The sequence below is a fragment of the Sorex fumeus genome, unplaced genomic scaffold (assembly GCF_029834395.1).
Source record: "Sorex fumeus unplaced genomic scaffold, SorFum_2.1 ptg000003l, whole genome shotgun sequence".
Taxonomy (NCBI): Eukaryota; Metazoa; Chordata; class Mammalia; order Eulipotyphla; family Soricidae; genus Sorex; species Sorex fumeus.
In genome coordinates this window covers 51,572,380-51,826,275 of record NW_026606060.1, presented here as the reverse complement: position 1 = coordinate 51,826,275, position 253,896 = coordinate 51,572,380, and the positions used below count along the sequence as shown (strand labels likewise).

The window sequence follows — 253,896 nt, the reverse complement described above, 5'->3', positions numbered from 1 at the left end:
GGCACAAGACTGGAACGGATCTTGTGGTCTCCAGGTCAAATGGGCTAAGATGGTCTTAGAAACTAACCCAGAAATAAATTCCAATGACTTCTTCCCAGATAATGTGTTGGCAGCTGTGCCCCTGGGATGCTTCTCTGTCTCCTACCAGTACCCACCTCAGCCACATGGGCTGCAATATCACAGCAGAAGAGAAAAAGTGGGGAGGGCATGATGTTGGGGTGGGACCCAGGAGTTCAGACGTGCAAGGGCTCAGTAAGTCCATTGCTAGCAGCACCCCATGCCTGGGAAAGTGCATTTTTAAGACCCAGATAGTTCCATGGTCAAGGGTACATGTGCAAGGCCCTGGGTTTTTTTTTAATAATATTTTTATTTTAGGGGCTAGAGCAATAGCATAGCGGGTAGGGCATTTGCCTTGCATGCAGCCAACCAGGGTTCAACTCCCAGAATCCCATATGGTCCCCTGAGCACTGCCAGGGATAATTTCTGAGTGCAGAGCCAGGAGTAATCCCTGTGCATCGCCAGGTGTGACCCCCCCAAAAATAAATAATAATAATATTTTTATTTTATAAAGGAGTTCACAATATTTAATTATATTTAATATTCAAACACCAATCCCACCACCATTACACCTTCCCACCACCATATTTTGGATGTTTCCATCCTGAACCCTAATCCCTGCCCCAAAGCAGAACTGAAATAATGTATTTTGTATTGTTTGTTATAAAAAAAAAAAATGCTGAAAATGCTACAAAAAAAAGTATCCTTAGAGAAAAGAGTGTGGAGATTGTTGTATTTCACCCAGGGTCCATTAAGCCCTTCTATAAGAGATCACTAACATGTTAAAGGTTAAACCTTGTGTGCTTTTTTATATATGCATGTATATATATGTAAAAAAATGTATATTTCCCTCTAAAATTGGTTACCTCCTAGTTTGAATCCTACCAAATGTGGTGCGGTAATCTTGGAGTATGGGTAGGGAGTGTGGTTTGAAGTATTGTGGCCGTGTAGTCCAGGAATAGATTCACACACCATGGGTGATGCTCTGCCCAAGTGTGTGGAGAATGGCCGTGAGCATGGTGGCGGCTGGGTTCTGGAGGTTTTTGACTGCCAGGGCTGGGTCCCTTGGGGCGGAAAGGGGTCTCACCTGCCCCCCTCCGGGGTGCCCTGAATGAAATAGCCTGGCGCAGGGTATCCCCGACAACTGCATGGAACCTCTAGCACCACTGGGGGTCCCATAACATGCCAGAACAATAAGGGTCCTAACAAACATGCCATAACAGTACGGGTCCTAACATGGAGTTACCTGGCCTGGTGGGCTGAGCCCTGCCAAGAGTGCCCCCTTGATCCCCTTGAACACAGCTTGGAAGGTCCCTCCCACACACAGTAAAGAGAAGCAGGGCTGGGGGAACAACGCACAGGGCCAGGAGGGTGTGCTTTGCCGGAGGGAGCCCAGGATGGATCCCCAGGACTGCAGGGTCCCCCACACTGGGAGCAGCCTGCCTCCAGCATTGCTGAATGGGTCCCCCACCATCCTTCTGTCCAGGACCCCAACTAACCCCAGCACCCAGGGAGGCTTCTGGGCCAGGTGTCTTCCAAGGTGGCCTGGAAGAGGTTGAAAGGGACAGCAGTTTGGACCCAGAGTGACATGTGTCCACCACACTGACCACATTTTGGTTGGCTATGGAAGGAGGACTGGACTCAGATAGTCCATGTGCTGGGAGCTATTGAGGGAAAGTCAGCAAAGAGAGAACCAGGGAGCTGGCGCAGGCACATTCACTCATTCCAGCTCTGGGGGCAGAATACTGAATGGAGTTGTCCAGGGTTTGGCATGGCAGTCTCGAAGGCCAGCATGGGGCAGGGATCACACCCTTAATGGATTGACTGGAAGACCTGGCCACAGAGAAGAAGCTTAGGAATGGTTGGTAGCTCTGGAGCACCCCAAACCTGTCACAGTATGACTTTTATCAACCTTCATCAAAATAGGCCAGAAGTGACCCTTGCCTGTAACTGGGCACTTTCAGGAAAAGCCAAAGTGGCAAAGTATGATTTTATAGTATAAAGTACTCACACAACACTTGTGGAGAGTCTTTCCACAAGCAGCAAGTTGAAGTTCTTGATCACTTGACATCCCATTACTCATGGATTTGCTCAAGCGGGCACCAGTGACATCTCCATTTGTCCCTGTCACATGCTAATGTAGCCCAATGGCGTCTGCTCCCTCTAGGAACACAAAGAGCCTCAAACCAATCGTTCAGGGTCTTGACAAAGAAGTCTGACCATCTCATAGGTGGGCGGCCACATGATCTTTTGACATCCCGTGGAATCCAGTCGGTAATGGCTCTAGTCCAGCAGTCATCTCCAAATCTCATTACATGTCCAGCCCATCTGATTTTCGATTCCTTGGCAAACAAGACAGCATCCCTGATTCTTGATTGTTGACGGAGGTCAGAACTCTAGATTCTTTCTCTCACTTTAGTGTAGGATGATACTCCAAGCATAGTTCTTTTGATTCCTCTTTGGGAGACCCGAATAGTGTTCTCATCCTGTTTTCATAGGGCCCAGGTCTCTGAGGCGTATGTTAATGCAGGAAGAACATTGGAATCGAAGAGATGTGCCCGGAGCCGAGGTTCTTTGTCCTCTTAGCTATTTCTTTGACACTCTTGAAGATGTTCCAAGCTGCTCTCTCCCTCCTGTGCAACTCAGGTGCCAGCTCATTCATTATGTTGAGTTCTCGACCTAGGTACACATAACTGTTGCATTTGGAGATGGTTGTTTTGTTGAGAGCAAATGGAATATCAGGAATGAGACTGTTTCTCATAAACGTTGTCTTTTGAGATTCATCTGTAGTCTGACCTTTCCACACTCACGGTCAAAGTCGGCCAGCATTTGTGCCACTTGACTAATGTTTGGTGTTATTATAACAGTGTCATCAGCGAAGCAGAGGCGGTGTAGTTGCCAGCCGTCTATCTTCACTCCCATTCCTTCCCATTCCAGTCATCACATGACGTTCTCGAGAGTGCCACTGAATAGTTTGGGTGAAATGGTATCATCCTGCCAAACCCCTCTCTTGACAAGGATGATCACTTCCTTGTAGAATGGTGAGATCCTGGTATTTGAAGTTGAAGTTGAACGGGGTAATTCCAGCTCTGATTCGAATTGTTTAGCAAGAGGGATACCCCAAGATGGACTCGGGCCAAATCTCTTCTCCCCACATTTCAAGCAGAGAGTTTCTGTCACCAAAGGCACTGAGACTGGAATCAGTTTCCAAACACCTATGGGAAATGCCTGCGGCCAGCAAGCACCTCTGGGCAGGTGAACTAGGGAAGACCCAGGTGGGCTCAGCCTCTTCCTGCACTGACCAAACTTATAGCTTTCACAGTAATTTCTGGAAGTTGTTGCTTTTTTTCCTAAGGGTGATAAGTAGTCTCACAGTTTGGGGATGCAGGTTTGCTCTCTTGGAGAGGTTCTCATGCCTCTGGTGAATCAACGGTTGATTCTCATGTTAGTTATTGGAGTACGAGTGTGTGTGTGTGTGTGTGTGTGTGTGTGTGTGTGCGCGCACGCGCGCACTCACAGACTATCTCTAACTTCCAAAACTGGCCACGACGCTCTTAATTGCACCTGACAGTTTTTATGCTATGGAATGAGAAGCAATGAACAGGTGTCTGGGGGTGACTTAAGCCCAGCACTGCCTAGGATTGGTTAAAGAGCTCCTCTCAAAAGGACAGTTGTTTAAACAGGGGGTGTCATCTCTGGGGCAATGAATAAGTATGCACAATACCATCATTGCTGAGTGTTTTTTTCTCCAAATTATCACTTGTTTTGATTCTCTAGGGCCTTAATAGTTTCTGCTAATAACATTTCGCAAGTTAAATGTAACAAAACGTGAGAGGACTGTTCATAGTGACTAACTCATAGTTCATGATAATTGAATTTGGCATAAACCTGTGATTGAACTGAGCTCAGTATTAAAGAGAGGGGTTTTCTAGGCCCCCTGATGCCAGCTGATGTGGACCAGTAGGGAAGGTGACAAGGTTTTATTCCATAATTGTTCCTGTTCTCAGCACGAGAGAGCAGAGGCTGGCCTGGGGGACCCGTGCTTCATTGTGGATGACCTGGGAGAGACTCAGAGATGGCAGATGAGAAAATTCATAGCAGTAGATAAGCATACACCTGGAAAATAAAATTATCTACCAATAGAAAAACATAAAATGTTATGGTACATAAGTCACAAAATTTATTTTTCAAAATCGATGTTTTCATGTACATTATTTTCCAAAAACACTTCAGGACAGGGAGGGAAATGCTCAAGATTTAATACAGGTGGGAAAAACTTAGGATCTATGTGGTTTTATCTGATTCTACCCCCTCCACTCCCCTCGGGATAAAAGAGAAACAAAGGAGTCACAGGTTTTATTACTTTTCCTAGTAAGTTAATGCAAACCGCCCAGACAGGGAGAAGTAAATACTGCAGGAAGGAAATGAATTCTCACAAAGGTCAGGCCTATAATTTCTGATATATATTTCTCCCCATGCAAACTGCTTCAGAAATCGCCTTTCTCTATATCACCCCACCTGTTCCCTGGGACCCCCGCTCACCGCCTTTGGTAGACGTCCATCCAAGCTGTGTGCAGATCTAAAGAGTGGCAGGTGCCCCTGGGTGAGGGAGACTGAGAGGCAGCGGGGAGGGGGAAAGTGGAGAGAACTGGGGCAGAAACAAGGTCCAGGTGTCCTCGCTGACACCCTGAAAGTCATTGAGTGGCGCCCCACAGGGCGTGGTTCAGGGGGAAAGAGAGTCCAGTATGCCCGGAATGCAGCTAGTTAGCTTCTGTCCCGCCTGGCTCCAGCTCACTGCCCCCTCCCCCCCACACACCCCTACCCTCACCCACCCAAGGTGTGCCCTGAGGTTGCCTTGAACTCACGCTCATTCATGGAAAGACTCTCCCTTTCTTTGGGAAGCCATGTAGTTCCGCTTCTGGGAAAGGAAGTTGCCAAGGCCAGGCATGGGTCTGACCTCTGTGGCCTTCCACATCAAAGACTCAGAGAGACCCCAACACTCACTTCCAACTCCGGAAAGGTAGGCCGGCAGCTCTCGGACTAGGGCAGCCTGGGAAGGGGCCAGCAGGGATGGTTGTTATCACTGAACAGGAGGGTCGGGGCACAGGAGGGGTGGAAAGAGGACAAACTCTATGTGTGTGTGTGTGTGTGTGTGTGTGTGTGTGTGTGTTAGGCACATTTTAAGAGATTGGGGGTTTGGAGTGATAGTAGAGTGTGTCTTGCACGAGGTCGGCCCGTGTTCGATCCCCAGCATCCCGTATGGTCCCCCAGGCACCACTAGGAGTAATTCCTGAATGCAGAGCCAGGAGTAGCCCCTGAGCATCACTGGGTATGACCCAAAAAATGAAAAAAAAAATTAAGCAAAAAAAAAAAAAGAGAGAGAGAGAAAGATTAGAAAGAAGCATGCCAAAATAACAACATTGGTGAGATTTGGGGTGATTTTCCTTCTTAGGGTTGGGGCCATACCCACCTGTGCTCAGGGATCACTCAGGGAATCATGCCTGGGATTGAACCTGAATCAGCTGAATACAAGGTAAGTGTCTTGCCCACTGTAGTACCTCTCCCGCCCTTAAGATGATTTTTTTCCCTTCTCATGCTTCTGTGTATTTCTCTAATTTTCTGCAGTATAAATATTTATATTATTTTTTCTTTATGAAAAGGTCTGTGTCCTAACCTTGGGTTTCCAAGAGTACCTATTTCCACTTAAATAAAATGTACACTTAGTGATCGTGGTTCTGGCAGAGGTATGGGGAAGGCCTGTCGCATGTCTGTCATTAGTTACTAACAGTGATTGACATCATCACAGGATAGTGATTCAAGGATGTCCTGCACCCTTTCCAGGTGTGTGAGGGAGGCCTTCCTTAGGAGATGGCAGGATGGAGTTTGTTGGTAAGAGTTCTTCCATGTATGGCCCAGGTTTCCAAAGTTCTAGCTGATGTATACGAGTCACACATTGCTCTACCAAGTATCTTATGACCTATGTACATCAAATATAGTAAAAACAACTTCTGTTATGTTTCATCCTACTCCCAATAAGATTACTGAGATTAATTGTCCTTTATCAGATTATCAGATTAACTGTTCTTTATATATAACCATCCACTGAAAGGGCCTATCAGAAATCGGATAATACTATGGGAAGTATCTACGCTCAAAAGTGGCATGAGAGACTGGAGCGGTAGCACAGTGGATAGGGCATTTGCCTTGCACGCAGCCGACCCACGTTCGATTCCCAGCATCCCACATGGTCCCCTGAGCACCACAGGAGTAACCCCTATGCATTGCCAGGTGTGACCCAAAAAGAAAAAAAAGAAGTGGCATGAGACTCCCAATGATACCATCCCATGGAAATCAGAGGTTAAGGACAGGGACATCTATCTGGGCTCCAGTTAACTGGTAAATAATTGGATTAGTTGGAGAAGACCTTGGCTTCTGAAATTTCTTGTTCAAATTCCAAGCACTGTTTTCCAGGAACTCTAAAGAGGAAAGCTATTCAATTTTCTTGAATGTAGCACTGTCCTTGGTGATGCGGAAATACCAGAATTTATCTCATAGAGATTAGGAAGCATTTTATATAAGGGATAAATTTAGACATTCTGGTCATTTATCCAGAAGCTGAGGAAGTTCAAGGCAAAGGGAAATGTAGTTCACAGCCTCATAGGAATCGGCACATTAGCCATCCTGCAGGAATTCAAAACTTCTGTGTGGGTTAATGGATACAATTAACACCAAAATTAGACACCATATGTAAGCAATTGAGAATGTTTAACACAGTTATCGACTCTAAAAGTCCCTGGACTATGCATCAGCAGTAAGGTTCACAATTCATTAGAGAATGTAATTAGCGAGGCTTGATTGGATTGTATTATTGGCTCCAGAGCAGATTTGTAGGGGAAGCACCTTGGTAGACAGTTTTCTAGGAATGCCTAAGTGACCATCACTTCAATGTTGGGCTTTGAGTGGGTAAATATGTATTTTCAGATAGATATTAAGCTGACCAAATGGAAATGAAATGTCATCATACTTTCCTATTTCCCCTCCACATCAAATAGACCATGCAACCCATTTATCAGGGCTCTTCATAATTCTCCGTATCATTCATTTCACTTTTGAAAAAAATAAAACTCACTTCATTTTTAAACAAACTTTTGCTGGCGTGCGGGCTGACCTCATTCTTCACTTTAATGACTGAACTCACGTCTTATCTCCCTTCGTGATTGACTTCCATCATTTGGGCAAAGAAACCCTGATGAAGAAAAGGGAGGCAGAGCAGATGGGAGAGGAGTGGGTATTTGAATTGGTCAAGGGAAAGGTCATGGGGAAAACGTTCCTGAGTTAGTCTAAAGGCCCTTAGACAATGCTTTTCTACTCAAGCTGATCATTCAGATCACCTGAGAAACTTTTAGAGCTCCTGTTCTCATGGGCAAAGATTCTGGGTCTTGCTTAGACAAGGCAAAAGTTTTCACATCTTTCAACTGATTGTCAAGTGCAGAGTCTCCTTAAGAGCAGAGCAGCCTTTTCCAGAAATACAGTGTGTGCAGAAATCATGGGCTGAGGGTTCGGGGGGCAGCTCAGTGACTAGAGGTCCCAGCCTTGCAAGCACGAGACCAAGAGTCTGATTCCCAATGCACCTGCTGTCTGGGGCCCTTGGGCACAGTCAGGTGTGTGCCAGCAACACAGCTAGGGTATCCAAATCTGGCGAGCACCAAAATGAGAGATGGGCAAACAGAGGAAGGACAGTGGCAAGCATATGGGCGAGCCCCACAGCACCCCCTGCTGAGAACCAGGAGAGTAACACCCAGGTGAGTGGGACCCCCACTGAGCATGTGTGCAAGCACTGTGACTCAAGTGTTGTTAAGGCTGTGCCCCTCCCCCCTACAAGTTTGTCACCACAACAGCAGCAAAGGGAAAGGAGAAATGAGGTAAAACTCAAACTCGGAGTACACATCATTCCAACTCTAGGCTCATCACCAGAGAGCCTACTTTCCTCCACCAGTGTCCCGAGGACAGATTCCAACTCCCCCACCACGTAAACTCAGCTCTAGAGACAAAGCCTTCAGTTCTGAGGACTTTGAGTAATTTTTTTTGTTCTCTTTCTACATTTCTTTTTTCACCCCAGTGGGTGTATCTTATTCATTGTGCAGAACACTCCAAGTCTCTCCTTCGTTGCTGGGAAATTGTCATTAGTTTTGATAATTTTCTGACTATTATTTTACTTTCCTATTTAGGAATTACTATTAACTTGAAGCTGTACCTCCTGGGTAGATTTACCACCTCTTTCATCTTTTTTGTTTTCTACCTTTGGGAGGGGTGTGTGTATTTCTCTGTGTGTGTGTGTGTGTGTGTGTGTGTGTGTTGTGTGTGTCTTGTTATCTTGTTCCTATGAGGTTTCTTCATCTCACTATCCTTCAATTAAATGCATTTTGGCTATTGCGTTTTTAATAACCAAGAGCTCTTTCAATTCTCCATTTGTTCCTTGGTCTTGGCATTTCCTGCTTTATGAGTATAATATCTTCTTTTACCTCTTGGAAGATTCCACTTCTATAGGGCATTTTCATTTGTTAGTATTGTCCCTGTTTATCTGGGATTTATTCATTTTCTTTTGCTTTGCATGACTTTACCAACTAGTTGGAAATTCCTAGTTAGAAGCTTTGTTAAAAGATATGCTGAGACATTTAAAACTGTTTTAATATACTATATGAAATTTTTATTATTTTTATTGAGGTACTGTGATTTACAATACTGTTAATTATACCTTTCATGCATATGTTATTCCTACATCACATCCACCACCAGTGAGCCCCTTCCTTCCACCGCTCTCCTAAGAACCCTTCTCATCTAGCACCACCCCCAACTAAATTCATTCTATAGACAAAAACTCAAGTTCTGATGTCTTTGAACATTTGTTATTCCCTTTCTATGTTTGTTTACTTTCTACATATGGAAAAGACCTTTTTTTTGATTGTGGAGGTGGTAATCCCTATACATATAAGCAAATAAATCTAAACTCGAGAAATTCCGCATAGTTGTCATAGTCAATGATAAGTTGAGAAAAAAAATTTATCAAAAATAGGCCTTTTTTGAACTAGCATTTGTTAATAGTTTGAGTAATTTTATCCTAATACATTTTAAGATTCACATGAAATAAATCCTACAAATATATAATTTAGTAATAGTGTGGAGAAGAAAATATTTTTAATTGTTTATTTTTGGGCTGGGATGGAGCAATAGTACACTGGGTAGGGTGATTGCCTTGCTAGTGTCCGACCCAGGTTCAAGTCCTCCATCCCTCTCAGAGAGCCCGGGAAGCTACTGTGAGCATCGTGCCTGCACGGCAGAGCCTGGCAAGCTCCCAGTGACGTATTCAATATGCCAAAAACAGTAACAAGTCTCACAATGGAGACGTTACTGGTACCTGCTCAAGCAAATCGATGAACAATGGGAGAACAGTGCTACAGTGCTAATTTTGGACCACACCAGATGTACTCAGGGATTACTCCTGACTCTATGCTCAGGGATCACTCCTGTGGAGAGGGCCCAGCGTATGATATATGGTGTCAGGGATTAAACACAGGTCAGATATGTTCGAGATAAACCCCTAACCTATTGTACTATCTCTCTGACCCAAATTTTAAAAATCATAAAGGAAGTGGCCGGAGTGATAATACAGTAGGTAGGGTGTTTACCTTGCATGTGGCCGACCTGGGTTCGATCCCCAGCACCCCATATGGTCCCCCAAACACTGCCAGGAGTAATTCCTGACTGCAGAGCCAGGAGTAACCCCTGAGCATTGCTGGGTGTGACCTCCCAAAAATTATAAAGGAAAATCTTAATAGGTGTGTGATTTTATCCAAAAAGGTAAAGTTGGTTTTATGTTAGAAAATATTATGGATAATGATTAAGTATCTAAATTAATACAAAAAAGAAAAAAATATCTCTATAGAGGTTTTTAAAGGCAACTGACTAGACATATAAAGAACATTTAAAATACATGAAATACTAATTCATTATTTCAAAAGTATAAAATCCTTAGCTAGCTATGAATAAACAGACCTTTCATAATCTAGTAGAGAACAACAGTAAGCCCCATGAGTGAATGCCATACTCAACGGCAAAGTGTTGAGGTGTTTGTCTTCTCTTTTAAAGGAACTCATTTTTTCTTTAATTTTTTTTATCATTTTTTTTATTAGTGAAACACCATGAAGTACACTTATAGACTTATAAATTTTTGTGCTTGGGTTTCAGTTATACAATGATCAAGTACCCATCCCTCCACCAGTGCCCATCCTCCCCCACCACGGGTCCCAGCATCCCTCCCACCCCCCTATTCCCGCCCCCCCGTCCCACCCTGCCTCTGTGGCAGGGCATTCCCCCTTGTTCTCTCTCTCTTCTTTTGGGTCCTGTGTTTTGCCAGAGAGGCATTGAGTGGCAATCATGTTCGGTCTATAGACTACTTTCAGCATGTCTCTCCCACCCTGGGAGGGTCTTCACAACACCCTTTATTTGGTGCTCTCCTCTCTATCTGAGCTTCCTTCTCACCTAGCACATGTGGCTGGCTAAAGGAACTCATTTAATGCTTTTTGTAAAACTGGTTTCAAGGCTCTGAATTTCCTAAGCTCTTGCTTGTTTGTGAAGCTCTGTATCATTCTTTCAAATATAAATTACTAAGGTCATGCAGTATTCTTTGTGATGTGCTCATTTTCATGATTTTTTCCCCCTAACTATATCCCACAATTCTCTTCTGGCCCAGAGAATCACATTTGACAGATCTACTGTGGTTCTTATGGGAGTTTCCTCTTGTCACTTTCAATATTCTGTCTCTGTAATTGGTATTTTGTCATTCTGTTTGCAGTGTGTCTTGAGTTTTTCTATGAGTCTATTTTTGCTGGCACCCTTTGGGCCTCTTGCATCTGCATACCTGTACTCCTCAACTCTGGGAATTCTTCTCTATGATTCCTTTGTCTATAATTTCTATGGTTCTTGATCAAATTTTGCCTTTCTTTCCTCACAGACTCCAATGATTGTTACATTGCTCCTCTTGAACTCATCCTCTAGTTCTCTGGCGTGCTATTCACTTGTTTTCAGACTTTTCACATCTTCTGTTGTTTTTCTAGAGGTTTCCTGCATCTCTGTGAACTCACTGATCTTCTGCTCAGCTGTCATTATTCTCTTGCTCAAGCCTTCTGCTGAGGTTTTAAATTCCTCCTATCATACTCTTTATTTTGGTTATTTCTGATTGTAGTTTTCTCATACTTTCTTATGCTTTTATCGACTACCTGTCCCATTGTTTCTTTTCAATCATTAGGTATCGCCATCGTGGTGTGTCTGAAGTCGGTTCGTCCTCCCATTGTTCATTGATTTGCTCGAGCGGGCCCAGTAACGTCTCCATCATGAGACTTGTTATTACTGTGTTTGGCATATCGAATACATCACCAGTAGCTTGCCAGGCTCTGCCATGTGGGTGAGATACTCTCGGTAGCTTGCTGGGCTCTCCGAGAGGGGCGGAGGAATTGAACTCGGGTTGGCCATGTTGGCTGCTTGTAAGGCAAACGCCCTACCACTGTGCTATCGCTCCAGCCTCGTCTAAAGTCATTACCTGAGATATTAAAGAGATGATTGGTGCTGGTAGAGCCTTTCGTGCTTTTATTTTTGTGCACTGAGTTGGATGGGCTTCTACAGCTTCCCCTTGGAGTTTGATGTGCTCTGAGGGTGAGTCTTTTGTAATTAGTCCCACTTGGAGTCTCCAAGGGATTAGGTTTAAAGTCGCTCTTTTCCCTTGTTGCCAGTCTTCACCCAGCGATAGGAGGTGTAAGTATGAGGTGCCGTGAGTAGTATTCTTCAGGGTACAAGCAGTGGCGAGTGGAGTTATGTGCATGAGAAATGGATGTTAGCCTGGAAGGCTAAATGATCATGCATAGGACCTGAGTTGTGGATGTGATCCAGTGAAGGTCAGGCCTGGAGGCAGCTGGGATCCAGGTGAAAAGGAAGGGAATTCATTTCTAGCTCCTCAAATGCCTGGCAATGTCATCTGGGAGAGTAACCTCACCTAGTAGGTTGAATGAGCAAGCATAAAGTGTCTGTATATAAAGGGAAAGTGTACACAGAGCTGCAGGTAGGAACCAGTGAGAGACTGGATGCTGGGAAGGACAAAATTTGATTGGCTCTCACCAGAAGTCCCAGTGGTTCTTTGTGATTGGCTGTCCCTGGCATCTTGGTTCATAATAGTCATTAAAAGCTTAGAGGTTGGTTTGCTTACATAGGTGGCCCAAGCATTGGAGCCACATCCCTATAACAGTCTCTTTGTTTCATTAATTTAATAACTTAGAGGCAAGCGTAAGACCACCCATAGGTTGCATTTGGGGCTAATGAATTTTGATTTAGAATAATTAGGATGGTCAAGCATTTCTATAGAAATCCCAAGAGACATGTGTATTGCGAAAGGCGTACTCCCACAATAAGGGATAATAGCCCATCAGAGGATGGCTATTGCTTTGGCTATTGTTGCTGGCCTCATTCATTGTCTAAACATTATCCCCCCCCCCCCCACCAAGACAATAAACTCTTTTCCAGCTATATTTTACTATTATTATCCTTTAAACTGTGATCAACTTGGTTATTGCTGTAAAGGACTAATCTCCAAGATATACAGAGCATTCACAAAGTCCAACAACAGCAACAAAACAAGCCCATTAAAAATTGGGGAGTCATGAATAGATATTTCTCTGGAGGGGACATCTGGGTGGCCAGTAGGCATATAAAAAGTGTTCATCATCCCTTATTATTAGAGAAATGCAAATCAAAATAACAATGACTTCAATAGCACATATCAAAAAATGGAAAAATAACCAATGTTGGTGGGAAAATGGGGAAAAAGAAATCCTGGTTCACTGTTGGTGGCAAATGTCTGGTTTAGCCTTTATAACCAGCAGTAAGGAGACTTCTCTTAAAATTTAGACTAGAACTTCCAAATGACCCAGTGTTTCCACTTCTTGTAATCTATCCTAAGAAGAAACAAATAGTAATTCAAAGGAATGTATGAACACCTATGGCCATGCATTTATTGCAGCACTAATTACAATAGTCAAGATTTCAACAACAGAAGTTTGTGCAAAGAAATTATGGAATACATACACAGTAGAATATTTTGCTACTGAATGAAATACTGTAGCTTGCTGAAACTTGCATGGAACTGGAGGACATTGGGTTAAGTTAACTGAGACAAAGGGAGAACAGATACCAAATGACCTCTGACATATTGTTTATTTCCATATAAAACTATGGAAATAAGCAATATTAAGTGAGGATAAACCCTTGGCTTTGACTTTTCTTGTTTTTTGTTTTTTTGGGCCACATCTCGTAATGCTCAGGGGTTACTCCTGGCTCTGCACTCAGGAATCACTCTAGACAGTGCTTGGGGACCATAGGGAATGCTGGAGATTGAACCTGGGTTGGCTACATGTAAGGAAAGTGATTTATCCACTGTACCATGGCTCCAGCCCCTGGCTTTTGACTTTTAAAATCATACCAAATGGAGCTGGAGTGATAGTACAGTGAGTGGGACATTTGCCTTGCACATGGCTGATCCAGGTTCGATCCTCGGCATCCCATATGGTCCCCTGAGCACCGCCAGGAGTAATTCCTGAGTGTAGAGCCAGGACTAACCCATGAGAATCACTGGGTGTGACCAAAGATGCCAAAAAATTAATAATACCAAATAGTGGGGTGGAGGCGGAGGGGAGGAAAGAAGAGATGATCTGGAGGTGACATACGGACAAAGGTGGAAGATCTGGAGAACTTTGGTGATGGTAAAGGTACAATAATTTTGCCCACCGAAACCTAAACATAGCAACTAGGGTGATTGATTACAAACTATGAGAGAGGAGCGGGGAGAGTAGAGGAATAATGCTGTCCAAGCTGGAGTGTGTGAATTCTTCCAAAAGGAGGAGAATCATACACCTCAATCGGGAATGCAGGTAAGCCTGAACGGAGTGTGTTTCTCTTCTTACTTTAAGTCAGTGGGTGACACACTGTACCCCAAACACAGATAATTAACACTGTAGATACTTCCTTAAAGACATTTTATGAGTACAAAGTGATACTTGTTCCATGTAAACCTGTATTATTCACTCAAATCACCTGAAGTGCAATCATGGGTAAGGAGTAAAATATTCCCCTTAGAGTTTTACTGCCTAGTGGAGGAAATCATTCACCCACCACTGAGAAAAGATTGGCAAATGTCATATTAGCACCAACACCTCAGGGATAGCACTTAGGAGAGCTGGAGAATGAGTCAGTGGTCTCCCTGCTCCCTAATTGGATGATTCCAGAGCCTCTAAGAGACTCTCGGAGAGATGAGACAAAGTTAAAGTCAGGAAAATTACCTGGCACTTTGCTTTTATCACTTCCAATCCAGATTTGTAAATTAACAAATGGAAACCCAAAGTGACAGGCAGGTGTGAAAGAGAGCTCAAAAGAAACAGCTGCTTTAAGGAAAAATATTGAAAATGTATAAAAGCTGTTAATAAATAAAAAAAGAAACCCATATGTGTATTTTTTTTTAAATCCATAATGCTTCTTCCCTGGTTTCTTCATGATAACCGGTGTAAATAGCATTTAAAAAAAACATTAACTAAATCTGTGCAGATTTCTAAAGACCCTCAAGGATAACTTATGAGTCCGTGTGTAAGATGGAGGAGGGAATGATGGTTGCTGGAAAAGAAAGTAGCGCAGAGTGAGAGACAGCACTGAGGTTCCTAAAGTGTGGCTGGGAGTGAAACCAGGCTGGACTGCAGGTGACACACAACAGCCAAGTGGATGGGCTGCTTGAGGGAGCTCTTGAGTTCTCCGAGTCTTCGACTGGGATGAAGCAGTTGGGAAGATTCTAAGCCTCTTCAGCCCCCTTCTACCACCCTCAGTAAACCAGAGTCACCAGAAGTGTCTTTCTGGTGAATTTCCTGACCCCACGCCAGGCTGTCTTCACCAGGCTACTCAAAGGGGGGGGCAGGTTGAGTTTCCCTCCCCGCCCCAAGCAGCACCCCCCCAGCAGCCGAAAACCTCCAGAACCCAAACGCTGCCATGCTCAAGGCCACTCTCCACATGGTTGGATGAGCCTCATCCAAGGGGGAACCGTCAGAAAAACCCAGGTATGTGGGAACCAGTGACTGACATCTCCAAGCCCGCTTGGATCGGGACTAGGCCTCCTCCCCCCAGCTCTCCAGTTTTCCAGTAGCTTGGGAGTCACACCACAAACTGCCCCGCCCCCCCCCCCCCCCCCCCCCCGCGCCATGTAATCTCATCAATGGCCAAGACCCAGAGACTAGAAAATAAAGCTCCCGGAAGAGAGCACTGCAGAATTTTCTGGAGCATGCAGCCTCATTCGCAGCTGCATAATTTCTCATACTCTAGTCCGCTGACATACCTAAAGTAGCACACATTTGTTTGTTTTTAACATCCTTGCTTTTATTCTCTTACATAGAGGCTTAAATGGCTCCAGACTAAAATACAACCACCTTCACACATTTCCTTCTTATTGTGGTGGGAAGATGCCAGTGGTGGGATTGGTTTTAAATATCATCTGTAATGAACTATTGTGAACTACTTCGTGGAAATAAAATATATAAAAGTTGAAAAAACAAGTCTTTCAGTTGGAGCTTCTACATAGGACTTCATTGAGAGCCATGTTCAGTTGTTCCTGCAAAGTGCAACTAAAGGTTATTTCAATGATACCAACAATGACTCAAACTGGTAGGCGCCCCTTGTTAAGCAACCTCAATCAGAACTGAATCAGAAAAAAAAAAAGAAGAAAAGAAGTATGGAACATTCGGGCAGGTGCTTGACAAACTAAGTAGGACAAGAGCATCTCAACAGTGACTAGATCTTCAGAGGAAATGCCACGGGGACCAGAAATGATCAAAGATCAAGAGTCTGAATTGATTGGCAATCTCAATTCTGTCATTAGGAGAGAATCACCTAGAAATCCAGATAGGATCAAAGTGAGTCACTGGTCAGGGTGTGAAACATCAGTCTCTTTTAAGGATTTAAGAAGGAAATGTTGAGAAATATAAGGACTAAGAAAATTGGGAGTTTATTTAGTTAGCTCTAGGGGATAGAGAAGGATGCTGTTTTTTTTTTTCTTTTTGGGTTACACCGGTGATGCTCAGGGGTTCTTCCTGGCTCTGCACTCAGAAATTACTCCTGGCGGTGCTCAGGGGACCATATGGAATGCTGGGAATCGAACTCAGGTTGGTCACGCACAAGGCAAACACTCTACTCACTGTGCTATCACTCCAGTCCCAAGAAGAGAAGGATGGTTTTGAGGAAGACTTACACAAAGTTTAGAGAAATGAGGTTGTCAGTATTTATGCAGAGTTGGCCAATTTGACCTTTGAAGGTCAGGAGGACTTCAAACATCCATGTTTATAAGTTATGAGAAGCACAAGATGCAAGCTGGGTTCTCGAAAAGAACAGTAGTTTAACCCACCTAACTACTTTCCACCACCTTCACAGCAGCACGCAATATTTATTTTCAAACAAATAAATTCCGACACTGCACTCGACACTAGAATGGTGGTGATAACAACATAGCTGCGGTTGATGGAATTTAAATCCCAATCAATTGAGTGTACAGATGAAGAAAAATCAAGACATTAAATTTTACTGCAGCAGCTGCGCAAATAAAAGGAGAAGGCAAGACATTCTAACAAAAATATACCTAGAATGTGATGAAAAATATGTGACAAATTTAAGTGAAAAACGTAAAATGCTCTCAGTGAAGTGCTGCTGACAAAATTGAGAACAAGAGTCGAACAATCTGCTACTTAGAGAGACATATTTAAAAATGAAAGTCACATGGAATCTACAAGAGAGGAATTAAAATATATGAAAAGCATAACAGATAATGCCTTACGATCCTATAAAATGTAATGAAGTCCTACGTTATAAATACCGTAATTCCTCTTGATATGTTCTTCAGGGTTGATGAGCAGATAGTTTTTACACAAGAAAATGCAGATATTTAATTATCCGATGGGTAAATGTATAATTTTCCTAGCAGTAGAAGAAGCACATAATAAATTGAACCATCTTCTAGGCACCATTACTCATGGTTTCAACTAACAAAAATAAATTATAGTGAGAAGGTCCAATGCTGGCAATCAGAATAAATATAGATTCCTATTATAGTGCCTAATGGTACTGTAAATGGCTTTAATCTTTCTGGGGACAATAAGGAGATAGTGCAATGAGAACTATAAAATTGTTCAGATCCTTTGTTCTGGTAACACAATAAAATATTTTCTAAGGAGAACAAAATCTTTCCTTTGCCCTTCCTCTCTCTTCTCTCTCTCTTTCTCTCATTATGATAGTGAGTCACTGATCAGGGTGTGTATATGTATTTTTTTAAAAGAAACAATCCAAATTCTCAGTATTGCAGTATTAATTGATTCTCAGCATTAACTAAACAAGAAGTATACATCTGCATTGGAAACCATTAGGAATATAATCTAGAATTACCTCTCCCACCACACATAAAATACATACTGGAAAATGGACAAAATTCAGGAAACACCTACTTTTAGATTTTGGGCAATGGCAGAGCCTTGTGGAAATGGAAAACAGAGGTAAGAACTGTCGTCACAAAAACTTTCTTCGGAAAAAGTTCATTAATTTCCAGTGGTAGAATGTTAGGGGTAGTCTGGGAACCTTAGTGGAGGGCAGGGATTTATGCTTGAACTTTGTACCCCAGAAACTTAACCATGAATAACTATAATTAACAGTGATTCAAAATTATTTTAAAATGTATTTTAAAAAGAATTTTAGGGGTAGAGCTGATCGTTCCCCTCTATGCAGATAGACTGTACCACCCACACCATAGCCACAGTCCCAGTGCCCTCCCCCCCCCCAAAAAGATCTACCATTCTTCACCACCTCACTTTCCCTTATGGTAACCACCATAGTTTTCACCAAGACAAGCATTTTGCTGTTTTCTGCCAATTCATTTGCTTTAAGTACTTATAATCCGCCTGTTATCAAAAGCACCCTGCAATTATCTTTTCCTTCTTTACTCATTTCACTATCCATCCTAACACCAAGATCCATCGAGTTGTCTCAAAAAGCACAACTTCATCTACTGCAACTGCATAGTAGTACTTCACTGAGTGTATATATATATATATATATATATATATATATATATATATATATATATCTTCGCTTCTGTTTCTAGTTTTCTGTCAATGGGCATCTATGTTGATTCTATGTTTTTGGCCATTCTGAACAAATTATCCTAAGAACTTTTAACTTGGTCTTTCATGACCTTTGGATAAATTCCTAGAGTGGTATTCTGGATTACATGCTATTTCTTACTTGGGGAGTTGGTTGGGAGTGGGGGATGCATCACATCCAGTGGTTCTCAGGGGCTATTTCTGGCTCTGTGCTCAGGAGTGACCCCTGGCGGTGCCTGGGGGACCATATGGGTGCTGGGGATGGAGATTTGAGCAAGGTTTGGTGGAATTCAAGGCAAGAGCCCTACTCCTTGTACTATGTCTTTGGCTCCATTTCCATGTTTGTTTTGTTTTGTTTTTGGGTCACACTGAACAGTGCTCAGGACTTACTCCTGGCAGGTTTGCAGAACCATATGGGATGCTGGGGATTGAACCCCAGTTGGCTACATGCGAGACAAACACCTTATCTGCTGAACTATCATTGGGACCCCACCATTTCCATTTTTTTAAAGAGAAATATAAAAATTTAATGTAATCACAGAGAACTTAACACCCTAGCTCTTCAAAGTTATCAGAAAATATGTCACTAGACTTTTTTTATTCAGTGCTTCTTTTTTTTTTCCACAGTACACTGACTAACAGCTTAAACTGACATAAATTTGTACTTGTTCTTCCATCACTATCACCATCCCCACAAATCTATCCCTCTCCATTTTTTTCTTTTTCTTAAATTTTTATTAGTGAAATACCATGAGGTACAGTTGCAGACTTACAAATTTTTGTGCTTGGGTTTCAGCTATACAATGATCGAATACCCATCCCTCCACCAGTGCCCATTCTCCACCACCACCAGTCCCAGTATCCCTCCCTCCCCCCACCCCCTCCATCCCACCCTACCTCTGTGGCAAGGCATTCCCCTTTGTTATCTTTCTCATTTTGAGTGCTGTGGTTTGCAAAAGAGACATTGAGTGGCATTCTTGTTCGGTCTATAGTCTACTCTCATCATGCATTTCCCATCCTGAGAGGAACCTCCCATCACCCTTTATTTGGTGCTCCCTTCTCTTTCTGAGCTTCCTTTTCCCCTAGTGTGTGCGGCTGTCCTCAAAGCAGTAGAGTAATCCTCCTGGTACTTATTTTTTTAAAAAAAGGACTCTCCATAGATATACGAATTTACTTTCCTACTGACATTAGGCTCCTTTCTTCCACATCTTGGCCCATATTTGTTGCTTTCAGTTTTTTTGATCTAGCTGTTCTCTCTAGTGTAAGATAATATCAAATGGTGATGTGAGTTTGCATTTCCCTGATCCTGGGTCATGTTGAGCATTTTCCCCATGTGTCTGTGGTATCTGTGTGTGTTCTTTAGAAAAGCATTCAGATATTTTCCCATTAAAAAAATTGTGTCTCGAATGGGAGATGTGTGCAGAAAGTAGATAAAGGAACAAACATGATAACCTCACCTCTCATGGTTTGTACTGCAAACCATAATGCCCAAAAATAGAGAGGGATTATGGGGAATCATGTCTGCCATGGAGACAGGGGGAGGGTGGGAAAGGGGGAATACCGGGGATATTGGTGGTGGGGAATGTGCACTGGTGGAGGGATGGATGTTTGATCATTGTGTGATTGTAACCTAAACATGAGAGCTTGTAATTATCTCACGGTGATTCAATACATTTTTTTTTAAATTGTGTCTCTTTTATTGTTGTAATGTTATTGTTTGTGTTCTCGATATCTTTTGTATAACAGTCTTTGCCAAGGCTTTCTGGAGGTAATGCACAGGTTATGACTCACATAGAGAAATCCCAGACTCTAATAGTTTCTGATTTGAGAAGTTAAACTGAAGTTCTGAGAAGTCAAAGTGGAGAAAATCGGCCAAACAGCGTATCCAAGTGATGGCAGCTACACTAACAGATTTTTAGAGATTTGGATAGAAGTCTGTATTAATATTTCTATAGACTTGCATATATATATATATTTATGTATATACACATCTATCTCCAAATTGCATATATGTGTGTTCTCATGTATTTACCCTAAGCCTAGAAGAGACATTTACAAAGACAGGAATATTTTAAAATTTTATTTAAGGTTTTGAGGCCACACCAGTGGTCTTGGAGAGGTAGTATAAGAATCAAGTGCTTCCCTTGCAAGTACCTGACCCAGGTTTGATCCCTGGCACTGCTATTTTTTCAACCCACCCCCGCAAATGTAATTATTTTAAATAAGAAACAACACTATAATTCAAAATTCAACAATATCTGGTTTGATTCCTAAAAAATTAGATTTTTTAAATGAAAAAGACAACTGTATGTTGTCAATAAAGAAAATTATTTTAAATATAAACTTCAGATGAGTTAAAAGTAAAAGGATATAAAAATATTTATAATGCAAGCCCTGAGAAAAGATAGATGGTGTGACTGTATTCATGAGATTAGACTTGAAAATAATAAATATTATGGGGGACAAATTTCCATAATAGCAACATGTTATTTTGCCAGGTGTTCATATTAAATGCACAAGAGTAACATAAATGTATATCTACCTAATTTATTTTTAAAATCTAATTTTGAAAATTCAAAATATACAGAATATAAACCGATAGAACTTCAAGGAGAACAAAATTTATTCATTAGAATCGGAGAAGTCAAGGTATTTTTCAAGAGTTGATAAAACAAACATACAGAAAACTTGAACATTATCTATCAACTTGACCTAGATACCAGTTATGGAACTTTCCACCAAATGGAAGAAGATTCTATTAAGTTGCACAGAGAACAGATGTCAAGACTGATTCTATCCATGATTATAAAACAAGTCTCTACATTTTATTCTCAGGGGAACACCCTGAAATGCTCAGGGATTACTCCTAGCTCTGCACTCAGGAGTCACCTGGCGTTGCTTGGGGACCTGGATGGGATGCTGGGAATCGAACTCAGGGCGACCACATGCAAGGCAGTCACCCTCCTCACTGCATTATTGCTCTAGCCCTGAGTCTCTACATTTAAAGGGTTTGTAACCACACATTTGCTTATGTATTCTAGCCTCAGTGGAAATACACTAGAAACTTTAGACTGAAGGATCCATGACAAATTCCCAACAATTTTCCAAATAATCCATGCATCAAGAAGAAATCACCCAAATAGTGAACTGGAAGCACCATGGAATATAGTCCCTTGTAAAAATCTCACACTTGCACGTGGAGCTGTGTAAATCCTCCTAACAGGGCTGTGTAAGCCCCCAACGCGCGTGGGCATTACACATGAAAGGATGTTCACAGGCTCTCCAGGGAGCTCTCTCTTGCCGCCGCAGGCATTCAGTGCTCTAGAGCCACTTCTCCACCCAGAAAGGCTGTTGCCTTGGACGGACGAAGAAAGAATGAGGGCCAAGCTGGTTGCTGATTAGTTGCCATTTATTCAATCTCTCACCTCTCCTAGCTCTTTCCAACTCTCTCTCTCCAACTCTCTCTCTCTCATTCTTTCTTCCCACTGTATCCATCTCCTCTATCTCTGTCTGCTTCAATCCATCAATCAAACCAACAATCAATCCATTTCTCCCAACAATCCCTTTTTTCTCCCTGAAGCCATTCTTTTTTTATCATCTCACCATACCTCCCCACAGGAAGCGAGATCAAAAATTTTTTTTCCAGACTTCCCGACCACCTGCAGCCCACAAGGGCAAAACAGCCCTTAAGGTGTGTTTCTCCTCTCCTTAGACCTGCAACTTGATTAACATCTTTAATTCTCCTTCCTTATATTTACCGTTCAGTATAGACACAGTAATAGACACTTTAAGGCTTGTAGGGTGACTCTCCTAGGGACATCTTATCACAGACTCAAGACTACAGTGCTCAGGCCGGGTCAATCATTCCTAACCCCAGCAGGGTTCAAATCTAGTTATTACTTTTGGATCATGACAGAATTTGTCCATGACCAAACTCTTATAGTTAAGCATTAGGGCACTTTGATCAGGCCCATTTCGATGCCAGGGTAGCTCATAGCTCACTGCTTGCCCTGGGTCCATCCAGTCCCTCGTCGAGACCTTGCTTTTGGCATCTAGGAAGTAAGGGCAACTGAGGCTTAAGTTGAGAGAGCAGATTTCCAGGAGGTATATTATCTGAAGTCAATCAACTCCCAAGCCACAGGCTTGTCTTTTCAACTGTCTTCCTGTATCCATACAAAAAACAATTGCTCTGAAATAATTAACCATGTAAAGGACATTAAGGAGAAGGGAAAGACAATATTTGCAAGTCAGAGTCTGATCAGGAGACAAAGGTAATTGACAGGCTCAGGGGCAATCAACAAACACAAGGTCCTAAAGTCCAGACAGGAAGGGCAAATCAACAATAACCTAAGGTCCCTCTCTAAACCAAAACAAAACAAAAAAAGCCACAAGGAAAATTACAAATTATTTTAAACCAAATGAAAGTGGAAATACAATTTACCAGAATATATGCGAAAGTAATACTTAGTAGAAAAATTAATTACTGTTTATGCTTATATTAGTAAAGTGGGAAGGACTTAGATTAATTATCTTAAGTTCTATTGTAAACTAGAAAAAGAAGAACTAATTAATCCCTGGGCATAAGGAAAGTAAAGTAATAAAAGTAAGAATGCACAGTATTGAAATCGAAAGAGGAAAACAACAGAAAAAATTATTAATCTGTGTAGAGATTGAATAAAGAGAATCAATAATCTTCTAGGCAGACTATTGAGAAGAAACACCACTACCAATATAAAGGGGGGGTATAGTTGTATATCCAACAAATTAAAAAGCCATAAGAGAATATTATGAATAATTTTAGGCCAAAATATCCAGTGACTCAAAGGAAATGGTCACATTCTCTTAAAAAAATGCTGCCAAAGCTTAGTTCTAAAAAAAAATGTGTCAGTAGTTATATAGCTATTAAAGTGAATTTGTAATGAAAAATCTTTTCATAGGTTGGGGATATGGCTAGTACCACAGTACTTTGCCTTGCATGCATGAATCTCTGGGTTTGATTCTGGCATTGCATGGTACCCCAAATACTGCTGGGAGAAACCCCACATGGTAATAGAAATTGCCATGAGGCAGGAGTAACCCTTGAGCTCTGCTGGATATGGCCCCAAAACAAAACAAACCAGCCAAAGTCTTGCCACAGTAAAATTTTCATGTCTTAGATGGCTTTACTGATGAGTTCTACTGAGCATTTGTGGGAGGAAAGTTATATGGATCTACAATGATCGTTCCAAAAAATTTCTTTTAAAGGTTATTCTTAAGTTATGAGACAGGCCAGCCTTCCCTGACAGCATTGCAAAGAAAGCAGACTTTCTTTGGTGCAATGTTCTCCATGCACAAATGCCAGCCCCTTACAAAACAGCAAGCGGCTACCTCCTTTTGCTGGTAAGGGGATCTACCAAACACCTTCAGTTGGCACCATAATCACTTAAATCACTTAATCACTTAATCACTTAATCCCCGTTATTCATCGATTTATTCGAGCGGGTGCCAGTAACGTCTCCATTCATCCCGGTTGCGTGCTAGCGTAGCCCAATGGTATCTGTTCGTTTTAGGAACATGTAGAGCCTCAAACTGATCATTTAGGGTCTTGACGAAAAAGTCTGACCATCTTATAGGTTGGCGTCCACGTGATCTTTTGATGTCTCGTGGAATCCAATCAGTAATGGCTCTAGTCCAGTGGTTGTCTGTAAACCTCATTACGTGTCCAGCCCATCTGATTTTTGATGTCTTGGCAAATGAGACAGTGTCCCTGATTCTTGAGCGTTGACGAAGATCAGAACTCCGGATTCTATCTCTCATTTGAGTGAATCGTGATATTCCAAGCATAGTTCTTTCGATTCCTCTTTGAGAGATCCGAATAGTGTTCTCATCCTGTTTTCGTAGGGTCCAGGTTTCTGAGGCATATGTTAATGCAGGAAGAATAGTGGAATCAAAGAGATGTGCTCGTAGCTGGAGGTTCTTTGTCCTTTTAGTTATTTCTTCAATGCTCTTGAAGGCATTCCAAGCCGCTCTCTTCCTCCTGCGCAACTCAGGTGCCAGGTCATTCATCATGTTGATTTCTCGACCTAGGTATATATAACTGTTGCATTCGGAGATGGTGGTTCCGTTGAGAGCGAATGGAGCATCAGGAACAAGGCTGTTTCTCATAAACATTGTCTTCGTAAGATTCAGCTGTAGTCCGACCTTTCCACATTCACGGTCAAAGTTGTTCAGCATTTGTGCCGCTTGGCTGATGTTTGGTGCTATTAGAACGATGTCATCAGCAAAGCGGAGGTGGTGTAGTTGCCAACCATCTATCTTCACTCCCATGTTTTCCCATTCCAGTCGTCGCATGATGTTCTCGAGGGTGGCACTGAAGAGTTTTGGTGAAATGGTATCACCCTGCCGAACCCCTCTCTTGATATGGATGATTACTTCTTTGTAGAATGGTGAGATCTTGGTAGTGAATCCGCAATAGAGCTCACGAAGGATCCTGATGTATTGAGTTTGTACGCCCTGATTGGCTAGGGCTTCCATGACCGCTTCCGTCTCAACAGAACCAAAGGCCTTCTTTAAATCAATGAACGTTAGACAGAGCGGCATCTTGAACTCCCGAGATACCTCAATGAGCTTGGTTATTGTGTGGATATGGTCGATGGTACTGAATCCTTTTCGGAATCCAGCTTGTTCACATGGTTGTCCTTCATCTAGTGTTCTGCTAATCCTATTCAGGATGACTCAAGTGAATAGTTTGTAGATGACAGACAATAGGCAGATTGGGCGATAGTTGCCAATGTTGTGGATGTCTCCTTTCTTGTATAGTAGTACAGTCCTCTTGGTTTTCCTTTGGGATGGAACCTTGCATTCAGACAGGTAGCTTGTGAAGAGTCGAGCCAATGTATTGATGAGTACTGATGGTAAGTTCTTCAGGTGTTCAGGTCTGATCTTGTCTGGGCCAGGTGCTCTTTGTTTCTTTACCGACGAGATGGCATGTTGGATTTCGGAAGGGAGAACATTGGGAACGACATATCCATCATGTGGTATGTGGTATGTGGGCAAGTGGATGTGGCTATTAAAGAGATCTGAGTAGAAGTCATGAATAATCTTCTCCATTGCCCTTCTGGAAGATATGATAGATCCATCATGATGTCGGAGGGCAGTCATCTTGGTTTTGTAGTTGGCGAAGGACAGGCGGGCATTACGAATGTTTTTCCCAGCTTCTGCTGCATCTACCAGTACTGCTGCTCTCCTGTTTTTGAGGTCATCCTTGATGGCTTCTCTGCATTGTTTTGCCAGTTCGGACGTTCGCTTGTGGTTGCCTGAGGCACGTGCCAAGCCACGTTGGCGAATAAGTTCAAGAGTGTTCGAAGAAAGACGGTTTTTTGTGGTTATCTCTCTCTTGGCATTCCTTGCACAATCATGGAGGTGCTGAATCATTCGATCGTATTCCTCATCAATGTTGTCAATGACGGCATCTTCCCATGTTGCCGCAATAGAGCAAAAGCGCTCCCAGTTGGTGGTTGTTCTGGGAGTCCTCTTCTTAAACCTTGCATTCTTTTCTCCTCGTTCTGTGAGGTAGAATTTTGCACGAAGAAGACGGTGGTCTGATCCCGTTTGGAATTTTGGGACAACAGCAACATCGGTTAGGCAAAACCGCCGATTGAATATGATGTGGTCTATTTCATTGTGGAACCATCCATCGGGAGACTCCCATGTCCAACGTTTAGATTCAGCCTTTTGGAATTGTGAGTTACCATGGAAGGTTTTGGTTGACATGATGAACTCAGACAGTCTGGCACCATAATATCAGGCAAAAATTGGAATACTCACTCTACATCACTCCCATTAAACCTTGAATTGGAATGTTGGCCAACATAAAAGTAAAATCATGCTAGAGGAAATTTCACAGCATGATTTCAGCCTATTATGAAATAACAGTAGTTAATTCAGTGTGGAGCCAACATGAGGATGGGCTCAAGCAACAGTGAAACAGAAGAAGATTCAGAATGACACATGTAAGGATGTGGGCACATGATTTTTAAATTTTGTTTCATTTTGGTCTTCCCACGTGTGCTCAGGCTGAGAATTTAAGGTGAGGGTCCAAGATGTGGTGTCCCTGGTGGGGTTGAAGGATGCATCTTGTGATACACGAGGGACTATGGGACTATATAGTGCCATGGACCTTAATCAGGGTCAGATGCATGCAAAATATGTGCCTTAACCCCTATCCTATTTATGACCTTTGTGTGATTTTTTTTTGAGTAGTCAAGATGAGAAACATCCTCTCTGTCAACAAATTGCCCTTGTAACTGGACCTCATATGACCCTAATTGTGACTCCTCACATCATATATAGAAAAAGGTCTAAGTTGAGAGAGATTTCATTGTGACAGCAGGGCCAGGGGTGTGGTTTAAGTGACAGGCATATGCATGGCATGTTTGAGGCCCTGGGTTTGATTCTTAACCCTCCATGACCCCCTGAGAAGGCTGGGTATAGCCCCATCATAAAAATAATAAACATAAGATATAAATGTAGACTATCTCTATAAAAATATTGGAGAAAATCGTGGAGATTTTAGGTTAGGCAAAGATTACTAACATTATGTAGAAATTACCATGAAATTCATACTGAATGTCACCAAGATGTAAAATGTTTTTTCTTTTAAAGTGAGTTTAGAAAATGAAAAGCTATGCCATGGAACTTGGAGAAAATACTTTGAAGATTCATTTCCCTTTTGGGGGGAAGCATGGAGTGGGGATCCCAAGTAATGCCTAGAAGGCCCAGGAGCCACTCCTGGCATTACTTGGTCAAAGGTTCAGGTGGTTCAACATGCATTCCTGGTGGTGACACACTGCTTTGGCCCGAAGGTGCTTGGTGGTGTGGAACAGTGTCAGGGATTGAACCTGACTCCTAGCATAGGCGCTCATGCCATTTGAGCTATCCCCAGTGACCCTGCCAAGCACATTGATAATAAAGGGTTTCCATGCAGGGGCTGGAGGTGGTGCAGAGGGTAAGGCTCTTTTTTGCCTTGCACACAGCCAACCCAGGTTGGATTCCCCAACACCCCATATGGTCCCTCGAGCCTGCCAGGAGTAAGCCTTGAGCACATTCAGATGTGGCCCCAAAATAAAATAAAAAAGGACCTTTATGCAATATTTATCAGGAATTTTACAACTCAATTATCAGACAAGCCAATTTTTATTTTTAAATTTTTTATAATTATTGAATCACCATGAGTTACAGTTACAAAACTTTCATGATTGAGTTTCAGTCATACAATGTTTTCCACCACCAATTTTCCAGTATTCCTCCCGTCAACCCCACCCCACCTCACCTGCTGCCTCTATGGCAGATAATTTCCTTCTTTCTCTCTACTTTGGGGCATCATGCTTTGCAATACAGATACTGAGAGGCCATCATGTTTGGTCCTTTGTCTACTTTTGGCACACATCTCCCGTCCCAAGAGATCCCTCCAACCATCATTGACTTAGTGATGCCTTCTCTATCCCAGCTGCCTTCTCCCCCCGATCATGAGGCAGTCAAACCAATTTTTTTTTCTTTTTGGGTCACACCCGGTGATGCTCAGGGGTTATTCCTGACTCATGCACTCAGGAATCACTCCTGGCGGTGCCCAGGGGACCATATGGGATGCTGGGAATCGAACCTGTGTTGGCCATGTTGGCGGCGTGCAAGGCAAACGCCCTACCCGCTGTGCTATTGCTCCAGCCCCAGTCAAACCAATTTTTAAAATAGGCAAACGATTTGAAAATCTACTCTCCAAGGAAGATGTATATTAAATATATATCTTATTATATACATTATATTATATACATTTTATTATTTAATACACATATGTAAATATGTATATTAAATAATATAAAAAACATACACAGACATGTAATTCATGTACATGCAGTTAGAAGAATCAAAAAAAATATTTGGGGTTGAACAGTCACTGAAATAGTTTAAAAATAAAGACCTCTTAAAAGCACAGTTTAATAAAAATCTTAGGTTTATGGGTCAAGGAGGTAAAAGAAGGTGTCCTCCTGGCCCATGGCAGACCCCAGTTCCATCTCTAGTGCCCTGAACACTGCCAAGGAGTAATCCCTGAGCATAGCCCAAAATATAAATGAATAAAAATAAAATAAGACCATGGGCTTATTTAAATTGCTCTTGGAGGGGCAAAAGCAATAGTACAGTGGGTGAGACACTTGCCTTGCCCATGGCTGACCGGGGTTCGATCCCCACCATCCCATATGGTCCCCTTAGTACCTGAGTGCAGAGCCAGGAATAATTCCTGAGCATCATTGAGTGTGGCCCCAACCCATAAATAAATAAATAAATAAAACGAAGAAAAGTATGAACATCAATCAATCAGTCATGAATTCTCATTGGTGACAAGATGCTCCATTTCTCCTGGCAATCAGCCGAGCTTGAAGACAAAGGCTGTGTCACATGTCTCTCACACACACACACACACACACACACACACACACACACACACACTTCCTCTGGGAGTCTGCAAACATTCCAGGGAGAATGGCACACAGGTGCTTCTCTGGCCAATGAGGAGCTGCAGGTTTATTTCTATTGAGAGCAGAACGTGGACTCTGTATAGAGGGAACAGATGGCCTGGGGCAGCTTGGTGGCCAGCCACCGGGAACCGTGCTCTCCAAAGCAGGCCACTGTCTTTTCAGGAAAGAATTGGCATTTGACTCTCGTGGCTGCTGCTGCCGGAGAGAGCCGTGGGTGGAGTGAGAAGGTCGTCTCTGCTGTTTTGCTTTGGTTTGTATCATCTCCATCGAACACCCGGTGAGAACCCTTTGCTTTCATTACTTTGTAATGTCACTGAGCGCCTCCGAGTCTGCCTTCCAGGCTGAAGTTTATAGACACTTGGCAGTGTAAGGGGCTAGTGGAAAATTGAAAAGGTGAGTCTAGCCTACCTACCTTCCCCAATCTTCTCTGAGCTTCAGTTCCCCCCTTTGTAGAATTTGGGTAATAAAAGTTCACAGCTCTGAAAATCTGGGGTCAAACATGTTTTCGAATGTAGATGATGAATTAAAAAAAATAATGCTGCACAAAAAAACCATCACCCCCCCCAAATAAAACAAAAACCCACAGATGTTATCTAACATTCCAGTAGAGTACAGGACTGTTCCCCATAAGAAAACACATTAATAATTCTGCAGGAAAATGAACAGCTCTTAAGTGGGATAAATAAGGAATAAAATTAATCCCATGTTAGTTAAAGTCTGTTTTTGCGGCCAGGGGACTTTACTGCAAATCTATGACTAAACTTTTGGTTTTTAGGGTTTTGTTGCTTTCAAAATTGCAGATGAAGGGATAGGGGAATGGGAAAAAAGGATTACATTCAAGTCCATTGCTAAGCCATTGGGCTGTTGTACAAATGAGAACAATACTACCTTCTGGGTGGTCACAACCCCCTGTGTCCACAATTTGGCCAAAGGCTTAGGAAAATGCATCCCTTCTTTCCGGGTAAAAGTCAAGTACAATAAGTTCTCAGCAACTGTCATTTGCAGATATTTGGAAACTGTGACCTTAACCAAAATTAGGTGGGCTTTTTTTACCCAAGTCCGAAAAGAACTTCTTTCTGTTCACTGTCAGCTATGATTTTTTCCCTCATCAGTACTATAACAAAACTCAATCAGGTATCTTTGTGCAGTGCACAACCTGCTTAACCAGACACAGCAGTCCTGCTAATACCCCTGTCTCAGGGGTACTGGAGGAATAATAATGTTAGATATAAACATTCTCTGCAAAAGCAGTCTACTTCCTCTCAGACTGTCTCTTGTGTTCTAGACCAGGCTTCTCAAATTTGAGTTAATGCATCGTCTGACTTCCTGAATGTAAAGGACTCTGCATGTCTACCGAGCTCCTAAGTCTCAGTTGTGCTGCTGGTCTACCACCCACATTTAGGTGACAGTCTAGACCCTTTATTGGGTCTGTCCCATTGGGTATGTCCCATCGGAACTCACCTGACCATTCCAGACTGAAGCCATAGCCTCCCAGAAATCTGCTTCTGCTCCTTGAATGGAAGCTCCAGGATCTTGCCCAGCCTCCAGGCACTGCTTCCAGAGCTGAGATCTGGGCTCTCTTCCTTCTTTTCCTCTTCTTCTCCGGTACATTCATGTTATATACAGAGTCAGAGCTATAGAGTTATAGAGTCAGCCCTCTCATCATTGCTTCCATAAAAACAGTCCCTGCTGTGGCACTTAAAAAAAAAAAAACCAACAGGGACTGGAGCAATAGCACAGTGGGTAGGGCATTTGCCTTGTACATGGCCAACCCGGGTTCGATTCCCAGCATCCCATATGGTCTCTGAGCACTGCCAGGAGTAATTCCTGAATGCAGAGCCAGGAGTAACCCCTGTGCATCACCAGGTGTGACCCAAAAAGAAAAAAAAAACTTTATTTAAATACCATGGTAAAGTTGTTCACAATTTGTTGTGATGGGTTTTTGATGTTCCAACACCAAAGCTACCACCTAAGTGACCTTCCATTCACCCTTGTCCCCATTTTTCCAAACACCCCTCACCAGCCTGCCCCTTTAACCAGCTCATAATCATTTGTTTAATATTACTTGCTACAAGTAAATGGGGCTGGAACGATAGCACAGCATGTAGGGTGTTTGCCTTGCACGCAGCCAACATGTCTGACCTGAGTTCGATTCCTCCACCCCTCTTGGAGAGCCTGGCAAGATACCGAGAGTATATCGCCCACATGGGAAAGCCTGGCAAGCTACCCGTGACGTATTCGATATGCCAAACACAGTAACAAGTCTCACAATGTTACTGGGCCCGCTCAAGCAAATCGATGAACAACGGGAGGACAGTGACAGTGACAAGTAAATGACTAAAGGTATCATAAATAATACTACAATAAAAGAAAAATTTGTGAAACTTGTTATATCTCATCAGAGGGCTGTTAAGTCCTCATCTAAGAATTGACTAAGCTGCTTGTCACTAAGCTATTTGGATTTTCTGGGTTATTGCTTTTATTTGTTTGTTTGTTTGTTGAGCTTAGTTGGCTTTTTGTCACTTTCCCATCTAATTTGGCATGCTCCTACTGGGAGGTCAGTATTGTGGGATTTGGAGGTGTCCAGAAACTTCAGGAACTATAGAACTGGGATGAGTCTGCAGATTTTCTTAGCCAGGCTGTGAAGTCAATTGTAGTGAAGTCAGGAGTTGCAGCAGCAGTAGGGTGTGTGAGCAGCTGGCGGAATTTCAGCAGGAGGGTGATTTTTGACCAGCTCCTTTCCCAAGTGCACCCCAGAGTTTTCATCGGTGGTGGGTGTCGAGGACCTCTGTGCTCATGAATTTTAGCTGCTTGGCCCGCATCTCCTCAGAGACTCCGTTCATGAATCTGAAGAACAGACTGAGTTGGTGTGGTGGTGGTTATGAGGTGGGGGGGGAGAGGGGCTGCCATGGCACCTTTTAAATGTTTAGTTTGGCGACCACATCTGGTGATGCTCAAGAGTCTCTCCTGACAGTGCTTGTTGGACCCCGGGTACCCAAGATCGAACCCAGATGTAGATGTCCAGGATATAAAGCCTCCATGCCAGTCCACTGACCCATCTCATGCCCCCTGCCACCCCCCCCCCCCCAATTGGTATTTTTGAGCCAGACTATCTGGTGTAAGGGCTGGAGCAATAGCGCAGCGGTAAGGCATTTGCCTTGCATGCAGCCAGACTAGCCAAGTCCGGTTCGATTCCCCCGCCTCTCTCAGAGAGCCCAGCAAGCTACCAAGAGTATCTTGCCCATGTGGCAAAGTCTGGCAAGCTACCTGTGACGTGTTCAATATGCCAAACACAGTAACAACAAGTCTCAAAATGGAGGCCTTACTGGACCCGCTTGAGCAAATTGATGAACAACAGGAGGATAGTGTCTTGTCTGGTGTGGAGCTCGGTCTTCTGTGCATAAAAATCCCTGAGTTGAGAACTGCCATTACAGTCTTCTCTCCACAGGGAGAAAAAAACTTCTGTCCATTTCTTTCTTCTTTTTTTTTCTTCACTTTTTATAATTTATTGAATCACCATGAGAGCAGTTACAAAGCTTTCGGGTTTAAGTCTTGGTCATACAATGAAACACCCAGCCCTTCACCAGTGCCCATTCTCCACCACCCCCAAAACCCGAGTGTACCCGCATCCAACACCCTCCCCCTACCTATGGGGCAGATGATTTCCACATTACTCTCTCTCTACTTTGATTACATTCAATATTTTGAAACAAGACCAACCATTATTATTTGGGATTTTACCCCAACACTCAGATCTGCCAAAAAGGCAACCGTAGATAATTTGTTTTATATTGCTGGTTATGAATAACATATGATGTTGCACAGCTGCAGTAGTGGCTACGTGATTTTGAAATTCCGAAATTTTAACAATTAAATCTGGAGGGATTTCTGCCCAAATCTGCTAGGTTCCGAGATTTGTGTCTGAGTCTCTGGGATCATGGCCGTTAAGCAGCTTGATCAGGAGGCAGACAGGCGGATCGTGGGCAGTGACTTGGGGTCTTGTTGGGAGGGGGAGGAAAGGGAAGGCTCCACCTTATTTCTGTCCATTTCTCCAACAACTAGCGTGACTCACTTCTTTCTTTCCCAGAGTTATTTTCATTTTCTCTTCATGCATTTTTCTGTTCTCCGATAAATATGTTCTCGACTTGAGAAGGAATCCTAAGAATTCCCATATTCTTGGCATCATACACAGAGGCTGACACAGGAAGTAACACACTTAATTCCATGAATGGGTTCCTGGGTAACTGTAGATTTTTTTTTTTTGTTATTGTTTTTTGGGCTACCCTCAGTGGTACTCAGTGTTCACTCCTGGCTCTGTACTCTTGGCAGGCTCAGGGGACCATATTGGGGGGGGGAGGGGCAGGGAACCGAACCTGGGTTGGCTACATGCAAGGCTGGCGGACTACCCACAATCACTCTGCCTGCAGCTTTCTTCAAGGTCTGTGAATCTCAGGAGGAATCAGCTCCAGGTTTTCCCGATGGCTAGAAAAATACCAAAGTTGCCAACATGGGCAGAAACTTAATTTATCTGCACATCTCATCTAGTTTTTTTTTCCCTTTTAAATCTTTTATAGCCATGACTAGTGGCACTCAGGGCTTACTCCCGACTCTGTGACGAGGGATCACTCCTGGCAGTACTTGGGAGACCATACGCATGTTGGTCAGCCCTAAGCAAGGCAAGCACTGTACTGTCTCTCCAGCCCAATTATCTAGTTTCTGTAACTGCTTTAATTTAAACTTGGCATCGTACACCTGCAGCCAACCCAGGTTGGGTCCCCCACATCCCATATGGTCCCCTGAGCCCGCCGGGAGTACAGAGCCAGGAGTGAACCCTGAGTACCACTGAGGGTAGCCCAAAAAACAATAACAAAAAAAAAATCTACAGTTACCCAGGAACCCATTCACGGAACTAAGTGTGTTAGTTCCTGTGTCAGCCTCTGTGTCTACCCTTCCAGCTCTTTTGTTTTACCATGTCTTAGTATCTTTCAATGAACTGCATTTCCTCGGCTTTTGCTCTTTTGAAGCTTTAACGTCTCTCTATATCAATTGTGCAATTCTCTAGATTTAGACCTTGGCTCCCTTCCAGCAATGTTGATTACAATGAGTCAACCAGACAAGCTTAAGCACTGGCTTTACCACTTACTGGATGAGAAACTTGGGACCAGGTATTTAAATGATTAACTTTTGCTGCCTTGCCTATAAGAAGGCTTATAAACATTTGCCTTATTGGTTATGAGGATTACATGGAAAGACTTATATGACAGGGTCTACAGTAAAGTCTCTGAGTTGTTAAGTTAGCCACTTGTCTGGACAAGTCTTTTTATGAATTTACACATTTTTGAAAAGGATTATAATGAAAGCAAGTATTTTTGAGCTCCCAGGCACCGAGACTGTGGTCACTGTGGAATGTGCTTGTATCAATTCTATAGACAAAGTTGCTTCTTCCTTCACTTCCTCAGGCAGAAAGAAGAAACCTTTTCTTCATTCTTCGGGTGGTTTGGTTCCAGACATAAAGTCGATTCAGGTTTAATGTCTCAGGCAAAGGTCCAAAGTTGGATGTAGCCACACAAAAATGTGCTTCGCTAGATGCTGGAATGTCCAGAGCAGTACAAGCACCAGCCCCCTGGCTAATTTCCTATAATGAGATGTCCTATTCTTTTAAATAAAATAAGATAAAAATCACATTAGGATAGACTGACTTTCCCTTCCAGTCTTTGTATTTCAAGTGAATGAGGTTTTGTAGGTGATAGCACAGTGGTAGGGCATTCGCCTTACAAGCGGCCAAGATGGCTGCCCCGAGTTCGATTCCTCCTCCCCTCTTGGAGAGCCCGGCAAGCTACTGAGAGTATTCGATATGCCAGACACAGTAACAACAAAGTCTCCAATGGAGACGTTACTGGGCCCGCTCGAGCAAAATCGACGATCAACGGGAGGGCTTTACTTTACTTTTTACTTTGCAGCCTGTTTCCTTGGCAGATTGCGTGGAAAGAGGAGTGTTAATTTTGGGTCCCCTCTTGAATTTGGGGGTAAGATACTGTTTTCCTACACCTGCTTCTACCTCATCTTCCCCATTTTCTTGTTTCTCCTTTCCCCATCTTGGCTACCTCCCAATGTTGTTACCTTAACTCTTATTTTTTCAAATTGTGCTGTCATTGGCATTGAACACCATGAATTTCAGATGTAATGTAGTACAATAGCTGGCTCTTTTGTATCACTATCACTATCGTCCCATTCTTTATATCGATTTGCTCTAGCGGACACCAGTAACGTCTCCATTCGTCCTAGCCCTGAGATTTTAGCAGCCTCTCTTTACTCGTCCTTCCCAACAGTGCCGCATTGGAGGTTCTTTCAGGGTCAGGGGAATGACACCCATTATTGTTACTGTATTTGGCATATTGAATACGCCCGGGGAGCTTGCCAGGCTCTGCTGTGTGGGCAGGATACTCTCAGTAGCTTGCTGGGTTCTCCGAGAGGGAGAACTAGACTGTAAGAAGTGGTGTGGCCGAGAATGCGGCTGCGTGCTTCCGGGAGCTTGGTTTTATAGTCTCTGGATCTTGGTAGTTGATGGAATTACACAGCGCCGGGGGCAGTTTGTGGGTGTGACTGTCAAGCTACTGGAAGATGAGGTGGAGGAGGCCCAGTCCCGATCCGAGCAGGCTTGACAATCTAGCCCCAGGTCCCACACACCTGTGTTCCTCTGCCAGTTCCTTCTTGCATGAGGCTCATTTGAGCATGTGGAGAGTGGTTTTGAGCATGGCTGTGGCTGGGTTCCAGAGTTCTTTGGTGCCTGGAGCTCTGCTCGGCCTCCGAGGGGCCCCGATGAAGACAGCTAGGTGTGGGGGTTGGAGACTCTTTTGTATATTTTATAAAATGATGACCATACATGTAATTCACATGCATCCACACACAGTTACTCTTTATTTTGTCTTGTAATCAGAACTTTTAAGATCAACCTTGACTTATTTCTTTTTTTGTTTTGTGTTTGGGCTACACCTGGTGGTGCTTAGGGCTTATTCCAGACTCTGCATCAGGGATCACTCCTTGGAGGACCATATGGGATGCCAGGGATAAACCCTCAAACCCGGTTGGCGGCATGCAAGGCCTTACCCACTGTACTATCACTCTGACCTTTGACTCATTTCTGGAAGTAGCTTTTACCTGGGTGTTACCCTCTCATTGCTAATCAACCTCTTCTCTGGAGAACAAGATGTGTCATCTGGGGAATAATGGTGGACAGAAAATGTCAAAGCTGGAATAGCTTAGAGGTCACCTAATTTTGTTTCACCCCATGTTCCTTAAGATCCAAAGACCTGTGGAGATTCAAAGGACCTTTGCCTTTTGAAAAGCGAATCAGCTGGACTTCAAAATGTGTGACCATTTATGCTTAAACTATTTCATGAGTATTCAGGGAGAAAATGTATATGCATAGCACTGCACTGTCCTCCCGTTGTTCATCGATTTGCTCGAGCGGGCCCAGTAACGTCTCCATTTTGAGACTTGTTGTTACTGTGTTTGGCATATTGAATATGTCACGGGTAGCTTGCCAGGCTTTGCTGTGCTGGCAAGATACTCTCGGTAGCTTGCCGGGCTCTCTGAGAGGGGCGGAGGAATTGAATCTGGGCTGATGGGGTCAGCCGTGTGCAAGGCAAACGCCCTACCCGCTGTGCTATCGCTCCAGCCTGTATATGCATATATGTGTATAACTGTCACTGCCCTCCCGTTGTTCATTGATTTTCTCGAGCAGGCCCAGTAATGTCTCCAGTGTGAGACTTTGTTGTTACTGTGTTTGGCATATCAAATACATCACGGGTAGCTTGCCAGGCTTTGTGTTGCGGGCGAGATACTCTTGGTAGCTTGCCGGACTCTCTGAGAGGGGCGGAGGAATCGAACTCAGGGTGGCCATGTTGGCTACATGCAAGGCAAATGCCCTATTTGCTGTGCTATTGCTCCAGCCCATATATGTGTATATATAAATTTAAATGTAGGGACTGGAAAATGATAGTAAATGGTTAAGGCAGTTGCCTTGCATTCCTCTGACTTGTTTTTTTTTTTCTTTTTGGTCACACCCAGCAATGCTCAGGGGTTATTGCTGGCTCTGCACTCAGAGATTAGTCCTTGTGGTGTTCGGGGACCATATGGGATGCCAGAGATCAAACCCAGGTCAGCCATATGCAAGGCAAATATCGTACCCATTGTTCTATTGATCTGGCCCCCACTGGTTTGAATTTCCAGCATCACATATAATTTTCTGAGCACCACCAGGAGTTATCACTGAGCACAAAACCAGGAGTAGCCCCCTGAGCATCACCGAGTGTGACCCCAATCTTCCTCACAAACACAGGCTCATTTCCTCCAACCCCACCAAAGAACAGAAAACCACAGTTAGAGCTCGTTTCTCTCTTTTCACAGATGAGGGAGCAGAGAGCGTTGACTCTGGTTACAAACATCTCCCAAGTGGGTTAGAAACCAGGGTTAGAAACTGATCTTGCTGAGCTCAGCTCCAGTGTGATCCCGACATTATTTCCCCTACTTCCAGACAGGAAGAGGCAGCACCAGGTGACTGTCCCCAGCCAGGGCCATATTTGGAACTCAGGCCACTTCCGTTCTGACTGTGGCCTCTCTGGCCTGTCTCAGTGGGGGCCATGGCCAGAGCGAGGGGAGTGTTGCCAAAGGGGCGGGAGGCGGTTCCTCATGGTAGTGAAGTGGGTCAGTATTTTTCTGTTGGGCTGAAGCCATAGTCCCTTGGGTAGGGTGTCTGCCTTGCACGCTCAATCCCTGCTACCCCACGTGGTCCCCTGAACCCGCCAGGAGTGATCCCTGAGCACAGAGCCTGAGGTAAGCCCTGAGCTAACTGCCCACTACCAGGTGTGGCCCAAATATCTCCCACCAACACCAAAATAAAGTTCATTTTTATTTTCTACCAGAAAAACATTCCCCACTGCTGGTGAGAGGGAAATGTCTGATAGTCTATGGTGGGTCTTCAACTCTTGGTGTCATCCCCAGAGTTCAGGGGGCCTGACCTCTAGGCATGTGAGTGGCAAGCTCAGAATTAAAACTCCTGAGGGGTTCTTCCTGAATTTTGTTCCCCATTAAACCATCTGCCCCTCCCCCCCACCTCCCACAACCATCACTTCCTCTTGGGCCTCAGACGTTCTCTTGGCCAATGGCTCCTGGTCTTCCTTCAGCTTAGACCTTTTTGAGAAAATGTTTAAAATGATTTGAAATGGAGGCTGTCGTGGGATTGACCCGCTTGCTGTCTCCTACCACCCATCAATATGTGTCTGTAAGTTACTCAAAAGCCAAAAAGGCAGTTAGCTGTCACTCGAAGGAGCACTCTCGCCGGGAAAGGTAAAGGCCACATGCGTGCCTGGTCCTGTTTTGTCTGCTTGATGGGCATCAGTAACAGTCTCACCTCAGCAGGGGCCCTGGGCTGAGGCCAGCGGTTCTCAGTCCAGGGCCCCTGGAGGCTCCCAGGATATTATTTTTAGAGACACATGGTCACAGACTTGGGGGTCCCAATGGTAGGAGGGGGGAAGGTGGGAGTCACGGAGACAAGGCTGAAGGGGGGCAGCGCACAGGGTAAACAGGTAAGCACTTGGCATGGGCTGCACATGCCTGTCTCCTAGCCCCTGAAGAGTTCCCTGTGGCACTCTCAGAACTTCTGGCTGGGGGATCAGAGAGATAGGATAGTGGGCAGAGCATTTGCCTCTCACACGGCCAACCCAAGTTTGGTCCTGGCACCCCATATGGTTCCCCAAGCACCACTGGGAATAATCCTTGAGTGAAGAACCAAGAATAACTCTTGAGCAGTGCTGGGTGTGGACCAAAAACAAATGAAAAAGGAAAAATAGAAAGAGGGGCTGGAAGGGCTGATAGGGCATTTGCCTTGCATGCGGCTGACCCGGGTTAGATTCCCAGCATCCCATATGATCCCCTGAGCACTGCCAGGGGTAATTCCTGAATGCATGAGCCAGGAGTAACCCCTGTGCATTGCCGAGTGTGACAAAAAAAGAGGGGGGGGCTGGAGAGATAGTACAGTGGGTGGAGCACTTGCTTTGCGTGTGGCTAGCCCAGCTTTGATCCTCAGCATCCCATATGGCCCTCCCAAGCACCACCAGAAGTTAATTCCCGAGTGCAGAGCCAGGAGTAACCCCTAGAGCATCACCAGGTGTGCTTCCCTGACCCTCCACCACACACACTGTAGCACTGTCCTCCCGTTGTTCATCAATTTGCTCGAGTGGGCCCAATAACGTCTCCATTGTGAGTCTTATTGTTACTGTGTTACTGTGCATATCGAAACTTGTCGTGCGGGCGAGATACTCTTGGTATCTTGCCGGGCTCTCCGAGAGGGGCGGAGGAATCGAACCCGGTTCGGCTGTGTGCAAGGAAAACGCCCTACCACTGTGCTATAGCTCCAGCCCTAAAACCAAAAAATAAATAAAAAGGAAGGAAAGAAAAATGAAAGAAAGGGAAAGAAGGGAGGGAGGGAAGGAGGAGAGAGGGAGGGAGAGGGAGGAAGAAAGGAAGGAAAGAAGGAAATAAGGAAAGAGTATAGGATAACATTGATTTGTCCTTTCTGCCTTGCTGTAGGGAGCTTAGGTTTATTGGGTTACTCCCATTAGAATGCTCCCATTCCTCTGTGTTTATTTGTAACTTCTTTCTTTGTGTTCTCTTAATTTGTAAATATTGTTTTTCTCTTCTCCTTAAGTCCTTTGCATAGTTAATTCAGAGCAATGTCCTTTTTGTATGGACACAAGAAGACAGTAAATGCTATGCTTTTATAATGGGGGAGTTAACTGACTCTGAATAATACCTCTGGGACATCTGTTCTTTCAGCCTAAGCCTCAGTTGTCCTTACTCCTGACCTAGCACCCCCAAAGGCAGGGTCCCGACGAGGAACAGGATGGAACCAGGGCAAGCGGTAAGCTATGTGCTACCCTGGCATTGAAATGGGCCTGGCCAAAGTGCCATATAGTTATGCTTAATTAAGAGCATTGTCATGGACAAATTCTGTCATGATCCAAAAAGTAATAACTAGATTCAGACCCTGCTAGGGTTAGAAATGATTAAGCTGGCCTGAGCACTGTAGTCTTAGTCTGTGGCAAGATGTTCCCAGGAGAGCTGCCCTACAAGCCTCAATGTTATCTCTTACCGTGTCCATACAAAAATAACTAATATTAAGAAGTAGAATTAAGATCTTAATTAAGATGTTAATTAAGTTATTGGACTGAGGAAAGGAGTAAAACATCTTAAAAAGTGGTATTTTGCCCACATGAGCAAAGGAAGGGCTTTCTTATGTTGATTTTTCTAGGAACTGGGTGTAGTGTCTGCCCCCAGTGTTGGGGAGGGGGAGAGAGATGAGAGAGTTGGAGGAGAGGAGGAGAGAGAGAGAGAGAGAGAGAGAGAGAGAGAGAGAGAGAGAGAGAGAGAGAGCGCCCAGGCTGCGAGATGAAGTATGGAGAGATAAGCGGGAGAGACAGGAGGACACAGGAATGAGGGCCAGTGTGAGACTAGCAAGGGGGACAGAGGGAGAAGAATGTAGAAGAATACAGGAACGGGCACGTGGAGAAAATGGAATTAACAGCAACTGATCAATCAACCCGGTTGGCCCTCGTTTCCTCCTCCGTCTGCCCCATGGCCTGGGCCGCCCCAGCTTGGGGAGTGGCCCAAGACCACCCAACTCAGGTAGCGATGGGGAGAGCCACCAGGGCCTTCCTGGGCCACCCCGGGAGATTAAACAAAGAAGGAAAGAAGTAAAAAGGGATTGAGGTTGGCTCCGGAAAAGAAGGCATTTGTCTTTTCCCGGGGACGCTCTAAGCCTGGGATGTCCTCACGCAACTTTGCTGCCCATGGATGTTTCTAGTCCCAAATAAGACAGGCACGGACCATGCCAAAGTCACATCCATCACCACGTAAAAGAGGAACTACCTCCAGGCTGGGGTGACAGTACAGTGGGTAAGGCCAAGCTGGGTTCGATGCCCGGCATCCCATACGATCCCTGGATCGCCCCCAGGAGTGATCCCTGAGTGGAGAGTCAGGAGTAAAATCTGAGCATTTCTGGGTGCGACCCCAAAACAAATTTTTTTTTTTTTGTAAAAAAGGGAGTACTTTGCCCATGCATTTCAGACAGCTCAATTCTAGAGTCTAGCCATCTCCCAAGCAGAGGAGCCAGAGCAAAGAGAGCAAAGCCCCAGGAATGGGGGAGTGTGGGCTGTGTGGGGGTGAGCAGTGAGCAGAGACAGAGGCTGGAGCAGGTCTGGCCTGGCTGAGGAATGACTGGGACTCTATTCCTCCTCTCACTGTCAGGGCAGCATGCTGAGATGACCGCTTCAAGCCCTTAGGATGCAATTATGTAGAGAAAGAACATGAAATACGATTTCATCTTTGGCAAAACACAATCAGCCTTATCAATGCATTTAAAAAAGGGGGAGGGGTGTTCCAAGCAGACACAGTTCCACGTTTTCCATTGTACAGGGTTGTGTGTGTTATTTTTTCCACTATACATGTGTATATGTATGTATTTTCACTGTACACATGTGTATGTTTTTTTCACTACACAGGCATGTATTTTCCCATTGTATGTGTGTTGGGTAGTATGGATTTTTTTCATTGTATTGTGTATGAATGTAGTTTTCCATTGTATCGTGTATTTGGGGCTCTGGGGGTTACCCCATCAGAGTCCCAGGGTTATTCAAGCACTTGGGCCAAGTGGTAGGGCAGGGGAAGGAAAGAAGGTGGGAAGGGAGCCACATTTGGGCTGGAAAAACTGGTTCCAGGGCTGGAGTGATAGCACAGCGGGTAAGGTGTTTGCCTTGCACGCAGCCGATCCGGGTTTGATTCCCAGCATCCCACATGGTCCCCCGAGCACCACCAGGAGTAATTCCTGAGTGCATGAGCCAGGAGTTAAGCCCTGTGCATCGTCAGGTATGACCCCAAAAGCAAAAAATAAATAAATGAAAGGAAAAACTGGTTCCATGATGTGTCCCTTAGTGTTCCTTTTTGCCCAATGCATGGGGTTCTGAAGACCCGCTAACCGGGGTTTGAGTTTGTTTCCAAAGCCCTTGTACAGCTGCTAAATGCTGGGACCCGGCCATCCTGGTGGGTCTTGAAGAGTTTAGAGAAATGGGTGGGAGTCTTCCCCAAGACGAACAGTTGCCCTGAGCTCTGGAGCCCCTCTCCCCCCGTGCTCCCCACTTCCAAGCAGGCCCCCCACAAGCTGAGGAACATGACCCCATCCCCCACTCCCACAGTCCTTTGCCGATGAGTCATGAACAAACCATACACAGAGAGAGGTTGCGATTTTTTTTCCTTCTTCAATTTAATTGAAGTTACTTAGAAAAATAATCAGGCTTGAATGGCTTTTCGTGGAGGAAGGTTCATGAACATTTCATCTTTTGTTGGCAATGTGGAATTCAGCTTTCTTGAACAGCACAATAAAATACAGGGAGAGTTTTCTACAACAAGCCCTCTATGGCATACAGATATGGATAAAGACCGAAAACAAGTAAACAAAAAACCAACACCAAAAAAAAAATCACAAAAACCAAAAAAAAAAAAACCCCAAATCAGGCTGCTTGAAGAGGTTCTGTTCCATGCTCATGTGGCACACAGAGCATGCTCAGAGGGAAACAGTGGCAGCCCCGGTACCTGACAAAGAGTCGCAGGTAGGGATTTGCCTGCTCATGGCCAAAGGTCAAGACGGATTCCCAGGGTCCTGCTGCCCATTCCCCGGGGGAGGGGCCAAAGGGTTGAACTGGGAAAAGGCGGGCTGTGGGATGGGCAGGGGGCGATGAAGTCAGACCTGCTGACAGGAGGGCAAGGGAGGGACTCTGACCACAAGGATAGGGCAGCTGTGGGGACAGGGACCTGGGGTGGGGGGGGGGGGGTAGGACCAGGCTGAGAGGCACCACCTGAGCACGCCCACCAGCTCCTCTCCAAGCTAGAAGAGGGTCTTTTGTGGACCATGCTTTCCTCCTGGCCCAGACTCTGCCATTTAAGGAGCTGAGGGACTCGCTTTTGTTCTGGAGATTTCCAAGCAGCTTCCATGCCTTTGCCAAAGGGACGGTTGGCCCAAGTTTCCGTGCCCCAGCAGTCTTGGATGGCAGCAGAGTCTGAATGAGCCCAGAACGGACACCAGTAGGAAGCGGACCTGTCTTAGGCACCAAATTCCCAGACCCACTTGGGAAGGGGGCGGGGTTGGTCTTGGGAAGCTGCAGAAACATCATGTGTCTCCTGCAGATGATAATCTAGACTTTTCCAGGCAGAGAGAGTGAGCAGGAATGCCCTGATGAATCCCCTAGACTGTACCTAGTTTGCAAATACTGCAGTACCTTTGACCAGGGGCTCTGAGGTGTGTGGGGGGGAAGGTCTCCATCTGTACTTTTCTCATGTAAGCATGCCAAAAAAAGTATTTGCAAACAATTTTTTTAAAGAAACAAAACAAAACACACTTTTGTTTTTTTCCAGGCACATTTTCACCTCTGAACTTTTTTTTTTCCCCTCAAAATCAGGACACAGACTACATTTTACATTCTGCAAAGAAAAAAAAAGAGCTCAATAGCGGGAGAGGTGGGGGGAGAAAAAAAAAGTTATTATTATTATTTTTTTTGCCATCAGAAACTAAGAGGTGAACCCAAACACAACACGAGGAGAAAGCGACCCTCATTGTGTGACCCAGATTGGTGGATCGTCCCTGGGAGGACAATCTATCTCACTTGAGAGTGAGAGAAGGCAGGAGGAAGAAGGCAAAAGGCGCATGCGCGAATGCGCGCACGCTCACAGTCAGACAGACAGACAGACGCGAATGTGCGCAATGGAGAGAAGCTGCACTGAGGGGTGGGGTGGGGGTGGGGGTGTCCATGGAGCAACCGAAAAGCGTAGCGCGAGCAACTGCAGCATGTGGGCGGGCTCGCCAGGGGCTCAGCTCACGCTGCTCCCCCTGAACCACCTTTAAGTCCCGGGAAGCAGCAGGGAGGCGAAAGGGGGACATGCGGTTGCCCGTGGTTGTGTCCAGGATTCGAACCCTTGCACTTAAGAACTGGATGCTCTTGATAAAGTACTTCGGAGTATGAAGACAGCAGCCATGCTCTGTTTGGGGCTGGGGTGGAGAAGGCTGGGGTATGCGGACCAAAGATACACGGAATCCAACTCCCCCAAAGCCTAATCTCGGGGAGATGATCTGCAAGGTCCAGGAATCTGGACATTGGAGAACTCTGCTACCAGCTTGATGATGTTCTAGGGGAATCCTAATGCACTATACAATGTCAAGGCTCTGATCAATTCCGCAGAAAGGAAACAGACTGAATCTTCTTGCTGTGCCCTCCCTTCCCACCCCCCCACCCCCCCACCCCCGCCCCCAGGCTATCCGAGCTAAAAGTCCTGAGTGAATGTCAGTGTTAGCCTGGTCTCTGAGAACCCTTGTTTCTGCACAACGCATGCCAGAAAAAATGCTGGCTGACTTGTTTCATTTGGACAAGCCCTCATGGTCAGGGCGGTTCCCAGCCTGGAACTTGGGTCCAGTGCCCAGTTCCAGGGACAGCCAAGGTCTGTGATGGGGCTGGGTAAAGCAAAATACATCTCATACATCTCTCTCCATCAAGGGGGAGAATCTCTGGGCCCTTCTCAGAGCGGGAGAGAACTCAAGGTTAATAGTTTCTGGAAAATAAATTATTCATTTTGTTTCGGTTGTTTAGAATGTTCTTCCCTTCAGTATCAACTGCATCAAAGACAAAAAAAAATGCAAAACTTACCCAGCCCTCCCCTCCCCCTCCCCCATTATTAGATGATTATTATTATTGTATATACAGTATCTGCTACCGACTCATACACTAGCTGTAAGGGGGACATGGCTCAAACTTTAACCCAGGCACCAGAAATGGCTGCAAATGAGAAAGTGTGTGCAGATGCCAAGGAGCGAGCACCGCGAGGAGGAGGAGGAGGAGGAGGAGGAGTCGCAGGCTGGGGGGGTGCAGTGGTGAGGGCGTCTGGGAGAAGCGCAGGAAGGTTGGCCTTCTGCTCATGCATAGCCTGGGGGAGAAGGAGACGTGCTGTGCAGGCGATTCTGGTCTTCAGAGGGGTAAAATGCCAGCCACCGTCAAGCCCTCAAGACGGAACTCTGGGCCCAGGATTTCAATCAGGGACAAGGTCAAGCTGAGTCCAGAGCTCTGGCTCTGGGAGCCACGGAGGCTGGTCTGTAGATGCCAGAGTCCCCCTCCCCCATCCAAGGTGGGTACCACTGATCAGCAACATCTCTGCTCCATCTCATCTCCCGGCTGATCTGATGTGGGGCAGAAAGGCAGATGCTCTCCAGGCATCGCTTTCTGTCTTGGCCATGTAACTTGGATCTCTCCTCCAGCGAATTCGCCTGCTCTAACGTGTGGTTTTCAAATCTGGGCAAGAGGCAAGGGGGAAATGCACATCTGCCGGGGCCTCGTGGGCCCTTTGGTGTACGAAACCTCATGTGAAGTCCCAGATTATCAGGGATCTGCTCACTGCCAAGCTGAACCTTCTGCGTCTACCGAAAGCTTCCTGAGGGGCAAGACTGTTGGTTTGGTTTCCGTGTTCTATCTGCAGAGCCTAGGAGTAGGCCTAGCACTGAATAGTTGCTCAATAAATACTTGCAGTCTCTTTTAAAGTGATAGCCTCTGTTCTCACTGGCACTGCCAGTTTCAAATTTCTGTAGAAAAGCCTATTCTAGTGGACTGCGCGTTCTGGTGAAAAAAGCGGGGATGGGGAGTGGGAGGGGGAGAGGTAACATCAGCTCTCTCCTTGGGTTACAAAAAAAAAAAAAACACCTCACATTTCTTGAGTGCAAGGGAGACTTCTGGGTCGATAGGCATTCATTTGGACTCAGTGGAGTGAAACTGCCTCTTCGCGTTTCTGGCAGTTTCCAGAAGGATGGCATCAAGGCAAGTCACAATGGTGCCCTCACAGTGAAGTTCTGAGCGGGGGTTGGGCAGGAGAACATTCCCACCCCAGAAGGGGCTGGAGCAAGCACAGAAGGAAACAACCAGTTTCCTTCCGCAAAGTCACCAGGGTCTTGCTGGCACGGAAATAAATCTGTACAGAGACCGTGTTTAAATAGCTATAAATAATATTAACCCGAACTTAGGGAATGCCCCGTTCAAGGCATTCGCCGGCATACAAGGACCCCTTTGAGACAGTGATGCAGCGTTGATGTCGGCAAACAAGAACACTCATCCCCCACGCCCTGCCCCCTGGAGCTGTCCTTCCCGCCCACGGAATTTAAATAATTCTCACCTATGCTGCTCGCAGCATCTCATCCCCACGCGAAACAATTAATTTACAAAATAACCCAATATCTATAGAATTCTTTTGACAAATAAAAATCTTAAATTAAAAAAAAAAAGAAAAAGAAAAGAAAAACGAAAACAACAACAAAGCACGGAGGACGTGGCTCTCCTGCTGGCCCCACCCGGGTCTCCCCCTCTCTCTCCCCCCCACCCCGCCCCACCCCACCCCAGCCCCACCGCCGTCATTCCAATTTCAGGTAGCTTGGCACTGAGTAATTGAACATTAAAAAATCGAGTTTGTAGACTTCGTAGAGCTGCGTTTGGTGCTCGGCGCTGATGTTCTGGAAGAACTCCGTGGTCATTTCGTCAGTAGTTCTGGTGGACTTGGCGTAGGTGGGGAACTTCAGGTAGCTGCCCACGCCGGCCAGCTGCAGGACGTAGTTGGAGTCTTCCTCCAGCGTCTCGTACTTGCCCACCAGGTCGTAGCGGATGTGGCACGGGTGGCAGAGGGAGTGCACGGTCTGCCAGTGCTCGTTGAAGGGCTCCTCGCGCTGCGTGTGCGGGTCGATGAGATAGGCCACGAACTCCTCGAAGCGCACGTCGTCGCCCTTGCGCAGGGCCTCCTGCGTGGCGTTCTTGCGCTGGCGCCGGATGATCTTGGTGCCGTAGCGCTTGTGGAAGGACGTGTTGTACTTCTGCGTGAACTTGTTGCGGTAGGCGGACACCAGGCGCTCGAAGGGCTCGCGCACGAACAGGAACTTCAGGTAGCTCTTCAAGCGGTGGTTGATCTCGGGGATGCTGTACTGGTTGAGCGTCTTCAGGTTGGCCGACACGTGCGCCTCGTTGGCCGGGATCTCCATGGGGTCGCTGTACTTGCCGCGGCCCGTCAGCACCATCATCAGCCGCTTCCAGTTGGTGCACGCCACCTTGGGCACGTAGCAGTAGATGAGCTCGTGGTCCTCGTCCACCACCAGGTGCTTCAGGTCGCTGGGCGTCAGCACCCGCCGCTTGCGGCTCGCCGCGCTGTTGGCCCGGCACGCGTCCGTCACCTGGTCGCGCCGCATCTGGTGCAGGACCGCCGTGTTGGAGAGCTCCAGCTGCAGCGGGGAGGGGGCGGGAGGGGAGGGGAGGAGAGGGGTGGAACGAGAAGAGAAGGGCGGGAGAGTCAGGCTGGGAGGAAGGGCGGCGGGGGTGGTGGTGCTCCCCACCCAGCAGCGGCCCTTAGGGCGCAGCGGCCTCCCAGGACCTTGGATTGCCCTTCCCCAGTGTGTGTTGCATGTGTGTGTGTTCGACCCAGGACCATGGAATTGTCCTTCCCCAGTGTGTATGACTCTGTGTGTGTGTGTGTGTGTGTGTGTGTGTTCAGCCCCAGGACCTTGGATTGCCCTTCCCCAGTGTGTGCTGCATGTGTGTGTGTTCGACCCAGGACCATGGAATTGTCCTTCCCCAGTGTGTATGACTGTGTGTGTGTGTGTGTGTGTGTGTGTTCAGCCCAGGACCTTGGATTGCCCTTCCCCAGTGCGTGTGTGTGTTTAGCCCAGGACCTTGGGATTGCCCTTCCCCCAGTGTGTGTGTGTGTGTGTGTGTGTGTGTGTGTGTGTTCAACCCAGGACCTTGGAATTGTCCTTCCCCAGTGTGCGTGTGTGTGTGTGTGTGTGTGTGTGTGTGTGTTCAGCCCAGGACCTTGGAATTGTCCTTCCCCAGTGTGCATGTGTGTGTGTGTGTGTGTGTGTGTGTGTGTGTGTGTGTGTAGCCCAGGACCTTGGAATTGTACCTCCCCTGTGTGTGTGTGTGTCTGTGTTCAGCCCAGGACCCTGGAATTGCCCTTCCCGTGTGTGTGTATGTGTTTGTGTGTGTGTTCAGCCCAGGGACCTCATATCCAGGACATGTCTGCTCTATGGCGGGGCCACACCCCCCAGACTTCCAGGCCTGGCCTTTCACTAATTACTTATTTCTCTTTCTTTATGTTTTGTTTTGGGGCATGCCAGCAGTGCTCAGGGGTTACACCTGGCTCTGCACTCAGAGAATCACTCCTGGAGGGCTTAGGGGACCCTATGGGATGCCGGGGATGGAATCTGGGTCTGCAGAGCGCAAGGCAAGAGCCCGACCTGCTGAGTTCTCTTTCCAGCCCTACCTGCTTCCTATTTCTAATGTTAATTGGTGGGTTTGGCAATACCAAGCACCTCCCCCCCCCCATGGTGCCATGACCGGCTGCTGGGCAGTGGAGATGGAGATGCAGCGACTGAGAGGGGGCGGTGGGGGCTGGAGAGACAGTACAAGCCTCCCTCCCTGGCTCGCAAACCACCACCTTCTCGCTGCGTCTTCCCTAATCCACTCCTCTGGGCTCACATGCCCCTGGGGTCTCTCCCATGGGTCAGGCTGAATGGGGTACCCACCCTGCTGAGCTCATTTCAGCAGAGACAGCCCTCTGCAGACTCCAGATGCTGCTGGAAGGGATGGGAGTTGGATTCCAGCGCGTGAATTTGGGAGGAGACTTCTTTCAGCCTACCTCCAGGGGGCGCTGCAGCTGCCGTGCCGAGGGAATGACCCATCTACTGCAGATGTGCAGCTTCCTAATTACAGAACCCAGGTCTGCGGCCAAGACACTCCCTCCAACCCCAGCTTCCTCCCCTTTCTACTCCCTTTCATCTCTCCCAGAGTATCAATTAGGTCAGAGGAAGGCCGATTCTGGGGGACCCGGAATGGCTCTGGCCTCTGGGCCGTGTCCTGCTTCCTTGCCGAGATGTCTATTTTTAATCAGGATATGTTTAAAAAAAAAAAAAAAGGCAACCGTAATTACTGTCGGGCCCAAATTTAGGTTGTGTTTGAAAAAAAAAAAGTCTTTAAAACTTTACAACGGTTCATCTTAAAAGGAAGAGAAGCGCCTCCCTTAAATTAAAACATCCTCAGTTGGTGTTTACGACTTCCCTCGGACACAGAAACCCCCCCACAGGAGGAGCAGCTGGGGTCCCCAGGTGGAGATGAGGAATGCCAGGCAAACCCAGAGGAAAAGCTTAATTTGGAAGCCTCCAGGGAGTGAGGGTTCGAATCCGCCTCTAACAACCACTTGTGGGGGCTGGAGAAAGCACAGTGGGTAGGGCGCTTGACTTGCATGCTGCAGACCTTGGTTCAATGCCACGCACCCCACATAGTCCCCTGAGCACGCCAGGAGTGATCTCTGAGTGCAGAGCCAGGAGAAACCCCCGAGGCATCACTGGGTGGGCTCAAAAACAAAACTGAAAGAAAACAACAACACACAAATAACCACCACTTGCTTGGCTCGAGCCTCAGTTTCTCCATCTGAAAATCCCACCATGGGCCCCATCCCTGCCAGCATCTTGACTGAACTGTCACCAGTGTGTCAATTGTAGGGTTGGAGGGATGGAGAGCCTAGTGATCCTGTTGGCTCTGATCTCTTTTCTTTTCCTCTGGCCCAGAAATACCTGTCTGGACTTATGTGGAAACAAACAAAAACTAGTTAGGGACTGGAGTGACAGCACAGTGGGTAGGGTGTTTGCCTTGCAAGCGGCCGACCTGGGTTTGATTCCCAGCATCCCAAATGGCCCCCCGAGCATCGCCAGGAGTAACTCCTAAGTCCAAAGCCAGGAGGAACCCCTGTGCATCGCCAGGTGTGACCCAAAAAAGAAAAAAAACAAACAAAAAACTAGTTAGGAGGTAGTGACAGAGAAGTCATACCTAGGGGGGAAAAAAGGCGGCTTCCACTGCCTGAATGTTTCCCACACACCAGCTATTCCGAGTCCCCGTGCGCTCGATGTCCTTTGAATAAGAAATTTGCTATTGGGCTGGAGCGTTGTATTGCAGGAAGGGCACTTGCCTTGCGTGCAACCGGGTTCAATTCCACTACTGCGTATGGTCCCCCCGGCCCCGGGGCCTGCCAGGAGTGATTCCTGAGCACGGAGCCAAGAGTAAGTTTTAAGCACTGTCAGGTGTGCCCCCCAAATAAATAAAACAGAAACTTACTTTAAAAAAGAAAAAGAGGGGCCGGAGCCATAGCACAGCGGGCAGGGCGTTTGCCTTGCATGCGGCTAACCCGGGTTCGATTCCCAGCATCCCATATGGTCCCCTGAGCACTGCCAGGAGTAACTCCTGAGTGCAAAGCCAGGAATAACCCCTGTGCAATGCCGGGTGTGACCCCAAAACCAAACAACAACAACAACAACAACAACACCAACAAACAAAACAAAGCAAAAAAAAAGAAAGAAAGAAAAAGAAAGAAAAACTTGCTTAAGACCAGGGGGACAAGCAGCAGGGCTGGATCCAAGGAGCCTGTGCTCAACCGAGCACTGTCTCCCAGGTTTCCGCCCCTGCAGCTCCCTGGGGTCCCAGAGGTGCTGGACACCTGCCTGAGATGAGATGTGACTGCTCTGGGTGCACCTGCCAGGGGCTTCTGCTGCACGCAGCCGGACCTGAAGCCAGGTAGGCCTCGAGCACCAGCCTGCCAGTGAGCCTCCAGGTCCTCAGGGTCCAGTAGGACAGAGGCCAGAGGGCCACAACAGGCTGTGTCCCCCATGTCCTCACGTCCCCGTAGGAATAATATGCTTTAGAGATGGCGTTCTTCGACCTGTCGACAGCCAGGGGCCAGCTGGCAACCCAAAATGGTCTCCTAAGCCCGCCAGGAGTGATGCTTGAGCACAGAGCCAGGAGTTCAGCCCTGAGCATCATTGGTTGGGGCCCTCAAACTAAAACAGAGAGTGGGGGAGGTGGAGAGACTAGGCAAACTGTTCTGAATATCTTCTCTTTTGTAAAGAGGAGTTGGGAGTTACAGGCAGATTGGTCATTCCAGATGCTTCTGAGACTCCAGGCTGAATGGGGACATCTGACTTCCTCTTTCCTTCCAGCCCGAAAGCCAGAAGGAGCTTCCACCTTTTCCCAGCCCTAGGGAAGTTTTTCTTTTTTTTTTTTTTTAAATTTTTTATTAGTGAAACACCATGAAGCACAGTTGTAGACTTACAAATTTTTGTGCTTTGGGAAAACAGAATGGACGATTCTCAAAAAATTAGAAACTGAGCTCCCATTTGACCCAGCAATACCTGGGGAAGTTTTTAAAGCCAAGTCTGAGGAGACTTGCAAATAAGTTCTTGCCGCAGCCTTGTGAACAGGAATGGATTACAATACTGGATTACATCTAGAGGAACTTCTCACCCAATCAGAGCTGCAGCCCGTGAAAGGGAAGCGAAGGCTCTGGGTGGGAAGTGGGGAGAAATCACAGCTATTTGGTGTTTTATTAGGGCTGTTGTTGGTCCCTACGATCACAGACCATCAGCTCTTTCAGTATGGGATTTGGGGGGCTGGGAGGCGGGGGGGAGGTTGGACCATACCTGGCAGTGCTCAGGGTTTACTCCTGGCTCAGTAGGAATCAAACCGGGGTTGGCTGTGTGCAAAGCAAGTGCCTTATCCCTTATAATCTCTCCCCAGCCCTCGACGCTGGATTTTACCCCAACACATCCCGGGAAACTCAGCTGTCTGCTAGGACTGTTTCCTCCCTCCCCTCTGCCTGCCTGACTGTGAGGGACCTATCAGGTCTCATCAGCTACTTTAGGGTTTGGGGCCGGTGGGGGTGGGGGCATTTTCTGAGTGGGTCAGGACTCCCTGACTCCTTCAAAGTCTCTCTCATCAATCATTTGGGGGACCATTTGATTGTGTCCTCTCCTGCCCCCTCCCACACTCACTTGTCATGTTTGTGCACTGCGACGTCCCAGCATCTAGAATATAGGACTAGCACAAAGTAGATGCTCAATAAACTGTGGCCGAACAAGACTGAAATGAGACTACAGCGCCCTCCTGGGGTTCTGCGTGGAGGTTTCTGTCTTCACCACAGAAGCACTGGGACTGCCTCCCTCCCTTCCATTTAGGAATATCTGCAATGTTTAGGGTCATGAACTGGTCTTCTGGTTCAAGCTCAGCCCCCTTCACTCCCCAACTCCCCGAGACACCCCACTCACTCCAGTTTGGGACGAACCTGGTGTGCACCTGGGTGGGTCACCCGCTCCCATCTTTTCAGCCTAAATACTACAGCTGATGATGAGATTGGACGCCAGCTGTGAATCTAGCCATGCCCAGCTGGTTGGGATCACTGAGCTCGTGCTTTCCAGCAGCCAAGGTATAAAGGGGAATAAGATGCGTCAGAGAAGGGCTGGAGCAATAGCACAGTGGGTAGGACGTTTGCCTTGCACACAGCTGACCTGGGTTCGATTCCCAATATCCCATATGGTCCCCTGAGCACCACCAGGAGTAATTCCTGAGTGCTGAATAACACCTGTGCATCGCCGGGTGTGACCCAAAAAGCAAAAAAAAAAAAAAAAAAAAAAAAAAAAGATGTGTCAGAGACGCCACTGCCACCTCTGCTTCTGCTGCAGCAAGTGCATAGGGTCCAGAGGTGAGACGGAGCCACGAATGAGCTCAGACCTCATGAAAACGCTGAGTGATGCCCAACATGTTTTCTGCTCTATTAAACTATCCTAGCAGAAGCCCGACGGCTCGGGGGTCAAGGACGACAGTATAAGGCAGTTTTTAGAAAATAATAGTTTAAAAATAATCTTAAGAAGTATGCATTATCTGTTTCAGGAGAAATAACTTTATTTTTCCTCCCTTATACAAATAGCATCCTGTTTTTGTGTGCTGCGGTGCCAAGGATCGAACCCAGGGCCTTATGCATGTTGGGCAAGAGCTCTGCCATGAAGTCACTTCCCTAGCCCTACCCAGGTGGTTCTGAAAACCTTTAATTCCATAACTCCTTACACCAGGGCCACGATGAACAGAAAACCCACAGAAACAAGCCCCATGCCGCCGGCTGATTATGCAGAGTCATTCTCACAGAATGACCCGGCAAAGCCCGCTGGCCCGATCCCAAAACCTAACCAAACAAAAGACCGGGCATCAGAGCCCTGTTGCCTAGGGGAAGGATGCCTGTGTGTTCTCAGCAGTCCTGCTTTCACAGAAGAGGAAACCGAGGCACAGAGAAAACCTGCAAAGCACATTCTTCTTTCCATGAATGTGTGGACAAACATTAGCGGAAGCCCAGATCCAGGGCAGGTCCCGGGTCCTTAGGGAAATGCAGGAGGGCCGGAGCCACAGGACAGCAGGGAGGATGCTGGCCTTACATGCAACCGGGCCGGGTTCAGCCCCTGGCACCCTACTTGGTCCTCGAGTCTGCCCGGAGTGAGCACAGAGCCCTGAGCACTGCCGGCTGTGGACAGCCCTGAGCCCAGAGGGAGAGAGAAGGGGAGGCAAGATCTGGGGTTCAGACACCCAGTCCTAATCCACGACTTCCGGCAGCTGGGAGAGGAGGAGCGGGGGACTCCCGGGATGGGGTCCTCGACCTGGCAAATGTTTCCCAAGGAAGCCTGAACAGGGGGCGGGCAGCAGGGACTGAGCTGAAGATGTCCCCGTTCCAGTTCCTTCGCCACCAGCACAAGGGCCCATTCCTTGGGGACCCTTAGGCAGAGGAGACTGACATACACTCCATCTGGCCAGCACAGACCCCCGAAGCAGCACCCACTGGCCCACAGCACCCACTTCCTGTTTGGGCAAACCGTCCTGGCTCTTGCAGTGAGATTTCCACCCACTGTCCCTCCCCGACGCTTTTCTATCTTCATGGAGTCACATGTCCCAGGCAGGGAGGGGACGTGGGGTCAGCGGGCTCAGCAGGCTCCCGGGCTCCATGGTCAAGCATGTGACCCTGTCCAGTCCTATCTGCACCTCCAGCTCGCCATCCCAGGCCACAGCCACCCTAAACTCAGCAATTGCCAGTTCTTCCAGAGATGGGTGTGTGTGTGTGTGTGTGTGTGTGTGTGTGTGTGTTGGGGAGGTGGGCTGCAGCTGGGGAGACCCTCCTGGCCGGGGGCTGGCTGCAGCCCAGATGCTGGCATTCCATCACAGACCAGCATCTGCAAGGGCCCGAGACAGCAGAACCAACGCAAACAGACTGCTCCGAAGCGAGGCACCGATGATGGCCAAGTCCCCGGAAACTCAGGTCATGACTTCTGTCTGAGTGTGATGTCACGAGTCCTGACACGCACTGGCATCCCCGCTGGGGGGCGCGGAGGGGATGCGGGGGCATGCAGGCCCAGGCCTGGTTCGAGAAACGGGACCTGAGAGATATTCTGGGCCCTGCCCCTGTGCTCGGCAGGTGTCTCCAGACACGGTCACGGAGGCAAAACTGTCCCCGGGTCCACTGACAAGGAGCGTAGGACGGCAGCTCAGAGACAGATCCCAGAAGGCAGAGACTGGGGTGGGTGGAGTGGGAGGGAGGGGGTTGACATGGAAATCCCGGGGGAGGAAAGCGGACGCCGGTGAGTGGGATTGGTGCGTGGACATTTTCTTTTTTTCTTCTTTTCCTCTTTTTAAACTTCTTATAAGGTTGTTCACAGCAATTGGTTACATTCAATATTCTAACACCAATCCCACCACCATTATTCCGAATTTCCCCAGCACCATCCAAGCCTGCCTGAAAGACCGATCTTAGCTAATGTATTCTATATGACTTGTTATGAATAATCCGCTAAAAGCGAGGCAGAAAGGTTTCCTTAGAGAAAGCGTATGAAGATTGCTGTGCCACTCTTGGTACCTCAGTGGCGCAGAGCGTGAGATATTGCGTAGCTGTGATGGTGCGTGAACATTTTAAGCCTGAAACTCAGCAATCAATGATTTTGTAAATCACGGTTATTTAAATTAATTTCTTTTAAAAAATAAAAAAGAAGGCTGGGGCTGGAGAGATAGCACAGCGGGTAGGGCATTTGCCTTGCACGCGGCTGACCGGGGTTCGATTCCCAGCATCCCATAGGGTTCCCTGAGCACAGCCAGGAGTAATTCCTGAGTGCAGAGCCAGGAGTAACCCCTGTGCATCGCCGGGTGTGACCCAAAAAGCAAAAAAAAAAAAAAAGGCAAATAAGCTGTGTGTGTGTGTGTGTGTGTGTGTGTGTGTGTGTGTGTGTGTGTGGCTGCTCCCCAGAGCAGTGGTCCCCAGAGCTCAGCCACTGTCACTCAGCAGAGCCAGGTGCTGGGTAAGAAAGAAAGAGGGACTCTGCAGAGGAGGACAGAGGGTTTCTGGGGTGTCTGGGCTCCAGCAAGGCCCCCTCCCCACCATCTGCAGCCGCTGGTCTCCTCTGGAGACGGGGCACAGAAATGCACCTTCTAGGTGCAGCCCCTTCCCACCTCCCCAAAAACCCCTCCCTATATCCTCACAAGCTCTTGGGCAAGAGGTACTGCGGACACTGGTAATCACACCCATTTTACAGATGAGAAAACAGAGGCACCGACTATGTGAGGAACGACCAAGTGCAGCAGCCACCCAGATCTGGGATCCAGGTCATCTTCCAGACACTTTTCTCTGCTGCATCTCACACGTCAAGCAAAGGGCGACACTGTTCCTGAGAAGGTGCACGAGGGACCGGGTAGCCTACCACCTCAGAGCCCTCAGGGGTGTCCCTGCAGATGACCAGCTGAAAAGCCGGTATCTGTGAGGCCGGTGTGGGCTCTTGGGAGGTCGTGAATCAACGTCCTTGCTGAATAGCGCCACAGAGCTCTGGGCACCCCCAGATCCAGGCGGGCCCGGGGCGGGGACTGGCTTTGGCTCAGCCCTGCAGCCGGCCCAGCAACAGCTCTCAAGGGCAACCATTGACGGTTCATTCCCTCCGAGCACAAGGCCGCGCTTTCAGACCGGATCCAACAGCATGTGTGAGAGGGACCCTCGCGGGGCGGTGCTCAGGGGGGACGGGCCGGCACACACCAGCTCATTCATTCCAGCTATCCTGGGCCCATTCATTCACCCTGAGAAATCTCCCTGGGTGGGGGCAGCGCGATGCCAGGCTTCCTGTGGGGGGCTCGGGGCAGGGGGGTGGGGCTGGTGCCTGTGGAGCCCCTCCTGGGAGCTGGAGCTACAGCGTTGCCTCGCCTGGTACCCCCCACCCCCAACCCCCTCCCCCAACCCTCCGACTTCTGCATGCTGGGTTCCATGTCTATAAAGCTGGGACAGTAACAGGACCTGCCTGGGGGACCGGGGTGGGGGATGGGCAGAGACTGTAGGAAACGTTTCCCTTGGCAGTGGGACCCCAGCGGGAGGAGCCAGGCAGAGTCATGGTTAAGCCGGGGGTCGCCTTTGCATTTCTGCAGCTCCCAGAGGGGACATGTCCGGGCCGGGACGTCTCCCGTGGCGCTGCCTCTAGGGCTCATGGCCCAAGTCTGCCTGGCCTGGGCAGGAACATGAGGCCTTATGGGTCAGCTCCTGGCCCGAGAAACTGAGCACTGGGTGAGAGAGATCCGGCTCTCACCCCCATTACAGGCGAGGCCCTGGGATGTTTCTCCAAAGAACCCGCGGCCAATGGCTGGGGTGGTGGTGACCCAGATTTGGAACCCAGGCAGCCCTTTACTCCTGGACACACGAGGCATCTGGCCTAGTGAGGCTTGGGAGGCTGTGCCAGGTCAAAGTGAACGAGCAGCCGCTGCCACCACCCTACCGCCAACCTCACCATTGTTATCATGTTCCAGCCTCATCACCATCACTGTCATTTTCATCATTGTCACTGTCTCCATCCTCACCATTGTCATCCTCACCATCCTCATCCTCATCCTCACCATGATCCCCACCACCATCATTCTCTTCATCATCATCACCATCATTGTCACTATTATCATCATCACACTCTCCAGCATCATCCACCATCATCACCAATATAACCATCATCATCACTACCATCATCACCATCATTCTCATCATCATCATCATCATCATCTGTCCACCCCGTCATTATTACCAACATCATCACTGTCACTATTATCATCACCATCAACACCATCCTCACCGCCATCACTTTCATTGTCTCCAGCCTCACCACCGCCATCATCCTTACCACCACCATCCTTGATGGCACTATGATATCAACACCATCATCATCCTCACCATCACCGTCATTGTCCCCAGCCTCCCACCACCACCATCATCACTGTCACTATTATCATTCCTTGTCTCCATCCTCACCATCCTCCTCCTCCTTACCATCACTGACACTATCATAACCTCCCTCTTCCTCCTGTTTATCACCACCATCACCCACCACCATCGCCCTCAGGACTGAGATCTGCAGGGCACCTTTTCTATTCTGAAGCCCTTGGCCCCCTCTGACCTCACCCCTGCACCGAGAAGAAGCAAAGATGGGGAAATACCCCATTCCCACACCCCCAGCTGTCAGTGAGCAAAACTGCTGCCAGGTCCAAGTTCCCAGCCAGTAGACAAGTCCCTGCCTGCAGTTTCACAGTTGCCAGCCAGAGGTTCACCCCATCTCCTGACGCCAGTGCCTTCATCATCACTTTGGTGCTGGGGCAGGAAGAAGCAGGAGATTCCTTTTCTCAAAAGGTGACAGTCACGTCAGCCAAGCCTCTGGGGTCGGCTGTGTCAGGTCAAAGTGAACGAGCAGCCACGTCCAGCAGAGGTCACTGCCACCACCCTACCACCACCCACCACCATCATCCTCACCATTGTTATCATGTTCCATCCTCGTCAGCATCATCGCCATCATCATCATTCTTGTCATCATCACTATCTCCATCCTCACCATCCTCATCCTCACCATGATCCTGCATGCTCCCCGGGTTGGGACACCCCGCTACCACCCCCAATGCCATCTCTCCCTTTGTCCTTTGCTCTGCTTTGTCCAAAGTCCTGGAAGGAACTCCAAGGCGTGCAGCATGGCATTTGAAGTGATGGAGCTGCACAGCCGGATCCTTGGAGGGGGCAGGCAGGGTCTCTGGCACAGCCCACGAGCACCTTGGTGCACCCGGCAGGTGGGGGTGGGGGGGCGACTCTCAAGCAGCAGCCCTTTCTGCTCGGTGCCCCCCCCCCAACAACACAGCTTCCAGGCTCCCTCCTTGAACACTCCCCCTCTCCCCGGCACAGGGCACAGGATGGGTCTGCTCAGGGCTAGGGGGGCCAAGAGATGCAGCCAGTGAGGCTGCTTTGGGGCCAGGACTTGTGGGCAGCCTCAGGGGGCACAGACCCTGACACGGAGGAGCCCCATTAGCCAAACTGCGACCACACCCTCCCCTGTCCCTGCCACCCCCTTCAGCTTCTAGAAGGCCCTGAGGATGAAAACGGTGGAAAATCCCTCTTGGGGTAACCAGTCCCGAGGGCAGAGTGAGAAGCCGTCCCCAGGGCATGTCCCCAGGGAGGGTGCGACTGCCACCTGCCACTGACTCCCACTGTTAGAAAGCCTTGGAGAGGAACAGTGCGGGTCAACACCCCAAAACATGGGGCTCTGAACCCAATACAGGCGGCGACTGTGGGCAGTGCGAGCCCATGGTCACATCCAGAGTGCACAGTCAGGCAAACGGCCGCGTCCAGCGCTGTCGACTCGGGTTCAGCTTGGACAGTCCCGGGTCTGTGCGCCCATGGTCTCCCTGGGCTCCTGGCCGAAAGGCGGGTCATGTCCTAAAGGGCATCACCTAAAGGCGTTTGGCCGTGTCCTCGAAGACCGTCTGGAGTCGCGAGGTAGGGCCTGGGGTGCAGTGACCACAGCCTGGACACTGTTTGCAGAGGCTGAGTGCCCGGCCCAGCAACCAAGCTTGAGGACAAGGCCAGGTTTGTTCTCTGCAGCTCTAGGGAGAAACTCCAGAAATGCATTCTCCCCGCGGGCTCCTGGCCCGGCCCCTGGGTGGGAGACAAGGAACTGGGGGTGCCATCTACACAGACTATACATGTCCCCAAAACACCGGCTTCCTGGTCCCGGTCCAAGAAGGCAGGTAACAGAGGCCAGGCCAGGCTTTGAGAGGACCAGGCTGGGAGGCTCTGACATAGATGTGGGGTGCAGGGGGTTAGTGGGGGGGGATGGTGCAGCCCAGGAGACAAGGTGTGGGGGCTGGGGAGGAGCGGGGGAGGCTCTGGGACTTACTGGCAGGACCAGAGGGGCCTGAGCCCATCTGAGCAGAAGGGCTGGTTGGCAGAGATGTGCCCAGAGACACAAAACACGGCAACGGGGGTTGTTTTTTGTGGATTTCTCATGGTTCATGGATTATGGGATTTCAGGGATATGTCTGTATTCAGGGGTTTTCAGGCGATATGTCTATATTCAGCATCATCTCACCAACACAAAGCCCCCCACTCCCTCCCACCCCACCCCCATCCCCTGCTAGGCTCAGGGAAAGCCTTTCTCTAATTCTTTTTGCTGATCTAGTGATTTATAATCCATGTATTCAATATACGAGTGAAATCGCACGAAACTTTTCACTTTCCATAACCACCTCCAGCCCAAGCCATTTTTGCTTCCTCCTCCTGGATGGCGATAGCACAGCGGTAGGGCGTTTGCCTTGCACGCAGCCAACATGGCCGACCCGAGTTCGATTCCTCCGCCCCTCTCGGAGAGCCCGGCAAGCTACCGAGAGTATTCGATATGCCAGACACAGTAACAACAAAGTCTCCAATGGAGACGTTACTGGGCCCGCTCGAGCAAATCGACGATCAACGGGAGGGCCTTTACCTTTACCTTTACCTCCTGGATGGCAGAAGAGGACCTGGTGGGGTCTCATCACTGAGTCTCATCTAACCTAGCGCCCCTCTACTGACGGGCGCTAGGTGGATTCCGTGCTTGGATGCTGTGGACAAAGTTGCCATAAAAGCAGGGCTGCAAATATTCTTTAGGATCTGTGTTTTCATACCCTTTGGGTAACTGCCCAGCAATGCTATCCTGGGGATTTCCACTGTCAGTTTTCTTAAGGAGTCTCCATGCCGGAGCCAGAGCGATAGGACAGCAGCTAAAGAACTTGCCTTGCAAGCGAACAACTTAGGTTTGATCCCTGACAACCACTATGGTTCCCCCAAGGCCTGCTAAGAGCGATCCTTGAGCACAGAGCCAGGTGTAAGCCCTGAGCATCACTGGGTGTGCACCCCCACCTTACCACCCAAAGAAGGGAGCGTCCACACTGTTTTCCATAGAGGCTGCACCAATTAAGGTTGCCACCACCTGGGACCCAGTCTCTCTCTCTCTCTCTCTTCCTAGCCAACAATTGTTTCCGATCTTGTGGACACAGATCATTCTCACATGAGTGAGGATGTCGACTCGGGCTCAGCCTGGACAGTCCCAGGTCTGTGCGCCCACGGTCTCCCTGGGCTCCTGGCCAAAAGGCAGGTCATGTCCTAAAGGGCATCACCTAAAGGCGTTCGGCCGTGCCCTCTAAGACCGTGTGGAGTCACGAGGCAGGGCCTGGGATTTCAATCTCCATGACCTAGTGAGGGTTAGTGGCTGGGTCTCTGGAGCCAGACAACTTGAATTCTCCCTCAGGACCACTGCCTGTGTGACCTGGGACCTCCACCTAATCTTCCTGGGCATTAATTTCCTCACCTGTAGAGAGGAAGTAGAGTTACTGCATTCCCAGTGATGTGTTTTTAAGGAACAAGGACAGAAGACTTACAAACTTCACGTAATGGTTGCACCGCATCTTTTTTGAAAATAAAAAAAAAGGACATAAATCTGTAATGGTTGTGCAGTGAAATGGGTTAAGATATGAGGCAAAGGGGTTAGAGGCAGAGTATATATGGGGGGTTCAGAAGCTTCGTTGCATGCAGCCAGCCGTAGTTTGAACCTTGGCACCGTCTACGATCCCTGAGCACCGCCAGGAGTGATCTCTGAGCACCATGGGGCACGGACCTGAAACCCCTCCCACCCACATCAAATCAAAGAGGCGAGGCAGCCATGAGTGATTGTGAGAAAAGCAACATCATTGCGCATGGAACATTCATTTCGCCAGAGCAGGAGAGGAGTTCTGGGACCAACTCCAGCCCTCACTGAATCTCTTAGCGGGATGTGGTCCTCAGGAGGAGCTATGCTTCTTCATGCCTCGGTTTCCTTAGGCACATGGGAATGCACAGAACCTCATGGAACCATGTAAAGAGCATCCCAGGACCTCGTCCAAAGGGAGTGACAGGTATGTAAGTGGCAGCTCTGGACAGACGTCTCCATCCTAACAAACGCACATGCTTGACAATTCACCCAACGAACTCACGACACAGGAAACCCCTTTTCCTACCTACAGCTAGTGTCGACCATCTCACCTCTCCCGTTAGGAAAATGTTTTGTGTTTTTTTGTTTTGTTTTGTTTTCAGTTTTTTTTTTCTTTTTTGCACTACCAGGGAGCAAAGTCAGGATCATGCCCATACCAGGGGTGCTCCTGAGCTCTGGCCCGACACCTAATTCCTGGAGGCAGAGAGAGTGCCCCTTGCAGAGAAATCTCTTTTTTTGTCCACAACAGCTTCTCATTTCTCCTTGTCGGAGCGAGAAGCGGCAAAGTTCTAAAACACACAACTGAGCAATGGGCGCGATTCATCGAAATGTCCCCCTTTTGCGCTTTCCTTTCAAAGTTGTTTTCTTGTTTTTAAAAGTCCCCGAGCATCCTCTGCTTCAAAGAGCCTGGTGGCCAGCCTGCCTGGCTCCGCGCTGTGCTTTTCAATTTGCCCTTGAAGAAGCTGCTTGCAAATGAACGACATTGCGCTTGGCGGAAGGAGCAGAACTCGGAGCAACCCCCCCTCCCCCACTTGGATTCAATTATAACCCCGCGGAGGCTGTCCTCGGGTGCCTTATGGAGATTAATTGGGAAACCAACTTTCAGAGCATTCCAAAAAAACCAAAACTGCAGTTCTGTCACAGAGGACAGAAAGGCGGGGTGAGTTTCGAAGGCTGTCTGCTCCTCTCCTCCCCGACTTCCCCAGGCGAGAGGTATCGGGATGTTTCAACAAATGCCAAATGTCAATAGAAAGTTGCAGTGGAAATGTCCTTTTATGTGTTTTGACACGGAGCAGATTGAAAGAGTATCTTGGTGGGGTGAGAAAATAACCAGGATGTCCTACCAAAAGCAGCTCGTCCAGAAAGAAGAGGGAACATCAAATCCATCTGGGACCTCGGGCTCCGTGTTATAAGAACCACCTTTTATGTTGTTTTTTTTTTTCTTTTTCTCTCTGGTTTTGGGTCACATCCCAGCACTGCATGGGGGATCACTCCCAGCGGTCCTTGGGGGACTGACTGGGCCGTGCAGGGGAAGGAACCTGGTTTTCCCACCTACACGCAAAGCCTGTGCTTGGCCCACTGACTTATCAGTTGAGCCTCAAAGAACAGCTGTTATTATCACTTTGGGTTTGGGGCCCAAACTCATCTGTGCTCAGGGCTCAACCCTGGTGGTTCTCAGGGGACCCTACGCAGTACCAGGGATGGAGCCTGAGTCCGCTGTGTGCAAGGCAAATGCCTTACCCATTGTGCTATCTCTCCAGTCCCAGAGAACCATTTTGATTTTTAAACTTTATTTTATTATTTGATCTTTGGACCACGCTCAGCAGTGCTCAGGGCTTACTCCTGTCTCTGAGCTGGGCTTGCGGGACCCTGGGGGGTGTCAGGGCTACAACCTAGGTCAGCCACGTGCAAGGCAAGAAGAGCCTTACCCATGGCCCTACCTCTCGGCCTCCAAAGAACCATCTTTCATCAGCACGTGTGGGCACCTCAGGGACCATGTTCCGAGAAACAGCTGTTCTTGGTACAAATGTGATTTCACTGACCATGACGCAGTGGTTCCAGGGAAGATGTGAGAAGAGAACAGCCACCACCCCTTCCGCCCCCATATTGTGCCTGGACACTAAAGTGAACCAAGCCACACTCTACACTGCATGGGTCCATTCACAGGACGGGCTGCTGACCACTGACCGCTCTGAACCCTGACACACCACTCCATTCAACCCACGCGCATCAGTATACAAGTGCCACGTCCTAGGAGATGGAAAGAGAGTTTGAAGTGGTTCAGAGGAGGGAGCTATGACTCTCGCCTGTCCACACAGCCCAGGGAGGGGTGGTGGAGAGATCCCCTCTGTGACCTCTGATCAAGAGCGGGGGTGGAGGAGGCGGCGGGGCTGGAGATCTGGTCTCTTCCTCTGAGAGTTAGAGGCCACAGCACCACACAGGCAAAAGGAGAGAAACGGCAGGGTCAGAGCGATAGCACAGCAGGGAGGGCTCTCGCCTTGCATGCAGCAGACCCGGGTTTGATGGAAACAGTGTTGGTCCAGAGAGGACATTCTGGAGGCTGAAGCTGGCTTCACATGCAGGAGCTCAGGGCTCCACCCCCAGCACCACATGGTCTTCTGAGCACTGCTGGTAGTGACCCCTCAGCACTGAGCCCGGAGGAGCTCTGAATATCTGCGGGGTGTGGCTCCTCTTTCCCCAGACAGGAAGATCATCATTTCAACAGAGGGAGGGGCCATGCTGTGTACCACTGTCCAGCCCCATAAGAGCGGGCTGGGGGTGGGGAGCGGAAACCTAATCCAGAAACCTAACCCTAACTCACGCTCATGTCAAAGGGGTGACTCCCAGGATCAAGATCGGTTTGCGGGAAGAGCCCAGTGATGGGGGTGGGGATGGAGGGCTAAGACAGAACACAGGGAAGATGCAGAGGGGGTTGAGGGTCACTGCCGGGACCGAGTGTCACCTCTTCCTTCCTGCCTGAGACCGAGCCCCCGCCCCTTTACCAAAGCAATAGCTGGGCTAGGGAGCTGCCACACCGCCGGGGGGACATACAAGGTGGTTCCCATGCTGCTCCACCTAGACGGCACCGGGCACCACACACACGCTCAGCTGTCCCCACGGCCACTGACTCTAGGCAGGGGAGCAGAACGCAGCGCTAAGAAACAGGCACCTCGGTCCCAGCCATGGTCTGGCCAGGCCGTCTCCCCCAAGGGCAGGGCTGGGAAGCCCCGGGGTCTCCACAGGGACCACGTGTGACATGAAGAGCTGAGGTGTCCAGGCGGGATGTGTGTGTTTGTGTGTGTGTGACTGTATGTATATGTGTGTGAGTGTATGCATGTGTGTATTGTGTGTGAGTGTATGTGTGTGTGTGGGTGTATGTGTGTGTGAGTGAATGTATGTGTGTGGGTATATGTGTGTGTGCGTGTGAGTGTATGTGTGTATATGAGTGTGTATATGTGTGTGTGAAAGTATGTGTGTGTATGTGTGTGTTTTCCATGTTCCTAAGTGTGCTGTATCTGGATGCTTGCATCTGGACTGCACCAGTCTCTGTGTGTGTCAGGGTGCATATGTGCAGACCCGCATTGGTGTATGTTACTGCATGTGTAGTGTGCCCGTGTCTGCGTGAGTGTCCACATGTGTGTGTATGTGGCGGATGCAGGCATGGGGAGGTGTATGGTGAAGTGTGCTGTGGACCTTGCTGTGGGCAGTTAATAACCCCCGGGTGTACCAGTGGGGTGAACAGCTGCTCTTTATTTGCCCATCTGAACAGACACCAAGGAATCTGTTCGGAACGTGAAAGCTTCACCTTAAAGCTCTGGGTCTGGGAATGTAAACCTGGTCTGAGGAGTTTCACCATCTGAGGGGAAGAATGTTCTTTTTGAAGATCAAGCCTTGAAAAAAACTTAGAATTCACGGTTGTGTTTCTAACTTTCTTGGACTCTGACATGAGAAAGAAGCAGGTCATTCCATGCTGCGGGGTGGACGCTACAGGGTGGACACGTGCTGCGGGTCCTTAAAGCAAAACGTGCCCTGGCCACAGATGCTATGCTCTGATATTTTTCATTCTTACTGGCTTCCGCTTTTGAAAAGCCAGCTTGGAGCTACTTCTCTGAGGTCACAGCCCGAGTCTGTGGGGCCAGGCTGAGCCTCCGGCGGCTGGGAGGGAAGGATCTTCTCCTTCCCGCAGACGTGCTCGCTGCTGCAGGCCCTCTCCCGGCTCTCGGGGAACAAGTTTCCTGCCCCTGAAGCACAAATTGCCGGCGGTGTCAGAGCAGAAGCAGCCAGCAGTAGCTGCGGGAAGCCAGACGGGCTGCATCAGGGCCGAGCCTGGTGGCCGGCATGTGCCAGGCAAGTGTGGGGAGTACCTGGCAGGTGTGGTGTGTAACAGGCAGGTGTGGTGTGTGCCAGGCAGGTGTGTGTGCCAGGCAGGTGTGGTGTGTACTTGGAAGGTGTGGTGTGTGACAGGCAGGTGTGGTGTGTACCTGGCAGGTGTGGTGTGTACCAGGCAGGTGTGGTGTGTACCAGGCAGGTGTGGTGTGTTATAGGCAGGTCTGGTGTATACTTGGCAGGTGTGGTGTGTACCAGGCAGGTGTGGTGTGTGACAGGTAGGTGTGTGTGTGTACCAGGCAGGTGTGGTGTGTACCTGGCAGGTGTGGTGTGTACCAGGCAGGTGTGGTGTGTGACAGGTAGGTGTGGTGTGTACCAGGCAGGTGTGGTGTGTACCAGGCAGGTGTGGTGTATGACAGGTAGGTGTGTGTGTACCAGGCAGGTGTGGTGTGTACCTGGCAGGTGTGGTGTGTACCAGGCAGGTGTGATGTGTGACAGGTAGGTGTGTGTACCAGGCAGGTGTGGTGTGTACCAGGCAGGTCTGGTGTGTACTTGGAAGGTGTGGTGTGTGACAGGCAGGTGTGGTGTGTACCTGGCAGGTGTGCATTGTAGCTCAGGCAGGTGGACTGCCCTGGTGAGCCTGGATGGGGGTGGGGGGGCCCCCAGGCCTCACAGTGGAAGCAGGTGCACAGGACTGGCAGCGGCTTCTGCTCTTCAGTGGAAAGGTCGGGGGGTGGGGTGGGAGAAGCCCGCGTGCATGAGGAGGGGGCATTGGCTGAGCCGCTGCCCACTGTGAAGAGGGCGGGGAGGGCTGCATCTGGGTTGAGCAGAGACGCAGGGGAGGGTCAGGCCCTCCTGGCGGCTGCCTGGAGCTGAGGTGGGGGCTGGGAATGAACAGCTGAAGTTGCAGGTAGAGACACAGATGTGGGTCCTGGGGTCAAGACCTGGACATGCCGGATTCCACCGACCCCCTGCAGAACACCTGCCACACCGTGCCAGGCCCCCGCCATCCAGAGGGACAGGCCGTCAGGAACAGACAGCCCTACCCGCCCAGGCCGGCAGCACAGAGGCCAGCACGGCTGGGTGGAGGCCCAGAGGGAGCACGGGTCAGCCTCCTAGGCCCCGCCCAGGGGCAGTGCCCACAGCTGCTCTGGTGAGAGTGGCCAGACGGCCAGGCTTGCGTTAGATCTGAGCAGAGGCCACGCGGCTGGATTCTATTAGCCACTCTCGCTGACCCGCCGTCGCCCTGGGAGAGATGTCGAAACCGTGGGGTGAAAGCCAACCGCAACCCAGAGGCGTGCAGGGGAGAAGCTAATGTTTCCAGCGTGCAGGAGGGAGTCAGTGTGGGGGAGGGGGGGTGGAGAAGAGAGGAGAGGGGACCAGCGCAGGGCCAGGGATAATAAAAGCTTCCTGAAGTTTCCTAAGGGACGCAGTGACCTGGTCTACCCGCCCAGGACCCCTAGGTTCTGGGGGCGCCAGGTCTGCCAACCTCGCCAGCCTGGGGTAAGTCACTCACTTCTCATTTCCACATCTGGCGAGTTACTGCACTGGATTCAAGAATTGAGCCCAAGATGGGTTGTGAGTGACCATTATTATTCTTCTAAACAACAAGGCAAGCTGACCCAGCCTTCCCTGGAGGCACCAGGGGCAGAAACGCCTTCTCTGGGGACCTCTGAAAAGAAAGCAGGGCGGAATTTCTCCATCCCGGTGGGGAATGAGTCAAAGATGGGCTTTGGGGGATCCCGGGTGGTCTTGGTGGACATGCGAGCTTAAGCTTTGTGAGCAGGTGAGCCTGAGAATCACTGTGTCCCCCACCCTGAGCCCTGTCCACTCCCATGAATGTGGGGAAGCATGGGAAACAGAGATGAGGCCTGGATACATGGGGCGTGGACAGGCAGGGCTGCCCGTGGTCACGGTCATGGGGTCCCCTGTCACGTCCCAGCACCTATGGGAGTGGCAGCTGCGTCTCCCCCACCCAGACCCACCAGAAGGGAAGACCCGGTTCAGCCTTGGGGAGGAGGGGGAGCAGGATGGGACCACCCCCAGCGCCTCCTCTTTCCTATCCTGAAACCTCCCAGAAAGCCGCGATCTGTTTCTTCAGTTAAGAAACAGGTGTGGGGGCTGGAGTGATAGCACATCAGGTAGGGCGTCTGCCTTGCATGCAGCTGACCCGGGTTCGATTCCCAGCATCCTATATGGTCCCCTGAGCACTGCCAGGAGTAATTCCTGAGTGCAGAGCCAGGAGTAACTCCTGAGCATTACCAAGTGTGACCCAAAAAGAAAAAAGAAAGAAAAAAGAAACAGGCGTGGGGTTGGAGTGATATAGACAGTGGGTAGGGTGTCTGCCTTGCATGCTCCGACCCAGGTTTGATTCCTAGCATCCCATATGGTCCTCTGAGCACCGCCAGGAGTAATTCCTGAGTGCATGAGCCAGGAGTGACCCCTGAACACTGCTGGGTGTGACCCAAAAAGCAAAAAAAGCAAAAAAAAAGTGCGTAAATTTGATTTAAGACTTCCTGATGAAAACCTGATGAATATCCGCTGGCACACACCAAACTCACTCAATCCCCATTTACATTGTCAAGATTAAATCAACCTTCCTCAGGACTCTGGCACTCATCCGCCCCAGAGAACACCTCTCGTAGCAGGTAATGGGCTGGAGGGCGGGCGGGCTAGGCTGAGACAGGGAGATGCAGGGATGAGGGAGAAACTCGGGACGCACTTTGATGAAGCACCTCCAGGGTGGGCTGAGCTGCAGAGACAGAGGAAGACGCACAGAGCTCCAGGAGCCCCAAGGGAAGCCGGGCGCCGCGGGGAAAAGCTTCTCGGAGCACTGGGCCAGTGCCAAGTCTCAAGCAAGTGTTTATCGCGCGGAGCTGGGAGCACAGACAGACAGAGACCAGAGAGATGCAGGCAGAGATGCTGCGGGGAACGAGCTGAGCTGCGGCAATACCTGAGCCTGGGCCCAGGCACTGCGTCGGTCCAGCAGGGATGTCGGGAGCCAGAGCTGCGGTCCTGGAGATGCACAGAGCAGGGCGAACAAATAGGTGAACTGATGAAGGGCTACAGGGCTACAGGAAACGAACAGAAGTGGGGACGGGGGAGGGAAGCCAGGAGGCTGCTGAGGAGGAGGGGCTGCTCTGCAGGTGAGAAGCAAGAGGTGGGGCTCAACCATGCGCCAACAAGCACATGGGGCAGGGGTGCCATAACGAGGCTCCCTGTGCTACCAAGGAGCAAGAGGGAGGCAAGACTTTTGAGATGATGCAGGACTTGCTCTTCCTCCAGCTAGTGCTGAGGTGTGATGGGCCACGTGGGAACTGTGGTCTCGGCCTCCTTCTGCCTGTGCCCTGGCTATGGTCCACTAGTGATTGAGAACCACAACGCAAGTCCCGGGGTAGGAAAAGGGGAGGCTTGGGGGGTCAGAATCTCCAAGGACCCAGAGAAGGAAGTGGCAGCACCCCGGGATCGGTCGGTCAAGTATTTTCTTTTCTTTTTTTTTTTTTTTGCTTTTTGGGTCACACCCGGCAAGGCACAGGGGTTCCTCCTGGCTCTGCACTCAGGAATTACTCCTGGCGGTGCTCGGGCGGACCATATGGGATGCTGGGAATCAAATCCAGGTCGGCCGCGTGCAAGGCAAACACCCTACCCGCTGTGCTATTGCTTCAGTCCCCATGGCCAAGTATTCTTGTTAAGGGGCAGCCTGAGGACCCCTGGGGCCAAACCAGCTGCGGATGTGGCTCAGTGGAAATGCCGGAGCCTCACATGGCTGAGGCGCTGTCTCTGACGGCAAGTCAACAAAACAACCCGCTCCCCACCACAAACAAACAATTCTTTTTTTTCTTCTAAGTCTCACCATTTTCTCCTTTGGGTCTTTTGCTCACTTTTGACACAAAACTCGAGTTGGAAAGTGGCTGGGAGGCTGCAGGGAAGGAGACCCCCCTCCCAGATACAAATGCATGTGGGGTGGGCATGCGCCTGCACCACCAACCAAGGCTGTATGGATGACGACACAGCACTGGGAAGTTTGAGCCTGGAGCAAGTTCAAGAGGCTGGAGCAAGTTCAAGAAGCCTGGGCTTCTCGTGTGAGGGAACCGGATTCGATCCCCGCCACCACACGGTTCCCTGGGCTTCACCAGGTCGGCCCCAAACCCCCACTGCCCTCAAACAAAGGGGAAAAAAAAGTGTACACTTGGGGATTTACTGCATTTTCCTTTATCTTCGAAATCTTACCAAATTGAAGCAATACCCAAACTATTAAGAAAAGTGGAGGGTGGCACGCCACTGGCCAAGCAAGTAAAAACAGAGATAGATAAATGGGACTATCTTAAACTAAGAAGCTTCTGCACCTCCAAAGAAACAGTGACCAAAATACAAAGACAGTCTACAGAATGGGAAAGGATATTCGCCGAATACACATCTGACAAGGGGTTGATATCAAGGATATACAAAGTACTGGTTGAACTCCACAAGAAGAAAACATGCAACCCCATCAAAAAATGGGGAAATGAAATGAACAGAAACTTTCTCAAAGAAGAAATCCGAATGGCAAAAAAGCACATGAGAAAATGCTCTACATCATTAATCATCAGGGAGATGCAGATCAAAACCACATTGAGATACCATCTCACACCGCAGAGACTGGCCCACATTCAAAAGAACAAAAGCAACCGATGCTGGCGCGGATGTGGCGAGAAAGGGACACTCCTTCAGTGTTGGTGGGAATGTCAACTGGTTCAGCCCTTCTGGAAAACAGTATGGACGAGTCTCAAAAAATTAGAAATTGAACTCCCATTTGACCCAGTGATACCACTCCTGGGAATATATCCCAGAGAGGCAAAAATGTATAGTCGAAGTGACATCTGCACTTGTTTGTTCATTGCAGCACTCTTTACAATAGCCAGAAACTGGAAGAAACCTGAATGCCCACAAACAGATGACTGGTTAAAGAAACTTTGGTACATCTACACAATGGAGTACTATGTAGCTGTTAGAAAGGATGAGGTCATGAAATTTACATACAAGTGGTACAACAGGGAAAGTATCATGCTAAGTGAAATGAGTCAGAAAGAGAGGGATAGACATAGAAAGATTGCATTCATCTGGGGGATATGAAGCAACAAAATATGAGATTAATACCCAAGAATAGCTGAGATCAACACCAGGAGGATTATTCCATAGCTTAGAGGCCAGCCGGGCATTCTAGGGGAAAGGGTAGTTCAGATAGAGAAGGGAGCACCAAATAAAGGGTATTTGGAGAATCCTCCCAGGAGGGGAAATGCATGTTGAAAGTAGACTATGGACTGAACATGTTTGCCACTCAATGCCTCTTTTGCAGACCACAACACCCAAAAGGAGAGAGAGAACAAAAGGGAATACCCTGCCACAGAGGCAGAGTGGGGGTGGGGGTGGGGGGGGATATTATCCATGGTGATGGAAAATGGGCACTGGTGGAGGGATGGGTATTTGATCATTGTATGACCGAAACCCAAGCACAAAGATTTGTAAATCTACAACTGTACCTCATGGTGCTTCACTAATAAAATAAAAAAAAAAAAAGAGGAGGGTGGCAAATGGGGCTTCAACGGAGCCAGGCCAGGGGTTATATAAAGCCACAAGAGAGGGGACCCTCTTCCCCAGTATGTAACAGTACATCATGGGCAAAGCAAGAGAAACACATTTCCCGCGCTTCCCTTTCGTGCTTTGCACTCGGGCCAAAATGGGGGTGGGGTGGGGGTCCACATCAGCTATTTATACCATGTCCTCCTTCTACCGGCGCCTCCAAGGATGTGATTCATCTGTTTGGCTCTGCTCTCCCCCACCCCCCACCCCCCCACCCCCGCCATCCCACTTCCCACCCGGCTACCAGGAACATGACTTCACCAAGGCACCACTGCATGTGGCAACACCAAATATGACCAAGAAAGGCGACCTCGAGGGGGGCAGGCCCAGCCGAGATCTCCTCCCCCACTTCTGGCAAAGAGCTCCAGGTCCCGGAATACAAAAAACCCATCTTATAGTAAATAGAAGCACATGATGGGGTAGGAGAGTGGGGGGATGGGCCCTTATCACCTCTGCAACTCTATCTGGTCCCGGTCCTGGAACAAGATCAAACAACATGTGTCTCGACCTCCCTTCTGGCTGCTGGGAATGGTGCCCTGGTCCCTTCTGTGTCTCGGAGCTGGGTAGAACTGGGGTTCAGGAAAGGCTTGCTCATGAACTGCAAGGACGCACACAGTGTGTTTCGGAAAAAATGTGTTTTGTATTTGTGACTTTCCTCTCTCTTAGGGAAACCCAACTGCCTACACTTCTTCAGATGCAGAACGTCTCTTGGCATAGTTCCCTTCCCTTAAAGCATTTCAATAAGGGCAAGAGGGTGCCCTTAGCCAGGAGCTGGCCCAGGGGAAACACTCACTAAACATGAGCACTGCTCGGTTATTCCTCGGGGCAAGCTCAGTGGCATGCCATGCCATACCCATAATACAGTGCTGGGACTGACTCTGGGTGGTGAAGGTGAAGCCGAGAAGGTGGTGATTCAAAGAGGTCGTGCTACTTTTAAGTTATGATGCTAGAGTTTGGGGGGCTGGGGTGACAGTACAGTGGGTAGGATTCTTGCCTTACAAGTGACCGGCCAATCGGGTCCTGATCCCCGGCACCCTGCCAGGAATAATCCTTGAGTGCAAGCCAGGACTCAGTCCTGAGCACTGCCGGGTGTGGTCCCCGAACCAAAGCAAAACAACAACAAAAAGAATGCCAGGATTTGGAGGCAGCATCTCTGGCTCCAGAGAACTCCTCCGTGTCCCCTGCGGGGGCCGTTTCTCAAGAGCTGACTCAAGAGCCAGCTTCCAGAGTCCTCTAACTGCTTTGTTTCTCCACCCAGCAAAGGAGTCTGGAGGAAACCCCCAACTTCCAGGGACTGGAAGTTCCCTGGAACCCTGGTTCCACAGATCTGACTCAGGCAGGGGTGGCCGAGCGGGCACCGGAACCCCTACCTCCCAGCTCAGAATTGCACAGAGAGGGCACAAGGTTCTGGTGCAGAGAGAGGACGGTGGGGACCCCCGTGGGTTCTGATTCCTCCCCACTCACCCCAGGACAACACACAGCAATGCCTTAAAAAATGATGACACGGTCCAAACTACAAGGAGGCATGTATGTGTGAGAGCTCACGATCTGTCATTGCTCCATTGTGTGTGTGGGGGGGGGGGGGTGGGGGGGAACACACTAGCTAGGGCTTAGGGCTTAGTCCTGGCTAGGGCTTAGTCCTGGCTCCGTGATCAGGGTCGACAGAGATCCTGGCAGGGTGCGGGGCACCAAACACAGTGCTGGGACTGACTCTGGGTTGGCCACGTGGCAGGGCAGGAGCCTTAACCCCCATCTGGTATCTCTGGCCCGAGAGGTCATCTATCAAGGTCCAAATGGCTGGTCGTGGTGCCACACTCTAGGAAACTCTGGCTTGGGCTCTCTGAGAGTTGGTGGCTCCACTGAAACTCTCACTGTGGAAGGTGTCTCTCCGGTGCTCTCCTCAGGAAGACTTTTCTGGGGAAAGAGAGCACAGGACGTGCAGCATCCTGGAACACCTAGAACTAGGATGAAATTCCGAGTGAGTCGGGCCAGCCAGACTCAGGGCACTGCCATATTCTCCTGGAGGGCAGGTAGGATAGAGAAGGGCCCAGGATAATAATCGTTGGGGATGATCACACTGGACAAGATCTGAGGGTTAAAAGTAGGTAAAGGGATTTACACGATAACCATTCAGTATCTGTACTGTAAACCACAGTGCCCAAAAGGGGGGGGGGGGAGGGGAGAGACAGAGAGACAGAGAGAGAGACAGAGACAGAAACAGAGGAGAGAGAGAGAGAGAGAGAGAGAGAGAGAGAGAGAGAGAGAGAGAGAGAGAGAGAAGAAAAGCACCTGCCATGGACAGAGGCTGGGGTAGAGGGTGACGGGGAGGGAACCTGGGGACACTGGTGCTGGGAAGTGTACACTGGTGGAGGGATGGGTGTCGGAACACTGCATGACTGAAATCTAATCATGAGCAACCTTTGTAAGGGTCTATCTCACAGTGATTCAATAATAAAATCTTTAAATTAAAAAAAATATATATATATAGCCCCGAGGTCTGCCTGAGGCCATGTGACCCCAGGGGCAGCACTGGAGTCAGCACCCACATCAGCTACTGCCCCCAGGGTCAGCACCCACATCTCCAGACTAAAGCACACAGGGAGGAAAGAATCAGGAGGAGACTGTGTGCTTCCTAATGTTCCCAATCTCACTCCCAGTGGATTCTTCAGACAAGAAAAGACCGCTTGGATGTTCACCAAAAGACAAGTCTCCTACAGACACAGTCGCGGTGGGACGAGAAACTGCATTCCTAAAGATCATTTCTGCTGCCCAGGTCGCAATGTCGGATGAGTCTGTCTCCAGGTTCCATCATTAGATAGAGCCTCCTTTTTATTTTCTCACTCAGATCTTGGCCAAGGCGGCTGCCTCTCGCTCTGTTCTACAGGACAGGTCAGCGGAAGTCACGGCATTTCTGTTCATCTCACTGCTTCCGCTTTCCTGAGGAGCTGGAGTCAAGTGCTCACGGCTCTCAGACTAGAGATGTCGGACAGGAAAGGAAGGGCAGAATTCCCAGAGCGGTCCCAGCCCAAGTCTCTCCCACACAACTCTTCCCGTCAACACTTCTCACGGCAGTCGCTGACCAGAGTCCCACCTTATTTATTAGTACCCTGCCCTGTCAGTGAAAACAACACTCGGGAGCTGGGGGCTTTCCTTGCAATCCTCTCTCTGCCCAATTGGTTTCCTGGGGCGACCCGGGAATCATTTATATTTAAATCTTCACCCGAGTCAGTGGAGGTTTAACCCTCTGAAATGGGGGAGACAATTGCTATTAAAAAATTAAATTAAAAAGACCCTCGAGAACTTCATGTACCGGCACCAGGCTCTTCACACGGAATGACCCAGTTTGGAAGTAAATTATGACTGGGGCTTTGGTGATTCAAAATTTAAAAAAAAAAATACATTCGAGCATTTTGTGAAAGAGGCATGTATGTCTGGAGGCAGGTGGGTGTTCAAGAGAGAGAAGAGGAGTGGCCGGGGACAGTATAGGGATCCAGGTGCTTGTCCTGAATATGGCTGACCCAAGTTCCATCCCCGGCACTCCAAATGATCCCCTAAATCCCGCCCGAAGTACCCCTAAGCACAGAGCTTGGAGTAATCCCTGAGAATAGAGCTAGGAGTACTCCCTGAGCACTGCAGGCCATTCCCCCTACACACCCTCCAAAAAAGAAAGTTCTTTCTAGTAAAAACTCAAGTCTGGAAAATTCTGGGTTCAACAGGACCGGGAACGAAGATCCTCCACCCGTATCCCCCTGTCTCCAGCAACTCAGCAGTCACACCCATAAGCCACCTCTGGCTGGCCCCAGATAATCTCGTCAGCCAGCAACAGGAGACGATGGCCACCATCCAGAGCCGCATGTCCTTCTCTCCCACAAGAGAGCATAACATGACGCTCACCATAACCATGCCACCAGACCCCGCGTCACGCTGTTTCACTAGGGGTGCCCCGGAGGGGGATGGGTCCAGCTCTGGCAGCCGAAAACCTCCAGAACTTAACTGTTGCCCTGCTCTCGGCTGCTCTCTACCCACTTGGCCAAGTCTTACCCACAAGTGAACCTATTCCTAGACACTTCATACCGTACTTGGTACCCATACTCCAAGAGTACCACACCACATCTGATGCGGTTCAAAGTAGGAGGTAATTTAAAGGGAAATATATATATATATATATATATATATATATATATATATATTACAGATGCACACACACACACATGGCTCAGCCTATAACAAGCTAGTGATCTCTTATAGAAGGGCTTAATGGCCCCTTGGTGAAATACAACAATCTACACACACTTTCCTCTAAGAAAACTTTTTTGGTGCATTTTCAGTGTTTTTTTCATAACAAACAATACAAAATATATTATTTTGGTTTTGCTCTGGGACAGGGGTTGGGGTTCGGGATGGAAACACCCAAAGTATGGTTGTGGGAAGGTGTAATGGTGGTAGGATTGGTGTTTGAATATTAAATGTAATCAAATATTGTGAACTACTTAATAAAATAAAAATATTTAAAAAAAAAAAACCAAGTCTGGGTAATCCTGAGTAGTTGAGGGAACAGTCTGTGTCTCCTAAGACTCCAGGACCTCCACTGACCTCAGCTCTGAACAATCAACACACCAGACGTCTGTGCTAACCTTCTCACCCCAGCAGGTATGGGCACCCTCAGGGGTACTGGACTCAGGTGAATCCTGGGGTCAGACTCCCCTCCTGCAGGCCAGACTGATTAGTACAGCAAGTAGGGCGCTTGCCTTGCATGAGGCCAAGCCCAGTTCAATCCCCGGCATCCCACAGGGTCCCCTGAGTACCACCAGGCGTGATTCCAGAGCGCAGAGCCAGAAGCAATCTCTGAGCATCGCAGGGTGTGGCCCCCAAATGAAACCAAGACAAACGAAGATTGCACTCCAGCATGAGGGGTGAGGAAAAGAGAGCATTGCCTGTCCAGGGCCCTACATCCATGCCACGACTGTTGATGGAGCACGCGCTAGTCACCTGATGAACAGGAGCCGTGCTCGCCTGAGGTGTCTGTCAGGCAGTCATACCCATAAGTCACACCCACAACACCCAAGAACCATCGGGCACTTGCCCCAGGCTGGAGACACCACCTGACCACAGCACTCGGCTCCCTCAGACAGGGCTCCCTCAGAGAAACCAAGTTCCAGGAAATCCACGGGGGAGCAGGGCACGGGGCCCATCTGTGAACCTAGAAAAGAAGGCAAGTTCTCTCTCCTGATGGCTCCTCATCTCTGCCTGGCAAGTCCTTTCTTTAGCCCCTCTTGCAAGGTCTCTCGTTTCTCCCTGCCACCCCCCTCCTTTGTGTGTGTGTGTGTGTGTGTGTGTATGGAGGGGGATTGGGCCACACTTGCAGGGCTCAGCGCTTACTCCTGTCTCTGTGCTCAGGGATCACTCCTAGTGGCACTTGGGAGGCCCATATACGGTGCCAGGTGAGCCACGTGCAAGGCAAATACCCTAACCCATGGACTATCCCTCTGGCCCCCCTACCTGCTTTCTTAGCAGCAAACCTTTCCCAACCCAGCTGAAGTTTCTGGCCCGTAACTATGCAGCAGGAGGACGGGCCAGCTGGAGTCTGAGGTTCCTGACTTCTGACTGTCTCCTGCAGGGGTACAGCCTGAAGGCACATAGATTCACCCCTTTCGTGCGCACACAGAAACCATGGCTGTACTACTGCCATGTTTCCACCCAGGACAGGAAATGCAGGCGACAGTCCCACATCAGGAATTAGGGGACACAGACCGCAGAGGTCACATGCCCAAGACTGCCTGTCCCCAGTGTCCTGCAGTTCCTAAGGGTGTCACCAGAATTTCTCTTGGGTGCTACCCAGGACTGGACAATTGTGGACACCAACAGTCACTTCTTGCACAGAAAGTTTGGGTTAAAGTGAGGTGGATATCGATCTGCCCAAGGCTCACAGACTTGCCCATTTTCCAGCCCGTGTCCACCTCTCTTGCCACCATCTCTTCTTCTATAAATTGGGAGATGGCCCCAGGTTAGTGGGGGTAGGGTGCTAACTGGGCCGGGCATGGTGTGTGGCGTGTAGAATTGCTCCATCCATGTCTGCAGTGCCAGCTGAGGCTGCCCCCACTCTCTGAGCCCCTCCAAGGCCCAAGGCACTTTGGAGAATTTAGACAACCCCTATTCCCATCCGGTTCCAGCCAATGGGAAGACGACAAAGCAGGAAGCGTTAGGGTGTCAGATGACTGGGGGCTGTCTTGGGCATCAGGAACCTGCCTCCCACCACACCTGCACCCCAGGTTCCTTCACCCCCAGTTCTCTGTGTACCCGGCAACATACCCAGAGGATAAAGGCACTGCTATGGGGCAGGATTCCGTGTGCTTTAGACTTGGGACCTGAGCAGTCATGTCTCATACCCACCCTGACACACAGTAAGAGGGAAAGAGATTCAATAGGGAACACGGTGTGTGTGTATATGTGTGTGTGTGGGGGGGGGGGGTGGTATGGACATAGCGGCCTTGACCAAGCAGCCCATCATGGCTTGATCTCTGGTATCCCATATGGTCTCCTGAGCACAGCCAGTAGGAAATACTAATCACCTTCTGCCCAGCGGTCCTCTGGTTCTACATCGAGTGACCTTCCACGGTGACACCCAGGAACTAAAGATGCAGAAGCTCAGGGTGAGAAGCGAGTTTCCTGTGCCCGCAGTAGCCATCGGTAGCCAATGAGCTGCCAGTGCTACTGCCTGGCATCCCCGGCACCAGCAGAGGTGGGTGCCCAGTGATTCTCTCCGCACACCTGGTGGTCACCTGGCGGTCCCTGCAGATAGACAGCCAAGCCTGGCATGTGCAAGAGAGGTGGATCTCTGCCCACTCGAAGTTTAGGAGAAGTCAAGTCCAACCTCAGAGTCACTCACTGTATGGAAAGATTTTGAATGGATTTCTGGAGCCATCGGAAGATACCAGTGGAACTGCCTCCTCGGTCCCTGAATAGTATGAGCTACTCTGTGAGTTATGAGAGAGACTTATTCATGTCCTGGGGAGGGCATAGGTGGGGGAAAAAATCAGCACAGCAAGTGCCAGGAGGTATCATTTTGATTGAACTTGTTCCAAATGGAGACACAGAGACAATCTCGTACAACATATTTCACCAGTCCAACCCCCACAACAATGCCCACTAATGGGTTCGGTGGGTACCAGCGCACGTCAGGGAAGCCATATACATGACCACATTAACCTCAAAATCCTGCAAGCAGATGCTCACCTGGGCAATAGTATAGGAGGTAGGGTACTTGTCTTTAATCTGACTGTGGTGGCTACTGGTCTAATTTGAATCCAAGGCATCACAGTTGATTCCCCCAAGCACTCCCAGGGGTCACTCCTGAACAGAGATCTAGGAATGGCACCTGAGCACTGCTGTCTAAGGCTCACAAAATGAAAAGAAAAAAGGAAAGGAGGGAGGGAGGGAGGGAGGGAGGGAGGGAGGGGAGGGAGGGAGGGAGGGAGGGAGGGAGGGAAGGAGGGAAGGAGGGGGAAGGGAGGGAGAAAGAAAGAAAGAAAGAAAGAAAGAAAGAAAGAAAGAAAGAAAGAGGGAGGGAGGGAAGGAGGGAAGGAGGGGGAAGGGAGGGAGAAAGAAAGAAAGAAAGAAAGAAAGAAAGAAAGAAAGAAAGAGGGAGGGAGGAAGGGAGGAAGGAAAGAATGAGAAAGAGAAAAAGAGAGGGGAGAGAACGAAAGAGAGAAGGGGGGACACGAGTTTAGTGAGGCCAAGAGACGTGCTTGAGATCACACAGCTTTAGGTACTGGAATCCTTGGTCACTGACTCACATATTACGCCTTAAAGATTAATGTTTAAAAAATGGGAGGGAGGGAGTTCACTGGGTCATAAATCACAGTTTAATTTTCCTCAGTACAAATCAACTCTTAAGTAACCTGAGACAAGCATATGTATTTAAGAGTCATAAAACCAGCTTGGGTTTCTAATACCAAACAGCCCAATTTGCTTACATATAAATATCAAGGGATGCAAAAGCAGAATTTCGAGCCAAATTAATAAGAAGCATGCGGTGGCACTGCACCTGAGCTTCTACATGGGTTTCATATTCAGACTTTTCCAGGCACTACACCTTAAAGCTTGTAGAACAACAAGATGGATGAGGCTTCGCAGATTTATTTCAGCATAAATGAATGCTAACCATCTGGATGAATAAGATAACCAAATAGCCATAAAATCTTGGCAACCTCCAACATAAGAAAAATGGCTCGGGAGCTGGGAGGAGGGAAAAAATATTCCGTACGGAGTTTACTGGAGGAATTCCAAAGTGTTTGTCGAGTTTACCAAGATTTTGATTCACTCTTGCACTTTAATCTTAACGTACTTGCGATGTGGGGCACTCAGGCAGTCTTAGGAGGGAGGAGGTTATGCAGATAATAATTCTTTACAGCGCTGCAACACTGTGACTGAAAGAGGGTGTTTGGTTTTTATTTTGAGCTGTCTAGTGGTCCTTGAAGCCAGGGAGGGGGAGGTTCATCATTCTCATTTTACAGATGACAGAAAAGAAACAGACAAGTTTAGGTCCACTTAGGACTGATGCTCTTTTTACTTCCTTGTGTTGATGCCTATTCACCCAACCATCCATCCACTCACCCCTGCAACAACCATCCAGCCACCCAGCCACTCATCCTCTCAGCCATCCACTCACTCACCCAACCATGGTCCATCCACTCACCCATCATCCATCCATCCATCCATCCATCCATCCATCCATCCATTCACCCATCCATCCACCTATCCAACCCATCCAATCAATCCATCCACCCATCCACCCACCCATCCATCCATCCATCCATCCACCCATCCATCCATCTACCCATCCATCCATCCATCCATCCATCCATCCATCCATCCATCCATCCATCCATCCACCCACCCACCCATCCATCCATCCCGTCCATCCATCCATCCATCCATCCATCCATCCATCCATCCACCCACCCACCCATCCATCATCTAGCCAGCCATCCAGCCATCCAGCCATCCACATTTCCTACCAATTCCCAATTCCTATTTATTCTGTAATCCTCCAAGAAAGAAAAGAAAATGTTCCCTCAGGCAGACCACACATCCATGTGACTTGAGCACAGGTCTGCGGAAGAGTTCTTCCTTGCCAAAAATGTCATCACTTGGGGCAGAGGGTGCCCTGCCCTTGCCTCCTGCTTCTGCAATGTCTGCCCCTTCCTTCATTCCCACTGCCGACGATTCTGCCAGCACTGTGCACTTATAATCAAGTGTGACACATTATGGGAGCTCTCGTTCACCTCTCTGCCTTCTGCAAATCACTGCCTTGGTAAGACTCCAAGATGACTCTCCAGGCTACTGGAGCTTGGGCAAGTAGCACTAGCATGGCGGAAGGGAATTCGGCCAATAGCAGTGAATTTTCCCATCCTTGAAAAGGCAGGCATTCACTTACTCATCCTCTCACTGGTTCCATTAGTCATTCAGCAAACAGCTAGTTAGTGCCTATTAACGGCCCAGCAACGTCAATGGCTATAGTTAGAAACAAGATGCAAATGAAAAACTTTTAAATAATGTTTTTAAAAAAAGTTTCCCTTGCAGGTGAGAGTCTGGTGCCAACAAACAAAGGTGGGCGGCATGGAAGTGATCTGGTCTGGCGTGGACAGTCAGGCAGTCTGAGGGTATTCATTTCCTGGTGGGGAATCAATCCCTGCCACAAGTTCTGCATGACTGGTCCCCACTCCACTGAGCTGCTCCCAGTAATTATATGCAAATTACTCGGCAAAGCCACAGCTGAGGTTAGACCTCTGCAGAGGCCTACGGCCCTATCAAACCAAAGGCCTCTCCTAAACAGGGCTCCAAGCAAAATCACGGTGGAACCAGCAAGTAGCTCCATGTCTAAACCTTCTGATTTTTTTCCCATGATGATGCTGTGGATGATTAAAAAAAAAAAAAAAGATGAGCAATAGTACAGTGGGTAAGGTGCTTTCCCTGCACATGGCCAACCTGGGTACGATCCCCTGACCACCCCATATGGTCCCTGGAACACTGCCAGGAGTAATTCCTGAGCACTGAGCCAGTAGCAAGACCTGAGCACTGCTGGGTGTGGCCCCAGAACCAAAAAATAATAAATATCATTTCTTAATAATCATGGTTTTTGTACATAGTTCCTGTCTCTCTCCTCTCTGTCTCTCTCTGTCTCTCTCTCATGCACACCCTCCCAGGGGCCTGGGGCACCCTGACTAATCCTGAGTGCTGCCTCTGGGAACAGTGCCCACAGCCGCCAACATCCGGGCCTCCCTCAGCCCACATCAGCATCCACCCAAATGACCTTGGCGGGGGGGGGGGGGGGGGGGGCTGGGAAATGCAGCATATTTGTGATTTTTTAGGACCCAACTCAACAGGCCTGAAATCTAGCCCTCACAAAATCAAGGCTTTCTGCACCGACTCCTATGTTCAATCTTCTTTAATGAACTTTCGTTTAAGTATGTTAATTCTGTATGGTACCAGGGAGCCCACTCAGGGCTCCCACATGCAAAGCACATGCCCTACTGCTGAGCCAGGGGTTCTGTATTTGGAATTAACAACCCCGTCCCCCATATATACACACACACACATGCATACATGCACGCACACATGCACGCAAGCACACACATGCACACATGCTCACACACATTCACATGCACGCACACACACACCCACAACATGCTCACACATGCACACGCACACACACACATGCACACCAGTGGCCTGAGTGGAACGAGGGAGGTGGAACCCTGACTCACTGAGCAAGCAGGTGACCTTGACCGGAATGTCCATTTCAAGGACATCGTCTGCATGAGGAGAACAGGCTGTCCCCCAGCCGGGCCTGGCGGGATTCCTCTCCTCCTCCTCCTCCCCTCCGCCAATACTTGGGAGTCTCTGCTGTATGAGTTTCAGAATTATACATGTATAATTTTTCCTTTTTAATAACATCTAAAAATAAACAATTTGAAAGAGGCTCTTCTGCTCTTTCCCTCCCCCTCCCCCTCCCCCACACCTTCAAGAATATGTTTTAGAGCGGGCTCACAAAAGGCTTTAAACATCCCATTCAAGTCTGTTCCCCTCTGGTAGGGCCACGGGAGGACCTAAGCACCACCGTCCCGTCCACACACCGCCGTGCTGTCTACACTCTCACCTCCCCTACACTCTGCGTCACCACAGAAAGTCTTCTTGGAGCAGAATCATTTTCACAATTCACTATCTTGATTTTGCTAGTTCACAGAGAAGCATTAGTTTCGTGGGTAGAAAACATAAGAAGTTGCACAGAATTCTGCTCTTTGAAGAAAGCCGGTGCTCAATCAGATGCTTCATCCGTACTTGGAGTAACAGCCCCGTCCCCCAGACACACACACACACACACACACACACACACACACACACACACACACATACACAAACACAGTGCTGGCCAGGGCTTCTCTGAACACAGACTGTGGGAACCCGTGAAGTCTGTCCACCTTCCCGGCTCAGTCTCCCAAAAGACACGGGGCCTAGGCGCCATTACTATGTGTCAGTGTTGGAAAAGAAGACTGAACCAACCCCAAGGATGGATTCCTGGCATATAAAATAGATAAAGCACAGTGGGTGCTCATTATACTCATGGTGACTCTCTGAAAAGGTAAAAAGGCAGCTTCTTTCTCCCACCCAAGAGAAAAGGATGCTGTGTTTTGGGGGATGGAGGGGTGGACCACACTCCACGATGCTCAGGGCTGACTCCTGGCTCTGCATTCAGTGATCACTCTGGGAGGGGCTCGGGGATGCTAGGGGATGCTGGAGATTGAACCCCGGTCGGCCGCATGCAAGGCAAACACTTTCCCTGCTGTCCTATCGCTCTGGCCTCTCTCTCCCGTCCATTCTCACCAGGGACTCAACTTGACTCTTTGAAAGATTTGTGTCCAGTTCCTCCTGAAAACATCGTGTAAGCGGTGAAAGGCCAATCAACACAGTTGCCCTTTAGGCCCCAGACCTCCAGAGGGCCCATAAAATAACTTCTGCCTCTGTGAACACAAAGACCCTTCCAGAAGTCCACCTTGATCTGAGGCCGTCACAATAAAATACTGTTTGACCCACTAATCTCGATCCCCTTCCTGCCCCACCCCCCCATGCCAGGGCCGGCTGAATGACCCTTTTGTTCCCCAACCTGTCCAGTTCTGACGAGTTGGGAACTGGTTTTTTAATTTAATTTATTTATTTATTCTTGATCATTATTAGGGACCCCCTCAACCTGCACGCTAAGGCCTTTGTTCATTCTTCCTGAGACACAGGGCTCTGTTTATTGTTACAGAAGCAATAAAAATAATTTAGAAGTCATCAACCCTAGAAGAATGGCTCCCATGTTTCGGAGGGCCAATGAGAAGCAGGCACGTCCCACACAGGGCTTCACCCTGGGCTCTGGGCAGCCCCGCAGAATTGGTTCTGAAGCCTCTATTTTTTAGGTGAGGACAGGAGGAAATGGGGATGGGGCAAGACTCAGACCTGAGAGCCTGGAAGAGACTCCCAGATTACATCGGGGAGGGGGGATGGGGCGCTGGGCTGAAGCCAACAGCATCTGATAAACAGAAATCAGATGAGACCTTCTGAGCTGGGTGGAGCAGAAAGGGAGGTCCCACTTGGGACCCCACTACATCTCTGGCACGGGGAAGGGAACGGTGTGTGTGGGGGGGAGGGGGGGAGATGTGCCGCCCTCCATGGCCAGAGGGACCTTTGCAGATGGTGTTACTATGCCAAGGGCCTGAAGTTGGCAAGACTGTCCCGGATTCTCTGGCTAGTCGTCACTGCGGTCTTTATTTTACTTGCAGCACTGTAGTTGACACACTGTGATTTGAAGGGGTCTCAACATATAGGGTGCAGTCCAGCATCACACCTCCCAACCAGCGTCCACTTCCCTCTGCCACAGTTCCAGGGTCCCACACCACCCCCGGTCCCACTGAAGACAAGCTCTCAGTCTCACCTGCCTTTGGCTTCTCCCCAGGGCCCGAGTCAGATAAACATGTGAAGAGAAGCAGAACTGACATGCTATGGCCACACCCCCAGGACAGCGGGTGGCTGCCTGTTACTGGAAAAGGCAAGGACAGGGTCCCCCTTGGTTGGAGCCTGCAGAAGGAACATGGACCCCCCAATATCTTGAGAGAGAAATCTCTCTCTCTCTCTCTCTCTCTCTCTCTCTCTCCGCCCCTCCCCCATGGGGGGGCCACACTCAGCAGTGTTGGTGGTGTCTGAAGGACCACAGAGGACCAAGGATCATATCTGGGGCTCCCACGGGCAAAGCATGTGCGCTGGCCCTTTGCAATATCCCCAGCTCCACCTGGAAAGCTCTGAATTGTTCATGGAATGGCTACGGTTTGACTGGATATTAATAAACATCCTCTCCAGGCAGGCAAAACATTTCTGCAACAGCTGCTCGCAGTCTGTGCTCATGCGAAATCATGGTACTCATATAGGCCACGGGTAAGTACCAGCATCATTCTTGTCCTGCTTGTACAGGTGAAGGAAGAGAGACCCAAAGGACTCACCTGACCTATTCCCGTCAGGCAGTGGATAGAGCTACCCTGGGAGTTTACCTTAGTCCCACTTTCCAAAGAGACGTGCTGTTCAAAGTAGGAGGCAACCAATCTCAGAGGAAAATATACATTTTTTTCATATATATCACTGTCACTTACCCGTGACGTATTCAATATGCCAAACACAGTAACAACAAGTCTCACGAAGGAGATGTTACTGGGCCCGCTCGAGCAAATTGATCAACAATGGGAGGACCGTGGACCGTGGATCACTGTCACTGTCCTCCCACTGTTCATCAATTTGCTTGAGTGGGCCCAGCAACGTCTCCATCGTGAGACTTGTTGTTACTGTGTTTGGCATATTGAATACACGCGCTGGCGAGATACTCTTGATAGCTTGCTGGACTCTCCGAATTAATATCAATATCAATATCTATCTATCTATCTATCTATATAAAGCACACAAGGCTCAACCTTTAATACCATGTTAGTGATCTCTCCTAGAAGGGCTTAATGGCCCCTGGGTGAAATATAACAACCTCCACACTTTTTCCTCGAAGGATATTTTTTTGTAGCATTTTCAGCAGTTTTTTTTTTTATAACAATACAAAATAATATGATTTCGGTTCTGCTTTGGGGCAAGGGATTGGGGTTTGGGATGGAAACATCTTAAATATGGTGGTGAGAAGGTATAACGGTGGTGGGATTGGTGTTAGAATATTAAATGTAATCAAATATTATAAAATACTTCATAAAATAAAGAAGAAATTAAAAACCAACCAAACAAACAAAACGTCAAAGAGATGTGCCACCGAGTTACAGAGAAGGGGCTCCTGAGAGCAGACCTCGGGCTCCCCACTGAACGTCAGCACCGGCCCATCCCAACCCACATGACTGACCTCAGAACAGAACCACACAGTGCTAACAACAGGCACCCTCGCTGGGCCACATTCAGATTCCTAAAGGCAGGTCTTTGTAGAAATGAGTCTGCTAAGACTCTCACTATAAGGCAGTCACCCTGAACTGGCCAGGTTGGGCCCTGAAGCCAAAAGTCTCCCTGGAGACAGACAAGAAGATCCAAAGAGAGAGGTGAGTCCAGAGGAGGGAGGCTACAGAGGGAGGTGGTCCCGAGGACAACACCCAGTAGCCCGGCTGGATCTTTGCATGTTACCCCCAAGGATGCTCAAGGGGCCCACGAGGTGCCAAGGAAGAAACCAGAGCTCCCATGTGCGAAGCCTCCGCATCGCAGGCTGAGTCCTTGGTTCTAGCAGCCCCGGGAAACGCCCAGCAGGTGTGGCCCTGGAGCAGGAGCTGATCCCCAGGTCAGGAAATCCCGGGAGGCTTGCTGGCTGGCAGGGCCGGGCGGAAGACCCTTCCCAGTCTGGGCTGCCTGTCCACAGGAGGAGGCATGAACCTTCCTGGGCATGGTCCTGACACTGTGAGCAGGCATCTGGTGCCAAGCACACGGTTGGCTTCCCGTGGAGCGAGACGAGCCAGGAGGAGCTTCTAGAACAGCTGCACGCAGGGCAAAGAATCCATCCCCAAAAGGTCACACGGAGCATGTCTGGTCCAGGGCCTGGAGCTCAGCAGGGATGAGCAGAATCTGTCAGTAAATCACCAATCCCATCCCAGGTGTTCTTTGTTCGGGGTTGGTTTGGGGAGTGCTTGGGGCTGACTCGGGTCCAGTGCTCAAGGGTCACTCTTAGTAGTGCTCAGGGAACTGCATGGGGTCCAGGGATGAGACAGCATGGGGGGAGAGGGAGGTAAGGGGGTCGAAGAGTGAACCTGCCCTAGTTCATACACCAGGCAGAAGAGGCATTCAGAAGGCAGCCCGGAAGCAGTGGGCAACCCAGAGCACCCTCTACAGAGGAGAAAGCGAGGGCTTCCTGCAGAGCTGCACCCCACCGGCGCCCTCTCTGCAAGCCCCCAAGGGGGCGGTGGCTTTGAGCCAGCCGAGCTCTCGGAACGGCCGTTCCGTCGCTACCTTCATGCCCCGTGAGCTGAGGAGCCTCCACGCCGCTCTTTCCCAGCCAGGAACAGGCTCCTAATTGTGGCGGTGGAGAATGGAACATTCAGGAGGGTGTGGAGCAGGAGAAGCGGGGGGTGGGAGGGTGGGCTGGGGAGATGGGGGTGCCCAGGAGCCTTCAGCCCAGCTGGCAGACAGGAGACAGAGGGGGTAATTGTGCGCGCTGGTGGCTGCAAAGCCATGCGCGTCCCAACCCTGCAGGCGGGGGCTTCCTCAGTTCCTGGGGGCGGCTTTCCGACCCACAGAAATGGGGAGAGAGACTGGAGCTGCCCGGGGCTGGGGGTGGGCTGGGGGGTACTGCTCGGAGGCCCCTCTATGTCCTTAACAGAAAAAATTCTGTATTGATTGCCTCTGATGGAGCCAAAGCAGAATCTGACAAACGCTTCTGCCCCTGGCCCCTGGCGCAGGTGAAACTGCATCCTTCTCGACTTCCAGCACCATCTGCATCCCAGACTGATGGTGACGCTTTTTCGGGATGCTTCTCGGCTGTTCTCTGTACACACAGTGTGCACTCACCTCCTAGCATATGCATAAGCCGTGGCCACTCTGGAGGCCGGGCCAAAGATGCGGCGTCCTGCTTTCTCTCTTCTTGTCCCTCTCAATGCCCAGCCCGTTCCGGGGAGACCCGCTTCCCATTGGAAACAGTTTCCTGGCCAATCAAGCCCCTCGTTTCTACACAGCTGCTTCGCCACACCGCAATTCTTAAGGACAAGTCAGGTATATAAACATACCTGTCCAAACAGAATCACAGCATTTCTTACAAGTTCTGTGAATGAAAATCCGTTCTATTCAGTGAAGACATAGGCCAATAGAACGTTTCAATCAACAAGCTTTTTTCCTTTTTATTTCCTTCCTCCTTCCTTCCTTCCTTCCTTCTTTCCTTCCTTCCTTCCTCCCCTCCCTCCCTCCTTTCCTCCCTCCCTCCCTCCCTTCCTCCCCTCCCTCCCTTCTCCCTCCTCCTCCCTCCCTCCCTCCCTCCCTCCCTCTCTCCCTCCCTCCCTCCCTTCCTCCTTCCTTCCTTCTTTTTCCCTTTGGGCCCACACAAGAGGTGCTCAGGGATACCTCCTGGCAGGACTCAGGGCACTGTATGGGGTGCCAAGGATCATGCCCAGGTTTAGCTTATACAGACAAGCCCCTTACGCACTGTACTCTTTCTCTGGCCCTCAGCAAGCTTTTTTTAAGGAATCTTCTTCTGCCATGTGCCATCCCAGACACTGGTAGGAATACCCTCATCAGCTCCCCTTAACTTGGTTCTGGAGAGACAGGCCTCCACTTGCCTCTTCCAGCTCTCTCTCAAGGCCCCTTTGCACGGGTCACTGGGAACCACGCAGTGTTCTCGGGCGGACGACCTCATCCTAAGGAGGGTCCCAGGCCCCAGCCTACCATACCTTCTTGGGTCTGCCCCCTCTGCCTTTCCCTCTCACAGTTCCAACTTCCTCCCCCCTTTCCTTTCTTTCCTTTCTTGTTTAATCAAGAACCCTTTGTGAGCTATCCATTGTAATGCACAGTAAAATCTGTATTTCAGGCAGGTTGAGCCCGGGAGCAGCACCGGATCTGAATACCAATGGAGCGAGATGCCCACCTGATTTCATTATTCCGTTTGTCCATAATCGCACCCTCCAGAATTCAACACGCAGACAGATGCAAATGAGTTCTAAAAACTCTGTGCCCCGGAACAACAGAAGGAAATTGGAAAAGTTGTATCCTAATCAGATCTCGGGCAGAACAGAACTCCAGGCAGAGAGGACCAAGGTCACTCAGGTTCCAGAGTTCCCGCTCCCTCTCAGCTCCTAGAATGCATTTTTGGAAGAAGAAGAAGAAGACAAAACCCACTATCCAAATTTCCTTTATCGAATTTCTCAATTCTTACAACTGTCCAAAGTTGAACTGTTAGGCAGAGTTTGAGGGGAAAGGTGTGAGTGCTTTTCAGGACGAAGGAATGAAACTTGCAGTAAGTCCTAAATTTCTATTTCTAACCCCTTCCCAAACCCAAACTTGCTATTTGCACCATCAAAGCCTCATAGGGTCTAAAGAGATAGTACAGCGGGTAGGATGCTTGCCTTGGTTTGATCCCCTGTACCCTACTTGGTCCCCTGAGCACCACCAGGAGTGATCCCCAAGCACAGAGCCAAGAGTAAGTAAATCCTGAGCACTGCTGGGTGTGGCCCCCAAACCAACAACTAAGTCTAAAGTCTCATAATAGCCTTTCCATTTATATTTTTACAAATAGTCTAAAAATAAAACCAGGAAAGAAGAAGAGAGGAAGACATAAAATGGGCATTTGCTCAGGATCCAGAGCAAGTGGGCTGGAGTGATAGCACAGCGATAGGGCATTTGGCTTACAGGCGGCCGACCTGGGATTGATTCCTCCATCCCTCTCGGAGAGCACGGCAAGCTACCGAGAGTATCCCGCCCGTGTGGCAGAGCCTGGCAAGCTCCCTGTGGCGCATTGGATATGCCAAAAACAGTAACAACAAGTCTCACAATGGAGATGCTACTGGTGCCCGCTCGAGCAAATTGATGAACAACGGGAGGACAGTGCTACAGTGCTACAACAAGCGACAATTTTTTGTCTCAAATTTACATGTGGCGCTTTCAGTTGTCATAAAAGAAGTCACCCATTAGAAACGCTTCTATTAGACACGAGAGCCATATCCTGTGCAATGCAAGGACTTAGCAGCAGCAGCAGCAGCAGCATTACCCAGAGTGGGTGATCACAGGCCCCCAGAAGGGGGCCCTGAAAAAAATCCAGGTGGGTGGTAGGACCCTCCCATGCAAGGGAAGAAAGGAAGAAAGAAAAAAAGGGAGAGAAAAAGAGAAAGGAATGAAGGAAAGAGACAGAGAAAAAGAGAGAAGAGAGTAAGAGAAGGAAGGAAGGAAGGGTGGGAGGGAGGGAGGGAGGGAGGGAGGGAGGGAGGGAGGGAGGAAGGAAAGAAGGAAGGAGAAAGAAGGAAGGAAGGAGAAGGAAGGGAGGGAGGGAGGGAGGAAGGAAGGAAGGAAGGAAGGAAGGAAGGAAGGAAGGAAGGAAAGAAGGGAGGGAGGGAGGGAGGCAGGCAGGAAGGGAGGAAGGGAGGAAGAGAGGAAGAGAGGAAGAGAGGAAGGGACAGAGAGAGAGAGAGGAAGGAAGGAGGGAGGGAGAGAGGGAGGGAGGGAGGGAGGGAAGGAAGGAAGGAAGGGAGGGAGGGAGGGAGGGAGGGAGGGAGGGGAAAGAAGGAGGGAGGGAGGAAAAGAAAGAAAGAAAGAAAGAAAGGTGAGAAAAAAGAGAAAGGAAGGAAGGAAAGAGAGAAAAAGAGTAAGAGAGTAAGAGAAAGGACGGAAAGGAAGGAAGGAAGGAAAGGAAGGAAGGAAGGAAGGAAGGAAGGAAGGAAGGAAGGAAGGAAGGAAGGGAGGGAGGGAGGGAGGGAGGGAGGGAGAGAAAAGAGAAAGGCAGGAAGGAATGCGAGAAGAGTGAGTGAGTGAATGAGAGAGAGAGCGAGAGAGAGAGAGAGAGAGAGAGAGAGAGAGCAGGCAAGACACCATCTCTGAGTGAGCCAAGGGAGAAAGAGCAAAGCAAACCCACTGAACTTGGCCTCAGCTCAGTCGCAGATTCCAAGGACAGCCAAGAGATGGGAGACACATTCGTGGGGCCCCACGGCAGTGGCCTCTGGAGGGGGAGTGTTTGCGGGAGCCCCGTGGCAGCCGTGAACTGCAGCGAGGGGCAGTGGCACCTTCCCCAGTCGGACAGACCTCCTCGGGGCACACGGACTTGAGGCCCCCCTGGAGACAAGGCTCACCCAGCCCCCCAGAGGAAGCCCCACCGCTAGCCCAGACCACCAGACGCTCTCTCGGGTGGCCTGGCCGTCCCTGGGGCACCCCCCGCCTGGCTGGGAAACAGTTGATATTTGTTTTTCCTGGAATTAGGGGAGCCCCAGCTGCAGGACACAAATCACATTAAACACAGTTAGGGGCTCCCACGCGGGCTCGGGGCCATTTCTGCCTCATACAATGCCTCCCGTTTTGCTATTTATCCATCCCTACGTGGATGTCAGGAAATCTCAGCATCTGGGGACCTGTAAACATGAAAATAAGAAGCTATAAAAAATATTAGCAAACCAATTAAAAGCTCAAGTAGCAATAAACTCGACTTGCATTACACCTAAAAAACAAAAACACTCTCCTCCTCAGAAATTTTTCCCGAACAGGCATTCATTCTCTCTATCAGCAGTGTTTCAAAGAGCTTTTTCTTTCTTCTCAAAAGAGCTTCTCATCGCCCCTCGGTATACCTGGCCCACCCCCTGGGGAGTCAGAGGCTGCTGAGGGATCAGGCCCCCGGGAGTCAGGGATGAAAGAAACCCGTTTCTGCCTCTCCCCAAGCCAATGTAGTCACTGTTGGGATGTGGGAGTGAGAACAGGACCTAGAAACGTTATCACCTGAAAAGAACCGCTAACTTGAACTGCAACTGGGAATTGACAAATATGTATGTACCCAACTCAAATGTTACTCTTAGTTTATTAGAGTTACTACTAATCTTGGTTTGGGGGGCCACACCCAGCAGTGCTCAGGGCTTACTCCTGGCTCTGTGCTCACTCCTGACGGTGCTCAGGGGACCCTGTGGGGTGCCACGGATGGAACCCAGGAAAGCCACGATGAGGCAGATGCTCTAACCACTGTACTCTCGCTCTGCTCCCAACTCAAACTTTGAAAAAGAGACACAATCACTGCCAACACCCACAAAAGGAAGTGTAGAAAACTGATTTCCTATGGAGTTCTGCCATTTACAAAAGCAAGTCACTGAGTTAGTTCGGTCGGTGATTCTTCCCCACCTCGAAGCGGGAAGCGGAAAACTCCGGGATGGAAAGCGGCTTAATAAAGGACTCAAGGCTCAGAAGAGGCATCGTGGATGCTGGAATCCAGGTCTTAGACACCAGGTGTGTTTCCTTTTCCCGTGACCAAACTGCCCCCACACCGAGAATGAGGGACTAACAGGAAAATCTACACCCCGCCAGGCGCCGCATCAGCCAAGGGGATCCTTAATGGGAGTTAATCCCTGTCCTCATTCCCAGTTACGTGTCTACAACAGACGACTTCCCGCTCCCCCACTCCCCGCCGACGGAACAGGCCAACTCAGGATGTTTAATGAAAAGTAACCTCTCCTCCTTGCCAAGATCTCTTGTTCTAATCCTGACACTAACAGGAAAGGCAGGCTAGGAACCCAGTATTTCCAAACACTAGGCAACCAAAAGAATCCCCATCTATGGCCATCAACAAGAGGACATGGGAGATGGGGGGGGGGGGTGGATGACTCCATGGGTGATGGTTGTCTAGGAGGTTACAAGGAGACAGAAATACAGAAATACTAGAAACCTCCAAACTTCAGGAACATTCTAAATTATTCCAGGAGAACACTTTATCCAAAGTTTTTAATTGCTATGGGAGAGAACCCTTCCCTGGGGGGAAGGGTTGGTAGAAGTTCTCTCTCTGTGTGTGTGTGTGTGTGTGTGTGTGTGTGTGTGTGTGTGTGTGTGTTCAGGGAGACTCAGGGCTCCCGGGGTCTCTGAGGAGTCCTGGTCTGAGGAAGGAAGATGAAAGGTGGGACAAGCAGTAGGAAAAGCAAAGACTTGGGACCAGTGAGGAGGAAGGCTCAGGCTTCCAAAACGTCTTCCACAAGCTGGTTTGTCTGGCGAGACCACTGCCAACTGATGAAGAAACTGCGTCTGGGTTTCACATCGTATTAAGTAAGGGTGAAGAAGAGTCAAAGTTCAGAGTCATTCAGGACTATCCCTACCACAGAATATTCAGTTCAGACACATGCACACTCAGTTCATATGTACACTTGGTTCGTGGACATTCAGTGACAGGAGAATAGAGGGGAGAGGCCACATGTGTGGTCACCTCCAAGAGGACGTGAGGAGACAGCAGGATGGGTGAATGACGCCACGGAGAAGGCTGTCTGAGTCACAGCCCAGCAGAGCCCGCCCGGAACCCACAGGAGACTCAGAAGAGACAGCCCAGAGGCTTCTGTCCAGCACGGGCACCTCTGACAGAAATTCCTCCCTCATCCCCCAGGGATGCTCTGTACTGTGGCCTCAAGGGGCTTCGTCAGACCCGAGGGGGGCACAGTCTTGATTTCCACAGACCCAAGATTCTCAGACGTGTCCCCTCACAAGGGAAAGGGTCCGTGGCTTGCTGTGAGGAAGAAAGGGGAGTGGAGGGATGGCAGCCAAGGGCTTCCATCTTCTATCTTCACAGGCTTCAGAGGGAGAAGCCAAGGACCTCAGAGTCGGTGGAAATTTCCTTCGGGCCTTTCTGGGCCGTTCTGGGAGCATAGTGATCTCTTTCACGGGCCTCCGCCCGCCCGCCTGCGGGGTGAGGCTTCACGTCTCTACCGAGGCTGGTTTCCCCAAAGTGCTGAAAATAGAAGAGGCTCCCAGAGTCGTGCGCTGCCGCGGGCAGGATGGTTAGATTACCTCCAGAGAGGCGAGGCCGGGCTCTGAAACGCAGTCATTGAGCGGGAGGCCAGCCTGGGCCATGCCTCAGGGGGTTGGACCAGGCCAGCAGCTGGGCTGTGGCGTCCTTGAGCCTGAGCGCCCAGCTTTCTCTGTCCCTGGCCTGACTCCTCACAGGCTTTCTGAGGTTAAAAAAAAAAGGGGATCTCTACAATCGAAAGTCTGTCAACAGTTTTTCTTTTTTTTTTTTTTGAGTCTCTCCTTGAAGAACCAGAGGAAGGGTGCTGGAATTTAGCAGTCAGCCCCCCCAAAAAAGTGTTTCTGGGGCCAGAGCAATAGTACAGCAGATAGGGCATTTGCCTTGCACACGGCCAACCTGGGTTCGATCCCCGGCATCCTATAAGGTCCCCCCTCCCCAAGCACTGCCAGGAGTAATTTCTGAGTGCAGAGCCAGGAGTAAACCCCTGAACAGAGCCGGGTGTGACTCAAAAAGAAAAAAAAATGGTTTCTTAATTCCTGGAGCCTACTCTCCATATCACTGTAATCCAAGAGAAGTCTGATGTGACATTTCAGGAGTCCCAGCAGTCACATGATAAAAAAAAAAACAACCTTTTTTTGATATAACATCAATTCAAATAATATCCCTTTTTTTTGGGGGGGGGAAGTTGGGGGGTCACACCTGGTGGTGCTCAGGGCTTACTCCCGGCTCTGTGCTCAGGGCTCTCTCCTGGATGGCTCAGGGGACCATAGGATACAGGGTGTCAGGAACTGAACCACGGTTAGCCGCATGGCCAGCCACACGCAAGGCAAACACCTTGCCCACCCTGCTATTGCTCCGGCCCTCGATAACGTCTTAATTAACCCCAACATCCAAACTGTCATCATTTTAACGTTTAATCAACATAAAAAATGAATTATCCTTGCCAACACGGGTATCGAACCCTTTCAGCACATCTCAACTCACTGTGGCCACGTTCCAAGGGCTCAGAACCACCCCTGGGGGGCTGGAGCGATAGCAAAGCGGGTAGGGCGTTTGCCTTGCACGAGGCCGACCAGGGTTCGATTCCCAGCATCCCATATGGTCCCCCCGAGCGCCGCCAGGATTAATTCCTGAGTGCATGAGCCAGGAGTAAACCCCTGTGTATCACCAGGTGTGACCCAAAAAGCAAAAAAAAAAAAATCAGAACCACCCGCTGGGCCCGGATGGCATTGCTCTGGGCTGGGAAGATTGAGATGGGTGAAGATGGAGCTGCATGCCCGTTATGGGTGCAGGACATGGTGAAAACAGAATTGTCACCACGAGAGTCTTTCTGTATGGACAGGTGCTCTCCAGAGTTCTATCAGGGCTTCTGGGGCAGGGGGCCTTGTGGGTGGGGGGGCATGGAGCTTGGTTCCCTGAGTCCACCAGGCATACAGCCCTGCTCCCCGCATCAGCTCCCCCGTCACCCAACTCGCACGAATGAAGCAGGGACCACGGGCCAGCCGCTGAGACACCCCCTCCTCCACACCACTGAAGTGGGTCACGGAGAAGGAAAGGGAGGCACAGAGAGGTCCCCTCACCTGCCCAATGTCACACAGCTGGTAAGCAAGGGCACTTTCAGGAAGGCAGAAGCCAGAGCCTGTGCTTCCTCAGGGTCCCCAAGCACAGATGGGGGAGAAACCGCCCCTCTCCCGCCACACCCCTGTGGTGCTGACCTTGGTGATAGAGAGCAAGCAAGAGAACGTTCCTGGGGCCCTGTGGAGCCCTGAAGAGCTTCACGTCCACGGCAGAGTTTACTCAGTGGCAGGGATGTGGTTTACAATGCACGGCTACATCCAAACCAGCTGCGCCATTCACTGTGCAAGTGACTTAAGAGTGTCTGAACCTCCATTTTCCTGATCTGTACAATGGGCATCATTATAGAGCCCGCCTTGGGGTGGGTGTGTTGGGGTGGGGGTGGGGTCAGCTGGGTCATGTAAGGGGCTGGACACATGCTTTGCTGGGCATCATTCCACCAAAAGAGAAGCAACCCCCTGCCATGCAGAGCCCCGGGTTGGTTGTGGTCCCGGGCCCTAACCAGCCTTAGGGATTTGAATACCAGCACGGCCCTCACACTGTGCTTGGTAACTGGGCACCGCCCCGTCCGACGCAGCTCTAAGAATCAGGGTGTCTGGGGCTGGAGCTATAGTACAACGGGTAGGGCATTTGCCTTGTACGCAGCTGACCTGGGTTCGATCCCCGGCATCCTATATGGTCCCTCGAGCACTGTCAGGAGTAATTCCTAAGTGCAGAGCCAGGAGTAACCCCTGTGCAATGCTGGGTGTGACCCAAAAAGCCAAAAAATAAAATAGAATCAGGGTGTCATCAGGGAGTCGTGGACGATGGGCACAGAAGGGCCATCAAAACCACTAAGAAGGGTCAGAGCCAGAACCTGGAGCTGCTTCCGGGGTCAGAGAAATAGAAGACGCTGCCAGGGACGGAAGTGTAGTCACGCCATCTCCACCCCCACCTCCAAAATCATGCTCGAACCCTCAAGCCTTGGCAACTCAGGACGCGGGCTTCTGCGGGGGCCCGTCTGCAGGGGGATCACCCCAGAGAAAGCACCAAGGGCCGGAGCACAAGCCGGAGGGACACGAGGCCCCACCTTCCACCCCTGGCACTGAACCGTGCCAGCTGTGGTCCTGCTGGCCCCCAGCACCACTGTGGAGACCTTGTCCCTACAAAAGTCCCCGTCGAGATCAAGTGAGGTCACCAGTGTCATGATTCGAAAGGGCGGGGGTCCCTCGAAGGAGGGGGCATCTGGAACCAGGGACATGGGCCTGACTCAGCGCCCGGACTTTGCAGACTCTGAACGGTGAGATGCTGGATTTTACTGACACTGGTCCCCACCCCACCCCCGACCCCCGTGTGAGCACCTCACCTCCTCGTGTCCCTGGGGAGGACAGGGCCACTGAAGAGGCCGGCACCCAGCCCCGCACTCGCCCGCTCGTAAAACGTGCTGCCCGGAGCCGATGGTGGTGGAAAACTACCCAGGAAGGTGGGCTGCACCCCCAAACACTGCTCACTCTGTTTCCCCTGCTACCTTCCCGCCCCCCCTCCATCCACGGGGAGGGAATAAAGCGTGTCTTTATTTGGGCCCAGGCGCCCTTGGCCTCGGCGCTCCGGCCCGAGCCAAGACAGACACAGAGGCTCATTGACTCGCTCCTCCCGCCGCGGCCTCCAACGGGGCACCGGCACCCCTGGACCCTCCGAAACGCACCTCCAGCCAGGGCTGGGCGGCGCGGGCGGGCGGGCGCCAGCTCAGGTAGCCAGCACGGCGCAGACCCGCTTCCTCAAAAGCACGGGCAGGGAGCGAAGCGTTTCTCTTTCCTTCCCTGATCCCCGCCGCTGGACACAGTGCTGAGTTTTCAAGCTGTGAAATGCGATGTACATTCGAGCTCCCACGAACTCTCCCAGAGAGAGCAAGGGAGGGAGATGTGTGTGTGTGTGTGTGTGTGTGTGTGTGCGTGTATGTGTGCGCGCACGCATGTGTGTATGTGTGCATGAGCGTGCATGTGTGCATGAGTGTATGAGCGTGCATGTGTGCATGAGTGTATGTGTGCATGGGTGTGTATGTGTGTGAGCGTGTATGCATGCGTGTATGTGCCTGTGCTTGTGTGTGCACGTGTGTGTGTGCCTGTGGGTGCCTGTGTACGTGTGTATGTGTGTGTGCGTGCATGTGTGTAGGAGTTCATGTGTGTGTATGTGTGTGTTTGTGTGCATGTGTGTGCATTCCCGTGTGTGTGCCTGTGTGTACACGTATGTGTGTGAGTGTGTGTGCACAATGGGGGGGCCTTCACACCCTCCCCAGGCCCATGTTCCTCCTCTGCCTGGGATCAAGGCTCCATTCTGAAAACTGCTGCGTGAGGGGCGAGTTCCTCAACCCTCCCCTCCCCCGGCCCCCTGCTTCGGTGCTTATACCCGGGAGAATCACAACAACGAGACAAATCCTGTCCTTGAAGAGACAGATCCCAGACAGGAGCCTGAAAGGTGGGCAGAGGGTCGCTCCAGGCGAACGGTGTGAAACTGTGAAGGTGCTTCTTGTTTTTCTCCCAAAGAGAAGGGAGACCTGGTTCGTGTGAGGAGGCTTCCGGAAGGGGGCTGCAGGGCTGGGAGATTGTCATGTAACTGGGAGAATAAACTCATGCGGCAGCCTGGTGGTGGCGGGGAGGGACCCGGCCGTCCCAGCAATGCTCAGTGCTTATCCTGGTGGCGAGGCCTGATGCCTCTGTGCTCTGGTTTAGTGCTCTGCCTTAGTGCTCTGCTCTGGTGCTCAGGGGCAATCGGGGCTACATCCAGCAGTGCTGGGGGAGGGGGGGTGGGGGCACCCTAGGGATTGAAGTGAGGGCCTCATACACCCCCACACGTGCTCCACTTCAGCCACATCATTCCTCCCAATAAGCCGTAGGCAGGACTCAGGGGGTTATTCAGAAGGTTTTCGCTTTCGAGCTCAAGGCGCTACCTCTTTTTGTTTTGCAGCCCTTTCTCCTTTCTGCTTCCTGGGATGCAGACTCAAGGACCGGAGCTGCAGCATCAATCTTGCAACCAAGAGGAGCGTGAAGGGTGGAAGCGTTTGGAAAACACCATTTCTGAATGACAGACTATGAATTACCCTGCCTTACACTTTCTGCGATGAGAGAACTCGGAGAGAGATCACTCTTGGGGCAGAGGGGTGTCCCTGTAACTTATATCCGAGTGGGTTCTTCTGTCCTGATCCACATCACTCTGGAACTTTCTAACCCAAATGTCCCTCTTGGGCTCAAGACATCATTTTTCACATTACCCAAGTCTTCTCCTGTCCACTCCATCCTACTTACTTTCTGATAAACTCTCCAGTATATTCTATCTGAGCTAGAAGGACAGAGTCCTGGCAGCCTGACCTGAGCGAGCTATCTGTGGGCTGTGAAAACCAAGAAGCAGGTTCCTGCCTCCCCCAGCCCCCGAAGTGAAGCCAAAAGAAGGTGCTTCCTCCTCTCCCCAGCTCAGGCTTGGCCCCTCCACTTCCAGCCTAGCATGGCCTCAGGGATTTGAGAGGGAAGAGAGAGGCTAGAGGCTGATCACTCATGCCCATCAGGAAAGAGAGGACAGCAATGGCAGAGGAGTGGGACCCCCCCCCCCCAACCCGGTCAGCAGGGAGGTCAGAGCCAGGGGCCATCTGCTCCGGGGTTCATCAGGGCAGCTCTAAAGATGAAAACCCGGCCTCACGGAGCTGCCAAATCCTTCCTGCAAACTGTCCTAAGTCATATTTGGGGGAGTCACACTCAGAGGGCTTAGACTCCTGGCTCTGTGCTCAGGGATCACTCCTGGCAGAGCTCGGGGATGGTATGCGGTGCCGGGGACGGAACAGGGGTTGGGCTGCATGCAAGACAAGCGCCCTATCCACTTCCATCTCTCCAGCACGGTATTTTATTGGTATGGTGTGTGGGGATGGGGGAGGCCGTGAGGGGGATACACAGTTGAGCCGCGTGCTGATCGATGACACAGTGCCCCGAAATGAGGAGGGGCTCATCAACGCTAATTAAATCCTATGTCTCCAGCACCCTCCAGCTGGAAGCACACAAACCAGGGTTATCCCATTCTTAGCCCACACGGGAGCTTTCTCAGTGCGAACCCACAGATCATTTCCACGTGAACAGATGCCAAATGGCAGAGCCCGGCTCTTACCTCCGGCTCTAATTTTCTTTCAATGCAAATAAGTAATAAGGACTAAGCTTCGGGTTAATTGAGAAATTAATCCAAGGGTGTTCTGCCGGAGAGCTTTGAATCAGGTGGGGAGTTTGGCAAGTGGACCAGCAGACTAAGGGACCTTGGAGAAAAATCACAGTGTATCCAAAGGCCAGTGAAGCTGTTTGGAAATGGGGCTAAAACACAGGAACCGCATGGGCTGGTAGGACTGTCCTGGGGCTAGGACGCTTGCCTGGCATGCTGCCAGTGTGAGCCCTGCCACTGCAGGGAGCCAGCCCCTACCACAGAGCCTGGAGGAGACCCCCAGTCCCGAGGGACACGCCCCCCCCAACATTAGGAAGACCAATCATGCCTTACACTGTTAAACTTCTCACATGTGGGAAACCACCACCCCTGCTTCAGCCCTCGGAAGCAAAACTCTCGTCAGCCCTGACTTGACTGGGATCTCGAATGGGCAACAAACCCGAGCAGCCAACAGGTCACACCAGATCCCACAGGATTTCAAATTCCAGTCCTCGGCTGGACAGAGATTCAGATGAGAATCTTGTCTTCTCTTTGCGGGAGCCCTGGAGACTTTGTAAAGACACAGGTTGCTCCTTGGGGGTGCCCAGAGTTTGAAGGATGCAGAGAAGATTCTCTTCCGGGGGGGGGGGGGGGGAAGAAGGGCAAATGAAATCCCCTAAACTCAGCAATATCCTCCCCACCAGGGTGCCTCCCCCTCCCCCAGCATAAGCCTGCCCATTGGGCCACACAACCTTACAGGAAGGATCCAAAGGATGACAGTGAAAAGGTGCCACAGAAGTTCCTAAAAAATTATATACATATGTATATATATGTACATATGTGGGGGGGGGGGGGCTGGAGTGATAGCACAGCAGGTAGGGCGTCTGCCTTGCACATGGCCGACTCAGGTTCGATTCCTCGACCCCTCTCGGAGAGCCCAGCAAGCTACTGAGACTATCTCGCCCACATAGCAAAGCCTGGCAAGCTACCTGTGACGTAGTCAATATGCCAAAAACAGTAACAATAAGTCTCACAATTTGTTGGGAGACATTCCTGGTGCCTGCTCGAGCAAATCAATGAACAATGGGACAGTGACAGTGACATATGTGTGTGACTGTATATATCTGTATGTGTGTGTGTGTTTGTGTGTGTGACTGTATATATATTATTGGTATTTTTTTGGTTTGATTTTGGGGAACATAGCTGACAATGCTCAGGGATTACTCCTGGTTTGCTCAGGGATCACTCCTGGCGGGGCTCCAGGAACCATCTGGGATGCTGGGGATCGAACCTGGGTTGGTCTGCTGTTACATGATCAATCACTTTGGCCTATATATATATATATATATGTATATATATATATATATATATATATATATACACACACACACACCTATAAGTGTTACATATCAATACCACAAGTTCCAGCCTGGAGGCAAGAGTGGGTAATTCTCGTTACTACAAAGTAATCCCATTACCCGCCGAGCCTCCCTCCCCAGCCCTGCTTCCCTCAACTCCTCCCCACATCCCTCCATCTATCTGCAGTCAGGGGACGTGTTCCTCTGGAATGAAGTAATTGATAGATTGCTTCTGGGGAACCCGGGGCAGCCAGGACCCTGTTTCTAAGAGATGCACGTGGTGGTGCCCGGTGCGGCCGCAGCAGAGGAATTGACTGCCATCACCAAGGTGACCTCGATCACGTCCGCCTGCAACAGGCGCGTTCCGTCATTCCGAGGGGATCTGCACTGATTCTTCTCGCCTGCTTTATATGCACTGGCACAAAACTCATAATTTGCCAGGCACACAATGCCCCAACTCCCAGGCGATAGTCCAGATGAGCTGGTGTGTTCAAGATTTCTTTCTACCTAGGTTTTTTTTTTTTTTAATTGCATTGGAGCAACCACTGGAGGCTTCCTGCAGAAATCCCCAGGACTCGCCCTTTGGCTGCCTTAGACCAGCGTTTCTCATCTGGGGGTGGGGTGCAGGAGGTATCTCCTCTTATAGCGTCCAAAGGGACCAGTGGTTCAAATCACAGCAATGGGGGGAGCACGGCATGAGCCCCAAGGCCAAACGGTAGGATGGTGGAGCCACAGAGTGGAAATAAGGTCGGAAGAAGGCGGCCACGGTTGGAAAATGATGGGAGAACCGTGCCTTAGATGGCTTTAAGAGCAAAAAGCCCGGGAGTCCTGTCCCGGCTCACTTAACTGATTTATCACCATGGGGAGAACCAGCAGCCTTTCCAAACCCGTTTTTTTCCCTTGCCCGAGCGAGACTCATGCTAACATATGCCTCACACGTTGGCTATAAAGATCAGAAATGGGGTGTATAAAATGTCCTCTAATGTAGCACATTGCCCTGTACGTGGAAGATAGTTAAAACACTGAAATGAACACCGCAGTTATGGTGATTGATAATAGTCAAGTTCCCCCACCTACAACAGGGTGGAAATAGTTACCTGGAAGCAGGTACGACAGTGGGCTGGACCACCAGGCCCAAACTGCCACTCACTGCTGTGCCCATTCACTTCAGTTCCCTCCTTGCCATCCCCTCCCCCATCCCCTCCTCCTCCACCAGCTTCAGTCTGGCCAAGAAGAGACATCAGCAGAAGGGCCATGTCTTTTTTTTTCTTTTTGGCTTTTTGGATCTCACCTGGTGATGCCCAGGGCTCACTCCTGGCTGTGCACTCAGGAATTACTCCTGGCAGTGCTCGGGGGTCCACATGGGATGCTGGGGATCGAACCAAGGTCAGTTCATGGCAAACAAACACCCTCCCCACTGTACTATCGCTCTAGCCCCCAAGGATCAGCAGAAGGGAAGGAACAAGAGAGGGGAAAGAGAAGTAGTGAGGACCAAAGGGCGAGGCTGGGGCCCATCTTCCTGACTTCCAGGCAACGACTGAGTCTGGTTCTGCGTGGCCCAGCTGTAACCGCAGGTATGAACTCCTGACCTCTGGGGCTAGGTCTTCATCAGACTCCTGAATGATGACACCCTCCCCACCCCAGGGGCACCCTGAAGTGCTTATAGGGAGTGATCCAAGGGGGGCTCAGCATTGGATGCGTACACTCCCCCAGCCCCCAGACTTGACTCCTAGGATTAAACCTGGCTGGATCAGTAAAACCAGAGCCTGTACCTCGCCACAAAGCTTCTGGACAGGTGCGCTGCCTTATCGCAGCAAAAGAGTGGAGGGACTATAACTGTGACATCCGGGAGAGGCAAGTGCCCTACCCACTGTACCATCTCTTGGGCCCCCTTCCTCCTTCCCACTTAGCTCTGGACTAACCACCTCTCTCCCATGAGGGGAGGGAGGGGAAGGGTCTTGGAAGGGGAAAGCAGGGTCCCGGGCTCCCCAGAGCTCAGACGATGCAGCCAGGAGGGGGCAAAGCCAAGGCACCTGTAGCGTCCAGCCCACCCCCACCTGTCATGTGAAGGGCTGGACAGTGAAAGGGTCAGCTCAGGTGAAAGGCAGCAGGAGGATCCAGGAGCCCGTCCAGCTGCATACAGAGAGGGGAGGAAGCCAGGGTGGGGATTTCTGGAAACTTCTCTGGTGCCCTCAGCGAGGACTGGGTGGAGACTGCAGGGCACATTTCACAGCAGCCACCTGAGGCAGCAGAAAGAACTGTGGTTTATAGGCAACTCTCTCTCTCTCTCTCTCTCTCTCTCTCTGCAGTTCTCTGATCCATGAGTCATTCCAAATCCTGCCAGACAGCTCCCTGCAGAAGCACGTCAAGAAAATCAGCCTCCAAGAGCCGATGACAAAGTGGAGGTCACCGACAGGCCCCTTTCATGGCTAAATGCACCCCGAAACCATGGGGAATAAGAAATGGAACCACTTCTAGTAGAGAATGAAGGCAGTGAGCGAAGGAGAAGGTTCCGAGAAGGGTTCCGGGGACCCAAGCTCTCCTGAATTCAAACAGGAAGGTTCTTTGCTCCATGGAGGCAGGTGAACGCCATCAAGAGACACAGCTGCTTGCCAGAAAGACAGTCCAAAGGTTAAGGTGCCGTTAACCCCCCTGGAACCACCAGGAGTGAGCCCTGAGCACAGAACCAGAAGTTGAGCCCTGAGCACTGCTGGGTGTGGCCCCCTAGACCTCCTCTCCCCACATTCGAGTGGATTCATGAATGAAAGAATAAATGAATAAAAATTCAAAAAGAGACTCAGCCCAGACTCCTCTTGGGCACAAGGAATGTTTCCAACGCTGAGCTGGGATGAGCTACTCCAGACAAAGGGATTCTCCAGAGATGTAACAATGACAACAACATCATCCCCAAAATAGTCACAGAGATTCTGGTGTATCCACGAGAACAGAACTCCTCTCAACGTTCTCTCCATTCTTGGAGGAAATGCTCTCCCCGGGTTAGGGAGCTTCACAGGAGCACATGGAAAGGAACCTCAGGTTGGCGATGAGCCCCCTCACCTCTGACAAGAGATGCCCCCTCCCCGGAATGCCACAGGCCCACCTTCTCTGTATCACACAAACTGACTCACTGCATAAAGAGAGGGGGAAGAAGCCAGGGTGGGGATTTTCTGGAAACTTCCCCTGAGCCTGAGCGGTATGTGCCTCTTGGCCTGCGACTCCCCGTCCTGCTGATAAAAGGTGTGCGCCACCGGTGGCTCACGCCCAGGGCATCTTAATGAACACAAACTGCAGCGGCAGCAGATCTCAGAGAACAGAACGAGGGAGGGAGGTATGATGAAGAGGGGGATGGCCCAGGAAGGGGATCAAGAGACCCCAACTTCCAGATACAGAAAGATGCAGTCACCGGGAGCTGATGCAGTGTGGACAACTCGGATGGCATTTTGTTTTTGTTTTTGTTTTTTGAGTCACACCTGGTGATGCTCAGTGGTTTCTCCTGGGTCTGCACTCAGGAATCACTCTTGGCAGCGCTTGGGGGACCATATGGGATGCTGGGAATCGAACCCGGGTCGGCTGCGTGCAAGGCACACGCCCTACCCGCTGTGCTTTCACTCCAGCTCCACTCCGAGCATTTTTTTCCCGTTGTCCAGAAGACAACCCCAAAAGTTAACTTGGGTGCCCAAGGGCAACCCTGTTCATGACACTCATCAGAGCCACCGTCTTCCTGGTCTGAGGCAATGTCATGTCCCCTGTTCATGATGCCTCGGTAATAGCCAAAGTCATTGGCCCCTTGACCCCAGAAGGACATATAACCCGAACAAGGTCACAGGATGTCTGGGAGCACCGAGAGCTGGTGAGGCAGGGGACTGTGCCCGTTCCCCGTGCCTGCCTCCAGTCTGGCATTTCCGGCAGAGACGCTTCCGCACGAAGGAACAGACGCGTGAGCGCTTGGCACTCTGCCTGCAGCTGGGATCTGGGACCCGTTCCTCTCCCAGCCTGCGCCTTCCTGCTTCTCAGAAGACGGGATGGGGGTGGGGGAAGCTAGGGAGGAAATACACTCGGGATGCCTGTGGGGCCAAGCTCAGGAGGGGTTCCTCCTGACGGGCACACGGAAGGACTGTGTCATGCACAGAACTCCATCAGTAACAGCACTGTAAAGCTGCTCCGATATTGGAACGAAACAAAATTGTGGCACCTAAAATAAGGGGTTTTTTGTTTGAGTGTTTGTTTGATTTTGAGAAAGAAGTGGCACAAAACATAAGAAGAGACGTCGAGGAGATGCCTCCGCTTGCCTGTTGAATTTGTCAGAGAGGAAGTGGGGCGGAGCACTGGGAAGAGATGAGATCTTTGGAGCACTGTCTCCAGCTGATGGGGAGGAAGCACCAACAGCTATGGAAAGGTCTGAGACCCAGCTTCTCAGGCTCAGCCTCCCCTCTGCAGGCGACATGCCCCCCCCCCCAAGACAAAGGGCAGCTCACAGCTTCCTCAGCCAGAGAGCAACCCAGTCTGACCACTGTGGGTGGTTGCCGGGTTGGAATGAGAAATGGGGCACAATTCCTGAAAGCAAGGAACAGCCCAGAAAGGAGGGCCCTTCAGGTCCCAGAGACCCCTGGTGAGCATCCATACGATGCGGTGACCATGATCCCATTGAGAGCAGAACCACAGGGAGAGCTCACAGGGCCTGGTGTACAGCCAGGGGGAGCCTCATACCATCACCATCATCACCACCATCACACTATCTCCATCACCACTGCCATCATCTTCCCACCACCAGCATCACCACCACCATCAACATTACCACCATCACCACCATCATTACCTTTGTCACTAATGTTGTCACCATCACCACCTCCATCACCATCGTCAATGCCAGCACCTCTATCACCACCATCACCACCACTACCACCATCGCCATTATCACCAACACCACCATCACCATCAACGCCATCACCACCATCATCACTACCATCACTATCACCACCACCACCATTGCCACCATCAACACCATCAACATCCCCACTCTCACCCTCTGTCATTACTATCAACATCACCATCATCACCTCCCATCATCATCGTCACTACCATCATCACCTTCATCAACCCCCATCATCATCACCATCATCATCATCATCACCACCACTGTCACCATCATCAGCCTCCATCATCACCATCATCACCTCCCCATATCACCATCATCAGCCTCTATCATCACCATCATCAGCCTCTATCATCGCTTCCCATCATCACCATCACCATCATCAACCCCCATCATCACCATCATCATCATCACTACCATTATCACCAACATCACCTCCCCATCATCACCATCATCACCATTATCACCACCATCACCATTATCACCTCCCCATCATAACCATCACCATCACCACCATGATCACCATCATCACCATTATCACCACCCCATCGTCACTTTCACCATCATTATCGCCATCCCCACCACCATCATCATCATCATCACCACCATCATCACTGTCGCTGTAACCACCATCCCTATTTCACCGTCTGCACCCATCACCCCCATCCTCACATCATCATAACCATTGCTGCTACCGGTATCAGGGTTCTGCTCTCCACCCCGTCCACCCGGCCTGAAACACACCCCTTGGCAGTGGGGGGGGAGGAGCCAGATGTTCACACTCGAGCCACGTGGCATGGTTTGCCTGGGCCACTGGGGAACCAAAGCCGACCTGATCACCACTTCCGGCCCCGCCAGGGGCAACCCAGCCCCGTTCACTCCTCCAGAAGAAACCCGCGTCAGGCCGAGAGCTGTGGGGGCTGGGGAAACTCAGCTGAGCTCTGTCCCCGGGGAAGATGTGGCCACAGACATGTCCTCGGGTGATGTCAATGCAGCCAGTGTCTGTCTGGAGCCCTCCTCGCCCGCGGCCGCATCAGCCGAGTCCTGCGCAGAGCCATTATCCAGCTGAACTGGATTTGCCAGGTGTTCCTGCTGTCGTCTGCCTCCGGCACCCCCTTCCTGATCCCCCAGTGACAAGATGATTGCTTTTAAGACAGCGAGCAATTACGGTCCTTTTAAAAAGTCTGGGCAGAGATGAGAGGATTAGAAGCCTTGGACACGTGGCCGTGAGGTGACCACATAGCAGTTGCCACGGAAGCATGCAGAGCTGTTTTCCGTGGAAATGTGCTCTTTAACCCCGTGAGGGTGGGGGTTCTGTCCCGACCCTTCCGCCAATATGGTTTTTGGTGGGTTGGTTGACTTTTGGCTTGGGGGCCACAGCTGGCAGTGCTCAGGGATCACTCCTGACGGGGCTCCCGTACCCCTGTGGGTGCTGGGGATTGGGCCTAGGGTGGCCACGGGCCAGGCAAGTGCCGTGACCCCTGTGCTGTCTCTCCAGCCCCCACATGCCCTGAGCTCACGGAGGACAGGCCTCCAGCCCCCCCCCCCCCCGTGCCCATGCGCCCTTTCTGAGACAGATCACATCCCCGCTGTCAAAGCCTTTGGGTCTTCGTCCCTCCTCTTCCTCCTTAGAACTTTGAAGGACTCTCAGGGATTGGAAAAGCTAGAACAGGCTTGTCAGGCAGAGGGAGAGGCGATGGCTCCCTGGAGTGGCTGTCCAGTTGCATCTCACTGGCTCTGACTGGGACAAAGTGGAGCCTTAAGGACATGTTTCCCCTGATAAGGACCCCAGGCCCCTGGCAGGTCAGTGGGGAGGACACAGCACTGACCTCCCTAAGCACTGGCCACCTTGGTCTTCATTACACACTGAGTAAGTCCCCAACGACGTCTCTCTGCCATTTTCTGCACAGACGTGTGTGTGTGTGTGTGTGTGTGTGTGTGTGTGTGTGTGTGTGACACTATTCTCCCTCATGAATATGCATTGTCCCTGAAAACACCTACTAGAACATATGTCAGCCGGGACCCCAGGCTACCTCTGCTGGGCAGAAAACCAAACCCCCACCCAGCTCCCTCTCTCTCTCTCTCTCTCTCTCTCTCTCTCTCTCTCTCTCTCTCTCTCTCTCTCTTCCCATTGTTTTCTGCTGGGTTTTGGTGCCACACCCAGCAGTGCTCAATACTCAGAGCTTCCTCCTGACTCTGTGCTCAGGGATCACTCCTACTGGGCTCAGAGGACCCTATGTGGAGCCAGGGAGGGAATCTGGGTTGGGGGCATGCAAGGAAAGCACCCTGCCTGCCCTGCCTGCCGTGCTGTGACCCTGCCCCTCAGCGCCCTCTCTGACACTGCTTTCCAGCCCCGTCAGGGGGACAAGTGTCACCACTGGAGTGTCCCACGGCCAGCAAAGGCCCTCCGGCACTTTTCCTGCTGACTCAACACCTCCAACTCCGCCTGTCCAGCACTTCCTAGCAGAAGACACAACCCAGGAACCTGGAGCCCTCACAGGGGGCTTCACTGCACCCCAGTCTGTGAAATAGAAGGTTCTGGGTCTCCATCTCTCCTCTGAGAAAGAGCCGGAGCCCAAGGGGAACCCACCTTCCCTAGAACCCACCGCCCAGAGGACAGCATGAGATAACTAGTGCCCAGCCAGGGTCTCTCACACAAGGGTGCTCCTGGCCAGGGCGCTGGGGGGGGGGGGGGGGCGGGCAGGCACTGTGTCTCCAAGGGTGTGAGACCTGCACAGCACTCAGGTCTGCTCGAGGAAAAACTTTGGGGTATGTTGTGTGGCTGTAAACACCTTCTTGCCCGCACTCTGCATTGTTGTCCAGATTAAATGGGGCGCCCCGGCCACATACACACACACACACACACACACACACACACACACACACACACACACACGAGCGAGCCAGGACCCACGATGTGGAAGTGAAGGAGCTTATCAGAACTGAGTCCAGGACCCATACCTGGCTACCCGGCTCCCACAGGAGTGCGAGCCGGAGGCAGGGGAGATGGATGGGGGCCACCCTGGGTTCTGTGCGGTCCCAGGTGCCCCTATCTCTGTGCCAGGAAGGCAGGAAGGCAGTCTACGGCCACACACGCAGCCTCCAGAACAAAGCACCAAAGGGTCGGATGGGGGCTCAAAGGTGAAGCACAATCTCCGGCACCACAGGATACAATAAAACCCAAATCCACGGAGTCATAGAGTCCAGGGAAACTGCGCAAGCTCTGCATGTAGGAGGATGGATGGATCCCCGGCACTGCACCACCGGGAGCAGCCGCCCAAACAGGGCTGAGCACTACCAGGTGTGGGAAGGAGGAAAGAAGGCAGCTGGGCATGAACACGGCCACCTGGCCCCACCGAGGGACTGACCTGACCCTCTGCCTGGTGCCAGCCACATTCCAGGAGCCCTATCTGGACACAGAGTAACATAGAGGCAGCTGGCACAGACCCCTTGGTGGAGGTGACCGCACAAACAACAAAATAATAAATGTAACAAGATGGCAGGGTGGGGGGAAAGCAGTAGTGCAGCTGGTAGGGTATTTGCCTTGCACATGGCTGATCTGGGTTCAAGTCCCAATCCCCCATATGGTCCCCTGAGCCCCACCAGCAGTGATCCCTGAGCGCAGAGCCAGGAGTACTCCCTGAGTACTGCTGAGTGTGGCTAAAAACAAAATTAAATACAAATAATAATTGCCATAAGCAAAGGACTGTTGAAGTGTTCAGGGAACATACAGAACACCCCAGAGAGCCCTTGCTTGCTGGCGAAGAACGAGGTGGTCATATTGGGTTGAGAGTGGGGAGGAAGGAGAGCTATCTAGGTAGAGGAGCATCAAGTGCAAAGGCCCTGGGGCAGGAAAATGCCAGCCCAGCACAAAGATAAAAACAAACAAACAAACAAACAAACAAAACCAACTAGGTCCCACAAAGCTGGAAGAGAAAGAAGGGCTGAAGGGAAAGAGGGAAAGAAAGCTGAAACTGAAGAGGTAGGTAGGGCAAGGCCAGCTCAGCGGACATGGCACAATTCAGTGGAGCTGAGATTCTGACAGAGGAATTAAGTGTCACTCAACCCTAGACACGGGCGGGCCGATGTCAAAACTCTTGCTTTCTGAGAAGGAAACTGGGAGTGTTTCCAAACTCTACCAGCCCTGAAAGGCTGGTGTCATGACCCTGGGCAGACAGAACAGGAATCCTCTGCCCTCGGCCTCTTCCTGAAACCCAAGGCCCCCGCAAGGGTCATGTGGGAACATGACAGGCTCAGCTTGGCAAGGGGCCACCTGCGGGCACATGCCGGCCCCAACCCCTGGAAAAAAACACAGGGAAGAAGGGGTCCTCGGGGATGGGGGTGGGTGGCAGAGAGAGAGAGAGAGAGTGAGGGGTAAGGCTCAGGTCTTGTGTGCGTGTGATGCTGTATCCATCCCTGGGACCACATGATCCGTCCCTGCGCAAGGCCAGGTACCACCCCAGAGGGTCCAGGCTGGCCAAGAATGGCCGGGTGGGGTCCCTTGAGACAGGAGAGGCCCTTTGGGATTCAGTGGCAGAACAGCAATGTTCCTTCCAGTGGCCCAGGAACCCTGACGCCCACCTCCCTGTCCCGGGGTCTGTGTGGGCGCCAGAGACCTCTCAACTCTGGGCAGATGGCAACAGAGCACTGTGGCCACCAGCAGGGAAGAGGACAGAGGCAGGAGGCACTTCCCGCAGTGCTCATAAGCCAGCTGTGTGACCTCAGGCGAGTTATTAACCTCTCTGAGTCTTGGCATCACCCTCTGTCAAGTGGAGTCTCTATCCTTCTGCGGTGATGAAAGGCGCCTGCATGAAGTGCCGGGTTCGTGCTTTGAGCCTGATCGTGCTTCGCAGCACAGAATGCTCATGGCAACTCCGATGAATACCAGCACGAAATCCACATCGCCAGGACAACCACCAGCACAGCTGTCCTCCACTCGGCGTCTATGTGGCTTTCTGATGATAGGATCACGCCTCGATCCTCCATGAGGCCAAGCTGGAGTTTGATATGCCTGCCACACTCAGGAGGGGGGAAAACAGTCCAATATGGGGGGCTCTTCATCCGCACTGGCCACACTGTGGCCAAGAACCCCCCACCACCACACACACACACCAACACCACCAACAACACCAGGCTGGTCCTTGTCCCAGACCCCCAGCTCAGAAGCTCTTTGAGGTTGGGCCAACCACACCTGATGCTCAATGAAGAATGTGCTAGATGGGGTCTCGTGATCCTTCCGGCCCCTGAGAGGATGTACTGGGACATGGAAACATGCTAGTCCCCTGGAAATGACAAGTCAGGTTTAAATGAGAGAACAGGGCATATACCGGTCTCTCATTTATTACATGTTGAAATCACTTGGAGAAACAGTCTCTTCCCTGGGGAGTCTCCCAGAAAATGCCGCATCTTCACCCATCGACCGATTTCCACCGGTTCCTGGTGTGTGGACCGTTTCCCTAAGGAACAGATGCTTTCCGGCACGGCGTTTTGTTTGTCCAGCCCCAGCCTGGTCTGGTCCCCCCTGTTTCCCTGAGCTTCAGTGAATGCTGCTTTTAAAGGTTCCACATGAATAGACAAAGGTCCTGGTCTTTCCCCCCAAAAAAGTTGTTAGTGACATAATGGCAAGAGAGCGTGTGGGTTTGTAGGAATTGTATGGCAGGTTTTATGAGTTTTTTTTAAAAAAGCTTTTCTTATTAAATAACTCTCAAACCTCACCAAAATAGCTCCAACACACTTGGGAGAAGGCCAGCCATTAATGGAAAACCTGAAATGTAGATTTCTGAGAATTGGGTTTTTCATGCTTAATGTCCACAGAGTTGGGGGGAGCGGGGGGAATAACCAGCTCATAAAGAGCTCATGTTTCCCAAACAAACAAGACCCCAGGCACCAGGCTGGTGTCCCCTCCGGGGGTGGGGTCAGCCTGGCACACCCCACTGGCAGGAGTCACAGTGCAAAGCATCAGGATACCCCGTGAGAGGTCCAGAAACTCCCCCAGCACCCTCCCCGCTCGGCCAAGGGTTTTGCCCGTGATGTTCACGCCCTTAATTTGCTTCCCAAACCTTCTTCCTTGAAAACTCAAGGAAGTTGTGGAGAAAACACACAGCCAGATCCAAAGAAGCCGGGTTCACCTTAATGAGCTCCTCTGTCTCGCCGGCAGACGTGGAGATGAAAAAGGAAGCGACAGATGTGGAGATGAAAAGGAAACGGCAGCGCGTGCTCTGACAGAGATGGGCTGGCCAGCTCAGCCCCCACAAGCAGCACTGGAGAGCCAGCTTGGAGGGGGGTGGTCCCTGTTTGTTTGTTTGCTTTGCCAAAAACCATAAAATGAACCAGGAAGGGACATTCGCCTGTTGCCTCTTTGTCTACAGCGGGGTGTGAATGTTTTTTTTTTGGGGGGGGGGGAGGGTCCTAGTCACAGACACCTCCATCCAGCTCAGCAGACTGGGCCTCTGGTTCCTCAGTTCAGAACAAGGCTAGTTCCAGGGCTCAGAGTTGCTGTCGATGCTTCATCACGTGGTCAGGCAAGGTAACAATGAAAGCCAACTCTGATTCTGTTTTGCAGGGTAGGGATGCTCAGGGCTTCCTCCTGGCTCTGCGCTCAGGGATCGCCCTTGGTGGTGCTCAGGGGACACTGTAGGGGGTCGCGGATGAAACCGGCCACGTGCCAGGTAATCTCTGTGCTATCTCTCTGGTCCGATACTTCGTGAGTCACACCTGACGGGCGAGGCCCAGGGCTGACTCCTTGGTGCTGTGCTCAGGGATCACTCCCAGAGGTGCTTGAGACCGTATAGGATGCCAGGGATCAAATTTGGGTCAGCCATGTGCAAGGCAAGCGTCTTACCTGATGCACTACTGCTCCTCTGGCCCAATTCAAGTGACATACCCACAATTGTCACCCTCGACCCCCACCCGCTTCAGTCTATATGTTGAAGCTGTAAATGAGCAGTATCTTCAAGGGAGTCGTTAAACTAATAAGGTCATAAGTAAGCACCGATCTGATAGGACAAATGTCCTCCTACAATGACCCTTTCTCTTCTCTCCTGTCCCCTGGCTCTAAGTCACAAAGAGCAGATACAAAACCCGACCAGCACTTGCTCCTGGACTTCCAACCCCCTAGAATTGAGAAAATGAAGCCCTGGTTTCTTAAACTGTGGAATGGGTCTCTTACTAGGTCACATCCTTGAATACCAGCTGGGGAGGTGGAGGGTGAGTCAGAGACACGAAAACTCTGGCCATAGTGAAAAGCTTTTTAGTGCACACCACCAACAAGGAATTCAAAATCACCCAAGTCACGAATTCGAAGTGTTACTGGAAGGTTGTATTTCTCGGTCACACAAACCTCATGAGTGGGAAAAGCTGAAGCAGCCCAGGTTTAAGGCATCCAGACTGTGTTGCCCCGTTAGGCACGGCAGTCCAAGCTGATGGACGTGCGCAGGGAGAAGTGTAATGACATACTAGTAACGACAGACGAGCGTCTGCTAATGCCAGGGGCTGGGCTGAGGCTTTCAGCCTTAGCTGAAATGATGCTTTCAGCCATTCGGGAAGGGACTATTATTTTCATTTTATAATTCACGGGTTTGCTCCTGTGTTCATTCCCTCCACTCACTCATCCGACAAACATGTGACAACCACTCATCATTCATTCATTCTTGCATTCGGGACAAAGACATTCCATGTCCCATACTTGCAACTTTCTCAAGAGCAAATCACTTTGCTTCCAAGAAAGCCTGGTATGGGTCACATCCACGGGGCCTAACGTGAACCGTGAGACCACACGGGCTTAGGTGGGGGCTATCCCTCAAGGTGTCGGGGTATCAGCCTCTGCTGCAACATTTCCAACTTATTGTTTTAAACCCCTTCCTGCCTTTTCTGCCCTTGCCAAATTATGTACTGACCCTTTTACAAAGCTCAAAATTGAGGTTTGCAAGTGTGGGTGGGACAGAGGGTAAGTAAGATGGAGAATAATAGTTGGAAATGATAACGCTGGGCAAGAACTGAGTGTTGAAAGTAGGTAAAGGGAAATACACAATAACCTTTCAGTATCTGTATTGCAAAGTGTCTGCCATAGAGGAAGACTGATGAAGGGGCGGGGGGGGGGGGGGGGAGGGAAACGGGACACTGGTGCTGGTGGAGGGAGGGGTGTTGGAACACTGTGTGACTGAAACCCAATCATGAACAGTTTTGTAAGGGTCTATCTCACAGTGATTCAATTTTTTAAAAAAAATTTAGGTTTGCTTAGCATGACAAATTGACAACGCTGCTGGTACCTGAGACCCTAGAAGCCTGATTCAGAATCTCCCCTTATTATTTACTTTTTTTTTTAAGCTTTTTGAGTATACCCAGTGATGATCAGGAGTTAGTTACTTCTGGCTCTGCTCTCAGGAATTGCTCCTGGTGGTGCTCGGGGAACTATATAGGATGTCCAGAATTGAACCCAGATGTACAAGGCGTGTACAAGGCAAATACCCTACAAACTGTATTATTGCTTCGACCCCTCCCCTTAATTTTTTTAACTCTCTTCACTCTTAACCACATTTTATATTTGTAGGAGTTATCTATTTCATGTAAATTCTAAAACATATTAGCACAGAATTATTCACAATACCAGCAAGCTATCGAGAGTATCCCACCCGCATGGCAGAGCCTGGCAAGCTCCCTGTGGCGTATTCAATATGCCAAAAACAGTAACAACAATTCTCACAATGGAGACGTTACTGGTACCCACTCTTGCAAATCGATAAACAATGGGAGGATAGTGCTACTGATTTTTTAAAATTTATGTACCTATAAAAAGATATAGTTTTTGAAAAAAAATTGATTTAGTTTATCAAGCTATCATTGATTTATAACTGTGAAATTCTAGGAAATTAGTTCTATTCACCTATGTGTTTAGGTGTTACCACCTCTGCAATTTAAAATAAAGAGAGCGAGGAGTTGGAGCGATAGTACAGTGGTTAGGGTACCTGCTTTGCATGCAGACAACCTAGGTTCGACCCCCAGCGCCTTTATAGGATCCTCAAGCCCTCCAAAGTGATCACTGCTTACAGAGCCAGGAGTAAGCCCTAAGCAATGCTGGGTGTGACCCCAAAATCAGAGAGAGAGAGAGAGAGAGAGAGAGAGAGACTTATCCCGAACATGAGATGAAAAGAAATACAGAAAGCGAACAAATGGCCCCAATTCTTCAAAACAGAATATTTTGGCTAGAGACCCGAGTTTACATGTCCCTGGGATGCTGGTGGAGGGAGGTGGTTTCTCTGGAATGACGTGATAAGTATGATTAACGGTATTGTAAATGCCGGTATCTCAATAAAAATGGATTAAAAAACAAAACACAGTGCATCTTAATGAGAAGCATAAAAGCTCATCACAACCCTTTTATTCACCAGCCCTCCTGCAGTTGGGCTCGGCAAGGCCCCCGCCACAGTGCCCCCCCACCCGGGCTCCCGGTGTCCCTTCTTTGGCCAGCGACAGAGAATAGCCCTGCCTTTGTCAGGATACCCAGGTCAGGTGATGATGGCCTTGCACTGATCAGAACGGAGACCAGCGTGGGCACGGCTGCCTGAGGAGTAGCTATACCATCAGGGGGAGCTTTGGGGGAGTGATGCTCCCCTCATATCCCAGATCAAGCGAGCCGCACGGACATTCAATGACTCTGCCCTGACTGCAGATGGTACCAACACCCAGCAGTTTACAAACCAAGCGAACATGACAAGCTTTCTCCACACGAGGCCCTGGACCATGATTGCAGGAGCGACAAAATACTAATCAAACAAATGAGGCACAGGACTCTGCAGTTTACAGACAAACCCAACACCTCTTCAAAGAAGGACATGCTGTAGGAAGGTGTATCACGGGCACAGGGTCCTCAACAAGAGCTGGAGCAGGGACCCCTTGCAGGACAAGTCCAAGAACCGCCCTTTCATTTGCATAACAACGCCTCATTTCCATAGAACCGCCCACAATTTACATAACGCCGCCCATTCCCAGCATCCAGCAGCTAAATGTTGCAACAGAGAAAGATGTTTATCCCGAGGCTCTCAGTTAGCAACTGTGCCTTACATGTGCCTTACATGCCTCCGCTTGTGGCCCTGGGCAAACATCACTCTAGGCTCTGTTTCTGGCTGTCACTCATCTCATTTCCACTCTCAGTGCTGGCTGGCTCACCATTATGCTGTTCCAGAACGCAGAGGGAAGAGTCGAGACAATTCTCCCCATCTTCAAAGTCTAAATTTAATCACGCCGGCAAACATCTTTTTGACACATCAGATATCCTCTTCACAGATTCCAGAGATCAGGAAGGAATTTTTTGGGGGGGCTCAGGGAGGACATTCTGCCTTATGCTGTTAGGAGGCCTGCAACCATAGACCTTAGACACATGCCTCCGGGTCAAGGTCATGGTCAAAGATAGGAAGAGCAGAGGGTTGCTCTCTTCCTTAACTGGTGCATCTGCTGGAGCTGCATCATTTACTTTTGAGACTGGTTTGGCTTTAATCCTCAAATTCCATGGTTTGGACTAAGGACCCTGCTCTAAAAAAAAACAAAATAAATCAAAACTGGTGACTGTGGCCCATGGGATTTCCCAGGATCCCATTGTATAAAAGCTTTTATTGGAGGATGGGCGTGGGGAGCTATTACAGCAGGTAAAGCAACCCGGGTTCGATCCCTGGCACCCAATACGGTCCCCCAGCACTACCAGGAGTGATCCCTGAACACCGAGTCAGAAGTAAACCCTGTGCACCGCTGGATATGCCCTTCCACTCCCCCGCAAAAAGAAAAAAGCTGCAGATGAAAAGCAACGTTAAGGCCTCCAAGGTCTGCGCTGGATTTGGACAGCTCTGCTTAGCAAGTTAAATTTGAACAGGGGAACGGAAGGAGATGAGCTGAGTTTCTCAGCCTTAGACCGCACTAATCGGATAACAAACGGTAACAATATGCTGTAGGCCGCTGGGGTTCAGCCCGATCTTAACGAGATACTTCCGGCTTCTTGGCTCTGATTGAGTTACACCTTCAGATCCCCAGAGAGAAACTCAATTATCCATTGCAACTGACTCTCACTCTCCTGCCTCCCGGTTCTTATTTCAAGATTATCGAGGCCTGCATTCCAATCATTCTTTTCACTTGAGCGAAAAAGAAAATCAGTGTTATATGCTGTTTCTCGGAGAAGGCCATGAATAAGACAGCCAACCAAGCAACCAAGCTCGTTTTGCCACGTGCCCAAGAAAAAGGACCCTCTACTCAGAGTAACATGCATCTACTGAAAAATTCCATTCCCTTAGATGCCTTTCATACATGCATTAAGGAAGAGGCTGGAAATTGAGAGATAGCTCAAAAGGTGGGAGGGAGGGGTGTGCATGCTTTGTATGCAGGAACCCCTGATTCAACCTTCAAGCACTATACAACCCCAAGCACCACCAGGAGTGACCCCCAAGCACTGGGTCATTAATAGCACTCAAGCAGTGCTATTAATGGCTATTGCTATTAATGGGCATATTAATTATTATCAATCATCATTATATTAATTATTAATTATTAATTATTTCTCCTGTATGATCTCCTGGACCTGCTTTGGAGAGAGTAGTGAAGGGGACCCCTTTTCTAGGCACTGGTTTGCTGGAGCGATAGCACAGCGGGTAGGGTGTTTGCCTTGCAAGCGGCCAACATGGCCGACCCGAGTTTGATTCCTCTGCCCCTCTCGGAGAGCCCAGCCAGCTACTGAGAGTATCTCGCCTGCACGGCAAAGCCTGGCAAGCTACCCGTGACATATTCGATATGACAAACACAGTAATAAATGTCACAATGGAGACATTACTGGGCCCGCTGGAGCAAATCGATGAACAACGAGAGGACAGTGACAGGTTTAAGGCATGCAGCGTGAGAAGGCACTGACGAACAAGAGGTTTGGAGATTGACCATGGATTTCTCTTTCTCGTTCCATTCCTTCTTCTCTTGACTGCAAAGAATTGGATCTCTGCTGCTGTCGAAACTCCCCTATATCTGCCAGTTCCTTAAAATAGTCACATTTCTCTTTAGTCACCAGCTCATTTATCCTGGAAAATGAAGGAAACCCCGCTGAGAGAGAGCCGAGGCCCAATTCAAGACCGAGATTAAGAATGAGGGCCCCAACTCACACAGCACACGGCATGCAGATGGATGGGTGGGGAGGCGGACGGGCCACTCAGTGACAGAATACCTTCAAGGGACATGTACCACGACAGACTCCTCATTTGCCAGCATGCAATTTCCCAACAAAATGAGATGAGATTTTTCCAGGGGCTCCCTCCGTCCGGGGTGAAGTTTCCCGGGGAATGACAATTACCCATGTACAAAGCGGCTGCTGAGTAGATGGCCAGGCCAGCTTATAGCTGGGACCAAGGCCGGCTTCCGCTGATTCAAATGGGCACCGCAGCAAAGATCACAAGGCATCCCCTTGTTCACTGCAGATTGCTTTGGAAAAGTGGAACGCAGAGCGCTCCATCTGCAAAACCCAGGGCTGGGTGTGCATTTAGTTCTTTACCCTTAGTGGTAACGGATGTGCCAGTGTGTGTGTGTGTGTGTGTGCATTTGTGTGTGTACATGTGCATGTGTGTATGTGTGTGTCTGTGTACATGTATGCATGTGTGTACAAGTGCACGTAGCTATGTGTGCATGTGTGTACATGTGCATGCATGCATGTGTGTACATGTGCATGTGTGCATGTCTGTGTGCATGTGTGTGTACATGTGCATGTGGGTATGTGTGCACGTATCGTGTATATGTGCATGTGTGTGCATGCGGGCATGTGTGTGTGTACATGTGCGTGTGTGTGTGTGAGAGAGAGAGACCCCTTCCTTTGCTTGATACAATTTCCTCCCCCACCTACCGACAGAGTCCATCCCAGGCTATGGAACCAACACTGAACCAACAGAGTCTGGCAGATAGATCAAGGGGCTCCCCTCCCAAAGGGTCAGTGACACCCCAACCTCTTCTTGCTGCCAGTAGCAGGCATGCCTGCCCCAACTGGCAGTGCTCCTGGCTCTGTGCTCAAGGATCACACTCCTGGCAGGGTTTGGGGGACAATATGGGATGCCAGGACTGAATCAGGGTCAGCCCCATCCAAGGAAAGTAGCCCACCTGCTATACTATTATCTCTCCAAATATCTAATGCATCCAGGGTGCTGGTTCGGCTGCGCCATGCCCCCTGCCCGCCCCCCCCCCCCCCGACTCCAGTTTCCCACCACTGACAAGCATCCCAGGCTCAGAAACACAATTGCAGTTTCCAAGTTTGTACAAAGGCACTGAGTTCTCCTGGTTTCCGGGTCTCCAAGCCCAGGCAGGGCAGATGGGTCCTGTGGAATCTAAGGCAAGGTGGGGGTCGGGGGGACTGCGGCTCTAGGGTATGGGGGATGCCCCAGGAACCACTCCAGCTCCTGCTCCTACAGAGCCCAGCTAACAGACCGCTGTCCACCGTGAAGGCCGTGCCAGCAGCCATGGCTCCGCATTTCTAATGCTCCCCAGGTGACGCGCAGGCAGCTGAGAGCAGAAGCCCTTGAACTTGGAGGCACAAAGGAAACGAATGGGAGCTTCGAAACTTCACTGACGCACGCCCCAGAAACCGCGAAGCCGGCAGGTATGCTCTGAGCAGAGAGGTCTGTCCTGTTTCCCGTTAAGAATGCAAAAGCCAGAGCTGAGGCCCTAAAGCAGGGTTCCCCTGAAGCCATTCACATTTGCTGATGTACTTCTTGGGGAGCTCACCCATGGGTGTGTGGGGGCATGACCAGAGCAGTGCTGCTGGTGTGGGGGGGGGGACTATGAGGTGTCGGGGAGCAACACCGGGGCTTTGCGAACCTCTCCAACAGATGGGTGATGACCCTAAGTAGAGCGAGCTCTGTCTCTCGGGGACCAACCCTCACCTCCACCCTCTGGGGGCGCCCTCACTGGCTCCCCTGCGGCTTTGGTGTCTGAACAAGACCAGCTGCAAATGACCCTCTCAGAAGCCTCCCTTGGGCGCCAGCCTCCACCGCAAGCACTTCCTGTGCTGGAATTTCACTGCTCCTCACCGGAAGGCTATGAGGTAGGGATCTGGGTGGCAAAAGAGGAAACTGAGACAATCTCCCCGGTCGTGGGTAGCTCTGGGGTTCACAGTTTGGGTGCCAAGCTACAGGACAGCCCCACGTGCTTGACCAGGCCCGACAGTGTGGGGTTTCTGATTTTTGTTTTCTCCTTTGCGGTCACACCTGGTGATGCTCAGGGGTTCCTCCTGGCTCTGCACTCAGGAACTACTCCTGGCAGTGTCTGGGAAGACCATGTGGGATGCTGGGGATGGAACTTGGACCAGCCGCATGCAAGGCAAATGCCCTACCCCCTGTACCACTGTACTATCGCTACAACCCCCTAGCCCCTCCAGTGTGCCCACAGAAATCAGCCCCTTCTCTCAACCTCCCCCAAACAGTAGATCCAAACGAGCCCCGAGCTGGCGGAGTGATCAGAAACTAAGCAGAGTACCCACAGGATGTGCCTAGAGTCACAAATGTGTCTGGGGATGACCCACAAGGTACAAGGGGAGACAAAACAAGCTTGGAGGGATCTCTCTCTTTCTCTCTCTCTCTCTTTCTCTCTCTCTCTCTCTCTCTCTCTCTCTCTCTCCAATACTCCAGTGACAGCCAGTGATGAACGCTCTCCAACTTTGTGGCTTGAAACCCCTGATTTAAGGCAGAGAGAAGGAAACACTGCCACAGGCCATTTTCTGGAGCCTGCCTGGGCGCCACACCCTGTGGTCTGCTCCAGAAAGGCCTTTTTTTTTTTCTTGACAGGGCGGCCCCCCACCTGCCAAGGCTGGAACGAGGCCGAGCGGGTGCGTCTGCAGGCGATGGAGAGGTAGTGGAGTGTAGGGACCCGGGACAGCAAAGATGGGTGGGAAGCCTGGAGCTCGGGATCCTGGGAAGGCAGCAGCCACAGCAGGACACAGGCATCAAGGGCCTGGCTCTGCCCTGCCTGAGCAGAGGCGGGTGGATGGGGGGTGGGAGCCAAGCATTCCGACCCATGAGACGCAGTGCTTCTCTCCTCTCTGCCAGAACTCAACTGCTCCGGCCGCCCTGCTGTGGCTCAGGTGGACATGAAGGTGCACGCGCGCGCGCGCGCACACACACACACACACACACACACACACAAAACACACACACAACACGGCCATCGGCACACATCCGGTCTGGCTCCGCACCTGCTCAGGCAACTGGTCCCTCTCTCTCTCCTCCGGCATCACTCACTGAAGTTACAGGGACTCGGGAGCCTAATGGTGTCCTCCGCCTGACTCCCCGAGCTGAGAGCAAGGGCATCTTTGTCTTCCAAGTCCCGGGGTCTCACAGAGGGCTGTACACACACAGAAGGCAACCAGGGTTGACTGGTACCCCGAGTCAAACACGGATGTGGAAACACCAAACTCCCTCTGAACCTGAGCTCACCAGCAAGTAGGACTGTTGCAATGCAAGTAAGTAGCTAAAATGAAGCCCCTGCTGGCAGAGCTCAAACTCTGACCCAACAGGATCTGGGTCTTCACTCAAAAGACTAATGTGGTGATGTGGGGGCTGGAGCAATAGCACAGCAGGTAGAGTGTTTGCCTTGCATGCGGCCGACCCGGGTTCGATTCCCAGCATCCCATATGGTCCCCCGAGAGTGGCACTGCCAAGAGTGAATCCTGAGTCCAGGGCCAGGAGTAACCCTAAGTATCACCGGGTGTGACCCAAAAATTAAAAAAAAAGACTAATGTGTGCATGTGCGTGCATACACACGTGCGCGCGCGCACACACACACACACACACACACACACACACACACAGAGTGTCCACGAAGATGCTCTCAAAGCCCAGGACATCACAGACCACCAGCAAACAGCTGGTGCTGACCAAAGGGTGGGGGCCAAGCATCTCCCTGGGAGGGACCCAGCCTGCCCAGACCTTATGTCAGGGTTATGGCCCTCCCAGAATGTTTCAGCTCTGTCTGTGGGCTCAGCTGGCTGCCCTGACTGGGCACGGCGGAAGAGGTGGGGAAGCGTTTCGGTTCCATGTCTCTGCAGGTTCACCACATTCTTCTCTGTGACTCGTGGAGGGCGGAGGGAAGGAGAGCGGGGCAGGGTGGAGACGGAGCCAGCGCGCAAGGCAGGCTTGGAACAACAGCCGACCAGACGCATCAGGTCTGTGACTCAGTGTCCCCAGCTCGTTCAAGTCCCCACCCTACCCACACCTGGTAACCAGCTCATCCAACCAAGAACCTGGTCAGCTCCACATTGAGAGAGCAACGACCGATTATGTTTCTGGCGGCAGCCCTGTCACAGTCCTTCTGTTCCATTTTTGGAGACCCTGGACACCACCCCCACTGGTGGCCGGTGGCCTCTGTGGCCTTCGGGGTTTGCAGTCCCGGCCCCCTCCTCACCAGGCGTTCCCATGCTCCAGGCTCACTCAAGACACCAGGACAAATGGCATCAGGCGTTGGACACACACTCACAGAGCCCCTTCTCTGTGGGTGGTCCCGATCCCCAAGAGCAAAGTCACATAACTTGCAGGCAGGGGCTGGGGGCCAGGCGGGATTCTGAGACCCCCAGCCCCGGCCACACGTGGACACTGACCATCAGGCCAACCCACACCGAGATGTGTATAGATGGTGCAGAAACAACGACAAAAATGACCTCGATGAACTCTTACTGATTATGGGAAGAAACATTACTTTAGGGGTAGACTGAGTTAGCTGCATAATATCAAAAGGAACATCATCTGCTTTCTTTTTACTTTTTTTTAGGGGGGGCACATCCAGCAGTATTCAGGCTTATTCCTGGCTCTGCACTCAGGAATCACTCCTGGTGGGGTTTGGGGGACCCTAAGAGGTGCTAGGGACCCCCCAAGCCATGTGCAAGACATACATCTATCCCACTGTAATATTGCACTGGCACTCTTATTGCTTTTTAAAATGCAGCTGCTGGAAAAGTTCCAGTTTGCTTTCTATGGCGAGGGGGCAGTATTCATCTTCGAACAGTCAACCTCAGTGTGGGAAGGGGAGGGGTGGGGGTCGGGGAGCAACTGCTGAAGCTTCACCTGAGCTCAACAAACATCATCTAAGCCAGCACTGGCTGAGCAGCTTGTCCTGTGTCTGAAGTGGCCTGCATATTTTGCTATTTAAGTCTTTAATAACTTTGTTTCTACTCTACAAATGAGGTTTCCAGAGCTGGAGACCGTTTTTTTCGGCTGACTGCCCCAGATTTCACGGCACTCAGGGGTGGAGAGAGATGGAAAGCCCCTTTTCCTACCAGGCTGAATGTGGGCCTCCCCCTCACTCCCTCCTCTGCCACGTCTGTTCTATCGCCTCAAGGAGAGTCAGTGAGGGCCTTATTTCAGCTAGATCCATTCCAACCCAGTTAAAACTCAGTCGACCGAGAAGCCAGCCTGAGCGATGTGAGTTACAGAAAGATCCAATCAAGTCTCTTCTAATGGAAGGTGGTTTCCAAAGAGGCTGATTTGACAGCTGCGTGTCTCCACCAGCAAACTGCCCAGGTCATTTTGTCACTCGCACGTCACTCTCGTGCTGGAGTCCATTCCCACAACAAGATCCCATTCGCACCCAGCACTGACGCTCCAGAGCTGAACATCTCGGTTCAGTGAGGCTTCCTCAAGCGGGACAGCTGTCTGAAACGACGGCTGGGAGGAATGAGGACCCGCGGGAGAGATGACAGAGATCTCATTAACCCTGCCCAGAGACGGAGTCCCGTGTTGCCTGCTCTTTACCTGTGTTGGCACTCGGCTAGACACAGGATTTGACACGCACAACCACGGGAGAACTTAAAACTTGACTGCTACCTCTACCCATTTCTCAGGATACGGGCTGTAGGTGCATGGACAGACAGACAACCAGACAGACAGACAGATAGACACACACACACACACACACACACACACACACACACACACACACACTCCCACGACTTTATAAATCAGTGCACCGAGCTCATGCAGTCACAAAGTCTGCCACGCACATAACATAAATCACAGTTGTTAGAAAGCATTCGCAATGAATAGCGAGCTGTTTCCAGGCCAGAGGAAATCATCTATCTTATTAACATTCTGCGAAATTCCCGGCGTGCACCTGCAGAAATGCCTGAGCCCCCCACGGCATGGCTCAGGTCCCCTACGAAGACTCAACTCCACTCAGATCGCCAAGGCTTCCCGACCACATCAGCTTTGCTCGGGGCATTCAGAAACGTGGTTTCGAATCCTACAGCCCAGCAAAAAAATGTTTCCACGTTCTATTTTATTTCATACATAAGGAAACCAAAGAATGGAGGGGAGGAGAGGGAGGGGTTAAGGAGTGGTCTCAGACCTCCGGGACACCCCCAGCATCCTTTCCTCTGACCTAGACTATGTTCGCCTCCAGGGCCACCATCTGACCTGATAATAATAAGAAACCTGATGCAGGGCACCGTGTAGGGCTCCAAAATAATAAAGCTCTGGGTACCAGTGGCCCCTCGGCTGGAGTTTTCTTGTTTTTTTGCAATAGGCTTTGCTTGCCTATTGTAGTTTGTGATTAATAATGAAGTGTTCTCCCAAGTGCTGTGTGTAAGATCAAGCTAATGTAGTATTTCATCTTTGCCAGCCAGCTGCCATACGGTGAGAGCGACAGTAAGTAATATCTTCGCTTAAGAAGCCCATCCACAACTCAATCATTTAAGCGCCCTTTCGGCTGGTAGACAGCTGTTGGGTCAAAGCAAGATAATGAGATGGGCTCGTCACCGACCAGGTGGCCGGCCACGAGGGGGCCCATAGCCCAGAGCTGGGGGCTGCACCGTATCTCCTCTTTCCTGCCCTCCCCGGGTGCCCGTGCCCATTCATACTATTCTTCCCCAACAATTCAGAAGGCAGATGGTCCCGTCTCCGCTGCCCGCTTCATTGAGAGGCTGGAGCGAGTCCTTCCAGCACCCGTCAGATGCCTGGCATGGAATGGAGCGTGCCACTCACCCCAGCAAGTGGCTCACGTGTTCCCTCCACAAGACACCTCTATGCCTGGCATGGGGAAGCCACCTTAGAAGCCTTTGTCCACCTAAAGCTGGTGCAGGCCCGATGCTGGGGCAGGCACCCACAGACCACGGGGGTGCGTGGGGGGTTCCAACAGGGAACTGGAAATGGGGGAGTGACTGACCAGGGCATGCACTCAGAGGTGTCCTATACCCGCTGTGAGTGGGTTCTGGGAGAATCAAAGAGGCAGGAATTCTCCCACGCACGACTTTCTAGATGCTCCAAGTTGGTGCTTCTGAACTCGCCTGCTGTGTGTCCCTACAGACCGCAGGACAGCGAACCCTCAGGGTAAGGCTCAGCCCCGGTCATTGCCTCCAAGCCCCCTGGGGGAGGAGCGGGGCCCCCACTGTGCAGCAAGCATTGCACACTGCACACCTTATCTCATCCAAGACCATATGATAGCTGGAGGTCGGGGTTGTTTGAATGAGGACCCCGTTAAGTAGCAGAGGCAGGAGCTGATTCAAAAACTGCAGAGCGCCCCCTGGGGGCACCTGGTGGTCTTTACCCTACTGGGGGTTAAACACCATCTCTCCAAAGGTTGGAGGTCCCAAGGTCCCAAGGTCCATCTGTAGCAGCACAAGGGCTCCCAGAGGACCACCAAAGGTGGCCCCCAGCATTGCCGGGTTCAACGATTGAACCATCCAGCCTACGAAACTTGCCTAGTAATGGGTCATTTCTTGAGAGGCAGCCCCCTCTGTCTACCGGAAATACTACCACTCTCCGTGCCCAGCTGAGAACATCAGCCTTTGTGGCCTCCCCACACTGCCCCCAGCGTGACCTTCACCTGGGCACCAGCCCCGCCCCATTCTCTGTCGCACCAGGAACTCTCCGGAGTCCCACACACCTGCCGTACCTCCCCTCTGTGATGCTGTCCCCTCCTCTGCCCAGGGCTGTGTGCGCGCGTGTGTGTGTGCGTGTGTGTGTGCGCGTGTGTGTGTGCGTGTGTGTGTGTTCGTGTGTGTGTGTGTGTGTGTGCGCATGTGTCTGTGCGCGTATGTGTGTGCGTGTGCATGTGCATGTGGGCACGTGTATGTATGTGTGTGTGTGCGCGCGCGCGTGTGTGTGTATGTGTGTGTGTGTCCCCATGCACACCTCTTCGGGAAGCCTCCCGCCATCCTGCTCTCAAGGGGTGAAGTCCCCCCTCTGGATCCTCCCCCACATCTGACAGAAGGTTCTCTGGGCTGGGGCAAGTATCTCTTTCCCCTGTTTATTCCGCTACGTCGACCGCGAGAAATGAGCATTGGCAAGCGGTGCTGGGAAGGCATCTGGGCCGGGCGAGGACGCAGTCGAGCTCTGCTCGGTCTGAGTCGATGACTCGCTCCCACATCCGACCAGGAGTGCCAGCCCACGGCAGAGCTCCTAGGGGGCGGGTTAGGGGTTGGACAGCCCGGGCACTCCAGCTTGGTGAGGCTCTGGCCAGGAGAAAATGCAGCGTCTAGGACTCCAGAAGCAAACCGAAATCTTTGCCATGAGAATTTTCTTTCTCCCTTGCCAGGGAGCCCAGAACATAGCGGCCGTTGGGATTGCCCCTGCGCATGTGTGGCCCTGAGGTGTAAGCTCGAGGCCCCACTGGCCCTTTGCCTTGGGGGGCTTCCTAAACCAGGAAGTCACCTTCTGAGCCCCCAAATTAACTCAACCAGCCAGTGTTTATTACACAGCACCACAGACCCCAGCCCCTGCGGCATCCGGATCACAGCTCCCCAGACAGGTCTCAGCCGGGGTCCCTGGGAAGAAATCCTCAAGAAAGCCCCTGCAAAGATCAGGGACCTTCCCTGTGCAAGGACAGGGATCCTTCCTTTCTCTAGAAAGGTCAGGGGTCACCTGACCGAGTACAAGCTGTGGGAGCACCTCTCAGACCTCTGCGATCTCACCCCACCAAAGGGCTGGCAAAGCACTCCAACCTTCAGAACTTCCGTCTATGGGCTGACACGTGGGGTGTCCAGCGGCTCCTTCCAGGACTGTGGCAGAAGCGTTGCTGGGCACGCACAAAGCATCTCCAAGAATCACTAGTGCCCCTCAGTCTTTTTCCCACGGGGGCCCCCTTCCGACCCGGATTTCTTCCTGGAGCCCCCTGGGTCCTGCGATTGGCTCCCTCGTTTCATGCTGTGGGCCCCGATCAACACATACTCACTTATGGTCCTCTCGGGATATTCCGGGGGTTATTTGATCCCCCCTCCCAATTGAGAAATGCTGTATGAGACAATCGATGAAAAGCAAATCTTCCTCTTCCTCTTCTCCTCCCTTCCTCCCCCCACCGCCCTGGCCTTCTCTAAAACCCCTGAAGCGTGAGCCCGCAAAGCCCGTCAGATCACGGAGACTCAGCTGTGCCCCACCATCTTACCCCTCACCCTTCCTTCTTTTTCTTGGGAGTGGGATTCCCAAGCAGTGCTCAAGGGCCACGCCTGGCTCAGTGCTCAGAGAGCACTTTGGTACTATTGGCAGATCAGACACAGTGCTGGGATTCAAACCAAGGTCATGGCCATGCTTGCTGCTGGGCAAGCATCTCTGCCTCTATACCGTCTCTTTGGCCCTCAGTGTCTTCACTGTTCTCCAGTGGTGCTCCCAGAAAACCTGCCAGGCCTTCTTCTTGAAGACGGGGGAGTTGTCACTCTCGGACCCCCCACCCCCACCAAGGGACAGCTGCCCAGTCCTGGCTCCAGAGTGCTCCGGGCCCCGTCTCCAGCCTCCGCACACTGACTGAGGCCAGCTCAGCCCTGAGCCGGGCATCTGTCTTCTTGGAACAGGGTAATCACAGAGCCAGGGGAGCTAAAGAAAGCAGCAGAGAGGGCAGGGCCGAACCACATGAGTGAGGCCGGGAGGATGGCAGGCAACCCACAAGAGGTCCCGGCGGTGGGCGCGGCGGGAGGACAAGCTGTCTCGCCCTCGCTGGCATTTCGGGGCAATTACACCCTGTTGAGGGCTGCCGGAGCAGCCTGGCCCGCGCACACACAGATGTGAACACGGTTCACAAAGACGCAGCTGGCAACTCCTGAACTTTCGGTGACTTGGCTCCAGCTGATCGGGGTGGGCAATTACGTTTTATTTTGGGGCCAGGCAGACAGCAGAGAACCAGGAAAATTATAAGACATCAGAGCACACTTTCTCTAAGAATAACGACTACAAACTTTTTTTTTTTCTTTTTCAAACCGATTGTTGTTTCAATGGTGAGGTGTTTTGCAAGGCACTAAAATAAAAACTAAAAACCTTGGACAAGAGAATCAGATTAGAGCCAATTTTCCTAAGGGAGCTTTTAAGCCTTTGTCCAATAAAAAATTTGGACTCTTTCTCTCTTTTTTTTTCTTTTTTCTTGAGAGGAGTTGGGATGATTTCTGCCAAGGGAAAATTACCATCTCTGCGAAGAGAACAGAGTTAAGAAACGCTCTACACAATTCTGTCCTCGCCCTGGATTTGAATACTTCCTGCTTCTCACTAGGTAAGAACTCTGAGGTGAGGCTGGTGCATGCATGCATGGCCAGGATTGGTTCTGGGCACATTCTGCGCCCCCGAGAACCGCTACGGACTGACTCCTGCCAGTACCACCCCAGAAATAGACCCTCTAGCACAGCTGGTTGTGTGGTCCCGCTAAAAAAGGCAGATTTCCGGCAAATATAGCAAGATCTCATCGTCAGTTTCCCCATACCCAAAATGGGGTGCAGTGTCCAAGTTGGGGTGTACTATAGGTTCAGGAATTTCTACACACATCAGTGTGCTGGTCTTTCATTTCTGGACACTGTCAGTTAGACGGGGACTTTCTTGCCTCTGTGGTGGTTTCTGTTTATCTCGAACAAACGGTTCCTTTGCTCCCAGGTTACAGAGCCCAGTAGCTGGGCAACACCCAAAGGGTATTGTTATAGCATATCTTGAGGAGGGGTCTGGGGACTGTCTCGGTGATAACATCCCCCTGGGCCAGCAGATGTGTTAGCAGCTTGGCCGATGGGGACATGAGGGTCCAGAACCAAGCCTGACAGGGACAAGCACGTCCACATCTCAGGGCCTCAACAGGCCCCTGTCCTCTGAAGCCCCACCTGACACCCTCATGTCCCAAGACACAGGCATCAGGGCAATGGACTGGAACTGCAGCCTGTCAAGGAAAGCGGTCTGAGAATGAAGAACATCCCGAGGAAATGAGGAGAACTTCCTGCAGAAACACTCTCTGGCTGCTGTTCCAGACAGGGGTCCACGATGGTTCTGAAGGAGCGGGGACCAATCCCTGCAACTGATGCCCCCCAAAAGTCAACAGAGAGACCCACAGGCAGGAGCTCAGGCCTGGACTTGCCTCTCTCCATCCCAGGCTCCTGGGGCACCCCACTAGGCTGGCCCGACACTGTCTAGGAGCAGGACATAGGCCAGGACAAGACATCCTGCTCCCAGGCCGGGTCCCCGCTTCAGAGACAGGCTCTTCCCAGCCTGGGGTGTCGCCCATAAAAACTCCTCAGCAGAGCCACAGACCCCTGACTTTGATGGGGAAAATGCACGGAGCATGGGGCTAGAGCAATAGCACAGCAGGTAGGGTGTTTGCCCTGCACACAGCCAACCCAGGTTCGAGTCCCAGCATCCCATATGGTCCCCCGAGTACCGCCAGGAGTAATTCCTGAGTGCAGAGCCAGGAGTAACCCCTGTGCATCGCTGGGTGTGACCCAAAAAGTCAAAAAAGAAAGAAAGAAAGAAAGAAAAAAGAAAGAAAGAAAGAAAGAGAGAAAGAAAGAGAGAAAGAAAGAGAGAGAGAAAGAAAATGCACGGAGCATGTGGGCCAAGGGAGAGGAACAATGAGCACCAGCCTGGCACCCGGAAAACTTTTGTCAAAGCCGGAGGTGCAGACTAGCTGGGAGAGGGTCTGGGTCCCGAACAAAAGCCCTAAACAGGTACGCTTCAGGCAGACCGGGTTCCAAAGCTCTGAGGGAAAGCAGATGCAGTCGCAAGCCAACAGACAAATCCCTCTGATTGCCCAGAACCGATAAGACTTGGGGTCCTACCAAACTGGAGCCCATTAGGGATACTGTAGCCTGGTGTCCCCAATAAAAAATTGCTAAGCAGCATCGAAGCCAGCAGGAAAATGGCACAATTGGCACAATTTACCTGTCCCTACCCCGCTGCCTCTCGACGGTCTCAACTGGAAGGGACAGCCCTTCCCTGGCACGCAGTAAAGCTACAGATAAAGCAGGTGGCGAAGAAACGGCGTCTGCATCTAACTCCCTGCTGGGTTCAGAAGGCCCAGAATGGAGCCTCGGGGAACTGAGTTTGCAGCAACCCCGGGGCTTCTGACCACATCACACCAGAGCTCCTCTGTGATGGGGAGCATGACTGTGTGTGTGTGTGTGTCTGAGTATGCACATATGTATGCATGGGTGTGCATGTGTGCGTACACGTGTGGTGCATGTGTGGGTGTGCACACGTGCATGCACGTGTGTATTCATGTGTGCCCATGTGGGTATGCAAGTGCATATGGGCATGTGTGTGTGTGCATGTGCATATGTGGTGCGTGCTTTGTGAAGTCGCCTCAGATGCACAAATACAGGTGCCCCTTTCCCAGAGGGAGAACAGACAGGTGAGAGATGGGAGATGTGGGCTCAGCGTGAGTGTGTGTGTGCGTGTGTGTCTGTCTGTCTGTCTGTCCAGAGGGAGGACAGACAGGTGAGAGATGGGAGATGTGGGCTCAGCATGTGTGTGTGTGTGTGTGTGTCTGTCTGTCTGTCCAGAGGGAGGACAGACAGGTGAGAGATGGGAGATGTGGGCTCAGTGTGTGTGTGTGTCTGTCTGTCTGTCTGTCTGTCTGTCTGTCCAGAGGGAGGACAGACAGGTGAGAGGTGGGAGATGTGGGCTCAGCGTGTGTGTGTGTGTGTGTGTGTCTGTCTGTCTGTCTGTCTGTCCAGAGGGAGGACAGACAGGTGAGAGGTGGGAGATGTGGGCTCAGCGTGTGTGTGTGTGTGTGTGTGTCTGTCTGTCTGTCTGTCTGTCCAGAGGGAGGACAGACAGGTGAGAGGTGGGAGATGTGGGCTCAGTGTGTGTGTGCGTGTGTGTGTGTGTGTGTGTGTGTGTCTGTCTGTCTGTCCAGAGGGAGGACAGACAGGTAAGAGATGGGAGATGTGGGCTCAGTGTGTGTGTGTGTGTGTGTGTGTGTGTGTGTGTGTGTGTGTGTCTGTCTGTCTGTCTGTCTGTCCAGAGGGAGGACAGACAGGTGAGAGGTGGGAGATGTAAGCTCAGCAAGCTCTCAGGCCCAAGTCTCAGCCAGGCTTCTGCAAACTCAGCACTGCTGAGGGTAAGCACTACCTTCCCCCACCACATACCTGGGGCCATAGCGCCACGAAATGAAGGAACCGATACAAAAGCTCAAAGACGAGTGCCTCAGCAGGAGCCAGCAGCTACCGAAGCCCGTGGCATCACCATTACATGTTCCTTCCCCCGCTCTTGGTGCTAAGCCCTAACTAACAGTCCCGCAGAAGCCCAGCCCCCAAAACCCATCAAGACCACCAGGCATCAGTCATCACCATGGCAACTGGGCTGCCTCCCTCAGCTCCCAGCTTCCTATAAGTCTGCTTTGCTTCAAGAGACTTTCTCATAACCACTTTCAATTTACTGAGACCATCACTGGCCCCTCCACACGCAACAGGTCTTGCCATACAGGCTCTGAGCTGGAACTCCTGGGGCAACATCACTGGCTTTAAGAACCCCCCCATGGGGGCAGGGTGGCACCTTCACCACACCTGAGCCTTCCCAGAGGCTGCTGAGAGGGAGATGGCAAGGCACCGTGGGCACTTACAGACCCAGCAGTGGTTCCAAAACCCAGGCAGGTTGGAGAGCCTTGCCCACCAGGATGCCAGAGCATCCCTGTGAATTCGAGCATCTCGAACTTTGGGCCCCATTAGACAGAAGAACGCAAGACAGAGAAAACCACCACGGAAGAGGACGAGCCAGACAGAGGGACTGTTGTCTTAAATCCCCCAAGGAGTAGCATTTCTGGGCTTGGGGGTCCCCTCTGCCCCTGGCAGCTTACCTGGGTGGGGTTGTAGAGCTCCTGCAGTGGACTCCGAGAGCCCTTCCGGCAGCAGATGTCCACGCCGAAGGGATTCCTCCGCATGACTGAGGAGAGAAAGCGAAGGCTCATCAGAAACGTACGGTGAGGGGTGGCAGGGTGACAAAGCAAAAGGGCGCCGAGGAGCAAAGGAGGAAGAGTGAAAGCGGCAGAGGTGACTTCCTGCAGGCAAGACCCCATGGATGTCCTGAAACCAATGGCCCTGGGGCCATCTCGTCTACCCCGACCTTCAGGCCACCACTCCGGAAGCATCTAAATATATCAATCAGTGGCTGCTCTGGCCAGAAAGATCTGGGGGGAGGGGGGGGACCAAGATAGCCGCCTAGAGTTCCTTGAAATGAAGCAATCTACAAAAGGGGGCAGTGTGGAATAAAGCTCTACCACCAGTGACAAGCTCAGATTGTATCCATAAGACCCTCTCTTGGTCTAAGGCCCGGCCTCCCCTAGAGCCTCTTGCCAATAGGTCTTCTGTGATAGGTCCCTGCTTATTCACGCATTTCAGGGGGTGTAAAAGTATATCCATCCAATGTAACAGTGAGTGCTCTTGGGAAGAGGTAGAGGCAGCAAGAATTCAAAGTGGTCTTTAACCACTGTTTGAGCGACCCCCAGCAATGTTCAAGGGCTACATGCCACCGCTCTGTGCAGAGGAGTCACCCCCAGCAAGGACCAGGAAGGGCAAGGAACCAAGCCCAGGTCTCCTGAATGCAAAGCAAGGACCCACTCTGTTGGGCTATACCTCCACCCGAGCTTTGTTTTTTAGGGTTTTTTTTTTTTAAATAAAAGAATAGATTTCAATGTTCTGTGACATGAATATTTTAAATGTAAAACACTTGCAGTTCACTTGGAAGTTCCTTTCCAGCCAAATCTCTTGTCAGACACATTTTTCCCAGACCTTTCTGAGATTACTGTTCTACCTTCCATGACAGCTGGTGGAGAACGTTCAAGGTGTGTGTTGGCAAGAGAGGCTGAGGGCACGAAGTCCTCTGGCATGAGCCCATCGGTCCAGTGTTCAATCCTTCAGCTTCTTTTTGTTCTAACTGATGTACTAGGATTTGCAACACTGTTACTGACAGCTTCATTCATCACTCCAACACAGCACTCACCAGCAGAGTGCTCACTTCCCTCAGCAGTGCCCAAGGGACCATCCCTTCAGGCAAGCTCAGATCTCCATTTATGTTGCCTCTGGCCAGCCGTTTGTCCTTAACTATGTATCTTTCTAGAATGAGCCTTCTCAGGTGTAGGATATAATGAGCTGTTGCTCACTTACTACGTATCTCTCTAGAATGAGCCCTCTCTGGTGTAGGATATAACGAAACATAAAGAAAAATAAGATTTTTGGAAGCTGAGGTGATAGCACAGCAGGTAGGGCATTGGCCTTGCACACAGTCAACCGATTCCCAGCATCCCATATGGTTCCCTGAGCACCGCCAAGAGTAATTCCTTGAAATGAAGCAATCCACAAAAGGGGGTGCAAGAGCCAGGAGTAGCCCCTGTGCATCATCAGGTGTGACCCAAAAAGAAAAAAAAAGTTTTAAAATTCAAATATTGGCATGGGGTGGAGAGATGGTACCATGGATGGATAGGGTGCTTGCCTTGCATGCGGCCAGCCCAAGCCCAGTCTCTGGCATCCTATATGATCCCCCAAGAACCACCTGGAGTAATTCCTGTCCACAGAGCCAGGAGTAACCCCTGAGCATCGCCGGATGTGACCCCCCCCAAAAAAAAAATAAAATTCAATACTGGCATAAAGTAGACAGGATGGGGACCAATGATTCTAGATAGAGATGGCATTCACGGATGACAAAAAGGGGGAATTAAGGGCATGCCCCCAAAGGCCCTCAGTGCTGAGAGCCCCATGCATGATCTGCCAAGGGACAAGGATTCTTTGTTCAAGCTCTAGTTCACAAAGGACTCTTGGCCCAGGAAACCTTCACTGATACTGTCTGCACCCAGTGGAGAATCATCCACAGAGGGAGGAAGGGGCAAAGGAAGCAAGTACTTTCTTCTTAAAAAAGAAGAGACTTTTTAAAAATAAATTTTAAAATATATATATATCACTGTGACATAGATTCTTACAAAGCTTTTCATGATTAGGTTTCAGTCATACAGTGTTTTAACACCCATCCCTCCACCAGTGTACATTTTCCAGCACCAGTGTCCCCAGTTTCCCTCCCAACACCCCCCAACTAACACCCCTCCCCTATGCCCCAGCCTGCCTCTATGGCAAGGGCCAGGAGGACTGGTCAATGGTTGGCATCTACCACAAGTGTATGGGAGTGGAAGGTAGGTAAGATAGAGAAGGGATCAGGATGATAATAATTGTTGGAAATGATCACGCTGGACAAGAACTCAGTGTTAAAAGTAGGTAAAGGGATATACATGATTAACCTTTCGGTATCTATAATGTAAACCACAATATGCAAAATGAGAGAGAGAAAAAAAGAGAAAAGGAAGGAGAGAGTGAGAAAAGAGAGATAAGAAGGGAGAGAGAGAACAGGAGGGAGGGAGAGAGAGGGAGAGAGGAGAGAAAAGGAGCGAGAGAGGAGAGAAAAGAAGGGAGGGAGAGAGAAGAGAGAAAAGGTTACAAGGATACAGTTACAAGCTTTCATGTCTGAATTTCAATCATACAATGATCAAACACCCATCCCTCCACTAGTGCACATTCTCCACCACCAATGTCCCCAGTATATCCCCCTTTCCAACCCTTCCCCTGCCTCCATAACAGACAATTTCCCCCATACTTTTCTCTACTCTGGGGCATTATGGTTTGCAATACGCTTACTGAGAGGTTATCACGTTTGGTCCTTTATCTACTTTCAGCACACATCTCCCATCCCGAGCGATCCTTCCAACCATCACTGACTTACTGATCCCTTCTCTATTTCAGCTGTCTTCTCCCCAGCTCATGAGGCAGGCTTCCAGCTATGGAGAAATCTTGCTGGCCCTTGTGTCTACTGTCCTTGGGTGTCAGTTTCTCATTCTGTTACTTTATATTCCGCAAATAAGTACAGTCCTTCTATGTCTGCCCCTCTCTTTCAGTCTCATTTCACTTAGCATGATACTCTTCATGGCCATCCACTTATAAGCAAACTGCATGACTTCATCTCTCCTAACAGCTGCGTAGTATTCCAATGTATAGATGTACCAAAGTTTCTTTAACCAGTTGTCTGTTCTTGGGCACTCAGGTTGTTTCCAAAAGAACTGTCATTTCTGTGAACCTGTAGGCAGCACCTTTTCCCTATCTCCTTCCTCCCAGCACCCTGCACCTTCCCATCCAGCCTCTGGCCTGACGCCACCCCAATGCAGGAGCTGTCAGCAGTGATGGGGGCGTAGCAGGGGGCTTTTGCCAGTCTGGCTTCATGTCAGGACCCTGGCTCCACAGCCGTTTTCAGGGTCAGCAACTATTCTGCCATTTTTTTTTAACTTTTTGGGTGACACCCAGAAATGACGCACAGGGGTTACTCCTGGTTCTGGAATTACTCCTGGCGGTAATTGGGGGACCATATGGGATGCCAGGGATTGAACTCAGGTCAGCCGTGTGCAAGGCAAACGCCCTACCTGCTGTGCTATCGCTCTGTCTGGTCCTACTATTCTGTTTTGGGTGGTCCCCCTGCCCCCCCAACATCCCATAAAATAACGGGAAACAGCCCAGCCTGGGTGCTTATGCCAGAATGGTCAGCCCAGCCCTGCGGAGTGTCCCCACGCCTGCCCAGGTTCGGAGGGACGAGCCTCCCATACACCCCGCATGCCCCTAGCTCTGTTCAGGGAGGAGGCGACGCATCGAGGAACGGCCCCACATCCCTGCATCCGAGCTGGATTCAGCCCGCGTGGAAACACTGCCTCTTTGTTCCTCCACAGCCGCCTGTGGGAGAATTAAAAACCCTCCGGCGTGTTTTCCTTTCATTGATGACTTCATTATTTTCATTTCCACCCCAAGCGAGGTAAGCTGGAAAACGTGTGCGAGGTGTCCTCGGTATACCATGGCACAGGGATGCTCCCAGAGGGGAAACAGCCATGAAAGCGACCAGCCCACGGCGTGAACACATGGCCTGGAGGGACAGCCAGACTCAGTCGCTGACCGCCGAGGCAGAGACCGATTCTCCTGTGGAAGCCACCTGCTTGGATGCGTTAGTTTTTCTAAACCTGGGTCTTTTGAGGTCATGCCCACATGGAGCCTACAGCAGAGGTCCTTGCCCAAGCTGTCTGCCCCCAACACCAGTTCCAGCACCTTCCATGGCACCCCACAACACCCAGGCTTCCCCCCTTCCTCCTTCCCTTCACCTCCTATGCCAATAAGCTGAGCTTCATTTTATTTTGGAGCTCAGTTTTATTTCATTTTTATAAAGTTGTTCACAAATAATTCATTACGTTTAATAGTCAAACACCAATCCCACCACCATCGCACCTTCCTGCCACCCTATTTCAAGTGTTTTCCACCCCAAATCCCAAACCACGTCCCCCAAAGCAGAACCGAAACAATTAATTTTGTGTTGCTTGTTCTGAATAATCTGCCAAAGGGCTGAGCTTCGTTTGCAAAGAGTCTTTTCCTCGCCATAACTCAATTCCTAACACTAAATACAAAACACGTTTGAAGAAGAAATAGGAGCATTTTCAAGATTCTGACCTATTCCAGAGGAACCCACCTCGCAACCCCAATATAAAAAGACCCACTGAGCAAGTGACCTGCCTTGGGAGTCTAAGCAGAAGTTGTCTGCGTTTACCTGGAACACTGCCTTGTCTCAGACAGGAGATCCCCCATCTGGTTGAAGAGTTACACTTAATTGGTGTATCTGTCTGTAAACCAGACAACTAAAGTACTCTGAGGACATTAAGTATATGAGATTTTAAGTGCCATACAGATTGTTAAAAGATGAAGCTTGTTAAAGGGTCAAACGTTCATTGAAGATTACTCCAAATGTGACTGTTAAAATGGCTCGCACTCGTGAACAGAAGAAGACAGGAACAGACAAAAAGGCTGGATGCTGAGATGTATAATTTTAGATATTTAGAAGCTCCTTTGCAGACCCCTCGCACCCTCAATGATACAGAAATGCCCACATTAATAGAGGCCATTAGAGGAATGGGCAAATTTTGCTAGTATAAAAGTGGGCATTCCAGGGCTGGAGCGACAACACAGTGGGCAGGACATTTGCCTTGCATGTGGCTGACCTGGGTTTGATTCTCAGCATCCCATATGGTCCCCCGAGCACCACCAGGAGTAATTCTTGAGTGTATGAGCCAGGAGTAACCCCTGTGCATCAATGGGTGTGACTCCCAAAAAAGTGGGTATTCTGAGCTCGGGGGGGGGGGGGGGGCAGTGCAAGGAGAGTCAACCCTTATCATAAATTCCTGGATCCAATGCCCTGTGAGAAGGACGTGATGTGAGCAGGGAACCTGGGTCGGCCCCAAGAAGTGGCGGGTGTGGTCCCCAGCATGAAAAAGAGATGCCGGCTCTAGCAGATGCGCTGCCCTCACCGCCCCCCTCCACGGAGAAGCCCCTGCCACCACCCAGTGCCTTTCCTCGCCTGCAAAAGAGCTTCTCACTCCGCGCGGCACAGTCTCCCAGGAAGGTTTAGCCATTCACTTCGCCTCGGTGCAGATAATATATTTTCCCCAGAAGTGCATGCCCCTACACGGTCTCCCCTGCAGCGGCTGGTCCACGTCGGAATTTATGACTTGAAGCCGTTTATAGCTGCCGCTGGGGTTCCTCCACGGGTATGAGGGGCTGAGTATGACGACTGCTTGAGACAGAAAATATTCCCAGGAACCTTCATTTCAGCTAATCATGCCTGGCAGGACATTAGTCCCACACCTCCCCGGCCCAGCCATGCCAAGCCTGGAGAATACGGGAAGCGGTTCAGCACCAGTGAGGTGCTCCCCGACAACTCACCTGAGGCTTTACTCCCTCTGGGGACATACAGAGTCTCGGTGAAGATTCAAAGGGACTCTCTCTCATCTCCTGGCTCTCTCACGGCTGACTGGGCAAGAATTGGGGTTTGGGGCAGGCCTCTACGCTGTCTCCTTCCACTCTGAGTTTCCCTCACAGCACCGCTAAACCCACTCCGCTCAGGTCTGGTTAGGGTCCCTCCACCCAGCATGGCAGAACGGGCACTTCTCTAGAAACGGGAGCTTAGCGGGTCCTGTGATTGAAGGATCGGGAATGTGTGCAGCCCTCCAGGGCCTGGGGTCCTTAGAAGAGACAGAGAGACATGGGGAGAGGCCCTGCGTGGGCAGGGCAGTGATGCAGCCACAAGCCAAGGCCTGCTGGGGCCCACAGAAGCTGAGAAGGGGCAGGGGAGGACTTGCCCCAAGAACTTACGGATGGCATGACTGCCTACCCGCACCAATTTCGACTTCTCACCTCCAGAACTCTGGGAATATCATTTCCATTGTCTGGAGCTACTCCGTGGGTGCAGTTTTGTGGCAGCGACCCTACGAGACTTATACACGGGAGCTCCCATTCCATGCCACCTTGACAAGATATTCCATGTCCTGGATTTGGGGCAACAGTGGTAAAATGGGAATAACAGTATGGGGTTGGGTTTGGGGCATAACTGGCCCGTGGTAAGAGCCCAGCAAACTATCATCCTCTACTTCCCCAGAGGTCAGGAGCTACCTTTTTTTTTTTTTAAATCCTCTTCAAGAGAACACCATATGATCCTCTCCGGGTCCCACCAGAAATCTCACTGTTAGAGGCACGATCTATACACAATAATCTGGGCACATGGAATCATCTCATAAATCAGAGAGGAATCTGGTGGCGTCCACTGACAGAAAGAGGTGGTGATGTTCCAGGAGCTCTAACCATGCTGCCCTACACACGCCACTCTAACAGGGCAGTGTAACCATAGAGTTCTAACCATGCGGCTCTAACCCTGCATCCTAACTGGGCATCTCGAAGCATGCATCTCTAACCATGAACCTCTAACCATGCATCTCTAACCATGTGGCTCTAACTGTGCAGCTCTAATGGTGCATCTCTAACCACGGCTTTGTGTGGCTCTGTGTGGCTCTAACGGTGCGGCTCTAACGTGCATCTCTAACAGTCCATCTCTAACCAATGCATCCCTAACCGTGCGGCTCTAACCATACAAGCATCATTCAGTGAGCCGTTGCAGATGCTGCAGTGAGACAGCTGAGCAGACAGGCTGTGTACTTTACGCAGCAAATGCAAGAAGCAGCCCGGCAAGGTGCCCCTGCCACCATCCTCTCCTACACCCAGAGATGAGCTGCCAGCCACCATTCTCCCCTACACGAAAACAAGCTGCCCCTTCCTGGCTCTACCCTACACTAAGATGAGCTTCTCCATCCCCATTCTCCCCTACACCCAAAGACAAGCTGCCCGCCACTATCCTCCCCTACACCCAGAGACCAGCTGCCCACCATCATTCTCCCCTACACCCAGCGACAAGCTGCCCTAACACCATCCTTCCCCTATACCCAGAGACCAGCTGCCTGCCACCATTCTCCCCTACACGGAAACAAGCTGCCCCATGCCCACTACCCCCTACACTGAGATGAGCTGCTCCATCCCCATTCTCCCCTATACATAGAGACAAGCTGCCCGCCACCATTCTCCCCTACACCCAAAGACAAACGGCCCGCCACCATTCTCCCCTACACAGAAATAAGCTGCCCCGCCCCCACTCCCCCCTACACTGAGACGAGCTTCTCCATCCCCATTCTCCCTTATACCCAGAGATCAGCTGCCCACCATCATCCTCCCCTACACCCAGAGACAAGCTGCCCCACCACCATTCTCCCCTACCCACAGAGACCAGCTGCCCCAGCAAGGAACAGAGTCGTCCAAGGCAGCCAGCCAGCCACACTTCATTCCCGTGTCTGAATGAGTTGAAAATGGAAATCATCTTTTTAATTGTTCATTTGTATTATTTTTCTTCTGACAGGCTTCTGGCACACAATATAAACAGAGAGGAGAACACAGATTTTAAAAAGTCTCCCCACACGCCCAACATCCCTAGAGCCGTGAAGATGTTTATAGCCTTGGGCTCCAGCAACCTCCCTCTGGGGAAAATCCACCAAGGGAAAACTCAACAGAAGCGACAAAGATTTATGCAGAAAGATGTTTACTATAATATTTCCCTTCCAGTGGCCAAAAAGGGCGGGGGAGCGAGAATCCCTCAAAGATGTTTAGGGAGAGAGGGATGAGGTTAAAGGGATTGGACAGGGAGTAGGGTGCTTGCCTTGGACGCGGCCGACCCGGGTTAGATCCCTGGCACCTTCTAGAGTTCCCTGGACACCACCAGGAGGAATGCTTCAGTACAGAGCCAGGAGCAATCACTGAGCACTGCCAGGTGTGGCCCAAAAATAAAAGATAGAGAGAGAAATCAGAGTTCTCAGGTAGATCACTAATAAATCAGAATACATGAACTATTCCAAATATGACTGCTATTAAAGGCAACACTGTGAAGACATACAAAAGGGATTTAGTTCAAAACATTATGAGGCTCAGACTCTGGGACTCTGGACACTCTCTCTCTCTCTCTCTCTCTCTCTCTCTCTCTATATATATATATATATATTTATATATTGGGCTGGAGAGAGAGCACAGCAGGTAGGGCATTTGCCTTGCACACGGCTGACCCAGGTTCGTTTCCCCCGCCCCTCTCGGAGAGCCCAGCAAGCTACCGAGAGTATCTCACCTCACGGCAAAGCTTGGCAAGCTACCCATGATGTACTCAATATGCCGAAAACAGTAACAGCAAGTCTCACAATGGAGACGTTCCTGGGCCCACTCGAGCAAATTGATGAACAATGGGAGAACAGTGACAGTGATATATATATATATATATATATATATATATATATATAATTTGGAGTGCCCAAGAGATAGTACAGTGGGTAGGGTGCTTGCCTTGCACAGTGCCAATCAGGGTTTGATCCCTAGAGATGCAAATGGTCCCCCGAGCAGCATCAGGAGTCATTTCTGAGCACAGAGCCAGGAGTAAACCCTGATTGCTGCCAGGTGTGACCCAAAAGGAGAAACAAAACAAAACAAAAAAATCATCATGCAGATGAAGGCTTAGAAAACAGAGTTTGCATCTGTACCAAGCAACATTTTCTAACCAAAGACAAGAAATGCGATGGAGTCAGAGAGACAGTCCAGCAGGCAGCTGCTTGCCTTGCACGTGGTCAACCTGGATGTGATCCCCAGCATCCGATACGGTCCCCAGAGCCCTGCAGAGAGTGATCCCGGGCACAAAACCAGTAGTTAAGGCCTGAGTACTACTGGGTGTGGCTCAAAATCAAACCAATGATAAAAGACCTGAGACAGGTCAAGGAGATGCCTTGGAATGCAGGAAGCCAGCTCGACTCCAGGCCCCAGCTCAGGGGAACCAGGTCCCCCATGTACCCCTGGGTGTGCCCCCTGCCTCAAGAAAAGAACAAAAGGGCAAAGACACAAACAGAAAGATCTCCCTGTTTGGGTCAGGCTCATCTCAACAAACCAGCCGAGCCCAGCTTCTTACACTGCCGTTGCGACCCCACACAGAGACGGGTAACTGAATGTGGGTGCAGAGGAAAATTCAACAGAAAAGGTTTCCTGAACACACAACCACCAAAAATCAACTGTAACACACATCTGAGGAGTTTCTAGCAGTGCTCACCTGGCTGCATTTCTCGGGTCAGGGTTCAAGGCTTGCACTGGATCGGAATTTGAGGATTGGGGAGGGTCAGGGCTCGAGGACTGAACTAGGCCAGGGGCCAAAGATTGGACTGGGTCAGGGTTTGAGGACTGGGTTGGGTCAGGGTTCATGGATCGGGCTGGGTCAGGGTTCGAGGATCAGGCTGGGTAAGAGTTTGAGGGTTGAGCTAGGTCAGGGTTCCAGGACTGAGCTGGGTTCAGGGTTTGAGGATTGAGCTGGGTCAAGGTTCAAGGACTGGACTGGGTCAATGTTCATGGGCCGGGCTGGATCAGGGTTTGAGGACTATGAGGGCCTAGGAATCTAAAGAGGGTTGCAGTGCTGGGCTGAGTCCCAGAGCAGCAGGAGCCTAGGGGAGGGACCATCCAGGACCATCCCGTGGGCGAATGGGAGCAGGGAGCCTCCAGAGCCCCGTCTTTCAATGAAGGAGTTGCTCCAGGCAGGGGCCAATCCCGGACATGTCCGCCTGTGGGTCTGAGCCCTCCTCTCCACTGCCGGGCGGCTCCCCAGGTCCCCCGAAAAGGCCGACTACTGTGGGTTTCCTCGGAGCACGGTAACCGTGGTGATACATCCATGGGCACCCACCAGTGGGAACCGGTCATGAGTGAGTGCTGCCACAGTCACGTGAGATGCGTTCACGTGACCATCTGTGGAACCTGCATGGACCCACGATACCACCATCTCCTCTTAGATATAAAAAGGCCCATTTGTTGGGTTTTCGGGCAGAATGGTCTGGAGTTGGCCCGAGCCCCAAGCGTGGGCTGACTTCCACACACCTCTGAGGAGAACTTGGATTCTCCACAGAGGAGCCCTCTATTCTAGCTGTGGAACCAGGCGTGGCAGGGCAAGTTGCCCTTGGCACTGGCCAGACAATGAAATCATCGTCCTGCCTGGCCCTGAAATAGAAAAGGAGCATTAAGTGGGGCTCCCTGCCCCCCTCCAACCGCCTAAGGAGGCAGAACAAGTTGATTCTAAGAAAGCCAGAGGTTGGGTACAGCAGGCAGAGCATCTCTCTTGCATTCAGCCAACTTGGGTTCCCTCTAAATGCTCCCTCGAGCACCGCCAGGAGTGAGCCTTGAGCACAGAGTCAGCAGTAAGCCCTGAGCATCGCTGGGTGTGGCCCCAAAACAAAACAAAAAGAGATTGAGAACTGGAGAGTTAGTATGGGATTAAGGCATCCACAGCCAATCCCAGTTTAATCCCTATTACCACATACGGACCCTGGAGCATAGAGATCCCTGAGCACTGCTAAGCGTGACCCTAAGCCCCAAGAACTAACAGCAAAAGGAAGTCAGAAGTAGGCTGCTCGTTGACTGCACGCAAAATAATGCAGCTTCTGAAAACTGTCAGCATCGAATGTGCTGTGCATGCAGCAAAAGGAATGTCTTTCATGTCTAGAACTCTACCTCCAGCAATGATTCAAATAGTACCTTCCATGGAATATATATTTTAAGTCAGTTTTTCTTAAAGATATTTTAAAAAAAAAAAGATTCAGCTGCTGGGGCTTGGAGAGATAGTATAGTACAGTGGGCAGGGCATGTGCCTTGCATGCGGCTGACCCATGTTCGATTCCCGGCATCGCATATGGTCCCCTGAGCACCGCCAGGAGTGATTCCTCAGTGCAGTCAGGAGTAACCCCGGAACTTTGCCAGTTGCGACTTAAAAGTTAAATAAATCACAACATTCAGCTGCTGTCTTCCAAGACACACCTAGTCAGAGGCACACCTAGGCAGGAGCCACCTGGATAACATCCCCAAACATCACAGCCCCAAGGCCACTGTTGCCATGGCCCTGGTTTGAGAGTCACACCTGAGAGTGACCCGTGGGCCACCCAGCTTCTGGTACTGGGTCCCAACGCTCTTCCGCAGCACTGGGGCTGACTCAGTACTGACCCGGGTTCCCAAGATCCACGTGCTGATGCCACGGGCCTCTCAAAGCCCAGGAATCTGCCCTTGGAAGGGCACCCTGGTCATCTGAGTGTGTCCAAGGGCTGGAAAGCTGAGCTGGGCAGAAGTGGACCCTATAAGCCCTGCATGGATGCTAGAAACATCTGGAAGGTGTGGCCCCGGAGGTGGGGGTGGGGGTGGGGGCAGGTAGCTACTCCCGACTCCCACTTTCTCTCCCTCTCTGAGGAGCCCTGGGACCCAGCTGGGCCGAGGCCACAGCGGGTGGAGGGAGGTTCTATAGCCCTTCCCACCACTTGTAGGTCACAGAAATACAGAGCAGTGGGTACCACACACTTCCCAGCACTCGCCTCCCGCTCTGTGAAACGGCCCGAACATCCCACCCAGGTTCCTGCTGGCGACTGCTGCAGCAGGAAGGTCGGCCCCCGGCCCCTAACCTCAGGCCAGCCCTGACACCCCCCATCTCAGTCCAGATCCCCAGCCCCCAATCTCAGGCCAGCCCCAGATCCCTGATTGCAAGCCCTTGCTTGAGCTCTTTACTTTGCTCTCTGGGCCTGGCCTGAAGGTAGAAGGGAGGGAGAGAGGAAGGGCATCCTGTCTCAGTCACACCTCCCAATAGCGGCCACCCGGAAGTCCAATGCTGCTTGCGTCCAGTGTTGCAGGTACCACTAGCCAGGGCCACACCTGGAGGACGTCAGCAGTGGCCAGGGTGACGCTCAGAGGGCCTCGGGGCCGTGTGCATCGCAGGTGGGTTCCCGGTGAGTAGGGAGCTATTCCTCCAGCCCCGTCCCTCTGAGACCGTTGCATGAGTGTCTCTGAGCACCGACTTTCCCTGGACAGGCTGCTCCTCATGCCGGCTGCACGCTCAGAGGTGACCAGCACCACCTCCCTGTCATAGCTGCAGCCCAATATGACACCTGGGGCTTTTCCTTTCTCCCCAACCCGGAAGCGCCCAAACTTAGTGGCCTCTGAATCCTTTGCAGAGGAAGGACACTCCCCACCCTGACCCCAGAACCCGCCTCTTGAAGCAAACAATCAGAAAGCACCCCCGATCACAAGATGCTATGCTACCCCCCACTCTCGATGGTTCCAGCGTGTCCACACTCCCTCTCCTCCCCACTTTGGGACTCTCCCCTCCAGCCCTGCAGTTACACCGTCAGGAGCCATCATACCACCCAGAGATTAGGAGCCCGAATGTTCTAGAATCACACAAGCTCTGGCATTGACCTCATGAGTCGCTTCCTCCCACGCGATCCTCAGCAAACCACAAGCTTCTGAGAAAACCACCCAAGTGGCCTTTTCTAGAATATCCACACACCGGATATTCTCCAAGACAGATCCCAAAACCTGGGTCTATCTGTGAACGCTTGCAGCCAGGCACAGAGTGGGCATTCGGTAAACATGATGGTTCTGTGCTTTATTTGGGGTTCACCATACCCCGTGGTGCTCAGGGATCACGGCTAATAGTACACAGGGAATCCTGCTTCAGCAGGAATCCCACCAATCCTCCTCGCATGGAAAGCAGGCACCCAGCCTACTGAGCTCTCTCACCAGCCCCTCGAAAAATATTCTGAATAATACCAGGCATCCAAGGGCTCCGTGCATCAAGAATTTACACTCCTAAATACATATGCACCTAATGAAGGGCCATCAAAATATTTCAAGCCAGGATCAGAGCAATAGGACTGTGGGTAGGGCACTTGCCTTGCACCTGAGCCCTCCAAGAGTGATCCCTGAAAAAGGAGAGAGAGAACAAAAGGGAATGCCCTGCCACAGAGGCAGGGTGGGGTGGGGGGATGGGGGAGTGGGAGGGATACTGGGATCCGTGGTGGTGGGAAATGGGCACTGGTGGAAAGATGGGTATTTGATCATTGTATAATTGAAACCCAGGCACAAAAATTTGTAAGTCTACAACTGTACCTCATGGTGTCTTACTAATAAAAATTAAAAAAAAAAAAAAAAGAGAGTGAGTGATCCCTGAGTTCAGAGGCAGAATTAAACCCTGAATGTGGACAGGTGTGGCCCCCAAACAAAATAAGCAAAAAATTTGAACTACTAAGGGACCCCAAAGAAGGCGGTGCTGGCAACACGCAGCAGTAGGAGCCCTTTCATCATGCTGGCCAACAAGGCCAACATTCAAGGAGGAAACACTGGCCTTGAAAGAGATGGAAGAGATGGGCCTGGCAGAAAGACAAAGTAGGGCCCTGCATGTCCCCACCCCCCACCCCGCCCAAACACCGCATTCACATTCCTCTCCGGCGCACACCAGATATTCTCCAAGACAGATCACAGAACCTGGGTCTATTTTTGCTGGATCATAAAAATAATCAAGAGGACAGAAATCGTATCGAGTGCCCGCTCAGCCCGCAATGCCTGGAAAACAGAAATGAATCATCACGAACAGGAAAGGGAAGGGGTGGAGGAGAGAGGAGGCGACTCAAATACTTGGAAATTAGATAAATAAGTAAGACTTCTCTGAGTAAAAAATAAATAAATAAAACCAAGGAGGGCAAGAAGGTGGAAGGTGAACAGTCATGGTGATAAAAGTACAAATAAAAACTGATCACTGTCATTGTCCGGAGACCGAGGGTCACCTCCTCCTGGCTCTCACGGTGCATGGACCCACTTCCTCATCTCACTTCCCGAATGGGCTCACTGCCGAGGGTGGGGGAGATGCGTCGGGCCCTCGAGCCTCACAGACTGAGCACTTGGGACCAGCCGCAGTGGGACCATCCTCCCGAAAGCGTGTCCCCAGAGGGGAAGCAGCCTCCCTGCAGACCCCTCCCACCCCACGCCCAACACTCAGCACATCTGGAAGGAAGCCAAGGCTTGGGGCATCCTTCTGAGGGTGTCCCTTGCCCGTGACTCATTTTCAGGTGTGTTGAGACAAGTGTCACAGCAGCGAAAGGGAGCAGTGGGGGAGTACGGGGGGAGGGGGGAACCCAGTGGGGATGGAGGACTTCCGGGCCGGGGAGGGCTCACAGATGGCCAATGCGCATTGCTGCACACCTACCCACCCGAGGGCGAGGCTTGTTAAATGTGAAAAATGAGTCAACTTTTCCTCAGTGACAACAAAAGCCCCCAAGACAGGAGGGAGAGAGGCATAAACAGGGTGTGGGTGAGGGAGAGAAAGGGGTCACCTGAGCCCCACACTGGGGGAAACTTACACCCTTCAGGAGGAAATGGGGAGCTGTGAGCAGCTGAATGGACGGGGTAGGGGTAACCAGCCACAACCCTCCCCCCAAGTCAGGAGGACCAGCCTCCCCTTCGTGCTCCTTTCAACTCTATCTGTCTATCTGTCTGTCTGTCTGTCTGGTCCTGGGTTTCGTGACTTGACCAGGCTCCAACAGCCGAGAACTTTGTCACCAAGGCTGTTCCTCTGCGACCATATCGTAGTCCTCTGCCAACTGTGAACTGAGACGATGAGGTCGATCACAGCAGCCACCCCCAGGCACTCGGGGGGTTGGGGGGGTTTCTGCACCACATGCTCCTCAGGAGTGCCCTGATAAGATCCTCAGCACCCTCGCCTGTCGTGCCAGGATCCAACCTCCAACAGCCCAGGGGCTGGGCTGGGCATCTTGGTGGCAACCCAAGAATCTGGTCCCCAATGTCTGGCCTGGAATCTCCCACTTGACCCAACTACTGAAGCCTGCTCCCGTGCCAAAGAGACGGGCCCCTCCAAGAGTGGGCAGGTCACGGACAGAGCCACGTGGCACTTAGGCTGAGCATGGCGCAGGCCAGGTCCGGGTACGAGCTGCTTGAAAATCCTCAGGGGAGCTTCTCCATGGGTCAGGGGAAGGGGGACCCTCCAGGGTGCAGATCTCTCAGCACCCTTGGTCACAGGCCTTTTGCCCACTCAAGAGTGTCTTGAGACTCGGATGCGGGTCTGATGCTGCAGCCCAGCGGTGATATAGCACCTCACAGGGCGTTCTCAGTCCCGCTGAACCCTTTGAGACAGAATAACCCCATGGAGAAACGGGTCTTACTTTGACTTATTGTTTTACTTGGACGTGTGGGACATGGAAGCAAACCCTCAGGCTTAACTTTGAACTCTTCTACCACCTGAATCTCCAGCCTGGGACGGGTTGGTACTGAACCCGCCAGGGCTCCTGGGCATTTTCATCTGTAAAATGGGAACAGGGGTAGAATTTTCTTCTCTGGGCTATGAACAATTGTGAGATCACTTGAAAGAGTGCCTGACCCATTTTTTAAAAAATAACTCACTAAGTACCTAACAATCACACATAGACTAATACTGTGTTATATTATTCACTATCTAATGTCACACTGTGTCATCGATGAAATAAATATATAAATGTCATGGTCACAGTCACGGTCCTCCCGTTATTCATCGATTTGCTTGAGCGGGCCCAGTAATGTCTCCATTGTGAGACTTGTTGTTACTGTGTTTGGCATATTGAATACATCACAGGGAGCTCACCAGGCTTTGCTGTGAGGGCGAGATACTCTCGGTAGCTTGCCAGGTTCTCCAAGAGGGGTGGAGGAATTGAACCCGGCTCGACCAGGCCGGCTGCACACAAGGCAAATGCCCTACCACTGTTTTATAATTTTATACTGCTAAACATATAAATGCATTTTATAATAAAGTGACATTTATAAATATAAATCCCATAACTGGTTCTACTATATAGTGCATTGATATATAAATAATAAGAATACGTGATTAATAGTATTGATAACAGAATTGCTGATATTAATACCTAATAAATATACATGGCCTGGGCCGGTTCACCCCTCCTTAGGCAACCTGGTGGTCCTCCGCTCCCAGAGGGTCATCCTATTGATGCCGAACTTAGTGCGGACACCCGATCGGCATAGCGCACTACAGCCCAGAACTCCTGGACTCAGGACTCAGGGCTGGAGCGATAGCACAGAGGTAGGGCGTTTGCCTTGCACGCAGCCAACATGGCCGACCCGAGTTCTATTCCTCCGCCCCTCTCAGAGAGCCCGGCAAGCTACCGAGAGTATCTCGCCCGCACGGCAGAGCCTGGCAAGCTACCTGTGACGTATTCAATATGCCAAACACAGTAACAAGAAGTCTCATGATGGAGACGTTACTGGGCCCACTCGAGCAAATCAATGAACAACGGGAGGACCGTGACCCTTACCGTGAAATATACATGCACCCATAAGACAGCATTGTGTGTGTGTAGATGACAGGCTTTCATCAAAAACCTCTCCCAAGTTTCCCACTCTTTTTTTTGTTTTGGTTTTAGGGCCACGCCCAGAGGCGCTCCGGGGTTACTGCTGGCTCTGCACTCAGGGCTCAGTCCTGGCAGACTCAAGAGACCCTCTGGGATGCTGGGGATCGAACCCAGGTCAGCAGCATGCAAGGCAAGCACCCTACCCACTATGCTATGGCTCCGGCCCCCAGTTCCAGCCCTTTTCTAGGTAGAAAGGCAGCCCGAGTCCTAGGGAACAGCCCAGGAAAGCCACTTCCTGCTCCCACCTAGCTGCCCCTTAGCTGCTGTGCGACCCAGGGCACAGTTCCTTAGCCTCCAGAGGATCTCATCTCTTTCTCTGCAAAACACAGCAAGCGCTGCCTTCAAGCTGAAGCGAGTTAATCAGTGCAAAACGCAGCCTTCTAAGTACAGCAAGTCAGACAGTTGGGCTGTGTCGGATTTATGGAGAGGTCCCATCAGCAACTCCCACGGTCACATTTGTAAAATGTCAAGATGATCTTCAAATTCCCAGGAAGCCAGAAGGTTGCCAGCCATCAGCCACCCTGTCCTAACTCTGTTCCAAGAGGCAGCTAGTTCATCCATGCCAGTTCATGAGTGAGAGAACTGCACGCCGATTGCCACTGGCCAGGCTTGCACCTCCAATATCCTGCACGCTTTTCAGAGGTTTGTGTTGGTTGATTTGGGTTGTTCCCAGATCTCCTGCGTGCATGACACAAGTTACTGCCGAGTCACACCCCCAGCCCCAGCCTGAAGGGTTTCTGTTGTTCACTGTCTGCTTAAAAGATCACACCCGACAATGTTCAGAGGCTCTTTCCAGCTCAAGGTTTAGGGGACGGTCACGGAGATGCTCAGGGATCCAACCCGACACTCCTATGTGCAAAATAGGTGCTCCAGCCCTTTGAAATCGCTCCCTAGCTGCAGTTCCCTTGGGCCCCATCTTGCGGCAGGGCGGGGAGCTGAGGGGCAACACAGGGTAACAGAGAGGGAGCAGTCAATTTGCTTGGTGTTACAACAATTCCCAGACAGTTGCTGGACACACCTGCATGGCATTTGGGCTGTTCCCAGGCAGTTGCCTTGATGTAGGCAGGCAGGCAGATGGGAAAGGCCCCTTCCCCAGGCAACGACAGTAAATTTTCTGGGAAGTAATAGCCCTGAAGTTGCGAAGGCCAATTTGCAGAAAACAGGAACTAAGGCCTGATAAGACCTTCACCTGGCGCCAGCAACAGACCCAGAGAAGCTCCAACAGAAACAAAAGGCCAGGAAAGAAATTTCAAAGACTATCACCACTCCCAACCCTAGCCCCCTTGGAAACCCCTTAGCAATGGACTTTACCTTAGGTTGAAGCCCCGCGTGGGAAAAACCCTATAAAAGCCACCTTGAACAAAGGAAGGGCGCGCATATGCCGCCCGAGCCCATGTGCAGCTTGTGCCCACGTGGCTGAACACATGTGGTGCCCGCATCTCCCCACTTGAGGTGTGTACTTTCCTATCTAATACTAGGATGTGTGGAGAAGCCTGTTCATTCTCTTGTGTGTGTTACTCACCACTCTCTCCCACTCTTCTCCCTTCTCCCCTTCAAAAAACCTCCAAACAAAATCTGTTTCGCTTCACTGCTCCTCTACTCCTGAAATTCTTTACTGCGAGATGAGACAAGAACCCAGTAAGTAACCCTGGGTCCTGGGTGGCAGAGGTGGATGGGGAGAAAGTGACCGTCTTTCTCCTCCCCGCTTCACATAAGCCACTACTGGAGTCCACCGACATCAGCCAGACACACCTGCATGGCACCGCGGCTGTTCCCGGGCAGTCACCGAACAGCAGGAAAGCCACATCAACTGCAGCAAGAGCAGAGCCCGGCTCCTCTCTCCAGACAAAGCACCCAAACTCCCAGGAGGCTTCAAGGCAAGGAGATCCCAATCCTAAGGGGCAACCCATCCTGTGCATGCAGGCATGCACATACGAGCACGCACACTCACATACACACACACACACACACACACACACATGCACACTAACACACTAACACACTAACACACTAACACACTGGCCCTTCCTGCAGTGTCAGGCCCCAGGAAGCCATAGTACACAACCAGCATGGGCCTCTAAACCTCCCACACAGCTCCCAGGAAGCCCTGCAGGCTCCATGCCTTGGGCAGGGGCTGGGCAAAGCCCAAAGGGTCACTGGGGCTAGTTATGGGGCTTGAGTCACTGACCAAGTAGGTACAAGGCTTAGGGTTTGATTCCTGACAGCATACTCGTGTGTGTGTGTGTGTGTGTGTGTGTGTGTGTGTGTGAGAGAGAGAGAGAGAGAGAGAGAGAGAGAGAGTGCGCATGCGTGCACACACACCGCCTCTCTTTTCCCCCAACCCCTCTAACCCCCCAACCCCAGCCACCTAGCACTACAGGGTGTGCCTTCTATTAAAAAAAAAAGGCAATAACAACATCACAAGAAGGCACATGGAAATGTCTCTCAGAGCCAGAACAATACAACTCAAGACAGTGTGTGATAACAGCAAGTCAACCAGAGGCACAAAGGCATGGGTGGGCGGGGGTGGGGCATCCCGGAAGGGGGAGACGGAGGATAAAAGCCACCAGAAGAGGCCACGGGGGAGACTTGTAGTGACACAAGCCCCAGGGACCAGCTACCTCAAACACACCCGCTGAGAACACAGTTTCCTGCCTTCGAAGAAAGGCCCAAGTCTGCCAGATCTGATGGGCTCCCTCTGCGTTTCATCGCCACACGTCCCGCCTTCCTGGAACTGGGCCTGCCATGTGGCCGCGGGAGCCCTGTGGCTCAGCCTCCCAGAGATGCTGACGCTGAGAGTGGGCTGCTGAAGTGACAGTGCTCTGGATTCTCCAGAGACGTGTGTCAGCCTGCCTCTGTGAGCTGGGTCCTGGTGCAAAAGCTCAGGACTGGGGGCGGGCATGGGGGTAGAGGGAGGAAGCACAGAGGGGGTGTGTTTAAGCTTCACCTGCATGCTCGTGAACCTGTGTGTGTTCTGTCTAGGAACTGCATGCATGGGGATGGATGTGCACATTCAGGTACATAACATGTGCGTGCACTCTGTGTGTGAACATACATTGTGTGTGTGCATAGGTATGTTCTGGTCCACCAAATAAGAAGTTTGTAGTTTGTTGGGATAGAGCAGGGACCATCATGACAAAGATAGTTGGAAATGATTGCTCTGCATAGGAACTGCATGCTAAAAGCAGGCAAAGGAACAAACACAATAAACTTGTACTTGTACTTGTATTGCAAACCATAATGTTCCAGAGTGGGGAGGGAGAGAGAGACTGAGAGACAGAGACAGAGACAGAGACAGAGAGGAGGGGGAGAAAAGGAAAGTGCTTGCCATAGAGGCAGGCTGTGGGGAGGGTGGAGGGAGGGAAATTGGGGGCATTGGTGGTGGGAAATGTACACTGGTGGAGGAATGGGTGTCGGAACACTGTATGACTGAAACCCCACCTTGAACAGCTTTGTAACTATGTATCTCACAGTGATTCAATGCAAGGTAGCACTGTAGCACTATCTTCCCGTCTTTCATCGATTTGCTCCAATAACATCTCCATTGTGAGACTTGTTGTTACTGTGTTTGGCATATCAAACAGGCCACGGGAGCTTGCCAGGCTTTGCTGTGTGGGCGGGATACTCTCAGTAGCTTGCCGGGCTCTCCGAGAGGGACAGAGGAATCGAACCCGGGTCGGCCATGTGCAAGGCAAATGCCCTACCCACTGTGCTATCGCTCCAGCCCCACAGTGATTCAATAAAAAAAAAAAAAATCACAAAATTAAAATTAAAAAAAAAAAGAAAGGAAGCCTGCCCTGAGCTGAATTCTGCAAAGCTCTGGCTCTCTCCTGTGCCACAGCAGAGGTAAAGGCCTTCCAGGCTGTACTGCTGAGTGCTGACTCGGAGGCTCGATGCTGGCTCGTGAGAAAAGTGCTGAGATCCACTGTTGATGTCTGTCACGGCCACGCTTAAGGGGGACAGGAAGTGTGTGAGCTGGTGGGCTCCAAGGTCCCCCGCTAAGGATTCTTAGACCATGGATGATCACCGGCAGAAAGAAGCTCACCTTGCATGCAGCTAGAGCGGGTTCAGTCCTCGGCACCCCTTAGGGTCCCTCAGCACAGCCAGATGTGAGTCCTGAGCACAGAGCCAGGAGTAAGCCCTGAGCACAGCATGGTGTGGCCCAAGATGAAAGTAAAAGAAGAAGAAGGGAAAGGAGTTCTGGGCCGGAGCAACAGCAGAGCGGGTAGCGCGTTTGCCTTGCACGCGGCCAACCTGGGTTCAATTCCCAGCATCTCATATGGTCCCCCCGAGCACGGCCAGGAGTAATTCCTGAGTGCAGAGTCAGGAGGAACCCCTGTGCATTGTCGAGTATGACCCAAAAAAAGCAAAAAAAAAAAGGAGACAGAAGTTCAGTGAAAGGGCAGCTAAGTGAAAGGCTCTGAGCACTGAGTGAGGAAAGCCCACTTGGGGGCTCAAAGTCCACCCTTAGCCACAGAGGAATGAGGCTGTCCGGGTGGGGACATCCCTGCCGGCCATGGCCCCACCCCACTCGCTAGGGTGAGTCACTGGGCGCCCCCTCTCCCCCCATCCCGCAGCCCCTCCACAGACCTGGAGGGAGACAGAATGGTGCCCACATTTCCACACATCTTTAGGCGCAGCTGTCGAGGTAATAATAATAACTTCGGGGAGAGTCTAAAGTTATTCCTTTCACAAGCAGCTCCTGATCTATGCACAGCAGCCCCGCTCCAGTCCACGGCAGGAAGGGAGCCAGTGAGGGGACTCTCACACAGTGGCAAGAGTGACATCCCCGGGCCGGAGCAGGAAGAGAGAGAGAGAGAAAAGACAATGACAAGGACCGGGATGCCTCAGCCCTGTGTGCGAGCGATGTTCTGATCCCCCCTGACTCGGCGGGGAGGTCACACAGCCGAGCCCTGTCCTGTTCTGCCAGGTTTGGGGCAGGGGGGTGGGGGGGAGGCCAGACCTTGCTGCTCTGGGTTCTGTTCAGGGCTCTGCACTGTGTCAGGGATCGAACCTGTGGTTCCTGCCTGCAAAGCCCGCGGAGCATGGTGACAGGCACTGGAGCAGATAAGACCCGATTCTTGCAGAGCAGTGCTGAAGCCAGGCCCGGCAGAAGGGAGTATCTGGGCAAAGTTGGTGAGAACAGAGTGTCAGCCAGCACCGGGTGTCGGGCCTTGAGCCTCACTTGACCTCCTACTCACATGGGCCCTAGACTCAGAAACTGTCATGTCTGCCTGGCAAGTCATCCTCACTGCAGCATGTAGCCTTGATTGGTTGGGACTGGACCGGGGCAAAGCAGAGTTGCAGAGGTGATAGGCCAGTAATGCTCAACTTTATGTGACTGAAACTTCCTGTAAGCCAAAACCCTCTATAATGTATGTGTGTGTCAGGCAATAAGGTGAACAGCCAGCAGCTGCTCCTATTGGGTGTTTCTCCGAGTGCCCGTCATCCTACAGGAACAGTTTTTCCCCAAGGTGCCTGGACATGTTGTGTACCGGGTCCTGCTGTTTTGTCTGCACCTGAGAGGTTGAGAAACTCTGCCCTACGGCCCTCAAAAAGTCTTTGACAGATTGGCGGACAGGTGGGTGGGTGGGTGAGTGGATGGGTGGATGAGTAGATAAATGTAACAGATAAGTTGATGGGTAGATGGGTGGGTGGATCAGTGGATGGAAGGGAAGTGCATGGATGGATGGATGGATGGATGGATGGATGGACGGACAGGTGGGCATATTAACGGGTGAGTTGAGTGGGTGAGTGGGTGAATGAATAGATGAGAGGAGGGGTGGATGAGTTGATAGATGAATGGGTGAATGAATGGATGGGTTCAGAGGAAGGAAGGAAGGAAGGAAGGAAGGAAGGAAGGAAGGAAGGAAGGAAGGAAGGAGAATGGGAGGGTAAATGAATGGATGGATGGCTATAAGACAGTTGGGTGACTAAATCACTAAGTGAGCGAATGAATGAATGCCTTGCATTCCAAGCTTCCAACTCCACACACAGCCTCTCATCCCAGACAGTGAGGGCAGGGTGTCGACTTCACACCCCATTAAGGAACTGGCAGACAACCGTACAGAACATGAAAGGAGACCACCAGCCCCCTTCAGATAAAATAGCACAACAGCTGCCCCATTTAGGCCGCCACGGCCCCGTCTCGCTCCACCCCTTCCTGAACCCACCCTCCCACCCAGCCAACACCACCACCACACATGGAGCCTGAGGTTCCATTACGAGTCCCCCAACGCCTATCAAACCCACACCACCCAGTTAAAAATACTCCTCACACTTGCGAGGCCGCCCCACTACGACATCAACCGCCGGGAGGAAACTGAGGGTCTAATTAGCACAGCATGTAAATCCAGCTCTTCAGAGCGGACAGCCTGGAAGTGCGGTTGGCAGCGCTAGAGCCAGGAAAGAGGTGACGTCAGTTCTTCCTGCAAGTCTTGAAAGTGAGGGAAACGGGACGGCCCCGGCGCTCCCATCACCGGGAGCCCAACTACTTCCTGCACCCCCTTTCCCAAAGCCCCCCTTCACAAAAATCACACTCTCACCCCTGCATGGAGCTCAGACATCACAGACATCACAGACAGTTCACAAGCCAGCCCATCCCCTTCGGAAGTGTTCGGTCAGCACCAGGAGTTGTCAAGTCTATGGGGTGGGGGAACCCAGGGTCAGCCTGAGCCCACGGCTCCTCTGGACCACAACTAGAAAGGTGACAGTGTCACACACAACTGCGTGCGAACTTTTCCTGTGGCACATCTGTCAGTCGGTGGGATGGGAAACTGCTTTCCTTTTCCTTTTCTCTTTTTAGTTTTGCCACACCTGGAGCACTGAGGCAGAAGTGATCCAGGGGGACACAGGAGGTGCTGGGGATCATACCAGGGGCAGCTGTGTCCAAGTACCTTCCCCACTGTACTATCCAGCCCATCTGCTTTCTTCCGTGGGCTTTCTGATGAGGTGTAACCCACATATCACTCTTTTTATTTTAAATAGGGGTCCTATGCAGCACCCCCCATTCCCAAAGCTTACTCTGTGGGCTAACTCTCAGAGACAACAGTAGAGGTCCTGGTGGGCGTGAGGAGGCGAAGGGCATCGGTTCTGTGGGTCTTTCGTTCCCTGCTTGGAGGGTCACTGGGGCCATAGCCAGCCATCCTCAGGGTTATAGCACTCCAAGAGCAAACTCAGGGCAAACACATGCTAAGCAAAGAAAACGATGCCAGGATATAAAAATGTACAAAATTTGGTGGGGTTGGTGTTGGAATATTGAATGTAATAAATCATGAATGACTTTATAAAAAATAATGAAATTAATTTGTTTAATTTGCAAAATTTATGAAGATATAGAAAAATCACCTGGAAGCATTCTCGCCTTTCCCCCCGCCTGCCACCCAACAAACGGTCCCATTTGGACATCATCCTTGGCTATATATTTTCCCACCTGCCAGAATGTGTGATAAGTCTGGCCTCTGGGGTGGGCAGTGTGCCCAGAGACTAAGTCTGGAGGAGGCTGACCTGGTAAGGAAGGAATTCTGCGGGAGACACCCCCCAGCTCCTTCTTTCTACCTGGTTCGCTCATAGCTAAGTTCCTCCAGCACAGAGCATGGTCCGGGCCTCACCACCTAACCCCAACGCTTTCACCACACCTGTGTGTAGAGGCCAGCACACTCTCTTCTTGCCCCTCGAACCCAGCCCTGTGGCTGTGCGCCCTTCTCCCACGAAGGTCAAAGAAGTCGAGGTCGAGGTCGGTTGATGATGCTCAGAGTGGAAGTCAGAGACAGAAGCAGGCATCAAAGAGTTCTAGAGTCTGGGTCACTGGGAGGCAGAGGCAGTTTGGAGTTTGAAGAGTAACTAACTGGCTTCATGTGGAAAGTTGTGACTTTCTGGATACCCAGTGGACCTCCTCCAAGGACTGTGTCCCTGTTCAGCTCGAAGCCATGACACGTGGCTGGTCAAATTCCCAGCCCACACCCCTTGGCTTGCTCTTCTTCTTCTTCGGTCTCCAACAGGGAAGACAGACCCCAGGACCAGTTCTGACCAAGAAAGCGTAAGGTGGGGCTGGAGCGATAGTGAAGCAGGTAGGGCACCTGCCTAGTCAAACTTCAGCATCCCTTATGATCCCCCAAGCATTGCCAGGAGTAATTCCTGAGCGCAGAGCCAGGAGTAACCCTGAACCTCACCGGGTGTGACCCCCACCCCGGCACTAATCGGCAGAGAGTAAGACCAAGATGAACATTCAGAAGCAGTATTACCATTTCCTGTTTGTTCTTTAAAAAGCCCCCTTTTTGGAGCTGGAGCAATAGCACAGCAGGTAGGGCATTTGCTTTGCACGGGGCCAACCCAGGTTCGATTCCCAGCATCCCATATGGTCCCCCGAGCACCACCAGGAGTAATTCCTGAGTGCAGAGCCAGGAGGAACCCCTGTGCACTGCCAGGTGTGACCCAAAAATCAAAAATAAAAATAAAATCAAAAGCCCCTTTTCATTCTCCCTGGTCTTTCCGTCCAATCTCCTGGATGACTCAGGAGCACAATCTCACCCCAGCATGGAGCTCAGACATCACAGACAGCCTGCCATTAGTTGGGAGAAGAATCCTGAACCCTCCCCCACTCCACCCCGGAAAACTGGCAGAGGTTGCAAATTCAGACTTAATTTTGCTCAAGTTATTTGTGTCCCTCCCGGAGAGACGACGATTCACACTGACACCACTTCTACCTCCTCCCCTGTCCCCTCCTTCTCCCAGCCATCCGTCTTCCTTCCACAGTCCATCAAGTATCCTACGCACCCTAGGTTCTCCTTGGCAGCTGGCAGGCGGAATGCCCTGTCTTCAGCGAATCTTATCATCTAGCAACAAATCTGCAATGATTAAGATACTTAGCAGCAGGGGCGGGGGGCAGAGTGCAGGGGTGGGGGGTGTGGAGAGACAGTACAGCAGGTAACACATTGGACTTATTCGTGATCAAAACCAGTTTGATGCTGAGTATCCCACATGGTGCCTCGAGCCCCTCCAGGAGTGCTCCCTGAGCACAGAGCAAGGAGTGACCCCTGAGCACAGAGTGAGGAGTGACCCCCCGAGCACAGAGCCAGATGTGACCCTTAAGCACAGGAGCCAGAAGCCAGAAGTCACCCAGAGATACACAGTTACAAAGCTGTTCAAGGTTGGGTTTCAGTGATACAATGTTCCAACATTCTCCTTCCACCAGTGCACATTCCCCACCACCGATGTCCCCAGTTTCCTTCTGGCCAGCTGACCACACAGCCAAAACGGGTCCCTGAACACGAGGCAGGAATGGTCCCTGAGCACAGGTATGACTCAAGAGCAAACAAACTAAGAGATATTTGGCTCCTAAAATAGAGAACTCAGGGGGAGAGAGAGAGAGAGAGAGAGAGAGAGAGAGAGAGAGAGAGAGAGAGAGAGAGAGAAAGTAGGGGGTACGGTATACTTGCCTCGCCTGCTGCCAGCCTTGGTTCGATCCCCATTACTGCCCAGTGCATCCTAGATACCACCAGGAAAGAGCCCTGAGCACAGTCATGCGCAGCCCTGGGCACCAACAGCCCCCAACTAGCAAACCCAACCCGCAGGGAAGAGGAAAGTCCATGGTGGGCACTGATGGGGAAATCATCAGTGGGGGAGATTGAGGGGAAAACCAGAAACGTCCAGAGGCAAGAGTTCCCATTCACAGTCTCTGACCTGACTGAGCATGGCCATGCATCCTGGTTACATTCAAATACAAGAATACGGGACATTGTATGTCACTAACACCCAAGGACAGTAGAAACATGGGCCAAGAGGATTGGTCCACGGTTTGGAAGCCTGCCTTGGGTGCTGGGGAGAAGGCAGTTGGGACAGAGAAGGGACCAGTAAGACAAAGCTAGTTGGAAATGACCACTCTGGATAGGAACTGCGTGCTGAAAGGAGGAAAGGGAGCAAACATGATGATCTCTTAGATCTGTGTTGCAAACCATGATGCCCAAAAGGGGAAGGAGGGAGGGAGGGAGGGAGAGAGGGAGGGAGGGAGGGAGAGAGAGAGAGAGAGAGAGAGCGAGAGAGAGAGAGAGAGAAACAGACAGAGAGAAACAGACAGAGAGAGACAGAGAGACAGAGACAGAGAGACAGACAGACAGAGAGCACCTGCCATAGACACAAGCTGGGGGTGGGGAGCTGGCCAGAAGGAAACTGGGGACATCGGTGGTGGGAAATGTGCACTGGTGGAAGGAGAATGTTGGAACATTGTATCACTGAAACCCAACCTTGAACAGCTTTGTAACTGTGTATCTCTGGGTGACTTCAAACAAACAAACAAACAAAAGAATCTGGGACAAAAAGACCTCATCCCTCACCACCCATTGTTTTTGTTTTTTACCCAGGAAGAAAATCATTGATTTCTACCCAGGTACCTCCAGTAGCTGCTCTTGCCCCTCCCCGTTTTATAGCTAGGGAAACTGAGGCCAAGGAGACTGGGCAGCCAGGCTCTCCGTCACAAAGACATGCTAACGAGAGACGCCCACTGGGAAGTAACACCACGCCACCAGCTTGTCTAGCTCTAAAATGAAAGGCTTGTTTCTTTCCTCTCCCATACCCTCCGTCAGACACCGGCAGGCACCCATGTCAGCTACAAGTGGGTCCAACCGGAAGAGGATAAAATCTCAGGCTCCTGGCGCCAGTAGGCGCCTGGCTCCTTCCTGTCCTAATTAGCCACTTGCAAACCTAAGTCTGGGGCTCCCACCCCCTTGGCAATCAGACCACCTCCTTGGCCTCCTCTGCCAGTCACTGTACTCTCCCTCTTTTTCTGGGCTTCATCCACTTTCTACTTGACCCACTTGGGGGAGGGGCGGGGAGTCTGACTGTGTGTACCTTCTGGGACCCTCCCTTCCCCGCTCTAGAATAAACTCTGATTCCAACCACCACCCCACTGCTCAGCAGGAATTCCTCTCCAAGGCCAATCAGAGAAAACCAGCTGCACCTGCTGAAATCCCCAGAAGTCCTAACGTCCTTCCTTCTTCGTCACTGTCACTGTCCTCCCGTTGTTCATCAATTTGCTCAAGCGGGCCCAGTAACGTCTCTATTGTGACACTTGTTACTTTGTTTGGCATATCGAATATGTCACAGAAAGCATGCCAGGTTTTGCTGTGCGGGCAAGATACTCTCGGCAGCTTGCCTGGCTCTCTGTGAGGGTTGGAGGAATCGAACCTGGATCGGCCGGGTCCGCTGCGTGCAAGGCAAATGTTCTACCCACTGTGCTATCGCTCCAGCCCTCTATTTAAATTGAGTCAGTTTTCTCATTGGCTTCTTCGCTGTCTCCATGGGACACGTCAGAATCAGAAATGCTGCTCAGCCAAGAAAAAGGCATCTGGTTTGGAAATCTAAGCACCACTTCACTGGGGCTTTCAAGGAAGTGGTTCCAAGGGGCCCGGTGGGGGCCGCATTTGTCCCCCAAACTGGGACTCACTGCTCAGGGGTCACCCTCCTGCGGGCCTGGTATACAGTCTTGTTCCTCTTCACTACTGAGTTTTGCTATGGGGCTTTTTATGGGATTTTGCTTTGCTTTGGGTTCTATCCGAAAAAGCCAAAAAATGTGCTTGGTCTGATGGGGTAAAACTCACCCCAACCCGGTAAAAAGAAAAACAAGTTCGCCTGGTGCCACCTACGCACCCCCTTTCTGCCCACCAATTCCTGTTGATACGTGTGTGGACACACAATTTGGCACTTTCTAAATGCGCCCCAAGTGTGGTCGGAGTAGCCCGATGAAGGCAGCACCTCTATCCCGTGTGTCGGAAAAAACGACCCCGCCACCCCCAAATGGATCCAAGACCCCACGGAGCCTCATCTCGGGGGCAGTGGGTGCTGAAGCCAGAATGTCTGGGTTCGAATCCTGATTCTGTCTTTCTGGATGTTCTTGGCCCCCCAGAGCTCTTGTGTCCACCCTGGGGCACCTGTGAGGAGCAATTACCTTGTTTTTCCATGCTGAGCACTCAGCAGAGAGCCTCATGCAGAATTTTGTTTATAATTCATGATTCATTATAATTATTATAATGATGATAATTATCTGCCTCACCCGATCTTGAGTGCGCCCTTGAATGTAATCAGAACCCGGAGTTCCCATTCTATAAATGTTTGTTTCTCTCTCCAAAAAAAGTGATGGGGGCGGGAAATGGGTTCTGATCCATTTGCTTCCGATTTAAGCCTGGGTTCCTGGTTAATTCCAAACAACCAGACACGTCTCAGGCAGAGACAAAGATCATCTCCGGTCTCCATACCTGACGTACTGGCCACTTCCTTTCTGCCCTTCATGGGAACACAGTCCACATTCTTTCAGGAGGAACACCCAGACGGACATGTATGCGGGCACGCGCGCGCGCACACACACACACACACACACACACACACACATACACACACACATTCCCAGGGCCAGGAAGAGCTCCACACAACAAAGCCAAGAGAATCTCCCCGCCCCAAGCTGGGTCAGGCACCCCAAGCTCAATCTATTTTTTTTTTTTCCTTTTTGGGTCACATCTGGCAATGTTCAGGGGTTACTCCTGGCTCTGCACTTAGGAATTACTCTCCTGGCAGTGCTCAGGGGACCATATAGGATGCTGGGAATTGAACCCGGGTCGGCCACGTGCAAGGCAAATGCCCTACCCGCTGTGCTATCACTCCAGCCCCAGTTTGCTTTTTCCTTTCTCCATGTGCCCCTAAACTCACCCGGGTCCTTCCCTCCACCAGCTCTGAGTCTGCAGGCAAGGGTGAGCAAAGAGGTCCAGGGTGGGTTGGCTGGTACCAGCCAGGGCTGTTAAATTTACTCCCAAAGAGACTTCCCACAAAAAGAGAGATTATCTGGGACATCTCCACTTCAAAGGGCTAAGACAGAATCAGGAGAAAGGCAGCAAGCTCTGTCCGGGAAACATCTAGAACATCCCTCAGATAAGCTCACTTTAGAGACGGTTGCCCCATTTGTCCAGACTGCAGAGGCCCTTTGATCTGGAAAAGTTTAGCCCTCAGCATAGATAGGCAAATGTCTGTAGAATGTCTGTTCTACTGATTGTTGCTTTAAAGCAATAAATAATGGAATGCTCCACACATGACCCCCCAGGCCCTCCCACACTTTTTCTCTTATTTTGTCTTTTCCCCTAATCCTCCCGAGTCCAGTTCCCGGCAGCCACCCCTGCTGGAGGAGCAGAAAACGCCTCCTCAGCATATATGAAGACCAGCGGCACCTCCTGACCACAAGCCCAGCCAGAGTAAACCCACGTAAACAGCTTGAGTGTGAAGGCTTCATTATTGTTCTGAGAAATCAAACTGAAAGTGCCTAATCCACTCCCTTCTGGATGGTGTGTGTGTGTGTGTGTGTGTGTGTGTGTGTGTGTGTGCAGGGCAAGGTGAGAGTGAGGGTCCTCCCAAGCAATGCTCAGAAGGTTCAGGTGCCCCACCAGCAATTCTCCATCACTCCCTCCGTCTGCAGACCCCCACCATTTCCTGGGCATCCATAAAACTCGATGCCCACTCCCCCACGTCCCCACCACCACCATCTACCTCCTTCTGTGTGACAGAGGCAACTTCACAGAGACCTCCCACAAAGGAGCCCAACAGTACCTGAGCTCCGTCAGGGACAATGCGCTCGTCATTTGAGGGTCATTTAGATTGGAGCCTGTGTCTGAGCTTCTTTTCTTGTTTTGTTTTGGGACCACACCTGGTGATGCTCAGGGATCACTCCTGGGGGGCTTGGGGGGCCATATGGGATACCAGGGAATTGAACCCAGTTTGGCCAGGTACAAGGCAAGCACCCTACTCAGTCCCAGAACCTCTTTTTTTTTTCCTTAGGGTGGAACACTCTTCCTTGGGGTAGAAACCACGGTTGCTCATCTGCTCCCAGGTAGCTGGCATCCTCTAGCTCTTGTGACTGAGGCTACTGTAAGCAGCGGTGTGGAAAGCCCGAGCCCCTGATTTAATTCTTGATGTGCATATACCCAAAAGTGGGATTGCCAGATTACCTAAGCCTAAAGGCGCCGCCACACAGCTTTCCAGGCTGGCTACGTGAGAATTACTCTGAACACACACATTAGTAGCATCTCCACCGTGATAACTAGCGTTTATAAAAGCATTCCCCAGAGCTCAGAGGAACAGCACCATGACTTAAGGCACTTGCATTGCAAGTATCTGGTCACAAGATCAAATCCCCGGCATCCCTAAGTGCCGCCCTGTTATTGGGGATTCCCAGCACCACGAGAGACGTCTGGCTGACCCTCAACCAGATGTGTGCGAGAAGCCCAGACTTGTGCCATGCAAGCACCACAAGCATAACCTGTGCATTTCAACTAAGACTGCAAGCCCCAGAGAGCCAGTGTACAGGCACCGCTGCATGGGGTAGGGCCCCCGGGAGCACCAGGGCTAGAAGTACAGGAGCACCACCGCCAGGCAGGTTGCAGCTCCTGGACACGGTAACAACTGCACTGGAGGTCAGGGGAAGAAGAGGTTTATGAAATACATATCTGTATGTATATATGCCTCTCATAAAAGAAAAGCTTTCCTACATTTTCTCAGTGAAGGAGCAAAGGGACTTCTTGTTAATCCCAAACTGACATGGAAGTTACTAGAAAGGAAAAGGCAGGCACCTCCTCCCATGATTGCTCATGGTAACCCACAGATGTGCCTGGCCATCCTCGCCTCTGAAACATCTCCTTCCCCTCCAGATGAGCTGTCCTCCAGGATGCCCACGGCCCTTCGCTGGGCTGTTGTCTTCCCAGTTCCGAAATGGAGCGAGCACAGGGATCTGTCAATTACCAAATTAGTGTAGTAAATTAGTGTAGTAGTAACTACTCTAGTATTAGAGTATAAGAGTATTAGTAGCATTACCTACTGGTAATTAATACTTCTCTAGTGCTAGAGTATTAGTAGTATTAACTACTATCAGATTATCAGAGTAGTTTGTCCTTGGTAAGGGGGAGGGGGGAGTGAAAGGAAGAAGTGGGGGCAACAATTCTGTTTCAGAACAGCCTCCAGCCGTGATGGACTGGGTTAAATCCTCAGCAAAGCACTTCATTCATTCATTTATTCATTCATCCAGACAAGGGATCCCCACAATTCATAAGAGGACACTGTTGGCATACTCCTTTTCGTGGAAAGAGCTTCTATGCAAGTGACAGACAGGTCCCTGATCATGAAAAGGGTCTGGGGATTTGCAGAGAACACTCCCCATCACCACAAAAGGGATGTGGAGCAGACTGCACCACCACCCCCCACTACCCCCACAAGATGTTCACTGCTCAAACCATGAGGACGGGTCTGGAGGCCGGCCCCACATCACACAGATCACCTTCCTGGATTTCCCATCTCCGGAGCAAAGCCAAACTCAGCCCATTCATCACCCAAAAGGGACAGCGTGACCAGGTCAGATAAAAACATTTGAAGGCGTGTGCATTAAGAACAAAAACGGGAGGAGGGGGGCAGAGAGTGGAAGCTGCTGAAATAGAATCCCAGAGATTCCTCTTACTTTGAAAACATCCTGCAGAAAGGGATGAAAATGTACCCGCTCTTGAAAGCAGTATGCTGGGTACCACGGAGGCACAGGGGGCTGCCTGGGCAGGGCATTTGGAAGTGCCGTCCGTGGCCAGCTCAGCGTGTGGAGAATGTTTCTGACCTAACTTCAGCCTTAACTCAGGAAGCGAAATGAACTGAGTGGGATGGCTCCACTTCCAGTGTGCTCCTTCAGACACACACACACACACACACACACACACACACACACACACACGCACGCACGCACACGCACACATGCACACACACACTCACACACGCACACGCACCATCAAACAAGTCCATATTTCCAGAATGAAAATGTGTGTCATTCTAGGGCATCAGAATTCTTCCTGGCTCTGCACGGCCATCTGGAGTGCTCACCGCCCCCAGCTCTCATTAGCTGGGTAATTAGAGAGGACAGAGCTTGGCACTCCTGACCGGCCACTGCCGGTTTACCCATTTGCAAGTTCCCCTCAGAGCAGGAGAACGGCCTGCCTTGTCCTAATGCCTGGCTCTGAGTCAGCCAGAGCCACTGAGGACAGGAGACGCCTGAGGCTACCAGAGATCAGCCCCGGGGCACAGTGACTGGGTCACTCTCCCCCTCTCCCTTCCTTTCATTCTTCTTTTTTTTTTTTTTTTTTTGCAAAAGCACAGCATCCCGCCCTCTCCTCCAACTCCCCACACCATACTGAACAAAACCGAAAAATGGTGAGCAGAAACTATGAATAGAAGCAAAGCACAAAAATAAAATAAAATAAAATCTAGGAATTGATGTTTCTTGGCTAAAAGAGGATGACTTCCTCTAACTCTGAAATAGTAACATGTGAGCCTTCATTGTCACTGTCACTGTCCTCCCGTTGTTCATTGATTTGCTTGAGTGGGCCCAGTAACATTATGAGACTTGTTGTTCTGTGTTTGGCTTATCGAATACATCACAGGTAGCTTGCCAGGCTTTACCGTGCGGGCGAGATACTCTCGGTAGCTTGCAGGACTCTCCGAAAGGGGCGGAGGAATCGAACCCTGGTCGGCCCAGTGGGCCACATGCAAGGCAAATGCCCTACCTGCTGTGCTATCACTCCAGCCCAACATGTTATCCTTATGGATTCTAAATTACAAATGTTTTTAAAACAGGTCAATTTCACAGCAAGTGTTCTTAACTATTTATGACTTTCCCTCCATTCTGTGCATACTTAGAGAATGGTTAAGAGCTGCCAAGTGTTTCCCTTTCAGCTTCACTCCATCACCCCCAATCGCAGCCCGCCCATTTGGGCCGGTGTGAGACGGTCTTGAGTTTTGTTTCTCCTGAATGACAGGTTCCCGGCCTGGTTCAACTTCCTCCATCCCTGCATGACTGAGCATCCTGCTTTTAGGATGCTACTTTACTGAGATCAAAGACATTTTACTGGGGGTCTTCAGGGGAGGATCAAAAGCTGAGGTCCTCAGCACCCAGGGTCTCTAAAGGAGAAAAAGCAAGAGCCTTATTTTAGACATATCATCTTAGGGGTCAATACTTGAGAGCTTTTTTTTTCCTTTTCTCCTTTAAACCCATCTCAACTTTTCATTTACAATGTAGAGCAGTTGTAGTTGCCATATCTGATAAATACTGGGTTTGCTGCTTTAAGTAAATTATTTTATAAAAACCTCTTAGGGAGGGAGAGGATAGTACATTGGGTAGGGTGTTTGCCCTGCATGTGGCCGACCCGGGTCCAACCCCCAGTATCCCGTATGGTTCTTTGAAACCAGCAGGAGTGATTTCTGAGCACAGAGTCAGGAGTAATTCCTGAGACTTCCAGATGAGACTCCAAAACAAACAAATTTTTAAAAAATCTCTCCGGGAGGAGGCCAGGGAGCTGACTCAAAGGGCTGGGACATGTATTTTGCATGCTTAAGGCTCAGGGTCAAGCCCCAGCCCCACATGGTCCCCCGAGCAACACCGAGAGCAACTGCCAAACACTGAGTGAGGAGTAGTCCCAGAGCAGCTCTGGGTGTGTGGCGCACACACACACACACACACACCAGACAAAGCCAGTCATAAGAAAGGTCTCACAAGGAGGTAAATATTGCTCTCCACACTTGGTGGAATGAGAAACAGAGACAAGCCAGAGAAATAATACAGCAGATAGGATAATACTCGCATGAGGCTGACTTGGGTTCAATTTTTGGTACCTCATATGGTCCCCTGAGGCCCATCAGGAGTGATCCCTGAGTGCAGAATCAGGAATAAGCCTTGAGTGGCTCAAAAAAATAAGAATAAATCTTTGAAAAAAGGGTGGGGGGAGGAGCTGGAGAGATAGTACAGCGAGACGGGCGTTTGCCTTGTACGCGGCAGACTAAGGTTTGATCCCCGGCATCCCATATGGTCCCTCGAGCATTGCCAGGAGTGAGCCCTGAGTGCAGAGCCAGAAGTAACCTCTGTGCACCAGTGGATGTGAACTTAAAAAGCCCCCCCCCCCAAAAAAAAGAAAAAGAAAAAGAAGCAGAAGACAAGCAATTTGCCCGCAGACACCCAGCAGGAGGCCCTGGAATCCATACTCTAGTGCTCCCAGCCCCGGACTGTCTGTTATTTCGAAAGAAAGTGGCATGTGGGGTTATCAGAAAGTGCGGGTGAGCGGGGAGAAATGGCTTAACACACAGGCAGATAACGCTGTCTTTCCAAACCCCGCTGCCCACACGACTCTGCAGCTTAGGAGAAGCGGGGAACGCTTCTTCCAGACTCCCGTTCGGACTCTCTAAATCCTCCCCTAAGATGAGGGCCGTAACGGCAGCTACATCACGGGGTTGCTGAGTGGACTCAAGGACTCAGCATGCACCAGGAACTCACACCGAGGCTGGCACCCCGAGAATATGTGCCGTTGTGAGCACCCACCACTACCTCAGGGGTCCCCCCCAGCAGCAATCAGCTCTACTCCAGGTAAGCAAAGTCAAGGTTTCCTAGAAATGTACCCTGGGGTGAGCAGGGAATGAGGGGGAGGGGCTGGAAAACAGGAGGCCCACTCCCCCAGAAAGCCAATGGGCCCAACTGACCTATCATGTTGACACAAAACCGTCTAAGGTGCTTTCTGGGAAAGCAACAACACCCCACACATTGCCGTGGAGAGAAGTAGAGGGGTTTTTCTTGGGCAAGGGGTGGAGGGTGGGCGACAGACATACCCGGCAGTGCTCAGGGCTTGCTCTTGGCTCTGGGCTCAGGGATCACTCCTAGCAGAGCTTAGGGGACCAATAAGGCATGCTAGGATGGAACCCGGGTCTGCTGCATGCAAGGCACAAGTGCCCTCCCTGCTGGACCATCTCTCCAGCCCCACGAGAGGATTTAATAAGAGCAGAATGAGACTGAGGCAGTGCAGGCATCGTTCTGTCTGGGTCATGTTCCTTAGTGGGGGAAGGCGGCACTGACTGACCCCTCCACCTCCGCAGCAGACGGAATGAGAAGGGAAAGGAAAGACCAAGCCCCAGTGGGAGCGGGCGGGTGAGTCCCAGCCCTGGGATGAGGACGACAGTGAGTGAGTGGACGTGGCTCTGTGATCCCCCAGTCTGCTCCAACCAGCAGTGAATTTCTGAGCTCCCTGATCCCCAAGTGGCTTGGGCTCCCTGCCCAAAACAAGTCTGAGAGATAACAGCCACTGACTGCCACATGTCTCCGGGGACATGACCCAATGCAGCAGCCACATGGGGGCCTGGACAAGAAGCCACGGCAGTGATGTAAATTCGGGGAGCCACAAAGCGGCCCGGGGAAGTGGGAACCCCATCATTGCTGTCTGAAGTTCTTTCTCAACATCTCAACCCAGTCCAAAATGCAAAATGCATAAAAATTTAAAAAAAAAATTTTTTTTTCTATAAATTAGAAGACTCCAACTCTCCGGGCAGAACACGCATGGGCCTGTGGTTGTCTCATGAGCGGTGAGGAGACAAAGGGCAAGCCAAGCCACAGGCCCGGGCCCCACGGTCCCTCACCAGGCACCTGCTCATGTCCCTCACGTGCCGTGTCCTCTAGACCGCACTCACCCGGAGCTCCGGATTCTGCCTGGAAGGCTGCTGGCTCCGCACATGCCCAGCTCACTGTTCTTGGAGTTGCTGCTTCCCACCTCCGAAGGTCTCACAACCACACCCCAGTCCAAGAGGATGACCTTTCAAGCCGCTGGACAGCGTCAGTCAGTTTAAGGTGGCTCTGGAGGACCAGGTCATTGCTCAGCTAGAGAGCACCTATCTGCCTTGCAAAGGCAAGACCCTGGGTTTAGTCCCTAGCACCACACACATAAACACACACACACAACACACACACAATGAGTAAGTAAATAAAACAAAATAAAATAAAATAAAACAAGGGCCGGAGAGACAGCTCCACAGAGCCAAGCACAGGCTTTGCATGCCGGAGGCCCAGGTGGGTCCCAGCAGGCCCTTGCAACAGTCCCCCACACACCCTAGGAGGACTCCGGAATGTCAAACCTGGAACAGCCCCCAAAGGCAATCATAATAACAGCTGAAAAAAAGAAATGTATTTGGCAGCAGGGAGTGGAGCTCAGGGGTGGAGCGCTTCCCCTGCACGTGTGAAACTGTGAGTTCAGGCGGTCCCCGACAAGATAAAACACACACACTTACGCACACACAGACAACACAGACTCACACACACACACACACACACACCCATACACAAATATACACAGATGTGAGTCTCACATATACATACAGACTCACACACACATATACACAGATGTGAATCTCACATATACACATACAGACTCACATACACCCCCATACACACATATACACAGATGTGAGTCTCACATATACACATACAGACTCACACACACATATACACTCACATCCTCACAAATATAACACACTCACATAAACACATACACACACACTCACACACATACACACAGACTCACACACATACACACGCTCATACTCACAGACACACATATACACACTCACAACACAGATACCCACACATACACTTATACATACACATAAAAAAACATACACACTCATGCACTCGCACACTCACATATGCACACTCACACATACACTCAAAAACACACATACGGACTCACACATACACACTCACATATACACACTCCCACATATACACACACACATACACATACACACACACACACACACACACACACACACACATGACTGGTCACTTCATCCTTCGTCTCATTCCAGAGCGACACCACGAGGGAATCTCAGGGCCTCCCTTTTGCTCCCACCCGTTGCGCGACGTGCCCAGTGAGCAAAGGCTGTCGTGGACTTGCTGTGACCCGACACTGAAGAAGCGCCCTCAAATAGCCTTCCTAATGGGCTTCTAGAAGGTTCCTCCATGGAACCCAAGTCACCAGGCCAGCTGCCTCTGACTCAAACTCAATTTCCAAAGATGCAGCACTTCCAGCTCCCGCAGCTCCAACGGCTCCAACTAGACGACTCTTACTGTTGCAGCCACCAGACGGCGTGAGGGACAAGACAGAGCAGGGAGTAAAGCAAAGATTCAAAGACAAGGAAGCATCTTCCGGCCCCTCTCACTGATTTTACTGGAGGGACTTAGGGGCCTCAATGGAACCCCCGTCCACCCAACGCTGCTCCCCGCCACACCGAGCCCCATCCGCGGCAGGAAGCCGCTTTCAAGGGACAATCCAACAGCAGGAACAGGAGCACGTGAATGTCCCCAGACCACGGTCAGCCTGGTTCCTCGGCCTGGTTCCCGGACAGAGGTTCCAGAATGCTGAAAGCCCCTGGAGGGTCCAGGAAGAAGAGGAAGGAGATGGGGGATATTACAAGGCGAGGGAGGCCTGAGGCTCTGCACCCAGTGTCCAGAGATGCCGAGTCTGGACTCACATGGACAGGCCAACCCCAGGAAGGTTCTCGAGAACAGTTCGTTATGCCCACACCCTGGGTGTATGGACTTCCCCACCAAGCTGGAAACAACTTTAATTGCTGTTTCCCAGCTTAAATGGGTCTCCCCCTGCCCCCCGAAGGTGTGGGGCAGGAGCCACAATATCATTCTTTACCCACCCCCAAAGCCTCGTTTCTTGTTCAGTCCTTCCCAAACCCAAGTCTCTTGGCTGCCTCTGTTCTTCCTGTCCCCAGCAAGAAGATTTCCTAAGATTCGCTCTGTGCACGGCATAGCCAGGATTGAAAGACGTTGGATGAACATGTTTGATGAAATAATCCCTCCCTTTCGAATGTACATCCCTTCTCCACGTTACAAACGTGCTCCCTTAAGAGTCGAACCAGAGATGGTCATAAAGGAGAGAAGATGCAGGAGAATTTATCAAAAGGATTTTCCCTCGAAAGCTAACAATACAGGGCCCGAGGACAAATCTGTCCAGTATTAGCTTTGTGTCCCGAGTTCTGATCTCTTCCACACACCCCTGTATAGAGACATGTATCACTGTCACTGTCATCCCATTGTTCATCGATTTACTCAAGCGGGCACCAGTGATATCTCCATTCGTCCCAGCCCTGAGAATTTAGCAGCCTCTTCTTACTCGTCTTTCCCAAAGCTGCCGTATTAGAGGCTCTTTCAGGGTGAGAGGAAAGAGACCCATTATTGTTACTGTCTTTGGCATAACAGGTAGCTTGCCACGGGTAGCTTGCCAGGCTCTGCCGACACGTATATACTAAATTTTCTAGAGTGCCCTTCATGAGTGCATGGTCCTGCTTGGGGAAACAGAACCTCAATTATATCTCTGGGGTTGCCTCCGGTGAACTGAATGTCATTTCAGAGCATACTTTCCCTTCCAGGCTGCCCCATCTGCCCAGACGTCCCAGATGGAGCCCATTTGTGTAGACACTCAGCCATCCTGGCGGGAGGAGAGAGACGCGGAACTTTGCCTGCCTGCCTCTGTCCACCGTGGAAGGTTTCTGTTCCCTCAAGGTAAGCAGAATTCCATGGGGCCTCTGGAATTCGGCACAGTCACCACCCTGAAGTCTAAGGACACGGAGCTCTGGGGGGTGGGGGTGAAGGGACGAGCCTATCAGAACATCCAGGTACTAACCTGGCTCCCGGTGACCCAGCAGCCAGTGACACATCAGAGGGATGCCAAAGAGAAGCAGCTCCAGGAAGGGAGGGCGGCAGGGGCACCCTGGAGCAGTCAATCTGCCCTGCGCCACCATGGAAAGCAGTTGACAGAGCTCCTGGCCGGTCACTCTGCCCACCCCAGGGAGCACTGTGGGTTCTTGTCACGTTCTGAGTGTCCCCATCCAGAAGACAGTGTCCCTCAGCACTGATGTAACACCCGGCCTGATGGGTGTGTCTCCCTGAATCCTCACCGGCAGCTATTAGTGCCAAGTACCATGCACCAGGGTTTTGCTCCTTTATCAAACAAAACGCGCTGAAACAAAGTCATGAGGACAGGGTGCTGCTGCTCATCACAAACGCGGCTCCTGCAAACGCAGGACCCAGCCACTCCACAAACACAGACTGCGAAATGTCAGCTCTTGTGACTAGTGTTTAAAACACACACACACACACACACACACACACACACACACACACACACACACAGAACACAGGATGCCAATGAAAGCAATCCCAACAAAAGCACCCAGGAAATCAAGCTCCACATTCCGTGGTTTCTGAAGCTGGAAATCAGGGGAGTTGGGAGGTGCCATGTTTCACACCCAAACCAGGCTTAGCAGAGAGAGAAGGCACGGCCTGGCCACTCTTTCCTCCTGGCCAGTCACTCTGCCCACCCCAGGGAGCACTGTGGGTTCTTGTCACGTTCTGAGTGTCCCCATCCGGAAGACAGTGTCCCTCATCACTGATGTAACACCCGGCCTGATGGGTGTGTCTCCCTGAATCCTCACCGGCAGCTATTAGTGCCAAGTACCATGCACCAAGGTTTTGCTCCTTTATCAAACAAAACGCGCTGAAACAAAGTCATGAGGACAGGGTGCTGCTGCTCATCACAAACGCGGCTCCTGCAAACGCAGGACCCAGCCACTCCACAAACACAGACTGCGAAATGTCAGCTCTTGTGACTAGTGTTTAAAACACACACACACACACACACACACACACACACACACACACAGAACACAGGATGCCAATGAAAGCAATCCCAACAAAAGCACCCAGGAAATCAAGCTCCACATTCCGTGGTTTCTGAAGCTGGAAATCAGGGGAGTTGGGAGGTGCCATGTTTCACACCCAAACCAGGCTTAGCAAAGAGAGAAGGCACGGCCTGGCCACTCTTTCCTCCCCAGAGGGGTCATCCAGGCCTGGCCACTCCTTCCTCCCGAGAGCGACATCCAGGTGACCATCTACTGGTCCCTCTCCCCTCCTCAATAAGATCAGCTGAACCTCACTCACCAGGAAAACATCGCGTGTTTCCAACATGGATCAAAACCAATTTTAAAAGTCTCTCCATGATCGGACATAGAACATCCTGACCCCACAACAGGCTGTCTTCACTGGGGCAAGTGGGAGGGGGGAGGATTGAGTTTCCCTCCCCATCCCAGCAGCACCCCAGCAGCCGAAGACCTCCAGAACCCAAACGCACAGCCATACTCAAAGCCACTCTCCACAGGCTTGGATGAGCCTCACCTATGAGGGAACCTGCAGGAAAACCCAGGTATGCGGGACCTGTGACTGAGATCTCCAGGTTCACTTGGAACAGGACTGAGCTTCCTCCGCCCCCAGCTCCCCAGTTTTCCAGTAGCTTGCCAGTCACACCCACAAACTGCCTCCAGCGTCATATAATTTCATCAATGGCCGAAATCCAGAGACTCCCGGAAGAGAGCAACATAGAATGTCCTAGAGCACGTGGCCTCATTTGTTCTTATACACTTATACTCTAGCCCACTCATGTACCAAAAGTAGCACACATTTGTTTGGATTTAACATCCATGCTTATTATCTCTTATACAAGGGCTTAAAAGGCTCCAGGATGAAATTCAACAATCTTTACACACTTTTCTCTTATGGTGGTGGAAAGGTGGATGGTGATGGGATTGGTGTTTGACTATTATCTGTAATGAACTATTGTGAACATCTTTATAAAAATAAAATAAAGTTTAAAAATGTTTTAAAAAAAGTCTCTCCATGATCAACAGGAAGTTTGGGAAAAACTGAAATAGCTGGACACAGGGATAGCACCTCCCTGCAGGCAAGAGGACTCATATTTGATGCCCAGCACCAGCCCACATGCCAGATCTGATCCTGCATGAGTCAGGGTGGAGGCAATAGCTCAAGGGCTAGGATACAGGCCTGGCATGCACGGGGCCCCAAGTTCAGGTCCTGACCCCATCTATTCCATGGTATACACTCCGGAGGAGGCATAACCCCTATCCTACCCACCCCCCCTCCAAAAAAAAACCACATGCACAATTACTCCAGCCAAAATTCAAGCATGGAAGTTTCACAACCAAGTGCATGAGCCCCAATCACCCACAACAAAAGGACAGGGAAAAGAGAGAACACTTTTTTTTTCCTTAATTATTTTTCATGGAAATAGCTAAATAAGAACCAAGAGCCGGGAATGACTAACTGCAACTTGGAAAAATGTTGCTGGAGGTTTCTTCATGCTCTCTTTCCCCAGCTCAGAAGCCAAAGCCTGACAATGGCCAGGGAAACCGCAGACCTGCAGGCCACCCCACCCCCAACTCATCTGTGGGACCATGGCGCCATGAATGGCAGCTGAGGAGAGGGGAAGAATCCACATCTTCAAGTCCCACTCGGCTCGCATCACTGAATATTCTGCAGTACAGAGCCGAGCATATCACAGACTATAAAATAAGTTGGTTTGCAATCCACACATTTTTCTATTGCTTGATATATATTTATATAAATATATAAATTATATATAATTAATATATTAATATATTATCTAGTATGATATATTAATATGTTATAATGTTATGTTATATTAATATTATATAATATATTAATTGATATAAAATTATATAAAACACAGATTTTTTTAAGTCTCTCCTCCAGTCCAGTCCTTCCATAAGGGGGTCACTCACCCCTCTGAGGTTGGAGGTGGGGTGTTAAATCACAGCTCTCTAGAGAAATGCCTTCTCATCACAGCCTTGGACCAATCCATTGGGGGACCAAGAAACAGGACATGAGTGCTGTTCAAAATTTGGAGCTTGGTGCCCAAGGGTTTTGGAGGAGCTCTGGGTGCCCCACCTGCAGCAAAGAGATGAACACCCAAAGGCTCACTCCCAGTGCTCACTCTGGCCCAGAAACAGCATCAGGGTCTGGATGCAGATCACGAAGTCTAACGAGACCCACAGAAAGCTCAGGCGAGGCGCCCAGGGCAGAAGAACGCAGAGACAGATGCGCTGACGGGCTGAGCAGGGGCTGCATCACAGCCAGTTCACGGGCTCAGGGCCACACTGAGTGGAACTTGGTGGCAGGGGAAGGGCAGGAGGAGAAGAGGCCAGGACGCCTCGTGGCACTGCTCAGCTGGAAGTCACTCGAGGTCACTGCCCAGCTGCCCTGGGGCCAGGCTGGTCTCAGCCCTTCCCATTAGCAAGCAGGTGTCCTGGGGGGTCTGCACTGAGGAGAAAGGGGGGCTTCCTTTTTCTTCTCTTTCAGTCTTTCTGTCTCTCCTCTCCTCCTCTCCTTTCTTCCTCCCTCGCTTTCTTTCTCTTTCTCTCTCTCTCTTCATCTCTCTATCTTTCTTTTATTTGGGGGGACATTAGGAAGGAAGAACAGGGAGGACTTTACAGGCAAGGATCAGAAGTATTGATGCTCCTCATACTGGTGTCGGTGGTGACTATGGTGGGTGGTACAAAGGTATAGTGAGCACCTCAGTCTTGAACAGATAGTTATCACCCTTTCCCTATAATCCGTTTTCCTTATCAAGGTTTTAGTGGGACACTCAAAAAAATCCCTAATTCATCTTTTGGGGAAGTTGTGGGGTGTCAGGGCTACCTCAGGAGCTCTTCCCAGCTCTGAGCTCAGGGCATCAGTTGTGGTAGTGCTCCAGGAACCGTATGCAGTTCTGAGGATCAAACCAGGGTCAGTCACATGCAAAGCAAATGCTCTCTGTCTCTGTCTCTCTCTCTCTCTGGTCTTGCTTCTGAATTATGTGGTCATATGACAGCTACAGCCAACAGGATGCCATAGCGGTAAGGGGGGTCTTTCAATATAGGGGTCCATCAATGTCCCTCTTTCCAATTCCCAGATGGACTGCAGAAATGATGGCAGGAAAGGAAGCAGCCATCTTGGTCCATGGGGTTGAAGGCATGTAATAAGAATGCCATAACAACAAGGTAAAGAAAGATGGTCCCACGATAACTGCAGAACCTCCATCAGAGCTGCAAAGCTGGTCCTCCGCTTCCTACCCCAGCCTCACATCACCATGAAACACTTTCATATTTCTGAAACCACCATCATTTTGAACATCTCTGTTTAAAAAAGTCATCATAAGACTGTCCAGTCCTGTGCTACAGATGTGACAAGCTTTATTATTTCACTAGACAGAGAGTCCTATAAACTAGATTCTCTTTGTTTGCCATGGAGTAAATGACAAGACCTGGTGGCACAGAGCAGGTATACTCCAGGGGTTACAACAAGATAGTTCCAGGACTGGAGAGAGAGTACAGCAGGGAGGGCACTTGCGTTGCAAGCAGCCAACATGAGTTCAATCCCCAGCATCCCATATGGTCCCCCAAGCACCATCAGGAGTAATTCCTGAGTGCAGAGCCAGGAGTAGTCCCTGAGCATCGCAGGGTATGGCAAAAAAATAAATAAATAAGAATACTTCTCCCTGATATCTGAACCAGAAAGGAAGAATTTTCTCTAAAACATTAGGCCAAGTATAACAATCTCCCTCCAGTTAAGGGTAAGGGCGGTTAGGGGCCCCAGCCTCTGGGAGCCCTGCTTGCCCTTTCTACTCCTTTGGGGGATTCAGGGAGCTCATGAAGAGTTTATTCACCCTTGTTTATAATCTCATTTCCTGCCCGGGGCTCCTCCGAACACCCCAGACGCGTCCTGCCTTTGCAGGATTCCTTCCGCTTCTCCCTTCCCGGGTCGCAAAGCTCCAGCCCCACTGTGGATCCCAGCAGGACCCAGCCCAGGAAGAATCGCAGGGTCAGCTCCATGGACAGCGACAGGGAGACTGTCAAAGGCACCGAGTCAAAGTCCGCAAGTCTTCAATCTCCCTTCACTCACGTTCACAGCCAAGAATAATTTAAAAGCCCCGACAGCACCTCGAGCAAGGAGTGGATTTAAAATTCTTTCTATCTGGACACCAAAGGGGAAAAAAATGCAGAGCCTGGTTCTCTGCCTAACTTTTCTGGGGACCTAAAAATGTCTCATCAAACATCCCTGGCCCTAAATTCCACAGCCCTGGGCATCCCAACTCCAGGGTGGCACGCAGGAGGCAGGAAAGAGACAAGTCCCATATTTTCTTCTTTTTTTTTTTTTGGCATTTTGCATTTTATTGAAAATTGCTATAAATCCTAGTGTTCCGCCCATTTTTAATAATGTTTCATATGCACTTCAAAACAATATGCCTTCTGCCCTGCGGGACAGTTATTCTAAGATCTTTAGTTGATTCATTGTGAATTTGTCCATTTTTTTTTCTTTAGTTGCCTCAGTTCTTTGTTTTAATTACTTGAAGTCCCTGTATTTTCAAAGAGGAAGTTAAAGGGGCTCTTTAACTTCCAACTGTCACTACTCTGGGGGGAAGTTAAGAAAACGCTGCTTGGAGGCTGGAGAGATAACATGGCAGGTAGGGTAGGGCCCTCGCCTTGCACTCAGATGACCCAGGGTCAACCCCCAGCACCTCCATGGCCAGCAGGAGTGAGACCCCACAGAAAGGGACCTGGGGGCTGGAGTGATAGCACAGCGGGTAGAACGTTTGCCTTGCACATGGCCGACCAGGGTTCGAGTCCCAGCATCCCATATGGTCCCCTGAGCACCGCCAGGAGTAATTCCTGAGTGAGTGCATGAGCCAGGAGTAATCCCTGTGCATAGCCAGGTGTGACCCAAAAAGAAAAAAAAAAGGTAGGGGGAATTGGAGCCTGAGAGAGCTTGTTAGTCTCTTCTATGTCTGGAGGTGTGTTCACCTAAGTGGGGGTACAGGGAGAACAGGAGATGAGGAAGCAGCCCAGTGCGTGCCAACAGAGAAGATAGGTGCTGTCATTGCCACCCGGGCCCCCAGGGTGTGTTTCTGGGCTCATTATTACTTCCTGTCATATCCCAGAAACATTCCCTGGGTGGAGTGACAAGTGCCCCGGGGAATCCAGGTTGGTCACTGCTATCCTAGTGCCTCACAAAGAGTGACTGTTAGGAATTTCCTAAGGCAACAGAATGGTGAAGAGAAAGCCCAAACTGATTCCTTGGACAGCTAACTCCTAGGCTTCGAGTAATAGCAAACACCCTGCCGGAAAGGTTCTTCGAGATGAAAGAACAGACAGCTAGAGAATGACTCACAAAGCTGAGAGACTGTCTGGTGCTTTTCGAAGCTTCTAGAAGACCCAGTGTCTAAGAAAAAGAGGAGGGGTGGCCCAAAGGACCTGCTCCAGCAGTGAGCCATGAGAGACCCAGAACCCATCCAGGCTGGTGCAGGCCACATTCCGTGCCCAAGGCAAAGGCCGGGAAGAAAAAAGGGCAGCTGGTGGCACCTGGATAAGGCACCTGGAGGGACAGACTGGAGATGTCCCTTGTGAACCTGCAGGGCTCATATACGGCCTTGCCCCTTGCCCCCTCCTCATCTAAAGACAGACGGATGTGAGAGTCCTGAGTGACTCAGTTACCTTCATCTCTTCCTCACAGGGCATCAGAGGGTGGTGATGGCTGGACGCAGCCCACGACAGGAGAGTGTTAGAAGGAAAAGGAGGACGTGAGCCAACACCCGGAAGGCCAGAGAAGGGATGTGAGTAGGTTTGGGGGGAGTCTGGGAGAAGAGAAAGGGGCAGGTGGGAAGTGAGACTTCAATCAGGTTGAGGCCAGCCTGGCAGCCGGCACAGGGGGCGGGCAGTTGCCCTGCACACCACTTCCCCCATTCATGCCTCGGCACCACAGAAGGGCCCACACTCCACCAGGAGTGATGCCGGAGTACAACAGCTGACCGTGCACCCCTCACAAAATAAAACAAACAAACAAAAAATAGGGTGATCCTGTGGGACAGCTCAACAATCTCACCAGTCTTGTGGGGTGTGGGATGCCGAGTCCCAGGGCTTTTGCCCTCGACAGCCAACACAAGCCCAGGTCCCAGCTGTCCCCTGCTACAGGGACCTGCGTGTCCACAGAGACCCTCAGCCAACTGCTCTGGCCATTTCTTGGCTGGGCCGAAGCACCCACCACCACTTCCGGGCCAGAGCTCCTTACAAAGCCCTAAGCAAAAAAAAAACAACAGGGGCCTGGGAGAGCAAGTACCAAAAACAACTGCTATGGAACATTCCAGACCCAACTGGGGGCCCCAGGGAGCCCAAGGCCTGAGTCAGTCCTTGTGCTCTATGTCCCCACTGGCCTATGAAGGCCCCTCTAACAAGCCCCTCACAAATAAAGCCCCTGCAGGAAGACCATTAACACCTCACCGGGGCAAACCTCAGACCCCCACAGGAGAAACTTCAAAGACCATCCCAGCAGCCCCCAACGCCCGAAAACCATCCATCAAGTCCGCTAACCCAGGAAGCAGCCGCCGAATTGGGGGGAGGCGGCGAGAACATAAATTAAATGTCTCTGAGCCCCCATCTGGCTCTGGATTTATTACCCGCGAGGCCCACGATGCTTCTTCCGTTTAAAAAGGATCAAGGCCTCTCTAAACAGTGTACGGAGCTACCTTCTGTGGAAAGATCAACAAAAACACCGAGGGACACTCTCTCCGTCTTCCTTCTCTCTTTCTGAAAGAAAATGACCCTTTTGTGAAAATAATTGCCACCACATTGAACTCTTGGCCTCGAGTGTTATTCTGAAAAAAAAATCCAACTTGCAGGTCGGCCCTTTAAAAAATGAGAATGGCAGGTCCAATTACCAATTGCCTTTTTGATTTGTTGAAGTTAATTGCAGAATTGGATTTGCTCCCAAGTAAGGAGGTAGCTTGGCTGGTAAAGGCTGGGGCGTCTGTGCTGAAACTCTCCGGCCAATGTAGCTTCTGGGCTTCCATTCCAGCTTATCCCCCTCTGCACACATGAACACTCGCTCACGCTTAGCACAGAGACACGTGGGCCCCTTCAGCCCTACGAGAGCACACGTGCTCCAAAGAGGCATCAGGAGAAGCAGGAATACTTCCCCGGGGATCACTCGCTCTGTAGGACCCCAAAAGGCACCACCCTCCCCTTTCTGGAACCTCAAAGTGGCTGTGATTTCTTTCTGTTTCTTTTGTTAGTCATTTGCCAATATAGTAAGAATGTTGGGCTGGAAACGATAGCATAGCGGGTAGGGCATTTGCCTTGCACACGGCCGACCCGGGTTCAATTCCTCCGTCCCTCGCATAGAGTCCGGCAAGCTACCGAGAGTATCCCCACCCGCATGGCAAAGCCTGGCAAGCTACCCATGACGTATTCGATATGCCAAAAACAGTAACAACAAGTCTCACAATGGAGACATTACTGGTGCCCACTCAAGCAAATCAATGAACAACGGGAAGACAGTGCTACAACAAGAATGTTATGCTCCCAATAACAATGAAAAGAGCAGTGTGGCCAGAGCAATAGGACAGCAGGGAAAGTATTTGCCTTACACGTGGCTGACTCAGGTTCGATCCCCAGCATCCCATATGGTCCTCCAAGTCGGAAAGAAGTGATTCCTGAGTGCAGAGCCAGGAGTAAGCCCTGAGTGAGCACTGCCAGGTGCCACCCCAAAACAAAACAAATAAAAGGGGGGGGGGGAATATGAAGTGCTAGCGGAGGAAATAGTATAGCAGATGGGAGAGGAGTTGGAAAAGGTGGTCGACATGCCCAGTGAAATAATTCCACTTAGCACAGCACTTACTGCTTGGCAGGACTCTGCTAAGCACTCTGCAAATCTTGGCTCTCACTTTATCGTGATGATGAGTCTCTTGGGTGAAAATCGTCCCTATTGCTATGTAATAAAGAGAACTGAGGTTCGGGGGGGTTGAAGGACTTTGCCAAGGTCACACAGAGAGACAGTAAGTGAAGATTCCTATTCCTCGGCTTGTCAGACCTCCAGCCCATGTGTTAACTCCTAATTTTAATGACCTGTCCCCCTGCTAATTTGGAAGAGGGAGCCTCTGTCCCCCAACTGGCCTTCGAGTATAATATATTTAGAAGGTGTTTGGCACTTAAAAGTTACCCAACGCTCAAAAAGCAGTGCTGAATTTTAAACATGATGAGACTTTTCAAAAGCTTTTAAGAATGCCAGGGAATATTTTAATACAATTTTGCAGTCATGAGACTAGATCATTTTTTATCTGGCTTGTGATTTCTTCTCTTTATTTTTTCTTCCTGCTTAATAATACAATCACATTGTATTTAAGAGTTATGCAAACACGATATTCAGTGCTAGAACTAAGGCTTATAAAAATAAATGAAATTTTCAGAATGGCTAAATGTTGTACTTTGAGCAGAAGAGAAGAGAACACAAACATAGTAAAACTAGAGGGCTGGGTCGACAGAACAGCAGGGAGGGGAGCTTGCTTTGGATACGGCTCACCCAGATTCGATCCCTGGCATCTCATACTATTCCCCAGGCCCTGCCAGGAGAGATTCCTGAGAGCAGATCCCTGAGCACCGACAGGTGTGGCCTAAAAATCAAACCCCCCCCCCCCAAAAAAACATTAGTAAAAATAGGTATATGCCAATGGAAATTTTGCCAAATAAAGTTTAAGACAACCAACTGTATCCAAGAGTGCCAATTCCCTGAGCTAAGGCATCTAGCCTTATTTGACTTGTTATGGAAGATCCCAACACAGATGCGGTACCTGGTAGGTGCTTAATAATTAATTGCTATCATCGTGGGGGGAGGGGTGGGTGATGAATAAATGAGTGGGTGGATTGGCTGATGAACAGACAATCGGATGTGGGATGGATAGATGGTTGATGGATGAGTAAATTGTGGGTGGAGAAGCCGATGGATCCATAGATAATGGATGGGCAGGTAGATGAATAGAAAGGTGGGTGATGAGTAAACGGGCAGGTGGGGAGGCTGATGGATGGATAAATGTCTGGATGCTGGAGGAACAGGTGGACAGATGGATGAATGTGTGGGTGGGCGGGTAAATGAATGGATGGGTAGATGAGGAGATGAAAAGACTCATACTGAAATTATCTGTAGGAAACTTGCCACCTAAGGACAAGGCGATAGTACAGCGGGAAGGGAACTTGCCTTGCGAGTGGCCAACCCAGGTTCAATCCCCGGCATCCCATAAGGAGGAGCTGGGATAAGCAGGTGCCGGGCAAGCCCCTCGATGCTGACCCCTGGGAACAGACAGACCCAGGCACCACGAGGTATGATCCCCACACCCCACACACACAAAAAGTATATTTATACACGCTACGGAGTCAGAGAAATAGGAGAGCGAGTAAGGCACCTGCCTTGCATGCAACCAACTCAGCATTCCATATGGTCCCGAGTCTGCCAAGAGTGCTCCCTGAGCACAGAGCCAGGAGGAAGGCCTGAGTACAGCTGGATATGGCCCCCAACCCCCCCCCCCACCTACACATACACACACACGCACACACAGGCGCGCACCTTATTTAGAGATGTTGCCTTGCATGTGAGATGCAAGAGTTCTGGCAGCCAGGTCCAGAATATGCCCACCCACTCCCATATCAGCCTCCCTCCCTCTGCACGCTCATATTCCAAAGGAACCTGAGGTCCACCGTCTCCAACGCCGGCAAAACCGGATGGAGCACACATGGGCAAGGGATTTGTCTGACCTCCTAAGCAGAGACAAGCAAAGGTCACAGGCTCCCGAGGAAATTCAAACCTGCCTCCTCCGCGGCTCACAGCCAGGACAGATTTAGTTCCATCCACGGGACTCAGAGGGTGAGGGCGGCAGGGTGAGCGAGTCCAAAAAAAAAAAAATCTCCTTCAATAGTGATCTGCAATTTCAGGCGATGGAACCATCTGTCCCATAGTAAACTCGGAGTAAAAGAAACAGGAAGGAAAATCCTCCAGCACGAAATGGACCCACATCTATTCCACTGCAGTTGCTAAAGCCTCTGCTTGTCCATCTTGTAGGAAATCTAAGATCCCATGAGACAAGCAGAGGAGGTAGTATTGACCCACTTCACAGATAAGGAAATCGAGGTGCAGGAGAGATAGTACAGTGGGTAAGGTGTTTGCTTCGCACACACCTGAACACCACCAGGAGTGATTCCGGAGTGCAGAGCCAGAAGTAAGCCCTGAGCATTGCCAGGTGAGTGGGGAAGGAAGGAAGGAAGGAAGGAAGGAAGGAAGGAAGGAAGGAAGGAAGGAAGGAAGGAAGGGAGGGAGGGAGGGAGGGAGGGAGGGAGGGAGGGAGGGAGGGCTGGAGCGATAGCACAGTGGGTAGGGCATTTGCCTTGCACGTGGCTAATCGGGGTTCGATTCCCAGCATCCCATATGGTCCTCCGAGCACTGCCAGGAGTAATTCCTGAGTGAAGAGCCAGGAATAACCCCTGTGCATTGCCAGGTGTGACCCAAAAAGAAAAAAAAAGGAAGGAAGGAAGGAAGGAAGGAAGGAAGGAAGGAAGGAAGGAGAGAAAGAATGAGGGGGAAACTGAAGTTCAGCAGCTCGGAGTCTCTGGAGAGCCTAGCACGCATCTGATATCAATATTTCTTGCCTCATTCTTCCCGAATGACTGCATGGCTGTGCAGGGGGCCACATCACCTATGACAGCCCTGAGGCCAGCAGGTAATACTGACCACTAAGGCACAAGGCCTCCAACATCCCAACAGCACGTCCCCTTCTCTCCCACCCCTGGGGGTCCTACATTACACACACAGGACTAGAGGTGGATGATGGCCCTTTAAGAAGCAAGTCGGCACCTGCAGGACCCTTGGTGGGACCAAGCCCCAGTCTCTGGGCAGAAGCCCTTCTCTGAGCAGCTGCTCCCCGTCTGTGGCAGCAGGGAGAAGCTCGGCGTCTTGGCAAGCCCCGCTGCACCCACGTTTCCTCGCCGCTGCTGCCTCAGATGCACGGAAATATCAACGCGCACCAACGGCAGATCCAACAGGCAATCACGCCCCTGGCTGGCGTCAGATCAAACCTTGGAACCAGCAATTATCCAGCAAGCTGGGCTGTCAGAGCAGGCTCCTGGGGGCACCTCGGCTGGAAGGCGGGGGGAGCGGTGGGTGCTGGGAAGAGCTCGAATCTGGACCAGCACAGGGCCAGTGCAGAGGGAAGGGAGTTCCAAGGGCGTCTCTCCTGCCCAGCAGCCCCCTCCCCATCCCCTCCAGCCCCCCAAACGAACATTCCCCCCTAGAGGGGCAGGAGCGGAAGTACGGCAGGTAGGGCACTTGCTTGGCACAACACAGCCAGCCCAGGTCCAATCCCAGGCAACCCCAGATGGTCCCTGAGCCCCACCGCGAGTAATCCCTGAGCACAGAGCCAGGAGTAAGCCCTGAGCATCCGGGCTGGCGTGTGCCACCCCCCCACCAAATAAATAGACAAACAAGAAACTAGAACATCCCCCCGCTGAGGTCGAAGCCCACCTCCCCGATGCCCCCCCCCTTCCTGCGCCCACATGAGCATGGTGTGGAGGGGGCTGATGTGTACCCATCACGACAAGCCCTCCGCTAACTGTAAAGGAAGTCGGCTGTAGACACTGGTCTGAAAGGTGCTTCCTTTCAAAGCTGCTGTAATTAAGTTAGAAAAACATTCACGTGCCTCGGGCAGGAGGACATCCTGGAATCTCCCTGAAGGAAGCTGGGAATTGCCAGAGTGACGGAGGGGCTTGCCCACAGCGCAAACCTGGATGAGGACCATCTGGGAAGGCTCCTGTCCGGGGAGAGAAACCACACCTCTGTCCACAAAAAGCATCGTGCCAACTTCGTGTAGGGCTAATACTGCTACAAGAAACACACACACACACACACACACGCACACACACAACCCGTACACACATAAACACATACACACACGTGCACACACAACCCATGCACACATAAACACATACACACGTGCACTCACACATGCGTACACACACGCACAAACAACACATGCACACGCATACACGCGCGCACACACACACACACACACTCCGGGTCTGCAACCTTGATGCTCAAAGCTCCTTGTGATCTTCGTTCCAACACTCTAGTTTGATTAAAGAGAGAAGAAAGCATCGGAGAGAGGAACGATGATTAAAAAAAAAAAAAAAGATGAAAAATATTTTCCATTAAAATGCATGACACCACCCTTGAGAAGATGAAGGGACAAGGCAGAAACACACTCAAGTGCTTCTTTTGTTTAAGGCACAGGAATATCAAATCACAGATGAAAAATAAACCCCCCAGAGCCCCCGCTGGGTGCCCGTTCACCAGCCCAGGAGGCTGCAGGGAAGTGTCTGAAGGGAGTCGGGCGGGTGCTAATCACCTTCCCACGCCGAGCCTCAAATCCGGCTCATTACCCACAGCACGTCACCCGCCAGCAACTGACACAGAAATGACTTTCTTCTCCTTTTTCAATTACACACACACACACACACACACACACACACACACACACTTTTTTTTTTTTAAATTGAATCGCCGTGAGCTATACAGACACAAGTTGCTCCTGACTTTCCTGGCTGGCTCTTCCCCCGACCCAGAGGTAGAGTCGAGAAGGCCCAAGTCACTCTCGGGAACAGCAGGACAGTGCTTGTACCCCGGGGGTCCGAGGCGTCTGTGGCAGGACCATGCTCAGGCTTGGTGGAGTGACGCTGAAGCCCTTTCCGGAACTCACTCCGTGTCGGAGTTCATCTGGCCCACGGGCCAACTGACGGCCCAAACGGATATCCTGGCCTCAAGAAGCCCCCGGACCCATGTCACTAAGGAAGGAAATAAGGCACGAAAACGCGTGTGCTGCCTCCCTGGCGTCCCCCCACCCCCTCCATGGCCCCCATCCCTGGCTCCCGGCACACAAACAGATAAAGCCATGATGACTCAGACAGTTCTTGAGGGCCAGAGAGAGAGTACCTCCTGCTGCGGCCCTAGAAAAATCACTAACACCAGATCATCGGGGGTCACCAGCGCAGGGTCCCTCATGGACATCTTCAAAACCAATCAGGTTTGGGGCCAGAGCAATAGGACAGCGGGGAGGGCTCTTACCTTGCACTCAGATTTTCAATCCCCGGCATCCCAGATGGTCCCCCCAGCACCGCCAAGGGTAACCTTGAAGAACTGCCAGTTGTGGCCAAACAACAACAAAAAATACAGGTGTTTGGCATCCTTTTCGGAGTAAATCTCCAGATTCCCAGCGCTTTGGCCCTGACCTCGCTGCTAGGAATTAGACCATCACAGAGCTTGTTAAAATGAATATGTGGGATGTGTAAATGATGGGGAGGTGAGAGGTGGCAGGGTTATGCTGGAGCGGTAATACAGAAGGTAGGGCACTGGCCTTGCACACACTGAGCCCCGGTTCGATCCCTGGCATCCTATACTATCCCCTGAGCACTGCCAGGAGTGAGTCCTGAGGGCAGAGTCAGGAAGAAATAAGCTCTGAGCACCCCGGGGTATGACACAATAAATAAATAAATAAATAAATAAGTTCAGGAGCGAGAGATTGAGTACAGGGGTTAAGGCATTTTCCGTGTTCAAGGTTGACCCCCCACCCCCATTCAATCCAAGCCCTAGACAGTATGGTTCCCCTGAGCAGAGACAGACCTCTAAGCACCGCCAGGTATGACCCCAATACAAAAACAAACAGACCAACAAACAAAATACAAAGCCCTCCATGATCTACGTATCACTATGAGAGAATCAGCAGGGAACAAGTGAGCATCAGCCCCAGCGTAGAGTCTCGTAGCAGAACACAAACAGCAAAGCAGAGGGCAGTGGAACGCCCTCGGCTCACAGCAGATGGTCCTTCTACTTGCCCGGGAGGAAGGAGCGAGAGTTCCCAGCAGCATCCTGCTCTCCGCGGCTACAGGGAAAGTTAACGACACAGAAAATTGGTTGTGCTGTCCGGGACTGCGAATAAGAATTCTAATGGCGATGGCTTCATTAAAACACAAACACACACACACACACACACACACACACACGGTGATAGTTTAATACCTAAGCCAGGTGTGACTCTTTTTCCACCTTAATTTCACAAATACTTTCTGGATGTTAATTAAGACACTCAAACCAAAGGCAAACACTCAGGATGGGAACGGACTTCTCAGGCAGAACCCAACAAGTCCCAAAATCACATTCCTCGGGATTTCTACCCTTAGAAATAACCTGTGGAGGTCTGGAGTGATAGAACAGCAGGGAGGGTGCTTGTCTTGCACAAGGTCGACCTGGGTTCGATTCCCAGCATTCTATATGGTCCCCCAAGAGTTTACTACCAGGAGTAATTCCTAAGTGTAGAGTCAGGAGTAACCCTTGAATATCATCAAACGTGGCAAAGAAAGGAAGAAAGGGAAGGGAAGAAAAGAGAAGAAAAGAAAGAGGGAGGACAGCCTTGCACACAGCCGACCCAGATTCAATCCCCAGCATCCCACATGGCCCCCCTGTTGGTGCTAAGCCAGGACATTAGGACGAGCCTCTGGACGCTGCCCTGCAAGCAGGAACCAGAACCAAGGCCCCACTTTGAGTTAAGTGGGCAAGTTAAGCTTGTGTGTCCAATGATCTGGAGAAGTACAGCATGCTCTCATACGCCCGCCTGGTCATATATTATCTTGGCAGTACAAGGCAGCATTTTCCCCGTTTTATACATCCTTTAATCTGATTTGGCCTTCAAGCATCAATATGAGCCTTCTCTTTGTTTTTCGTGTAACCGATCACAAGAATTGGGGACATAATCTGTAGAGCCTACGTGTCCAGCTCCCATATCTTCCTCTGACGTTTTAATCACAACAACAACATAGCTTTGATAAGACAATGTATACCCTGATGTTCTTTTGATGAATGCTCATCCTATAGCTGTTTGTACATTCGTTAGTGATTCTTTCCCTGTGATGAAGTCATTAGGATGCAACTGATAAAAAAGAGAATAAAAGGAGGCCTCTGACAGTCTCTCTTCAACTTGAGCCTAAACGAGCCTTGGCCCTCTGTGCTCTGTACACTCCTCTCATGTGTCGTCTTTGTGCCTCCTACCAGCTGATATCACTTCCTGCAACATCCCCCCAGCACCGCCAGGAGTCATTCCTGAGTGCAGAGCCAGGAGGAACCCCTGAGCGTTGCTGCGTGTGACCCCAAAACAAGAAAGAAAGAAAGAAAGAAAGAAAGAAAGAAAGAAAGAAAGAAAGAAAGAAAGGACTATGATATCTACCTAGTCTCTAGGAAGGAAACTCAGGTCCAGGGAGGAGAAATAACTCACGTAAGGTCACAGTCTCTGGCCCTTCCACTGACTTAAGAAGAGTGGGCTGCGATAGCACAGCAGATAGGGCATTTGCCTTGCACGCAGCAGACCCAGGTTCAATTCCCAGCATCCCATATGGTCCCCTGAGCACCGCCAGGAGTAATTCCTGAGTGCAGAGCCAGGATTAACTCCTGTGCATTGCCGGGTGTGACCCAAAAAGAACAAAGAAAAAAGAAAAGCGGGCTGAGTCAAGGTGGAATAACATTCCACAAACTATTCTGGTGAGCAGGAGAGGGGAAAGGGGTCACCCGTGCCCCTGCCCCGGCTGCACAGAGGAGGGGGGGTTCCAACTAAATGGAACGTGATCTGGGAGAGAGCTGGCAACAGACTGCACGGCGCTTCCTGGACAGAAAGCAGAAGATCCCGCCGGCTGGGCCTACCAACAGAACCCACCAACAGAGTTTCCCATGTGACAGGAAGAAGCTGAGGAGCAGGAAGAGATCTGATTACTAAATACAATCAATGGAAAGGGCTTTTACAGAGGGAATGAACTTGATTCGATCCCAAGCGCTGCTGACATTTGGCCCCACTTCTTTTGAATAAAATTCAACTGAGTCTGAGAAGAAAAAGATAATCACAAATCGAGCTATTTGGCGTCTTAACTGGAGTATAACTGACAGACGTGGGATGCCAGGATTTGCGTTTTGCGTTCACTGTCATGTCACAAAGCTTTGCTTTCTGGTCACTTCACAACCTAACACAGATGTTTTTTGTTGTTGTTGTTGTTGTTTTAAGTGAGATTGTTAATGATCTCCACCTACCACATTTGAATATACGTTAGGGCTGAAAGAGTTTCACAGCAGGTAATGCATTTGCCTTACCTGTGGCCAGCCCAGATTTGATCCCAGGCATCCCATATGGTCCCCTGAGCACCACCAAAAGTGATTCCTGCATGCAGAGCCAGGAGTAATCCCTGAGCATCCCTGGATGTGACCCCAGAACACACACACACACACACACACACACACACACACACACAGAGTATGTCTAATTTTCCCAAATCTGTAAAATGAGGAAATGTGGTCTTGTGTAATTCTCCAAATTACAAGCCACTAAAATGTAACAGAAGGTAGGTAAAGGTAAGGGCCCTCCCGTTGTTCGTCGATTTGCTCGAGCGGGTTCAGTAACGTCTCCATCATGAGACTTGTTACTGTGTTTGGCATATCGAATACATCACGGGTGGCTTGCCGGGCTCTGCCGTGCGGACAAGATACTCTCGGTAGCTTGCCGGGCTCTCCGAGAGGGGCGGAGGAATCGAACTTGGGTCGGCCATGTTGGCTGCGTGCAAGGCAAACGCCCTACCTCTGTGCTATCGCTCCAGCCCGTAACAGAAGGTGAACTTGTCAAAAAAGAAATAAGCAAGGCCTCCGAAACATTCAAGGCCTCCACATGGACACTGTCGAGAGTCACCATGGGCTTCTCATGGACACAGTGTCACCGTCCCAACACAGCATGACCTCGGTGTGCAAACAAGAGGCTCTCTTCATCAACATCACCCTCGTATCAGTTACGGAAGATGAGCCGTACAGGGTTACTGCCAGGAGAGAAAAAGGAGCAAAGTTTTGCTGCAGCCACTAAATTCAATCTTTCCCATCTCCCTGCGAGCCGACCCTGCTCCCGAAGGCACCCTCTGCCACCTCCACCCACCCCAGCCTCTGAACCCAGCCCGGCACCGTGTCCCCAGTGGTAGCCTGACCAACATCACATCCTACCCCTCTCTGAAATGGAAGATGCAGAGAGCGAAGAAGGAACAAGCAGATCACTCAAGGAATCACCATGAGATACAGTTACAAAACTTTCATGTTTGAGTTTTAGCCATACAATGATGGAACACCCATCCCTCCACCAGTGCATTCTCCACCACCAATGTCCCCTGTATTCCCCTTCCTCCATCCCACCCTCTATGGCAGACACCTTCCCTGGCTCTGCCTCTATGGAAGACACCTTCCTTCTTACTCCCTCTCTACTTTTGGGCATTATGGTTTACAATACAGACGGTCAGAGGCTATCAGTCCTATTGGTCCTTTATCTACTTTCTGCACACATCTCCCATCCCGAGCGATCCTTCCAACCATCACTGACTTACTGATCCCTTCTCTATCCCAGCTGCCTTCTCCACCAGTTCATGAGGCAGGCTTCCAACCATGGACCAATCCTCCTGGCCCTTGTCTCTACTGTCCGTGAGTGTCAGTCTCATATTCTTATTTTGTATTCCACAAATGAGCCTCCTGACAATTCTTAAGCAACCTGGTTGGTGGTTCTGAATTCAAGGGCCATGGATGCAGTATTCCTGGGTGCAGGAATTACCAGGACACCCTGACAATACCAGGGCTGCCTCCAGTGATGCCTGGGGAACCATATATGGGGTTGGCTATATGCAAGGCATCTTAACCCCTGGTTTCCCTGCCTCTGTCTTGGGTCTCTCTGTTTCTGTCTCTCTGTCTCTGTCTCTCTCTCTCTCTCTAAGCCAACAAGCCAATTACAGCAAATGACACACAAGACTTCAACTCATACTAATAAACAGAGCAAGAGCACGATGACAAATGCAAAGTCCACAGGAAGCAGTGTCCTAGGAGGGAGATGGGGGGAGGGAGGGCATTCCTGCTTCTCAGGGTTCAAGCTGCATCGAGAACAACAAGATAAACACTTGACAGTGTTTTTGCTTCTTGCCTCTTTTCAGAAATGTGAGCTGTGCTTCAGACTTCTTTCCATTCATGGAAGCAGGTACGTGGGCCTTTCATCAAGCGAGGCGGCTCAGGGATGCTTCCCCAGAGGCAGTGAATGCCTGGAAACGTTCCACTTAAAAGACCAGCTGGGTGCTGAGAAGAGCAGAGTACCCCATCTTCACCAGGCGTCGATGAGAAAGAACTCGCCTTCTCCAGCCCCGCCTTCCTGCGTCACAGACTCCCATGGAGGCTCAGTTCTGGTTAACTGACGAGTGGAAAACCACATCGGTGTGGGGCAAGGGGCTGGGGGAGGGGTGGGGGCTGAGAGAGAGCTGAGCTATTTCTTGCATAAACACTCTCATGGTCGGTCTTGCTGAGCGGAAAGCACGCAGCTAACGAAACTTCTCTGCCTCACTGGGCCCTAGACGGGCAGTGGGAGACGAGCAGAGAAGTCAGTGGTGATTCAGGCCTGGCTCAGCAAACCTTTGTCCTCAGGCTGACAAAAAAGAGGAGATGCCCTCCTGGATGACCTTGGAAACAGCAGGTCGACTTGATGGAAGGGGCCCGGGGCCCGGAAACATGAAGTGCAAGAGTGGACTGTCCAAAAAGAAACTCTTGTCCGTGGGAAATGTGCTTGTCTCCCATTCATCCACCCAGGCTTCAGGGATTGCAGAGGTTAACCTAACTCCAGCAGGTTAGCTATAGGCAGCCACAAGGGAGAGAGCTGTGAACCTTGGTGGGGGCCCCACAGATGTGGCACCCTGACATGTGTCCGTCCACAAAATCCAGCTTCCAGGTCACTCGTCAATTCCACCTACCGTGAGATTCAGAGCTCACTGGGGATCTTCTCTCCCAATCTCGGGTCTCAGGACAAGGATCTCACAGAGAGAGGTGAGTGCCATCATCGAGAGCCCACAGCAGGGTTGGAGCAATAGTACAGCGGGTACGGCATTTGCCTTACACGTGGCTAACCCAAGTGCAATCCCTAGCATCCCAAACGGTCCCCTGAGCACCACCAGGAGTAACTCCTGAGTGCAGAGCCAGGAGTAATGCCTGTGCATCACTGGGTGTGACCCAAAAAGAAAAAATAAAAGAGAAAAAGAGCCCAGAGCAGGAAGTAAATGATCCCCCCCCCACACACACACACAAAAAAAAAACATACACACACATGAGGCCCTCTCTAGACATTAAGGTACAGAGATATTACAATCGAGTTTTGTACTCCCTTTATGAAGAGACAAATGGAAGCCCAGTCAACAACACTGTACTTCAAATACAGTGTGGAGAGGAGGGTGTGCATACAACAAACAGCTGAAGCCATGACCTGTTTGGGGGAAGGCCGGTTAGGAGAATCATCCCAGAGAGAAAGGCCTGTCTAGGAGTGAGGGATAATAATCACGTGGGTGGGTTTTGCTAAAGGCGGTAGCGGTGGTGCTGATGGCCGTGGTGGTAATGATAGTGATGCTGGTGCTAATGATGGTGCTGGTAATCGAAGTGATGATGGTGGTGATGGTAGAGGTGGTGATAGTATGAGGGTGTGATGGTGGTAGTGGGGATTGTGGTGGTGATGGTGGTCTTGATGGTGGTGTGATGATAGTGGTGGTGGTGGTGGTGATCATGGAAGTGATGGTGGTGATAGCAGTAGTGGTCGTGATGGTGGCCATGATGGTGATGATGGTGACTGTGGTGGCGGTTGGTGGCGGTGATGATGGCGGTGATGGTGGTGATGGCGATGGCAGAGGTCATGATGATGATGATGGCAGTAATGGTGGTGATGGTGGTGGCTATTGTGGTGTTGATGGTGATGATGGTGGTCCTCACAGTGATGGTGGCAATGGTGGCAGTGACTGTGACGGTGATGGCTGTGGTGGTAATGATGGTGGTGGCGGTGGTGATGAGGCAGTGGTGATGGTGGTAATAGTGGTGATGATGGTGGTGGTGATGGAGTGGTGATGGTGATACTAGTGATGATGGTTGTGGTGATGATGGTGGTGGTGGTGGTGGTAATGGGAAAGTGGCTTTTAGACAGTTCCACTACATGATAACAAGAAACAGATATGATCATGTCTCTCATCTTTTCCACATGATCAGCACACCCACAGAACAGTCACTGCTCTAGGTCCTAGCGATGATTAAGAAGAATTCACTTGTATAAGAAACTGAGTTGGTGACTCCAGTAAGTCACAAAATGGCCCCATTTGGTTGGTCCTTCCTGCCTCACTGCTGTGACCTGTAAGCTTAAGGGGTTATGGTGAGCAGGACATTCTGGGCAGGGGTCTGAACTTGGCCTTGTGACCTATTTGGGGGTCATTAGGATGTTAGCAAGCAAGCCTGATCATTTTTTTTTCAATTAAAGAACAATGATTTACAAAGTTATTATTGATGAGTGCATAATATTTAACACTAATCCAGTGTTGAACCAGTGCCCTCCACCCGTGTTCCCATTTCCCTCCCCGCCCTGATCCCCACCCCATTCCCACCCTTCAACTTGACAGGCGCATTACAAAGGCTCAGTGGCCACCCTGAAGATTTAAAGGCACTTGCCCAAACTAACAGGGCTAGCTGCCTTTGCCGCTCGCCCACACCCATGAGCCCGTGAGCCCGTGAGCCCGTGAGCATGAGGACTGGCCCCGCCAGAGAGACCCGTGACGTCCCCTGGATCAAAGGGGCACCACTGGCGTCTGCCCAGGAAGAGCGGCAGAGGGAAGCCATCAGCAGACTCCGCTCTCTCTGTTCTTCCATTCCTTTCCCCTTAACTTGGCTCATCACGTCTCAGCTTTGAATCTATATCCGCAGGAGGCAAAATGCTCTGCCTGCCTCCCAGGTGGAACCCTGCGGCAGGGAGAAGGGCTCCCATCGAGTCTACTAATTGGCAGCTTTGCCCCCCAGCCGCTGAGTGACTGTGGGCAGTGCTGGAGGCCCCCTGCCCAGCTAGTCGGCTGCGGGGCCGGGCTCCCTGGCTCTCCCCAGGAGCACTGCCCATGCACAGCCCTGAGTCCTCCTCCCTCGCAGAGGCCCCCTCTTCGGGCCAGTCCCTGGAGCCTCAGAGGCAACAATGGTCTCCCCACCACTGCTCACCCCCTTCCCTGCTTCCGGCCAGGAAATCTGCAGAAGCATCACCCTCCACCTCCACTCCTGGCTTGCAGAGGGCTTGAGCCTTTCAGCCCCGTGGGGGGGGGGGGGGGGGGGGGGGGGGTCATGTCCCACAGCTGTCTCCCCTCCCCTAGCCAAGCATGATGGGGCTTTCCATCCCTGCCTAACTCCAGGGGTCCTAAAGCTACTTCCTTTAAACCCTAGCTCTAGGGCACTTTGCTCTGGTCCCCGGGGGTGAGGTGCTTATCTGAAAGGCAGAGTCCCGAGCCCTGCCTTGTTGCTAAGGGCCCTGAAGGCGGGCGCAGGAGGACTGAGAAGCACCCCCTGGCCTGGCAAGTCCTCCGGATGCTGAACGGCAGCACGCCACCATCGCCCGACGATGCTGGCACTCGGGGGCTTCCTCTAGCCTCCGCCTCCCACAGCTCCAGTGCACCCCCCACCCCAAAGATGCTGCAGTGGTAGGCAGCCCCCTCCCCAGCAGACTCAGATGCTGTCGAGCATTTTTGTCGTCATCAAGTGCATTTTTAATTAAGGTCTACATGGGTGGGCGGAGGCGACGGAGGGTTACCCAGCAATGCTCAGGTCACACAGCCGCCGGACCTGGCAAGAAAGAGTTCACATGATGGAACTGGGGCTTCAGACACACAAAGTACATGTTCTGGCTTGGAAGTCACCTCCCCGGCCTGAGCCATGCTTTTTTTTTTTTTTACCCATAATGCCACTGTATACATAAAAGGTTATAGGAAAATAAAATTTATAAAAAAGGTTATAGGAGACAGGGCTCGAGCGGGGAGGGTGTTTGCCTTGCACGTGTCCAACCCAGGTTCAATCCTCGGCATCCCATATGGTCTCCCCCAAGCACCACCGGGAGCAATTCCTGAGTGCAGATCCAGGAGTAAGCCCCGAGCATCGCCGAGTGGGACCCAAAAATAAATAAATAAATAAAAGGCTATGCAGAGTGCGAATGTAACTTTTATGTACATTAGTAAAAGGTTTTATAGACATTGTATATTATTATTGGACTATTTTATACACATTAGGAAAGGGAACGTTCCGATGACTCACTTCAGATTATTATTCGCTTTATTGCAGTGATGTAGAACCAAACCCACCGTCTCTCCACAGTGAGTCTGCTCCCCCTCCTCCTCCAATTTAGAAGTGTGGAAACTGAGGCCCCGGTCACGTGGCTGATACTTGGCATCGACAGGCACGGAGCCAAGCCCAGGCTCCCCGTCTGCTCTCCAATACTTCTCTGCTCTGATTCGGGCCCCAACGCTGAGAGGGAACCAGACGCCTCCCATAGCCATGAAACCATAATTAGAATCAAATCCAGGGGGGCCAAAGAGATGGTGCAGTGGGTAGGGCACTTGCCTTGTGCATGACTGAACCAGGTTTGATCCCCAGCACCACATATGGTCCCCTGAGCCCACCAGGACTGGAGTGACCCCTGGGCACCCCTGGGCACCAGCGCCCTCCTCCCCCTCTCCCTGCCTCCTTCCTCCCCCCTCACCACCAACACACAAACACACACACACACACACTCACACACAAAGTATCAAGCCCAGGAAACAGACACCTTATTTTCAGGAAAGTCTCTCTGTTCTCACTTTGAGGGAGTGACAGAAAGGTAAGAACAACATAATTGATCTTACATTCCTGGGGACTTAATTCCCACTGGTGGCTGGTGAGTAAAACTGTAATGTTTGTCCTTCAGGATGGCAGAGTTAATCCTTCGCATCTTACATCTACTGAAAGTAAGATGCCTGTTTCCTCGTGTGAGTCTTTGAGTCTCCTAATCCCACTCTACAAAGCATTCGGCACCACGTAGGTAAATAATGAAACATTGGTTGACCAGAGCAGCTAAGGAAGCAAAGAACAGTGGTATGGGCTAGGTTTACGGAAAGCTCTGCGGGCCAAGAACCAACCTGAGCTCCTTATAGATGAAGAAATAGAAGATCAGAGGGGCTAGGCAACTTGCCTGAAGCCACACAGGTAGATCGCTTGGAAAGCACCGTCCAGTTCCCATTTGAACCCTCTGAAATCAACTGTTCTGAAAAATCAGCCGCGTGCAGTAGGGCTCAGGCCCCAGCCCAGTCCTTCAGGGCCAGGACAGAACTGAGAAGTGTGAGAAGCCACGGCCTGGATGAGTGATACAGACAGGCCTGGGACTGTGGTCCATGCACCTGTGGACGCTGTTCTTCCAGAAACCCTATCCTGGACAGTGGGGGATGGAGACGGAGCAGCACCCCCGGTTTCTCCCGCCTGACGCCAGAAGTAACTGCTTTGTCTCCCCAAGTTGCGATGACCAAAAATACCTCCAGTGTTGCCCCATGAGCCCCGGGAGAGCCAGACCCCTCCCCAAGGCTGAGCACCCCAAAACATCACGCTTTCCTAGGGGTGACGGGGAGGGGGGGTGAAGTTCCAAGGAAAGCCCCGAAGGTTTGAGTTCTGGGGTGGGATCTTCTGAGCAGCTGGGTCAGACAGAGTCACAGATTGGCACCTGCCGGGCACTGAGAGGTGGGACTCGCGCCCGAGCTTTATCAGACCTCAGGGTACAGGGACATAAATGTTCCGGAGAGCAGAACTTAGGCCACCTTCTTTCTCTCCGAGAATGGGGTACCTGGGGACCAGAACCAGCCAGAGGCCCATTCCAACACCAGACAAAAAAAAAGTAGTTTTGTCATCCAAATGAAAGCCCCCAAGGCAAGGGGCTTTCTCCTAAATAGGGCTGGGGGTGGGGGGGAATGGAGACCACGGGGCTGTAACTTCCACAGGCCCAAAGGCTTTTTTTTTTTTTTTTTTTTTGTCACTACACAGTTTTCCAGCCGAATGCTCCCTTCCTAGCTCCGGGAACCATCACTCCCCATTGTCTGAGTAAAATAAGGACCTGTCTGGCATTTGCTTAGACACCGACCAGGAGGCACCTGGGACGCTCCCAGGCTTCTTCCCCTCTCACTCATTTCAAGCGCCACCAGTTCCGTTTGCCCTGAGGAGACGCGTGGATGAAAAGAACCCCTGAAAATTCTTGGCTCCATGATCAAGAGGCTGAGACTGATCAATGCAAACGCCCAAGGCGAGAGGGGAAAGACGGAGTAAGGGTGAGCTAGCACCCCACCCACCCACCCTCCAGGGGAGGTGGCCCTGGACCCCAGCCTGCAGGAAGCCAACGCAGAGGGCAAGGAAGGCCAGGGAGGGAGGCTGGAGAATTCCCTGACCGCCGCCGCCACGCTTCATGGAGCTTGGTGGAGCCTGGAAGGAATACCCCCGGGAGGGTGGGGAAGCCGGAGTGTGGCTTCTGATCCCATAAATCAAAGGGGAGAAACAAGCCATTCAGGAAACGGGGAAGGCACCTCAAAAGACAGCTACAGGGAAAGAGAAAGCGCTTAAGGGTCACCTGGGGCGCTGGATTAAAAGTCGGCAATGAAATTCTGCCTCGCTGGAGGGCGAAGCTGGCTGAGCCATCCAAACAGATTCCTGAAGTACTGGCCTGCTGGGGTGGGGGTGGGGGTGGGGGGCACGGTGTGGTGGGGCCCTGGGGAGGGAACATGAGGGCTGAGGGGGCAGCAAGAGGCAGGAGGGTAGGGTAAGAGGAGGAGTCACTGAGGACCTGGATAGGGGACCCCCGAAACCTTGTTTCAAATCTTCTTTGCGCCCCTTCCTATGGGTCTCTGTCTCTGTGTGTGTCTATGTGTTTGTGTGTCTGTGTGTCTGTGTCTATTTGTGTGTCTATGCATATGTCTGTGTCTCTGTGTGTCTGTGTGTCTCTCTGTGTGTCTATGTGTATGTCTGTGTGTCTGTGTCTATGTGTGTGTCTCTGTTTGTCTATGTGTGTCTGTGTGTCTTTGTGTCGGTGTTTCTGTGTGTCTGTGTGGGTCTATACATCTATGTGTCTGTGTGTGTCTGTGTGTGTGTCCCGTGTGTCCCGTGTGTGTCTGTGTCTGTTCTGCACTCCTCACTCCGGAGCTGCCCAGACTTCAGTGGGCATATTTCTGTGTATGTGATTCACATGACACTGACTTTTTCATACTCAGAAGGGGCTACTCCAGAAAGAATGCAGAGAGTAAAGTACTATCAGCTCACCTTGCACATGGCTGACCTAGGTTCAATTCCTGACATCCAATATGGTCCCCTGAGCACCATCAGGAGTAATTCCTGAGTGCAGAGCCAGGACTAACCCCTGTGCATCGCTGGGTCTGACCCAAAAAGAAAAAAAATTAGGAAAAGATAAGAAGACATTCAAACCTGTAACTGTATCCCCTCTCTTCTTCCTGCTGTGAACTGATAAAAACAAAAATAACCCCTCTGGTCAGGGATGTGACTTGGGGGTTGCACACTTGCCTTGCATGCATGAGGCCCTGGGTTCGGTCCCTGGCACTGCCAAAAAATAAATGCGTCAAAAGAATAACCCCCTCCCTCCACCCACTTAACTAGGATCCTGTTCTAAGGTTCCTAAAAGATAGGCTTGCTGATGCCCTCAGCTGCAAACGACTCCTAAAATTGATGGCTAACTCTGGTTAATTGGCTAACTGGGCTCTCTGGGAAACCATTGAAAGCCACACAAAGAACTGAGAGCCTCTTCCAGACAAGCGCGCTGAGCGTCGCAGTGAGGGAGCATTGCAGGAACCTTCCTCACAAGGGGTCTCTCGGGAAGTCTCCCATAAAAGCATCTTTTGAGGAAGTCTCCCATAAAACCATCTTTTGAAGGCTCCACGGGCTCTCAGGGGGATGGCCTGCTCCCTCCCCCGCCTTCCTGCGTGTCCCCTTTGTTCTCCCGGCTTCTAAACTAGTAGAAGAGAAGCCAGCCTGAGGGAGGGGGTGAAGATTCCCTGAGTCACGCTGAACCCTGCCAGCCTGCTCTCCAGTCAGAGACGGCCTGCAAAGCCTGACAACAAAAAGGAAGGGATAAAACACACCCTACTGACTGGACAGAAGGCTGAGGGGACAGCCCCGGGCGATGAGTTTCTGGAGCGGGGTTAGGGGACTAGGAGAGACTGTACAGTCAGGAGCCCTAAAGGAGGCCCCAGGCATAACGGCAGCCCAGCCTTCAGAAACGCCTTTGGAGACTTTAAAGACTGGTGCCGGGCTGGTGCGATAGCACAGCGGGTAGGGCGTTTGCCTTGCACGCGACTGACCCGGGTTCGATTCCCAGCATCTCATATGATCCCCTGAGCACCGCCAGGAGTAACTCCTGAGTTCAGAGCCAGGGTATGACCCAAAAAGTGCCGGGTATGACCCAAAAAGCAAAAAAAAAAAAAAAAAAAAAAGACTGGTGCCTTAATGAGCCTTGCTCTGCCCAGACCGCCCCCCGCCTCAGGAAAGAAGCTTCAGGAGCAACCAAGGCTATGACAGGAGCAGGCGAGAAGAGCCAGAGTGTAGCGGGATAAAGCACCGCGTGAAGCTACAGCCAGGTTCGAATCCCAGTACAGGTCGCCAGCCGCTGCCCCATCGAACCAGGCAGCAGAAACTCACGGTTGCAAGTTCCTCCTGGCTGAGGGGGAAGGCGTGCCTGCAGGACCAAAGGCCAAAGCCACAGTAACTGCGCGCGCACACACACACAGAGCCACGGCTGGGGCCCAGCTGTCCCACCTCTTCCCGGCTCATCTCAGCAGAGACTGCAGGTGTGCTACTCTCCAGGCTGAGGACTCAAAGGTCTCCTCAGAGAGGGGGCGGGCAGCCTCTGCCACCACCACATCCCTCCCCCCCCACCCCCGGCAGCCACATCCACCTCCCACAGCCGCCTCCAATCAACTCATTGGCCCAGATCGACAGGGCGACTGCCCGTGACACCCCCAAATTCCGCAATACTGACATCCCAGTGGGAGCACCCCAAATTAGATGGGAAGGTAACATAGAAGCCAACAGAACTCCACCAAAAAAAAAAAAAACAGGAACACAGAAGGCTTCCCTAGCCAAAAAAAAAAAAAAAAAAAAAAAACCTCAATCAATTTTCTTTTACTAAAGTATTTTTTTCTTTCTTTTCTTTTTGCTTTTTGGGTCACACCCAGCAATGCTCAGGGGTTACTACTGGCTTTGCACTCAAGAATTACTCCTGGTAGTGCTCAGGGAACCTAATGAGATGCTGGAATTCAAACCCGGGTCGGCCGCATGCAAGGCAAACACCCTACCCGCTGTGCTATCACTCTAGCTCCTTACTAAAGTATTTCTGATAACTCCATTCACTGTCCGCTGTAACAGACAATATAGAATAAATTATTTTGCATTTGCTAAAGGGGTAGGGTCAAGGGTGCTAGGGGGTGGGGGGCGGGAGGCTGAAGATAACGGTGACTGAGTCTCAGAGACTGGCGGCAGCACCCGCAGACACCCAGGTCCCTCACTGGTCCAGGGACCGGAAGTCAGAGTTCAAGATGTGGGTGGGGTTAACATGAACACAAGGGGATCGATGCACCCCTAGCTGACCGCAGTCTTATTGACAGGAACTGAAATAAGGATGGATGATTTGAGAGAGAAGAGGTGGGACGCTGATACAAGGGAAAACCATTCAGCCACGGATACTCACGCATGGACACACACACACACACACACACACACACACACACACACACACAGAAAACTGAAATGTTGCCAGTCACGGAAAGCGTTCGGGGGAGTTGTGTAAACTCAGTTGGGAGGGGGTCTTTCTCGAACACGTACTTCTCCTTCTCCCTCCCCCCCAACCCCCCCCCCCCCGCCATCTTTCTAAACAAGTCTCACTAAAACCTACCTTGTTTCATCAAAAAATCAAAAAGGGAAAAAGAGACAGCCGTGGGCAGTTCCCCACCCCCCTCGTGTGCAGTGCGGGAATATGAAAGTGATGAACTCGGCAAAAGAAAACCGAAAGCAAAGCAGTGGGCATAGATAACAGAACTAGGGTTACCTCAGATCAAGGGGGTCAGGAAGGAAATAAGGCGAGGGGTGTTTTAAAAAAAAAAAAGTGCGATCTCCACCCTGAGGAAAGGTACTGAATGGAGGCTGAAGAGAAACAGTCGATCAGGCTGTTTTTTTCCTGAGAACGTTCTGCTTGCACAAGGCCCCTTCTCCACGAGTCCTCCCCAGCCGCTCCTCTGAGTGCACCCCAAGTCCCTGAATCCAAAACCCCTTTTCCAAGGGTTGGAGAGGTAGTTCAAAGGGCTGTGTGATGTTTTCATGAGTGGGGCCTGGATTCTGTCTCTGGATGACGTGGTACCTGAGCACACCAGGAGTGACCCCACCCTGGCGTCAAGCACCACCAATGTGGCCCCAAACCCCAAATCGAAACCAAAGACCCCAAATCTCTGGACAAAGACACCTGTGAGATGAGTCACTGAATCACCTCTTCAGAGAACACTTCTCCTAACACAGTTGCATGCTGAGTCACGGGGGCGGGGAGTCCCTCTATGGACAACTAAGGTGAGTGGGTGAGGGACCACACAGAACCCCAACAAAAATGCAGTGGCACCGGCAAGTCCTTCCCAGGTGGGAGCAACAATCTCCGCATGTGCCTTACTTGATCCACCTCAGCCGACTCAGTCTGTGCAGGGGGCCTGAGGAAGGACAGTCACTCTTGAGGGAGATCAGGGCTCTCTCAAGACACACCTCAGAAGGCGGCTAGACGGGCCACAGGAACCCGAGGCCAGCGTGGAGGTGAGAGTACAGGCCTCTCTCAGGTCCTGAGGAAAGGGGGTCTCGGGGCAGCAAACTCTGTCCCAGGTGAACCAACCATCCTCAGAAGAGGCCTTCAAACTCATCCTTCAAAAACTGGTTTTGTGACAGGAAACAGCAAGCCCGGCTTCCCTCGTCTTGTTTCCTGCTTTTGGAGACCCGTCTAAGAGTCGAGTTCTTCTTGGGTTCACCAACATCAGAACAACACAAACCAGGCTCACGCTTCAAGCCCACGTCCACCCTGAAACATGTCTCTCACTTGCCTGTCTCTGTGCTGTGCTGCCTTTTTCCACTCAGGAGAAGCCCAACTTCCCTCTCCAGCATGTACTTTCCTTCCCTTCACATCTTTCAAAATAAGTTTCATTAAGAACGTTCTGGCTTCCCCAAAACAACAACAACACAAACCAACCAACACCAAAGTGTGAGGCTGGGCGGCAAGATTTAACGGCCCCTGTGGGAATGGCCACACCCTCCTTCGCCGGGAGGGCCAGCAGAGGCAGTGCGAACTCACCAACCGCACCCCCTGGAAATAAGGTCTTTTTCCTAATGTAAGTGAAGCGTTTGTTAATGCGATAATCCAACACAAACATAAGAAGCGACCTGAGGAATTTGAGGCCCCGCACTGGCTTTCGTGATAGCTTCAAGCGGAAGCTGCACTCCTATTGGTCATCCTCCAAGGAAAAGATTAAGTGCGAGAGAGACTGACAAACGCTAAACCGAATGCTGGACATTTATTGTTCATTTGAGAAGCACTTGAGGGCTGTTATGGCCTTCCAGAAAAATCTGGGGGCTCTAAGAATTGATCCTCCAGGGCAACAATAACTCACCCATTTACACCCTTCACACACAGCCCCCACCACCACCAGTACCCCCCCCCCCGCCAACACACACACACACACACACACACACACACACACACACACACACACACACAGAAAATTCAAATTTGGGAACTGAGAGTCTCAGGAAGAAATAGTCAAAGTTATGGGCCAGAGAGATGGCTCAAGGGCTGAGCACATGCTTTGCACGCAGGAAGTCCCGGGTTGGAGTCCCAGTACCACATGGTCCCACAAGTACTGCTGGGAACTACCCCAAGCCAGAAGTATCACTACATCGCTGTCATCCCGTTGTTCATTGATTTACTCGAGCGGGCACCAATAAGGTCTCCATTCATCCCAGCCCTCTCCTTACTCGTCTTTCCGAACGCCATATTGGAGGCTCTTTCAGGGTCAGGGGAATGAGACCCTTTGCTACTGGTTTTGGCATATCGAATACGCCACGGGTAGCTTGCCAGGCTCTGCCGTACCCCAAGCCAGAAGTAGCCCAGAACAACTACTCAGAATATCCAGCCCACCACACCACCCCCCGCCCGCCCGCCAAAAAATACAAACAAGAAGAATTGATTTAAAATACTCAGTTAAGGAACTGGGTAGATAGTACAGCAGGCAGGGTGCTTGCCTTGCACGCAGCCGACCCAAGTTCAAGTCCCAGCATCCCATATGGTCCTCCCAAGCACCACCAGGAATAGATCCTGAGTGCAGAGAGGCAGGAGTAACCCCTGAGCACTGCAGGTGAGGTGACCCTCAAACCAAAAATAAAATGAAATACTCAACCGTTGTCTTTTTCCTTCCTTTCCCTGTTATTTACTCAAGAGTTAGGGGAATTCCACCCAGCAAAGGAAAGTATTTTCAAGGGATTAAAGAGCTTTGGCTACTGTTTATGGGATCTGGACTTTGGGAGGGTCTAGACGGTTTTAGTAATGATAAAAGCCTGGTGTCATTCTGGAACCTTCCATCCCATGCCCACCAAGGAATGCTTCTCCAGAAAGAATCTCTGTTATCTATTTGACCTTTCGTGATAAGTCTCTGCTGAGAATGTGAATCTATACCACTTAGGAAGAAGGGCGGAGTCAGAATTCTCTGGAAGCCATACCAACAACGTTCAAATTAAACACAGGCAGCCTTCACTAGTTGTGTGATCTTGGATGCATTACCCAAATTCCTCCAACCCTCAATGTCCTGATCTGTGAAATGGGGTAAAAAAAATAGAAATTTTCTCACACCAAGGTGTTCAGAGGGCTTAATAAACACAAATTTATGAGTTATCTGGGGTTTTTTTTAGTACTAATTTTAGGCATTTATTCATTACCCCATGCTGTGCAACACAGTAACTGCCTTTGTACATGTGTATATTAAACAAACGTGGGTAAAGATGTGGAAAACTGGAACTCTTGCTCCCTGCCAGTGGGAATGTAAATTGGTACAGACACTCTGGAGGCAGCTCAATTAGCCTCCGGTCATGCAATCCCACTGCTGGGAAGACTCTAAAAGAAGGGCTGGCAGGAGCTCAAGCAGGGGTCGGCCAGTCCTGAGCCTAACACCACTAGTCACAGTAACCAAGAGGTAGAAGCAACCTGGTGTCCATTGACAGATGGATGGATGGACAAAGACCATCTGGTACCTACCACATCCTCTGGAATATTACTCAGCCTTGAACAGAAGGGAACCCCAATGACATGCTACAATATGCATGCAGCTTGGGGGGACGCCCATCACAAGAAGGCAAGTGTGACACCTGATTGTACTTTCTGAGGCATCTGTGCAGACAGATCTCTAGTCATGGGGAGTGGAAGGGGAGAGTGGTATGGGGGATCCCAGGGCCAGGAGTAGGGGGGACTGGGACTCACAGGAAACTGCTCAATGAGATGCAAATAGTTCTAGAGCTCCGCTGTATGGGAACATGAGCACTGACCACGAACCCCTATGCCAACATCAGATGCAAATGGAACCTTTGGATCAGCATTGACTTTACTTCAATTTTCTTTTCTTTTCTTTTTTAAATTTTTATTAGTGAGACATCATGAGGTACAGTTGTAGACTTACACATTTTTGTGCTTGGGTTTCAATTATACAATGATCAAATACCCATCCCTCCACCAGTGCCCATTTCCCACCACCACGGATCCCAGTATTCCTCCCACCCCCCATCCCACCCCATCCCACCCTGCCTCTGTGGCAGGGCATTCCCTTTTGTTCTCTCTCTCCTTTTGGGTACTGTGGTTTGCAAAAGAGTCATTGAGTGACAATCATGTTTGGTCTATAGCCTACTTTCAGCATGCTTCTCCCATCCTGGGAGGATCCTCCCAACACCCTTTATTTGGTGTTCCCTTCTCTGTCTGAACTGCCTTTTCCCCTAGCATGTGTGACTGGCCTCCAAGCCTTCAATTTTCTTTTTAATTTTCAAAAACATCTCTCTCTCTCTCTCTCTCTCTCTTGCTTAAAAGTTTTTAAAAACTGGGCTCTAGGGCAAGAAGTGATAGTTTGGTTAGTTCTGATAGAGTAGATTGCATGCATTTGCCCTGCATGCAATCAACCTGGACTTGATCCCTGGCACCCCATAAGTTTCCCCAAGAACTACTGGGAGTGATTCCTGGGTACATAGCTAGAAGTCAGTTTCGAGTATCGCTGCATGTGCCCCCACCCCACACAAAAATAAATAAATAACTGGCGCCTAGGTGCCCTCTGCACCTGTTGGTGAGCCCCTTAGTCCCACATCCCAGGTAGGATGTAGAATTCTGGATACCAGCCACCTAGGAGACGGCCCCGGGAAGCCAGGGAGCTGCACCCAGGCAAGCGGACCCAGGTCGGGGGAGCATCTGAAACGTCCACTTGAATGGAAGTGTTCTGGCCTGGAACGGATTTCATTTTAATGCTCTGACACAAAATCCGCCCCCTGGGAAATTGCCTCCAACTCACTTATCACAGCCTCCAAAGTGGAGACCCTGTTTCTCATTCCTGAGATGTCAGCCCTGCGCTGTGCAACCAGGGGCAGGTACGAGCAGGTGAACCAGGCCTGGGACACTCCCTGCCACCCGGGCCAGCAGCAAGCTCCCAGGGGCAGGCTCTCTGACCCGGCCTCTCCATGGCAGTGCTATAGACGGGGCCCTGTTGGGGATGGGAGGAAACCATCCTCTTCCTCCAACTGTCTGCAGCCCCGACTCAAGCACAGAGAACGAGGCAAACCATTAGTTCACGTACAAACAGCTCGTTGCTGGGGCCAGAGAGACAGCATTGCAGGGAGGGTGCCTACCTCGCACAGCCGACCCGGGTTGATCCCCAGCATCCCATATGGTTCCGTGAACACTGCCAGGAGTGATCCCTGAATTCAGAACTAGGTGTAAACCCTGAGCATCGCTGAGTGTGGCCCAAAAATCAAAAGGAAAAAGAAAAGCCCTCCAACAGCTTGTTCCTGCCTGCAGGCAAGCACAGGGAGCCTGGAACTCCAGCCCAAAAGGGATGACCCCGCATCCAGGCTTTGTGCGAAGACTTTGTCTTCCTAGGGAGAATCCCCACACGGTCTCCCTTCTGAGCAGCGCGAGCACTCACCGGCAAAGACAGGGGCCAGAGAGGAGGGGATGGAGATCAGGGAGCTTCTTACACCACACACACACACACACACACACACACACACACACACACACTTATACACATAGCACTGTAGCACTGTAACACTGTCCTCCCGTTGTTCATCGATTTGCTCAAGCGGGCCCAGTAATGTCTCCATTGTGAAACTTGTTGTTACTGTCTTTGGCATATCGAATACGTCATGGGTAGCACATAGACACACACTAATACACATACACACAGATAGACACAGAGACTCAGACACACACACACTTATACATGCATATACACACAAAGACACACGCAGACACACACATACACACATACACACACTTACACATATATACACGCATATACTTACATACACAGACACACACATACACACATATACACACTTACACATTACTTTACTTACACACATATACACGCATATACTTACACACATACACACATGTACACACATACACAGATACACACATACATACATACACACTCACATACATATGCACTTACACACATACACACTTATGTACACTTACATACACACAACACACACACACACTCCGCGGCCCCCAGGCCTGCTGTCTGGACACCACACCTCACCATATCGGAAGCATCTGACACACACACAGATGGTCCTACCTCACACCAGGGCAGGTCCAAAGTCATGCAAGACAAGGCCACAAGTCTATGTCCCCCACCAACAGGCCCCTAGACCTCACACAGCTCAAACACTCAGACCAAATCCACTGGGTCAGAGTGCTGGGATAGTAGGGAGGGCACTTGCCTTGCATGTGGCCGACCCAGGTTCCATCCCCAGCATCCCATGTGGTCCCCTAAGCACTGCCAGGAGTAATTCCTGAGTGCTGAGCCAGGAGTAATCCCTGAGCATCTCTGGGTTTGGCCCAAAACAATAATAATAATAGTAATAATAATAATAATAAAATCTGTCAAGGGAATAAGCAAGTCCTCTTAGAAGCACCTGTGTCTACAAAGGAGTCAATTAAACAGCCCAAGAAAGACCCTCCCATATCCAGGCACCAGTACCCCCCATGCATGCGTCTTCTGACGAGAAAGCAGTAAAGACTGGTGACCCCGCAGGAGAGGGCCCCACATCTCTGCCCCGCCAGAGATTGCCACCAAACCCTTGGCTGGCAACCTGCCCAGCTGTGCTCCTGCTCCACATCCAATCTTGCGGAGGCCAAGAAAATCTAACTCAGCGACAGCAGCAAAAATCGTGACAGGAAAAGCGTGCCTGTGATGTCAACCCGAAACTTCCCTGTTACAGTCTGAATTCTTATTAAGAAAAAAATTCCACTCAACGTGGCTAAGATGCTGTGTCTGCCTCCCTGGGGGAATTAGAATCAACTGCACCCCAATACGCTAGTCCTCAGAAGTATTTGTGGGTGAGCAAACGCAAGACCGTCTCCGATGCTAAGATAGAGATGCAAAGAAAAGGCCAAGGGTCAGACCGGGGAGTACCTCAAAGGAGCGGGGGGCCTTGCGTGCTTTGAGGCCCCAAGTTTGATCCCCGGCACCACTTGGCCCCTGAGCACCCCCAGAAATAGCCCTAGTGGCCCCTAGTTCCACAAGAATTGAAACACCAAACTGTTAGTCCCTGCACCGTGTGACCAAGCATCTCCCAGACTGGCCCCCGGACGCCCAAGCACAGCTGGCGGCAATCCTCTCACCCCCAAAAACAAAGGCCAGAGACCACCCCAATATCCAGCAGGCTGCAAGCGCCCTATCCATAGACACTGGAGAAATGAGAGGCGGGTGTGCAGCTCCACGGCTTGGCAGAGATGGCCCCGCGCTCGTGTTTGCAGGAGGGTCAAGACTTCCTTCCTCGGAACTGGAGTGTTATGATAGTACAGTGGGTAGGGCGTTTGCCTTGCACATGGCTGACCCGGATTCGATTCCCAGCATTCCATATGGTCCCCCAAGCACTGCCAGGAGTAATTCCTGAGTGCACAGCCAGGAGTAACCCCTGAGCATCACTGGGTGTGACCCAAGAAGAAAAAAAAAAGGCTTACTCCTTCCTAGAACGGTGCGAGGAGCTCAAAATGCAGGCAGGCTTCATCCCTGAGCTCTAAGAGTCTTCTCAGACCCATTGGACAACCTGAGGCTTTGTGTGACTCGTCAGTTCTGGTGAGGAACCCTTTCTTTCTTTTCCAGATTCTGGCTGGTGCACAGCCAAACACCACTTCAAAGCAACATCTCATTCAAATGCACAGGGCGCCCTACCCATACTCCAAGAGTACCGCTCCACACTTGGTGGGGTTCAAAGCAGGAGGCAACCAATCTTAGAGGGGAATATATATACATATATTTTACATATATATACATAAAAGCACACAAGGCTCAACCTTTAACAACATGTTAGTGATCTCTTATAAAAGGTCTTAACGGCCCCTGTTGAAATAGAACAATCTTCACACTCTTTCCTCTAAGAATACTTTTTCTGTAGCATTTTCAGCAGTTTTTCAGAACAAACAATACAAAATATATTATTTCTGTTCACTTTGGGACAGGGATTGGGGTTCAGGATGGAGACATCTGAAATATGGTGATGGGAAGGTATAATGGTGGTGCGATTGGTGTTTAAATATTAAATGTAATCAAATATTCTGAACTATCTTACAAAAATTTTAAATAAAAAATAAATTTTTTTTTAATGCACAGGGCGGGGAGCTGTAAAGACAGCCTGTCAAGGCTCTTGCTTTGTATGCAGCCAACCCTAGTTAAATCCCCGGCACTGCATACAGTTCCCTAAGTACAGTCAGAAGTGAGCCCTGAGTACAGAGCCAGGAGTACGCCCAAAGCACGTCCAGGTCTGGCCTCCGAACCCAAAAGTGCAGAGTTTGATCCAACTGTTCTGATTTGGTTGCCCTTTTCGAGAAGGGGGTCCCTGGGGTGAGTGTGGGACCACGTCGCATGGGGTTAAGGGCAGATTCTCCCGCAGAGCCTCCCACGCGTGTCTTCTATCTCGAGGCACTCTGGCACCAGCCAGGGGACATGTGTACATTTTAGCATAGGTGTGTGACAGTAACATCAAAGACACACAGATACACACACGCCTGGAAGGCAGGAACGGCGTGAGCAGCTCTCCCAGGGGTTTCCAGGGGCTCACTCACCACTCACATCTCTCAAACGTAGCATGGAGAATACCAAAAACAAATGTCACATTAGCGAGTAGGCAGGTCTTGAGAAATCTGGTCCTTTCATCAGCTCCTCCTCAACAAACTGGGGTCCACCCCTGCCCCCATACGTCAGACTGCCCAAGGGGCCCCAGAACACCAGCTGGACATTTGCAGGGGATCCAAAAAAATTTTAGCTGCCCAGAACTTTCTCCTCTGCCATTCAAGAAACCTCCCTTTGGGGCTGAAGCGATAGCACAGCAGGTAGGGCGTTTGCCTTGCACGCGGCCAACCCAGGTTCGATTCCCAGCAACCCATATGGTCCCCTGAGCACCGCCTGGAGTAATTCCTGAGTGCAAAGCCAGGAGTAACCCCTGAGCATCACTGGGTGTGACCCCAAAAAGCAATAAATAAATAAATAACCAAAAAACTAATATGTGTGATCTCTGAGCACAAAGCCAGAAATAAGACTTTAGTATCCCTAGGTATGGACCCCCACCCCCCCCCAAAAAAAAGTTAAAAAAGTTCTCCACATTCCTTAGAGACCCTGTCTGACTGGGGGGGGGGGGTGTTGGGTTATTGGGTGGACTGACACCCCCCAGAACCAACACCCTTCTGGAGAGAGAGAGGGAAGCCGAGGGCAGAAAGGAATGGGTTTCGGGTACCTCACTCACCTACGAGCTCATGGGCCGGCAGAGCAAAGCATCCGTGAAAAGCATCCGTGAGGTTTCATTTTGTTGCAGTCTGTGCTGGTGTCACTGCTTTGCTCTGCACTGGGCAGGGTTGCACCCAAGCCTCAACCCCCCCAGGGGGTTGCAACACCCTCTTCCCCCCAGGGGGTTGCAACACCCTCTTGCACTGAGCGACACCCCCTTCCTGCTGGGGGGCAAACCCCACCTCCACCTGGAAGTCCCTCCATGGGTAGCAGCAGAGGCCGCTCATCCCTTACTCCCCCCAAAATGCTATCCCATTGCAAGCCCCATTCCCAGAGGCCCTGGACCCGACAAGTCAGCCTTGAGAAATGGAAGGAAGCATCCACACACACACACACAAAAAAAATAATTTCATTGTCTGGGGCCCAGAGTCATAGTACAACAGGTAGGGCACTTGCCTTGCACACAGCCAACCCAGGGTTGGTTCCCTGCATCCCATAGGGTCCCCCTGAGTGCCACCAGGAGTAATTCCTGAGTGCAGAGCCAGGAGTAACCCCTGAGCATCACTGGGAGTGACCATCCTGCCCCCAAAAAATTGATGCTGAAAAATAGAGGATTTTTTTGAACATTTTACCAGTCTTTTTAACCTGGGGAGAAACATATTAGGAAACACAAACAAGGGGCAGGAGTATCACTCAGGGGTGGGCCCCATACCTCCCATGTGTGAGGCTCTGGGTTCAACCCCCCAAAGCCACAGATAAAAACTATGACTAGACCCCCCCCTAACTCCCAGTCGGGTAGATTTTAACTAAACAAACAAACACTGTCCTCCCATTGTTCATCGATTTGCTCGAGCGGGCCCAGTAATGTCTCCATTTTTTTGAGACTTCTTGTTACGGTGTCTGGCATATGGCTTTGCCGCACGGATGAGATACTCTCGGTAGCTTGCCGGGCTCTCCGAGAGGGGCAGAGGAATCGAACCCAGCTCGGCCAGGCTGGCTGTGCACAAGGCAAATGCCCTACCGCTGTGCTCTCGCTCCAACACCCCCCCCACACACACACACTGAAAAGAAAGGCGAGGCAGGCATCCCACTCTGCACGTTTAAATAGGGGTCTCAACCGAAAGCAGCCAGCAAATCAATTTCTAACAGGGCCCTTGGAAGAAGCTTCTCGACAGCCAGCTGCCACGGGGGACTGCATCAGGCCGATGAGGACAGCTCCAAAGCTAAAGCCAACCAGACATGATGCCCCACCGCGCTAGAAAGCAGAAGGCCTGGGGCGACGCCACCAGAAACCATTGGAATGACGAGGTCAGAGCCGGTGCCAGCCCCGGGGTGGGGAGAGGCTATTTTTAGGCAGGCGGAAACTCCGATCACCCGAGCTGTGTTCCTCACTGACAGTCTGCGGCGGCTGTCACCCAGCCCGGACAAGGGGTGCCTTGAAAACATCTCGCCCTGGAGGTGGGGTTCGCTGCCGTTTATTCTACACTCTAGGTGGAGAAGTATCTTCATGCAGCTCCCTCTGACGGCTAAGTCAGTCTCTCTACTTGGAGAACAAAAAGTAGAAGGAAAACTAGCCAGCAAACCCCCCGCCCCCGACCTCACACCCCACCGAGACCACCCCCACCACCCAGTGTCCTGACACCGTCCCCCAGCCTCTGAGCGGGGCCCTAATGACAGCTCCCCGGAACCAGGGCAGGCTGTACCTCGCTCTCCACCCGACCCAGACCGCTCTCACCAGCAGCCCTGCAGGAGAGACAAGACCATGCTCAAGTCTGACTGCAAAACTCCAGGGGCCCCTCCCACGCCAGCCCCAGAACTGTCCTCATCCAGCTAAACCCGAAAACACAGCCTTAGAGTTGGCATGAGGTCCCGCAGTCAGACGAAGACTGCACTCCGAGGCTGAGCCCCAGGACTCACCACGCTGTGTCACCGCGAGGCCAAACAATACCCTTACACACACACACACACACACACACACACCGTGGCCAAACAACAACCCTCCTCTCTCTCTCTCACACACACACACACACACACACACACTGAGGCCAAACAACAACCCTCCACACACACATACACACACACACACACACACACACACACACACAGAAGGCTGATGTCCAAATCTCATGGCCATGGGGCAAGGTGGAGCTCATCAAATATTCATGTCTACGTTGTTATTAAAAACAAACCCCGTTAACTTTTGAACTTCCTCTCCTGGTGCAAAGGGGAGCTGGGTTGGGGGGGGTGGGGGAGGCCTGCCGGTGCCCCACCCACATCTCTCTCCTCAGAACAGACTCAAGGGCAGCCTCCCCGAAGCTGAGGCATCCAGGGAGGGCCAGCAAGCATGACTGGCAGGATGCCCCCAGAACAAGACTGGCAGCAAGACTGGGAACACACACATGCACATGCATGTACACACATGTACACACGTGTGCTATGTACATACATGCAAACCCGTGGAGGGCTGCCTGGAGCAAAAGGGTGTGTCAGCGAGCATGGCAGGGTGCAGCCCCAGGAGCGGGAGCCGAGCGCAGGGGCAGCAGGAAGCCGGCGGCAGAAGCCTTTTCATTCATCCACTCTTCCCATTTTCCGCTCCACCGCTCCCAAGAAGGCCCCTTGATCACAGGAGCACAGCAGTGACCCGGAACCAAAGCGTTCTGGGATCCCACACGAGGCTCCCTGCTGGCCAGCTCCTAGGAGCAGGGCTGGGGGCCCCAGCGGGTCCCAGCTGGCCTCCCGGGGTGGGGCTGTCTCACCCGCTGTCCTGACAACGGCCCTGAACCCCAGGGTCAGGGCAGGAAGCTTGGGGCGAAGGGGGAGGGCAGGGGGTTCCGGGGATGCTGAGCTCCCGGTCCAGCCTCCTGGGACCTGCCTCATCCAGAGTCTCATCTGGGGTTCCCGCTGCTGCTGCCATGACCCTGTGTCCAGGTGGCCATGAGGAACTTCCCCAAATCAAGTGCCGTTGCTCCTGTGGCTCCCTCATCTCCCCTCGCCCCTGCAACCCCCTGCTGGGACAGAGCAGTCCAGATTCTCCAGGCACCTTTCTACAGAAATGTCTCCAGATGAAGTCAGGGGACCTCCTGGCTCAGAATCCCCCCTGGGGAAGGGGTGGGGATTGCAGGAAACAGAGTCCCAGACTCCCCTCAAGCTCACCGAGTCCCACCCTAAGTCTGTATCCAAAGCAAAGTTCTTCCGGCGACCCACAAGCATGGGAACGCCCGAGACCCACTGTCCTGACACCACCACCTCCAAACCCCCAAAACTCCAAGACCGGGTTTATCTTTATTACTAGGAGGAGAATCACAGTGCTCAGAGGTTGCAGTGTGGAGGGGTCCAGGGGCTACAGAAACAAGCTGCCACAAACGCAAGGATGTGGAGACCCTGTCCCACACAGAGCTAGAAGCTGGAAGGCCAGGAGTCGTGGACGAGGAGCACAAAGTCTGAGTCTCTGGGCCCGAACACGGGCTGCCGTCGAGAAGTGGTTTCTTCCTGGCCGCATCCCTCTTCCTGGACTGGGCCCCCTCTGTGCCTCACCCTGACTCCATCTCAATGACCCTCTGCCCAGCTGAGGTGCCCAGAAGGAACTTGGGAGGGATCCTAGTCTGCCGAGAACACTGAGAAACAGCCGTTTATTACAAAACACACTTGCTGGGCAGGAGAGAGGATACAGCAGCTGGCCCGGGTTTGATCCTGGCTGGCCCCACAAATTGGTCGCCAGAGTTCCACCAGGAGGAAAACCTGAGCACTGCTGAGTGTGACCCCAAAACACAAAACAAAAACTACACTTGCAGGACTGGAGTAATAGTACAGCGGGGAGGGAGTTTGCCTTGCAGGTGGCCGACTCAGGTTCAATCACCGGCATCCCATATGGTCCACGGAGCATCACCAGGAGTGATTCCTGAGTGCAGAGCCAGGAGTAACCCCTATGCATCACCGGGTATGACGCAAAAAGCAAAAGTATAAAAACCTACACTGGCATTCGAGGCCAGGAGACAGTTCCAGGGACAATGGACGGTCCCTGAGCACTACCCCTGCCCACCCCCCAACACCCCGCACCCCACCGCACTCCCGTTAGAGGACAGGGCCTCTTCTTCTTCTTTTTTTAATCCAAGTTGCTTGGAGCAGTTGCTTGCAGAATTTTCAGGGAACAGAAATACGATTCAAGGTGGAGATAGAGCTCAAAGGGTGAGGCTCTCGCCTTTAAAGTTAAAAGGCCGAAAGTGAGTGAAGGATGACCTGGCCCAGCCTCCCTACAAGCCAGAAGCACGCATCCTCACTGGGGCAAAGTGAAAGCAATGGGTGAGGCTGGGGGTGTGAATGGGGTAGCACCTTGACCTACGAGACCCCAAGTGCAGTCTCCAGCTGCACCAGGCATGACCCCCAATACCACCATGGTAACAGGAAGTCAAGGGCGCCAGGATTCTGCCCTCTGCTGAGACACTCATCCCATCCCCCCATGGCAGGGTACAGGCACCAGTTGGGGGAAGGGGACCCCAAGGTAGGAAGGCGAGAGCCACCAGGTGGAAAACACGTGGGCACCATGGAATCAAGGCACTGGGCTGAGCCACCCAGCTGGGGAAAATGTGCCCTCAGGGACTCTCCATCACAAAAATGTATCCATCTCTCTCCCCACAACGGGATCGTGCCACACCAGTCCCAGCCCACGGACATTTCCCACGCGGCCACTTTTCCAGGACTACTACCAACACCCAAAGGAACAGCTGCCTTTTTCAGCCAATTCTAGATTCATCACCATCTGCATCAGGAAAAAAAAAAAAAAAGAATATCCTTCCGCAGCCCATAGGGTGCCTGGGCCTAAAGTTGTCACAAGCCCACGTGGTGACCCCGTCTCCAACGCCACCTGGATCTGAGGACTAACTAGACATACCCAAGCATTGCTTCATTTTTCAAGAAGCTTTTGAGTAGCCTTTTTAAACCCAGAGATGCTTGGAGTACCATGTAGGATCAAAGCCCGGAATCCAGCACACACAGTGCACATGTTCAGGCCCTCAGCAGCCAATTCTAAGCCTTCCATGCCAGTCATCTGCTAAGTCTTGCAGGGGCCGGAGAGATAGGACAGTGGGTAGGGTTCTTCCTGGCACACAGTCAACCCAGTATCCTCTGATACCCCAAATGATCCCCTTACCCCTGCCAGAAGTGAGCCCTGAACACAGAGCCATGAGTAAGCCCTGGGCACTGCCAAGGGTGGCACTGCCAAAACATAACAGAACTTGTAGCACTGTCCTCCCGTTTGTTATCGATTTGCTCGAGCGGGCACCAGTAACGACTCACAACAAATTGTGAGACTTGTTATTACTGTTTTTTGGCATATCGAATACATCACTGGGATCTTGCCAGGCTTTGCCACGTGGGTGGGATACCCTCAGTAGCTTGCCGGGCTCTCCGAGAGGGGTGGAGGAATCGAACCCAGGTCAACCATGTGCAAGCAAACATCTTACCGGCTGTGCTATCGCTCCAGCCCTCCCAAAACATAGTATGGCCCACGGTCCTCCCGTTGTTCATCGATTTGCTCGAGCGGGCCCAGTAACGTCTCCATTGTGACAATGGTTACTGTTTCTGGCATATCGAATACGTCACAGGTAGCTTTCGAGGCTTTGCCGTGCGGGCGAGACACCCTCGGTAGCTTGCCAGGCTCTCCGAGAGGGGCGGAGGAATCGAACTCGGGTCGGCCATGTTGGCCACTTGTAAGGCAAACGCCCTACCTGCTATCACTCCAGTTCAATAAATGATAATAATAATAATGATGATGATGATGATAGGATGAAATGAGAGTACAAAGGGCAGGGTGCTTGCCTTGCACACAGCCAACCTAGGCTCGGTCCTCTGCATCATATATGGTACCTGGAGCACCACCAGGAGTGATCCCTGAGTGCAAAGCCAGGAGTAATCCCTCAGCATCGCAGGTGTGGCCCCAAAACCAAAATAATAATAACAACAACAACAACTTAGAGACTCCAACCTGAGTTCTTTTCCATGAAAGCACTGGAAACTGGCCGGATTTCTCAACCTCCCCTCCCAGCTCCAACGCCATCAACCAGCTCATCAGAATGACTTTCAGTTGCCATTTCAACTCTGCCAAACCTGCTCTCAATGAGCACGTGAGGCCTCAAGAACGGGCAACTCCAACACTAGGCAATTTCTGTCCAGCCTCATCTTGGGTACAGCACCTCCAGTTTTTCTCAGGAGCCACTGGGCCCCACTCTTGGGACCAGCCTAGGACTGGGCGGGAGGCTGCCGTGGGGCGGGGGGTGGACACCTGGGCAGTGAGCGAGTCGGGCTTGGTTCCAGGCCAGGGTGGTGACATCAAAGCTGGAAACTCCCTGTTATCACAGAGTTTACATTGTGAGTCTTGGTGGACAGTGCTGGGAAAAAGAACTGCTCTTTCCCTCTGCAGGCTGCGTCGGGTAACGGGAGGAGGGCGGGGCTGGGCTGGTGGCTCACCTCACTAGGACAGGGACAGAGGGCAGGAGAGTTAAACAGAGCAGGCGGGGAGGGGCACCGGCATCTAGAAAGACCCTCGATGATTTCCTCGGAAAGGCACTGAAGCGAGTTCGGAAACGCCCAATGCAGACAGGAACTCTCCTGAAAACGCCCGTCGCCAGCAGCCCCGCCTCCCAGGGCACTCGTTAAAGCTGCCTCCCAGGCCAGAGAGAGCCTGGAAGGGGCAGCAGGCAGGGCGCGGGCCTTGCACGACGCGGGCTTGGGCTGGATCTCCAGGGCTGGATCTCCAGTGCCCACATGGTCTGCTGAGCCCTGCCGGGACGGAACTCTCAATGCAGGAGCAAGCCCTGAGCACCACTGAGTTCCCTTTTGTTTTTCTTTTTTTTTTTTTTTTTAATTTTTATTAGTGAAACACCATGAGGAACAGTTGTTGACTTACACATTTTTGTACTTGGGTTTCAGTTATACAATGATCAAGTACCCATCCCTCCACCAGTGCCCATTTGCCACCACCACGGATCCCGGTATCCCTCCCACCCCCTATCCCCCCCATCCCACCCTGCCTCTGTGGCAAGGCATTATCCTCTGTTCTCTCGCTCCTTTTGGGTGCTGTGGTTTGCAAATGAGGCATTGAGTGGCAATCATGTTCCGTCTATAGTCTACTTTCAGCATGTATCTCCCATCCTGGGTTCCTTTTTAAAGTCCCAAGAGCAAAATACCAACTAAATGACAGAACAAATACAGAAAGAAAGGTTCCTTCTGCGTCTTCATTTCTAGGGTTTGGGGGCGGGGGCGGGGAGGGACCGGTGGGGAGCAGGAAGTGACAGGAATTAAACCATGGCCGGTCACCCTCAAGGCAAGTGCCTTAGAGACTGTGTTATCCCTCTGGCCTAATTTGAGGGAGGTGGGGGGGGTGGATTCAGGCAGGTAATTCTTTCAACACCAATCCCTTTTCCCTTTACCAGCGTACACTTCCACTGACCCCCATCCCTACCCCCATTTGCCTCCCCCCCACCTGTCTACCTCCATGAGAGGCGCTTTTTTTTTTCTTTTTGGGTCACCACACCCAACGATGCACAGGGGTTATTCCTGGCTCTGCACTCAGGAATTACTCCTGGCGGTGCTCGGGGGACACTATGGGATGCTCGGAATCGAACCCGGGTCGGTGCGTGCAAGGCAAACGCCCTACCCGCTGTGCTATTGCTCCAGCCCCCCTAAGACGCTTTTTGTTTTTTTAGTAAAGTAAGTAAGTAAAGGCCCTCCCGCTGATCATCGATTTGCTCGAGCGGGCCCAGTAACGTCTCCATTGGAGACTTTGTTGTTACTGTGTTTGGCATATCGAATACGTCACGGGGAGCTTGCCAGGCTCTGCCGTGCGGGCGAGATACTCTCAGTAGCTTGCCGGGCTCTCCGAGAGGGGCAGAGGAATTGAACTCGGGTCGGCCATGTTGGCTGCGTGCAAGGCAAATGCCCTACCGCTGTGCTATCGCTCCAGTCCTTTGTTTTTTTAACAGATTTTTTTGCACTGTGGTTTACCGTTGCTGCAAGGGTTTCATACAAAACACTTTACCATCTTTCAGCATCTCCTCCTCCTCCTCCTCCTCCTCCTCCTCCTCCTCCTCCTCCTGGTTGATCTTCCCTCCACCACAGTCGCTGGCCCCTCCCAGTTCTCTCCCAAGTCCCCTGAAGTGTCATGCTTCCTACTGAAGAGCAGTTGTCACGGTCTTCATTCCCACGGGGCACTCTTCACTCCCCCAAGATGCCTCCATACGCCCCACATGTGAGAGACCATTCTGTGTCTCTCTCCCTCTGACTGCACTCCGCAAGCATCAGGGACAATCACCAGTATCTGGACACTCTCCAGCCTTGTTGGAAACATCCCCCACGAACACCCCGGAGCAACGGAAGGTGGTCAAAAACTCTCCTGCTGTGTGCTAAGAACCAACACCCATCAACAGCACCCAACTGGCCAGGAGCTGCCCCCCAGAAACCGAATCTCCACGGCTTTCCTCCAGTGAGTGCAGGGAAAAGGGGGTCCCCAAGCACCTGACCACTGCCCTTAGTCCCAGGAGCCTCCCCCCACCCCCAAAGCTTGGAGTGATCTTTGATGGCTTTTTATTGTTGTTTCTTTCTCTTTTGGGGTGCCTTGCAGACGCGCCAGTGCAGGAGCTCTGAGCTCGCACAGATACCGACACTAAGTGACCACATCCGACTCAACAGGAAGCCTCACAGACGGCTATTTTCAACCCTTCTCACTTCCCCTCATCTGCTTCTTCCACGCAGCTAAATGGATGGGAAGCCCGGGGTCAAGCATGGAAGAGAGCATGGGCACAGAGCAGGGAAGTTCCGAAATTCTCACATGAAAGGCAGGAGTGGGGAGGAAGAGGATGGGGGCTTTGGGTGGGGGGACGCATTACAGCAGGGTGCAAACACACCTTTTCCTTCAGCATGGATTTTGGGGTGGTCTCGTGAAATCAAGTAAAAACTGTGGAGTCAAAAGTGGGCCTCAACGTCCCCCTCAGTGCTGGTACTAGAATCCCAGTGTCCTTTTTCACTTCAAAATTCAGAGCCAAAGATTTGCCACTCGTGTTTCTTTCCTTCGTTCGTTTGTTTCTCTTTGTTTTGGGGTCCACACCTGGCGGTGCCCCCGCCCTCCACCCCGCCATCCTCCCACAACATTCTTGTGTCAAAGAAATAACACCAGCTCAAAGATTTGTTTAGGGGCCAGAGAGCTAGTGGGTAGGGCCCTTACCTTGCAAGCAACCAACCTGGAATCAGCTCCCTGCACCCCAACAGGATCCCCTGAGCCCACCAAGAGTGAATCCTGAGCACAGAGCCAGGAGTAAGCCCTGAGCACCACCAGGTGTGGACCAAAACCAAAAAATTTCTTCTATAAAAATGTTTATTGGGGGGAGGGGGCTGGAGTGATAATATAGTGTGTAGGGCGTTTGCCTTGCACACGGCTGACCCGCGTTCGATTCCCAGCATCCCATAGGGCCCCCTGAGCATTGCTAGGAGCAATTTCTGAGAGCAAAGCCTAGAGTAACCCCTCCCCTTGCGCATCGCTGGGTGTGACCCAAAAAGTAAAAAAAAAAACAAAAAACAAAAAAGTTTACTGGGGGAACGCAGAGAGAGTACAGGAGTGAAGGTGCTTCCCTTGCAGGCAGCCAATCCCAACTCAATCCCTGGAACCACACATGATCTCTGAGCAAAGCCAAGAATGACCCATGAGCAAATGTGTACGTGTATGCGAGTGTGCCTGTATGAGTGTGCACGTGTGAGGACGTATACGTGTGTATTTGTGCGTATGTATGCGTGTATGCATGTGCGTCTGCGTGCACATTTATGGGTACGTGTGTGTGTGCGTGTGAGCATGTATGTGTGTGCATGTATGTGTTTGTGCATGGGTCCCTTTTGCAAAAGGAAAGAGACAGTCATGAGTCAGGTTGGCTTTGGCTTTTGTTCTCTTACCCATGCTTCCTGTTCAGCAGGGGCTGTCCCCCCAGAATCTAAGAGTGTCATCAAGACACCACTTCCTGCAGAGTCACCTCTCGCAGGACCAGCACCTTGTGAGGGGGTTGGGGGAACAAGCTGGGCAAAGATACACCCCATGGCCCAGAGCCTGGTGCCGTCCCCCCAACAGTCCCGGGCTCTGCAGGCCACAGCCCGGGGAACCGCGGACCCTGAGTGCAAGCCTAGAGGACCGAGCACTGCAACGTGGAGTCTCCAGTTCCCCCACCCTCATCCCCTCCAGGCGGACAAAGCTCACACAGGCCTGAGCCCCCACCTCAGCGCCCCACCTGCCCCTGGCGTGGGCCTGCCCTGCCAGAACAACCCAGCCCTGCAGAGGTGGAGGAGCAGCGAGGGAAAGAACAGGACCTCCACTCTGCAGCCCTCTCCAGCAGCCCCTGCTAATAACGTCACCCCGGGGGGCCAGGGGGCCAGTCCACAGAACAACGCTTGGTCCCAACACTACACTGGGCAGTTGGGGGTCGGGGGTCCTGGGGTTCTCAGCCAACCAACCAGGTCTATGGCTCAATATGAGGATGTGGAGGGGGGGGGGGAGGGAGGGAGGGCGTCGTTCAGGCCCAGCAGTGCTGGGAATTCCCAGGCCACCCCAGCACCGCCCCAGGGCTGGGGGACCCTAAGAGGCTGGGGGTCAAACCAGGGTCAGAGACAGGTGAGGAAGCACCTTCATCCCGGTGTTATTTCTTCCGTCCAGCACCTTGTTGCCTGAAGTACAAAAACGACTCAAGTCTCAACTTAGCAGAGGGTGAAGCCAAGGACTAGCCAAAGGCACCTCACCAGAAGGAGGTCAGACCATACTTTCAATGGCCTCATGGGTGCAGACAGCCAGGTGCCTCCAGACAAATTCCCCAGCCCCTTCGAGGCCACTCGTAAGGTCACCTGGGGGCAACAACGGAAACTCGATTCTCTGCCCTGAACCTCCCCCTGACCCTTGGGCTCATTCCCTGAAACGCTCGCGCCTCCTCCCCCAGAATCTGGTTTTACTGGGCGCTGGGATGGGTCAGGCCCAGGCGGATACACTCTGCAGAAGGCTGCAATCGCGTTGGGACCGAAAGCGAACAGAGAGCATCAGGCCGAGACTGGGGGCCGCAGGTGTACGACAGCTTCAATGCTCGGAGCCGTGATCGGGAGGCCGGCCTTCCCCTGGCCGCGGGTCGTGGCCTCCACGGAGATGCTGTGTTTGAGAAAGCATTTGACGTACTTATCAAAAGCCTTCCCGAGTTTATAAGCTGTGCATTCCCCGCCCGACAACTTCAAAGAAAACTTCAAAGCGGGACCGGGGCGATAGCCCAAGGGCTGGCGCACAAGCTTTGCATGTGGAAAGCTTGGCACCATACACAGCCCACCCCATCCCCCAACCACCCACCGTCCCCCAAGTACCAACCAGGATGGCCCCTGCGAGGAAGAAGAGCTGGAAGGAGAGAGAATCTCACCAGCTCAGGGCTGGAGCACACGACTCGCGTGGACAAGCCCTGTCAGTCTCTGGCTCTGACCCCACCCCCCAAAGAGAAACTCAGGAAATGATTCCTAAACAAAAAGAAGTTTCACAGAATTGTTAGAAAGAGGAATTCTTCGTAAATGTTATCAAAGAGAAGGCTGGAGAGAGAGAGGGAGAGAGAGAGAGAGAGAGGGAGAGAGAGAGAGAGAGAGAGAGAGAGAGAGAGAGAGAGAGAGAGAGAGAGAGAAGCTGACCTGGTTTAGATTCCAGGCACCTCATATGCACCCCTGAACCCCTGGAGTGATCCCTGAGGTTCCACGGGGCCAGGTGTAAGCCTTGAGAACCAAAGACAAAAATAACAAAATTTCTATGAAAGAGAAGGATGACATCTGTATCATATCCATTTGAATTAGTCTAATGTTTGCAAAGCAAATTGTGTATGTGTGTGCATGTGTGTGTGTGGATAGAAAAATGTTGGAAGTGGGTCCCCCTTTTTGTAACTCTCACTATAAAGCCCAAATTGGGCTGGAGAGATGGTAATAGGGGGCAGGACTCCCGGCACCATTTACAGTCCTCTGAGCCCACCAGGAGTGATCCCTGAACGCAGAGCCAGGAGTAAGCCCTGAGCACTGCCAGGTGTGGGCCCAAACACAATAACAACAAAGTCTACATTACGTTTCCACCGTGACGTGGGTGCGCGCACACACTAGCTCGGTTTGTTTGGGGCAGGCAGGGCACAGAGGAGCGGGGTGATGGTGCAGAAGGGGCTAAGGGGGTCACCAACCCTGCACCTGATTAGCCACTTGCAGAGAACGCCACAGCAGAGACCAGAGACATCACCCAGGCCCTACTGTGTGTCCCCAGCCGGGGAGGGTCCTGCCTGCACGCACAGCTGGCCTTCACTCGAGCACAGTAAGGAAGTGAATGAATGACCGGAGCCCAGCTCCAGTGCTCTCCCTCCGGGCAGTTCCCTGACCTGCCCCCCCCCCCTCACCCCCCAGTTAATTGCTCCCTTCTCCCCAGCCACCCATTGCCACTCTCCTGAGCATGACAGCCAGCAATTAGGGATCGGTCTGGCGCTTGCTCAGTTGCAGGCGGCCTAAATGCGTGAGCTCAGTCTTGTTTAGATTCGTCTCTGGAGTCGGATAAACAGTTGCTTGGTCAATAAGTGTTGGAGGAATAAATGGCGAGGTGCAGGGACCTCTGCCTTCGTGCTGACAGGCGGCGATGAGGAGCCACTTGCATTAGGACTGAACCCTGACGCTAACTGTGTCCAAAACAGAGCTGCAACACAGGGGAGAAACCGGTTTTTTTTAGATGGCGTTAGCCTGAATTTTCTTTTCTTTTCTTTTCTTTTTTTTTTAAACTGAAGCACTATGAGATAGACCCTTACAAAGCTGTTCATGATTAGGTTTCATTTATCCAATATTCCAACACCCATCCCTCCACCAGTGTCCCCAGTTTCCGTCCCATCATCCCACACCCCCAGCTGAATTTTCTGTTGCTGCTGTTGGTATTGTTGTGGTTTGGTTTTGGAGCCCACACCTGACCGTGCTCAGGGGCTATCCAAGTCAACTGTCCTGGGATTCGAACCAAGATCGTCACGTTCAAGACGGGCGCCTTACCTCCTGAGCTATCTACGTGGCCCTGACTTGAGCCTTTGAACCTGTGTTCTTCCAGCAGCTTTTGACTCGGAACCCCAGAATATCAAACAGATAGGCATGGAGCCACTCAGCTGGGCGGCAGAGCTGCACCCCCTTGGCCTGGCGTTATCTGCCCTCCACGTCTGCCAAGGCACTTTGAAAGGGACCCTGCTTTGTAATGAACCGAGAACCTGTTTCCTGACTCCCACCCAAGGTCCTTTCTACGGAGCCACACCTCCTCTTCCTGCCAGAACCCCATTTTCTAAGGAACCAAAGAGGCTGACAGCAAAGGCTTTTTTTTTTTACATGCTGAGAACTCGGGGCGCCTAACCCACCGCTCGTTAATTCCCTACGCAAATATAGAAGGAATGTCCCTGTGACTTTCCAATGGCAACATCCTGGCGTCACTAGAAACCCATTTGCAGGAAGGCGCTGCCTTGCAGACCTGTCTTTATTTTTAAAAATCTCAATCTGCTTTTATGGTCACAGGAAACAAAGACTGCTGAGGCCTCCAAAGAATTCTCTCTCCCCATGGGGAGGGCCTCCAGAATGGAGGAACCAACCCCACCGCGGTGCGGTGAGGCCACAGGACCTTACTAAGATTCCTTAAGCACCTAATTGTCTTCTTGTGGGATTGGCTCGCCCAACAAAAGCCATTTTAGTACAAGCGACTAAAAGGTGGCCCTTCGCTTTTGGGTTTCCAACCTGCGCTTCCAATTTTAAAAGGCAAAAGGATACAGGAAGCGCACAGGACCATAAAGACTTAATGGAGTTGCAGTGCCTCCTTCTTCCATTGTCTTCCACGCGGGCACCTCAGCACTGCCTCAGCTCCTGACGCCTTCCCCTTTCCTAATTCCTAAATCCTCGCCAATTTGCAAGTGGAAATCCTGAGCATCTTGCACTTGGCCAAAGCCACAGACACCCCTTAAAAATAAAAAAAAATAAAAAATAACATAAAGTAACAAAATAGGAGACTAACACCCAAGAATAGCTGAGATAAGTACCAGGAGGTTTACTCCATGGCTTGGGGAAAAGTCAGAGAAGGGAGCACCAAATAAAGGGTGTTGGGAGGATCCTCCCAGAATGGGAGATGCACGCTGAAAGTAGACTGTAGACCGAACATGATTGCCACTCAATGCCTCTTTTGCAAACCACAGCACCCAAAAGGAGAGAGAGAACAAAAGGGAGTGCCCTGCCACAGAGGTAGGGTGGGATGGGGGGAGGGGATGGGGGGAGTGGGAGGGATACTGGGATCCGTGGTGGTGGAGAATGGGCACTGGTGGAACGATGGGTGCTTGATCAATGTATAACTGAAACCCAAGCACAAAAATTTATAAGTCTACAACTGTCCCTCATGGTGTTTCATTAATAAAAATTTTTTTAATAAATAAATAAAGAAGGGGGCCGAAGAGAGAACAGCGAGGAAGGCGTTCGCCTTGCATGCTGCTGACCTGGGTTCGATCACTGGCACCCCCAGCGGGTCCCCCAAGCCCTGTGAGGAGTGAGTCCTGAGGGGAGAGCCAGGAATAGGTCCTGACCGGAGAGACAGAGATAGTACGACCTTTGCACGCGGGAGGCCTGGGTCCAATCCCAAGCATCACGTGGTTCCCAGGGCACCACCAGGCCTGACCCCTGAGCACAGGGCTAGAATCTTGGCAGGGTGTGGCCCTAAAGCAAGCAAACAGCGTGGCCAGCTCCAATAACCCTGTTCCCACTTCCTGTGTTCTACGGAGCGTCTGGGTCAGTTCTCCGGGTGTGCTGCTCTCTTGCAGGGGGTGAAAGGAGAGTCCGGGTCAGAGGTGGCGAGCCCCTCCGGAGGGGACTGCTCTGAGCTAGTCATCCATCCCACGCTGTCCCGGGCAGAGAAAGGGAAGGGGCTCTGACGGCACAGAAACCCCCGGAGCCCAGGGTGATGACCGGGAACGCCTTTGCTGCCGGTCACGGAGCGTCCAAGGAACCTTCTCCCTCCCACACCCCAGCAGCTTCCGACAGGAAGATGACCAAGGGCAGTACCTTTTGGGAGGGGCTGCGAGCGTCAGAGTTCGCTGTGAGGTCAGAGGTCACTCACCAAGCAAGAGGGTCACTCAAAGCCCCCCCAAGCCTGACCCCTGGGTCTTGCTTCCCCAGAGGCAGTGGTTGCCTTTGCTCTCCATCTGCAGGGCTCTTGCCGGGGGCCACACACGGCCCTGACCCCCGAGCAGCGGCCGACACGCCTCTGACCACACACAATTCACTAGAGTGGCCCTTGAAGAGGGGATCCAGTGTGCCCCTCGCAACGGAACTGCGAAAACTCAGCCTTCAGGGCCGAGGATTTGGGCAGGAGCTTTGAAATCCTTGTTCTGGAGGGCTGTGCAACTGTGTCTCACTCCACACTCGAGGCATTCAGGAATAAGCTCCTTACCTCCCATTACAAGGTAATACCAGAAACTATTTCCAAATGGCCCCGGGGTTGATTTTGAGAAAGCTGCTGGAGACGGCTGCCTGCCCGGGGAACAGAGTCTCGTTCCAGGCAGAGGGCTCCAAGTCCCGCATCTGAGAAGGCTAGAGCCTGCCCCTGAGGCTTTCGGGGCCTGGGGCCCAAGCCCAAACTCCCCTCTTCAGAGCTGCAGAGCCTTCTGGAACACCTCAACGGTGATGATGATGATGATGATGATGGCAGATGCCTTGTGAGAGTCTTAGAAAACACGGTCCCCACAGCTGACCCACGTCCACCCTTAGGACAGCATGTCCAGGGCCCCCCGGCACTGCCTCCCACAACCCCACTTCCTGCCATCTCCAAAGCCCTGCCGCCCCCATCCCCTTCCTGCTGTCCGACCCTCTCTGCGTCCATTCAGGCCTCCTTCCTCAATTGACCCGCCACCCCCAGCCCATACTTTATATCTGAAATGGGTACTTGTAGGCCGGCAGTGGGGCTCAACAGCCAAGCACAGGTCTCACATGTGTCAGGCTCTAGGTTCGATCTCGGTACTGGAAAATAAACCAACAGGGGCTGGAGCGATAGCACAGCAGGTAGGGCGTTTGCCTTGCACGTGGCCAACCTAGGTTCAATTCCCAGCATCCCATATGGTCCCCCGAGCACCACCAGGAATAATCCCTGAGTGCATGAGCCAGGAGTTACCCCTGCGTATGGCCGGGTGTGACCCACAAAGCAAAAAATAAATACAATAAAATGAACCAGCAAACCATCACGTGTTTGCGAGCTGTTGCTTCCCCCTGGTGAAAGATAGGCCAAAGACACGATTTCCGTTTGATTTCCCGCTGTCTGGCCCATACCTCCAGCAGGGCCCCGAGTCTCGTATAGGGGGCTCAATGGGTAGAGCCGACAGCAGGATCTGGCCCCTGGACTGTGAATTCTGCATTCTCTGCACCTCATGATACTAGGGGGAAACGCTGAGAAACACAAACCATGATCCATAGGGCCCTGGTTTTGTCTCCTTGCCGGGATTCTTTGAAGCGAACGGCTTGTAGGGCGCAGGTGCTCTGTACCCGAGTGGCCTTTGTGTGTCCCCCCTCCCCCCAGCCCAGGGTTTGAAAAGACCCACTCAGGCCAGAGACTGATAAGCTTGAAACACCTTACCAACTGCTTTATCTCTCCCCACTGAACTCTGAAGGCAGGAAGCAGCATTTCTTCCAAAAGAACTTATCAAATGCCAAACCCTGACTCAGCACGAACAGTGGGTTAATATGGTACTCGGACTGACCTCCCCCCCGACTGCCGTGGGTCTGACAATTGCACTCAAGCTCACACCTGGAATTCCAGAACCCGAGGGACATGCCCCACCCAAAGGAGAGAAACCAACTGGCCTGTCATTTTTATTTACAAAGAGAAGCGTGGGGGAGGGGGGCCAGAGAGTGTGTGCAGGGATAAGACACTTGTCCTACATGTGGCCAACCCAGTTCGATCCCTGACACTCCCTATGAGCTCTGAACTCCATCCGGAGTCATCCCTCAGCTCTGAGCCAGGAGTAAGTTTTAAGCACTGCCAAGTGTGATCCAAACTCCCTCTCCCACCCCAACCCATCTCAAAAAAAAAAAAAAAAAGTTTGGGCCAGGGAGGTGGTTTAGAGAGTGAAGCTACTTGCTTGCATCTGTGAGGTCCTGAACTCGACCCCCAGCACACTACTCTCTCTCTCTCTCTCTCTCTCTCTCTCTCTCTCTCTCTCTCTCTCTCTCTCTCTCACACACACACACACACACACACACACAATTTTTTTTTTCTTTTTGGGTCATACCTGGCAATGCTCAGGAGTTACTCCTGGCTCTACACTCAGGATTTACTCCTGGCGGTGCTCGGGAGACCATATGGGATGCTGGGACTCGAACCCGGGTCAGCCACATGCAAGGCAAACACCCTACCCGCTGTGCTATCGCTCCAGCCCCCACACAATTTTTTTTTAATAAGATGGAAAGTAAAGTTTCCAAAGAACTTAACATCGAATACAAATTTACACCGATGCTAGCTGAGAGGGACACCCCCACCCACCTGCCATATCCAACTGCAGACGTTCCCAAGACAGAAACTGCTTATCCCAGCGAAGGGAAGGCAAGGAGGCTCCCCCCCACCACCACCAAACAATAACCCACTGCTCTCTGCCTCACTGATCACAGTGCTCTCACTGGTCACAGTGCCCACTTGCCCCAGGACGGGCCTCACAACACGGAACAGAGGTTCCCCGAAAACCCAGTGCCGAGGGCACACTGCCAGATACTGCTCCCCACACATGCACACCTCCAAAACATCATTCCTTTCCCCGGCTGCAGGAAAGGATGCTCATCAGTTGGGCCACAGAATCCCCCCACTGATAAGATCAGGACTCAACCACTGTTCTCAGAAAGTGAAATCTTTTCTGTTTCATTTTTGGGGTGGGGAAGCGGGGTTCATACCCGGTGATGGTGCTCAGGGTTTACTCCTGGCTCTGCACTCAGGAATCACACTCCTGGTGGGACTCAGGTGGCCATCTGGGATGCCAGGGATGGAACCCAGGTTGACCCCGTGCAAAGCAAGTTGCCCTACCTGCTGTATTATTGCTTCGTTCCAAAAAGGGAAATCTTCCTTCTCCTGGATGTTCAGCTGTGGTTGGGCTTTGGGTCACAGCAGCTAAGGACATGGGAACCCACTGCACACACACGGCCTACAGTCGTACTAGGAGCTCGGCGGGGGGTGCAGGGCAATAAATGGGTGCCCTGATGGAAGCAGCCACTCAAGATAGACCAATCAGCCAGGAGCCGGGGTCTGGAGTGGAAGGGAGACAGGACTGTCTGCAGCCACCTCCCAGCAGGACCCCAATGCCAGCTTTCCCTGGGGTGCTGGAACTGCCATCAGGATGTCCTAGCTCTCACGTGGCCAGCCTGGGTTCCATCCCCAGCTCCCCACACGGTCCCCCGAGCCCACCTGGAGCAATCCCTGAGTGCAGAGCCAGGAGAAAGCCCTGAGCACCACCACGTGTGGTCCCCCAAACAAAGTATGTCCTGTCTCAGGTCCAAAGAACCAGGAGTTTGTTCTAGGGCTCAACGGTCCTGGGACCATCCCCTGGGTTAGGGGTTACGGATTTTTTTTTCTGGGAGAGGGGCTCCTGGCAATACAATCCCAACCAGGCCCTGCAATGCAGAGCTGCTCATTCTCAGGGGTGCTGGGGGCGGGCCCCTGGGGCGGGGGAGGGAGGCGTCAGGTGATTCCCTACCGATTGTGTCTGTTCAAAACTGATGACAGGAAGCCCTGCAGCGAGCTGAGACACCAACAATCCCCTTAAACCTCAAGTTGCCCAGTGCAGTTTCCAAGGGGATTCTCTCCCCTCCTCTTCTCTGCAATCCCTACTCTGACCCCTGATCCCTGACCTGGGCCCCCAGGACGGGGTCCTGGGGTGGCCAAGAACCAGGCTCTCTTGCGAGAACCAAGCCTCACTTCCAGTCAAGCTCAGGGCAGAATCCACGCCCCGCTGAGCCGCAGAGTCAAAAGGGGAAGAAGACCGAGTAAACAAGCCACTCCAAACCCTTCTGGAAGGGGCCAGAGGCAGGAGACAGCAAAGCTGGACACTTCAGGGCCCCGAAGGAAACTGGAAACTCCTGCATGATCGGTCCCCTTTCCCCGGCCACCCCCAAGGAACTCCCGCGTCCACTGCTTAAAGCTCAGTTCCCACAGCCCTAAGCAACTGCCGCCCACCAAAGGGCCTTATTCATCAGAGAGGTGCTGGCTGCGGAAGCAGACGTCAGGGAGGGGGGCTGACAGCCACTCCGAGCCCTCAGCACTGCAAGGACCCCTGGATATTTTTAATTCACCCTATGGAGGTCAGAGAGGGCCCCCCTGAGAGATAGGACAGTGGGTAGAGCGCTTGCCTTGCTCATGGCTGACATGGGTTCAATCTCTGGTGCCATATAGGGTCCCCCGAGCCCACCAGAAGGGATCCCTGAGCACAGAGGCAGGAGTGGCTCCAAAGTAAAAACCAAAGAAAAACCTACTTTCCCGAAGTAAAGAGAGAGAGCAAGAAGGAGGGAGGGAAAGAGAAAGACAGACAGACAGACAGACAGACAGAGACAGAGAGAGTGAGTGCCTGGCCTGGAGGCCGTGACTGCAGGCACACCCCCAAGGTCAAAGGCAGCACCCATTCCAGGGCCACAGACTCAGGATGCTGTCGGTTCCAGTGCTATCAGATTCCATAGATATAGTCAGAGAAACTGAGGCTCTCAGAAGAGATGACCAGCAATGGTCATTCATAAAGTCAGAGGTGGGGTGTTCCCCGAATTAGGACGAGCCCTTCCACTCCCAAACGAGGGGAGGGATGCAGAAACGACTTCTCCCCCATGCAAGACATAGAGCCTATCACGAAGTCACATCCCCAGCACCCCACCTGCCCCGACCCCAGGACCAGAAAAATAAGAGATTCGGGCCAGAGAGCAGATTCAAAGGACAAGAGCACAAGCTTCGCGTGGGGGACCCCCCCACCGACACACACACACATACTTTGATCCCTGTCACTGCAAATTCTCCCAAGCACTGCTGTCGGAATGACCCTAAACATCACATCAGGAGTCGCCCGTGAGCACCATCAGGGAGAGGCCAAACATGAAAGGCGGTGGGGGGAGGGGGGGAGGTACAGATTAGGCCCAGGGGTCAGGTCAGTCTACATGGTACAGCATAAGCATCACATGTATGAGATCATAGGTTCCAGCCCTGGCGGTGCATGCACACACACACACACACGCACGCACGCACACACACACACACATGCATACATATGTATTCGCACACACACACATGCACACACACATGCAATGCACACACATCAAAATAAGAGCGGACTAGCGTGAGGGGTTGGTGGACGGGAAAAGGCATTTAGGGACTCATCACTTTACCAAAGAGCTCCATGGGCCGCCCAGAGATAAACACACACGGAAGGAAGAGACTTTAGGGCTGCCAGTCTGACTCTAGGCCCTCCCCCTCCAGGAAGCCCTCTTTGCCCCCCACTTCCCAGTCAAGGTCAAAGTGTCTACTATCCTCTCCCACTTGCCCCAACCTCAGATCTGCGCCAACACTCAGCTGCCGGCCACCCTCCGCCTCAGCCAGGGTTTCCTGGAAGCGAGGACACGGTCAGCACCGTCACTGCCTGCAGGTCTCTGCTGCCCGTGTGATAGTCCCAGGGAGCAACCTGGCCCCACCGCGTCCTTCCTCCATGGCTTTCCTCCCTCTGTGCCATCCAAGTTGCCCCTTCTGCATCTGCTCCCGGCCGGGCTTCCCAGCTAGAGGGGCAGGTGGCAGCTTTGTGGGGGCCAGAACAACAAGCTGGCTGCCCAGGGCAGGCGCGGGAGGGGACAGCCAGGGAGAGACCACCGTGCGAGAGTGCGTCCCACTGCGCCGCTTCAGGCCCGTGATCGATCGGGATCAATCACATTTCATCGCAGATGCCTCACCTGACAAGCTCCAGGAATTTTTTATCGGCTGATCAGCTCAGATGATCTGAGGATTTCATCAGGAAGAACCGCTTCCCCTTCGTCCGAGACAAAACAAGCAGGCCCGAAATGCAAGGGATGGGACCCTCCAAAAAGAAAGCAGGTGAGGACGCAGGAAGATCTGATTGGCCTCCGAATCTGCACCCCCAAATGGCCCGCGGACAGGGACCCCCAAAAGGACGGTTACTCAGGGCTTGTCCTTCCAGGAGCTTTAAGGGAGAGGGGCATGGATGTCAGGGAAGGAGACCCTCAGCCAACTGCTGGTGGGACACTGACTGGTTCAACCTTTTGGGAAAAACAATATGGACACTTCTCCAAAAACTAGTGACTGAGTTCCCATCAGACCCAGAAATTCCACTTCTGGGCACTCCAAAAACTCAATTTAGGAAAAAAATCTGCGCTAGCTCTTTTGTTCACTGCACCACTACCCACAACAGCCAGACTCTGGAAACAACACAGTGTCCAAGATCAGATGACAGGATGAAGACACTCTGGAACACATGTACAAAGGAATACTACTTGGCTGTAAGCAAGAGATAAAATGCAATCATTAAACCTGCTGTCACGTGGATGGCACTGGAATGAGCCCTGCTGAGTGATGTCAGACACAGAATGACCTCTCTCATGTGCGGGATAGGAAGGAACAGAATAGGGGAATAACACGTGCACAGAGGCAGCCGAAACTGAGAACTGGTCTTCAGCAGGAAGCTCACCACAGCGGGGTTGGGTGGGGTGCAGGACCTTGGGACAATGGTGTTGGGAAATGAACCCTGGGTGGACGGTGTGGAGCTGGAATATTGTCTGGATCAAACCCTACTAAGAACAGTTGGGCAACTGTGGAGTTCAAAAAGAATTTCTTTTTAAATTTTATTTTTATAAAGTTGTTCACAATGATTTCTTACATTCAATATTCCAACATCAATCCCACTATCATTACACCTCCCCACCGCCATTATTTCCAATTTTTCCAACCATCACCCAAGCCTGCCCCAATAGCATACCCTAAATGATTTACTTTGCATTACTTGCTATGATTAATTCGCTAAAAATGATCAAAACAAGATTTCCTTAGAAGAAAGTGTGTGAAGATTATTGTAGCTCACCCTGGAGCCATTAAGCCCTTGGATAAGTGATTACTAACATGTTGTTACATGTTGTTACAGGTTAAGCCTTCTGTGTGTGTATTTTCTTAATCGAGATGGGTTGCCTTCTACTTTACAACCCATCCAACAAGGTGTGCTACTCCTGTTACATCAGTGGTGTAGCGATGTCCAAGAATTCTAAAATGCAAGAAGAATTTTAGTACTGTCGCACTGTCCTCCGTTGTTCATCGATTTGCTCGAGTGGGCACCAGTAACGTCTCCATTGTGAGACTTGTTGTTATTGTGTTTGGCATATCGAATATGCCACGGGGAGCTTGCCAGGCTCTGCCATGTGGGTGGGATACTCTCGGTAGCTTGCCGGGCTCTCCGAGAGGGATGAAGGAATCGAACCCGGGTAGGCCACATGCAAGGCAAATGCCCTACCCACTGTGCTATTGCTCCAGTCCAAGAAAAAGAATTTTAATTAAAAAAAAATTTAATAACACAAAAAACCCAGAAAGGAAAGGGTGAAGGCTTAACTTGTAAACCTTTGACTTCCTGTTGGGCCCAGGCCACACTGATAGCACTGGTCAGAAGCAATCAGATAAATATAAACAGCCATGTCCTGGAGGGTGGAGATGTCTCCCCACCCCACCACACACACACACACACACACACACACACACACACACACACACCGCCCCTCATGGAAACCCCCTCCCCCCCCCATCAGACGGGGCGTGATCCCTGGCACTCCACCGGTGAACATTCTCAACCACGAGGGCCCTGCCCAGGCATCTGGGCCTCTGGAGAAGGCAGCCAGGAAAAGTGCCCGATGCAGGAACAACAGCGATGGCCAGTGTAGACCCAGGGTCAGCTCCGTCTCATCAGAGCTTCCCTGGGCTCCTGACAGCCTCTGCACAGGCAGCTGCAGACAGAGACAGAAGAATACCCCTTGGATAACTGCCCTGACTCGGAGCTCATTTTGTGTCTGTGGGAAAAGTTCTTTCCTTAACAATGACATGTATGCAGCAGAGAAAGAGAAAAAGCAAAAAATTTTTTTAAAAAAAGTACCACCTGAGCCCCTGACACCTGACCAGGGATGAGGTAGGAGAAAGGATGCTTTGGCCTCTCAAGTCAAAGTAAAAGGCTGTGGTCAGGTTTCCTGTTTCTAAAACTTAATAACTAGCCACCATCATGATGGCTTTGCTGAAAAGGCAGGGAGAATCCAAATGGGACAACCTAGATGTGTGATCGCAACTACCTGTAAATATATATATATATATATATATATATATATATATATATATTCCCTGCTATCGAGAAGGGAATTCCCAATCGGTGGGGAAACGCATGGCGGTTTCTCCCCGCTACTTTCTAAATTTTCGAAAGCCAGCACAGACTCTGTTTATAATTAGAGGGAAATTATGATATGAAAGTGTTTCCAGTCAAACTAATCAAGCGAAACGACAAAGCAGCTAGGCCAGAAATCTTTAAATAAAGGATCGGATCTTCCAACACATCATTCAACCGAGGCAAAGATGTCCCAGGCAGCTGGGAAGGCCAAACACATCACAAAAGGAAGAAGGAGCAAGGGAGAGAAAGAAACGGAAGAAACTGTCTCTGCTCCCCGGGTTTCTCTCCCAGAGGCAGGAATCCTCCACCAGCAGCAGTCTCTGGGAGTGACACAGACATCAGGCTGGGAGTGACAGAGACGTCAGGCCGGGAGTGACACAGACGTCACTCCAGGCTCAGAGCTTAGCACAAGCTTTGCATGCGGGAAGCCTGGTTCCATCCCTGGCACTGCAAATTCCCAGAAACACCACCAGGAGCAATCTCTGAGCACTGACCTGGGAGTAACCCCTAAGCACCAACAGGCATGACACCATTCCCACTCCCCTCACCCTCATCCCCAAAAAGCGGCATGGCCAGGTAGTGTAGGGGTTAGGGTATTTGCCTTGCAAGTGGTTGGTCCTGATTCAATTCCTGGTACTTCACAGGGTTACCTAAGCACTAAGTCAGGAGTCAGCCCTGAGCTTACTGCCAGGTGTGGTGGTGCAAAAATTGACTGAAAAAAAAAAAAAGAAAAAAAGGAGGCTCAAAGGTGCTGTCTTCGGGGCTTGCCTACCACGCAGGGTACAAGCGAGCTAGGACTTGCCAGAGACACACACAGCCCCCTCAGACCCGCGTGCCAGAAGCTTCCATGAGCAGAGCAGCCCATCCTACCCACCCGCAGAGGGCTGCGGGGATCTTCCGGCAGGGGCTAAAAGCTTCCCCAGTCTCCAGAACACCAAACATGCAGGCATGCTCACGCAAGTACACACACACACACACACACACACACACACACACACACACACACACAGAGCCCTCCCATACTTTGTGACCACATCTAGACCCTGGGAAATTGGGACTCCTCTCTGCTCCCGGATGAACTTAAACCAGATCCCCATTCCAGCGGGCGGTCACAGAGACCAAAGCAAAAGTGGTCTCTGTCGAGGAGGGCGCATGTCAGTGGCCCTGGGTTCTATCCCCGGCACCACAAACATGGACTGGATAAAAACCTAAGTGAACCAAGCAAGCCGCCTGTTCCCAGGGACAGAGAGAGCTTCCACTTGGTATTTGCAAAGGGAAAAAAAAAAAAAAAAAAAGGAAGTATAGCCAGGAAGGCCGTTCACTGGCAGAGTCTGTGCCTCACCTGGGTTCAAGCCTCAGCACCAAAGCAGTGGGGGTGAATAAAAGGGAAGTGTTTCCAGCAGGCAAAACCCAGCTTATTGCTTACTGGCCAGCAGTGTTCTTGGGGCGTTATGTTGCAACCTTCCTAAAAACTGGGGAAACGGGTCTTTGAGAGCCACTTTCAGTACTGGTCTAGCAAACAGCCTATTGATCTCAGGAGGCCCTGTACAGGACACTCGGGTTACAAGGCACCTCCAACCTGTTCCCCGCCCTCCGAGAGACCCTCTGCAAATACTATTCATCCAGAGCAAATACTATTCATTGGGGATCTAAAGAAAATGGCCTCAGGGACTGAAGAGACAGGACAGCGGGCAGGGCACTTGTCTTGCAGGGTGCTTGTCTTGCACGCAGCTGACCTGGGTCCCAACCCCAGTGTTCCATATGGTCCCCTAAGCCTTACCAGGAGTGATTCCTGAGCAGAGCCAGGAGTCACATCTAAACACTGCCCGGGGTGGCCTAACACCACCCCACTCAAGCCCCCCATAAAAAAAAGAAGGAAGGAAGGAAGGAAGGAAGGAAGGAAGGAAGGAAGGAAGGAAACAAGGTCCATGTTTATAGTACCCACCAGCCACCAGAACTCACTCAAGTCTGTTTAGGAACCACACATGCTTATGAGTTAGAAAAGTACACAAGAAACGGACTCCAGAGTGGCTGGAGAGATAGTACAGTGGGTAGGGCACCTGCCTTGCATGCAGCAGACTCGGGTTCAATTCCCAGAACCCCATATGGTCCCCCAAACCATGCCAGGAGTGATCCCTGAGCACAGAGCCAGGGGTAAGCCCTGAACACTGCTAGGTGTGCCCCCCCAAAAAAAAAAAATAAAATGGACAATCAGAGAGAGAGACTGAACATCAAGCCCCCTGTCAGCTATTCCCTTTGTATCTCTCCCCTCACACGTTCCACGTATTGTCTGGCCTTCACTGAGCCAAGAACCCACTGCCTTGGTGATTACTACTTGTCTATTTCAGACCCAGGAGTTCTCTGCAACGGGTCTCCAAATTTTTAGCAACACAATTTGTGGCATTCCTTCTAGAAGCCTCTCCCAGAGGGTGATCTGGAGAGAGAGAGAGAGAGAGAGAGAGAGAGAGAGAGAGAGAGAGAGAGAGAGAGAGAGAAATACTGCCCAGTCAGGCAAAAGGATCAGCTCTGGGACCCAAAATCGTTTCATGGGCAAGGATCGGGATCAGCCCTGAGCACCCATGGGTGTGACACCAAAAGAAAAAAAAAAACAAAAATATATTTGATAGAAGGCATTAAAAGTTTCCTTCGCTGTAAACTGGGGGGGGGGGGGGTGAGAGAGGAGATCATAAAGAGGAAAATAACCAATAAGAAGTGGCTCTTCTCGGGCAGAAAGGGAAGGAAGGCAGAGAGGAAAGGCAGGCACCGAGGACCATCTGAGTCCCGAGTTCCTACAGGCTGGGATGAAATCAGGGGATAACACTTTATTCTAACTGCCGCCAGCACACGGAGCCAAAAGCCTCCTTCCTGACAGCTCTGGCTAGCAATGACTTGCTCACGCTTACCACGGAAAAGCAAAGGTTTGATACGTGACAACCACGGGTGGTTGGCGGGAGCAGTCAACGTCGTTTCTCACCAGACAACTAACAGGAACTGGGAAAATGAGAGTAAGACTCGGTATGGTCGCAGACACTTCTGCCGAGAATCTACCTGGCATGCCCCATTCGGGCAAAACTTTCCGTGGCTTACACATATGTCCGAGGTAGGAATGAATCACTCGGCACTTGGTTGCGACTGGAGGAGCCCAGTGTCCTGCCCACCCTCTGGGGCCGTCTGGCCAGGCCTCTGAGATGGCCACTGTCTCCTCCCGCTCCGCCTCCCTGCCCCAGTGCCAGCCAGGGCCATTTTTAAATTCCCTTAGAAGTTTCCCAACCACCGGTTTGGGTGAGGAGACACACGGCGCTGCATTTGCTGACATGAAACTAAAAATACCCAACTGCCAACAAAAGCATCTTTTTACAAGGCTGGCAGCCTGGTGTCCTGAGGCTGGACACCAGTGGGGGATCAGACCCACCCCCGGGGCTGGCTGGCGGAGCAGCTGCCCTGGTCACTGCTGCTCCCAGGCCGCCCGGGGACAGATGGGGCCCTCCTGTCCTGTTGGAAGCAAAGAACAGTGTTCTGCCCCGACCAGCCTCCTTCCAAAGGCTGCAGCCCGGGAATCCCGGGGCTCCTCCTCCCAGGTTAGATCCCCACTGCGAGAAGGTGGGAGGGAGAAAGAAAAAAAAAGAAAAAAGCAACCTCACTTCCCCGGAGGGAGTGCGCGCACGGTTCTACCTCCCTTCCTCTTGCCATTTAAAAGCAAATGATTGCTGAGACTGCCGAGAAAGGAGACTTGGAGGCGTTAAAAAAAAAAAATGGATTTCCGAGCTAAGGTGGAGATGGGGGCGCGGGGGGCAGGCCCCAGGGCTGGGAAGGGAGCCGAGTTTGGCCGGGAAGGTTCTACCTGTTGGCTTCGGAGGCTGCCCGGAGAGTCCCCGGGCAGGCGCCGCGCTCCAGGGCGCCCCTCCCTCTTTCCCTCTCTCCCCAAATCCCAAACTTTCCGCGGCGCCCCCGGGCAGGTTCGGGGCTCAGCTCTGCACCCCCGCCCCGTCCTGGGTTTCAGATGTGAAACTAGTCTAAGCCACCACGAGGGGCCCGAGGGTTCCTGTAGCGCCCCTGGGGGACACTGGGGGCCTAGGAGCAGCGGGCTGAGGGTGCAACGGTCCGGACACCGGCGGCGGCCGAAGAAGTTTCCTCCCAAACCCCGTTGGCCAAGGCGCGCCCCCGGGTTATCTGGGGCGCCCCGGGGTGCAGGGCCCCAGGAAAGGGAAAAGGGGAAGGAGCAGGCCCCGAGGCACCAGCCGCAAGGTCACTGCGGAGCCCGACCCCGGGGGTTGGTAGCGGGGAGGTACGGAGCCGGCCCAGGCCCCTTCCCCAGCCCGGCCGCGCCGACCCCCACCTGCTTCTGCGCGCAGCGGCAAGTCTCTCTCTCCACCACGTGGGAACAGAGGGGCTCCCAGCGCCGCCGGGGTGTGCAACCCCCGGGTGCCCCGGCCAGGCAGGGGCAGCGCGCCCCCGGCCCCCCTGCGCCTCTTACATGCTCAGGTCCCGGCGAGGACCGGGAGGGAGTTTTCGTTCTCTTCCATCCGAGCCCGCCCCCCACCCCGCAACCCTGCCCCAAACGCTCCCCACAACCTCTACCTTTCCCCTGCTCCCTCCGAGGTAGACAAGAGACACAAAGACATCAGAGAAACGGGAGGGGGAAGAAATCAAAACACAACTAAGGCACCTCCTGGTCCCATCCTCCAAGTGGCAGGCGAGAGGCCAAGGAGCCCCCCGCCCACACACACACACACACACACACACACACACACACACACACACACCTCCGCCCGCCCCCCCCTCCAATGTCCCTCCTCATCCCTATCCAGACTCAGTGTCCTGGGCGCAGCCGAGCAGCCCGGGGAGCCCCGAGGTGGCCACGGGAGGGAGGAAGAGGTAAAGGTTGGCAGCAGCGGCAAGAAGCCCGGAGCGAGCGAGAGCGCGAGAGGGAAGGCAATAACCAACAAAAAAACCACGCTAACGCGCCCCCTACCTGGGTGCAACATACTTTGGAAATAGAAGATGACCAGGATAAAGGATCCCAAGCAAGTGGCCAGCACCATCCGGCAAATTCTGTTCATCCTCATCACTTCCAGCAGCGCCGGCTTCATGGCTTTGTCCCTGGCTGGCCGCTGCGGGGACCGGAGTGTCCGGGTGGCGCGCCCGGGGCGCAGGAGCCGGGACCCCCCGGGCAAGCGCCGGGCAGGGCTGGGCGGAGGTGGACTTGGGGGGGGTCAGACGGGGGAGGATCGGGCTGCTCTGGGCGACCCCCCCCTCTCCCGGCCAGCCAGGGCAGGGGTGTGCAAAGGGAGCGGAGTGGCCGTGCAAAGGCGAGCTGCCGCTGTTGCTGCTTCTGCTGCTGCTGCTGCTGCTGCTGCTGCGTGGAGCCGCCGGCTGCGCGCTCCGGCTCCTCCTGGCCTCGCCGCCGCCGCCGCCGCCTCCTCCACCTCCTCCTCCGCCTCCTCCTCCTCCTCCTCGCGGTGCCCGGGCGCGGGATGGAGCCGCGGCGCGCGGGTCGCTGCGGGCGTCGGACAGGGCCCCCCGCTTCGCCGCTCTCCGGAGGCTACTTCATCGCGCTCGGGCGAGCTCCGTCCGGATGCCGGGGCTGGCTTTTCAGCGGAGGCAACTCGCGGCCCCCGGGCGCGGGGCGGGCGCGGGGCGGAGCGTCGCCTCCTCCCGCCCCTCCCCGGGACGTGGTCGCGTCCAGCTGTTTCCCGGGGAGTGCGCGGCGCGCTCCCGCAGGGTCCCAAAAGCCCTCAGCACGGCCCGGCCCGCCGCCGCCGCCGTCTGGAGCTGCTGTCAGCGTTTCCATGACAAAACCCGGAGGAAAAAAAGACGAAGCACACGCCGCCGCCGCCGCCGCCGCCGCCGCCTCGGCGCTGCCACCCACTCCCGCCGCCCGGAGCGCAGCGGGCGACGGGGCGAGGATGGAGACTCGGGATCCCCGGGTCCCCGGGTCGGGTGGGGGACGGGGGCGGCCGGGAAGTGGTCCCCACGCCTCCCAGGGAGCGGGAGAGCCCCTTTTTCCTGATGCCCACCACCCCGGATGCTTGGGAGAGGGTTGATTTGGGTTTGTTGTTGTTGTTTTTTTTTTCTTTCTAAAAGACAGCACAGTTTTGAGCCACGTTTTTGGGGTTTTTTTTTTTTGAGGGGGGGAGGGGTGGAAAGCCGAGGGCCGAGTTTAGGTCAAGGTTAGGGAAACTGCACGGCCCTCCGGGGAATCGGGGGACTGCGGAGCTTTCTCGGGATTTCTGCAGAGTCTTTGACCCACCACACACACACGCACACACACACACACACACACGCACACATGCACACACACGCACACATGCACACACACACACACGCGCGCGCCCACGCCCACGCACATACACAAACACACACACACACACACACACACACACACACACACACACACACCTGTGCACGAAGCAAAAGGACTGAGTGGCTTTGAAAGCTCTGGTTTTCCCAAAGAGCAGAGCCTTCCTGAGTGGCCCCAGCCTATCAGAGGGAAGGGCAGGGCATGAAGGTGCCCCAGCTGGCCTCCAAGTCCGGCTCCTGCATGGGAGAGAAAAAGAACAGTGGCCCTGGCAGGTAACTGGAAAGATGGCGTTGCTTTCCTGTATTGCACAGAGTGATTGAAATTTTCCACTGCCATGCTTTTCGCTGTTTAGCAATCAATAAAGTGAATGTGCGCCAGAGGCGCCCAGAGCACCGTCTACCTACCCCAGCTCACTGGAAGAAGGAAAAAAAAAAAACGCAGTTACTGTACTTCACTTACTCTACCTCGTTTTCTCTTTGTCTGTCTGCCGGCAGGGAAGTATCTTTTTTTTTATATTCCTTGCCAGTTTCCCTTGTATTTTTAAAAGTTAAAGAAGGGTTTTCATTCCAGCGATTAAGCGATACCTGGTAACAGTACCATTGTGAAGACATCTAACTTTGGCGCCATAGTCTCAGATCTTCACTACTATTTACTCAATTGAGCATGAAAGACAAAACCATGCTACTCAATGCCTGCATAGAATAGGTGTTGGATAAATACTGAATCTGAATGCAATGGGCCTTATCCTCCTGGCCACGATACATCAGAGACACGACTTGTCCACAGAGATGTGCGGCCAAAACTACCTCTTCCTCTTGCGTCCCCTTTCCCCCAGGTTCTCCTCCAGCAGCTCTCCCCTTTGATTGCAGAGGACAATCAATTGCAGCTCGATATTTATGTAGCCGTGTGTACTATATTAATTTGTACTCACTTGTGAATGAGTTGCTTGCTAAAGGCAGCAGAGCTGAACAAGCTTCCATGCCGTTATTCTCCAGTGGTTCCACATACCCCCAAAAGATTGAGGATCAGAGCTGCATGCAAGTACACACACACACACACACACACACACACACACACACACAAAGCAGGGGTAACTTGCAGAGAACGTTGCCAAATGAGCACTTGCAATATTTAGCCTAGAATATCCGGTTCTCATTTACCTCCTGTTTTACAGAACAGGTCACTCAGCTGGCCCCTGGCCTTCGGGGAGAAGCCATGTCCATGCTCTACAAAACGCTGGACCTATGGAAGGACCATTCAGGAGGTGATAGAGAGCAGGGCTGGCTAGCAATCTAATCACTGGGCCATGGAGTGATGGAGTGACCAGTCATCACCACCTCGCCCCACAGGCCTTCCTGCAGGAGGAATCCTTTTTTTTTTTCTTTTTGGGTCACATCCAGAAATGCTCAGGGGTTACTCCTGGCTCTGCACTCAGGAATTACTCCTGGCAGTGCTCAGGGGAGCATATGGGATGCTGGGGATTGAACCTGGGTCAGCCATGTGCAAGGCCAACGCCCTCCCCACTGTGGATCACTCCAGCCCCCAGAGGGCCTCTTTCTGCCTCTTCTCCTGCCTCTCACTCAAACCCCTGTGCCTACTAGCTTCAGCTTTATTCATCTCTGACTGTAGTATTCGACTTAGTGACTGGCACCTAGTGGGCACAAACAAGTCAGAAAGGCAGAGGAGATGCCTTCTGAACTCAGATCATCTAGGAGTCGGCCACCTCTATAGTCTTACTTTGCTTCTTTTACCCGCCAAGTCTACCCAAACTTGGTTCCGTCTCTTACTCTGCGCTGTGTGAAAAATTAAGGCAGCCAGGAGGTGACTGAGGTGTAAGGTGAGTTCCTATCTGGACTCTGAAGGGGGCAGGGGCGGAAAGGGACAGCAGCCTCTTCAGTCCAGTTGCATCTCCCCCCACCACCACCACCACCACCAATGTAGCCATCAGAATAGGCAAGGTTTGGCTGCCGTAACAGACAAGCCCTAATCTCTGTAGCTGCAAATACCCTGGGCCTATTCTCATTCCAGCTGCCCTTGCAGGCAGATGGGGCTGGCAGGGGAGCTGTCCACGTGGTACTTGCCGAGGAGGCCAAAGCAGCTGTGTTTTGAACAAGCCAGTTGCATAGCCTGAAGAAAGGAGAGCTCCCCTGGAACAATTCCGCACCCGACCTCTGGTGGTGTGGCTCCTGATGATTGGGTTATCATCAGGTATCAGCCGAAACTACTCGCCAACTCTCCACTACCCACACCCATCTGAGACTCGAAGAACCTAAGACACAGTCTTCTTAGCTGCCATCCCAGGTCGCTGGTAGGATCTTATTTTCCCTCCTTTTTCTAAATTCCCCATCACCCTCAGAGCTTTGGCAAATGGATCCCTTGCTCATCGCGGGACCTGCTAAAACCATCCTATTTTCAGGCTCGGTGTGGTCCTGAAAAAAAAAAAAAGTGTTAAATCGAACTTCTATTTCTGTCTGATCATCTTGGACAATTCGCAGGGAAGAAAGAAGCAGATGCAAAAATCCCAAGTCCGGCTTCCGTGAGCCCTCGGCAGGGCACCAAGCGCTATTTATCAGGCCCTGGGTCCCTGCAAGGCAGGGCTTCCCTCCTCGCCAGCCCTGCCACGGTGCTGGTTGGCATTGAGCAGCTCGCAGACCTGGCAACCAGGGCCCTTTCTGTGCCTGGTGTCAGAGAGAAGGTGTGCTGGAGCCCTGGTGGACAGAGAGCTCTTTAGGGTTCCCCAAGGAGGGGTGGCGGAGGGGCTGGTCCTGTCTCCTGCCAACATCAGCCCCAGGGGCCCCTGGGGGGACTGGCTATGCCCATTTACCTCTCTGGTCTCCCCAGCACAAAGTACACTCAGTTAACCAGCACACAGTAAATATTTGTGGAGTTTAATTCAAACCCCTTTGCCCGGAGTCTGCGGAGATCTTAGGGTACAAATTTTCTACAGGTAGGTAAACCACAAGTACACACGTGGGTTTCTCGGATACAGCTCTGAGAGCGACTGTTCTTCTCCGGCATTTTGGAACAAGGTGGGGACGTGGGAAAGGCAGAGAAGATGGATGGAGAAGAGAGTCAGGGCGAGAGGGAGAGAGGAGAGACGGCGTGAGGAGAGAAGGAAGGGAGAGATCAGGGAGGCCAGACAGGAGGAGGAGTGAGGTTCATCAGTCAGCCTCGGTCCACTTCCCTCTCCGAGCTGCCTTCCCCTCTGCGCAGTGCAGGCCCAGACAAGAAAGAGGCTTGTCCATCACTCCGGCTGCCAGTGATGGCCTCCACCCTGCTTATGTCTGCAGAGAGCCCAGAAGTACCTCCTGGATGCCCGTCCCTCTCACCTGCCTCCCCGAAGGTCCCTGACCAACTCCCTAAGCCTGTCCCGGTGACCGAGAAGCCCCCTGCTCCAATCACACATCTCACCCCCAAACCCAGATCCCTGCTCTGGGTGGCCCCACAGAGAGGCACCATAGCCAGGTACTCGCCAGGCTGACCGGCATTTCCAGCAGCTCAGGCCTCCAGATGGGGCCAATCAGGATTTTTCAGAGCACTCTAAGGTCCAGACAGGTGACAGAGGGTCCCTCAAGTCACTCTGCAGGAGGTGGCAGGTTCAAGGCGGCAAAGTCAGAGCCAGGCAGTGGCAGTGGCCACCGAGGTCCCTTCTCTCGTCCTCTCTAGAACATGTATTAAACTGAGATGCAGCGGATCAGGCGGGACTGTGTGACCTCAGGCAGGTCACCTCACCTCTCTGAGCTCCACTTTCTCCGCCTACAAAATGAGGACAATTGAGCAGCCGGGAAGGACGGGGCACAAGGTGATCCGTGAACACGGGTGCCCAGGTCAAACTTCTCCTTTGCTCCTGCCAGCTCCTGACACCGTCTTCCCTGAGTCTTGGCCCTTGGTGGCCCTCAGTCAGGACTTTAGCATTTCCTTGGCACACTTTGCCCATCAGGGCCGGTAATTTATTGAAATATTCATGTGTGTTTGTTATGTGTGTTTTTTTTTCCAATTTTTCCCCCCGTACTTCTCTACTCTCTGTACGACATTGCCTGAAGGGTTTGAGAAAGAACTTTCTTGAAGAAGAAAACTGAATTGTGGAAGAAAACCATCCAGGAAGAGACAAGAAGGTGGGGACCTTTCTAAAGGGGGGGGGAGGGCTAGAGAACCGTCAGTCACCGGGACAGGCTTAGGGAGAGAAGGGACCTGTGGAGCTGTGGGAGGTCAGAGGCAGGAACCTTGGAGGATGGTCCCCATGTCATCAGAGATACGTGTCCCCTGCATGACATCAGAGTTACAAAGCACGGCCACCCTTGGAGGTGCCCAGGAGACCCACAGGGCTTCTGGGTTTTTGAGCCAGGACCATATGAGGACCCCAAAACCAGGCCAGAGAGATAGTATGGGGCAACTACATGTGCCTCGCACATATGGTGAGGGTCCATCCCTAACTGGGCCCCTGGCTCTACACAGGCTCACGAGCATCGCTGGATACAGCTCGGCATGACCCTGGTTATCCCTGGAATCTCAGAGCCTGAGCAGCACCCCATCTTTGACCCTCACAGTGCACCACCAGCCAGGTTGGTTGAGAATTGCTGGAAGGGACCCCAGGGCTTCCTGAGGACTTCTTTTGGGAGGGGTGGGGGCCACCCCCAGGGGTGCTCAAGGCTTACTCCTACCTCTGCGGTCTCCTGGTGAGATGATGTGTGGTGCAGGGATCGAACCCGGGTGAGAAAGCTCCTTACCTGTTGGAACTGGCCCGCTGACTCTCCTGAGCACTTCTTGGGAGCTTGATCCCCTGCCTCCCCGACCCCCCCACTATTGCCACAAAAAAAGATATCAAGAACCTTCAGGTACTAAACCCTCATGCTGAGCCTCACCCTCCATTCAGAATCATATTCAGGCCAAAGCAGACAGTACATCTGAAGAGAGAGAGAGAGAGAGAGAAGAAGAAGAAGAAGAAGAAGAAGAAGAAGAAGAAGAAGAAGAAGAAGAAGAAGAAGAAGAAGAAGAGGAGGAGGAGGAGGAGGAGGAGGAGGAGGAGGAGGAGGAGGAGGAGGAGGAGGAGGAGGAGGAGGAGGAGGAGGAGGAGGAGGAGGAGGAGGAAGAGTCGCCTTCACTGCATTGACATTCAGAGCCATAGAGTGAAGGGAGACAGACCAGTGATTAGGGATGTGCCTTGTCACAGGGTACTACTGTCTCCTGGGCCGGCCATGTAGCTCCTCGGGGCTGACTAGGGAGCCAGAGGAAACAGGCACACAGCTAGTGACTCACAAGTTCCTTTCCACTGCACACCACACACCCCCAGCTACATGTCACCCACATCCCCGGGAACCTTTATACCCATCATACAAAGCTACCCTAGGTGTCCCCTTTCACAGGTGACCAATTCCCCCCCCCCCCACACACACACACACATACACACAAAGAGGCAGGGCTTTGCTCCCATTTGCACGGAGGGTCTGGGTCCACGAGAAGTGAATATGAACCAACTCCTTAGCACCAAGACCCAGGGCTCAGAGATTCCAGTCCGTGTCCATAGGAGCTCCAAACCACCAACTCCACCAGACTGGTTAGCCAGGTCAGGCTGAGGTGAACCCTAAAAGGAGCTAGAGGGTCGTGTGATGGGGAGAGGGGAGGATTGGGCCATGAGAAGTCAAAGGGCTTTTTCTCAAGTCAGCTGGGGTCTCCTCGCCCTGGTATGCACGGAGTCGGCACTTTCCCGTACCTTTGCATCCAGCAGGCCCAAGCTAGTTCGCGTCAAGCATCTTCTCTGCTTTCCCTTCTCTGCCTGCGAAGGGCTCGCCCTGTCGATGGGAAGAAAAGATGAGCCTGTGTGTAGAAACGGAGCAAACAGTGTTCACCTTTGTCTGCCCTACCCCAGGCAGCGAGAGGCCCCTGCTTCTCGGGATTGTTTGTGCCCCTCTCTGGAGATGAAACGGCTCTCTATAAGCCCACTGACCCCAAAGGAGCTGGGAGGTAGCAGGGCAGGGAAAAAAAGAGGGATCGTCTGTGTGTGCGGTGTTAGGGATGTCTTTCCCCAACAAAAAACGTCTTGTCTTAAGTGGACAGCTTGAGAAATACTTGCTAAAAAAGTCATCCCGAAAATGTGAAACTCCTCTATGCCCAAGGAAAATGAAGACAGTGAAAAAAGCAAGTTAAAATGTGGTGGGAATAATTCACTGAGGAAAATTTTAAAAAGGATGAAGGGTCACATTATATACACATAAGTGTATGCATACATATTCATGAGAACTAAGAAAATGCCACCGAGGGCCTGAGAGATAGATCGGGGTTAAGGCACCTGCCTGGCATCACCCTGGTTTCAATCCCTGGCACCCATGTCTGGTCCCCTGAGCATCTCTAGGCGTCATTTCTGAGCACTGAGCCAGGAGCGACCCATGAACACTTTTGTTGTTGCAACACCCTCCCTCTTTTCTTACCACCTTCCAAAAAATAAATAAATAAAAAATAGCAAATGGGGTCTGGAGTGATAGCACAGTGGGTAGGGAGTTTGCCTTGTACTCGACTGACCCGGGTTTGATTCCCAGCATCCCAGATAGTCCCCTGAGCACCGCCAGGAGTAATTTCTGAGTGCATGAGCCAGGAGTAATTTCTGTGCAAAGCGGAGTGTGACCCAAAAAGCAAGGTAAAGGTAAAGGCCCTCCAGTTGATCACCGATTTGCTCGAGCGGGCCCAGTAACGTCTCCATTGGAGACTTTGTTGTTACTGTGTTTGGCATATCGAATACGTCACGGGGAGCTTGCCAGGCTCTGCCGTGCGGGCGAGATACTCTCGGTAGCTTGCTGGGCTCTCCGAGAGGGGCGGAGGAATCAAACTCGGGTCAGGCATGTTGGCTGCATGCAGCACCAAAAAGCAAAAAAAAAAAAAAAAAAAAATTAAAAAAATAGCAAATGCCACCAAGATCTCAGTAGATGCAGGAAGGGGGGGGAAAAAAATAGACAGGCCAGGCCCTGTCTCACACATTGTTTTTCACAGGTTCAGAATCTAACTCACTCCTCCTGAGGATGTGCTCAGCCTCCAAGGTGCAAAGGGAAACAAACCCAGAGCAGCAGCCCCGAAGGCCTGAAGCGCGTGTGTGACGGGAGGTAACTTGTTCATCCGTGCCTGGAAGGAGACAGCGCGCCTTAAACACAGTAACGATGGGAAATGAGACCGTTTAGGGGAGGCGGGCTCTGGCCCCACGGGGGTGCGTCTCTCTAAGGCCAGGGAGATTGCCTCCACTTGCTTTGTCGCAGCATCCGGGTAAGGACACAGTGATGGGAGTGGCTTCTGCGGGCTGGGGAGAGGGATCACCCCTGTTGATGCTGACCACCCCATCTCCCCAACATCTCCACGTCATCTGTTTAATCACATGTGCCAAGTTTATTAGGACTGCCAAGGTTTTCCAGTTCCATCCGTGTTGCAGTGAATTGCACGACTGTGTGTCTAGAGCCCAACTAGGAATAACTTTGTAAATCACAGTGCTTTAATAACATAAAATTGGGGGTGGGTGGGTGGGGAGAACAGCCCCAGTTTACTATCAGGGCAACAGTGTTGGGTGGATGGCTTTTTTTTTATTTTAAAAATCCAAAATTTTAATGATATGTGTATTAGATAATAATCACATACTATATCATTGATTTTTAGTTGTATTGTCTTTGAGAAAGTAAATTTTTTTAAAAAAATTCTTTAGCCAAGATAAGTACCAGGAGGATTACTCCATGGCTTTGAGGACAGCCGCACACGCTAGGGGAAAAGGCAGCTCAGATAGAGAAGGGAGCACCAAATAAAGGTTGTTGGGAGTTTCCTCTCAGGATGGGAAATGCGTGATGAGAGTAGACTATAGACCAAACAAGATTGCCACTCAATGTCTCTTTTGCAAGCCACAGCACTCAAAAGGAGAGAGAGAACAAAGGGGAATGCCCTGCCACAGAGGTAGGGTGGGATGGGGGGATGGGGGGTGGGAGGAATACTGGGACTGGTAGTGGTGGAGAATGGGCACTGGTGGAGGGATGGGTATTCGATCATTGTATAGCTGAAACCCAAGCACAAAAAATTTGTAAGTCTACAACTGTAAAGTCAGTAAAGTAAAGTAAAGGCCCTCCCGTTGATCATCGATTTGCTCGAGCGGGCCCAGTAACGTCTCCATTGGAGACTTTATTGTCACTGTGTCTGGCATATCTAATACTCTCGGTAGCTTGCCGGGCTCTCCGAGAGGGGCGGAGGAATCGAACTCGGGTCGGCCATGTTGGCTGCGTGCAAGGCAGACGCCCTACCCACTGTGCTATCGCTCCAGCCCTGTAGGAGGGAGGGCCTTTACCTTTACCTTTACAACTGTACCTCATGGTGTTTCACTAATAAAAATTTAAGAAAAAAATTCTTATTAGTCAATCACTGTGGGATACAGTTACAGAGTTATAAACTTTTGTGCTTGCATTCCAGTCACACAATGATTGAGTACCCATCCCTCCACCAGTGCCCATTCTCCACCACCACTGATCCCAGTATCCCTCCCACCACCCACATCCTATCCCCCCCATTCCACCCTGCCTCTGTGGTAGGGCATTGGGTGGGTGGCTTTGGAGAGGCTAAGAGCCAGCCAGGGAGCTGGAGCGATAGCACAGCTGGTAGGGTGTTTACCTTGCACACAGCTGACCCGGGTTCGATTCCCAGCATCCCATATCGTCCCCTGAACACCACCAGGAGTAATTCCTGAGTGCAGAGCCAGAAGTAATCCCTGTGCATCACCAGGTGTGACCCAAAAAGCAAAAAACAAACAAAAAAAGAGCCAGCCAAGTCTTTCCACAGTCACAACTGCCCTGAATCCAGCCCCGCCTATGGGAGGCGCCACGGTGAGCCCTCCCCAAGCCTTTGCAAGTTACCAGGTAGCCTGTGGCATGGGCTTTACCAATAGGCTGTGCCAATCGGCACCTTTGTTCCTTGGCCAGGCATCACTGGAGGTGCCAGATACTCCAGAACCTCCACATCTTAATTCCATATGCAGAAAGACCCTCTGTAGGAGTTGGAGTACAGCGGATAGGGCGCTTGCCTTGCGTGCAGTCCTCCTGGGTTCAATCCCAGGTGCCAGCATATGGTTCCCCCAAGCTCATGAGGAGTGATCCCAGGGCATAGAGTCAGAAGTAAGCCCTGAGCACCGATGGGTGTGGCTCCAAAGCCAAAACGAAACCCCCCCGAAAGACCCTCTTTTTAAATAGGGTTTCATTCAAGATTCTGGATCAGGAGGTGATCTGTATCACTTCATTTAGCAGCGCCTGGAGTTTTGTTCCGATCAATAGGTAATACCTGCTTCCCTGGCCCTCCCGGGATTTCTGTGAGCTACCTAATACTCTTTAAAATATTCATGCGCTGCTCCAGCTAGCCGAGGGCTGCCTTAGCTGCAACGCTGATTGATCCCTGAGTGACCGGGCAAGACTCGCTTCCTGACTGGCAAACAGAAGCAGTGGTGCAGAGAGCCGAGAGAGCGAAGCCCACGGTCCTCATTCTGAGGAAGGCGATCTGGAAAGAGCGAAACTATGGAGATCATGAACTGATGGATGGCAACAGAGGGAAGGGGAAGGAAGGAGTAGCCGAGAGCAGGGAAGTGGAAATGGTCCCCTGGCCCCAGAATGATGAGTAGCTGTCAGTATGCATCTGTCCTGATCAAGAAATGGACCCCTCTGGGGCTGGAAAGATAGTGCATAGGTGAGGTGCTTGCATTGTACGTGGCTGACCGTGGTTTCGGTCCCCAGCACCCTCATATGGTTCCCTGAACCCAGCCAGGAGTAAGCTTTGAGTACCATTGGGTATGCCCCCCAACAAATAACAACAACAACAACAAACCACCAAGAAGTATATTCCTCCAAGACTGAACCCCAAGGTAAATGATGACTTTGGGGAGATTCTGTCAATTGTAATAAGACCCCAGTCTGGTTGGGGATGCTGATTGAAGGGAAGGGAGTAGGATGTATAAGAAATAACTTATATAAGAAATAACTGTGCCTTTCCCTCAATTCTGTCCGAATTATAAACTGGTCTGAAAGATACTTTGGTTGTTTTGTTTTTAAAAGGTCTTCTTTAGGATCTGGGCTGGAGTGCATGCTTTACATACAAGAGGCCCAGGTCCAGGGGGCCGGAGTAATAGTACAGCGGGTAGGGCATACTATCTGCATCCTTGCATGCAGCCAACCCGGATTCAATCCCCAGCATCCCATATGATTCCCTGAGCACTATCAGGTGTCATTCCTGAGTGCAGAGTCAGGAGTAAACCTGGGCATCACCAGGTGTGATTCACGCCCCCCCCCCAAAAAAAAAACACAACACAAAAGGCCCAGATCCATTTCCCAGCACTATAAAAGTCCTGAGTATACTTTTTTTTGGGGGGGGGGGTCAGACCTGGCGATGCAAGGGGTTATTCCTGGCTCTGCACTCAGGAGTTACTCCTGGCGGTGCTCAGGGGACCATATGGGATGCTGGGAATTGAATCCGGGTCGGCCGGGTGCAAGGCAAACACCCTACCCACTGTGCTATCTCTCCAGCCCCCTGAGTATACTTTTATGTTTTATATAGTTTGTATTTTTAGGGGATTCCATTTAACATCTGCAGGTGTTAAAAATAAAGAAAGAACATCTTTAAATTATAGGGAGAAAACCAGTATTTAAAATGTACAGATTGGTCTAAGCAAGCTTTCAGATCCATCCTGCTCTGACTTGGGAGTAACCCAAGAATGACCCGTCAAACTCAGTTCACATAACTGGGCCAACCCAATGGCATCTATGTTCGGTACTCAACCAAGAGCTTTTTAAATATGACCTCAAAAGTAAATAACTAGGACCTTCCCCAGGCAGCCTGCAAGTCTTCACCGAAGGGATGCTTCCCCAGAAGGAGCAGATTGAATAAAGGGCCCCGCTGAGCAACAATAACCTTGGAACATGAGCCTTATTCTGCTGTGGAGTCAGGCTTTTAATATTCAAGATGTTAAGTAATCTCATTATGATAATGATAAACTTAGGACTCCGATAAATGAAATTCAGAATGCTGATGTGCCAGGGGGTTCAGGAAGGGGTAATCATGCCCAGGAGCTGTGACTTCTCAGAGCCCTGGCCTCAGGCTTGGAGCTCTGTGTTACAGAGCACGCCTGCACCAGGCAAAAGACATTCAAGGTGGGAGTTTGATCCCTCCTCTGCCACTGATCATGGTGCTTCAAACAAGCCCTCTCCCTTCCCCAGCTCTCAAGAGCAGAGGGAGATGAAGCTAGAGAAAACAAGGCACTGATACACAGATCTTCACAATCACAATCACAACCATCCTGTTATTCGTCGATTGCCTCGAGCAGGCCCCAGTAATGTCTTCTTCGTCCTAGCCCTGAGATTTATTTTTTTAAAGTGCCATATTCAAGGCTCTTTCAGAGTTAGGAGAATGAGACCCTTCATTGTTACTGGTATTTGGCATATTGGGTACACCACGAGGAGTTTGTCAGACTCTGCCGTGTGGGCAGGTTACATTCGGTAGCCTGCCAGTTTGTCCAAAGTAGGAATGAGATGATAAGATGTCGCGCCGCGCGAATGTGGCCCCGTGCTTCCAGGAGCTGGGTTTTATAGTCTCTGAGTCTTGGCCATTGATGGGATCACACGGCGCCAGTTGAAGGGTGTGACCCCCGCCTACTGGAATTTGGAGATCTGGGTGGAGGATGCTCAGCCCCGATCTGAGTAGGCTTGGAGATCTCAGCCCTGGGACCCACGTGCCTTTGTTACTCTGCCGGTACCTTCATGTGTGCGGAGAGTGGTCTCAGGATGGTGGTGGCTGGTTCTGGAGGTCTTCAGCTGCCGGAGCCCTGGTCGGGGCAGGGAAGAAAACTCAACCTGCTCCCCTCCAAGGGGCCCCGGCGAGGACAGCCAGGCGCGGAGGCAGGAGACTCTGCGCTGTTCTCTTCCGGGAGCTGGGTTTTAAAACACAAATCTTAGGATCTAAGAGCTCAACTCCCACCTATCAGCAGAAGCATCCAGTAGAGGAAACGACTCAAATTTTCTCCCTGGTTTTCATTGTAAGGTCAATGCCATTCGCAGAACACATCTCCTCTTAGTAGGACTAGGTTATACCCCATAGGGTTGAGTGTCAACAAAATGAACTGTTAAATAAACCCATCTTGGTGATTCATGACCAAACATCTATACTAGTCAGAAACTTTTGGGTTCAGAAATCCAAATAGTGCTGGGCGGGAGAAAGAATTTGTACTGGCTCTTGTAATGCTCTTGTTTTTGTTCTGTCTTTTGCCTTGATTTTAGAGCCATCCCTGGGGGTCCTTGGGGGCTATTCTCAGCTCTGTGCTTGGGGATTGCTCCTCATAGTGTTGGGAGGACCCGGTGGCACCAGGGAGTAGAACCAGGATTTCCTTCTTGCAAAGGCTGCATCTTGCCCTTGGAGCTCTCTCAGACTGACTCCTGTAGCAGAGATCTCCAAAGTCAAAGCTGGCTTCAGGCATGACTGGATCAAGGCTTCAAGAGGCTCCTCCCGTGTCTCTTTCCCGATCCCTCGTCTCTGATCTCCTTTGGGGTTGTCTTTAGTTTTAGGGGGCGGCAACGTGCCACACAGTATGGGGAGAGCTGCATGCCTTCTTCCTGGCAGCTCCCACAGAGAACGAGGCTCCAGCTGTTGGGTTCCCACTGTCCTCACCAGCCCTTCCCCCATGGACAGACAGTGGATGACTCTGTCTAGACCTGGACAGCATGTTCCAACCCAGAGCTGTGGTGGCCATGGTCAGCCCTACTCACATCACCAGGACCCCAAGTCAGGGCAGTGTGGCTTCTGCCCTAGAGGCTGAAACGGACCCTCTCTCTAGAGAGGATGCTGGCGAGATGAGAACAACACTGGGTTAGCATCCTGCAGTTCCAGCAGGCAAAAACCCATCTTGGCTGGTTAAAATCAGGGGGTATCCATGGGTGCCAAGTTCTGGAGACTCGGGAAGTACTCAGTCCCCACTACCTTTGAGCTTCTTTTAGACTAGAGGTAACCTGCCACCCTAGATTGTGGATCTTCCCTTTGTCTGCAAAGTGAAATATTTTGTCCACCCATACGCACACTTCTGTGTGTGTGTGTGTGTGTGTGTGTAGGGAAGTGAATGCATATGTTTGTGATCATGTTATACTACCAAATAGGGGTGGAGAAACTGAGTGAGGATGGCCAAAGGATACACACTCAGTCTCAATAGAGGACATTCCTTGGGCTGGGATCCAGCAGTGCAGCTCTAGCTAACACCGATATACCACATACTTGTAAGTTGCAAAGAACAGACCAAAGTGTACACCATGGGCTGGAGAGAGAGTCCAGGGGCAAGACACTTACTTATCTTGCATGTAGAAGACCCAGGTTCAATCCCAGCACCACAAATAGTCCCCTGCACAATGCTGGGAGAGATTGCTGAGCACAGAGCCAGGAGTAAGCCCTGAGTCAGGATTGGCCCCAAAAACCCAAACAAACAAAGTGCACCTCATAAGGAAAAGAAGTATAACTGTGAAGTGACAGATTTTTTTTATTGTTGTTTTTCAAATTTTAAATTTTATTTTCATAAAGTTGTTCACAACAGTAACGTCTCCATTGGAGACTTTGTTGTTACTGTGTTGGCATATCGAATACTCTCGGTAGCTTGCCGGGCTCTCTGAGAGGGGCGGAGGAATCGAACTCGGGTCGGCCATGTTGGCTGCGTGCAAGGCAAACGCCCTACCGCTGTGCTATCGCTCACAATTGGTTACATTCAATATTTCAACACCAATCCTGCCTTTCTTACACCTTCCCACCACCATCACTTCAAATTTTCCCACCACCACTCAAGCAGATCTGCCCCCCCAGGCAGATGCTAGATAGTTTATTTTGTATCGCTTTGTTAAGAAGAGTATGAGGTGTCTATATGGGTCTATCTCACTCAACAAAAAGGTAAAAAAAATACATAAGGTGTCACACAGTCGCAAAAGTGCTGCCTGCTCCTGGAATTCTGAACTTTTAAATAATTGGGGTCCAGAAACATCTCTGCTATGAGCTGCTCAGTTCCAAGATTCACTTGTGAGTCTCTGGATCATGGCCACTAATGTGCTTAAATGGTACCTGGTGGCAGTTCACGGGCATGAAGGGGTGGGGAGATGGGAAGGGGCAGCCCTGTCCCCGCCCCTTGAGGCCTGGCGTTTTCAGGTCCTGCATACCTGGTTTTTTCAGCAGATTTAGTCTCTTATGTGAAGGGACCCAGGGTGAGCCTGTGAAGATCGGTTGTGAAGGTGGCAGCGACTGGGTTCTGGAGGTTTGCAGCTGCCGGCGTTCCTTTGGGGCCAGTAGAGAGAGAGGTTGCCCGCTCCCATCTGAGAGATCAACCCAGTTTAAGGTCTGGAAACATCTCTGCTGCAAGCTGCTCTGTTCTGATATTCATTCATGAGTCTCTCGAGGGGACAGATGTTAACTAAACGTGCAGTGACCATTTTCAACATAAACATATCAAAGTATCATGTTGCACAATTCTCCAACCAATATAACGTTCAATGTCAATTATAACTCATAAAACTGGGGTGGGGGAGGCTAAATTATCAAGTGCATATGTAGCTGGGTTCTAAAACTATAAAGAACATACTCTAAAATTGTAATTAAAAATTTGCTTGAGAAAGGAGAGATAGTACAGGGCGTAAGGCAGTTGCCTGGCATGTGGCCAACCTGGGTTCACCCCTGACATCCCACAGGATCCCCCTGAAACCAGCCAGACATGATCCCTAAGCACAGACCCGGGAGTAAGACCTGAGCACTGACAGGTGTGGCACAAAACAAAAATAAATAAATAAATTTAATTCACTTTAAAAATAATTGAAATGGGGGCTGGAGCGATAGCACAGTGGGTAGGGCGTTTGTCTTGCATGCAGATGACCAGGGTTCGATTCCCAGCATCCCATATGGTCTCCCGAGCACTGCCAGGAGTAATTCCTCAGTGCAGAGCCAGGAGTAACCCCTGAGCATCGCTGGGTGTGATCCCAAAACTAGGCTGCCACAACAAAGAAAGACAAAAATGATCGTCTGTACTTTCAATGCACGTACGCTAGCATCAGATGCATCCATCGAGGACCTGATGGTACAAGCGCGAAGGATCAAGTCCGACATCATTGGTCTGACTGAGACAAGAAGGCACCAATCTCTTCATGCCATTTTCGACACTGGAGAAGAAAAATTGTTCCTCGGAACATGCGATAAAAGAGGTGTTGGAGGCATCGGTGTCCTTGTCAACACAAACTTGGCCATGAGCATTGATTCATTCGAATGCCTAACAAATAAATAAAATAAATAAATAAACAAATAAATAAATGAAATATAAACAATTAAAAAATAGCTAAGATAAGCCTACGTAAAACAGCCAAGGTAAGGCCTCTGCCTCCGTGGGAGACTAGGCTCTGTGACTGGTGACTGCGAGAGCCCCAGGGAAGTGGCAATCCCTCCAGCCCCCATGACAGCTCCAAATTGATGCCTTCCACCCTGCCTCCCACACAAGGCTCTGCCTTCAAACCCAAATGCCCAGCTTCCTGCTCGCCTGCAGCTCTTCTTAGATGTATGATAAGCACCTCCCTTTGGAGATCACCCAGAGATGCCTTGATGCTTTCCACCCAGATTTTCCTTGTCGTTCTTAGTCTTCACCATGTCCTGTATGGTTACCTCCACTCCATGCTCAAGCCATAATTTATTTATTTATTTATTTATTTTAATGATTAGCATTTTATTACTGATCATTTTTTAAAAATTTTTTATTAGTGAGACACCATGAGGTACAGTTGTAGACTTACAAATTTTTGTGCTTGGGTTTCAATTAAACAATGATCAAATAATGATCAAATACCCATCCCTCCACCAGTGCCCATTTCCCACCACCACGGGTCCCAGTATCCCATCCCACCCTGCCTCTGTGGCAGGGCATTCCCTTTTGTTCTCTCTCTCCTTTTGGATGTTGTGGTTTGCAAAAGAGGCATTGAGTGGCAATCATGTTCGTCTACTTTCAGCATGCTTCTCCCCTCCTGGGAGGATCCTCCCAACACCCTTTATTTGGTGCTCCCTTCTCTGTCTGAGCTCCCTTTTCCCCTAGCATGTGTTGCTGGCCTCCAAGCCATGGAGTAAAATTCCTGGTACTAATCTCGTCAAGCCATAATTCAAGAGTCATTCATGACTCTTGAAAAACCAGTAACAAAGGTGATTTTTTTTTTGTTGTTCAAGTGAAAGCAATGGAGACCCCAAATAACTGTGGCTTAAAAAAATAAAAAAAAACACCCGCTTATTTCACTTTTTCTTCCTGTCAAGAATACAGGTAGGCAGTGTGGATTATTTGCTCCTGTGACTTCTCTCATGAACTCTTCCCACCGTTCCTGGGTGTTTCCGACTCTTCGTGAC

At 51.2% G+C, this 253,896-nt stretch overlaps 1 protein-coding gene across 2 annotated transcripts; it reads right to left on the bottom strand.

Moving 5' to 3' along the window:
- Positions 1-46,283: 46,283 nt before the first annotated feature.
- Positions 46,284-236,417, bottom strand: CHST11 (carbohydrate sulfotransferase 11). 2 transcript variants are annotated; one of them, XM_056116940.1, is made up of 3 exons: positions 236,185-236,417; positions 130,429-130,514; positions 46,284-47,138 (listed from the first exon to the last, which is right to left on the bottom strand). In XM_056116940.1, the coding sequence occupies exons 1-3, from the start codon at positions 236,300-236,302 to the stop codon at positions 46,284-46,286; spliced, it is 1,059 nt and encodes a 352-aa protein (XP_055972915.1). In that variant the 5' UTR covers positions 236,303-236,417. The 2 variants fall into 2 exon arrangements, with proteins under 2 accessions (XP_055972915.1, XP_055972923.1); XM_056116948.1 differs by having other exon boundaries at positions 236,200-236,417.
- Between the last annotated feature and the right edge of the window lie 17,479 nt (positions 236,418-253,896).

Excerpts from the sequence above, each read along its gene's own strand:
- CHST11 (XM_056116940.1), bottom strand. The coding sequence starts at position 236,302 with ATGAAGCCGGCGCTGCTGGAAGTGATGAGGATGAACAGAATTTGCCGG. Across the intron at positions 130,515-236,184 it reads CCAAAGTATGTTGCACCCAG|TCATGCGGAGGAATCCCTTC; the intron begins GTAGGGGGCGCG and ends TTCTCTCCTCAG. Across the intron at positions 47,139-130,428 it reads AGCTCTACAACCCCACCCAG|CTGGAGCTCTCCAACACGGC; the intron begins GTAAGCTGCCAG and ends TCCCCGCTGCAG.